We start from the raw sequence: 243,793 nt of genomic DNA on the forward strand, positions 1-243,793 counted from the left end.
AGAGGAAGCAATCAGATATGCATTTGTATCGGTGAGCAGCAAAATGAACTTGAGTTCTGTCCTTTGTACCACACCTGTGAAGATAAGCCATCAATTTACATTGCCAGGGGGAAATTCAACAGAACTGTTTTAGGGTAAAGATCTTGGGGAGCACAAGGAATTTCCTAGTGGGCAAATTGTAAGGGAGGCATGTCGCTTTGTTTTATCTTCATTGCTGTCTTATTTAGGAACGAAACGGGAGGCAGGTTTGCATGATCCGGATTCCAGCTTCACTCTTCTCTTTGGCATTGTGAATTTGGGATCTCAAGATTCATTTTCCTTTCACACAGTCTATCACATTTGTGGTGCATTTCACATGAAGTTGCTGGCATCGGGGTGCTTTGCCTGCAAACACCTCAGCGTGCATACCATTACCAGCCACGTTTATGGGGATTTGGGGGTAAAACATATAGAATGTCACATCCACTCGAAAGCTCACCTTCTGTGAGTTTGGAAATGCATACCCCTGTCAAGATGCACAGGATTCATGCCCTCAGAAGCCCGGAGGCCCTTCCCAGTCAATCCTGTCCCACCCCCAACTCACCCCCAGTCCAGCCCCACAGGAAACCACAGTTCATTTTTTTCACCATAGTTATAACTCATTTTTGCTATAATATTTATATCCTAATATACCTGGAACCTCAATAAGTAAAAGTGGTCCAGGGCCCTGTCATCTTCCATGAGGTTCAGAGAGCCTCCTTACTATTCTTTTTTATTTTTGAGATGGAGTCTCACTCTGTCGCCCAGGCTGGGGTGCAGTGGCACGATCTCGGCTCACTGTAGGCTCCACCCACTGGGTTCACACCATTCTCCTGCCTCAGCCTCCCGAATAGCTGGGACTACAGGCGCCCGCCACCGCACCCGGCTAATTTTTTGTATTTTTAGTAGAGACAGGATTTCACCGTGTTAGCCAAGGTGGTCTCGACCTCCTGACCTCATGATCCACCCGCCTCGGCCTCCCAAAGTGCTGGGATTACAGGTGTGAGCCACTGCACCCGGCCCTTTTTTATTTTTTAAATCACCAAATCATCAGTGTGCCCCTCCAGGTATAAGAAGGTGAAGGGCAAATTACAAAACACAAGCTGGCTTTAAGCCCATGAGTCTGCAAGATGTGTTTTTCTTTTCTGCAAACAGGGAATATTAAGCCTGGCTGCTTTGCCTGTTCTCATGGGACACTTTAAAACAAGCAAAGGCTGCACTGTACACTTTGTTGGAGAACACAGAGCTCTTTGAATCTTTTGAATTGGAAATACAACCTGAAAAAAAAGAACAGAATTAGAGATTGATGTAAAAATCTCATTTTTTAGGCAAAAATCAACAATGGATGCGAAAATTAATGGGTGGAAGGTTGAGTAAGAAGATATTTACATAGTCTCAAAGTATCTCCAATGAGATACTTAGCAATTTCAAAAGGAAATATAGTAACATGGCAGTGGAGAGGCCTGGCAGACGCTGTCTAAACCAGGGATGAACTCCAGCATCATCAGTGATCGGACAAACTCAAACCCATGCCTTCTCACAGGATGCGCAGAACAGGTACATCACTGCGGTGATATTCTTGATGAAACCACGTCATCTGAATCTATCAGATGAACCCCAAATTAAGTGCCATTTAATAAAATAACTTACTCTCAAAAACAGTCAAGGTCGTGGGAAAAAAAGACTGAGGAATTGTTTCAGATTAAAGGACATGAGATGTGACGGCTGATTGCAAGACATGATCAAAGACTTTCTTTTGCTATAAAGGACATTAAAGGGAACAACAGCAAAATCTGATGGAGATACATAAATTATAAAGAGTATTATATCAAGGTGTGTTAATTTCCTAATTTTAATAACTGTACTGTTGTTGTGAAGAGAAGATACTTGTCATTTTTGTAACAGCTTTGCTGAGATATAATTTATATACCATAAAATTCATCCTATTAACAATTCATTCCATGGTTTTAGCATATTCATAGTTATGCAATTATCACTTAGATTGTTTTAGAATATTTTCTTTCCTTCAAAAAGAAAACCATTAGCAGCCATTTAGCCACTGTTCCTTCCTTCCTCCTTCCAGCCTCTGGCAACCACGAATCTACTTTTTATCTCTGTGGATTTGCCTATTTGAACAGTCCATGTAAATGGAAACATCCAATATGTGGCCTTTGTGTCTGACTTCCCTCACTTAGCAGAATGTCTTCAAGGTTCATCCGGGTTGCGGCATGTCAGAACATCACTCTTGTTGTGGCTGAGTAGTATTCCACTGTGTGGGTCTACCGCCTTGTGTTTATCCATTTATCAGTGGATGGACATTCAGGTTGTGAATAGTGCTTCTATGAACGTTTGTGAATAAGTATTTATAAGTATTTGTTAGAATATCTGTCTTCAATCATGTAGGGCATATATATCCAGAAGTTTAACTGCTATATGGTATTTTTATTTTTAACTTTTTTTTTTTCTGAGTTAGGGTCTTACTCTGTCACCCAGGCTAGAGTGCAGTGGCATTATCTCAGCTTACTGCAAACTTGATCTCCTGGGCTCAAGCAATCCTCCCATCTCAGCCTCCCAAGTAGCTGGGACTATGGGCATCCACCATCACGCACTGCTAATTTTTGTATTTTTTTTAGAGATGGGGTCTCACTGTGTATCCCAGGCTGGTCTTGAACTCCTGGCCTCAAGAAATCCAACTGCCTTGGCCTCCCAAAGTGTTGTGATTACAATAACAAGCCACTGTACCAGGCCTATTTTTAACTTTTTGAGGAATTCTCAAACTGCTTTCCAGAACAACTGCTCCATTTTACATTCCCACCAGCAATGCATGAGAGTTCTAATTTCATTTTTTTTTTTTTTTTTTTTTTTTGAGACAGAGTCTCACTGTCACCCAGGCTGGAGTGCAGTGGCATGATCTCGGCTCACTGCAACCTCTGTTTCCCAGGTTCAAGTGATTCTCCTGCCTCAGCCTCCCGAGTAACTGGAATTACGGGCCTGTACCACCACGCCTGGTTAGTTTTTTTGTATTTTCAATAGAGTTTCGCTATGTTGGCCAGGGTGGTCTCGAACACCTGACTTCAAGTGATCTGCCCACCTTGGCCTCCCAAAGTGCCAGGATCACAGGCTTGAGCCACTGCACCCAGCTGAGAGTTCTCATTTCTTCACATCCTCACCAACACTTGCTTTCCTCTCCTTTTTTTAAATCATAGACAACCTAATGAAAGTGAAGTGGTATCTCATAGTTCTGATTTTCATTTCCATGATGTCTAATGATGTTGAGCATCTTTTCATATCCTTGTTGGACCTTTGTATGTTTTCTTTGGAGAAAAGTCTATTCAAGGCCTTTCACCATTTTTTAATTGGGTTAAGTTCTGAGAGTTATTTATATGTTCTGGAAAGTAAGCCCTTCTTACACATATAATTTGCAAATATTTTCTCTCATCCTGCAGATTTTCTTTTCGCTTCTTGAAAGTGTTCTTTGATGCACAAAAGTTTTTAATTTTGATGGGTTGCAGTTTATCTAGCTTTTCTTTTGTCATCTATGTCATAGCTAAGATTATATTGCCAAATTCAAAGTTATGAAGATTTATCCCTACATTTTTCTCTTAAAAGTTTTACAGTCTTAGCTCTTGTGTTTAGGTCTTTGATCCACTTTGAGTTAATCCTTGTATACAGTATGCAGCATAGTCATTCTTTTACATGTGGATATACAGTTGCCCCAGAATTATTTGTTGAAGAGACTTTTGTCCAATTAATAATCTTGGCACCCTTGTTGAAAATTAATTGATCATAGATGTATTGGTTTATTTCTGGACTCTCAGTTCCATTTCACTGGTCCATCCTTATGCCACAACCATGATTCTTTGATTACTGTAGCTTTGTAGTCAAGCTTTGAAATTGGAAAGTGTGTGTCTTCAAACTTTATTTTTTTTTTCAACATCGTTTTGGCTGTTTGGGGTCTCATAATTCCAGATGAATTTTAGAATCAGCTTTTTCATTTCTGCAAAAAAGACCATTGGTATTTTGAAAGGCATTGCAATGCATCTGTAGGTCACTTTCAGGAGCACTGCCATTCTAACAACTCTACGTCTCTCAATCCACAAACACAAAGTGGCTTCCCATTTGGATCTTTATAAGTTTCTTTCAGTAATGTTTTATAATTTTCAGTGCACAAATCTTGCACCTCTTGGTTTAAATTTATTCCTATGTATTTTATTATTTTTTATGCTATTATAAATAGAATTGTTTTCTTTTTTGACTTTTTAAATAGAGTCAGGATCTTGCTCTGTTGCTCAGGCTGGAGTACAATGGTGATCCTATCTCTCTGTAGTCTCAAACTCCTGGGCTCAAGTGATCCTCCTACCTCAGCCTGCTGAGTAGCTGGGACTACAAGCAAACGCCACCACAACTGGCAATTTTTTTAAAGAGACTGGGTCTTGCTCTGTTGCCTAGGCTGGTTTTGTACTCCTGGCCTCAAGCAATCCTCCCACCTCAGTCTCCAGAAGTGCTGGGATTACAGGCATGAGCCACCACACCCGGACAGGATTGTTTTCTTAATTTCTTTCTCAGGTTGTTCATTGCTAGTATATAGAAGTGCAGCTGATTTAATGTATTGACCTTGTACCCTGCAAATTTGCTGAACTCGTTTATTAGTGCTTATGGATTTTTTATGAATTCTTTAAATTTTTTATATGTAAAATTATGTCATGTGCAATAGAGATAATTTTACTTCTTGCTTTCCAATTTAGATGCCTTTTTTTCTTGTCTAATTTCTTTGGCTAGAACTTCTAGTGCAATATTGAATGGAAATGGCAAAAGCGGGTATCCATTCCTTATTTCTGAGTTTATAAGGAATGATGTCAGTCTTTCACCTTTGATGGTGGGATGTTAGTTGTGGGATTTGCACAAATGTTCTTTTTTTTGTTTTATACTTTAAGTTTTAGGGTACATGTGCACAACCTGCAGGTTAGTTACATATGTATACATGTGCCATGTTGGTGTGCTGCACCCCTTAACTCATCATTGAACATTAGGTATATCTCCTAATGCTATCCTTCCCCCCTCCCCCCGCCCCACAACAGGCTCCGGTGTGTGATATTCCCTTTCCTGTGTCCATGTGTTCTCATTATTCAATTCCCACCAAATGTTCTTTATGATATTGAAGAAGTTTCCTCCTACTCCTAGTTTGTTAATTACTTTTATCATAAAAAGGTGTTCAATTTTGTTAAATGCTTTTTCTGCATTGATGGAGGTGATCGTGTTTCTTTCCTTCATTCTATTAACGTAGTATATAAAACAGATTGATTTTCATATACTGAACCACCCTTGCATTCCTGGAATAAGTCCCACTTGGTTATGATGTGTACTCCTCTAAAGGTGTTGAATTAGATTTGCTAGTTTTTTGTATTTATACTGCTATGGACTGAATTGTGTTCCCCCAAAATTTATAGATTAAATTCCTAACGCCTAATGTGGCTGATTTAGAGATAGGGTCTTTAGAAGGTAATTAAGATTATTAAGTTCATAAGGCCTAATTCAACAGGATTGGTGGCCTTATAAGAAGAGGAAGAGAGAAATATCTCTCCCTCTCTCTTTTGTCACATGCACTCAGAGCTAAGGCCATCTGAGGACCGCAGTGACAAGGTGGCCATCTGCAAATCAGGAAAGGGCCCCCTCCAGACAACCTCACTGGGCCTTCATCTGGGACTTCCAGCCTCCAGTACTGTGAGAAATAAATGTCTGTTGTTTAAACCACCCAATCTATAGCATTTTGTTATGGCAACCCAACCTGACTAATATGTGTACTCACAAGGGATATGATCTATATTTTTCTTTTCTTGTGATGTCTGTATCTGGCTTTGGTATCAGGGTAATGCTGGCCTCAGAGAATTAGTTAGAAAGCTTTCCCTCCTCTTCTACTTTTTGGAAGAGTTTGAGAAGGATTGTTGTTAATTCTTGTGTGAGCACTACTTTGTAATCCTTAATGACACACATGCAGATATTCACATAATAAATCTTAAGATATCTACGTGATGACAAAGTATTGAAATACATACATAAACTACCAGGTAAGATTAACAGTCCGAATATAGGGGTTCGGCATTTTATTCTTCCTTAGACAATATCTTCTGTTTGGGAAAATAATTTTAGTGTTAAATTTGCAATAACATATTGTTTTTTAATGCATATGCCCAACAGTGATTTTTATATAGACAGTTTTCAATATTTCATTGTTTCTCCGCGTACCCCAACTCATTGTGTCTTTCCCAGTCTTCCTCCTGGGCATGCCTATATGTCAACACCAGTTCATTTTCCCATCCAGGGTACACACTGAGCCTTGTGTTTCAGGGACCTTTGACCTGAGCATAACATACCAAGGGCAAAATCTTTGTAACAGGTGACACAAATAAATATCTAAAACTTAAATTCACAGAGAACCACCACAGTTTCAGGTTGGATGTCAAGAAAACTGCCATTAATTTCCTCACCAAGAAGATGTCCTAGAGAAATCAATAAAGCTCTTAATACTAAAAGAAAAAAAATTAAATAATTTCTGCAGTTTTCAAATGCTATCTTTTCAGAAGATACTTTCACAACTCAGCCTCCTGACATAGCTGGGACTCCAGGTGCACATCACCACACTCAGTTGATATTTCTTACTTTCTTTTTTAGTGATGGGGTCTTGCAATGCCCAGGCTGGTCTGAAACTACTCCTGGGATCTAGTAATCCTCCCACCTCGGCCTCCCAAAATGTTGGGATTACAGGTGTGAGCCACCACCCAGCCAGAAGATACTTTTCCTACAAACTTGTGTTCATAGCTTATATGTCTGATATACAACTAAAGTGAAACAGCAATGAACAGAGTAAACACATATTTGATCTGAGGTATAATTCCATGGACCTTCCATGGATCATCAATCTTCAAAAATTTAGAATGCATGGAATTGTACTCAACACTACACTGTGCTGAAAAGACTACAATGGCACATTAGGGCCTTGCAGCCATCTCAGGTTGTCATTGTGAACATTGGTCATAGTTTAATAAAACTGGGGAAAAGCTGAAGTCAGCTTAAAAGAATTCTGAAGAATAAGATTTACTATTATTACCTTGGGAAGAGTTGAGCTACCTTAGAAACAAGAAACAAAACCTAATAACATTTAAAGTTACAGCAGAAAAAATCCAGTCAACCTGAAATTTTTTTTAATGACAACTTTTCAGTTAGAATTTTTGTTTTGAGAAAAATAAGCTTAGTATAGAAATAAGATAAGAAAAAGACATAAGAGATAAGAAATAAGATAAGAAAAATAAGTTTAGTATAGAAATAAGATAGCCAATTTCTTTTCCATAAAATCAGTAAGTGATAGTAAATCTGTCCATTATGTTAAAGACCACCAAAAATGGAATTGCTGCCATGCATTTGAAATAGGAAATTGTTACGGACATTTTAATGTGCAAAAGGTTTTGTCCTGCAGTAGCCCCTGAGGCATTAATATTTTGTTTTGCAGGAAGTTGACTCTCTATTAGGATATACCTATTTTTAAAGATTAGTAACTAATCATAATTTCCTTAATAAGGGAGGAAGTACCAAATTTCAAGACAGCCGTTAAGATAATTCATTCAGATTTTTCATAAAGAATTTTCTAGCTGTTTCCACACAGTCTATGGAAAACTCACCCTTTAGGGATAAAACACTTGAGAACAATTGAAATGTACAGTATAATCCTGAAATAACCCAGTGATTATTTTACAAAAAAATCTCTATGTCAACAAGAAAAATAACCTTTGGGATAATAGTAAAAGAAAGGAACAAAATGAACATAAGTGACTCCAAAGCTGAATTTACCTGAACTTCTTCAGAAACTTCATTTTATGTCATCCAGGTCTGAGTTAATTAAAGGGACCTGTGAAAACAATAGCATGTGTGTTTGTTTTTGTGAAAAGAAAAAAACAGTTTCCTTTATTTGAGGTCTAAAGTATTTTTCTCTTCCTCCATTCTTCCTCTTTAATGGGTAGTAAATTCTTATGATATGTCAGTAAATTACAATTCATAAGCTCTTCATGGGTGGGTATGTCTTGTGTATTCTAGCCCATTAAGGAATAAATTTCCAAAGCAGGCTTGTTTTTCCCTTAAGATAATTAATTAGCTAACCAGTTTAAGAAGAAAGAAGTTGCAGAAGGGAGGACAAAGCACCGGTGATCTCACTTCTCAGTTTCAATAATTTGAAATTATGACTCATCAGAGAAAATGACTGATACTCTGCTTATCAGAACACTGCTAACTTTCTATTGATGAATGTAAGTCATACAGCCACCAAGGAAAAAATGAAGAGCCACCTGGCAGAGACAAATATATTGTGGCCAGAAGAAAGAGACTATTCTGAGACACACATAGCTCTTTGACTTCTTTGATCCCTAGGGAATACTTCAAAATTTGCAGAAATGAAAAGCAGCAGACGTCTTCTGGAGGAGAATCAATCTGATTTTCAAATTTAATGGCCAAAAAGATGGCATTCGTACTTGGCCTCACATCTAAATTAGTTAGAACTTCAAAAATGCTAACTTTCCTAGTTCCAAGAAGCAAGCATTCATTTTCCTCTTTGACTGTCTCATACTGGTTAAAATTCAGTGTTTCTAGAGACTTCAATCATCAGTTCTGCTAAACAAGGTAACGTTATCATTGTATCCAGGGCTGAACACTCCAAGTTCTCTAGTAAAACAGGACTGCTCTCATTGCCATTCAGAGAGATGACTTCTTTCTTAGCAGTGGATGTCAGCTTACTCCAGGTAATGTCAGTATTTTTAAAAGCATGTAGAAGAAAGATGCCAAGGATAATAGTGAAGAATCCATTCAGGGTCTCGATGATATCTCCAGCTTTCATGCCATACCACTCTTGGAGTAAGATGGCAGAGCAAGTCACTACCATGGATGTGAAGAACGCAAAATAAATGGGAGTCACAGGAGATGTATTCACGGTGTCTGGTGCCTTGAGATAGTTAATCTGTGTAGTCACCAAAAACACAAGTATAGCCAGCAAAACAATGACCAGGGGATGCTTCTAAACTGGCTTCCATTCTAGTAATTCCTTAATGGCAATACCCAGGCCTTTGGCAGGAGAAACTGGAAATGAACAGATTGAAATATAGACCAATATATTGGTCTGTCCTTTCTTGGGAGCCACAATCAAAATCAGCACCAAGATCACAATTATGATCACAGCAAAGGAAATAAATCCTGGGTCTCTCAATTTCATTTCCATTTCATGCAAAGAAGTGACTTCCTCTTCTTCTGGGGCATGGATAACCATCACAGTTGACCCCAATATGCAGCCTGTTTTCCCATAAATGTTCAAGTGCTCGTTTAAAAAACAGGAAGATAATATTGCACTTATGAGAACACTCAGAGGGCCGGGGGGATGAGGGTGACCAAGATGGCAGGTGCAAAAGCATAAGCAGCAAAATGTGCAGCCTCTCCTGCTCCCATGGCCAGCACTCCTGTCCCCCAGAGCCACCCTTCAGGTCAGAATGTCCACCTTGTCCAGCTCCAGTGACGCTTTTGTTGGCCAGTTGCAAAAGACCTTTCTTTTTCAATATGAAGCTGGAGCCATATCCTTCTCGGCAGGGCTCTCTGTGCCACAGCGTCACATGTGCCCCCATGTCCCCAGACAGGGCTCCAGGATGCAGACGCTCTTTCCTCAGCCACCTGGGCCTCTCCTCCCCATGGACCTGCCAGATTGTTGTTAATTCTTTTTTTAAAGAAAACCACTCTATTGAGGTAAAATGAACATACAAAAAACTGTATATATTTAATGTATACATTTCGATAAGTTTGGGGATACGTATGTACCTGTGAAATCATCACCACCGTCAAGGCCATAAACACATCCATCACCTCCCAAAGTTTTCTCCCACCCCTTTATTATTATTATTATTATTATTATTATTGAGACAGTCTTGCTCTGTCACCCACACTGGAGTGCAGTGGCACGATCATGGCTCACTGCAACCTCTGCCTCCCAGGCTCAAGTGATCCTCCCACAGCAGCCTCCTGAGCAGCTGGGATCACAGGCACAGGCCACTATGCCCAGCTAATTTTTGTATTTTTAGTAGAGACACGGTTTCACCATGTTGGCCAGGATGGTCTCAAACTCCTGACCTCAAGTGATCCACCTACCTTGGCCTCCCAAAGTGCTGGGATTACAGCTGTGAACCACTGCACCCAGCCCCTTTATTATTTGTATTTGGATTTTGTTTTCATCACTGTTTTGATAATAACACTTACCATAAGATCAACTTGCCTTAGTAAATTTTAGTTATACAATGAAGTATTGTTACCTATAGGCATCATGCCACACAAATCTCCAGAGCTCATTCATCCTGGATAACTGAAGCTTCGTACCTTCTGATCATCATCTCCTCATTTCCCCCTCCCCACAGCCCATGAAAACCACCATTCTACTCTCTGCTTTTGAGTTTGATTATTTTAGAGTCCACATTGCTATGGTTTGAATGATGGCATCCCCTCCAAAATTTATGTTGAAGCCATCCCCAGTGCAGTAGTATTAAGAGGTATGGTCTTTGGGATGTGATTAAGTCATGAGGGCTCTACTCTTATGGATGGGATTAGCACCCTTATTAAAAGGCTCAAGGTCAAAAGGAGTGCTCTTTCACCCTTCTATCTTCCTCCATGTGAGGACACATGCATCCCTCTGGAGGAAGCAGCAACAAGACACCATCTTGGAAGCAGGGAGCAGCCTTCATCAGACACCAATGCTAGTGTCTTGATCTTGGACTTCTCAGCCTCCAGAAACATAAGAAATAAATTTCTGTTGCTTATAAGTTACCCAGTCCCAGATATTTTGTTATAGCAGCACAAATGGACTAAGATACATCCATAAATGAGATCCTGCAGCATTTGTCTTTCTGTGCCTGGCTTACTTTGCTTAACATAATGTCCTCTGGGTCCATCTATGTTGTCACAAATGGCAGGATTTCCTTCTTTTTAAGGACTAAATAATATTCCTTTGCATGTATATACTATAATTTCTTTTTATTAAGTGAAATCAAGTTTATTAAGGAAGTAAAGGAATATAAGAATGGCTACTCCTTAGGCAGAGCAGCCCTGAGGCTGCTGGTTGGCTGTTTTTATGGTTATTTCCTGATTATAGGCTAAACAAGGGATGGATTATTCATGAGTTTTTGAGGAAAGGGGTGGGCAATTACCAGAACTGAGGGTTCCTCCCGCTTTTAGACCATATAGGGAAACTTCCTGACATTGTCATGGCATTTATAAACTGTTGTGGTGTTGGTGGGATGTCTCTTAGCATGCTAACACATTATAATTAGTGTATAATGAGCCAGAGGTCACTTTCATTGCCATCTTGGTTTTGGTAGGTTTTGGCCAGCTTCTTTACTGCATTCTTTTATCAGCAAAGTTTTTGTAACCTGTATCTTGTGCCAACCCCCTATCTCATCCTGTGACTTAGAATGCCCAACCTCCTGGGAATGCAGCTCCATGGGTCTCAGCCTTATTTTACCCAACCCCTATTCAAGATTGAGTTGCTCTGGTTCAAACACCTCTGGCATATTTCCCCCCTCCCTTTTACAAGGGAACCTTTAATCCTAAAGGCTGTAAGCAGATGAAGATCTATCTTCTTTAACTTCTTCAGGCTGAATAGGGGCAATGATATTCCTGCCTAACTATTAGGGCATCTCATACCCAGGGTAGAGAGGAGCTGAGTCAGAAAGCATCGGTATGGTGAAAAACAGTTCAAAAACAACTGATAAGACTAGAATCTGATAACAAGTGTACCAAAGTTTTTGAAACATAATTTTTCTCTCCCCAGTCTCACATTTTTACTAAAGACAAATCATGGTAGGATGAATTTGTTTGCAAAAATAAGCTTTAGTCTTATACTTGGCCAGATTATTTGTAAAGTGCAGCAAGAATAATTTTCACATAGGCTTTTTTAATTGGCTTTGATGGAACATTGTTCCATAAAATGAATCTCAGATAAGACTTTTTTCGAAGCCAAGCGCAGCCTTGAGTTTGTACCCTCAAATACCTATAAGTTGGGAAATTCCTTTTCTCTTGTGGTCACAAGGTAATTTGGGGCTCCTGGGCCTGTTAGAAAGTGACATACTTGGCCAGGCATGGTGGCTCATGCCTGTAATCCCAGCACTTTGGGATGCCAAGGAAGGCACATCATGAGGTCAGGAGTTTGAGACCAGCCTGGCCAATATGGTGAAACCCTATCTCTACTAAAAATACAAAAATTAGTTGGGCATGGTGGTGTGCACCTGTAGTCCCAGCTACTTGGGAGGCTGAAAGAGCAGAATCGCTTGAACCTGGGAGGCAGAAGTTGCAGTGAGCTGAGATTGCACCACTGCACTCCAGGCTGGGTGACAGAGTGAGACTCCATCTCAAAAAAAAAAAATAGTGACATTCTTTACTTACCACAGGTTGGAAACCCTGTACAGGGACTATGCAGACAATGTATGAGGCCAATTTTCCAAGGGGCTTTTATTGGCTCTATAAGTCAACTTCGATTCTTAAAAGGAAAACATGCCATTCCAGTCAAAGCCTTGGTAAATCAAGTAGTTTCTCCAATTGCATCCTGTTACAAAAGAAAACAGATTATTATTGCACTTATGCAAATAACTATATTGCCACAAGTTAAGAATACTCAGAAATAGTTTTCAAATTCTGGAGAAGTCAGGTAGAGAGAAACAAATATGCTCCAAATTTTGTTCACAGGAGTATACCTTTCTCAATTGTTAAAAGCTGTATATAGCTCAAAAGAAAAGTTTCCTTGACTCTGGAAAACAAAACAAAGGATCCTCAGCATTTCAAGCAAAAATTTTCAAAAAGATTACTTCAGTTTTCTATTAGATCAGTCCATGCAGTTACCTCTTGTTCTGTTTGATATTCATGAACATTTCAGCTCTCCAGGAGAGTTCTAAAAGTTTTTTTTCCCCTATTTTAATATCACAGTCTCCAAAGTTATCAGAAACCTGCATTCAGGAACATCTGTCAAAGTCCTACAGCTGATTATAAACCACATTTTAAAGAGGATCAAAACAAGACAATTGTCTGTGAGTGACAAAAAAATCTTAGGACAGTCACTATTAAAGCCAAAATTGACTAAGAAATTGGGTTACTTCTTGCTGGCTGTCAAGATGGCTGAATAGGAATAGCTCCAGTCTGTAGCTCCCAGTGAGATCAATGCAGAAAGTGGGTGATTTCTGCATTTCCAACTGAGGTACCCAGCTCATCTCATTGGGACTGGTTAGACAGTTGGGCGCAGCCCACAGAAGGCAAGCCAAAGCACGATGGGGCATCGCCTCACCTGGGAAGCGCAAGGGGTCAGGTAACTCCCTCCCCTAGCCAAGGGAAGCTGTGAGAGACTATGATGTGAGGAATGGTGCATTCTGGTCCAGATACTATGCTTTTCCCACAGTATTGGCAACGTGCAGACCAGGAGATTCCCTTGGGTGCCTATACCACCAGGGCCCTGGGTTTCAAGCACAAAACTGAGCAGCTGCTTGGGCAGACACTAAACTAGCTGCAGGATTTTTTTTTCATACCCCAGTGGCACCTGGAATGCCAGTGAGACAGAAATGTTCACTACCCTGGAAAGGGGCTGAAGCCAGGGAGCCAAGTAGTCTAGCTCCACGGATCCCACCCCCATGGAGCCCAGCAAGCTAAGATCCACTGGCTTGAAATTCTCACTGCCAGCATAGCAGTCTGAAGTCCACCTGGGATGCTCGAGCTTGGTAGGGGGAGGGGTGTCTGCCATTACTGAGGCCTGAGCAGGTGGTTTTCCCCTCACAGTGTAAACAAAGCCACCAGGAAGTAAACAAAGCCACTGAACTTGGCAGAGCCCACCAGAGCTCAGCAAAGCCACTGTAGCCAGACTGCCTCTCTAGATTCCTCCTCTCTGGGCAGGGCATCTCTGAAAGAAAGGCAGTAGCCCCAGTCAGGGGCTTATAGATAAAACTTCCATCTCCCTGGGACAGAGCACCTGGGAGAAGGGGTGGCTATGGGCTCAGCTTCAGCAGAGAAACCTTCCTGCCTGCCAGCTCTGAAAAGAGCAGCAGATCTCCCAGCACAGTGCTCAAGCTCTGCTAAGGGGCAGACTGCCTCCTAAAGTGGGTCCCTGACCCCCATGCCTCCTGACTGGGAGACACCTCCCAGCAGGGATCGACAGACACCTCATACAAGAGAGCTCCGGCTGGCATCTGGAGGGTGCCCCTCTGGGATGAAGCTTCCAGAAGAAGGAACAGCCAACAATCTTTCCTGTTCTGCAGCCTCCACTAGTGATACCCAGACAGGGTCTGGAGTGGACCTCCAGCAAACTCCAGCAGACCTGCAGCAAAGGGGCCTGACTGTTAGAAGGAAAACTAACAGAATGGAATAGCATCAACATCGACAAAAAGAATGCCCACACAAAAACCCCATCCAAAGGTCACCAACATCAAAGAACAAAGGTAGATAAAGCCATGAAGATGAGGAAAAACCAGTACAAAAAGGCTGAAAATTCCAAAAACCAGAATGCCTCTTCACCTCCAAAGGATCACAACTCCTCACCAGCAAGGGAACAAAACTGGATGGAGAATGAGTTTGACAGAAGTAGGTTCAGAAGGTGGGTAATAACAAACTCCTCTGAGCTAAAGGAATGTGTTCTAACCCAATGCAAAGAAGCTAAGAACCTTGAAAAAAGGTTAAAGGAATTGCTAACTAGAATAACCAGTTTGGAGAAGAACATAAATGACCTGATGGAGCTGAAAAACTCATGAAAAACTTCATGAAGCATATACAAGTATCAATAGCTGAACTGATCAAGTGGAAGAAAGGATGTCAGACATTGAAGATCAACTTAATGAAATAAAGTGTGAAAATGAGATTAGAGAAAAAGAATGAAAAGGAACAAACAAAGACTCCAAGAAATATGGGACTATGTGGAAAGACCAAACTTACGTTTGATTGGTGTGCCTCATAGTGACAGGAAGAATGGAACCAAGTTGGAAAACACTCTTCAGGATACTATCCAGGAGAACTTCCCCAGCCTAGCAAGACAGGCCAACATTCAAATTCAGGAAATACAGAGAACACCACAAAGATACTCCTCGAGAAGAGCAACCCCAAGACATATAATCAGATTCACCAAGGTTGAAATGAAGGAAAAAATGTTAAGGGCATTCAGAAAGGTCGAGTTACCCACAAAGGGAAGCCCATCAGACTAACAGCAGAACTCTCTGCAGAAATCTTACAAACCAGAAGAAAGTGGGGCCAATATTCAACATTCTTAAAGAAAAGAATTTTCAATCCAGAATTGCATATCCAGCCAAACTAAGCTTCATAAGTGAAGGATAAATAAAATCCTTTACAGACAAGCAAATGCTGAAAGATTTTGCCACCACCAGGCCTGCCTTACAAGAGCTCCTGAAGGACACACTAAATATGGAAAGGAAAAACCGGTACCAGCCACTGCAAAAACATATCAAATTGTAAAGACCATTGACACTATGAAGAAACTGCATCAACTAATGGGCAAAATAACCAGCTAGCATCATAATGACAGGATCAAATTCACACATAACAATATTAACCTTAAATGTAAATGGGCTAAATGCCCCAGTTAAAAGACACGGACTGGCAAATTGGATAGAGTCGAGACCCATCGGTGTGCTGTATTCAGGAGACCCATCACACATGCAAAGATACACATAGGCTCAAAATAAAGGGATGGAGGACTATTTACCAAGCAAGTGGAAAGCAAAAAAAAAAAAAAAAAAAAAAGCAGGGGTTGCAATCCTAGTCTATGATAAAACAGTCTTTAAACGAACAACGATCAAAAAGGACAAAAAGGGCATTACATAATCGTAAAGGAATCAATTTAACAGGAAGAGCTAACTATCCTAAACATACAAGCACCCAATACAGGAGCACTCAAATTCATAAAGCAAGTTGTTAAAGACCTACAAAGAGACTTAGACTCCCACACATTAATAGTCGGAGACCTTAACACCCCACTGTCAATATTAGACAGACCAATGAGACAGAAAATTAACAAGGATATTCAGGACTTGAACTCAGCTCTGGACCAAGCAGACCTAATAGACATCTACAGAATTCTCCACCCCAAATCAAGAGAATATACATTCTTCTCAGCACTGCATCAAACTTATTCTAAAATCGACCACATAATTGGAAGTGAAACACTCCTCCAGCCAATGCAAAAGAATGGGAATCATAACAAACAGTCTCTCAGATCACAGTGCAATCAAATTAGAACTGAGGATTCAGAAACTCACTCAAAACCATACAACTACGTGGAAACTGAACAACCTGCTCCTGAATGACTACTTGGTAAATAATGAAATTAAGGCAGGAATAAATAAGTTCTTTGAAACCAATGAGAACGAAGACACAACATACCAGAATCTTTGGCACAGCTAAAGCAGTGTTTACAGGGAAATCTATAGCACTAAATGCCCACAGGAGAAAGCAGGAAAGGTCTAAAATCAACACCCTAACATCACAATTAAAAGAACTAGAGAGGCAAGAGCAAATAAATTCAAAAGCTAGCAGAAGACAAGAAATAACTAAGATCAGAGCAGCACTGAAGGAGACAGAGACACAAAAAACCCTCCAAAAAATCCATGAATTCAGAAGCTGGTTTTTTGAAAAGATTAACAAAATAGATAGACCACTAGCAAGACTAATAAAAAAAGAAAAGAGAGAAGAATCAAATAGACACAATAAAAAATAATAAAGGGGATATCACCACTGATCCCACAGAAATACAAACTACCATCAGAGAATACTATAAACACCTATGCAAATAAACTAGAAAATCTAGAAGAAATGGATAAATTCCTGGACACATACACCCTCCCAAGAGTAAACCAGGAAGAAGTCAAATCCCTGAATAGACCAATAACAAGGTCTGAAATTGAGGCAGTAATTAATATCCTACCAACAAAAAAAAAGTCCAGGACCAGACGGATTCCCAGCCAAATTCTACCAGAGGTACAAAGAGGAGCTGGTATACCATTCCTTCTGAAACTATTCCAAATAATAGAAAAAGAGGAACTCCTCCCTAACTCATTTTATGAGGCCAGCATCAGCCTGATACCAAAACCTGGCAGAGACCCAAAAAAGGAAAATTTCAGGCCAATATCCCTGATGAACATCAATGCAAAAATCCTCAATAAAACACTGGCAAACCAAATCCAGCAGCACATCAAAAAGCTTATCCACCATGATGAAGTCAGCTTCATCCCTGGGATGCAAGGCTGGTTTGACATATGCAAATGAATAAATGTAATCCATCACATAAACAGAACCAATGACAAAAACCACTTGATTATCTCAATAGATGCAGAAAGGGCCTTCAATCAAATTCAACACCCATTCATGCTAAAAACTCTCAATAAACTAGGTATTGATGGAATATATCTCAAAATAATAAGAGCTATTTATGACAAACCCACAGCCAATATCATACTGAATAGGCAAAACCTGGAAGCATTCCCTTTGAAAACCAGCACAAGACAAGGATGCCCTCTCTCACCACTCTTATTCAACATAGTATTGGAAGTTCTGGCCAGGGCAATCAGGCAAGAGAAAAAAATAAAGTGTATTCAAATAGGAAGAGAGGAAGTCAAATTGTCTCTTTGCAGATGACATGATTGTATATTTAGAAAACCCCATCATCGCCAGGCACGGTGGCTCACACCTGTAATCCCAGCACTTTGGGAGGCCAAGGTGGGCAGATCACCTGAGGTCGGCAGTTTGAGACCAGCCTGACCAACATGGAGAAACCTTATCTCTACTAAAAATAAAAAATCAACCGGGCATGGTGGCACAAGCCTGTAATCCCAGCTACTCAGGAGGCTGAGGCAGGAGAATTGCTTGAGTCCGGGAGGGAGAGGTTGCAGTGAGCCAAGATCACACCATTGCACTCCAGCCTGGGCAACAAGAGTGAGACTCCATCTCCAAAAAAACAAAAAGGAAGAAAGAAAGAAAAGAAAACCCCATCTTCTCAGCCCAAAATCTCCTTAAGCTGATAAGCAACTTCAGCAAAGTCTCAGGATACAAAATCAATGTGCAAAAATCACAAGCATTCCTATACAACAATAACAGACAAACAGACAGCAAATTATGAGTGAACTCCCATTCATAATTGCTACAAAGAGAATAAAGTACTTAGGAATACAACTTACAAGGGATGTGAAGGACCTCTTCAAGGAGAACTGCAAACCACTGCTCAAGGAAATAAGAGAGGACACAAACGAATGGAAGAACATTCCACGCTCATGGATAGGAAGAAACAATATCATGAAAATGGCCATACTGTCTGTCCAAAGTAATTTATAGACTCAATGATATACCCATCAAACTACCACTGACTTTCTTCACAGAATTAGAAAAAACTACTTTAAATTTCATATGGAACCAAAAAAGAGCCCTTATAGCCAAGATAATCCTAAGCAAAAAGAGCAAAGCTGGAGGCATCACGCTACCTGACTTCAAACTGTACTACATGGCTACAGTAACCAAAACAGCATGGTACTGGTACCAAAACAGAGATATAAACCAATGGAACAGAACAGAGGCCTCAGAAATAATGCCACACATCTACAATCATCTGATCTTTGACAAACCTGACAAAAACAAGCAATGGGGAAAGGATTCCCTATTTAATAAATGGTGTTGGGAAAACTGGCTAGCCATATGCAGAAAACTGAAACTGGACCCCTTCCTTATACCATATACAAAAATTAACTCAAGGTAGATTAAAGACTTGAACATAAAACCTAAAACCATAAAAACCATAAAAGAAAACCTAGGTGATACCATTCAGGGCACAGGCATGGGCAAAGACTTCATGACACAAAAAGCATAGCAACAAAAGCCAAAATTGATAAATGGCATCTAATTAAACTAAAGAGCTTCTGCACAGCAAAAGAAACTATCATCAGAATGAACAGGCAACCTACAGAATGGGAGAAAATTTTTGTAATCTATCCATCTGGCAAAGGGCTAATATCCAGAATCTAAAGGAACTTAAATAAATTGACAAGAAAAAAACAAAAAACCTCATCAAAAAGTGGGAAGAGGATATGAACAGACACTTCTCAAAAGAAGACATTTATGCAGCCAACAAACATGAAAAAAAGCTCATCATCACTGGTCATTACAGAAATGCAAATCAAAACCACAATGAGATACCATCTGACTCCTGTTAGAATGGTGATCATTAAAAAGTTAGGAAACAACAGATGCTGGAGAGGATGTAGAGAAATAGGAATGTTTTTACACTGTTGGTGGGAATGTATATTAGTTCAACCATTGTGGAAGACAGTGTGGCAATTCCTCAAGGATCTAGAACCAGAAATATCATTTGACCCAGCAATCCCATCACTTGGTATGCACCCAAAAAATTATAAATCATTCTACTATAAAGATACGTGCCCATGTATGTTTATTGCAGCACTATTCATGATAACAAAGACTTGGAACCAACCCAAATGCCCATCAAAGATAGACTGGATAAAGAAAATGTGGCACATATACACCATGTAATACTATGCAGTTATAAAAAAGGATGAGTTCATGTCCTTTGCAAGGACAGGAATTAAGCTGGAAACCATCATTCTCAGCAAACTAACACAGGAACAGAAAACCAAACACCGCATGTTCTCACTCATAAGTGGGAGTTGAACAATGAGAACCCATGGACCCAGAGAGGGGAACATCACACACTGGGGCCTGTCAGGAGGTGGGGGGCTAGAGGAGGGATAGCATTAGGAGAAATACCCAATGTAGATGACAGGTTGATGAGTGCAGCAAACCACCATGCCACATGTATACCTAAGTAACAAACCTGCACATTCTGCACATGTACCCCAGAACTTAAAGTATAATAAACTTTTTTAAAAGGAATTTGGTTACTTCTATGGCATACAACAATTTTACATAACAATTATAACTATTAATAACATACACTAAGTCATATCAGAATTATAGGAGTTTCCCATAATTTTGGAACACATACCAATAATATATTTATACAAATATAGCCCAAAGAAAGCCAAACAGCACTTCATATTTGAGAATAGTTTTTGTATGACTTTTATACCAAATAAGTCAAATTTCACCTTTAGATTAGTGTACTCTTATGTTAAATCCAATTCTTAATAAAACCTTATAGATAAATCTACCTAATTTTAATATTTGACCATAAAGTAAGATTCTCATAAACCTTTTATAATCCATTACAAATTTTTGTGAAAGAACAGATAAGTGCTCTAAGAAAAACCTGTTGTGTTCAATTTATGGAAAAACTAAATAATATCCCTTTTACTTTGGCCAATATGTTCATACAGAGAATTTTTTACAAGATTAATTTTTCACAAGCTTTCCACAACTTGTTCAAACTTTCAGCTTTATACTACCTAACTTAAAACAATCCTTTAGCCATCTAAACTAGGCCCAAGAAAACCCACAGTCCATTGCCTTCTTATAATCTCTTACCAAAAACACATTTCACTTTGCATGTAAAACTGTTTCTTCAGTAACCTACTAAAAGTCATTACAATTTTTATTTTTCTGACAAAATATTTGATTTAAGCACTTATTATTTTTAAGCCAATTAATCAGAGCTCTTTCATATATAAACATCACACACAGCACATATAAATACACAGACAGACAGAAGATCCAGTAGTTGTAGGGTTTTTCATTTTCCAGTTTCTTATTTAGATTACTGGTTTCAGGGTGGAGCCCTTGGAGGAACAGGGCCAGGAAAGCATGCAGTTTCTACAGCCTAATAATTAGGCACAACTGGAAGGCAAAAAAATCCCCAAAATTAAAGGTCCTATTTTTCATATTGGATCCTAGATCCCCAAAAGAGAAACACTACAGAACAACGTGCAAAGATTTTACCATGCATTTCATTGCAATGCAATCCAAAGACAATCAGCACATTCTATGATTAGCCCATCCCCCTGTGAGTCTTATCTCTCACTGTGGGGGTGGGGAGATTTTCATACCTTCTAGGTAACCAAGAGCATGCTCCTCTGATCCAAACGTACAAAGAGCTGAGTATCTCCCCATAACTGCAATTAGCCACCCCTAAAAGTATATTTCCTACCTAGTCATTACACACCAAAGCTCTCTCACAATGTGAAGTAATATCTGGTACCCCCAGAAGTCAAAAATGTTGGCTAACACAATGCAAAACAGAACAGAGCTTTAGATTTTGAGAGAGATCTATCCACTTTCAGTTCCTGGGGTTTCATGAGGAAAACAGGTTTTTCCCAAAACAGGGTCTGTGGCACCTCCTATTTTTCTCAAGGAGTTCCAGGCTGTTAGAGCTTTAATATGTGGTTTTAATTAAGCTGACTTTTAACCACAGTGCTCTCTTTAAAAATCCTTTTAAACCTCTTATTACCCAACATTAGTCATGCCAAATCACCAGTATTTCTGGCTTTTGAACTTTACCAAACATAACCTCCCAGGTGCTCAGAGAAAGGAAAATTCAAGATGGTTCATGGAGGGGAGGAGAATCAACAAATGGTAAAGGTCATGTAGATATCAAACAAGGAGTGACTCATTCCCTAAGCCAGGAATTGAACCCTGAACCCAGGCTGTCATTGGAAACAGAACAAGCCTTAGCCACAAAGATTCAGCATTGGGCAGTTTCCACTGCTATTCCCAGAAGGGGCCTAGAGTAGTCAGTTTTGAGCTTGCAATGACTTAGGATAATTAACTGCTTAGGATAATTTTTAGAGCCAACTATGACATGAATTCCAAAATTCCTGTTCTCTGGATGGTGGAGACCAAGAGAAAATACTGCCACGTGGTTACAAGGTCAAGCTCCCGAGGACATGAAACAAGATGAGAGGGAAACTTCATCCAGTATTTTTTTTTTTTCAGAGACCTGCAGCAAGGTTTGTAACTGACCAGTTTGCTGGGCTGGCTTGTACAGCAGTCTTATGGGGTCCTAAGCCTGTGTTCAATCCTAAGATACTCCTCTTTATGACAGGACAATACAGAAAGACAAATTTATAGCATAAAGTACACCAGATTTGCCACTCCACTTAGCACCCAATATCAAACTGGCAAGGCTCAAACTTGCCCCCAGATGGGCCCTGTCATGTTTAATCCACTGCACTCCAGTGGTGCTCATATGTGTAGGAAGAGAGCCATGGATCTCTTGGCCACACTTGTCTGTAACAGAGCTTCTGCAACATGGAGCTGGGGAGAGATGTGAGATGCCATCTACTATGGTGAATCCGTAGCCCAAAGTCAGGAGCTCAGGTAGGGAGGGAGTCCATCTCGTTGACCACATCCACCTGGAGTCAAACTTCAAGGAGGGAAAGGAAGGAGATCATGGATCAGTGCCACATACCCCACCATTCTTACCAATATTTAGTAATATTCTTGAATAAATGCTTTTCCATTTGCAGTATGCCCTTAGGAGAATTTCCAGAGATTTTATGTGGCTGTTTCTTTTCAATAATTTTCACCAATGATGGTTGTTTTGCTTGGGAGAGGGTCTACAGAGCCCTTCATGCCACCATTCCAGAAGTGCACCTCCAGGGGGCAATGAGTTGGGGCTGGTATAGCACTGTTTTGGCAATAGCTGACTAGTACAACAAGCCTACTTCCTTCTCCTAAACTACCATCTAGCATTCACTGTTTACTCTTTGCTACTCATGGGGTAGATATTGTTTTTAATCCCCATTTTGCACATGATAAAAGTAAAGCTCAGAGAAATTGAGCTTCATCTCACCATCAAAGAGCTGCTAAAGCACAGTGGTAGAACATGAAGCAGAGCACATTTAAGTACATATCCTACTGAAAGAGCCGTGTTATTCACATGTTAGTGTGTGTGTGTGTGTGTGTGTACATGCTGATATTTATTACATATGAGGAGAGTCACCTTCTTCCTGAATTTGAAGTATTTTTTAAAACATATTATTTGGGGTCATAATGGAGTATGAGTAAATAGTTAAGATATATTGGCCAGGCATGGCAGCTCACACCTATAATCACTTTGGGAGACTGCGGCAGGAGGATTGCTTGAGTCCAGGAGTTCGAGACCAGCCTGGGCAACATAGCAAGACCCCTATCTACAAAAAATGAAAAAAATTAGCCAGGCGTAGTGGCATGTGCCTGTGGTCCTATCTATTAATACTTGGGAGGCTGAGGTGAGAGGATTCCTTGAGCCCAGGAGTTCAAGGTTGCAGTGAGCTGTGATTCCACCACTATACTCCAGCCTGGGTGACAGAGAAAACCCTATCTCAAAACAAACAAAACAAACAAACAAAAAGATCTATCAATTATAATAATAACTTTTCTGCGTTTAATTCATAAACAAGAGGCTTCCAAACTTACCTAATAAAATGCACTTATGTCAGGGTCTCTCCCTCTTGACAGATTTGGAGGGAAAATGGGGGCTGCGGGATGTTCTCCTGTCTGAGCCTCCTCTTCATGATGGGAATGCAGTGCTCAGCAAAGCACATCCTGGCCGATGGGAGAAGGGAGGGAGTAGGCTAGAATAGCTCTGAGCTCCCTTTCTGCTCCAAAACTTTAAGATTCCATGAGCTAGGATGTCAGTGACTCTTTGCCCTATGGCCTTCGGACCCTAGTTTTCCAGCACCAACTTTAATCAGCTCCAACCACCAGCATCTCATCTCTGTGCCAGAACCTGCAAATGCAGCAGGTCAGACATGCAGAGGGATTCACACTCAACAATGACTGACAGGACCCAGTGTATAAATACCCCAGCTCCCTCCTGCCTCAGGCTCCACATCCAAACCAAGGCAGCGTGAATCCAGAAGTGTTTATGTGAAGCAGAGGAAATGTGACTGAGCAGAAAGCAGGAGCAGAGTTGTGTGAAGCCAGGAAGAGGAGGGCACAGCCAAGGGTAGCCCCTGTCTGGGCAAACTGTGGGGTCAGCAGTGCAGGAAGAGCAGGGGACTCCAGTCGGAGGCTCAAGGGTCAGCTCTTATTGCATGACATTCCAAAATACAGATCATCCCTTTTTGTTCATGATCTAAGGTGTGGCAAAGCTCAAAATTGGGGGCACATCATGACCTTTCAAAAGTTACAAGGAACTTTGACACAAAATGGGACCTCGGAGCTGTAGTAACCTCAAGCCAACCCAGCCCTGGCTCTCCAGAGGGAGAGTGCCAGGCCCAGGTCAGCACCAGCCACATCTCACACCCATCCTCAGCAGAAGTCACCCCTGTGGGAATGCCAGGGTCCAGGGGACACCATGCCCAAGCAGACATGACAGAGGAACTCCAGGCTTAGCAGCTCCGCATTGACATTTCTGCCTACCCACTGTTACCCCTCTTTCAAAGCCAACCTCCTCCAGGCCCAGCCACAGCACTCTCCCTCCTATGCAGTCACTAGGAGTACTTGCCTGGAACCAGGCCCACTGGGTTAGGATCCTGGCTTGTGAGTATGACTTTCAGCAAGTCTTTTTTTTTTTTTTTTTTTTTTGAGACAGGGTCTCACTTTGTCACCCAGGCTAAAGTACAGTTGCATGATCTCAGCTCACTGCAGCCTCGACTTCCAAGGCTTAAGCAATCCTCCCACCTCAGCCTCCCAAGTAGCAGGGACCTCAGCCTCCCATGTAGCACCACCACACCTAGCTAATTTTTTATATTTTTGGTAGAGAAAGGGTTTCACCATGTTGTCCAGACTGGTATCAAACTCCTGAGCTCAGGCGATCTGCTTGCCTCGGCCTCCCAAAGTGCTGGAATTACAGGCATGAGACACCGTGTCCAGCCCTGGCAAGTCTTTTGTGCCTCAGTCTTCTCATCTGTAAAATGAAGATAATAATAATTATCTCAGGAATTGATTTAAATAGTGCAGTTACCAAAGTCAAGAAACCTGGCAGACACTGTCTTAACTAAGTGATCAAAGTTAACATCACCAACAAGGAGACATATTGACATCACAGGCCTCCTGAAAAGATGCATTACTTCTGTGGCATTACCACCGAAAATGTATAATCTGAATTTAATCATGAATAAACATCAAACAGACTCAAACTGAGAGGCCTTCTACAAAGTAACTGGCTCGTACTCTTCAAAAATGGCAAGGCCGTGACATATACAGAAAACCCGAGGAACTCTTCCACATTGTAGACAACTAAATGCAGTGTGTGATCCAGAAGGCAGTCCTGGGGCAGAAAGGATGGGGGAAAAGGAAAGAAATTTTTGGTTCTGTTTTGTTTTTGCTCTGAAAGACAGGACTGGTACAGTCAGTGAAACTTTGGATGCATCGATTGGATGGCCGTGTTGTGTCAGTGCTAAATTTCTGGTTTTGATGAGGGGACTGTGGCTGTGTAGGGGAGTGTAGGAGCCTAGGAAGAAGACTGACTCTCCAGAGGGAGAGGGCCAGGCCCAGTTAATAACTGTAGTTATTAAACTCTGGAGCAATTGCTGTCTGCCCCACACAGTCTATGATTATAGATAGTCTTGTTGCTTAACTGCTCAGCAGACAGATGCTTGATTCCTGGGGCCATTGCATATTTGTAACACCTAGGAGGTCTAAAATATTGGCAGGCAAGTTTGTTTATCCAACACTGAATGAGATCTGGATTTGCCAGTCACTGTGCCAAGCACAGGGAAGCAAAGGGACCTGAGGCCCAGACCCAGGCCTTTGTAGAATGTGCCCATTCCAGCAGGAGTGGCTGGAGGGCTCCCCACAGATAAGGACAGGATGGGGTGCTCTGTGCCAACTGGTGAAATGAGAACAACCACAGGAATGCAGAGGAGGAAAAGGAATGTGTGTGGAAAAAAGACAAATGACACGGAGAAGTAGTAAGAGCAGAAAGACCCTGTTTAACGTGACCTTCAATGCATTTTCTTTGAGATGAGTGTGGGCTTGCCTGAAAAGGTGAGAAGACAAGATATGTTCAAGGCATTCAGCCATGATGGCACCATTACACTCCAACCTGGGCAACAGAGCAAGACCCGATCTCTGAGGGAAAAGAAAAAAAAAGAAAAAAGAAAATATATATATATATATATAAAATAATGACTTTTCTGTATTTAATTCATAAGTGAGAGGCTTCCAAACTTACCTTAAAAATGCACTATGTCAAGGCACAGTCTCTCACTTTTGACAGAACTTGTGAGGAAAATGGGAGCTGCAAAATGTTTTCCTGTCTGAGCCTCCTCTTCACGATGGGAATGCAGTGCTCAGGGAAACACATCCCAGCTCCATGAGAGAAGGGAGGGAGTGGACTAGTATAGCTCTGAGCTCCCTTTCTGCTCCAAAACTCTAAGATTCCATGAGCTAGGGTGTCAGTGACCCTCCCCCAGTGGCCCTCAGACCCTAGCTTTCCAGCACCAACTCCAGTCAGCTCCAACTGCCTGTATCTCATCTCTGGGCCCGAAGGCTCTTTCAAGAACTTGAGTGTGCAGCAGGTCAGATATGCAGAGGGAATAACACTCAACAATAACTGACAGGACCCAGTGTATAAACACTCCAGCACCCTCCTGCCTCAGGCTCAAAGCATTATGACTTATGACTCAAGGCATTGAGTCATCATTTGTAATAGAAAAACTTGGAAATATATGGCAAGATATGTAATAGCCACACAACACCTCTCTCTTCCTTTGGAGTGCAGTGGTGCAATCACAGCTCATTGCAGCTTCTCCAGCCTCAGCCTCTCCAGTAGCTAGAGGTCTTGCTATGTTGCCCAGCTGGTCTTGAAATCCTAGGCTCATGTGAACCTCCTCCTTGACCTCCCAAAGTTCTGGGATTACAGGCATGAGCCATGGTGCCAGGCCAAAAAAAAATGTGTAGACAGCCCCAGCCTCCTCCTTGTGATACTATACTGCCGCCTAATGTCCTCTCAACAAATGACACCAAATACATTCTCCACGTGGATTCAGAAATAATTGTATAAACAAGGTTGAAGTTGAACCATTTTATTGTGATAGAAAAACATTTTGGAAACCAGTCTGCACATATGCACGTATGCTTGTGCATTTATGAAGTATATCTGGAGAACACAAATAAGCTGTTAACAGCAGATGCTTCCAGGAAAGGGAACTGGCAGGCTGAGAAATCTACCAAAATCATGGTGATGACGATGGTGATGACGTTATTTTGTATCTTTTAAATTTTGAGGCATACAATGTCCTGCTAATTGAAAAAAAATTTTAACTTAAAAAAACATTTATTAAATTTTGCCGCTATGATGACTAAGGGGCCATCTTTTCTTCACTCATTGATTAGTGTTCTTAACAAATACTTACTGAATGCTTCCTGTGAGGGGGGCACTGTTTGGAGGAAAAACAGTGAGGAAGACACGCTCCCACCCTCCTGGAGCAGAGATGCTCAGAGGACTGCCCGGGACACCGCATGGTGAAGGTGGCCGAGCCCACGGCCTGGGTCTTAGGCTGGCCGGCCACGTGGAGCGGCACCCACCCAGCCCTGCTGCCGTGAGTCAGTGCCGTGGGGAGCAATCGCATGCATGGGCTTCAGACCTGCATTGGGCCTCTTTATTTGGGCACTTCAGCCTTATCCTAATTAATATGACACTTCACAAGCAGCATATAAGGGACATTTTATTCACCCAGCAGGTGCAGCACACACATTCTTCTCCAGTGCCATGGAAAACTTGCAAAAAGTTACAAAGAGGGATACAAAGCTCACGTCAACACCCTCCACAGAGTGGATATCAGAAATGACACTCCCTGGCCACAGCTCAATCAAGTGAGAATTCACTGATTAAAAGGTAAATTTAGAAATTAATTCAAAAATTTAAAAATGTTTCTTTTTTAATCTTTTTTTAAAGTTTATTAGCAATCTAAAAAAAATACTGGTTCATAGGACATAAATCAAAGAAACCACTAACTTGCTAATCTCTATGACATACAAGTTCCATTTATGGTCATGAACTTCATAGTAGGCCAAATTTAGGATTTAAAATCCAAGAAACAAAAAAAAATTTATAGAATTTTAACCTCACAATTATTTGAATGTCATTTTGGAAAAGTGCTACCTGAGACGCAGACACTGAGGACATACCTGTATGTACATGTTGGTCCTGACCTCCACCTCCCTTTGTACTCACACTAAGAAGTACCCCAGTTACTAGAGTAAACAGAATAGAAGGAAAGAAGCTGTGAATAATTACTTATGAGAAAGGGGACACGACCATGGCACAGGTGCTTCCTAACTCGTACTGTGACATACTCTCTCTTCAAAAACTGTCCTTAAATGTTTGAGGTGATGTATATCCTAGTTACCCTGATCTGATCATTACACATTGTACATATGTATCAAAATATCACATGTACCTCAAAAATACATAAAACTATGATATAGCAAGTTTTTTTTATACGTTAAGTTCTAGGGTACATGTGCACAACGTGCAGGTTTGTTACATAGGTATACATGTGTCATGTTGGTTTGCTGCACCCATTAACTTGTCATTTATATTAGGTATTTCTCCTAATGCTACCCCTCTCCCTGCCCCCTTCCCCACAACAGGTCCCAGTGTGTGATGTTCCCCACCCTGTATCCAAGTGTTCTCATTGTTCACTTCCCACCTATGAGTGAGAACATGCGGTGTTTGGTTTTCTGTGCTTGCAATAGTTTGCTCAGAATGATGGTTTCCAGCTTCATCCATGTGCCTGCAAAGGACATGAACTCATCATTTTTTATGGCTGCGTAGTATTCCATGGTGTATATGTGCCACATTTTCTTAATCCAGTCTATCATTGATGGACATTTGGGTTAGATCCAAGTCTTTGCTATTGTGAATAGTGCCTCAATAAACATAAGTGTGCATGTGTCTTTATAGTAGCATGATTTATAATCCTTTGGGTATATACCCAGTAATGGGATCGCTGAGTCAAATGGTATTTCTAGTTCTAGATCCTTGAGGAATTGCCACACTGTCTTCCACAATGGTTGAACTAGCTTACACTCCTACCCACAGTGTAAAAGTGTTCCTAGTTCTCCACATCCTCTCCAGCATCTGTTGTTTCCTGACTTTTTAATGATCGCCATTCTAACAGGTGTGAGATGGTATCTCATTGTGGTTTTGATTTGCATTTCTCTGATGACCAGTGATGATGAGCATTTTTTCACGTGTCTGTTGGTTGCATAAATGTCTTCTTTTGAGAAGTGTCTGTTCATATCCTTTGCCCACTTTTTGATAAGTTTGGTTTTTTTCTTGTAAATTTGTTTAAGTTATTTGTAGATTCTGGATATTAGCCATATGTCAGATGGGTAGATTACAAAAATTTTCTCCCATTCTGTAGGTTGCCTGTTCACTCTGATAATAGTTTCTTTTGCTGTGCAGAAGCTCTTTAGTTTAATTAGATCCCATTTGTCAATTTTGGCTTTTGTTGTCATTGCTTTTGGTGTTTTAGTCATGAAGTCCTTGCCCATGCCTATGTCCTGAATGGTATTGCCTAGGTTTTCTTCTAGGGTTTTTATGGTTTTAGGTCTAACATTTAAGTCTTTAATCCATCTTGAATTAATTTTTTGTATAAGGTGTAAGGAAGGGACCCAGTTTCAGCTTTCTACATATGGCTAGCCAGTTTTCCCAGCACCATTTATTAAATAGGGAATCTTTTCCCCATTTCTTGTTTTTGTCAGGTTTGTCAAAGATCAGATGGCTGTGGATGTGTGGTGTTATTTCTGAGGCCTCTGTTCTGTTCCATTGATCTATATCTCTGTTTTGGTACCAGTACCATGCTGTTTTGGTTACTGTAGCCATGTAGTATAGTTTGAAGTCAGGTAGCGTGATGCCTCCAGCTTTGTTCTTTTTGCTTAGGATTCTCTTGGCTACGCAGGCTCTTTTTTGGTTCCATATGAACTTTAGTTTTTTCCAATTCTGTGAAGAAAGTCATTGGTAGCTTGATGGGGATGGCATTGAATCTATAAATTACCTTGGGCAGTATAGCCATTTTCATTATATTGATTATTTCTATCCATGAGCATGGAAAGTTCTTCCATTTGTCCTCTTTTATTTCCTTGAGCAGTGGTTTGTAGTTCTCCTTGAAGAGGTCCTTCATATCCCTTATAAGTTGGATTCCTAGGTATTTTATTCTCTTTGTATAACTGTCAATGGGACTTCACTCATGATTTGGCTCTCTGTTTGTCTGTTTATTGGTGTATAGGAATGCTTGTGATTTTTGCACATTGATTTTGTATCCTGAGACTTTGCTGAAGTTGCTTATCAGCTTAAGGAGATTTTGGGCATAGACAATGGGGTTTTCTAAATATACCATCATGTCATCTGCAAACAGGGACAATTTGTCTTCCTCTTTTCCTCACTGAATACCCTTTATTTCTTTCTCTTGCCTGATTGCCCTGGCCAGAACTTCCAACACTATGTTGAATAGGAGTGGTGAGAGAGGGCATCCCTGTCTTGTGCCAGTTTTCAAAGGGAATGCTTTCAGTTTTTGCCCATTCAGTATGATATTGGCTGTGGGTTTGTCAAAAATAGCTCTTATTATTTTGAGATACGCTCCATCAATACCTAGTTTACTGAGAGTTTTTGGCATGAAGCACTGTTGAATTTTGTTGAAGGCCTTTTCTGCATCTATTGAGATAATCACGTGGTTTTTGTCATTGGTTCTATTTATGTGATGGATTATGTTTATTGATTTGCATATGTTGAGCCAGCCTTGCATTCCAGGTATGAAGCCGACTTTATCACAGAGGATAAGCTTTTTGATGTGCTGCTGGATTTGGTTTGCCAGTATTTTATTTATGATTTTCACATCTACATTCATCAGGGATATTGGTCTAAAATTCTCCGTTTTTTGTTGTGTCTCTGCCAGGCTTTGGTTTCAGGATGATGCTGGCCTCATAAAATGAGTTACAGAGGATTCCCTCTTTTTCTATTGATTGGAATAGTTTCAAAAGGAAGGGTAGCAGCTCCTCTTTGTCCCTCTGTTAGAATTCAGCCTTGAATCCATCTGTTCCTGGACTTTTTTTGGTTGGTAGGCTATTAATTAGTGCCTCAATTTCACAGCCTGTTATTTGTCTACTCAGAGATTCAACTTCTTCCTGGTTTAGTCTTGGGATGGTGTATGTATCCAGGAATTTATCCATTTCTTCTAGATTTTCTAGTTTATTTGCATAGAGGTGTTTATAGTATTCTCTGATGATAGTTTGTATTTCTGTGGGATCAGTAGTAATATCCCCTTTATCATTTTTTATTGTGTCTATTTGATTCTTCTCTCTTTTCTTCTTTGTTAGTCTTGCTAGTGATCTATCAATTTTGTTGATCTTTTCAAAAAACCCGCTCCTGGATTCATTGATTTTTTGAAGGGTTTTTTGTGTCTCTATCTCCTTCAGTTCCGCTCTGATCTTAATTAGTTCTTGCTTTCTGCTAGCTTTTGAATTTGTTTGCTCTTGCTTCTCTAGTTCTTTTAATTGTGATGTTAAGGTGTTGATTTTAGTTCTTTCCTGCTTTCTCTTGTGGGCATTTAGTGCTATAAATTTCCCGCTACACATTGCTTTAAATGTGTCCTGGAGATTCTGGTATGTTGTGTCTTTGTTCTCATTGGTTTCAAACAACATCTTTATTTCTGCCTTCATTTCTTTATTTACCCAGTAGTCACTCAGGAGCAGGTTGTTCCGTTTCCATGTAGTTGTGTGGTTTTGAGTGAGTTTCTTAATCCTGAGTTCTAATTTGATTGCACTGTGGTCTGATAGACAGTTTGTTCTGATTTCTTTTCTTTTACATTTGCTGAGGAGTGCTTTACTTCCAACTGTCTGGTCAATTTTGGAATAAGTGCTATGTGGTGTTGAGAAGAATAGATTCTGTTGATTTGGGGTGGAGAGTTCTGTAGATGTCTATTAGGTCTGCTTGGTGCAGAGCTGAGTTCAAGTCCTGGATATCCTTGTTAACCTTCTGTCTTGTTAATCTGTCTAATATTGACAGTGGGTGTTAAAGTCTCCCATTATTATTGTGTGGGAGTCCAAGTCTCTTTGTAGGTCTCTAAGGACTTGCTGTATGAATCTGGGTGCTTCTGTATTGGTGCATATATATTTAGGATAGTTAGCTCTTCTTGTTGCATTGATCTCTTTACCATTATGTAATGGCCTTCTTTGTCTCTTTTGATCTTTTGTTGGTTTAAAGTCTGTTTCATCAGAGACTAGGATTACAACCCCTGCTTTTTTTTTGCTTTTGATTTGCTTGGTAGATCTTCCTCCATCCCTTTATTTTGAGCCTATGTGTATCTCTGCACATGAGATGGGTCTCCTGAATACAGCACACTAATGGGTCTTGACTCTTTATCCAATTTGCCAGTCTGTGTCTTTTAATTCGCGCATTTAGCCCATTTACTTTTAAGGTTAATATTGTTATATGTGAATTTGATCCTGTCATTATGATGTTAACTGGTTATTTTGCCCGTTAGTTGATATAGTTTCTTCCTAGCATCGATGGTCTTTACAATTTGGCATGATTTTGCAGTGGCTGGTACTGGTTGTTCCTTTCCATGTTTAGTGCTTCTTTCAGGAGCTCTTGTAAGGCAGGCCTGGTGGTGACAAAATCTCTCAGCATTTGCTTGTCTGTAAAGGATTTTATTTCTCCTTCACTTATGAAACTTAGTTTGGCTGGATATGTGATTCTGGGTTGAAAATTCTTTTCTTTAAGAATGTTAAATATCGGACCCCACTCTCTTCTGGCTTGTAGAGTTTCCGCTGAGCGATCTCCTGTTAATCTGATGGGCTTCCCTTTGTGGGTAACCCGACCTTTCTCTCTGGCTGGCCTTAACATTTTTTCCTTCATTTCAACCTTGGTGAATCTGATGATTATGTGTCTTGAGGCTGCTCTTCTCAAGGAGTATCTTTGTGGTGTTCTCTGTATTTCCTGAATTTGAATGTTGACCTGCCTTGCTAGGTTGGGGAAGTTCTCCCGGATAATATACTGAAGAGTGTTTTCCAACTTGGTTCCATTCTCCCCATCACTTTCAGGTATACCAATCAAATGTAGATTTGGTCTTTTCACATAGTCTTGTATTTCTTGGAGGTTTTGTTCATTTCTTTTTACTCTTTTTTCTCTAAACTTCTCTTCACCCTTTATTTCATTAATTTGGTCATCAATCACTGATACCCTTTGTTCCACTTGATCGAATTGGCTATTGAAACTTGTGCATGCAACACATAGTTCTCATGCCATGGTTTTCAGCTCCATCACGTCATTTAAGGTCTTCTCTACACTGCTTATTCTAGTTAGCCATTCGTCTAATCTTTTTTCAAGGTGTTTAGCTTCCTTGTAATGGTTTCAAACATCCTCCTTTAGCTCAGAGAAGTTTGTTATTACCGACCTTCTGAAGCCTTCAGCTCATCAAAATCATTCTCCATCCAGCTTTGTTCCATTGCTGGTGAGGAGCTGCGATCCTTTGAAGGAGAAGAGGTGCTCTGGTTTTTAGAATTTTCAGCTTTTCTGCTCTGGTTTCTCCCCATCTTTGTGGTTTTATCTCTCTTTGGTCTTTGATGTTAGTGACCTACAGATGGGGTTTTGGTGTGGATGTCCTTTCTGTTGATGTTGATGCTATTCCTTTCTGTTTGTTAGTTTTCCTTCTAACAGGTCCCTCAGCTGCAGGTCAGTTGGAGTTTGCTGAAGGTCCACACCAGACCCTGTTTGCCCGGGTATCACCAGCGGAGGCTGAAAAACAGCAAATATTGCAGAACAGTAAATATTGCTGCCTGATCCTTCCTCTGGAAGCTTCATCCCAGAGGGGCACCCACCTGTATGAGATGTCAGTTGGCCCCTACTGGGAGATGTCTCCCAGTCAGGCTACACGGGGGTGAGAGACCCACTTGAGGAGTCAGTCTGTTCATTCTCAGAGCTCAAACACCATGCTGGGACAACCACTGCTCTCTTCAGAGCTGTCAGACAGGGATGTTTAAGTCTGCAGAAGTTTCTGCTGCCTTTTGTTCTGCTATGCCCTGCCCCCAGCAGTGGAGACTACAAAGGCAGCAGGCCTTGCTGAGCTGCAGTGGGCTCCGCCCAGTTCAAGCTTCCCCAGCCGCTTTGTTTACCTACTCAAGTCGCAGCAATGGCAGACGCCCCTTCCCCTGCTAGGCTGCTGCCTCACAGGTTGATCTCAGACTGCTGCACTAGCAGTGAGCAAGGCTCCATAGGCATGGGATCCACTGAGCCATGTGTGGGATATAATCTCCTGGTGTGCTGTTTGCTAAGACCTTTGGAAAAGCACAGTATTTGGGGGACAGTGTCCCATTTTTCCAGGTACAGTCTGTCACGGCTTCCTTTGGCTACGAAAGGGAAATCCCCCAACCCCTTGTTGTTGTTCCCAGGTGAGGCAATGCCCCGCCCTGCTTTGGCTCACCCTCTGTGGGCTGCACCCACTGTCCAACCAGTCCCAATGAGAAGAACCAGGTACCTCAGTTGGAAATGCAGAAATCACCCATCTTCTGCATGGATCATGCTGGGAGCTGCAGACTGGAGCTATTCTTATCTGGCCATCTTGGAATGGAGAGAGCAAAAATATTTCTAAATAACACATGGACAGAGAAACACTGTAATAGTGGACTTTAGAAAATGTTCCAAACTGACAATTACAAAAATACAACATAGCCAAATGTGTGGGACAGAGCTACAAGGGTGCTTATAGGAAATGCAAAGCTCTAACTGCATTTCTTATAAGATAGGCTGAAAGTTGACTTCGAGTAAGACAGCAGCACGTAGCTCCCACTGGGCAGCCTGGCTTGGGGCTCCCTAGTAGGGGTGGTTTTTGAGGGGGACCTCGTCATAGTTCTGGGGTCATGTGGAGGACACTCTGGTGTTACTGTTTCCAGTGCACCAAGGGTGAGTGTCTTCTGGTTACCTAGCTACCTTGGCCCAAGCATTCTGGAGCCTGGGAGACTGGGAGCCAGGAGATAGGTGGGAGGAGGGGCAGGCCCCAGGTAATAGGAGAGCAGGGCTAAGGAACAAAGATAGCCAGCCTGAAGCAGCTCCCTCAGCCTCTGTGCTGAGAAATCTCGTTCTCCACTTCTCCGCCCTGAGAAACCTTGCTGTCTGGAATCCTGTCACCTGCAGATGCTCAGCCATGCAGGCCACTCCACACAGAGAAGCAGCCTGGAGCTCTCACCTTGGCTCACAGCCTCAGACAAGGGGCTTCCAGATACAACATGGTGCATTTGTCTTGAGCTTGGGCCCCCAAGTCAGCCTCTCAGCCCAGTGTGATGTGTCGCCCTGTGACCCACAGCCCTGCTTTCAGCCTGTCAGAAATGGCTTCATTTTAAACTTCACCTGAACTCCTCCCTTCTCCGCAATCCTGTCTATCCCATGCTGAAGGCAGGAGGCTTCTGATGTGGCTTCCTCACTGCAGTTACTAACCCTCACTTTGTCGTGGACAGCTGTGCCCTGGCGCCATTCACTGAAGGGGCTTTATCAGTCTTCAGAAACACCCTTCCTGAGGGTGAGGTGCTGGGCTGTAAAATATACATACATTCTTTAAAAAGGCAAATGCTTGATGATACAGTGCTATTTGGACTTCATTTTTTTGAACCTTAGCAATGCCCTTTCTCAACAAAACAAAACAAAATTTGACTTGGATTCTTAGATAATGGAATTGGCTGCAGGAAGCATTTGTTTTGTCACCCCTTGAATGTTAAAAATAACCCTGAGAGAGCTATCTGTACTGAGCATGAAGGAAATAATATATACAGTGGTCCATTTCCAAGACAAAGTGCCTTGAATTGGTTTAGGTCAGCAAACTACAGAAGAAACAGGATACACTAGGCCCCTGCTTGGATAGCCAATGCCTGCTTGTCGCCTCCCCACCCTCCCCCTACCCCACTGCCTTAGTTGCCCTCAGCCAAACCAAAGAAGTTTAGTCTAAGATGAAAGTTTACTAGCTTGCAAAATAGCTCACTTTGTCTGTTCTTATCAGCCTGCCCAGATACTTAGGTCATAAGTCAAGTACTTGAAGAGCCCTTAAGCTAACTAGGATTGCAATGTATTATGGCTGCAACAAAATGCAGCAGAACAATCCTAAAGAAAATGCCTAAAACCCCTACCCAACAACCAATAGGCAATGTCCAGGAAGACTGTGACCCCATAGTACTCAACCTATGAGAAACCAAGGGAGGGACCTGCACACTAGGGGATAAATTGCTTTTGAAACTGTACTGGGTGTGCCTGCCCATCAGACACCCGATCTTGCAAGATTGTCATTAAAGTCTCGCTTCCACTGTTCTCTGGGTCTCTGAGCCCAAACTTTGGGTTTGGACCAGTGAGTTTGTTTCTCACAGCATGACCTACTCTCCACCATGATGTGCAGCATTGCAGCGAGCAGAGAACAGCCTCCCTTCCCACTCACCCACCTGCCTCTTGGTTAGACATAAGTTCTCTTGTAACTTCTTTTGCTTCATTTATTTTAAGTAAGAATAATAAAGTTTTAGTCTTTAATTTAAAAAAAAGAAGATAGGCTAAAAATTAATATGTGTTCAGCTTAAACTAGAAAATTTTTAAAAACAACACACTCTAAGTACAAAGAAAGAAATAATAAAGATGAAATAAATTTTAAAATATTAAACAAAGATACAGAGGAGTTCCACAAAGCCAAAAGTTAGCTCTTGGGGAAGAGAAGTAATAAAACTTAGGCATTTCTGGAGATGCTGACCAAGAAAAAAAGGAAAATTTACAAATTAATTATTATGAGTGAAATGGAGGCTATCGCTGCAAACGCTAAGAAGATGTGAATAATGTTATACCAATAACACTGAAAACTTAGGTGAAATGTGATGATTCTTTTAGAAAGATGCCAAAACTGCCTGCGAAAGAAGTAGAAAGCTTGATTAGAAATAGAATCAGCAGTTTAAAATATTTCACACAGAAAACAGAAATATTCCATCAAATATTCAAGAAATAGAAACTTCAAAACTTAAACCCATTTAGAAGATTTAAAGGCAGAAAATCTCCAACTCATTCTGTAAAGCTAATTTAATCTTGATAGTTTCTAAACAAGTACTATATTAGAAAGAACATTAGAAGCCAATCTTTTTGTGAATGTAGGAGCAAAGAACCTAAACACAATGTTAGCAAGTCAAATCCAGCAATGTATTTTAAAAGTACGCTTTATATTGGGAATGCGGGAATGATTCAACGTTAGAACTTATCATATTAACAAATTAGTGGGCCAGGCGCGGTGGCTCACGCCTGTAATCCCAGCACTTTGGAAGGTTGAGGCAGGTGGATTGCCTGAGGTCAGGAGTTCGAGACCAGTCTGGCCAACATGGTGAAACCCCGTCTCTACTAAAAATACAAAAGAATTAGCTGGGCATGCCAGCGTGTGCCTGTAATCCCAGCTACTTGGGAGGCTGAGGCAGGGGAATTGCTTGAACCAGGGAGGTGGAGGTTGCAGTGAGCCGAGATCATGCCACTGCACTCCAGCCTGGGTGACAGAGCGAAACTCCATCTCAAACAAAAAAGAAAATTAGTGGAGAAAAATAATAATATCATGTATAGATGAAGGAAATGCACAAAATAAAATTGAACATTCATTAATGATTTTTTAAAACTCTTAAACTAGAAATAGAAGAAAATTTTCTTAATCTGGTAGACAACCTATACAATGTAAAATGCTAAAGGCCCTCATGGAGAGAAGACAGTCCATTAACAGCTACTCTAAATGGGACAATCTGTTCACACCAGTCTCCCCCTACCAGGACAGTCAACCAATTGCCAAGAACAGTATTACCTGTTTTACAGCTGCAATTCATGTGGTCCCAACAAGACTATCACTACAGTGCAAGGTGACATCTGTTGGATCATCCATGGGGAAGCTAAAAGAGACCACACAATGGCCCATGTGGCAGGCAGGAATCATAAATGCCAAGTTCTCTTGGGGAAGAGTAGGGTTTCCCTCACATTTTTTCTTGTTTGTAGTAGATTTTGGAAAATGGAAGGCTAGCCATGAGCAGGGAAGATCTGACTTTTTTGGTGAGTTACAGGAAAAATATTTGGTAGAGAAAGCAGTGATTTGTGGTTATAGATTTCAGGGAACCAGAGGAAGAAATCAGAGCAGTGGCTAAGATGTTTTGTTTGATATTATTAACAAATGACCTATGAGTGATGGTATCTTAGGTTGAATTCTTCCAAAATAAATTCTAAAGAATGATTTGAGTGCAAGTAGTTTATTTAGGAGGTGACACCAGGAAAAACCAGTAGAGGAGTAGGGCAGTGAGACAGGGAAAGGAGGAAAGCCAGTATGGGTTACCGCTCTGGACCACTGTGTTCAATTCCAAGTAGACATGCCGGAGAGTTGTCCTGAGTGGAAAGGGAGCCAGGGTCTTTGCACCTGACATGGGCTGAAACTGCTCTCAGAAGCATTACCTCCTGGCACTTCCTCTGCCAAAAGAAGGCCCTGCTGTGGAGAGTCACGGGAGCACACAGTGGGACAGACACGGGCAGGAGGCCTGGCAGCCTCTGCTACAGAGACACTGCACAGTCCATGTTCTGTTCCTTCACTGAGCAGACAGCTTTGCAGCTGTCCTCCTGGACTTTTGTGAGTAGGTGGACACATGTGAGCAAGCCACACACAATAGAGGGCTTCCTCCACTATTACTCAAGTTAGGTAAATTGAGGCAGCTTGGTAACTCACCAACCTCTTCTAAAACATTCTCACCCCCAAAAAGCAGGGCCAGGCACTCCCCCCTGCTGTCAGAACACTTGCATACATGTTCTGCTGGAGCCCATGTCTCAGTTATCTGCTCCTGCATTCCTAGGGCGGGTGCCAATTGGCTTCCTTCACCTTCTGCCTGCAGGGCTGAGCTGCTTCTGGCTGACAAGTGAAAACATTAGAAGCACCCTCATCAATCCATCCATTTCTTCAAGAAATATTTTGTATGTTGACTTCATTTGAGTTTACCCAAAGGCAGTTTGAGTCAAGAGCTTAGATGCAGGTAGTTGACCTGGGAGGTGATTCCCAGAAGCAGGAGAGAGAGAGAGAGAGAGAGAACCGAGGAAGATCGGAGGACCAACCCAAGGGGGCATTACTGAGCTGATCACCACTAAGGGTCACTGAGGCTCACTTCTACTGAGGACTCAGAATTGGTCCTCTGGGGACAGAAGGCTGAGGTATATATCCCCAGTTAGTTAAGGGTTGCTGGGAAGGAGGTTCACTGTGCACTGGTTACCAACATGTCTGTGTTCAGTGAGAGAGAACGCATTCATACTCAATAAGTTATATGAAGCAAATTTATTACTTACAGACAGGCAGCAAGGGACAAGAGGAGCATTCATTGCAAGCTGGTTGCCCGAGGCTCAGGAAATCTGCTCAGGGCAAATGGAGTCTCAACTGGCCATGCCCCACTTGCACCACAGACGAGGAATGCCAGAGAGCAGCCTGCCCTGGGTTTAACATCCCAGGGTAATGTGATTTGCTGGGCAGTGTTGAAGGACAACCTATTTTCAGCAGGAGACTGGAACTGACCTTGGGCTGTTCAGCCAGTTCTCCCTTATCTCAAGATGCTGCAATCCTAGCACATTCTGCAGTTATTCCTGAGAACTACATGGTAAAAAGGGGACTGGGTCTGTCCAAGGCCACCCAAACTGCCCTGCAGTTGCCCCAGGGATGTTAAATTTCCCTGAATTCCAGGCTGCGCCTGCTCCCAAGGCTTCCGGAGAAAGTCGTAAGATAAGCCCTAAAGAGGACAGCAACGAGATGCTTGAGGTGGCAGCATTCAGGGGAACTCTCCACAACAATCAGAGAGCTGATGGCAGAGGCAGGCAAGGGACATTAGCACCAATAATGTATGCTACAGGCACCTACCATGTTCTAGACAGAGTGCCAGACATGCAGCAGTGAGCAGCACAGACCAACTTATTTGTTCTCATGGAGCTTCATTTCAGTAGTGGAACAAAGAATTTACCAATAAACAAGTCGGCAAACAAGTAACGACGGTTGTTGTGTCTTTGCAAAAATTATGACAATAAGAAAAATATGACATAGGAAAATTACAACAGTGAAAGAAAGCTGGCCTAACCGACTCCATCTTCTAACCTCCAATCTGCCTTTGCACATTCCTGGGCATAGGCCAAACAAATCTGTGGAGAAACTTAGTTTATAATTTCACTTTAAACCAAATATAACAGCCCCTCCCTGAAACAAACCTCCTTCTTGCTTGGGGACCAGACCACCTTTGTGAAACTAACAAATTAGCCACAAGATTAAAATTTATGGGCCGGGCGCGATGGCTCACGCCTGTAATCCCAGCACTTTGGGAGGCCAGGGTGGGCAGATCACCTGAGGTCAGTAGTTCGAGACCAGCCTGGCCAACATGGTGAAACCCTGTCTCTACTAAAAATATAAAAATTAGCCGGGCGTGGTGGCAGGTGCCTGTAATCCCAGCTACTCAGGAGGCTGAGGCAGGATAATTGCTTGAACCCGGGAGGCAGAGGTTGCAGCGAGCCGAGATCGCACCATTGCACTCCAGCCTGGGGGACAAGAGCAAGACTTCATCTCAAAAAAAAAAAAAAAAAAAAAAAATTATGGCTTAGGAGTCATGCAGCCCGAAGCCACAAGATTCCTAACCTCCCTAATTGCTCCAATAGATAATATTACTATTATATAACATAAGATTGGTGTTCAAGGTATTTTTCAGACATCACATTGTGATGGACTAGCCACCCAGACTGGTAAACTGGCTATCTGGTCTTGTGACCCCAACCCAGGAACTAACCCAGAGCAAGACGAAAGCTTCATCTCTTCAGGATTTCATCCCTAACCCAACCAATCAGCACTCACCATTCCCTAGCCCCCTGACTGCTAAACTATCTTTTAAAAACCCTAGCCTCCAGACTGGCACAATCCCAGCACTTTGGGAGGCCAAGGAGGGCAAATCACTTGAGAGCAGGAGTTTGAGACCAGCCTGGCCAACACGGTGAAACCCTGTCTCTACTAAAAATACAAATAATTAGCTGGGCATGGTGGTGTGCGCTTGTAATCCCAGCTACTTGTAAGGCTGAGGCACGAGAATCGCTTGAACAGGAGGTAGAGGTTGCAGTGAGCCTAGACTGCACCACTGCACTCCAGCCTGGACAACAAAGCAAGACACTGTCTCAAACCACCCCCCCAAAAATTCCTTAGACTCCGAATTTGAGGAGAGGCTGATTTGAGGAGTAATAAGCCTCTGCTCTCCTGTTTAGCCAGCTCTATGTGTATCGAACTCTATTGCAATTCCCATCTTGAAAAATTGGCTCTATCTGGGCGACAGGCAAGAAGAAGCTGTTGGGTGGTTACAGTGTGATGAGTGCTATGAAGGAAATAACATAAAAGGTGACAGAGAATAACTAGAGGAGGCCATTCTAGATAAAATGGTCTGAGGAGGTGACATTTGAGCTGAGTATTAAACATTGAGAAACAATCTACGAAGGGAAGATGTGGTGCAAGACCTTTCCAAGCAGTGTATAATACACACAAAAGCCCATGCCAGCAAAAAGATTTTACTTTCACAAATTCTAGAAACTCTAAGAGTAAACAGTGGTGAAAAGAAAGGAAGTGATAACATATGTTGCCGAGTGCAGCAAGCAGAAACAGGGCCATCACCACTTCACGACAGGATCTCAAAATACTAGGAAGTGTAAATTAAAACCGTGAGATATAGTTTTGTCATTATTGGATTGGGAAAGATCCAAAAGTTTGGAAAGACCCCACTGGTGAAGATGTGTGGAAACCCACAGTCTTACACATTATTTGCCAGAGTGTAAATTAGTACAGTGTCTAAGGGGGGCAATTTAGCCATGTTTGGCTAATATATTACTTTAAAGGACATATCCCACCATAGCCAATTCCACCTCTAAGAATATTTCTGACAGATATACCCACATGCATGCACAAAGACAGTCCACGGGATCCAGTCACATTATTCCTAACCCAAAGCAACTGGGAAACACTTCAAGGTCCATCAGTGAAGGCCCGCATAGGCTAACCTCTGTAATAACCAAATCTCAGTGGCAGTGTCCAACCAGGTGCTTGTGGGCGACCTTCCAACAGGCACCGCATTGCCCGGCTGCCAGGCCTGGTCTGTATGCTGTCCCCGCATCCCATACAGCTAGCACTTATTCACCCTCAAAAGCGTCCCATCCTGAAAATAAACTCTTGCCCACTTGGTGCTTCAGGAACCTGGGCTTCTTCCACCAATAGCTCTCCCAGATGCCCCAGTGCGCAGGTGGGGCCGTCCTCTAGGACCAGGCCTGGCTGGGGCGCACCCACACCTCCTTGGCCAGACGCCATGGGCCGGGAAGGGGCTCTGGCCCTTGCGGGAATGAGGGCGCCTAGCACAGGTGTGCACGTGGGCAGCCCCCACCGTGGGGTCCCTAAGTAAGCTGGAGCCTGTGAGCCAGGACAGTCAGGAGTTGCAACCTTGGTGATTTCTAGGAAGACAGAAAATGGGGTCAAGGGCCGGGTGTGGTGGCTTATGCCTGTAGACCCAGCACTTTGGGAGGCCGAGGCAGGCGGATCACCTTAGGTCAGGAGTTCGAGACCAGCCTGACCAACAGGGTGAAACCTCGTCTCTACTAAAGGTACAAAAATTAGCCAGGCGTGGTGGCGCACGCCTGTAATCCCAGCTACTCAGGAAGCTGAGGCAACAGAATCGCTTGAACCCGGGAGGCAGAGGTTGCAGTGAGCCGAGACCACATCACTGCACTCCAGCCTGGGTGAGACCCTGTTAAAAAAAAAAAAGAAAAGAAAAGAAAATGGGGTCAAGAAACGGTGGGAGGAGGGCAGATTTCATGAACCTGCCTGCTATGATGTGGCTGCATTTCCATCATGCATTGTCCTAAAAAAAGAAAAAGAAAAAAATAAAATGTAGACGTGGAGGGATGGGGGAAATTGCACAGGCCGGTCCAGGCTGTGAGGCTGCCCCCTGCCAGGGACGACGAGGGCCAGCTCCGCCGCGCCGTGAGGAAACTGGCCAAGGGAACCCCTTGAATCTGGCGAGGGCCCGCCCTGAGACGCTCGGGGAACCAGACTGCCGAGCCCCCCTCTCTGGGCCGACGCCAGCCCGGCTGTGGACTGGAGAAAACCGCAAGACCACCGCAGAAAGAAAAGCCAGCCACCGCGCCTACGCAGCTGAGACCCCATACTCCGCCCGCGCCTGCGCAACTGGGTCCCCCGACCCCCACCTCCTCTCCCGCCTGCGCCTGCGCGGCTGGGTGCGCCCGCCCCGCCCAGCCTGTGACGCCACGTGCATGGGGCGGAGCCCAGGCCCTAGGGAATCGTGGGGTCGTATCCCGCGGGTGGAGGCCGGGGTGGCGCCGGCCGGGGCGGGGGAGCCCAAAAGACCGGCTGCCGCCTGCTCCCCGGAAAAGGGCACTCGTCTCCGTGGGTGTGGCGGAGCGCGCGGTGCACGGTAAGCGGCGGGCCGGGGCGCTGGCGGGGGCGGCCGGGGATCACCGACTGCAGGCGGGCCTCCCCACGCGGGCGCGCTGCGCTCCGGAGGACGGCTTCGGGGTCACTCGCACCCCGGGTGGGTCACTCGCACCTCCTGCTGCCTTCCTGTCCAGGCTCCATTAGGGCTTACTGGATGTCTGGGCTCCGCTGACCGGTGGGGGGCAAGTCCAGTGTTTTGGGCCACAGGGCGGGCCAAATAGCAGGGGCCTCTAGCCCCAGGGGGCCCCAGCCCTGTTGCGTTCATTCATTCAGCCCGCTTTTGCGGACCCGCCCCCAGTCTGCGTCAGGGACAGGCCCCTCCGCCCTGGATGAGCCCGGCGGGGAAGCTTCGCGTAGCACTTTCTGGGAAACAGGTAGGATCAGGCCGCTCGGACAGGACTGAGGGTGTAAGGACGATTCACCCTGGCATTGGGGTGGTGTCCCGAGGAGCTCATAGGTGGTCAGGGCGGTTCTGCCCGAGCTGACCTGTGAGCCGCGGATGCCCTGGACCGAGGGAGGGAGAGCCCCCTAGGTGGACAGACTAGACTCCTTCAGTGGAAAACATTCAACAGCCAGGAGAGCGTGGAAGAGGAAGGAGAGATGGGAGGGCCCAGGGGAGCGTGGAAGGGAGGGTGTTTTTATTATAAGTGCACCTGTAAGTGCAAAGTGCAAAGGAAGCAGCCACCGGGAAGTGCCTGGGCAGCTCTGGGTGTCCCTCCAGGCACCTGTATTCCAGCCTTACCTGCGCGAAGCCACACATCCCACGTCACACAGGATACGGGGAAGTCAGCCATAGCCTGCAGGCGAGGAATCTGAAACCTCGCGCAGGAGTTCCTTGGGAGAGGTGGATTACAAGGACTCTTCCTCCCACCCGCTGTGCAAGAGCCATGGGCGGCCGGTAGTCATTTTTGAAGGACCTGGCAAGCACTGTACAAATCTCAAAATTGCTTTTTGTCCCCCTCCCCTTGCCTTGGAGAGAGTGGCTGGCTAGTGTGTGTGTCGTCTGCCTCCTGAAGGTTCGGGTAAAGGACCAGGGAGGTGGGCAGCCCTTTGTGTCAGGAGATCTGGAAGCGCCTCCCCTCCCACCGCCTCCTGTGTAAAGGAAACAGCAGGTGGTGTTGACGGGCGGTTCACGCACCGGTTTTTGCCAAGGAGAGAAAAACCTACTGAAACCCACCAGGAGGATGAGTGGAAGTTTCTAATGTGCTTCATTTTTTGATACAGCGTGCATGGCAGGCATTTGCATTCATGACCCTTCCGTGTACTTGAACTGAAAACCTGAAGAAACTGGCCAACAGATTAGGCAGCCATCAATCCACATCAGATGGCCCCTGTATTTCCAAGAGGTGGCCTGCCATCCCCATCTCCTAGAAAGCCAACCAGGGGACAGGGTAGCTCCTACCACCGACAACACTGCTCTACCCTCAGATTCTCTTCTCTGACTCCTGCCTCCACCTGCTGGAGGGTGGCCTCGGCAGGAGCCACACACCTCTCTGTTTGCCTGTGTTGCACCCTACTTCCTACCCCTGCCTCCCCTCAGTCCCCACCCGCTACCTTCCTTACAGCCTCATCCCACCCTGTCTCTCCTTTAAAGAACAGACTGAGATGACATTGTTTTCCTCAAAGAGTCTGTCAGGGAGAACCTGATCAACACATTCACGCTGTGGTGTTAGTGGTTCCCACAGAAACCCCATTTCCTCTCCTGCAGGTGTCTCAGCCATGGGCAAACACCTTAACCTAGTGGAATGAAATTGGTGTTTAGATCTGGGACACAGGTACATGGAGATGACCTGTTCCTTGGGGAGAGGGGATGGTGAACATGATTATAAGAACTCTTCTTCCCACCCTTGTGCAAGAGCAAGGCTGTTCCTGGTTCTGTGCTCTCTCAGTACTGTGTTCTAGTTGGACTCTTGCTTTTGTCTTCCTGAACTTGGTGTGTAACTTCAGTAATTATGTCTATGTAAGGTATGTCTATGTATGTGAGTGTTTTTTGGATCTCTAAAGTCGTGATAAAGCACGTTCAATTTGGGGACTGAAGCCAGGGACTCTTGTGTGCTCCACCACACACTGACTGCAATCTCAGACAGTTTCGTTTACACACATTCCCAGGGCCTTGGTGCTGTCTTAGGGAAACCCAGGGCTGTGAGGCAGGCTTTGTGGGGCGCTGGACACAGGGCATGGCACATAAAGGGTTTTTTAAAATGGGTAGACAATAAATAACGAGCAACTTTGCCTCTAGATTTAATATACCACCTGTGAATCTGATCATGTAGAATATGGTTCTTAGACTAACATAGGACATGATAAGATTTGATTATGGGCCAGGTGCGGTGTCTCACACCTGTAATTTCAGCACTTTGGGAGGCCGAGGTGGGCAGATCATTTGAGGTCAGGAGTTCAAGACCAGCCTGGCCAACATGGTGAAACACCGTCTGTACTAAAAATACAAAAATTAGCCTGGCGTGGTGGTGCATGCCTGTAATCTCAGGTACTTGGGAGGCTGAGGCAGGAGAATTGCTTAACCTGGGAGGCAGAGGTTGCAGTAAGCTGAGATTGTGCTACTTCACTCCAGCCTAGGTGATAGGTGAGAGAGTGAGACTCTGTCTCAAAAAAAAAAAAGTCTTGATTACATAAAGAGGATTTTATTAAACGTATTCACAGTTGTAGGGTGTTACTATTGCTTTTTGTCCTCACTATTCATCCCTGGAGTGTTTCAGAACTTTCTCTAGAAATACTGTAATTTAATTAAACATTTGATGATTACTTAGAAACCTGAAACTTTGGGTTATAGTCTGCTAAGGAAGGGAGGCTGTTGTGGTATGGGAGGTGCTACTTTGGAACGGACATTCCTAGTGCCACGTCTCTTCTCCCAGTCTCAGCTAACGTTGCCTTAATGTGCATCATTCCCAGCCCCAAGCCTGTCACCTCTCATAGGGTCCGTCCTATTTCTGGACCAGCCCCAAACCTGTCACCTCTCATAGGGCCTGTCCTGTTTCCCACTGATGTCCCGCTGGCATATCAAACTCAGCGTGTCGAAAACCTGATCACTGCTGCCTCCTGCCAAATGGCCCCTTCCCAGATGACCTGTTTCAGTTCATGGCCATCACCCAGTCCTGTGGCATCTGTGATGCCTGCATCTTCCTCCTACTGCCCGTTCTCCCCCTCAGTACACTGCTGAGCCATCAGCGGACCCCCTTCAACAGGTGCTGGCTGAGCAGCTGCTGGGATCTGGTTTTGTGTTGGGTGCTGGAGGTTCTGGGATGGGGGCTGGTCCCTACTCCTGGAGTAGGCGTCATCTAACCAGAGCCAGAGGGGCCTAGAAGAACTGCACATGTCATGTGCTGTGGAAATGGCAGAGCAGCCAGCAGCCCAAGGGAGGAGCTCCGCCAGCACATTTCAGCAGGAAGAACCTTAGTCAGGCATAATCTGTCTCCTTCGTTGAGAGAGTAGGGCGTGAGTGTGATCAGAATTGTAAAACGTTTTGTATTTGACACAGTGGGTGGGCCCTGCCCTCTTTATCCCCATCCCTCACCCCACAGAGTGCCTTAAGTCCAATACCCACAGAACTTATTTCTGTTACCTGCCTGGCCTAGCCATTGAAGGATTTTAGAAGTTGCCATAAAATACACATAACACAAAAATTAGCAACGTAATCCTTTTTAAATGTACAGTTCTGTGGCATTAAGTACATTCACAACCACCATCACCATCCGTCTCCAGAACTTTTTCATGTTCCCTGACTGAAACTCTTTACCCAATAAGTCCTCCTCACCCACTGCCCTCAGCACCTGCCCTTCTACTCTCTGTCTGTGTGATTTGACAGCTCTGTAACTCATGTAAGTGGAATCCTACAATATTTGTCTTTTTGTGACTGGCTTATTTCACTTAGTGAAATGCCTTTAAGGCTCATCCATGTTGTAGCACATGTCAGAATTTACTTCCTTTTTAAAACTGAATAATATTTCATTCAAAATTCAGTTCAGCTCTAAATTGAATTTTGTGTATCCATCTGTCGATGGATGTTTGGATTATTTCTCTCCTGTCTGTTGTGAATAATGCTTCAGTGAATGTGAGTGTGTAGATATCTCTTTAAGATCCTGATTTCAACTCTTTTGGAAGTGGGATTGCTGAACCATATGGTAGTTCCAGCTTTGATTTTCGGAGGAAGCTCCATGCTGTTTTCCAAGGCAGCTGCACCATCTGACTTTCCCACCAGCAGCGCACAAGGGTTCCAGTTTCTCCACATCCTCACTAATACTTGTTATTTTGTGTTTGTTTGATAGTGGCTGTCCTAATATATGATGTGATAGCTCATTGCAATTTTGCACTTTGCTAACGATTCATGATGTTGAGCCTCTTTTTGTATGCTTTTTATCTGTTATTTTTTAAACAGATTGCTATTTTTGTGGTTGACTTTTAAGAGTTCTTTATATATTCTAATTATTAACCCCTTTCAGAGCAGATGTACTATTTACCTATTTTCTCCTGTTCTGTAGGTTGTGTTTTCATTTTGTTGATTGTTTCTTTTGCTGGGTAGAAGCCATTTAGTTAATGTAATTCCACTTGTTTATTTTTGCTTTTATTGCCTGTGCTTTTGGTGTCGTATCTAAGAAATCATGGCCAAATTCTTTATTATTTATCTTGGTGGATTTTGTGTTCAGCAATTTGTCCATTTCATCTAGGTTATCCAGTTTGTAGGCATACAGTTGTTCGTAGTAGTCTCTTATAATCATTTTTATTCTGTAAAATAGGTAGTAATGTCCCCTCTTTCATTCCAGATTACAGCTATTTGAGTCTTCTTTCTTTATTCCTTAGTCAGTCTAGCTAAAGGTTTGACAGTTTTGTTGATTTTTGAAGAATCAAATTTTAGTTTCATTTATTTTCTCTATTTTTCTATTCTCTATCCTCCTGTAATCTTTATTATTTTCCTCCTCCTTTTTTACTTTTTTCCTCCTCCTTTTTCTAGCTTTATGTTTAGTTTGTTCTTTTACTAGTTACTTAAGGTGTACAGTTAGGTTGTTTGAGCCCTTTCTTCTTTTCTAAAGCAAGTGTTTACAGCTGTACATTTCCCTATTGGCACTGTTTTTGCTGCATCCCATAAGTTTTGGAAGGTTGTGTTTTTGTTTTCACTTATCTCAAGGTATTTTCTAATTTTCATTATGACTTCTTCTTTGACTCTTCAGTTGTTGAAGATTGGGCTGTGCTGAATTTCCACATAATTGTGAATTATCCAGTTTTCCTTCTGCTGTTGATTTCTGGTGTCTCCCCATTGTGACTGGAAAAGATGCTTTGTATGGTTTGGATTGTTTAAAATGCATTAAGGCCTGTTTTGTAGCCCACCGTCTGGCGTTGCATGTAGGGCGCTCCGTTACACTCTTGCTCTGTAGTGTCGTTTGAGTCCTCTGTTTCTATATTGATCTTCTGTCTCATTTTTCTGTCCATTATTCAAAGTGGGACATTTCAGTCTCCTAGTATAATAATATTACTATTATTGATAGTTGTCTATTTCTCTTCAATTTTATCAGTGTCTGGTTCATATATTTAGGGGTTTTGATGTTTACTGCGTATATGTTTATAATGGTTTTATATTCCTGGTGAATTGACTATTTTATCATGATATAATGTACTTCTTTGTCTCTTGTGACAGTTTTTGACTTAAAGTCTCTTTTGTCTGATATTGGTACAGCAACCCCTGCTCTCCTTTGGTCACTCTTTGAATTGACTCTTTTCCATTCTTTTACTTTCAGCCCATATGTGTTCTTAGATCAAAAGTGAGCTTCTTGTAGATAGAATATACAGCTGACCTTTGAACAACATGGGTTAGGGATACCAACCCCTCACCTGCAGTTGAAAATCCAAGTGTAACTTCAGTCTAGAATGCAGTGGTGTAATCATGGCTTACTGCAGCCTTGAACTCCAAGGCTCAAGTGATCCTTCCACCTCAGCCTCCCCAAGGAGCTTGGGACTACAGGCGCACACCACCATGTCCAGCTAATTTTTTGATTTTTTGTAGAGACAGTGTCTCCCTATGCTGCCCAGGCTGGTCTCAAACTCCTGGGCTCAAGAAATCCTCTCGCCTCCGCCTCCCAAACTAGTAGCCTACTGTTGAAGAAGCCTTACTGATAACATAAATAGTTGATTAACACATAGTTTGTATGTTATATGAATTATAATCTGTATTATTACTATAAGGTAAGCTAATGAACAGAAAATGTTATTATAATAAGAAATCATAAGAAAGAGAAAATGTATTTGCTATTTATTAAGTGGAAGTGGATTATCATAAAGGTCTTCATCTTCATTGTCTTCATGTTGAGTAAGCTAAGGAGGAGGTGAAAGAGGAAAGGTTGATCTTGCTGTCTCAGAGGTGGCAGGAGTGGAAGAAAATCTGGATATAAGTAGACCTGTGCAGTTCAAACCCATGTTGTTTGAGGGTCAGCTGTAGTCAGGTCTTGTTTTTTAATCTATTCTGTCAATCTGTGTCTCTTGATTAAGGAGTTAATCCATTTATATTTAAAGTAATTACTCATAGGGAAGGACTTGTTTTTGATATTTTGTTATTTGTATATATTTTATAGCTTTTTTTGTCCTTCATTACTACCTTATTTTGTATTTAGTTGATTATTTGTAGTTTCCGTTTTTGATTCCCTTCTCAGTTCCTTTTGTGTGTATGCTACAGACATTTCCATTGTGGTTACAACCATAGGGATTACATACATAACAGCCTAAAGTTATAGCAATCTATTTTAAATTGATATCAACTTAATTTCAGTCAGACACAGTAACCTCTCCTTTACAATTCCATCTACCCCCACTTTGTTATTGATGTCACAGATTACATCTATATATATTGGGTATGTACCCATTAACATAAACCTGTAATTATTTTTATGCATATATCTTTTAAATCCTGAAGAAAATATTAAGTAGTGTTGCAGACCAATTGTACACTAATACTAGTTTCTATATTTGTCCCTCCATTTGCCTTTGCTGGAGATGTTTGTATTTTCTTACAGCTTTTAGCTGCTGTCTAGTGCCCTTTTGTTTTAACTTTCAGGACTCCCTTTAGTAGTCTGGTAGGGCAGATCTAGTGGCAATGAACACGCACATCTTTTATTAATCTGGAAGTGTCTTAATTTCTCCCTCATTTGTGAAGGACAGTTTTGCTGAATGTAGAATTCTCTGTTGACAGATTTTTTTGTTTGTTTGTTTTAGCAGTTTGGGGGTATCATCCCACTGCCTCTGGCCTCTGAGGTTTCTGCTAAGACATTGGCTAACAGTGTTATTGAGGATTCTTTGTACATGATGAGCCATTCTTTTGCTGCTTTCAATATTCTGCCTTTGTCTTTACACAGTTTGATTATATTGTGTCTTCGTGTTGGTCTCTTTGGGTTTATCTTATGTGGGGTTTACTGAGCTTCTTGGATGTTTATATTCATGTCTTTAGTCAAATTTGGGAGGTTTTTAGCTATTCTTTCTTCACATAATTTCTCTGCCCCATTCTCTCTTCTCTTTCTTAGACTTCCATAATGTGCATGGTGCACGTGAGGGAGGCCCCTAAGTCCCTGAGGCTCTGCTCACTTTCCTCATTCTTTTTGTTCCTCTGACTTGATATTTTCAAATGTGCTATGTTGAAGTTTGCTGATTCTTCTACCGACTCAAATCCCTCTGGTCAGAGTTTTCAGTTCAGTTTTGTATTTCTCAGCTCCACAATTTCTGTTTGATTCCTTTTTATAATTTCTCATTTTGTTGTCATATGTTATTTTCTTGATTTCTTTTCATTCTTTATCTGTTTTCCTTCAGCTCTTTTAGCATATTTAAGACAGTTATTTTTAAGTCTTGGTCAAGTACATCCAGTGCCTACATTTCTCCAGGGATGGGTTCTGCCACTTCATTTTCTTCCTCTGAATGAGCTGTGTTTTCCTGTTTCTTTGTATGCCTTGTGATTTTTTTGCTGAACATTGGGCATTTGAAAAACAGCTCCTTGTCCCAGTCTTTGAAGACTAACTCTGTATTGGGAATGGCCCCCACCAAATAGCAGGATCTGCCTAAGCGTGGGGATCAGCTCTGGATGAAGGCCAAAGTTTCCTCTGGTTTCTTCTGAGGATGCATCTTCCCTGGGCCTGTGTATGTGTTTTTTTCAATTTCCCCATATTGGTGGCTGTTTCAAAATCTCTTACTTTCATTATGAATACTTTCAAGCTTCCCTTTGGAATATACCAAGAAATGCATTTGAGTTACCTTTGTTTTTCTATCATTGTAAATTTAGATTCTGGAATTGGGGTTTGGTGGTGTGATGTGTTGCTCACATGTGGCCAGAACTCCTGTTCCTAAAAGGACTTTGAGATCAAGGAACACATATTTAATCTCCCCTTTATGCCTTGGTTTTAGTTCCTCTTTCCAAGTTGAATAACCAATTTGTCATTGCTGTTTGGTTTAAATTGGTGCTTTGAAGCTTAATCTCAGTACCCTTAACTCTGAATTGTCAAATTTTGATAAAAATGTGTGCCCTTATTTTTTGGTAAGAGAAAGCAGGTCTTAATGTCTGCCGGAACACAATTTATTTGCCTTGTTGGCTCCATTAAACTTTTACAAAGCTTTATATATATATATATATATATATATATATATATATATATATATATATCTATCTTACTTTCTCAAAGTCTCCCCCAGTCCCTCCTTGGGCCTCAGATGTTCTACTGTATTTCTCACCTGTCATTCTTGCCCCAGGTATGCGTGGGGCTATAGTCATCCTACAGCTTTGCCTAGCAGTGCCCATAACCATTTCCCTGACTTCCTATCTGGGCTCTGAGCTCAGAGTCAGGTGAAACAGAGATCTGTTCCTCAGGCAGCCCAAGACAGATTAGGATGTTGCAGAAAGGTCCGCTCTGCTCCCTCCAGTTCAAGGGAAGGATTTGGGAACCGGGCTGCCGCTTTCATCAGGTGGTGCCATGTTGGGGAGGCCTGGGGCAGGGGTGAGTGAAACACCCCAGAGTTCCTGACATCCTGAATGTGGCTGCTTCTGGGCTGGGCATTCTCTTGGTTGCTGTAGATCGTTGCCTGTTTTGCAGAGCTCCTGTGCAATATTTTAACCAGTCTCTAGTTGTTTTTAGTGTTTCTCTGTGGGGGAACAAGGGCCTTTGAGCTTCCTCTTTTGCCGTCTTGCTGTGTCCTCTCCCTGTTTGTGGATTTTCTACAGGACTCTGTTGTGTGTCTGGTGACGTTATAGAAGGTGCGGGGGTAGAGGAGCAGCCTCTTCCATTCTAGAGAAGGGCTTGGATGCCATGCTGGGCAGCAGCAGCACAAGACATGCTGAGTCCCTGCCCTGGGGGCTCATGGCCTAGTGGGGAGACACAGACCTACAGGAATCAGGTCTATGAATACTGGTTTCATCACTGCTGGTGGTGGGTAAAGGGAGCTCAGAGAGTGCGTGATGGGGCATGTGCAGGTTGGGGGCATCCGGGAAGGGGATGGCAGTGACATTTCAGTGGAGGTTTCAGAATGAAGACACGGTGCCAGTGTGGTGGGACAAGTATTCTGGGAATGCGTATCAGTCTGTGCCAGGGGCCTGAGGCAGGGAGAGGCTGAGTTCTAGGGGCAGAAGAAGGCACTGTTCTCAGAGCACTGTGGGCAAGGACAAAAGAGGAGCGCGATGAAGCCACAGGGGCCGGCAGGGACAGGGGCCGGCAGGGACAGGCCCAGGCAGAGGCTGCAACATGATCCTGAGAGCTGTGGGAAGCCCCCGAGTGTGGTGGGACCCAGGCCCAGAATAGGGCTGGGGAGGGGCTGCACGTTGGCACCTGCCAGGAGAGGCTTTTTGCAGCCCTGCCCGTGGCAGATGCTCAGGGAAGGGTGGTTTTTCCTGTCTCCTGCTCCAGTGTGGGCGGCCAGGCCACTGGTGAGGCCTCTCCCCTCAGCACGGGGCACTGTGGCAGTGCTTGTCTTACCTCTCTGGGCCTGAGGATATCCAGCTGTGGCCACAGGCGGGACCTCAGGAAGGAGGGGCCAGGAATGGCCTGCTCCCTGTGCTTTGCCCCGCGGGCCCTGTCCTTCCGTTCTGCTGTGCCCAAACAGCCTCAGGTAGCGCAGGTTGCTGCGGGCTTGCTCCTTTGACTGCTACTGCCCCCTCCTCAGCAGTGCAGCCATGCTGTCCTTGGTTCCACAGAGATGTCACCTCCTGCTGCCCTTCTGTAAAGCCCGCATGTGGCACGTACTTTCCCTGCAGCCTGTTCTGAGCACATTGAATCCCCACAGTCACGAGGGGCTCTCCAATGAGCAGCCCCACCTTGCAGATGAAACTGGCCCCCTTGAGGGGCATGTTGCCCACTGTCACACGTAGCTGCGGGCAGAGCCGGTGCCACTTCCAGCCCGGCATCCTCCTGATCCCTGCTCCCCTAGGAGTGGCCACTCACCAGGACCGACTGAGAGAGTGAGGGAGGGACAGGCTGATGGACGTTCCCCAAGGTTGGGGGCCCTAGAGTCGGCCCGCACTTCTTGTCCTTTGAAGCCTCAGGTTCCCACATGCTGCCTCGCACTGGAGCAGCCAATGAAACTTGAACAAATGCTTTCATTTTGGGTATATCGAACCAAAAACAATGGCACCCAGTGAATTTATTTTGCTACTCTAGTAGAATTTTTGTAGGCTTTGGAAGTACACAGACATTATTTTCTCCTTGGCAGGAATGGGCTATGTGAATGAAAAAAGGTATCCGTTATGAAACTTCCAGAAAAACGAGCTACAGTTTTCAGGTTTGTCTGGGGCTCTCAGTAGTTGCCCAAGGGACGGAGTTTAAACCTTTCGAAAAGTAAATTGCCTGAATAGAAGTATAACTGAGGATTGAAAGACTGAATCAGATACGCGCTTCTGTTCCCATGAACAGTTTGGGGACACCATTTACATGTGGCTTCTTTTACATAAATCGCCATGTGTCCCAAGCTGGTGGGACCCTCCCTTAGAGGAGCCAGCCACTGTGGTCTGTACACCAGGTCAGCACCTGCAATGTGTGCGACCTTGAGCAGGCTGTCCTGCCTTTATAAACCTCAGTTCCTCTTCTGTAGGATGGGGATCACACCTTCTGGAATAATTATGAGGCTCAAATGAAGCTTCTGATTCCTGGGGGGAACACGGAGCAGTTTCAGGTTGAACATTTTGTCCCTGGGCCTGGGGACGTCTGACTCTCCTTGGATCCTGGCACCCTAACGTGCTTTTCCTGCCTCTCCCCCCTTCCCACCAGCAGCCGCAGCACGGTCCTTGGCAAACAAGGATGAGAAAAATATCCAACCACGGGAGCCTGCGGGTGGCGAAGGTGGCATACCCCCTGGGACTGTGTGTGGGCGTGTTCATCTATGTTGCCTACATCAAGTGGCACCGGGCCACCGCCACCCAGGCCTTCTTCAGCATCACCAGGGCAGCCCCGGGGGCCCGGTGGGGTCAGCAGGCCCACAGCCCCCTGGGGACAGCTGCAGATGGGCACGAGGTCTTCTACGGGATCATGTTTGATGCAGGAAGCACTGGCACCCGAGTACACGTCTTCCAGTTCACCCGGCCCCCCAGAGGTACCCGCCTCTCATGGCAGGGCTCTCGGGATCTCCTCCCCTATGCTACAGTGTTGGCCGGGTCCCCTGCCACAGACTCACCTGGGAGCTTGTCTAAATGCAGTTTCCCAGAGATGCTGACGCTGGTATGGGCTGGGGTCCAAGCATCTGAATTTCCCGGGAGTCCCAGATCACTCTTACACTAGTGAGTGGTGACCATGCTGAAGGGCAGCTGAGACCTTGAGGTGTTTGGTGGCCTGTCCCCTCCCCACATTCACCAGCAGGTCAGGTGGCTAGGACCATGATTTAGGCCAGTGGTTGTGTTTGGGGCTTTGTGGGGAGTTCAGGCAGGAAGTATTCCCAGATTCAGTCCCATGGGAGCCAGAAAATCAGGAAAGTCAGATAAATAATAAAGGCTCCTGGGCTTGACCGGGAGCTGCCAGGTGGGCCAAGATGGCCAGGGGCAATAGCCGAGAGGGGTCTCAGCTGGATAAGGGAGCTGGAGCCTGGGCTTCGTTGGCTATGCTTCTAGGGTGGGCCTCAGGCCGGGGTGGGTGGCTTCTCTTGAGGGGTCCCCCTCGCTACCCGGTTCCTCTGCTCTCCAACCACCCTCTTCCCTTGGTTCCCTGATGCCCCTCTCGTGCCCGTGACCCTGAGGTTCGCCCTCCATGTCTCTCTAGCTGTAGCCAGTGAGAGTTTGCAGCCCCTGTCAGGCAGGTCCCCTGGGTGTCCCACGCTCTTCTTGGCTGACCTGGAACCTGTGGGGTAGACACCATCCTGGCATTGCACGGTTCTGCTGGTGCTGGACACTTCTAGCTGCTGTCTCCAAAGCTGAGTGGTGTATTTTATTTACTTTTGACTCCATCTGCGTTATTTTTTAACTTATTACAGTAGTGAAATATTTAGATGCCATATCTGCTTATCTCTAAAAGTGGCTTCGAAGCCTGTAATCCCAGCTATGTGGGAGGCTAAGGCAGGAGAATCGCTTGAACCTGGTAGGCGGAGGTTGCAGTGAGCCAAGATCACACCATTGCACTGCAGCCTGGGCAACAAGAGTGAAACTTGATCTCAAAAAAAAATTTTTTTTAAGTGGAACTTTTTAAAAATTAGTAATTAATTAAAAAGTAAAGCTTCTTCGAAGCTAAGTGTGCAACAGACATCAGCCTGCGATGCTTTTGGAGCCATGTCCCAGGGTTTTCTCTTTGGAGAGAAAAGACTTTGCAAAAAGTTTTGTCCCTGATCTTTTCTGGTCCAGTCTTCGCGTCTGAATTTAGTATGCCTCCTTATTGTACGCACAAGTTCATACCACTCCTAACAATTTAAAACACTCCATTTTTTAAAATGAAGAAAATACCCTAATCTTGAGAACCCTTTAATAAATTCATTTCAGAATCAAGGAAATGGTGTTCCTATTTTCAGTTTGGAGTCACTTATCCTATTCCGCTGTTTATTGAATTGGCAAGAATTAACTATGTTAAAATTTAACACTGATGCAGTTGTTTTGTGTGTAAATTATCTTCAGTAAAGTTGGATTTTTATTTTTTATTTTATTTTTATTTTTTTTTGAGACGGAGTCTCGCTCTGTTGCCCAGGCTGGAGTACAGTGGTGCGATCTTGGCTCACTGCAACCTCCGCCTCCTGGGTTCAAGCGATTCTCCTGCCTCAGCCTCCTGAGTAGCTGGGACTACAGATGCCCATCACCACACCTGGCTACTTTTTTTTTTTCTTTTTTCTTTATTTTTATTTATTTATTTATTTTTTTGACATGGAGTCTCGCTCTGTCGCCCAGGCTGGAGTGCAGTGGTGCAATCTCCGCTCACTGCAAGCTCCGCCCCCCCGGGTTCATGCCATTCTCCTGCCTCAGCCTCCCGAGTAGCTGGGACTACAGGCACCCGCCACCACGCCCAGCTAGTTTTTTTGTATTTTTAGTAGAGATGGGGTTTCACCATATTCGCCAGGATGGTCTCGAACTCCTGACCTCGTGATCTGCTCACCTTGGCTTCCCAAAGTGCTGGGATTACAGGCGTGAGCCACCGTGCCCAGCCGTAAAGTTGGATTCTTAAAAAGTAAAATGCAGGGCACATAGCTTGCACCTGTAGTCCCAGCTACTCAGGAGGCTGAGATGGGAGGATTGCTTGAGCCCAAAAGTTCAAGACCAGCCTGGGCAACATAGCAAGAGCCCTTCTCTTTAAAAAAATTAATTATAATAAATATAATCTTTAAAAAATAATTATAATAAATAATAATTTAAAAAAATAATTAATTAAGAAGTAATGTTCTGGCCAAGACATTACGTATTATACTCATCTTGTTCTGATGAACAAAGAGTCAGAATTTAGACAAGGAATAGCTGAAGGGCCCCTGCCACTTGGGGATTGGTCTGTGTTAGTGTCTGTCTTTAAAAAGTGTGGCTAGTCATGATTGTATGTGTTCTCCTGTGTGTATTCATAGTTGTACCCTTTTCAACATGTTTTCCCCTTAGAAACTCCCACGTTAACCCACGAAACCTTCAAAGCACTGAAGCCAGGTCTTTCTGCCTATGCCGATGATGTTGAAAAGGTAAGGATCCTCTCCCGTGTCTCCCTGTTCAACTGCGGAATGTGTTCAAGCCGGTTCTTTTCCTTTGAATGTGGTAGGCTGTCTTCACAAAGGAAGGGGGCTTTGACAGTGCTGCCTGGGCATTTCATGCCATTTGGGATGGTCAGAAGAGAGAAGGTGTGCAGCGCGCGAGCCCAGAGGAGAACGCGCCCCCACCCGGCCCCATCCTCTGACTCCACCGTGCCAGCGCTCACTTCTCCAACGTGGGGGTCCCGAGGTCTTGGTACAGGTCAGAAGCACAAATCCTGCAAACTTACAAAAATCATTATTTGATAGTTTGCTTATTCAAATGTTTACACTAATTTAGTCTTGTGAATTTTGCATAATACATTTTTAATTTTTTGTTGTGGTTTCTGATTGAAGATAGCAAACATTGACTGAAAAAAAAAAATTAATGTTGGCCAGGCATGGTGGCTCACACTTGCAATCCCAGCACTTTGGGAGGCTGGGGCAAGAGGATCTCTTGAGCCCAGGAGTTCAAGACCAGCCTGGGCAACAGAGTGATAACCCTATTTCTACAAAATTTAAAAATTAGCTAGGCATGGTGGTACACACCTGTCATCCCAGCTACTTGGGAGACTGAGGTGGGAGGATCACTTGGGCCTGGGAGGTCAAGGCTACAGTGAGCCATGATTGTGCCACAGGTGACAGAGTGAGACCTTATATTTAAAGAAAAAAGTTAAAAACGTATTACAGGCCAGGCACAGTGGCTCACGCCTGTAATCCCAGCACTTTGGGAGGCTGAGGCGGGTGGATCACCTGAGGTCAGGAGTTCGAGACCAAGCTGGTCAACATGGTGAAACCTTGTCTCTACTAAAAATACAAAAATTAGCCAGGCATGGTGGCGCACGCCTGAAATTCCAGCTACTCAGGAGGCTGAGGCAGGAGAATCACTTGAACATGGGAAGCGGAGGTTGCAGTAAGCTGAGATTGCGCCACTGTACTCCAGCCTGGGGGACAGAGTGAGACTCTGACCCCATCCAAAAGAAATGTATTATGCAAAATCCACAAAACCAAATAAATCGAAATTTAATTAAAATTGTCAAATAATGATTTATGTAAGTTTGTAGCATTGCTACTTCTATCTAAAGTCCTTAAAGCTTACAGCTGCACTAATACAGGATGCCTGGTTTTCTACCAAGGCACTCACAAAATGGGCTATGGAGACAGTTGTAACTTCCTTTTGGTTCAAGCATTTCTTAAGTCATGAGCTAGTACATTGCTCTTGTCCACAAACGTGTCATGGTCTCAGACAATGTAGTTCAAGCCTTGCTTTCCTGTAGCTTAGTTAAAAAAGAAATTGAAATTAGTGATTCTAGAGTGACCTTACAGTTAAACCTGATTAAATTAGATAAATTTAGAATAAGCTCCTAGGATTTTTAAGGCCTTACTTGTTTGAGTAGGTGACACACATTCAAGTGGGACAAATGTCCATGCTCCCCAGGGTAATAACACAGATGTCCCTCCTACTCCAGGCTGCCTCGGAGGCCCATGTCCTGGCTCTCTTAGCATCCTTTGAGGCTGGTTGATGTGTATGTAAACAAAGTCATCTGTATTCTTCTCCCCATTTTTACTTCACACCCATGGTGGTGTCCACACCGAGGCCTTTGGCTTTGCTGCTGAGCAGGATAATTAGAGAGCGTTTATGTCGGCATGTGCAGAGCCTCCTTAGTTTTTTTGGCTGAATGTTATTGCATGGATGCTGCACACTTACCTCATGGAACCAGTCCCCTTCTGAAGGACATTTAGATAATGTCCAATCTTTCTCTCTTGACAGTAGAAAAAGGCTGCACCTGACACATACTTCATTACCCACACATGCAAGGGGCATCGCTCAGATGAATTCTCTATTTTTTTTCCCCGAGATGAGGTCTCTCTCTATCACCCAGGCTGGAGTGCAGTGGCACAATCACAGCTCACTGCAACCTCTGCCTCCCAGGCTCAAATGATCCTGCCACCTCAGCCTCCCAAGTAACCGGGACCATAGATGCACACCGCAATGCCCAGCTAATGTTTAAATGTTTTGTAGAGATGGACATCTTGCTGTGTTGCCCAGGGTGGTCTTGACCTCCTGGGCTCAAGTAATCCTGCCACCTCAGCCTCCCAAGATGAATTACTGGAGTGGAATTTCTGGATAGGAGGAACGTGTTTTTCCCTTGGACAGATGCAACCCACGTGTCCCCACAGAATCACACCTGTCTACAACAACCGGCCACATTCCCAGACCTTCACTTTCATGCACACACTGACATAGGACCTTATCCAGCCTTGGGTTCTGGATCCAGCACTCTGGCAGGTGAAGTGGCTCCTCGTTGTAGTTATCATGGGGTTTAGTGCCAGGAGGGACCCCAGAATTGCCTAGTGCCACACCTTTGCAATGTCCAGCGGAGCTGAGGCGCACCTGAGATCACCCGTGAGGATTGGCACAGGTCTGGATGTGGGCTTGGGTCACCAGGCTGCAGTAGAACAGCAGGCTTATTCTCCTGACCTGTCCTCCCCCTGCCATGTTTCACCTGGTCCCTGTGTTCCCACACACCTGCCAGTACCACTTGCATCACTGTTTCCTGCAGATTTTGAAAATCAGAAAAAAAATATTTATAAAAGCAAAGGCCAGGGATGGTGGCTGACACCTCTAATCATAGCACTTTGGGAGGCTGAGGCAGGAAATGGCTTGAGGCCAGGAGTTCAAGACCAACATGGGTAACACAGAGACACAGCGTCTCTATAAGAAGTTTTTTTTTGTTTTGATTTGTTTTTTTGGGATGGAGTCTCACTCTGTCACCCAGGCTGGAGTGCAGTGGTGCCATCTCGGCTCACTGCAAGCTCCACCTCCTGGGTTCATGCCATTCTCCTGCCTCAGCCTCCCGAGTAGCTGGGACTATAGGCGCCCACCACCACGCCCGGCTCATTTTTTGTATTTTTAGTAGAAACGGGGTTTCACTCTGTTAGCCAAGATGGTCTTGATCTCCTGACCTTGTGATCCGCCTGCCTTGGCCTCCCAAAGTGCTGAGATTACAGGCGTGAGCCACCGTGCCCGGCCAGAAGTTTTTAAAAATTAGTCGGGCATGGTGGCTTACGCCCTTGTCCCAGCTACTTGGGAGGCTGAGGAAGGAGGATCACTTGAGCCCAGGAATTCAAGGCTGCAAATGAGCTGTGATCAAGCCACTTCACTCTAGCCTGGGCAACACAGTGAGACTCTGTCTCCAGAAACCAAAAAAACCCAAAAGGGTGGAAGCAGCATGTGTGACCCTGTATGCTGCACTTGACAGACCCTGCTTTGCTCTTACCACGTTCACAGAGCGCTCAGGGAATCCAGGAACTACTGGATGTTGCTAAACAGGACATTCCGTTCGACTTCTGGAAGGCCACCCCTCTGGTCCTCAAGGCCACAGCTGGCTTACGCCTGTTACCTGGAGAAAAGGCCCAGAAGTTACTGCAGAAGGTGAGCCTGGCCATTCCCCAGTGCCATTAGCCAGCCCTCAGGGGCAACTGATGACTGAAAACAACTGCTGTCTCACCAGTGCCGCACCATCAGGCAGGACACAGATGCTTCTGAAGAAAAGTTTGCAGCATCACTTATAGGTGGAGGGATGGTGGGCAGATGATGCTTTGTTCCTTGTGACATTTAAGGTTATTCATGTTTTCTAGAGTGAATCTGTGTTTTATAATAAGGAAAGCAACTTGATTTTAGAAGTGTACTGTGGGCCGGGCGTGGTGGCTCATGCCTGTACTCCCAGTAATCTGGGAGGCCAAGGCGGGCGAATCATTTGAGCCCAGGAGTTCAAGGCCAGCCTGGCCAACATAGCAAGACCCCATCTCTACCAAAAACACAAAAATTAGCTGGGCATTGTGGCGCATGCCTGTCATCACAGTTACTTAGGAAGCTGAGGTGGGAGGATCGATTGAGCCCAGGAGGTCAAAGCTGCACTGAGCTGTGATTATGCCACTGAACTCTAGCCTGGGCAGCAAAACAAGACCTTGTCTCAAAAAAATAAATAAAAGCACATGGTGCCTTCAAGGGACTTGATCCTGGTCAGAAGTTTGTGTGTGCTGAGCCCCGGTGCTGCAGCTGAAGCCTGCTTGTTCCCCATGGCAGCTGCTCATCCTGCTCCTGGTCCGATGCTCAGACGTGACTGTCGAAGGGACCCTGTGGCCTCTCCCAGTCCCGGCACGTCAGGGCCAATGTGTCTCCAGCTGCCCAGCATTCCGCAGTGGGTCCTCCTCACCCTCCGTGCTGCCTCCACTCATTTACCTGCAGGAGGAGGGCACAGGGCACGCCTATCAGGGTCCCTCACAGGGTTGGATTGTGCACGCGTGCAGGTGGGGTGTGCAGAGGTGCTGAAGCTTCTGTGGGTAGATCTTGCTGAAAGGTGGGCAAGGAAATACCCACCGAGGCCAGGGCCCTGGTGAAGGTGGCCATCTGCCTTAGAGGGCTTCCGGCTCCTTTATCTCACATCCCAAAGCAGGGCAGTGTTTGGAGCCCAGCAGGCCCAGTGTGCCCCAGCTTCCCCCAGTCTATGCAGCCCCCAGAGCCCTTCTAAGCCCCAGTGGGCTTAGGACAGGGTCTCCAGGGCAGCATGGGCCTCAGCGAGCCCGGGCGGTGGATTAACTTGCAATGGATTAGAGAGGCCTGAACACACTCACAGAACATGGCAGGTGCCCCTGGGGTTTCGTTACTGCCTGCCAATAGCATGATGCAAAACCCTTAACCATAAATTCTAAAGGATGAAGAAAGCCGGTCTGAGTGCAGTGGTATTTACAACTAATTGATCACAACCAGTTACAGATTTTTTTGTTCTTCTCCACCCACACTGCTTCACTTGACTAGCTAGCTAGCTAAATAAATAAATATATTATTCATTCATTCTAAAGGATGAAGTAACATCTCTCTTTACATTTAGGTGAAAGAAGTATTTAAAGCATCGCCTTTCCTTGTAGGGGATGACTGTGTTTCCATCATGAACGGAACAGATGAAGGTAAATGGCTGGAAGCACCTCTGTACAGTGGGGCTGTGCAGTGAGGTGGGTGGGAGCAATCCTGCTGCTTCTAACCATCCCCCACCCCTCCCTGCCCCATGTGGGAGCCTCCTCCCCCGTCCGATGCTCAAGTAAAGAATCATGGCTGTTACAGCCCCGTTCTGATTCACAATTGACATGTCACAAAAGGATCTTTTTGGGGTCAGTGTCAGAGACAGATTATCATCTTGACCAACCCCAAACATGGCATGAATGAAGCTTCTAAAAACATTGTGTTTTTAGTTTTAAGAACATTTGGAGAGAATCTCCAGTTGCCACCACATTTAGAATGTTGTTGCGTTGTTAATTCTAAGAGACATTTAAGGTTCCTCACTAGCTCCTGATAGGTCTTCAGTATGACCTTGAGAGTGAGTGTGTCTGGAGGAGGAAGGGGAGCACTGGGTTCTTTTTCTGCTTCTTCCAAAAAGAGGAGGCCAGTAATAACCAGAGGAGAGATGCAGCATTTGGTGAAGTGCTTTAGGATTCAGCATGCTGTGTCTCAGGACAGTCGGCCATAGCTGCTGGATTCATTTATGAGAAATGCTCCTCTCTGCCGATGATCTGAAGGCTGGGTGTAGTGCGGAAGTGATCCCTTTATGCTCCCCAGATCTGCAAATAGTCATTTAATGGTCCTGTGTGTTATGATTTCAGCATCTCAAGTGATTAAAATAATGCCTGTGACACTCTCTTGCAGGCGTTTCGGCGTGGATCACCATCAACTTCCTGACAGGTGTGTGCACACTGCATCACAGAGGCTAGCCGATCACAGACACCTGCGGAGGGCTCGACTGGGCCTTTCGAGAGCAGGAGCCTCATTTCTGCTCTTTAAGATAACCCCTCAGGGTTTGGCAGTGTTGCTGACTGACCATAGGGTGTTGGGGATGGGTGGGGTCACCCACCTGACTCACAGGTATAGATGCTAGGAGTGGGGTGCTTCTCTGCAGGTCTGGGGCATTTTTCTCCCAGCACAGCCCTTGCCCTGTCCCCTGCAGAACATCCACCAGGACCCCCATCCTCTCATTTCTAAGAGAAGTAACAAATCAAACCAGTCATATCTTCCAATATTGAATGTGATGTGAATGCTATTCACCTTCTAATTGGATTCCTCTGCTGTAGGTGGAACAGGGAACAGAAACATCTGTTTTTAGAAACAAGTGACAAGGAGTCATTTTTCTTAGTGCATGTGGATTTTTTGTCCCTTTGCTGGAATTATGGGAAAGAGCAGTGTTTCTGATGTACAGACAAAAAGGAAAGAAGTTTCCTGTCAGGTTTGCCCATTTGCCACTTTGGGGGATAGAAATGTTAGGAGGTGGGTTGGGAGCCTCCGCCTGAGATGCTCTGGGGAGTGGAGATGGGCTGATCAGAGCAGGGCCCAGCTCTTCCTGGGAGCTAAGCCAGCGGCCTCCCTCCCAGCTGATACGGCAGTTTCAGTATCTCCCCTGAAGGTTCATGCTGTCCCGTCAGGATCCAAATTAAACCACAGCTGGTGGAGCCATTACTCTTGTCCCTTAGATATATAGTGTACCCTTAAATGGAGATTTGTCAATAGCTGAGCTACTTCTCTGTCTTTTCTTTCCCCTGAGGGCCTGGCTTTCACCCTGGCTTTTCTGCTGTTCTCGCCATCTTACTAATGCCCCTGTGCTGTTTTTGCTTGCTGTGCTCCAGGCAGCTTGAAAACTCCAGGAGGGAGCAGCGTGGGCATGCTGGACTTGGGCGGAGGATCCACTCAGATCGCCTTCCTGCCACGCGTGGAGGTAACAAGCCCTGCCGACCACAGCGGTCTTTCTACCCCGAGGCCACACCGCCATGGGGGTGCAGGGTGGGGCCTGCTGAGGTGCTGCGGGGTGGGGTGGGGGGTGGGGTTGGCCAGGTCTCTGGACCCCTGCGGTCATTTCCTCTTCTGAGAGCTGGACTCACTCACAGATGATTCTTCTGGCTTGGAGTTTTAATTCCTCCAGGAAAAAAGCCAAAAACAGAAATTTGATCTTTAGAGGGGTGATAAATTAGGGAATAACTGGAAACGTTTGGGCCAGAGGATATGAAGTGCTGGCTCCCTCCCCTTCAGGGTTCCGAGAGGAACAAGAGCAGAAAGATTTTGTCCAGTTCATAGGTTGGGAGGAAGCTTCCAGCCTTTTCAAGATAAATATCCTAAAGGAGATGAAAACACTTCCCATTGAGGCACCTGCTGCTTTAAAAACAGTTCTCTCCTCACCCACTCATCCTCCTGTTATGGGTAGTTTTCCATGGAAGGGTGGGCTCGTAGGTACTGATATGATCGTCGTCATGTCTGGGCCGTGTTTGTCAGCATGGGAGAGGTTGCCTGTGGGAAGGAAGCACCGTTCTTCACTGGGATATTGGCTCCTCATTGCCTGCTCCTGTCTCGCAGCCAGCGACCTAGTGAACAGCTCATTTAATTGGCTGCACCTGACCATCCCCTTTCTTTCAAATGAATTCAGTGGGTGGAGGAGAATTTTCTAGAAAGACCAGCAGGAAACATAGTTACCCTCGTTCTTCTCCAGGGCACCCTGCAGGCCTCCCCACCCGGTTACCTGACGGCACTGCGGATGTTTAACAGGACCTACAAGCTCTATTCCTACAGGTCTGCTTTCGGGAACAGGCGTGGGGAGGCGCCATGGGGTGGGTATGCAGCTCCCAGGGCCTCGCATGGCCCTCTTGAGGTCATGGATGGCAGATCTGGGAATCCCTGCGCTGGGAATCCACCCAGACCTCTCTCTCCTCCTCCTCCTTCTCCCGCCTCCTCTGTCCTCCTCCTTCATCCTTTAATGTGTCTACAGTATACGCACATTCACCCAGACCTCTCTCTCCTCCTCCTCCTCCCGCCTCCTCTGTCCTTCTCCTTCATCCTTTAATGTGTCTACAGTATACGCACATTCCTCCTTGTGCACATTCCTCCATGTGTGCTTATTCTGCTCTACTTTGGAGAAGATTTGAGAAGTGGGAGGGACCATGGGCCACAGGAGTGTTCCGGGCCACCTATTGCCACGTGCAGTCTTCAGTCGATTCTTGTTATAAAGCAGGAGCATCCCAGACTGGTGTCGAGTCGGTCCCACTCACCACAGTGTCTGCAGCTCCTGGATGAGCTCCTGCTGTATGATAGGCCCTCGTGTGTTGAATTAATTAGCTAAGTTTCCTCAACTCTACAGAAAGAGGCTTTTAGAAGGAGCAGAGAAGCTCACTAACTGCCTTGCTGCAAGCTCCCCCTTCCCCACTCGGGCTGGGTCTCAGAGGTGAGCCTGCCATGACCTGTACCTGCCATGGCAGCTGCCCTCACTGAGGTGTCGTTCCCACAGCTACCTCGGGCTCGGGCTGATGTCGGCACGCCTGGCGATCCTGGGCGGCGTGGAGGGGCAGCCTGGTGAGTGGACATGTTGCCCCGGGCCCACTTTCACAGCCTCTGCCCTCCATTCTCAGTGGGAACGAGGAGCCCCTCGGGAGGGCAGCAGCTTGGCCCTGCAGGAGAGGTCCCTCCGCCCCTCCCACCCCACTGCTGTCCCGCTGCATGCTGGGCACCCAGCCAGGCCAGGGCATGCGAGTGGAGGGGTGTGCTGCAGATCTTGTTGGTGGCACCTTGATGGGGCAGGAACCCAGGGTGGTGTTGTACCTGTCCACCTTCCAAGGTATTTCTTTCTTTATTTTGAGACAGTGTCTCACTTGCTCTGTCACTCAGGCTGGAGTGCAGTAGCATGATCCCAGCTCACTGCAGCCTCTGCCTCCCGGGTTCCAGCAATTTTCATACCTCCGCCTCCCCAGTAGCTGGGACTACAGATGTGTACCACCACTCCCAGCTAATTTTTGTGTTTTTAGTAGAGACGGGGTTTCACCATGTTGGCCAGTATGGTCTCGAAATCCTACCTTCAAATGATTGCCTGCCTTGGCCTTCCAAAGTGCTGGGATTACAGGCATGAGCCATGACACCCAGCCCCAAGTTATTTTTTAAAAGATGCTGATGAAATCCCTTCTGAAGCACTGAGCTGAAACTGAGGGAACCAGGGAACTGCACACTCATCCCCTACATTGGGAGCTGGCTTTAGGGATGTGAAGACAGAACCTTGTACAGACAGCACAGGAGGGCTGTGGGGGGTGCTGGGCTCTTGCCTTCAGGGAAAGGTTTTCTCTCTCGCTCATGATTCCAGCCTTGCAAGAACATCCCTCCTCCCTTGCTCTGCGAAGGGTCATGAAATGTGGGCTTGGCCCTTCCTGAGACATGGAGTTGACCTGGGGACACAGCCTGCATCAGGGCCAGGGCCTCTGCTCCTTATAAGGGGCATCACAGCGGGCATGGACTCTTAGGAGATCTCAGGATTGCCATGGTCTGCTTCAGGGGCTGGGGCACGGCCCTGAGGCTGGTGGTGCCTCTCTTCCCTGATGGAACTGGCCAGGCCAAAGAGGCCTTCCCAAGGCCTTAGTGTCTGATGTGTGTATGAGGCGCTCACCAGCACCTACGTGTGCTCCAGCCAAATGCCCTTACCTCAGCCCCCAGTGCCCCATTGGCCCAGCACCCCTGCCCACTTCTTCCGAGGGCCTGGTATCTGACAGGGTAGGATGTTCAACTGGAATTTTCATTCTCCCTTGCATGCCCTACTTCAGTTCTTTCTTTCAAATCCTGGTGTTTATCTTCATAATGGTATTCCTTTTGTTGCAAACAAAAACCATGTCTATGTCTCAGAAACACCTGCAGCCCTTATTCTGGGGCCAAAAAACACCTATTATTTAGCCAATGAGAAAATGCAGGTACCTCTTTGCCCTTTGTGGTTCCCAGGGAGTCGTGGCTCAGACCCTGAGTCCTCTCACACCCAGCAGAGCAGCAAGAAGGTCTCATGGTCTCCTCGTCAGGCTGTACAAAGTGCCTGTTTTAGACATTTGGGGGCTGTGAGGACCCAGGACAATGAGTCTCTGTTTTGTTACCGGTTATTGCGTAACAGACCCCCCAAGTAGAGTGAAAAAACAGCAAACAGCAGTCACGGCTGGAATCTCACGGCAGACCACACAGGCTCATCTGGGCAGCACCTCCGCTGGGGTCCTGGGGATCTGTGCAGCTGCATGTGGCTGTGGCAGCTGTCTAGACCCTCCCGCTGGGGTCCTGGGGTTCTGTGCAGGTGCATGTGGCTGTGGCAGCTGTCTAGACACCCCCTGCTGGGGTTCTGGGGGTCTGTGCAGGTGCATATGACTGGGGCAGCTGTCTAGACTCCCTGCTGGGGTCCTGGGGGTCTGTGCACATGCCTGTGGCTGTGGCAGCTGTCTAAATCCCCCGCTGGGGTCCTGAGGGTCTGTGCACGTGCCTGTCGCTGGGCGGCTGTCTAGACCTGGGCGCTCTTCCACATGGCCTCGCCCCAGCAGAGCAGCCTGGGACGCTTTTGTGGTGGCTTCAAAAAAGGAAGGCTACCCTGATGCCACCATTTCCTGCCCATTCCATCAAGGAAAGCAGGTCCAGGCCAGAGTCCAGGGATGGGACCAGCACCTTTCGGTGGGACAGCAGCCTGCCATCCTCGAAAGGTGATACTGGGGCCAGCCCTGGGACCAATACGCTTCCTTTGCTGGTTTTGAGCCCCCAGCTTGTGTGTATTGGAGCAGCAGATTCCATTCAAGGCATGGTGGCACCTGGTGGCACTTGTCCTGGCCCTGCCACCAACCTACCAGCTACTCACAGCCTCAGTCACCTATAAAACTGGGTAATGATGGCTCCCCTCCTAAAAGGACTGTCGTCACACTTCACTGAACAGCCCTTGGCCCAGTGCCTGGCACCCGGTGTGCCCAGGGCCGTGAGCTGGGCATGGTCCTGGTAGCGGTGTGCTTCCTGGCCAACGAGGCTTTGCTGCCACTTCCCAGGGAGGTGTTGCCTTCCCAGTGGACCTGGAAGCCACTCAGGTTCCCCCATCCTGTGTCAAGCCAGGGCCTCCGCGACTCCTAGCTCAGCCCTAGTCCATGGCGTAATATACCTTCCTTTCTCTTTCCTTTTTAATCTCTGTTTCAGCTAAGGATGGAAAGGAGTTGGTCAGCCCTTGCTTGTCTCCCAGTTTCAAAGGAGAGTGGGAACACGCAGAAGTCACGTACAGGGTTTCAGGGCAGAAAGCAGGTACGGGGAGGGTTGCTGCTTATTGGTTTCTGCGGGTGAGAGTGGTGGCCTCCTCTCCCCCTTGCCTTTCCCACATCCCATGGGACGTTCCACGGGAGGCTCCTGACCTCTCTTTGAAGAGCCTGTACCTGCCCTGGAAGTGAAGGTGGTTTGGCTGCAGGGGCCTGTGTCTGTGCTGAGAGCCAGCTCCTTCCCTCTGCCTCTGTTCAACATTCCCCTGACTGTCACCAGAAGCTTCCTCCTGAGGGCTGATTTCCTAACAGGCCTGCAGGGAGGAAGGACTGGACCAGCTTGGGGCTGAGATGCAGGGCTGGGACTGGGAGCCCAGGCACTCTGTGCTGTGCTGGGCGGGAATAGAGGGAGGGTCTGCTTCCACCCATCCTGCTCGAGGCTCTGGAGCCCGCTGGCCCTGGGCAGGCTCTGGTGCTCTGCACCCTTGCAGTTTCTTCTGAGAGAAATGTTCAAACGCCATTCCCAGACTGGGCACTCGGCATGAGGGGTGCATGCCTTCGCGAACCGTTCAGGTCCTTCCAAGTCAGTCACCCACTGGTGCGTGTACCGGGGGGCCACATCAGGCACAGCAGGACTGCACAGCTGTGTCCCACAGGAGGAGCCAGACAGTGAAGCTCATCGGGAAAGCCTTCCAAGGGAAATAACACGGGGCGGGGATCTGAGAGGGCGATCGCAGCTGTAACTAGGACAGCCAAGGATGGCCTCGTGGGGTAACATGGGATCTAAGACAGGAGGAGGTTTCAAGAAACTGCGCAGATCTGAAGCAGCAGCACCCCAGGCCACGCAAGCAGCACACACCGGGGCCCTCTGGCAGCTGCTGTGTTTAATGAACGAGGAGGAGGTGGTGTGGCTTGGTGAGGGACACCAGGAGGAAATGAGATCGAAGGGTTGGAGCATGGGTCTGTGGACCATGGGAACCCTGGAAGCACTCGGAAGGACGGGGCCTGGTGGAGGAGGACTGGGAAAGCCGGGAAGCCGGGTCAAGGTGTGGGGTGTAGAGGCGCCCTCAGATGTCCACACGGTCCATTGGCCTCCGGGGTCCTCTGTTCCTGCTCTCCCTCAAGCCATGGGAGCTTGGCAAGTGAGCTGGGCCTCCACTTCCTTATCTATGACATAGGGAGGGTGCAGGCCCCCCTGAGGAGGTGGGACTCAGGGCTGGCGGAGGGGGAATGTAGGGCAGATGGTCCCAACAGGCCAGAGGCCACTGGTGTCAGGCATCAGCAGCTTCCTCCTCAGAGTCCAGGTCTGCCACTGCCTTCGTGCCCACGGTCTTCACTCCCTGCGCCGGGACCAACAATGCCCTGGCTCCTGAGGGCTGCTTTTGACCTGTGCGGGGAGCAGCCCCAACTTGGGGTGGGGTCTTACAGGCTTCTGGACCTGCCTTTTCCTGACAATTCAGGTCAGAGTCTCAAGTCCCCTGGGAGGGGCCCCAAGCAGCTGTGAGGCCTGGGTGCTCGGAGCCCACTGACCGCTAGCCTTGTGCTTGTCCCCAGTGGCAAGCCTGCACGAGCTGTGTGCTGCCAGAGTGTCAGAGGTCCTTCAAAACAGAGTGCACAGGACGGAGGAAGTGAAGCATGTGGACTTCTATGCTTTCTCCTACTATTACGACCTTGCAGCTGGTGTGGGCCTCATAGGTAAGGGGGCCCGGATGGGCTGAGCAGGAAGGTCAGGGCGGCAGGGGGCGGGGGTGGAGGGCGTGTGCTCCCCGAGGCAGAGGGCTGGTGGCAGGCAAGCAACCCTGTTGTCACATCCCTGCAGGAGGCCAGAAGCAGATGTGAGAAGGCGTCTCATCCTGAGTAGGAAAAGATCAGTTCTTTGAGCCCTTCAGTAAAACCTCGTGGCTGGTGACTTGCTGTTGATTCCAGTTCCTGCTGGAAGGCAGGTCCTGCCGTGCACTGGCCCACGTTGTCTCAGACTCAGCCACTCTGCCCTACCCTGCAGCCCTGGCTACAGGAGGCCTCCTGTGACCTGCAGGTGGCTGCCCTGTACCCATGGGAGGGATCAGCTCACTGAATGTGGAGTCTCTCTGACTCACCCTGCACAGCCCAGGAAGCCAGATTAGGGCGGAAAAAGGTATTCAGAGTTTGCTGAGGCTAGTGGTGGTCAGGCTGTGTGGGAACTCTGGAGGGGGTTGCAGAGTCACTATCATGGTGAGAACATCAGAATGTATGGCCTGTGGTAAGGATAAGAACACTACTGTTTTAAATAAGCTGACATGGTGCCGGCTCTCTGGGCCCTGCGGCCTCCGGCGGGTCTCTGTGCTGACAAAGCTACCACTGACTGGGCCTGGGTGGAAGGTGGGTGGTCAAGGTGGAAGGCCACCAATAAACCACCCCTCAGTGTATTTTTCAAGAACTTTTTTTTTTTTTTTTACATTTGGGAAACTGATACCAGAATACTGTTGCTGAGCTCAGTTCTATGGCTTCAGGAAACATTTCAATTTCCCTACTTTTATTTTTCTTAACTTAAAATTTTACTCAATTTGGGGTCCCGGGTTCCTGGTGAGCTTTCTCGGGGGGCACTGCAGGGTTGGGTTGTGGGGTGACCCTCTCAGCCCCCAAACCCACCCCACACCACATCACCCAGAAGCCGTCCTCAGAGCACGTGAGTGCCGCCTACAGCTGGAGGGCCTGCCTCAGAAGCCAGTCAGTGCCTTGGGGCTCTTGGGCTGGCGTTCCCCGTGCCAGCCTCACGTCTCAGTGGCATCGCCAACCTCACGGTGCTCCTGCAGACTGGGTGTTGTGTCTCCCACAGATGCGGAGAAGGGAGGCAGCCTGGTGGTGGGGGACTTCGAGATCGCAGCCAAGTACGGTGAGTGATGCTGCAGGGGCCATCTCAGCAGGGGCAGGCGCCACGTGATGCTCGTGACGCAGGCGCTGGCCCTGACTCTCCTGGGTATAGCCCCTCCTAAACAATGGCCACAGGCAGGGGCCTCGGCCCCAGCTGAGAAAGGACCACCGTCCTTGTCCCACCCTCATGGGGTCGTGAGGAACTGGGTCCCTCGATTCCACTTCCTCAGATGCCATTTTACTGCTACTAGGGTAACCCCAAGAGTGATTTCCCCTGGGATGTCCCAGTAAGTTCATGATTGTCACACAACCCTTAAGAAGCCAAGGCCCTACAGAATGGAGCCTGGGATGTGGGGTGGAGGGCTGTCCCCGGGGTCGCAGGTGACCAGCCCAGCAGACCCTGTGCCACACACTATGCCTCTCCACTGTCTCCTTCACGCCTGGCCCAGCAGCCAAGCCTTGGTGAACATGTCCTGCTCTTGGTTGCCCTTCCCAATGTGTGGGTCCAAAGAGCTCAAATTTGTACATCTTTCCAGAAAAAGTACTACCCTTCCCCTCCCCAAAAAGTGGCTTTTTTAAAGCTTTTGTGTCATTTTCCCATTTGTGCCCATGGACACTGGGTATCCACAACTACAGCAGGAAAAGGCTTTGAGCAGAATCCCAGGACAGCTCTTGGTGGATTTGTCCTTCCTCAAGAGCAGGAGTGGATTGTTCTGAGCTGGCTTTGGTGTTTTCTTTCCCCAGAAAGCTTAGGTTTTATGCAGCTTGACACCAGGGAGAGGTGTCCAGGGTCTTAGATGTAGAAATGTGGCTTGGGAGACATTGGCCCATGACCCTAACACCAGGCATGCAAATCCTCTTGGAGCCCAGACCCAGTGGCGGCCGGGGTTGCCGCCCACCTGCCTGTGCTGTGCACTGGGTGCCTTCTGCGCTCAGCTGCAGCCTTGTCTGTGAATCCGGAGTGCGGAGCCAGCGGGTGCCTGTAGTGGGTGGAATTGGGGTCTGCACTTGCCCCTCCGCCCCCGGGTGGGAGTCACCTGGAGCGTGAAGGGACGTGTCTCATCCCCAGTGTGTCGGACCCTGGAGACACAGCCGCAGAGCAGCCCCTTCGCGTGCATGGACCTCACCTACGTCAGCCTGCTACTCCAGGAGTTCGGCTTTCCCAGGAGCAAAGTACTGAAGGTAAGGGTGCCCTCAGGTCACGCCCCAGCCCCTTTATGGAATGAGGGGCCTAGAACCACTTCTCCAGTTGCTGGGGTCATGTCCCCCAGCCCATCCCTGGCTTCCAAGGAGCCGCAGCCTCCTGATGCACAAGGCTTTCCTGTCTGTGTGATGGTCCCCTCTCCCTCTCTGTCTTTTCAAGCTCACTCGGAAAATTGACAATGTTGAGACCAGCTGGGCTCTGGGGGCCATTTTTCATTACATCGACTCCCTGAACAGACAGAAGAGTCCAGCCTCATAGTGGCCGAGCCATCCCTGTCCCCGTCAGCAGTGTCTGTGTGTCTGCATAAACCCTCCTGTCCTGGACGTGACTTCATCCTGAGGAGCCACAGCACATGCCGTGGTGGCACTTTCTGCACACTGGCTCTGGGACTTGCAGAAGGCCTGGTGCTGCCCTGGCATCAGCCTCTTCCAGTCACATCTGGCCAGAGGGCTGTCTGGACCTGGGCCCTGCTCAATGCCACCTGTCTGCCTGGGCTCCAAGTGGGCAGGACCAGGACAGAACCACAGGCACACACTGAGGGGGCAGTGTGGCTCCCTGCCTGTCCCATCCCCATGCCCCGTCCGCGGGGCTGTGGCTGCTGCTGTGCGTGTCCCTGCGATGGGAGTCTTGTCTCCCAGCCTGTCAGTTTCCTCCCCAGGGCAGAGCTCCCCTTCCTGCGAGAGTCTGGGAGGCGGTGCAGGCTGTCCTGGCTGCTCTGGGGAAGCCGAGGGACAGCCATAACACCCCCGGGACAGTAGGTCTGGGCGGCACCACTGGGAACTCTGGACTTGAGTGTGTTTGCCTCTTCCTTGGGTATGAATGTGTGAGTTCACCCAGAGGCCTGCTCTCCTCACACATTGTGTGGTTTGGGGTTAATGATGGAGGGAGACACCTCCTCACAGATGGCAGGTGCCCACCCTTCAGGGAGTCTCCCAGCATGGGCGGATGCCGGGCATGAGCTACTGTAAACTATTTGTGGCTGTGCTGCTTGAGTGACGTCTCTGTCGTGTGGGTGCCAAGTGCTTGTGTAGAAACTGTGTTCTGAGCCCCCTTTTCTGGACACCAACTGTGTCCTGTGAATGTATCGCTACTGTGAGCCGTTCCCGCCTAGCCAGGGCCATGTCTTAGATGCAGCTGTGCCACGGGTCAGCTGAGCCACAGTCCCAGAACCGAGCTCTCGGTGTCTCGGGCCACCATCCGCCCACCACGGGTTGACCCCACCTCCTCCATGGACAGTGTGAGCCCCGGGCCATGCATCCTGCTCAGTGTGGTGTCAGTGCCGGGGCTGAGCCCCTTGAGCTGCTTCAGTGAATGTACAGTGCCCGGCACGAGCTGAACCTCATGTGTTCCACTCCCAATAAAAGGTTGACAGGGGCTTCCCCTTCTCTGGGATTCCTCTCGTTGAGCGACAGTAGCATTTGCCCACCTGGCACCTGAGATCCCTGTTTACTAAACCTTAGAAAAGCTGCCAAAGGGGGTGGCGTATTTCCAGTCCTGTCGACATCCCTCTCGAGGACGCAGCAGTGGAGGGCCCCTAGGGGCTGGGGCTGGTGAAGGGTCTGGCTGGTGGCCCCGGCCCTCCCAGCGTCTATTGAGCACAGAGCTCCTCCTGTGCCAGGCCAGCAGCCCACACCACGGCCAGGTGAGGCCTGGGCACATAACCTCGAGTGAGCTGCAAGTCCCCACGTCATTGTGTTCAGCAAGGATCTGGTTTTGGTCTGGAAGCATCCCAAAGGTGTCGCATGCCAGGGAAACTGCAGACCAGCCCACACCCCGAGTGCTTGTGCCTGAAGCCCCCCCCAACCAACTGTCACAGGAGGACAGGATCTGGCCCAGGGCTGCAGCGAATGCTGATGGAGCCACGTGGTGGAGGCCTGCACAGAGCAGGAAAGGACAAAAGACAAAAAGAGGAACAGTTTCCTCCCTCCCGCCTGGGCTGGGTCCCCGCCAGCGCCTTACTTCCATAATATCCAACAGCTTAAATATTTAAAGAACTCCGGAGGCTGAGAATCAGACGCATGAAGGTAAAGCCAAAATCAATTTGGTCCATTTAAAGAAGGTCGGTGACCTCATGCCTGAAAAAGGCAAACAACTGGAAGTTTTCCAAAAGTGCACCAAATAAGTCATGGAATATTTCTGGGCCCGGCAAAGTATGCAAGTCATTTCTCTCTGAGTGTCTTTTGTGATAATGAAGTAGGCTCTCATTTGTCAGAAATAGCTACACATGCACATCGTAAAAGAAGCAAACTAGGGTTGCTTGAAAATTCTGTTCCCTCAGGATGTGTGCATTGACAAGCTCAGACAGGTCTCACACGCCCCACATGCCACCCCAGCCCGCGTACCCCACATCACTTAGCACCCATTGCTGCCCACTGAGCTGCCTCAGTCCTGCAGTCCCCGTGTTTGGATGGCAGGATCCCAGGGCAGTGAGTTTCAGGGCATAAGCAGACGTTGCCACGTTGCCTTCAATCCTACTGCACAAGCATCGGTGCTGGCCTCCCCCATGTCCTAACAGCTACAGCCAGTTTAATCTTTGCCATTCTGGCAGATTTTAAAAAATGATAACTGGTAGTTTTAATATGCATGGATCTAATTCATCTGGTATATCTAAGTTGTATTTCCGTGAAACATCTGTTCATATCCCTTGCCAATTTTCTATAAGATTGTCACCATTTTTTTGTTAATTGTAGATCTTTATTTATTAAGGAAGTTATCCCATTATGATAGAACGTGTCCAAAAATTTATCTTTTTGTGACTTCTAGGTTTCATGTCATAATTAGGAAGGCTTCTCCACAGAGATAGTTTTAAAAGTTAACCAAAAGGTATTTTTATATTTTAGTTTCTTAACTTTTGTTAAGAAACTAAACGTGCCTGGCCTTGTTTTTTAATTAATTAATTACTTTATTTATTTATTTTTGAGATAGAATCTCCCTTTGTCACCCAGGCTGGAGTGCAGTGGTGCAATCTGGGCTCACTGCAGCCTCCACCTCCCAGGTTCAAGCAATTGTCCTGCGTCATCCTCCTGGGTAGCTGGGATTACAGGCACCCGCTACTGTGCCCGGCTGATTTTTGTATCTTTAGTAGAGATGGGGTTTTGCCATCTTGGCCAGGCTGGTTTTGAACTCCTGACCAGGTGATCTGCCCATCTGGGCCTCCCAAAGTGCTAGGATTACAGGTATGAGCCACCATGCCTACCTTAACATTTTTAAATATGTTCAGGCACAACAAATCATTGTTGCAGGGTGAATTTTATTTTTAGAACCATTTCAGAGTCATCAGAAGGCAAATGTGGCCAGGCATGGTGGCTCACGCCTGTAATCCCAACACTTTGGAGACCGAGGCAAGTGGATCACTTGAGGTCAGGAGTACGAGACCACCCTGGCCAACATGGCGAAACCCCGTCTCTACTAAACATACCAAAAAAAGAAAGAAAAAAAAAAAAGCCGGGCATGGTGGTACGCTTCTATAATCCCAGCTACTAGGGAGGCTGAGGTACGAGAATTGCTTGAACCCAGGAGGCAGAGGTTGCAGTGAGCCAAGATCGCGCCACTGCACTCCAGCCTGGGCAACAGTGAGACTCCGTCTCATTTAAAAAAAAAGGTAAATGTGATATTCAGACTAGGGTAATACCATTTTTGGATAAAATTAAGGACGATGGTCGGGTGTGGTGGCTCATGCCTGTAATCCCAGCACTTTGGGAGGCTGAGGCGGGTGGATCACGAGGTCAGGAGTTCGAGACCAGCCCTACCAACATGGTGAAACCTCGTCTCTACTAAAAATACAAAAAATTAGCTGGGCCTGGTGGTGCATGCCTGTAGTCCCAGCTACTCCAGAGGCTGAGGCAGGAGAATCACTTGAACCCGGGAGGTGAAGGTTGCAGTGAGCAGAGATCGCACCACTGCACTCCAGCCTGGGTGACAGAGCAAGACTGAGACTCCATCTCAAAAAATCAAGGATGATGAGAGAAATGAGGCAGTTCCAGGAAGGAGCTCTCAGGAGTGTGCAGGTCGCAGCCATCAGTGGCAGAGTCCCCAGGCAAGGTCTTTGAGGAGCCACACTTGGCGTGCAGTCTCCGGTAGAGGTGTTTAATACGACCTGTGTGGAGGCCATGAGATGTGGGGCATGTTTGAAACAACTGGGGCTGTTCATCCTGCAACAAGGAGCTTTTGGCTGGACAGCAATATAACAGGTGTCTTCACTATTACTGAAGGATTGTCAGACGCTGGCGTTTGCCGTGTGGCTCCAGAGGCGGCGGAAGTTATGGGGACACCGCTGTCAGATTTCTCACTCAAGCATTGCTCACTCGCGCGATGAATGATGTCCAGGGCTAAGGCGGGCTTGTCCTTGGCATGTGCCCCTTCACCTGCGGGCATCGGGGTGCTTGAGAAAGGAGCCTGCGTGATCAGGTTCTTCCAGTGTCTTCACACTCATCAGATTCTTGGATTCGCCTTGAAAATGATTTTGAAAATCATGGTCAGGTAAGCATACTTACCTCTTTCTTCCTTAATTGTAAATGAATAACGGTAGTCGTGTTTATGGAGTGCTTCCTGTGTGTCAGGCATGAGGCGGACTGGACTGTGCGTTGTGTGGTCAGAGATTGAATCCTCAGCCTCAAGGCAGGTACCGTGCATCTCCGCCCTGCCGCCGAGAGAGAAGCAGGCCTGCAGGAGCTTGGGGACTTACCTGGACCCACTCAGATGTGGTTCTGCAGGCTTCCTACACCCAAACAGTGGGCTGCCTTACCTCCCAAAGTGGCAGGTGTTTCCAGAGGAATGTTTACTGATCACATCAGGCCATGTGCTCATTATCAAAGTCAGGTCTCTTCACTGAAGAATCAGCCGTCTCCATAACAGTGTGCTTGTAATGCTTACAAAAATAGTTACACAGTTGAGAGAAATAATAATTCCCTCTAGGCCTCACTGCCGCTTTATCATTTTGACAGCCTCTGATTATTTTCCTGTTATTGATTCAGTGGATAAAGGTTTCCGTTTAGGAGCTTAAGTGCAGCCTTGTGAATCTTAGTACCTGCCACATGATTTACATAGTTCAGAAGCAGACATCCCCCTATAAGGCCTCCTGTTTCAAGAAGCCTCTCTAGAGGTCAGAAGAGCCCACAGCCAAGTTTTATGGCACAGCACAGGGTGGTAGGATGGCTCTAAATACGGCTTCCGAGAGGGTCGAGTGCTCAGCTGGCACAGAGATGTGGTTCCTGCAGACCCACCAGGGAGGACAGCCAGGGATCGCATGGTTTTGTAAATTAAAATGCCCAAGCTCAGAGGCCTGCAAGGACTTAGCTTAAAGCAACAGGCAGGCCAGGTGCGGTGGCTCACAACTATAATCCCAGCACTTTGGAAGGCTGAGGTGGGCAGATCACAAGGTCAGGAGTTCGAGACCAGCCTGGCCAATATGGTGAAACCCCATCTCTACTAAAAATACAAATATTAGCCAGGCATGGTGGCAGGCACCTGTAGTCCCAGCTACCTGGGAGGCTGAGGCAGGAGAATGGCTTGAACCCAGGAGGCGGAGGTTGCAGTGAGCCGAGATCAAGCCACTGCACTCCAGCCTGGGCGACAGAGCAAGACTGCGTCTCAAATAAATAAGGCAACAGGGAGAGTCTGGATGCAGTGGCTCATGCCTGTAATCCCAGCACTTTAGGAGGCCAAGGCAGGCAGATCACAAGGTCAGGAGTTCAAGACCAACCTGGCCAACATAGTGAAACCATGTCTCCATTAAAAATATAAAAATTAGCCAGGCATGATGGCCCATGCCTGTAATCCCAGCTACTTGAGAGGCTGAGGCACAAGAATCACTTGAACCTGGGAGGCGGAGGTTGCAGTGAGCCAAGATTGTGCTGCTGCACTCCAACCTAGGGGGCAAAGCAAGACTCTCAAAAAAACAAAAAACAAAAAAACAGGGAGAGTTTTCCTGTTGATAGTCACCTGGGCTGTTTCCTGTTTGGAGCTTTATGAATAAGGCTTCTGTGAACATTCTTGTGCAAGTCTTTTTATAGGCATAGGTTTTTATTTCATTTGGATGAATATCTAAAGGCAGAATGGCTGGGTCATATGGCATGTGAATGTTTAACTTTATAAGAACCTACTGGGCTCGGCGCGGTGGCTCACGCCTGTAATCCCAGCACTTTGGGAGGCCGAGGCAGGCAGATCACGAGTGTCAGGCCTCTGAGCCCAAGCCAAGCCATCGCATCCCCTGTGACTTGCACGTATACATCCAGATGGCCTGAAGTAACTGAAGATCCACAAAAGAAGTAAAAATAGCCTTAACTGATGACATTCCACCATTGTGATTTGTTTCTGCCCCACCCTCACTGATCAATGTACTTTGTAATCTCCACCACCCTTAAGAAGATTCTTTATAATTTCCCCCACCCTTAAGAAGGTTCTTTGTAATTCTCCCAACCCTTGAGAATGTACTTTGTGAGATCCACCCCTGCCCGCAAAACATTGCTCTTAACTTCACCGCCTATCCCAAAACCTATAAGAACTAATGATAATCCACCACCCTTTGCTGACTCTCTTTTCGGACTCGGCCCGCCTGCACCCAGGTGAAATAAACAGCCATGTTGCTCACACAAAGCCTGTTTGGTGGTCTCTTCACAGGGACGTGCATGAAAACGAGGTAAAGAGATCAAGACCATCCTGGTCAACATGGTGAAGCCCTGTCTCTACTAAAAATACAAAAATTAGCTGGGTGTGGTGACGTGTGCCTGTAGCCCCAGCTACTCAGCAGGCTGAGGCAGGATAATCGCCTGAACCCGGGAGGCGGAGGTTGCAGTGAGCCAAGATTGTGCCACTGCACTCCATCCTGGCAACAGTGAGACTCCATCTCAAAAAACCTACCAAACCATTTTCCAACACGCCTGTAACATTTTACACTCCCATTAGCAGTGTGTGAGAGTTCCTGTATAATATAAACTAGGGTTTTCAGCTTTCTATAAATTAAGAGATTTCAAAGGACTTTTTTTACTGACTCTCCAGGCACTGGCATAGTATTCAGCCTTAAAAAGAACTGAATTTCTAGCCGGGTGCCGTGGCTCACACCTGTAATCCCAGCACTTTGGGAGGCTGAGGTGGGTGGATCACAAGGTCAGGAGTTCAAGACCAGCCTGGCCAACATGGTGAAAACACGTCTCTACTAAAAATACAAAAATAAAATTAGCTGGGTATGGTGGTGAGCACCTGTAATCCTAGCTACTCGGGAAACTGAGTCAGCAGAATCACTTGAACCCGGGATGCAGATGTTGCAGTGAGCTGAGATTGCGCCATTGCACTCCAGCCTAGACAACAGGGTGAGACTCCGTCATAAAAAAAAAAAAAAAAAAAAAAAATTAGCTGGGCGTGGTGGCACACGCCTGTAGTCCCAGCTACTTGGGAGGCTGAGGCAGGAGAATCGCTTGAACCCAGTAGGCGGAGGTAGTGGTGAGCCGAGATTGCGCCACCACACTCCAGCCTGGGCGACAGAGCGAGACTCAGAAAAAAAAGAATTGAATTTCTGACCCATGCTGCAACATGGTGAACCTTGGAAACATTATGCTAAGGTGAAAAAAGCTAGACACAAAGGACTCTGTAGTCTATGATTCCATTTATGTGAAATGGCCCGTCCACAGACTGATTGGTGGTTGCCAGGAGCTGGGGTTGGGAGAAGGAAGAGTAACTGACTGACTGGTGCACAGGGCTTTTGAAAAAGTTTAACACTTAGATTATGGTGCTGCTCACACAACTCCGTAAATATACTGTAAACCATGGACTTGTGCACTTAAACAGGCAGCTTTCTGGTATAAAAATTACATCTCAGTAAAGCAGTTTGAAAAATGAAGACTCGAACTCTAGAAGGCAACAGTCTGAAAACAATAGGTTTCCTCCAGAAAGTTCCGCTGAGGTAAAGCTCATTCTAGTCTGAGAGCAGATGACCTTCTCTTGTCTTTTCAAACCTTAGACGTCAGTGTTGTCCTTGCCTCACCTTAGACCCTGAGAGGAGCATCAGACCTGCTCGTTCGCTGCTGAACCCAAGTCCAGCAGGTGCTGCCCTGGGGCAGGGGTCCCTCAGCCACCTGTTGAGTGACGGGAGGTTGCCTCTAAAAAGGAGAGGAATTGAAATCCTCACACTGGGGATATTGGTCCTCCTCCACACCCCCACCCCGGCATTTCCTAGTGCAGCCAGCGATCCTCCTGTTTTCTCAGTGGGTGCGCCTGGCCTGGACTCCACCCAAGCCAAACAGCCGAGGTGAAATGGTTGGGCAGAGCAAACAGGCTTTTGCCAGGAGCCTTGCTTTACTTCCCCTTGGACAAATCACACTGGGCTTAAAGCCTCCACTGGAATTCCTCCTGCTGCTGTGAGGCCCAGAGTGGCCACATCCCCTGCCTGATGGGGTCGTGAGTCACTAGCTCTCTCTAGGTTTTACCTTGACCTAGTGAATGTTTTTCTAAGAATATTTTATTATTGAGGTATCATTTTCATATAATAGTGAAGGGGTGGGTTGCCCCTCCACACCTGTGGGTGTTTCTCGTTAGGTGGAACGAGAGACTTGGAAAAGAAAGAGACACAGAGACAAAGTAGAGAGAAAGAAAAAAGGGGGCCCAGGGGACCAGCGTTCAGCATACGGAAGATCCCACCAGCCTCTGAGTTCCCTTAGTATTTATTGATCATTCTTGGGTGTTTCTCGGAGAGGGGGATGTGGCAGGGTCATAGGATAATAGTGGAGAGAAGGTCAGCAGGTAAACACGTGAACAACGGTCTCTGCACCATGAACAAGGTAAAGAATTAAGTGCTGTGCTTTAGATATGCATACACATAAACATCTCAATGCCTTAAAAAGCAGTATTGCTGCCCTCATGTCCCACCTCCAGCCCTAAGGCGGTTTTCCCCTATCTCAGTAGATGGACTGTACAATCGGGTTTTACACCAAGACATTCCATTGCCCAGGGACGAGCAGGAGACAGATGCCTTCCTCTTGTCTCAACTGCAAAGAGGCGTTCTTTCCTCTTTCACTAATCCTCCTCAGCACAGACCCTTTATGGGTGTCGGGCTGGGGGATGGTCAGGTCTTTCCCTTCCCATGAGGCCATATCTCAGGCTATCACATGGGGAGAAACCTTGGACAATACCTGGCTTTCCTAGGCAGAGGTCCCTGCGGCCTTCCCCAGTGTTTTGTGTCCCTGGGTACTTGAGATTAGGGAGTAGTGATGACTCTTAAGGAGCATGCTGCCTTCAAGCATCTGTTTAACAAAGCACATCTTGCACAGCCCTTAATCCATTTAACCCTGAGTTGACACAGCACATGTTTCAAGGAGCACAGAGTTGGGGGTAAGGTTACAGATTAACAGAATCTCAAGGCAGAAGAATTTTTCTTAGTACAGAACAAAATGGAGTCTCCTATGTCTACTTCTTTCTACACAGACACAGTAACAATCTGATCTCTCTTTCTTTTCCTCACATAATAGGACACACAGATCTTAGGTGTACAGTTCAAATCATTTTGGCAAATGCATGCACCCATGTGGCTCACACCCCCATCAAAATAGAGAACATTGCTATTACCCCAGAAAACTCTGAGAGTACCCTGCCCCTGGACTCTAGCAGCCCCTATCTGATGTCCGTCGTGACATATTACTGTCACCCGTTCTGGAACATTATGTAAATGGCATCATCCAGTGTCTGCTCTTGTGTGTCTGGTCTTCAGCGAAGCATGATGTTTGTGAGATTGATGCAGGTGGATGCATGCAGCTCATTCCTTTTCATTGTTGAATAGTAATCAATTATTTCAACATACCACACTTTGTTTCTTCATTTGCCTGTTGATATTCCCCTGGACTGTTTCCTCTTTGGAGCTTTAATGAATAAGCCTTCTGTGTCCATTCTTGTGCAAGTCTTTTATAGGCATATGTTTTTATTTCTTTTGGATGAATATCTAAAGGCAGAATGGCTGGGTCATATGGCATGTGAATGTTTAACTTTATAAGAACCTACCAACCAGTTATAACCGGTTATAAGAACCTACTAATGGCCGGGCGCGGTGCCTCACGCCTGTAATCCCAGCACTTTGGGAGGCTGAGGTGAGCGGATCACGAGGTCAGCATATCGAGACCATCCTGGCTAACACAGTGAAACCACGTCTCTACTAAAAATACAAAAAAATTAGCTGGGCGTGGTGGCGGGTGCCTGTAGTCCGAGCTGCTCGGGAGGCTGAGGCAGGAGAATGGTGTGAACCTGGGAAGCGGAGCTTGCAGTGAGCTGAGATGGTGCCACTGCACTCCAGCCTGGGCGACAGAGCGAAACTCCATCTCCAAAAAAAAAAACCTACCAACATGGCTGTAACATTTTACTCTCCCATTAGCAGTCTGTGAGGATTCCAGTTGCTCCACATCCATGCTAGCACTTGGTACTGTCCGTAATTTTAATATTAACTGTTCTGGGGGGAGTACTGCTGTCCTATTATGCTGTTGTCATTTTTTGAACAGATAGGGTCTCACTAAGTTGCCCAGGCTGGACTCAAACTCCTGAGCTCAAGTGATTCTCCCACCTCAGCTTCGGAGTAGCTGGAACTACAGGTGCATGCCACCACACCTGGCTCCATGGAGTTTTAATGTGCATCACCCTGAGTGAGGCAGTGAATTTTAAAGGAGCCTCCAAGAATCCTCCTGCCCAGGCCAGCCTGCCTCCCCTCCCAAGCACCCTGTTGCCTGGCATGCTGCATAGAGAACCAACGGGACTCCTTCCTGAGGACTCACCTGTGAGCCTGGACGTGCAAGGCAGCGCTACGGATACAGGTTCCTCGCCCAGAGGTCCACACTCCAGGGTAGTGAACGGCCAACTCTTTCTGTAAAGAGCAGCCGGTAAATATTTCAGGCTTTGCAGGCCATGCAGTCTCTGTTTTGGCTGCTCACCTCTGCTGCCGAAGGGTGACAGAAACTTAGACAACTGTAAATGAATGAGAGAAGCTGTGTCCCAACTTGATTCATGGACACTGAAATTCAAATTTCATATCATTTTAACACCATGATTACTTGGATTTTTTTTCAATCATTTAAAAATGTAAAAGGTATTCCTAGCTTGAGAGCCGTACAAAAACAGGCAGGGGATCAGATCCAGAGGCTCCTGTGCTCAGTGCCCCGTTTTAGGCAGGAAGAGCAGCCAGCTCGGGGCACTTCTGCACTAGGCAGGCTCTCAGGAGCGGCTTCGCAGAGAACCAGGCCGGCCACACGGAGCTCCAGCATCCTGCCTGCTCCAGGAGGCAGCTTCCTCAGGATGATTCCAGGTAGGGACCCACACCACTCCCAAGGGAAACACCGAAGGGCCAGAGGAGGGAGACAGCCAGGCTGGGAAGGGCTTGAGAGTGCCCGATTGGTGTCCACAGCTCCTCCCTGCCCAGCAGGCAGCTCCCAAGCTCCCTGATTACGGGCTTCCTCTGTCTCCCTCCGGCCTCCCTGACCTCAGTACTGCTCCCTGCTCGCCTGGCCCCTTTGGAATCCACACATCAGGAGGCCCACTGGTTTTGGCCCAGTGTTTGCCTTCACCCTGGTTACCTCCTCAAGTCTGTCTTTGCTCTGCCCATGCCCAGCCTGAGGACCTGCCAGGAAGGGGTCTGGGTTGGGGGTGTAGGATTCTTGTCTTTTTTGTGAGGTAGTGGTTTGCAGGAAGGGTGCCCGGCTCAGACCTCCATCTGGGGAGTGGAGTCTGCAGCCTGTGGAGGCTCTGAGGAGGGCCCAGGAGGCAGGAGGACCTGTGTGGAGTCTACTGCAGGGTCCCCAGCAACAGGACCCCAAGAGCAGTAGCCACGGGTTGGAAGAGGGATGTGCATCCCCACAAGCAACAAAACACAATGGCTGGGCGCGGTGGCTCACGCCTGTAATCCCTGCACTTTGGGAGGCTGAGGTGGGTGGATCACCTGAGGTCAGGAGTTTGAGACCAGCCTGGCCAACATGATGAAACCCCGTCTCTACTAAAAATACAAAAAATTAGCCAGGTGCAGTGGTGGGTGCCTGCAATTCTAGCTACTCAGGAAGCTGAGGCAGGAGAACCGCTTGAACCCGGGAGGTGGAGGTCGCAATGAGCCTAGATCACGCCAAAAAAAAAAAAAAAAAATGCAAGGCAAGTCCTGAGCCGGTGGCCCCCAGCCTCCTCCTGGGAAGACTGGCTGCTGGGCAGATTCCTTGTAGCTTGTGGAGAAGGCCTGGGTGTCGCTGGTACCACTGGCCTTAACGAAGGACCTAGAGCCCTGTTGGGTGTGGGGAGGGCCAGGAGGCATTAGATAAGGTAGGGAGGAAGATGGTGGAAGGCCCATGACCGTGGGATGTGGGACCCCACAGGCCCATGGCCCAGGTCCAGGGAGGTCTGTCACCCACAGATGCTGCCCACAGGTGGTGGTTGCCAAGTGTGCCCATAGTACACTGTCACACTTGTATACACCAGACTGCAATGAAGAGCTTCTCCAGACCCCACTCCTCACAGCCCCTCCAGTTGCATGCAGCGGGAGGTTCAGCCACTGTCCTTCCTAACAGGGTAGAGGTCTGACGCCTGAGGGCTTTGGGGAACAGGATGTGCTCTTTTGGGCTGGTCCCTCACACAGCATTACTCATCCATGTGGGAGAGCGAAGTCATAGGTGACTCATCCTTGTGTTGGTGTGAATATGCCACAGTGTATTTATCCATTCCAGTGATGACAGACGTTTGCATCGTTTCCAGTTTGGGACTGTTCTGAATAGGGCTGTTCTGAACGTTCTTGTACTTGCCTTGGGGTGAGCATAAGTATTCATTTCTGTTGGGTGTTTTCTTTGGAGTAGAATTGCTGGGTCATAGGGAGGCATTTGTTTAGTGAACACTGCCAGTTTTTCAAAGGGATTGTACTAACCTATAAGGAGTTGTGTTGATGTGGAAACTGAAGGCGCTGAGAAGCACATTAGGGTTAGTGGGTGACATCAGGGACACCCCCAAACTGATATTGAGGGTGTCCAACTTGAGGTTTCAGGACCATTTCACAGGTGTCCCAAAGGACAGGGGCTCCAGCTGACACTGTCAGTCCTGACAAGAAAGGACTGAAATAGAATCTCCGGCATTTGCTGTAGGATTTGGATTTGAGGGGCTGTGAAAGGGGAGAATATTGGAAATGCCAGGCTGGGAGTCTGGAGATGGAGAGCAGCATGCTTTGATGCAACTGTGGGCCGTAGTGACACAGGCTGAGGAAGGAGTCGGAGCCCAGGCAGTCTGGCATGCTGGGCAAGTCCCACGGGTTCAGAGAAGGGGCAAGGGTTTGAATGCCTTCCCCTCCAGAACTCGTGTTGAATTTCGATTGCTGGTGTAATGGTATTGGGAGGTGGCGCCTTTAAGAGGCGATTAAGCCATGAGAGCTGCACCCTTATGGTGGGTTTAATGCCTTACTGAGAGGGCTTTGGGAGTGGGTTCTCTCTTGGCTTTTCACCTTCTGCCATGTAAGCATGCAGCCTTCCTCCCCTCCGGAGGACGCACCGTGCAAAAGACACCATGGAAGAAGCAAAGAGCCTCACCAGGCCCCAAACCTGCCGGCATCTTGATTGCGCACTGAGAAGGACACTCCATCCTTAGACTTTTCAGCCTCCAGAACCGTGAGGTTGTATTAGTCCATTTTTGCATTGCTCTAAATACTTGAGACTGGGTAATTTATAAAGAAAAGAGGTTTAATTGGCTCATAGTTCTGCAGGCTGTATAGGAAGTGTAGTACCGATATCTGCTCAGCCTCTGGGGAGGCCTCAGGAATCTTACAATCATGGTGGAAGGCGAAGGGGAAGGCAGGCAGATCACATGGCCAGAGCAGAAGCAAGGGGTGGGGCGCACACTTTTAAACAACCAGATTTCGTGAAAACTCACTATCTTGAGAACAGCATCAAGGAGATGGTGCTAAACCATTCATAAGAAATCCACCCCATCATCGAGTCACTTCTCACCAGGCCCCACCTCCAAAACAACTCAACATGATTACAATTCACCACGAGGTTTAGGTGGGAACACAGACCCGAACCGTATCAGAGGTCTTTGTGTTTTGTGCGGATGTGAAGCTCAGTGCCTGGCTGGCAGTAGGTGCAGTGCAGATGGAGCCAGTGTGTGATGAATGAAGGAAGGGTCCTTTGCTGGTGGGGTCCAGGTCTCACCAACCTGGTGTCCCTTCGCGGCCTAACGGGTGGGAAGTGGCCAGATGGAGGACTCCTCCTGGGTTGTCTGAGGACGCTGGGCCGGCGCACTTGGGTGGCGCAGAGGCAGTTCCTAGGGACACTTGCTTTCCAGCGCCATTTCCACAGGTGCTGTGCTCATCCTTCTCACGTTAATTCAGGCTAGCTGGAGAGAGCCAGGCTTTCTCAGTGTGAACTTAACCTGTCCTCTGGAGAGGCCGGACATTTTAACAGCCAGGCCTGTGGGTGCACTGGAACCTTCCACTCAGTGCTATGCTGGCAGGTTTGTGTTGGCCAGACGGGTGGCAGGACCCCTGAGCATCTAAGTGACGATTTCATCCCGGGCCTGATACAGACTGAGCAGGAAGTGGTGGGGTGCAGACATGCATATCGGTGGCTCAGCCTGGCCTTCTGAGCCCTGCCTCTTGGATGAAACCACCCACCTGGTCACTCTGGGGCAGCGAGGAGTGCAGCCCAGTGCTCAGCTCCACAGTGACCACTACAGCTCCCAGGGTGGGCCCGTTTAACATATACCCTCTCCCCCAAAGTCAGGACATGTTTCTGACTTGGAAGACAGAAGGGTGGTGGCCCTAGGCTGTGACCAGCTTGCTGTCTCTTTAGCATGCTCACCTGTCCCTTACTAACTCCTGTCAGGGGAGGGCTGGGGCAGGGTACCAGGCCCACTCTCGTCCCAGCTCTGGGACTCATCTCACAGTCATTCAGTAGCGGTGGTTAGGCGTAGCTCACAGATGCCTTGAGGCCCCCCCAAGAGTCCCTGTGCCCCCATCCACATACTGGGGAAGTCCTGCTAGAACCGGGCCACTGGGTTAGAAAGGCAGCCCACCCTGTGGCAGAGATTCCCACATTGCACAGTAAAAATATGCCCTAGAGATGGCCGAGCGCAGTGGCTCGTGCCTGTAATCCTAGCACTTTGGGAGGCCAAGGCGGGTGGATCACCTGAGGCTGGGAGTTCAAGACCAGCCTGACCAACATGGTGAAACTCCATCTCTACTAAAAATACAAAAATTAGGTGGGTGCCTGTAATCCCAGCTGCTCAGGAGGCTGAGGCATGAGAATCGCTTGAACCTGGGAGGTGGAGGTTGCAGTGAGCCGAGATCCTGCCATTGCACTCCAGCCTGGGCAACAAGAGCAAAACTCCGTCTCAAAAAAAAAAAAAAATGCTCTGGAGGTGCTCACTAAGCAGGTGGGATTCTGGGTTTGGGGCTTTGGGAATGTGCTAGTCACAAGCCCTGTGGAGAGTTTTTATTTGCAAGTTTGGGAAACTGCCTCAAGTATTATCTGCACTTCTATAAACTGTGTCCTAGAAGCCTGTACTATGTTATTATGTAATGTAATATACTACATATGTTAGTGTATAATATACTGCGTTATGTTACAGCAGAGTAAGTGATGTTTGTCCTTCTTGGTGCACTGAATCAGACTCATAGTGTGGGTTTGTCCCCTGGGTGGCAATGCTAAGTTGTGTCACTTCATGAGGCTGGAGTCTGCCATAACTCTCCATTGCAAATCCCTTTTCCCTTTTATAGCTAATAAAGATAATGTGTAGGGTGAGGCTTTGAGATGGAATGAATCCCCTGTTCCCCTGTGGCCGTTGTCCAGTAGTTCTCAGAATCTCCTCCTGCATTGATTTGGCATCCTGTAGAGAGGAGCGGCTTCCTTCTTCCCCATCTCCATTTCATTTCTTCTCAGTATCACTCTGGTCTCATAGATTGTGGGGAAAAGAAAGAGAGATCAGATTGTTACTGTGTCTGTGTAGAAAGAAGTAGACATAGGAGACTCCATTTTGTTCTGTACTAAGAAAAATTCTTCTGCCTTGAGATGCTGTTAATCTATAACCTTACCCCCAACCCTGTGCGCTCTGAAACATGTGCTGTGTCAACTCAGGGTTAAATGGATTAAGGGCTGTGTAAGATGTGCTTTGTTAAACAGATGCTTGAAGGCAGCATGCTCATTAAGAGTCATCACCACTCCCTAATCTCAAGTACCCAGGGACACAAACACTGCGGAAGGCCGCAGGGACCTCTGCCTAGGAAAGCCAGGTATTGTCCAAGGTTTCTCCCCATGTGATAGTCTGAAATATGGCCTCATGGGAAGGGAAAGACCTGACCATCCCCCAGCCCGACGCCCATAAAGGGTCTGTGCTGAGGAGGATTAGTAAAAGAGGAAGGAACGCTTCTTTGCAGTTGAGACAAGAGGAAGGCATCTGTCTCCTGCCCCTCCCTGGGCAATGGAATGTCTCGGTATAAAACCCGATTGTATGTTCCATCTACTGAGATAGGGGAAAACTGCCTTAGGGCTGGAGGTGGGACATGCGGGCAACAATACTGCTCTGTAAGACATTGAGATGTTTATGTGTATGCATATCTAAAGCACAGCACTTAATTCTTTACCTTGTCTATGATGCAGAGACCTTTGTTCACGTGTTTATCTGCTGACCTTCTCTCCACTATTATCCTGTGACCCTGCCACATCCCCCTCTCCGAGAAACACCCAATAATGATCAATAAATACTAAGGGAACTCAGAGGCTGGCAGGATCCTCCGTATGCTGAACGCTGGTCCCCTGGGCCCCCTTATTTCTTTCTCTATACTTTGTCTCTGTGTCTTTTTCTTTTCCAAGTCTCTCGTTCCACCTAACGAGAAACACCCACAGGTGTGGAGGGGCAACCCACCCCTTCAATAGATTCTTTTTCCTTTAATGTCAGTGTGTTAAAATCATTAATGTCACTAAGAATATCTGTTGACACACCCCAGTGGAGGGAGGGCATCAGTTCCACAGTGTCATTCCAGTTGGTGGGCTCTTTATTCCCTCGAGCTTTATAATTACCAGCCTCTCAAAAATAATGCATTTGTTATTTATCTCTGTTTCCTGAAAGCCTGGGTCTCTGTTCATTTGCAAACACGAAATTGACCAGCACAGATCTGCCAGCGGCGTTGCTGGGATCCCAGAGAGATTTTCCCTCCGCACCTGCGGTCTCAAGGGCCGGTGGTGCTTCTGAGTCACTCATTTCACCAGCGATCAATGAGACACTCTTCAGGTCCTCAAGAAGCTTAAGCCTAGCAGACCAAAAATGTCTGTTTTCCACACCCCGCTTCTAAGTCCCACAGCATCTTCTTCCATTCACAAGACATCTTTCATCTCTTTTTCTGAGGCAGATGACAGGGGACTTGCTACAGACAGAATCTTAAATACCTATTTAAAAGAACTTTAGGCTGGGCACAGTGGCTCATGCCTGTAATCCCAACACTTTAGGGAGACCGAGTTGGGTGGATGGCTTGAGCCCATGAGTTCAAGACCAGCCTAGGCAATATAGAGAAAGCTCATCTCTATAATAAATACAAAAATTAGCTGGGCGTGGTGGCATGCACCTGTAGTTCCAACTACTTGGGAGGCTGGGGTGGGAGGATAACCTGAGCCTGGGAGATCGAGGCTGCAGTGAGCCGTGATCACACCATGGCATTCCAGCCTGGGCAACACCATGAGACCCTGTCTCAAAAACAGAAAGATAAAAGAACTTTAAAGGTAATGTATTATCTCCAACAACACGGAATAGCTCCCTACAACAGTAACGAAACCAGAACCAGCATCCATCCCTTCTTAGTGATTTTTTAAAAATTACCTCCCAAAAGGAGAAGACAGAGATGTAGAGGACAGTCTAAAACAGGGATTCCCTGATGCTGAGGTTAGCAGATGCTCTGGCCTGATCACTGCTCTGATCCAGGCTGCCAGAACAATCTTTCTCTATAAACCTGCTTTTCAGCTTTATATAAAATAAAAGCATAGCCCAATTTCTTTCCATTTTGCCTGTTCTGAAGCCTGGCAGTTTTGTTGCTAAAATGGAAGATGAAGCTGAATCCAACTCTTGGTTATTTACAGAAGGAAAAAAATCTTTTCCCCAGCCCATGTTAGGGTCTCCAGCTAGGGGGCCTCTAATTACACCAGCCAAAGACAATTCAATCAGGCAAGAAAAAAACAAGTTTATTGGCATGTGCATTGCACTTACATGTGGCAGTACCTGGCAATGAATAACCCAAAGTGTGGTCAGGACTTGGGTTCATCTGTCATCTTAGGCTGACATAAAGGAAAAGGCCTGGAGCTTCTGGGCAGGGGAGGCATGTAGTGGGAAGGTGTCTTGGTCTATTTGTGCTGCTGTAACAGAATGCCACAGACTGTGTAATTTATAAAGAAAAGTGGCTTATCTGGCTCATGGTTCTGAAGACTGGGAAGTCCAAGAGCATGGCATTGGCATCTGGTGAGGGCCTTTATGCTACATTGTCCCATGGAAGGAGGGTGGAAGTACAAGAGAGGGTGAAAGAGACAGAAAAAGAGAGGGTCAAACTCATTTTTATAACAACCCACTCCCACAATGGCATTAATCTATCCTTGAGGGTGGAGGCCTCATGGCCTAATCACCTCTGAACAGTCCTACCTCTTAAACAATGGCAATTAAATTTCAACATGAGTTTTGGAGGGTATATTCAAACCTCAGCAGAAGGTGCCCAGGAAAAGTATGGTAAACAAGGGTTGTTTAGGAAGGTTTGTTACGCAGACTTAAGTCAGTACTTTCTTCCACTGATAAGAGTTGTTACAAGATATCCTTTTCCTTGCATGGAAGACGGAGACGTGGAAATTTCCTTTATAATAAATGTGAATTTTTTTTACAAAATGAAAATGGTTTTTAGAGCCTTTCCTATGGTCTGCTGGTTCTTAATGGCCTTTAATTCAAAATAATCCACATGCGAAGAGGCATATTTTGGGGTGGCGTATCCCAATGCCCCTCAGATGCCTCTTTTGTGAACTGTCCAAGTGGATGCCCACCTCAGGACCTTTGCATTTGCTATTCCCCCAGATTCATTCATGCCTTTTTTTTTTTTTAGATAGAGTCTTGCCCTGTCGCCCAGACTGCAATCTCGGCTCACTGCAACCTCCACCTCCGGGTTCAAGCGATTCTCATACCTCAGACTCCCAAGTGCTGGGATTACAGGCATGCACCACCACGCCCAGCTAACTTTTGTATTTTTGGTAGAGACGGGGTTTCATCATGTTGGCCAGGCCGGTCTTGAACTCGTGACTTCAAGTGATCCACCCACCCTGGCCTCCCAAAGTGCTGAGATTACAGGTGTGAGCCACTGCACCTGGTCCATTCTTTCATTTTTTTTTTTTTAGTCTCAGCTCAGATATCACCTCCTGTAACTAACAGCTCAACCTGCTTTTCTTTACAACACTTAAAACTATCTAAAAATTATTTATTTGAAAATGATGGCCAGGTGCGGTGGCTTACGCCTGTAATCCCAGCACTTTGGGGGGCTGAGGCGGGCGGATCACCTGAGGTCAGGAGTTAAAGACCAGCCCAGAAACATGGTGAAATCCTGTCTCCACTAAAAATACAAAAATTAGCTGGGCATGGTAGTGAGTGCCTATAATCCCAGCTACATGGGAGGCTGAGGCAGGAGAACTGCTTGAACCCAGGAGGCGGAGGTTGCAGTGAGCGGAGATTGCACCACTGCACTCCAGCCTGGGTGACAGAGCAAGACTCCATCTCAAAAACATTAATAATAAATAAATAAATAAATTACCTGAAAATGGCTGAGATAATTAATACTGGGACTCATTTAGCCACTTCAGCAATATTAGCGGCCAGAGGAGGTGAGGAGACATGATGGTGAGAGGGCTCCTTCCTGCGTCAACCATGCGCATTATGAAGAGTCACATCATGAAGATTCAGTATTGGACTAAGTGCTGCAGGAGAGGGGAAGGACCATGGCGGCTCCCAGGAAGAGGAAATGACATTTGGGTAAGATAACTGTTAAAGAAAAAAAAAATCAATAGCATTTGTTAAAGCATGGTACCAAAGACTTTATTCACAACCATCATGATAGGTACAGGGACCACTGCAACGGGATCTTGCAGCAGGGGAGAGAGATTGGGCTCAACTCCGAAAACAGCATGGGCAAGTGGGCATTTATAGCCAAGGACTGGGGGAGGGGTCAGTGGATGGACAGTTACTAAGAGGACACTTCAGGGGTCCAGGTGATTGTGTCTAAACCACCTCATAGGATTCCTGTTGAAGGCAGGCCAGGGTGATTGGACAGCATGGGGGATGGTGGAGCATGGGGAGCCTGATCAGATGTCACCAAGGGGGATCAGATATCAGGGGCAGGGAATCCTGCTAAATTGACAAAGCAGGGATTGCTAAAACAGATGTCACAGGGAAGTGTATGATGGCCCTAGAAGGCTCAGAAGCCTGACTAGAGTTTGGTCAAAGAATTTTTGTCAGGATCATGGAAAATTTAATAAAGTGTAGCTATGAAAGAAAGGACTTAAAATTTATTTAAGCAGAGTAACAAAGAATTAAAAGTCAATCCAGTAAGAGAATATATAGGCCTTAAATCAGCAACCATTAGTGAAGTCTGTGGCCTCTAGTTTTTCTTACTAAAACTTACTCCACTTACAAAAGAAATATTGTGGAAAAAACAGGAAATACAAAATGTATGGAGAAAATAAGAAAACCCCCCTGATAATTCTTCCATTCAGAAATAACCAATGTTTAGGTTTGGATATACACCTGTGTTTCTAACACAGTAGTCCCTAGCCACATGTGGTTATTTAATTTAAATTTAAATTGACTAAATGAAAGTAATATTCAAATCATTACTGTCATTTCTGCATTACATCCTTATTTTTGTGTTTCATTTATCAGTATTGTGTCATCAATCACACCTTCCTAGCTAGCTATTAAAACAGTCATTCCTTTTAGCAGCACAATGGTTTATGATATTAACTTTGAGCACAGATACATTTTTCTGGGCTTGTGCAGTGGAGCAGGGCTTGGCTGGGGTGAACCTTGGCTGTTTCCCTTATTAGCTGTGTGGGCTTAGGGAAGAGTTAACTTCTCTGTGGCTCACCTTCTCCATTGTCAAGCGGGGGTAATAGCAGGCTATTTGCAGGGATCAGGAGTTAATACGTGTACACTGCAAGTAATGATCAATAAGTGTCAGCGCCTCCATTCTTTGCCAGGTGTGCACCACAGCTGGGGGATTAAACTTTACCACACCACAGCAGAAAACATATTTGCATAACTTGCTTTTTGTCTTCTTAAGCTTTCCTTGAACTCAATTCCCCAGAGTGGTAGAAGTGGTCATAGGGCACTATCATTTTTATGACTTCTGAATTGCCAGATCACCCTCAGAGAGATTGCATCAGTGTTCGGAGCTTGCAGCCAAGCTGGACCCCACAGCCCTGCCATCTGTGCCCGAAGTTCGATCTTGTTGGCTCCAGAATCCCTAGGACATAGTGCAGGAGTGAATCCCGAGCTGGAGCTGGGTGGGCTGTGGGGTCATTCCAGATTGATTAACCTCCGACCTCTGAAGTCTGCAGCTGGAAGGGGCTCCAGGTAAGAAGATAACTTTGAAGCATCACACCAGGAAACCTACTGCACCTGGACTTTCATGACATCTCCTGCGGGCAATTTTTACCTCCATGAAATTCAGTAACCTTTGCAGCCCCTTCAGCCCAAGACCACCAGGAGCAAACCTGTGGTCCCACAAAATCGGGTGTACTGACCCACTGCAATGAGGGAGCGCCTCCCAAGAACGAAGGGAAAGGCAGAGTTTGAAGGGGTTGAGGGAAGGCAGAGTTTAGGTGACCTTTACATGAAGCAGGGTTCCCACAGGCTGAGGCCAGCAGGACTGTGTTCCGCGGGGCCAAGTGCGGGAAGCTGTGTGCAGACGCCCCCTAGCTGGAGCTGCAGCCTGGATTGGGATGACAGAGGCTAAGTCTCGGTTAGTGGCTGAGCTCCCCGGCCAGACGGGCATGTTTCCTTCTCCCTGCTGTAATCTCAAAGCGGACAGCGTCTGCCGGGTGGTTTCGGGAACAGGGTTTCTCCGAGGGCTAGGGGGCTGCGGTCCCTCCGAGGCGGGGTCGTGGTGGCACTTGGCTGTGGCTGCCTCGCGCCCTCGGGAACGGGCGTCTCCAGCTCGCTGGCAGCTGGTTTTCTCCACGTCTGTCATCGGCCTGGAGTGGCAAGCAAGTAGCTGGTATTTTCAGAGCCGCCCTGCCCCGGACAGAGAAGACCGGGCCCAGCAGGCGTTGGTGGATGCCTTTCAAGCTGTAATCAGTTTCCCCGAACGTGTACCAGGTCTCGGCCACAGCCCGAGCCCAGCGCGCTCCCGCGGGGCACCTGGTGACCCGGTGCAGGGCGGGAGGGCAGGTTCCAGGAACCCGAGGGCCGGAGGGCAGGGCCCCCTTCCCGCACCGTCCCCGGGCTGGCAGGCGCGGCCACGACGGCACGCTCCGAGGCCCCGGGTCCCTTGCCCCCTCCAGTCGCTCCCACTTTCTGCCGGGCTTGCCCAACGAGGGGGCAAACACCACTCTCAGGTGGCGTGGACAGGTAGCTGCCGCCTCGGACTACACCAGCGATCTCAGCTATGAGCCTGGACGCCCGCCCCGCCCTCCCGAGGCCCCGCCCCGGCGCGGCGCGCAGGCGCGGCCCATCCCGCCCGCAGAGCCGCAGTGCCGGGCGCCAGAGCAGCGGCGCCAGAGCAGCTGCACCATCCCGGCGTTCGCGTGTGCCGCCGCTTTCCTCCTCCATCTCTTTTCCTCCGCCTCCGCCGGCGCGATGGCGAAGCCGCTGACGGACAGCGAGAAGCGGAAGCAGATCAGCGTGCGCGGCCTGGCGGGGCTAGGCGACGTGGCCGAGGTGCGGAAGAGCTTCAACCGGCACTTGCACTTCACGCTGGTCAAGGACCGCAATGTGGCCACGCCCCGCGACTACTTCTTCGCGCTGGCGCACACGGTGCGCGACCACCTCGTGGGCCGCTGGATCCGCACGCAGCAGCACTACTACGAGCGCGACCCCAAGGTGAGGCGCTGCCCCGCCCTGTGCGCCCGGGCCCGCTGAGAGGGCGCCGGTCCCGGAGCCGCGCCAGCGGGGGTCTCTGCGGGGCGGCCCGTCGGGCGTTACCCGCGCCCCTAGCCGGCCGGCGGCCAGGCACAGCCGACTGGGGAGTCGCCTGGAAGCCGCAGTCGGCGGGGGCCGGGCGTCCCCTGCGCAGGGCCGCGGCCACGGGTCCGCCCCACTGGGAGCCCGCGCCTGGCGGGGTCCGCCGTCCCCCGCAGATGATGCTGAGCCCGGGAGCCTGGCGGACGTTCCTGGTCTCTTTCTGGCCGTGCGCTTCCGCGCTGGCTGCAGAGCCCGTGCTCCCCGCCCCTGCCTCCAGCCACTCTTTGTTTTCCTGCAGCAGCCTGTGGGAGAAAATGGGACTGGAACCAGGCCTGGGCAGCCTTGTGGGTTGGAATGGGGTGAGCTCGGTAATCTGCAGGGAATTGTGAGACTTTTTTTTGTGTACGCTGCTTAGAAGAAAATCACTGAAGATGCCTGCTTCACGCAGGGAGGGGTATGAAGCTCAGAGATGGAGATGGAGCCCTCGAAGAAGGCTCTGTCCAGAGGTTCCCACACCTCCCTTGGAGAAATTTGCTTGGGTTGAAGTTGACAGAGATCATCTTACTAATTGTTACTTTTTATGTCTTGCAAAAATTTGTTTGAGTAGTGAAACGTTAAAGTCACTGATTGTCCCCGTTACTCTTAACCATGTTTACTATGGGCCTGTGTTCTTGCTGTGTTTTTGGTATTCCTAAATATACATACACATTTTTAAAAAGTGTAATGCACATACAGTTTTTTAGATTTTCTGTTTCATTCGTAAACATTTGTAACTTTTTCACTGATAAACAGCTTTGCAGATCAATGGATAGGATGGTAGTTTTCAGTTTGATAGGTACATGGTAGTCTTGCACAGCCCCCTGTTGCCAGTTTTTTGTTGTTGTCGTTTGCTTTTAAACTCTTGACCATGGAGAATTGTCTTTCTACTACACTAACGTAGAGGGAGAACTGGTGAGGAAGACACACTTCCAGACCTGAAGCCACTTGGCAAAGATTTTACTTGCAGTGTACATCTAGGCAGTGAGCACTTGCTTTATGGATTATTTTAGAATATTTTTGTAGGGCATTAAGATATGTTTAATACGGTAATTGCTAAGAGATTGATTGCTTTTCCAAACTTATTCTGGGACATTCTTTTTTCTAAAATAGAGATGGTGAAAGGGACAGATTTGTTAGAATACCAACTGGGGCTCTTCATATTTGGTATGCAAAACATAGAAAGAAGTGGCAACGAATGGCCAAAACAGGTTATAACAAGGGCTTGGGATGACTTTGCCAGGAAAAGCAGCCAAGAAGCAGTGGCTCCCCCAGAATTCCCTGCTGTTGGGAGAGTTCTGATGCACAGCACCATTTTTTTTTTTTTTTTTTTTTTTTTTTTAAATTCTGAGTCTTGCCCTGTAGCGTGAAGCTAGAGTGCAGTGGCGCGATCTCGGCTCAGTGCAACCTCCGCCTTCCGGGTTCAAGCAATTCTCCTGCCTTAGCCTCCCGAGTAGCTGGGATTACAGGCGCCTACCACCACGCCCGGCTAATTTTTTGTATCTTTAGTAGAGACGGGGTTTCACCATGTTGGCCAGGCTGGTCTCAAACTCCTGACCTCGTGATCCGCCCGCCTCGGCCTCCCAAAGTGCAGGAGTTACAGGCGTGAGCCAACGCACCCGACCCGCAACATCATTTTTATTGTCTAAGTGGCGGATGGCAAGGACATAGCTCTGCCTTCACATTCAAGGGCATTTCCTTGGAGCTGGACCAGGACTCAGCTCTACACCTTAGGGTGCCCATTGGAGTATTTATGTATAATCAGATCCTGGAGAGGCCAGCGATGGGCTCAGGGATTACGGAAATGACCTTCATGAACAAGATAGTCCCTGCAACAAAACAGGTTTTTTGATCCTCCGTGAGATCTCTTTTGATTGTCTACTGTGGTGGCTCTGGGTGGAAACCTTTCTCTTAAACCGCACAGTCTGTAAGTCGTAAAGTTGTAAACTTTTAGATCTCACAGTCTGTAAATAAGCTGTGTGCCTATTCTGAATAGGAAGGACATGGAAAATTGGGATTTAACTGCTTCTTTTCGCTAATTCATGATGAAAATAAGCTTGCAATCCTTTCTTTGGAAAAGTTACATGCTTGCTGGTGATGGACCAGCAACCATTCCCACCAGAGCCAATGAGAGGAGGTGTGCTCCCAAGAAAATAACTGCTGTGCCTCCCCCTCAGCCAGAAATGACCTCAGACATTCACCGGCACACTGCAGACTGCGGTAATGTGACGCTCTAGAGCTCCTAAATAGAACGCTTTTATTGTTATTTTTGTCTTTTTTTAAATTATGCAAGTCCTGAAGGAAAAATTATTACTGGAGGAAAAATTAGAAAATATAGATAAGCCAGAAGGAAAAAAATTAACTGTAATCCTGTAACCCACTTCTGTTGCCCACTTTGTGCTGTAAATATTTTGTGTTCTACATTGTTTTTTCCGTATTGGCAGAAACTTGTTTTTAATACATAAAATAGCATTATACTGAACCTATTGTTTCATAACTCGTAGCACTTTATTTGTGGTACATAGCAGAAAGAGTAGAAGTTGGGGTGTTCGGAGGAAGATTTGTCAAGCTTTGCCATGCTTGGCAAATCAGCACGTCAAAACATCTGGCTAACATGGAGAGCTTTGTGCTTGGCAAGAGGTGGCGGTTGGTCATGAAGACATTTAATGGATTCTCTGAAGTGGTGGCAAGGTGGCAAGAAGAGTCCAACCTGAAACTGCAGAGCCTGGGATTGCGCTGCATGGAGAAGAAAGGGTGTGCGTGATTCCACGCTCCTTTTCATCCTGGCCTTTCCATTCAGTCTGTGCAACTGTGGGCTTGGGCGGATTTCTTTGCCATTATTGGCCTCAGTTTTCTCATCTTTAAAATGAGGGGAATCAAGCTGGTGATGTTTCCGAAATCTGTTGCCATTCTGAAATGTTAGAGTTAAAATGTTTCTATTTCATGTTGAATTGACATTCCATCTCTATCCAGAGAGAATTTGAGGGTGCTTATGCTAGATACAGCACAAAAGGTTCGCATTAGAAGGCCTCAGAGTGAGGGTTGGGGTGGGACAGTGAGGGTCAGGACACAAAACACAGACCAGGATCCTGGCAATGAAAGCAGCCCATGCCCAGTTATGAGAGTCACGGGATCCCTTCTATAACATCCTGAAAGGACAGTTGCACGGTTTATTCTGTGGGCCTTTGTGAAGCAGTGTTGTCGATGTGCGGAGCCACTGACCTGCAGCACCCCTGCAGTGGATGTAACAATCAGTTTTTGAGACTCTTCCCATAAGCTCCTGGCATGACTACAACACAGATTAAGGAAAAGCAGCTCTACCTTGGGGCCCACACTGCTGTCCTAAATATTCCTAATGAGATAAACACAATGAAATACGATTAATCTTTTGGTTTGGCTGGACCCAGGAGTTAAAGAAAGATGATCTAGAGAAGTGTTTTGCAGACCCTTCTGCTCTGTGATCCCCACTTCTGGGATTTGTTTTAATTAGTCAGTTGTGGTACCAGCCTCCGGAATCCTAACACTCCCAATTTTTCTGATGTATTTCCACTTTTATGTGTGAAGTTGAGCTTGCATCTCCTGGGCAGGCTTCCCTGACAGCAGATCGCTCAAAGTCATTTTCTCTGACCAGTAGCTGATGGTGGGTGCTGTTTTGTGTTGCTGACAGCTAGCCACTTGGAAGGTAGGCCCCAGCTGTCATTTTAGCAGATGGAGAAGCCTACAGTGTGTGCCTTCATTTTCTGCAGAAGACAGCCTGGCCTCTGCCCTTGCAGGCTGTGGTGGCTGGTTTTATGTGTCAACTTGGCTGTTGTGCCTAGATAGTAACGTGGATGTCCCTCTCGGGGGGTGGGGGGGTGGTGTTTCCCACACTGACTGAGCATCTTACAATTCAGTTCCGTTCTGATGCTGTCTACCTGGATGTAGCCTCGGATCCCACAGGCTAAAGGCTCAGTCCCACAAGACTTCTCCACCCCAGATGTCAGTTGCACATCAGGACCTCCCTTCTGACCTCTGACCGACAGCCTCCTCAGGTTTGATGATTTGCCAGAATGGCTCATGAAACTCAGGGAAACACTTCACCTGCGTTTACCAATTACTTACAAAGAATACAACCCAGGAACAGCCAGATAGAAGATATGCAGAGGGCAGGTCTGAGGGAGGGTGCAGGGGCTTCCATTCCCTCTGCAGGTGCCACTGTCCCAGCACCTCCAGGATTCACTGAACTGGAAGGAAGCTCTTCCATCCCCTTCAGTTGGGGATTTTATGGAGGCCGCAGTTACCTAGTGTGATTATTGGCCATTGGTGATGAGCTCAGCCTTTAGCCCCTCTCCCTTCACTGGAGGTTGGGGCTGGCGGGAGGGGTGGGCCTGAAACTTCCAACCCTCTAATTACAGAGCTGGTTCCCCTGGCAGCCAGCCTCTGCCCTTAGGGGCTTGCCAAAAGTCACCTTTTGGTGACCACATCAGGCATGGTTGAAAGGGACTTGTTGTGAATAACAAAAGACACTTCTTTCATTTTTATTGCTCTTATCACTTAGGAAATTACAAGGGTGTTAGGAGCACTGGCCAGGAAGAACAAATAAGTATATCTCATTACATCACAGTTTCACAGCCTCCCATGGGGGAAGGCCTTGCAGAACAAACCCTGCCACCAGCTACCTTGCACCGGAGCTGCAGCTTGCCTGGGTCTCCAGCCTGCTGGCCCACCCCACCCTGTAGGTTGTGGCCTTGCACTTCAGAATCACTTGAGCCAATTTCTTAAATCTGTCTCTCTCTACACATACCTTACTGTTCTGTGTCTCTGGAGAACCCTGACTAATCCACAGGGGCCGTGGTGGCTTTATAAAATATGGCCGGGCGTGGTGACTCACACCTGTAATCCCAGCACTTTGGGAGGCTGAGGCAGGTGGATCACCTGAGGTCAAAAGTTCGAGACCAGCCTGACCAATATGGTGAAACCTGGTCTCTATTAAAAATACAAAAATTAGCCGGGCGTGGTGGTGGACATCTGTAGTCCCAGCTATTCGGGAGGCTGAGACAGGAGAATTGCTTGAACCAGGGAGGCGGAGGTTGCAGGGAGCCAAGACTGCGCCATTGCACTCCAGCCTGGGCAACTCTGCCTAAATAAAATAAAATAAAATAAAATAAGGTAACCGACCTCACCTCCACATCTCAGCCATATTTCCTTTTAAACTTTATGTGATTTCAGACCCTTAAAAAGTTGCAAGAATAATACAGAGATTTCTTGTAATTCCTGTTTACCCTTCATCCGGATTCTCCAGATGTTAAACATTGCAACATACTTGTTAGATCATTTTATCACTGTAAGTTCATTTTTCTCTGAATCATTTGAAAGTAAGAACCAGCCTGACCAACAAGGTGAAACCCCATCTTTATTAAAAATACAAAAATTAGCCAGGCATGGTGGTGGGCGCCTGTAGTCCCAGGTACTTGGGGGACTGAGGCAGGAGGATTGCTTGAACCTGGGAGGAGCAGGTTGCAGTGAGCCGAGATCATGCCACTGCATTCCAGCCTGGGCAACGGAGCGAGACTCTGTCTCAAAAAAAAAAAAAAAACTGAGTCGTAGCCTTGTTGCCCCTTCACCCCCAAAAACGGCAGTGAGTACTCCGGAAAAACAGGGAAGCTCTCCTACACACCCACAGTAGAGCAGTTAAACTCTGGACATTTTAATCAACACAGTGCTGTTGTCTGCAAATCTTTTCAGTGTCACCAGCTGTCCTGCTTAATAAATACAAATAAAATGCAATAATACAATTGTAAAAAATACAAATAAATAATTGGGAGAACTTTAGAAGTCTTTTCAGATTATATCTTTTATTATTATTATTATTAAACGGATCAAAGCTTTAAGCCATTTGGAAATTCAAAGCATCCTAAGACATGCAGCAAATAACCGCAGGAGATAGGAGCTGGCTTTTTCTCACCCATGCAGAATGGCATTCTTAGGATACGGTGAAGGGAAGAGAAGTGAACACAGATTTAGAAAGGTAATTGGACAGTAAGAGAAGTTTGGTTAACAGTGTCTTCAGCAGTACCTTGAGTAGGAATGACATGTAATTTTAGGTATAGCTAAGTGGCATTTCTCGGCCTACAAACGGTTAAAATGAAAGATTAAAGTAGTGTTTAAAAACGATGACTGGTAGCTCACTAGTTATAAATATAGTTTGACACGGTCCAGATCACTTAGTGTATGTTGATTAGGCTCTGTCAGTGATAAGGAGAAGGCTCCCATCGCTTTCTGGCTCTGGATTAGTACTGAATAGACTTTTTGTGGAGCTTAATTGCATAGAAGGCGGGAGACAGTGACTTGTGGTAATGTGTGTCATGGAGTGTAGAAGGAATTTGTTTACTACAGAACCAAGTGATCTCTTAAGATCCCCATAAGTTCTAAAGTTCTATAATTCTTTCACATTTGACATTTTCAAAATTGAGCAAACAGACCTGTGTTTGAGTCGTAGGTACTGGAGTGAGAAGGAAATCCACGATCCACGTTGAGAAGCCTGCCCACTGTTCATGGGAAGCCAAGTTTCCCTGGCAGTTAATTCGTTAAGAAAGTACCGTGTGACTTCACAGGCTGGGAGCTTGAGAGATGTGCTAGCTAATCCTCACATCCTTACAGCAGATACAGTAGTGGATTATCAGATTGCTCTGTGAGCAACTCCCCAGAAGCCCCCTCAGACACAGTGGAGTGGACACTGTGACACTGTCAAGGAAACCAAAGACCAACCTCAGCGTCTGGCGGGTGGGAGGCCCCTCAACATCTCTCCTCCCACAGGACCTCGGTTCCCCTGGATGGTATCTGAGACTGCTCAGCTCACCAGCAGGAGCCAGCAGGTCCAGCCCAGGGAGGTGGCCCCTTTGTGTCTGGAGGGGCTGGGAGCCCCCGCTCCAAGGCCTGGCTGGTGGAACGTGGTGCCCACTGGCCTCTGGCTGGCTCAGTGGCCTGTGTTCCTGTGTCTTATCAGGGCCAGCTCTGTCCACAGTGCCTGGGTGGCAGGGAGGGACACTCTGCCCTGTGAGTCACTCTGTGCCCATGTAGGAACCAGTAGAGGGCGGCTGGTCTGAGGCATGCTGGCACCGATAGAATCGAATACACAAAAGGAGAGTTGCTGTGCTTTCCTGGGGACAGGAGGACCGGTTTCAGACCAGATCTGCCTGCAGAATGAGGCTCTTCATCTTGGTGAAAGCAGCCGCCCAACTCTTTTTTTTTTTTTTGAGGTGGAGTTTCGCTCTTGTTGCCCAGGCTGGAGTGCAGTGGCACAATCTCTACTCACTGCAACCTCCGCCTCCCGGGTTCAGGCGATTCTCCTGCCTCAGCCTTCCGAATAGCTGGGATTACAGGTGTGCACCACCACGCCCAGCTAGTTTTGTATTTTTAGTAGAGACAGGGTTTCACCATGTTGGCCAGGCTGGTCTTGAGCTCCTGACCTCAAGTGATATACCTGCCTCAGCCTCCCAAAGTGCTGGGATTATAGGCGTGAGCCACCACACCTGGCTCCAGCTCTTTCTTTTGTTTCCCTGAATGTTGGGAAAGTTCTTTCTTTTTCCACCAGAGTATTAAGACACCAACGTTAAATGAAGACTCTAGTTAAAAATCCCTTCAGAAAAGGGAGAAAAAATTGGTGGTCTCCACAGGCCCAATTCTGTGAATCTCTGTCTGTAAAGAGCAAAATGAGGCTCTGCCGGTTGGTGTTACACTCTCTTTTCAGAGTCTGTTAACTCCTAAGGTGTCTTTAGATGATTGGTATGTTGTGTACTGTTCGTGTTGATCATATTTTCATCTATTTTTGAGCTTTATGTTTTTCTATTATTTGCCTGGTTGTGTAGGCTTTGCATGTGATAAACTGTTAAAAAAAAAAAAAAGCGGAGGGCCTGGCTTGAACCCAGGAGGCGGAGGTTGCAGTGAGCCAAGATTGCACCATTGCATTCCAGCCTGGGCAACAGAGCGAAACTCTGTCTCAAAAAAAAACAAAAAACAAAAACAAAAACAAAAAACAGGCTGGCTTTAGGCTACTTAACACTTGTTATGTCATATTGCAAGAAGGGACCATGGTAGAAAGATCAATGGCCCAGTTCAATCCCAGGCGGCAGGGCCTCCTTAGAGCAGAGCTGCTGAGCAGGGAGGTTAAGGGATCGTGTTGGCATTTTCAGGCTGAAGCAGGTGAGTCCGGTTCTCCAACCAGCGCTCCCTGAGCAGGGAAGCCCTGTTCATGGTTGCACAGGAGGAGCCAGAGGGGAGTGAGTGGAAACAGGCTGTCCTGCAGCAGCAGGATTTGGGGTCATGGAAGAGCTAGGTCCCTAGGCTGTTGCTTGGACAAAGCCTATCCCTTTACATGGTTTTTTTCAGAACTGCCACTTGACAACTTTCTAGGCTTTGCATTTCTCCTTGAAAAGTCTGGTATGGTGAGGCGAACCAGCCTTGCCTGAGTCCTAGCCTAGCCCTGTGCGAGCCCACAGGTGAATGTGGTCCTCTCAGAGGCTGAGTGACTTGCCCAGGTCACCCAGCTAGCCAGGGCAGGGAGCTGGGATGAGACCCCAGCCTGTACCATTCAAGTCTGCATTTTCTTGGCCAGCTCCTCCAGCAAGCCTCTTTTCAGTTTCATGGTTTTCACTCTGAACCATATTAAGGTAAAAGCAAAATAGACACATCTCAGCAAATGATGAAAGTTCTTAAATTGAAACAAGTTGCAGAAAAACCTCAAAGCAGCAAAACACATTGCAGTCCCCAAGGACAGAGCCTGTGGCCCGGCAGGCCCTGGGCAGTGCCTTGGGGGCTGTGCTTCAGCAGGAGGCTGCAGAACCCTCGATGTCTGCATGCAACCTGGACAATTGGAGACGCACAGGCTTCGAGTGTAGGCCCAGCACTTCCCGTGTCAGTCCTGTCCCTTACAAACAGAGATAATCAAGCTCTTGGGACATAACTGGTAAACCTTTTCCCCACAGTAGAAAAGTTCTAAGTAGAAGTTAGGAACTTTTGCAGAGAGAGCAAACTACAACCTAAAAATCCACATTTTAGCCAGGTGTGGTGGCATGCCCCTGTAGTGCCAGCTGCTTGGGAGGCTGAGACGCGAGGATCACTTGAGGCCAGGAGTTTGCAGCCAGCCTGGGCAACATAGTGAGACCGTCATCTCTTAAAAAAAAATACACATTTTTAGTTAAAGGCAAAGTAAAAACATTCTGGTCATGTTCCTGGCCTGTCAGCTTTTTATAAAACCTCTTGTTGATACTTGACCCACAGTATTTTCTCAGACAGCCAGGGTCTAGTTGGGCTCAGTATGATTTCGCACTGGTTAATAAACGCTGCCTGGACAGTGCCTGTGGCTTCCTCTGCCAGAGGGGGGAGGCAGGTGCTATGGAAACCCCATAGAATATTAAGTTCGTTCAAATGTAGTGTAAATAAAATCCAGCATGATGAAAGTCCGCAAGAGGCCTGACTGTGAGTGACAGCAGCAGTAGTTGTACTTATAGTGGCTATGAGGACTCATTAATTATGCTGCTGTAATTTCCTGTGACGTAAAGGACTTTGGAATTTATACAGTAATGTAGAAGCCTATATTCAAATGATCAAAAAAGTAAAAACAGGCCATTGAAGACAGCTATCATTTGTGTGTGTGTGTTCTTTCAATTTGTAGATTTAGGTATTTATAGAGTATTCTTAAATTATGTATTAAAAACTTTATGGGCCTCACCGGCGACCCATGGAGAATTCCAGGGAATCACTACATGGTGCCGGTCAGCGTGGTCAGCTATCTCCACTGTCAAGTTGCTGCCGTTTCCTTTCTGTGCTCCTCAGCAGGGTGTCGCTACATCCAGCCCACCCTCAAGGTGGCAGACAGGGAAGTAAGCTCCTCCTCCTGGAGTGAAGAATATCAGAAAGTGTTTGGCCCGTGGTTAAAACCACCACAGCAATTAGTAAATATTTCAGGGGAGATGTTGGCTGTGCACATATCCTGTTAGTCCTTGGAGTTGTGCCCACTGATCTTAGCATTCAGCCCTGGCTGCTGCAGGCCCGTGGATGGCCGTAAGAAGTACTCGGTAGAGAAAGTAGGGCACCTAGAACCCCGCTCAGGGCCCAGGAGGCACTGCATGGGTGGCTGTCCTTGATACAGCACCTCACTGGCATAGAGCTGGCTCATGTGGCAACCCCAAGCCAGCCAGCCAGCAGGCATCAGCCAAGAGACTTCTGCTGGGGAACATGGATGCATCCATTCAGCTGTCTGTGCTGCGTTCATTGGTGCTTCACGTGGGTGCTAGAAGTTGTGCTCAGGGCTTTCCATTGAGTACTTGAAGACATGGCCTGTGTTACATCTGCGTTAGAGATGTGAAGTAACTTGCCCAAGGGCACATGGCTGGTAAGAGGCTGAGCTAAGTGCAGACCTGGGTCTGTCCAGTTCTGGGTGCCTTGGCCCCAACCACCAACCTGCCCTGCCTCCCCACACATCATGGAAAGTTAGTGTGTGTTCATCCAGGGACTGGAGGGTCAGGGAAGAGAAGGCCGTGTTGAGGAGGGGTCTCCTGGGTGGGCTGCTTTTGGGGGCTGCGGTCAGCAGGCTGCCTGACAGAGCAAGCCCAGTTTTTGTGCGTTGGGTTGACATAAATGAAATCCCGAGTGGGGGCTTGGCTTCATGGGTCGTGTCATCTCTGTAACCTTCCTAAAGTGTAGAATGGAATGAGAAATCTTATTCTTCTGCTTCCTCAGCGCATTTATTATCTTTCCCTGGAATTCTACATGGGTCGCACGCTGCAGAACACGATGGTGAACCTGGGCCTTCAGAATGCCTGCGATGAAGCCATCTATCAGGTACAGGGCCTCGTGGCCGGGCTTCTGGGTGGCCCCTCGTGGTGCTTTGAGGTCTGAATCCATTTTCCCACAGAGGTGAGCCCTGATGTTAAGACTAGCAGCTATCTGGGAATCGGGAGATTTACGGCCTGTTCTCCCCTCCTGGAAGGAATGGGTTGGCGGGGCTGCTCTCTGTTTTTGAGAGTAGAAAGTAAGAATCGAACGGACCGCAAGCATGGGGTTGAATTGGGATGCGAAGGTGTGGAGGTTCTAGAGGCCATCCCACACCCCACCCCACCTCTGGGGCGGATTTAGAGCACTGCACCAGTGGTTGGTATTATTCCATTTTGACTTCATCAAACTGCTAACCCATGTCTGGTTTCCCTCCCTCCACCCCTGAGATGACCTCCGGAGCTCACCTTAGTTGTCTAGTTGTAAAAGCACTATTTCTCCCCTAAAAACAAAACCTGCCTTTTCTTGAGAGTTCTTCATTAGCACTTGTTCACTTTGAACTTAATCCTTTCACAGTTCCTTTGTGGTTTTAGAGCAGAACAGCCATTGGCTTCCTGGTCTGTCTTCGCTTCTCTTCCCAGCTGAGTCTCTAGAGTATAACCTTTTACCTGTGCATAGATGGGTGCCTTCATGGCGGGGCCCCTCCACCTCAGCGCCCTGCCACCGCCTTTGCTTTGCTTGGGTTTGGATGTGTGTGTGGGAGGAGTGGGGGTGTTTTGTTGGGGGCAAATGTCTTGCATGGCTGGGAGGCAGCTCAACATTGCCTGGGGCTCCGTCTCCCCCTGCAGGACCTCATAGCTGTGTCTGTGCTCAACAAAATGCAACAAAAACTTCACTCCGCATGTTCGAAATTAGCTAATGGTGCTAAAGGTTACCCTGGCAGGTGACTTGTCATTTACGTCTGTTTACTGAGTGTTAACATTAGGGCATGTCTGTAAGAAGTACAGAACATGTAATATCTTAGTCTTGTCTTTGGATTTTACCATTATAGAATGCATTTTCTTTTTCGAAACACTTTATGCAGTTCTTACATATAGTAAAAATTTTAGGGAATAGTTTGCCTCATAAACATGCAATATGTTTATAATTTTTATTCACAGAAAATGAATGTTAATTATAGAAATTTAGAAATTGCGGGCAAGCATGTATCCTTTTAAACTTTGTACACTTGATGGGAGGTTCCAAGATGGCCGAATAGGAACAGCTCCAGTCTACAGCTCTCAGCGTGAGTGATGCAGAAGATGGGTGATTTCTGCATTTCCAACTGAGGTACTGGGTTCATCTCACTGGGGCTTGTCGGACTGTGGGTGCAGGACAGTGGGTGTAGCCCACCGAGCGTGAGAGCGTGAGCTAAAGCAGGGCGAGGCATTGCCTCACCCGGGAATCGCAAGGGATCAGGGAATTCCCTTTCCTAGCCAAGGGAAGCTGTGACCAATGGCACCTGGAGAATTGGATCACTCCCACCCTAATACTCCACTTTTCCAATGGTCTTAGCAAATGGCACACGAGGAAATTATATCCCGCGCCAGGCTCGGAGGGTCCCACGCCCACGGAGCCTCACTCATTGCTAGCACAACAGTCTGAGATTGAACTGCAAGGCGGCAGTGAGGCTTGGGGAGGGGCGTCCACCATTGCTGAGGCTTGAGTAGGTAAACAGAGCAGCCGGGAAGCTTGAACTGGGTGGAGCCCACCACAGCTCAAGTGGGCCTGCCTGCCTCTGTAGACTCCACCTCTGGGGGCAGGGCATAGCTGAACAAAAGGCAGCAGAAACTTCTGCAGACAAATGTCTCTGTGTGACAGCTTTGAAGACAGTAGTGTTTCTCCCAGTACAGAGTTTGAGATCTGAGAATGGACAGACTGCTTCCACAAGTGGGTCCCTGACCCCCGAGTAGCCTACCTAACTGGGAGGCACCTCCCAGTAGGGGCCGACTGACACCTCACACAGCCGGGTGCCCCTCTGAGATGAAGCTTCCAGAGGAACGATCAGGCAGCAACGTTCGCTGTTCTGCAGTATTCACTGTTCTGCAGCCTCCGCTGGTGATACCCAGGCAAACAGGGTCTGGAGTGGACCTCCAGCAAACTCCAACAGACCTGCAGCTGAAGGTCCTAACTGTTAGAAGGAAAACTAACAAACAGAAAGGACATCCACACCAAAACCCCGTCTGTACGTCACCATCATCAAAGACCAAAGGTAGATAAAACCACAAAGATGGGGAGAAACCAGAGCAGAAAAGCTGAAAATTCTAAAAATCAGAGTGCCTCTTCTCCTCCAAAGGAACGCAGCTCCTTGCCAGCAATGGAACAAAGCTGGACGGAGGATGACTTTGATGAGTTGAGAGGAGAAGGCTTCAGACGATCAAACTTCTCCAAGCTAAAGGAGGATGATCGAACCCATCACAAAGAAGCTAAAAACCTTGAAAAAAGATTAGACAAATGGCTAACTAGAATAACCAGTGCAGAGAAGTCCTTAAATGACCTGATGGAGCTGAAAACCATGGCACAAGAACTACATGATGCATGCACAAGCTTCAGTAGCCAATTCGATCAACTGGAAAAAAGGGTATCAGTGATTGAAGATCAAATGAATGACATGAAGTGAGAAGAGAAGTTCAGAGAAAACAGAGTAAAAAGAAATGAACAAAGCCTCCAAGAAATATGGGACTATGTGAAGAGACCAATCTACGGCTGATTGATGTATCTGAAAGTGACGGGGAGAATGGCACCAAGTTGGAAAACACTCTTCAGGATATTATCCAGGAGAACTTCCCCAACCTAGCAAGGCAGGCCAACACTCAAATACAGGAAATACAGAAAACGCCACAAAGATACTCCTCGAGAAGAGCAACTCCAAGGCACATAATTGTCAGATTCACCAAAGTTGAAATGAAGGAGAAAATGTTAAGGGCAACCAGAGAGAAAGGTTGGGTTACCCGCAAAGGGAAGCCCATCAGACTAACAGCAGATCTCTTCGCAGAAACTGCAAGCCAGAAGAGAGTGGGGGCCAATATTCAACATTCTTAAAGAAAAGAATTTTCAACCCAGAATTTCATATCCAGCCAAACTAAGCTTCATAAGTGAAGGAGAAATAAAATCCTTTACAGACCAGCAAATGCTGAGAGATTTTGTCACCACCAGGCCTGCTCTAAAAGAGCTCCTGAAGGAAGCACTAAACATGGAAAGGAACAACCGGTACCAGCCACTGCAAAAACATGCCAAATTGTAAAGACCATCAAGGCTAGGAAGAAACTCTATCAGCTACCGGGCAGAATAACCAGCTAACATCATAATGACAGGATCAAATTCACATATAACAATATTAACCTTAAATGTAAATGGGCGAAATGCTCCAATTAAAAGACACAGACTGGCAGACTGGATAGAGTCAAGACCCATCAGTGTGCTGTATTCAGGAGACCCATCTCACATGCGGAGACACACATAGGCTCAAAATAAAGGGATGGAGGAAGATCTACCAAGCAAATGGAAAACAAAAAAAAAAGCAGGGGTTGCAATCCTAGTCTCTGATAAAACAGACTTTAAGCCAACAAAGATCAAAAGAGACAAAGAAGGCCATTACTTAATGGTAAAGGGATCAATTCAACAAGAAGAGCTAACTATTGTAAATACATATGCACTCAATACAGGAGCACCCAGATTCATAAAGCAAGTCCTTAGAGACCTACAAAGAGACTTAGACTCCCACACAATAATAATGGGAGACTTTAACACCCCACTGTCAACATTAGACAGATCAACGAGACAGAAAGTTAACAAGGATATCCAGGACTTGAACTCAGCTCTGCACCAAGCGGACCTAATAGATATCTACAGAACTCTCCACCCCAAATCAACAAAATATACATTCTTCTCAGCACCACATTGCACTTATTCCAAAATTGACCACATAGTTGGAAGTAAAGCACTCCTCAGCAAATGTAAAAGAACAGAAATTATAACAAACTGTCTCTCAGACCACAGTGCAATCAAACTAGAACTCAGGATTAAGACATTCACTCAAAACCGCACAACTACATGGAAACTGAACAACCTGCTCCTGAATGACTACTGGGTAAATAAAGAAATGAAGGCAGAAATAAAGATGTTCTTTGAAACCAATGAGAACAAAAACAACATACCAGAATCTCTGGGACATATTTAAAGCAGTGTGTAGAGGGAACTTTATAGCACTAAATGCCCACAAAAGAAAGCAGGAAATATCTAAAATTGACCACCCTAAAATCACAAAAGAACTAGAGAAGCAAGAGCAACCATTCAAAAGCTAGCAGAAGGCAACAAATAGTAACTAAGAGCAGAACTGAAGGAGATAGAGACACAAAAAACTCTTTAAAAAATCGAAGAATCCAGGAGCTGGTTTTTTGAAAAGATCAACAAAATTGATAGACCGGTAGCAAGACTAATAAAGAGGAAAAGAGAGAAGAATCAAATAGATGCAATAAAATATGATAAAGGGGATGTCACCACCGATGCCACAGAAATACAAACTACCATCAGAGAATACTATAAACACCTCTATGCAAATAAACTAGAAAATCTAGAGGAAATGGATAAATTCCTCGACACATACACCCTCCCAAGACTAAACCAGGAAGAAGTTGAATTCCTGAATAGACCAATAACAGGCTTTGAAATTGAGGCAATAATTAATAGCCTACCAACCAAAAAAAGTCCAGGACCAGAGGTACAAGGAGGAGCTGATATCATTCCTTCTGAAACTATTCCAATCAATAGAAAAAGAGGGAATCCTCCCTAACTCATTTTATGAGGCCAGCATCATCCTGATACCAAAGCCTGGCACAGACACAACCAAAAAAGAGAATTTTAGACCAATATCCCTGATGAACATCGATGCAAAAATCATCAGTAAAATACTGGCAAACCAAATCCAGCAGCACATCAAAAAGCTTATCCACCATGATCAAGTGGGGTTCATCCCTGGGATGCAAGGCTGGTTCAATGTATGCAAATCAACAAACGTAATCCATCATATAAACAGAATCAAAGACAAACCATATGATTATCTCAATTGATGCAGAAAAGGCCTTCAACAAAATTCAACAGCACTTCATGCCAAAAACTCTCAATAAACTAGGTATTGATGGAACATATCTCAAAATAATAAGAGCTATTTATGACATACCCACAGCCAATATCATAGTGAATGGGCAAAAACTGCAAGCATCCCCTTTGAAAACTGGCAGAAGACGGATGCCCTCTCTCACTACTCCTATTCAACATAGTGTTGGAAGTTCGGGCCAGGGCATTCAGGCAGGAGAAAGAAATAAAGGGTATTCAGTGAGGAAAAGAGGAAGTCAAATTATCCCTGTTTGCCGATGACATATTTGTATATTTAGAAAACCCCATCATCTCAGCCCCAAATCTCCTTAAGCTGATAAGCAACTTCAGCAAAGTCTCAGGATACAAAATCAATGTACAAAAATCACAAGCATTCCTATACACCAATAAACAGACAAACAGAGGGCCAAATCATGAGTGAACTCCCATTCACAATTGCTTCAAAGAGAATAAAATACCTAGGAATCCAACTTAGAAGGGATGTGAAGGACCTCTTCAAGGAGAACTACAAACCACTGTTCAGGGAAATAAAGGACGACACAAACAAATGGAAGAACATTCCATGCTCATGGATAGGAAGAATCAATATCTTGAAAATGGTCATACTGCCCAAGGTAATTTATAGATTCAATGCCATCCCCATCAAGCTACCAATGACTTTCTTCACAGAACTGGAAAAAACTACTTTAAAGTTCATATGGAACCAAAAAAGAGCCCGCATCGCCAAGTCAATCCTAAGCCAAAAGAAGAAAGCTGGAGGCATCACGCTACCTGACTTCAAACTATACTACAAGGCTACAGTAACCAAAACAGCATGGTACTGGTACCAAAACAGAGATATAGACCAATGGAACAGAGTAGAGCCCTCAGAAATAATACCACACATCTACAACCATCTGATCTTTGACAAACCTGACAAAAGCAAGCAATGGGGAAAGGAGTCCCTATTTAATAAATGGTGCTGGGAAAACTGGCTAGCCATATGTAGAAAGCTGAGATACCTAGAAATGGAATTGCTGGATCATATGGCAGTTCCATTCTTAATTTTTTTTGGAACCACCAAAATGTTTTCCACAGCAGTAGCACCATTTTACATTCCTACCAAAAGGACACAAGAGCTCCAGTTTCTCTACATCCTCACCAATGCTTCTTTTCTGTTTTTTGACAGTAGTCATTCTAAATGGGTGTAAAATGGTATGTTATAGTTTTTATTTGCATGTTCCTGATAACTAATGATGCTGAGCATCTTTTCACGTGCTTGTGGGCCATTTGTATATCTTGTTTGAAGAAAAGCCTATTCAATTCATTTACTCATTTTAAATCAGGTTGTTTGTTTTTTTGTTGTTGAATTTTTTTTTTTTTTTTTTTTTTGAAATGGAGTCTTGCTCTGTCGCCCAGGCTGGAGGGCAGTGGCATGATCTCGGCTCACTGCAGGCTTCACCTCCCGGGTTCACACCATTCTCTTACCTCAGTCTCCCGAGTAGCTGGGACTGCAGGCACCTGCCACCATGCCCGGCTAATTTTTTTGTATTTTTAGTAGAGACAGGGTTTCACCATGTTAGCCAGGATGGTCTTGATCTCCTGACCTTGTGATCCACCCGCCTTGGCCTTCCAAAGTGCTGGGATTACAGGCGTGAGCCACCGTGCCCGGCTGATTTTTGTTGTTGAATTTTAAGAATTCTCTATTTGTCCTAGATATTAATAGCTTATCAGATATGTGATTTGTGGATATTTTCTCCCATTCTATGGCTTGTCTTTTTACTGTGTTGATAGTATATATTATATTACTCTATATATAAAGATGAGGTTTCACCATGTTGGTCAGGCTGTTCTCAAACTCCTGACCTCAAGTGATCTGCCCGCCTTGGCCTCCCAAAGTGCTGGGATTTCAGGCGTGTGCCACCGCACCTGGCTGATAGTATCTTTTGATTCACAAAAGTTTTTAATTTTTATGAAGTCTAGTTTGTCTATTTTTCCTTTTGTTGCCTGTAAGTTTGGTGTCATATAGATCAATTGATTTTTTTTTAAAGGAAATAGGTACCAAAAAATTCAGTGGAGAACGATGTCTTTTCAACAAATGGTATTGGGATATTTGGATATCTACATGCAAATAAATGAAATTGAACCCCTACCTCACATTACATACAAAAATTAGCTCAAAATGGCTCAAAGACCTAAATGTAAGAGCTAAAAGAATACAACTTTTAGAAAAATATATAGGGATCAATCTTCATGACCTTGGATTAGAATGATTTCTTAGATATGACACCAAAAACCCAAGCAACGAAAGAAAAAATAGATACATTGGACTTCATCAAAATTAAAAACTTTTGTGCATTAAATAAAGACAACTACAAAATGAGAGTAAATATTTATAAATCCTAAATCTGATAAGAGTCTAGTATCCAGAATATATGTAAAGAACTCTGACAACCACAAAAAGACAACCCAATTGAAAAATGGACAAAAAGACTTGGATGTTTCTCCAAAGATGATATCCACATAGCACAAAAAGATGCTAAATGTGATTAGCTATGAGGGAAATGCAAATCAAAACCACAATGAGACGCCGCTGTATTCCCACAAGAATGGCTATAATCATAAACACAGAGAACAAGTGTTGGTGAGGATATAGAGCAGTTGGTGTGACTGTCAAATCTTGCAGTCACTTTGGAAAATAGTCTGCCAGTTACTAAAAAAGTTAAGCATAGAATTCTCATGTAGCCTAGCAATTCCATTCCATGGTACAGGCCTCAGAGAAATGAAAACATATGTCTACATGAAAAACTGTATATGAATTTCACAGCAGCATTATTCATAACAGCCAAAAGTGGAAACATCCAAATGTTTATCAGTTGATAGGGTAGGTAAACAAAATGTGGGCTTAGCCATACAATGGAATAGTATACAGCAGTACAAAGACGGGAAGGGCTGACACATGGCACAACATGGATGAAGCTTGAAAACATGCTTATTGGAAGAAGCCATGAAATATCCAAAATAGGTAGATCCATAGAGATGGAGAGTAGATCAGTGATTGACAGAGGCAGGGGAAATAGGTTATGACTGCTGATGGGCACGGGGCTGCTTTTTGGTATGATGGTTTGGAATTAGTGGTGATGGTTGCACATCTCTGTGAACATACACTTCTAAAAGGCGAATTTTATGGTTAATGAATTATATCTCAATAAAGAGATAAAGGTTATTGGGTGTACTGCAGTGCTCTTTTTCTGTCTTCAGTTCAGAAGCCCACTGCAGCAGAGTTTTGGACTTTGTCAGCTACTTTTTGTGTCGTTGTTGTTGTTGAGACAGGGTCTTGCTCTGTCACCCAGGCTGGAGTGCAGTGATATAATCACGGCTCACTGTAGCCTCAACCTCCCGGGCTCAAGCCATCCTTCCGCCTCAGCCTCCCGAGTAGCTGGGACTGTAGGCGTGCACCACCGTACCCAGCTAATTTATTTTTTATTTTTAGTAGAGACATCTCATTATGTTGCCCAGGCTGGTCTTGAACTTCTAAGCTCAAACGATCCTCCCACCTTGGCTTCCTAAAGTGTTGGGATGACAGGCTTGAGCCACCGCACCCAGCCTTTTTATGTCTTTCTCGAATGCTCACAAAATCAAGGTGACATTTGCCCTCCTAGGTAGGATGAGTGTGCTGTAGGCACTCAATTTAAAAACAGGAAGGAACTAAACATCTTTGATTATGTTGACTCGTAGCCTATCTTTAGAAAAATATGTAGAGATTTTTTAAAAATTTAATGGATTTTTGAATTTAATAGATTTTTTATGAACAAGAGGTTTTATGGTTGGTTAAGTTTAGACCATAAACTTAGAAGTTTTCTGGTTGGTTATGTTGTAGTTAAACTTATTTCTTAACTTTGAGCCAGTAATGCATTATTGAGTAAATCCTAGCACCCCCCTCCCTATATCCAAAGTATTGTTGGTGGAATGTACCCTTTGAAATTGCTTTAGGAATTAAGTTCAAGTCACAGTAATTTGAAATTTTACCCTGAATCAAATTACTGTATGTGTCAATATCATTCAGTTGACTTAGTGTATACTAAATCATTTGTAACTTTGCTGTTGTTATTTAAAATACTACCACTCTTCTCAATGGATATTTTTTTGGTTTCAAAAATGTCCTTTTTTTTTTTAATTAAACTTTGTTGTTTATGTTAACATGTATTGGGTTTATTATTTTTAAATGAATTCATATGTATACTTTAAAAAGGTCTGCATTTTAATTTGTAATTTGATAAATATCAATATATGTAATTCAAATCAACAAAAGCTCTTTGGATCCTTCTGAGACCAAAAAGTTTAAAGTCTACCAGTCCAGGTAATGTGAGCAATTTGTCAAGTTCGTGCACTAAAGCCAGATTAATGGAATATTTATCCATATGCCATAATGAGAGTACTGAGTTCGGCTTCTGGAATGGCTTTAAGTGTCAATCGTGATTTTATTGCTTTTTCTCTAATTTTTAGCATGACATTGTTTGAATACAATTGGAATCACCACAGGGAAAGTGCTTTTAGGTTTTAGTTTAAAAATATGTCACGTAAATATCTTTAGCCCATGTGAAATTAGAGAATGACAGAACCATTGGTTTCATTTTTAGGATACATGTTATAATTTGTTCACTGTTAATAGGTTAACTACCTGGCAATAAATGTTTTTGAAATATTTGGAAACTTTCATTTCCATGCATTGATTTAACATCAAATTTTAACATTGGATTTTCAAGTCTAACAGAACCCAGACTCTAACTTTTAGCGTAAGCTCACAAGACTTACACATCTTTCAGCCTGTCATTCAAGGGAAAATATTGAGTAACATTAAAATGCTGCCTGTGTTTTTGTTTGCAGTTGGGGTTAGACTTGGAGGAACTCGAGGAGATAGAAGAAGATGCTGGCCTTGGGAATGGAGGCCTGGGGAGGCTGGCAGGTAAGTTGCCCCATCCAGGAGGAGCTCTCTCGGACCCGTTGGCTTGGTTGGAGGCCACGTGGTGAGGCCAGGGTCAGGTAAATTGGCCTCAGGGTAAATTGGCTTTGAGTGGATGGGCCAGTGTGTTCTTCAGATTGAAATCTTGCCACTATTGGGGGGAAAGGGGGAAAATGTATGTTTTCTTTCACACAAGGGACGTGTCATCATTATCACGAAGACCAATCTTGCCAGCATGGAGTAAGCTGGTGTTGGGAGGGGCTCCCGATAATGCTGACCACTTTCCAGGGCACAAGAGCCAGTGATTGGCAGACAGCCCAAAGGATGGAAAGATGATTTCTGAACGTGGCCCTGCTTGCAGCAGGCAGTTTCAACTCTGATACAGTCAGCAGATTGCCTTGAAATAACAGGGCTTTGAGGGTCTTCAGCCCTCTCCACCTCCCGGCCTTTGTGACATGTGATGGGTCACGACCGTCTTCCTGTGAGGTCCCTTTTCATCAAATGCAAAACTGGGCTTCCTACGCTCAAGGGAATCTCCAGCCTCTTTTGTCCCCATCTCCTGACAGCCCCAGGGGTGGCCATTCACCGCACATCTCACCTCCAAGCTGGAGACTATGGACTGCTCCCTCCCCGGCCCCGAGACCTGCTTCCTTTTGGGGTGTTCCAGGTCCTTGGGCTTTCCCAGTCACCTTGCCTGCCCCTTGCCTTCTCCCTCCATCCTTCTCCATGGCCAGATATGAGTAGAGCCTTTGCCTTCTGCCCACAGGGTCCTGTACCCACAGACCCAGGCAGCACTGAGCCCGCCATGGCTTGATGTGCTTCCCTGCTGCAGGCGAGTCCCCAGAACAAGAGTCCGCGAGGCTCCATCATCCCTCTCCCTCAGCAGAGGGCCTGACAGGCATCTGTGTGTTCCCTGGATTGGGCATTTTATTTTAGTTACTAGTGTTCCAGGTGGGTGTGTTTTTGATTTTTTTAATCCTGAGGTTTTTTTGTTTTTGTTTTTGTTTTTTTTTGAGATGGAGTCTCACTCCATCGGCCAGGCTGGAGTGCAGTGGGCGATCTCGGCTCACTGCAAGCTCCGCCTCCCGGTTTCACGCCATTCTCCTGCCTCAGCCTCCCCAAGTAGCTGGGACTACAGGTGCCCGCCACCATGCCTGGCTAATTTTTTGTATTTTTAGTAGAGACGGGGTTTCACCGTATTAGCCAGGATGGTCTCAATCTCCTGACCTCGTGATCTGCCCACCTCAGCCTCCTAAAGTGTTGGGATTACAGGCATGAGCCACCACACCCAGCCAATCCTGAAGTTTTAATAAGGTTGCATCTCACTGTGCCCAGGCTGGAGTGCACTGGCACAATCTTGGCTCACTGCAGCCTCAACCTCTTGGGCTCAAGCAATCCCCCAACCCCAGCCTCCCGAGTAGCTGGGACCACAGGCATGCGTCACTATGCACAGCTAATTGTATTTTTTATAGAGACAGGGTCTCACTATGTTGCCCAGGCTGGTCTCAAACTCCTGGACTCAAGCGATCCTCCCACCTCGGCTTCCCAAAGTGCTGGGATCACAGGTGTGAGCCACCACTCCTGGCCTCTAAATCTTTATTCAAAACATTGTTTTGTTTTGTTTTTCTTTCAAGACGTTTTGATTGGAACAAGGGCTGGATTTAATGACATGTGCTATAGCGCCTTGGGGCCCCTGGTACTGTGGTGTTTGCACAGGTGGACATTGATTTATATGCGGCCAGCTGCCACTGCTGTGCCGGCTTCACTCAGGAGTAGGGTGAGGCTTGACGTGTTGATGTGTCCCTGCTGTCAGAACAGCCTGGGTTTCAGTGGAACGTGCAAGGGATTGGCAAGGCCTCAGCCTCAACTGGGATGTCTGAGAGTGGGGCAGTGGGGGGCTTCGTGCTTGGAGAGGTTCCAGGCCTGGCCGAGTTCTCTAGGATTCTTCATCCCCCCCATCCTCCCACGCCCTTCGAGTAGCCACCACGTTGATGTCTTCTGCGTGTGGCCCCAGGCTCTCATGGAGAGGCTGAGGGCTCCAGTTTTCCTCTCAGTGAAGCCTGAAGTCAGTGTGATCCCCTCTGAATTTCTGCCTTGCGCCCTGTGGGCTGCCTCCGCATGGGATCTTGGTGCCGTGCCTTCGATTCTGACTGATCTGTGATTGATTTTTTCAGCGTGTTTCCTTGACTCAATGGCCACCTTGGGCCTGGCAGCATACGGCTATGGAATCCGCTATGAATTTGGGATTTTTAACCAGAAGATTGTCAATGGCTGGCAGGTGGGTGAGATTTCATTTCTTTTTTTTTTTTTTTTTTTTTTTTTTTATTGATCATTCTTGGGTGTTTCTCGCAGAGGGGGATTTGGCAGGGTCACAGGACAATAGTGGAGGGAAGGTCAGCAGATAAACAAGTGAACAAAGGTCTCTGGTTTTCCTAGGCAGAGGACCCTGCGGCCTTCCGCAGTGTTTGTGTCCCTGGGTACTTGAGATTAGGGAGTGGCGATGACTCTTAACGAGCATGCTGCCTTCAAGCATCTGTTTAACAAAGCACATCTTGCACCACCCTTAATCCATTCAACCCTGAGTGGACATAGCACATGTTTCAGAGAGCACAGGGTTGGGGGTAAGGTCACAGATCAACAGGATCCCAAGGCAGAAGAATTTTTTTTAGTACAGAACAAAATGAAAAGTCTCCCATGTCTACCTCTTTCTACACAGACACGGCAACCATCCGATTTCTCAATCTTTTCCCCACCTTTCCCCCCTTTCTATTCCACAAAACCGCCATTGTCATCATGGCCTGTTCTCAATGAGCTGTTGAGTACACCTCCCAGACGGGGTGGTGGCCGGGCAGAGGGGCTCCTCACTTCCTAGTAGGGGCGGCCGGGCAGAGGTGCCCCTCACCTCCCAGACAGGGCGGCTGGCCGGGCGGGGGGCTGACCCCCCCACCTCCCTCCCGGACGGGGCGGCTGGCGGGGTGGGGGGCTGACCCCCCCACCTCCCTCCCGGACGAGGCGGCTGGCTGGGCGGGGGGCTGACCCCCCCAACTCCTTCCCGGATGGGGCGGCTGGCCGGGCAGAGGGGCTCCTCACTTCCCAGTAGGGGCGGCCAGGCAGAGGCGCCCCTCACCTCCCGGACGGGGCGGCTGGCCAGGCGGGGGGCTGACCCCCTCACCTCCCTCCCGGACGGGGTGGCTGCCGGGCGGAGACGCTCCTCACTTCCCAGACGGGGTGGCTGCCGGGCGGAGGGGCTCTTCACTTCTCAGACGGGGTGGCTGCCGGGCGGAGGGGCTTCTCACTTCTCAGACGGGGCGGTTGCCAGGCAGAGGGTCTCCTCACTTCTCAGACGGGGCGGCCGGGCAGAGACGCTCCTCACATCCCAGACGGGGCAGCAGGGCAGAGGCGCTCCCCACATCTCAGACGATGGGCGGCCGGGCAGAGACGCTCCTCACTTCCTAGATGGGATGGCAGCCGGACAGAGACGCTCCTCACTTTCCAGACTGGGCAGCCAGGCAGAGAGGCTCCTCACATCCCAGACGATGGGCGGCCAGGCAGAGACGCTCCTCACTTCCCAGACGGGGTGGCGGCCGGGCAGAGGCTGCAATCTTGGCACTTTGGGGGGCCAAGGCAGGCAGCTGGGAGGTGGAGGTTGTAGGGAGCCGAGATCACGCCACTGCACTCCAGCCTGGGCACCATTGAGCACTGAGTGAACGCAACTCCGTCTGCCATCCCGGCACCTCGGGAGGCCGAGGCTGGCGGATCACTCGCGGTTAGGAGCTGGAGACCAGCCCGGCCAACACAGCGAAACCCTGTCTCCACCAAAAAAATACGAAAACCAGTCAGGCGTGGCAGCGCACGCCTGCAATCGCAGGCACTCGGCAGGCTGAGGCAGGAGAATCAGGCAGGGAGGTTGCAGTGAGCCGAGATGGCAGCATTACAGTCCAGCTTCGGCGGGGCATCAGAGGGAGACCATGGCAAGAGAGGGAGAGGGAGACTGGGGGGAGACGGAGACGGGGAGGGGGAGAGGGAGATGGAGATTTCATTTCTTCATTGGTTTCCAGCTCTCGTTCACACAATAAAATGGCAGCACTTGCAGTTTGTCTTTTTATACTTCCCACGCCCCCGCCGGGGGACTGCAGGCCGGCCAGGGCAATGTGGAGCAGGTCAGGGTAGCTCCCTTGCTCCGGCTTCTTGGTCCACATGGCCTGGGAGAGCCTGGGCCCTGTGTGAGCTTTTTGCCAGCTGCCTCTGCCTGGTGACAGGGAAGTTGGGGCGTGCAGGACACAGAATCCTGGGTGAGCCTTACAGCAGCTCCCAGACAGGGCCAGTAGCAGCCGGGCAGTGAGGGTCACTCTGGTGACCCTCTGCACCAAAATGCAGAGTGCAGGGTTGTACTTTTGGGGTCAGCCTCAGTGGGATGTTGGCCCTAAGTAGTTAGAAGAGCAGTTGTAGCTTTTGCTCCCACCTTCTCCCTTCACTCCCTGACCCCAGTGAGGGGACAGTGTCCTTGGGGTTAGAGGCTGGACTCTGCATAGTACAGTGGCCCTTGGAAGGAGTGAGCCTCGATCTTGAAGCCTCACACTACAGCTAAGTGAGATGGTTGAGACCATGGCCGGGAGGAGGGCGTGGTCTTAAAATGCAACCTCCTCCTCCCTGGCGAGCAGCTCCCTTCCCATGTGCCTCAGAATGAAAGTCACCACTATTCCATTCGGTTAGAAAATGGTTTATTTAATATCATTTGGGGCCTAAAAGTCACAAATAAAGCTGGTCTGGGATTAGAATCAAAAGATTTGTAGCATCAGAGTGTACAACCCCAATGAATGTGTGCATGACGGGTAGTAGAGATATCCCTGGGGCGGGAGTGGCAAGGGGGGTTGGGCCTCAATGGCAGGTGCAGCCTCCAGGGCTCATCCATGGCGTCTGTAAGACTCATGTATCTCACCATAGAGAAATTAACCCAAAACATAAACGCAAGGAGCTGCTGTCCATGACACGCACAGCCATGTGTTTAGTGGGAATGTGGACTCATATCTGCAGCTTGCTTTAAATGCACCCCAAAATCAATGGATTGGTGGACGGAGAAACAACAGACCATTTACAGCACCTAGGTGTGGGTGCATAATGTTTCTGCATGTTTGAAAACGCTCATAATAAAATGTTGGTAAAGAAAAGAAATGGCTAAAAGTAACCTAAAACGGACTCGGATCCATTGCTTGATTTGTGGAGATGCCCTCTGCAACCTTAGAAAGGCGCCTTTCTCCACTGCCTCCGGACAGCTCTGCCCCAGCCCTCCGCGTGCCTGAGCTCCAGGGCAGTCCAGTCCATGCACGTGTTGATGCTCTGATTCTTTCTGGCCCCCAGCAGTCCCCATGTCACGTGTGGGTTTATAAGGCAGAAGCTCAGAGGCTCCCCTTCGCCTAGCTGGTGTTAGGGTTTCCAGCAGGAAGGTATTGGTGGTGGTTTTTGTTTTACCAGGGAGACATTTTTCCTTCTGGTGGTCCTCGTTCCTGTAACTCTTGCAACTTTGTGTGATAGTTTAGGATGATCAGTAAGTGAAGCTCACCCCTCCTCCCATCCCCTTTTCATGGGAACTGTTCAGATTCAGTGGGTTTTTAGTTGGCTTTAGCCATGGAAGAAGTAAATACAGGCAGGGTTGGCCAGCAGCATGTGGCCAGAGGGGCCGCAGGCCAGCCTGCTTGGCACCCTGGCCGAGGGGGCAGGGAGGCCCTGCAAGGGAGACTCAGGCTGCCTTTGTATGTGGGAAGCTGTTGCTTCTGCCGACGACTCCTGGACTAACTCTGCAGATGGCCAGGCCCTGGTGTTGGGGAATCTCACAGCGGACAAGGAGACGCCACCAGAAGGGTCTTGCTGGGAGTACCATGGGGAGGTGCCTGCTGTGCGGAGGGGCCTCCGGAAGAGCACAGCCCAGACAGTCTTGCTCGTGACTCTTGGCGTCTGTGTAGGAACCATGAAGAGGAAATCCCTCAGTGTAGCATACTAGGGCTGCCTGTTCATTCTGAAGAGAAGAGACTTGATCTCATTTCAGTTTTAGTAATTGAGACTTCAGAATCCGCCCTTGCTGCTGTACCAGATGGAGTTACTCTGTCACGTGGTGGTAAAGCAGCCCCCTAGTGCTTCTGTGCAAGGGTGGCTCGAATCTGCAGGGCCGCTTTTAGTGTGGGGATTGGTTTTATGTAGTTACTCGTCTCGAGTGCCACTGGGCACAGATTCTGGGAATAAGCTTCTTCTTGGAAGCCCTCCCGGAACAGCTTGTCTTCCTGGATGCATCCAGGGCGTCCTCACTGCCAGCTGCCAACTTGGCCCCAGCACTTGCGGATTTGCAGCGTCACTTTCTTTCTTTTTTAAATTTAATTTAATAATTTTTTTTTAGAGATAGGTCCTGCCCTGTCGCCCAGGCTGGAGTGCAGTGGTACAGTCATAGCTCACTGCAGCTTCGACCTTGTGGGCTGAAGCAATCCTCCCACCCTGGCTTCCCAGAGTGCTGGGACTGTAGGCGTGAGCCTCCGCCTGGCCAGTGTGTCCCCGTCAAAGCAATGTCTTCTAGTGATTCTTCTATAACAGCTTTATTGAAATAGAGAGTCGATTTCAGTATATTCAGAGGTGGATAACCGTCCCCACTGTCTATCTTGAGAACATTTTCATCACTCCAGAAAGAAGCCCTGCACCAATTTGCAGTCACACCCAGCCCCTGACAGCCTCTCACCCGCTTTCTGTCTCTGTGCGGGTGCTTGTTCTGAACATTTTCCTGTAAATAGCCTCGTGTGATGCGTGGTGTTTTTGTCTGGCCTCTTTCACTGAGTGTAGGTTTTTCAAGCTCCATCCAGATCGGAGCATGTGTCAGTCAGTGGTTCTTAGTGTCTTTCTTTTTGGGCACGTGTTTCTAAATTTTGAGTTTGTTACTTTAGTGTCCACTGTGTTCATTTTACCCACGTGGGCTTCGCCAGAAGTGGGAATCCCGACCTGGTAAGTGGCTGTAGGTAAATTTCAGTGCCAGGCACTGTGTGATCTCGACCGCACGGTCTGCTGGGTCCAGGACAGGGCGGTGGCCTGGGACATCTGCGCTGAGGGTGCCCTCACAGCTGGCTTCTTTCCAGGTAGAGGAGGCTGATGACTGGCTGCGCTACGGCAACCCCTGGGAGAAAGCGCGGCCCGAGTATATGCTTCCCGTGCACTTCTACGGACGCGTGGAGCACACCCCCGACGGCGTGAAGTGGCTGGACACACAGGTACCTGGGCTGAAATGTCTGCAGGCAAGGCTGGAGCCAGGTGAGGGGGCTGCTGCGGCTCATTTGTAGACAGCTCAGCTTCTTTTGGCTTGGGGGGCTTGCTGCCTCCCTGGAGGACTTAAGGTAAAAGCCGGGGGAGGTTTATTCTCCTCACTCCCCAGTCTCTTACACTTTGATGGGAGCTTCCCAAACAGTGGAAGCGCTGAGCACAGCAGCGAGACTCCATGGGGGAAGCCCCGCTGGGCAGGAGCTGTGTGTTGGGGCTAAGAATGCAGCTGGGCGTGTCCACTCACAGCCAGATGCTCACGAGAACCCTGCTGCTTAAGGGCAGGCAGGAGGGTGTTCTGATGGGATGGGGGCACGGACCCCCAGGGTGGGCGAAAACAGCTCCCACTATCTCTGTGGAGCACATGACAAGCTTGCTTGGCCTCCTGGCGCCATACGTGGCCCATGGCTCTCAAAGCGTCAACTGTCAGAGCCCCTGGAGTGTGTGCGAGGCCTGGGTGACATCCGGGGATGGGGCCAGGCCCTCCTGCCCAGCAGGGTGCTGATGGGGAATCAGGGCAAGAGCCTAGAGTGCTCGGCAGCGACGGGTGCCAGGCACGCAGAGGCCACGTGAGGGAGCAACCAGTCCAGGCTCAGGGCAGCTGGAAGCCGGGATGACTGGGGCAGAGCAGGGGCTGGCAGGAGAGGCTGCAGGAGAACGTGGGGGCATTGGTGAGACTCAGCCACCTGTGATGGAGAAGGACAGGCAATAACAGGAGAGCCTGGAGGCTGGGTGGTCACTGGTGTGTAGAGGGAGTTGTCCTGACTTTGTAGGACACAGTTTTAAATCAAATACATGGGCTTCGAGTGGCTGGGGCCATGCCATGGAGGCTGAAAATGCCCTGAAAAGTTGTATTTAACTTGCAAAAGCAGGGCAGGGGACCGGCGCTGTAGATGTGTTTGTGGATGAGCATGTCAGTGTGAGTGGGGATGCTGGAGAACCGGGACATTCCAGGCAGGCTGTGAAGATGGGCTTAGCCCCGAGGCCTGGCCAGGATGGAAGGGGCTAGAATGCCTTGGCGGGGACTTGTCGCTCACTTGGGTGTCGCCTTGTGGGGCAGGGGCAAGGGTTGACAGGAGAGAGGAAGGGAAAGGGATACTGGGGTTTTAGTCTTGGTGGCCCCGGTGCGCCGCCTGTGTGGCTGTCAGAGCTGACTGGCAGTGCCACAGGCACGTGTGTGCCGGGATGAACCCAAGCATCCCTGAGTGCGCCTGCCGGGGAGCTGGGACCACAGGTGAGCCTCAGCTTTGTGAGCCCCCTCCTGCCCTTGGTGGGAGCGGAGCTGATGTCTCTGGATGCAGGGGAACCTGGGGGCTTGTCAAGGAGAGAGGGAGCCAGGCTGGTGTGGAGGGAGCGCAGCTGGGATTGTGCTGGGGGGCTGGGAACATCGAGGGTAGCAGGCAAGGCAGCTGCAGGAGCAACCTTCCCGCAAGTGGAGCTGAGAGAGGTGATCTGCGGGGCAAGCATCTGCATGTTGGAGTTGCTAGAGCAGAGTTGACTGAGGAGGGGAGGCACGGAGGGCAGAGGGTAAGGAGGGAGGTGGGGGTTGGTGCTGCAGCACCTCAGGGAGTCGGGATGGGGATGATTCTTCAGTCAAAGCCATTCCTGAGGAAGGTGAAGTGAGAAGATAGGTCTGGTCTGGGGAGGGTGGTGGGGCGGGTGGTCCTCTCAGGATGACAATGTGGGCACCACAGGGGAGGGCGCGGACGGAGACTGTGGTGCCGAGCACGGGCTGGGTGGATGTGTTTGGGCAGAAGGGGGAGACGGTGGGGGGCCAGCAGGGCGCCAGGTGCCCAGGAGGAGGCTGGGCCGGGGAGAGGCGCAGGGGCCGGCGGGGGCCCTTGCCACTCCGTCCTGAGCAACCCGTTTTGTGGCCAGGTGGTGCTGGCCATGCCCTACGACACCCCGGTGCCCGGCTACAAGAACAACACCGTCAACACCATGCGGCTGTGGTCTGCCAAGGCTCCCAACGACTTCAAGCTGCAGGACTGTACGTTCCGTGGTTCTTGGCACCCTTGTGTCCATGTGGGTGGCTGGTCCCGGACACCCTCGCCCACAACCTTTACCGCGCCCTGTGGCTCACTGTCCTGGAGGCCGCGCGGCCCTCCTTTAGGGTGTCCCTGCGTCCCAGTGAAGAGCGAGGCTGGTGCAGCTTACCTGTGTGTGGGGCCTGCCCGGGAAGGGCCTACAGGCAGAGCAACCAAGACACCTGGGCCCTGGGCACCCAGGGTCAGCTTGTGCAGATCATGTGCCCTTGGGGAGGAGTGAGGGGGATGGAGTTGTGTGCGGTACATAGGGGAGCTGCAGGAGGGATCACGTTTACCTCCAGGGGTGGGGGTGAGGGGAAGTAATGCAGCGGCTGGGGGAGTCCTGTGCTCGAGCGAGTTTCCTTGGCCTTTGCAAGTAGGCCCCTGAGCGGTTGCGGTACTGGTGCCAGGAGGCATGTGTGTGTTGACCCCGCTCCATTTCTTCTTAGTCAACGTGGGAGACTACATCGAGGCGGTCCTGGACCGGAACTTGGCTGAGAACATCTCCAGGGTCCTGTATCCAAACGATAACGTGAGTAGCTGGCCTGGGCACTCTTGTTCAGGCCGTATCGCTTTCTGGCATAGAGAGGTGGGCTGGCAGGCCAGGCTCCCCAGTGGGGCCTGCTGTTGGCCTTGGCAAGCAGCCACCTGGTGGCCCTCTCGCCTTAGGTGCACACACGATGCCCTTGGGGAGGAGAGGGTGCACTGTCCTCCATAAAGCCCAAGCGGCTCTTCGTGTGCCTCTTGGCAGCTCTGTGGACCTCTCTCCGAGGACACTCTCTGCCACCTTCCCCTCTTATCCACTCCCCTCATAAACACACAGCCGCTCCTTGGGGCCAGCTGCAGCCCGTCAGCCCTCCAGTCTGTGTGCTGTTCTAGCCTGCAGTGCCACTTCCCCAAGCAGGTGATCTGTCTGTCCGGGGGACTGTAGCGCCTACTTGGCATTGATGCCTGGGGACATTTGAAAGGTCCTTGGCACATGCCCTTCCCATACTAGGTGATGGTGTCGCAGCCATGTTCCCCACTGCCACCTGCATTTAGTGCCCAGTGGCTTTCTTTTTGTTGTTGTTGCCTGACAAGTCCTTAGAAGATGCCCTAGTGGGCAGAGCATGTTTAAAAGTGAGCTTTTTGTTTTATGAAAGTAACCTGTGCACACAGGAGCAAAGGCCTGGGTGCCGGAAGGCTCATCAAAGAGTGCACTCCCCTGTCCCCATGAGACTGTTGGCAGACCCCAAGCCCCAGGTACAGAATGTTCCAGAAGGCCTGTGCTTGGACAGTGCAGCTCCTGAGCAGCACTGGCACTGTACTTCTCCTGACGGATGGACACTGTGTCCCGGGGTGTGTCCCACAGGCGGGGTTACCTTCCTCAGTGACCTGAGGGCACACAGGCAGGCCCCAGTGTCAGGCAGCTGGGCTGGGCTCCTCTCGGCCTTCTGCCTGCGCCTTTGAGCCAGGTCGCTGACCTGGGCTTCCTGGGGGAGGAGAATGGCCCTGGGACTGGGTCATGGGGCATGTGCCCCCAGCCTGCACCCTCCAGCTTGCTCTGCTGTGTGCAGTTCTTTGAGGGGAAGGAGCTGCGGCTGAAGCAGGAGTACTTCGTGGTGGCCGCCACACTCCAGGACATCATCCGCCGCTTCAAGTCATCCAAGTTCGGCTGCCGGGACCCTGTGAGAACCTGTTTCGAGACGTTCCCAGACAAGGTGCATGGTGGCCCTGGGAGGGATCTCAGTGCCAGGGGCTGGGCGCCTTCAGGCTCTTGAGGTTGCTTTCTCATGTCCCAAAAGGGGCTAGAGTGGAATGTCACATGCCCCTTGTCTTGGGGTCTCGTCATTCTGGGCCAGGATCCCACCTGGGCCCTCCCTTCCAGAACAAGGGCCACCGGCCTTGTTAGGAGTCAGGTCAGCAAGGGACACGGTGAAAGGCTCCTGTGCAGTCAGATGTGCTGGGCAGGCTAAATGCGGTTATTCCAAACAAAGCCCTATAGTTCCAGTGAGAGAGCCCCCAGCCCCGGTGGCCACGGCTCCTCCCCTCCGGCTGCAGCACATACCCGCAGCAGAGCACACAGCTGTAGGGCACTCACCAGCAGGCACATCGGGCACAGCGCACACCTGCCACAGTGCGAGCCCGACTGTCCTCCCTGCTCCCTCCGCAGAACCCCTCCCTGTTCTCCAGGCTTCTCGGGGGTGGGGTGGGCTGGGCTGGCTCCTTCAGTTGGGGAGCTTCGTATGCCAACAACCGTGTGTGCCCACATGGGATGAAATGACTGAATGGCACCCCTTGTGCGACCTTCAGGTGGCCATCCAGCTGAACGACACCCACCCCGCCCTCTCCATCCCCGAGCTCATGCGGATCCTGGTGGACGTGGAGAAGGTGGACTGGGACAAGGTGAGCATGGAGGAAAAGGGCGGCACCTCCCCAGAGCCTGGAGCCCGTGCAGACCAGGGCTACAAGGAGCTGAGCTGGGGGGCCTCTTCCCTGGCCTTGGGAGAGCTGTGTGGTCATCATGCCCAGGAGAGACGCGAGCTGTGGGAGGGGTCTGGTTCCAGGAGACGGAGGTTCCGGGGGCCAGAGTATGGGGTCAGGGTGCGGGGGACAGGGCGTGGGGGAGATGATAAGGATAGGGCTGTGACACTTCTCAGGGTTTCCCGTTGGTGCATTCTCATCTTGAAATTTGGTGACAGCTCCCCAAAGCGTTAAGTGTTTAGAGCTCTGTGCTCTATTCATGCACCTGCCCTCGCGATTCAGTGTATTTTGGACTTAAATATGTTTGTGTGGTAGGATTTTCTTAATCTAACCGTTACCAAATCAACATGTGGAACCATAAAACAGGCCAATGTGGTGACTCACACCCGTAATCCTAGTGCTTCGGGAAGCCAAGGCAGGAGGGTTGCTTGAGGCCGGAAGTTAGATACCAGCCTGGGCAATACAACAAGACACCACCTCTAAAAAAAAAAAAGCCAGGTGTGGCAGCACACACCCAGAAAAATAAAACCAAAAGAAACCATAAAACAATTTTTTTTTAACTCCGTTTTGTAGAAACCCAAGCCCCTCTCTGGTCTTGGGGTGTGTGCACTCCAGGTGAGGCTGTACCTGTTGTGGGTACCCCAGTTCTGGCCAGCATAGGGCAGGTCTGTGTAGTAACCAGTGTCCTCCCCACCATGTCTGGCCACTTTAGTGGAAATAAATAGAAAACTGCTCAGTGGTCTGTCCGTTTACCAGTGACGGCAGAGTGTGAAGGTGACTCCAGGTAGCAGGCGAGTGTGTCTTATTTGTGTGTGTGTCACGCACTGGACCATAATGTCACACTTCAGTGGGTTGCGTCAGCAGAGTGAGGGCTCTGGGCTGCGTGTCAGGCTTTCAGAGGGCTCCAGATCCACCTTGGAGAGCAGAGGGGACGGTGGCCCTTCCTGGGGTACCCAGCATCTGCCTGGGATCCTGGACGCTCACCCTGCCTAGGCAACTGGCCAGAGAGCTGCTTGTTTCTAAACAAACACATGGGAACATTCTCTAATGGCCTAGGCCTGGGAAATCACGAAGAAGACCTGTGCGTACACCAACCACACTGTGCTGCCTGAGGCCTTGGAGCGCTGGCCCGTGTCCATGTTTGAGAAGCTGCTGCCGCGGCACCTGGAGATAATCTATGCCATCAACCAGCGGCACCTGGACGTGAGTGTGGGCCCAGCTGGCCGTGTAGGGTGGCGGCTACACCCATGCCAATGGCCCCCCACCTGGCCTGGGAGAGGAGATGCTTTACTCCTTGAACGAGGCACCCTGTGTTCAGCAGAGGATGCTTGGGGCTGGGGGCTGTCCCTTGGCAGAGCTATTGGCTGATCCCCACGCCTGGCCCACAGCCTTAGGTTCCTCTTTGTAAATTAAATTGCACGTCCTCTCCCTCAGACCCATCTTCCTCAGACAGCAGCCCTGTGGGTCCCTGGGCCGGGCTGGGCCCTTTCTTGGGCTGGGCCCTTTCCTGGGCCGGGGAGTTGAGTGAGCGAGAGCCTCCTCCTCGAGCTGGGCCTGGGCCCTTGTGAGATGCCTCAGAGGTGCCTGCTGGGGCTGGGAGCACTTGAGGGAGGTCTGGCTGTTGCAGCCCCAGGACATCCCTGGAGGCAGCAGAGCTTCCCATGGGTGGTCATGGAGTGTCCCCTGGTCATGGGGAGTGCTGGGTCTCTGTGGGGCCTCCTGTGCCCACCCACCTGCCTCTGTGTTTTGGCACCAGCACGTGGCCGCGCTGTTTCCCGGGGATGTGGACCGCCTGCGCAGGATGTCTGTGATCGAGGAGGGGGACTGCAAGCGGATCAACATGGCCCACCTGTGTGTGATTGGGTCCCATGCTGTCAATGGTGTGGCGAGGATCCACTCGGAGATCGTGAAACAGTCGGTGTGAGTGGGGCGCTTGCCCGAGCGGGGCCAGCTCTGTCTGACACCCAGGCCTGCGTCTAGGACCATCCACCAAACACATGGACCCATCTATACAGCATACAACCCGTGCCACTAGGCCCCTGCCTCCATGGGAATGACAGAGCTGCCCAGAACACCCTGTCAGGGTCACGCCTTGTTGTGCGTTCACCGACCAGCACACGGGGGCCTCTGGAGGGATCTGGCTCTGCGGGCAACGGGGAGACGGCTTTGTCTCCTGTTGCTCTCCTGCGCCCCTGCCTTCCTGGGGGTCCAGTCGGAGGCTCTGCACCACTGGTCCACCTGCCGCTGGCAGGGCTTGGACAGGGCTTGAAGGTGGGATTCTTAGGTCAGATCTTGTTCTTGCCCCTCTTAGGTGGGGCGTGATCTAGGAATTACTCCCACTCTTTCACGTAGCATGTGCTGAGCACCTACTGTGAGTACTGAGCAGGCAGCAGCCAGCGGGAGCGGAGGCTTCTGTGCCTGGGGCTGGGCTGCAGGCTCTGTGCGTGGCCCCCGCAGCAAGCTTCTGTGTCGGGCCCCTCCCCAGTAACTATGAGGAAACCCAGCGCAGCTTCTCAAGCCCTGAAGTCCTGCGGTCTCGGCTGTCATGACTTGGACACCTGTTTCCGCACGGACCGCTCTGGAGAATGGCCAGGCTCTAATGCCTGCAAGGTTGTGGTTGGGCAAACCGCACAGCCAGCCACAGATGCCCCGGGGTGCAGGCTGTGCCTTCATACGGCTCCCAGAGCCTGCAGCTGCCGCGGTCACTCTGTTCTCCTTAGAAAACAAAACAGAACAGAACCACTGAGCTTGAGGGCTCCTGGGACCTCCTTAAAAGGACCTTAAGGTCTGTTGCTCACCTGGTTCAGGGCACAGCATTTGTGACAGTTCCCTGTTCTCTGTGTTTGCAGCTTTAAGGATTTTTATGAACTGGAGCCAGAGAAGTTCCAGAATAAGACCAATGGCATCACCCCCCGCCGGTGGCTGCTGCTGTGCAACCCGGGGCTGGCCGATACCATCGTGGAGGTGAGCCCCAGGCCCCACCCGTGCCTGTGGAGATGCCTGGGCTGAGAACCGCGGGCCATGTCATCAGCCCCTGCTGAGCGGTTGCTGAGTAGGCAGGAGTCTGTCCCTCACATGTTGACCTGCAGGCTTCTGGACATGAGGGCTGAGCCCCTGAACATGGGCGCTGAGCTGGGCAGTCACCCATTGGGACTGGCGGGTCCTGTGTGCGAGTTCAGAAGCCGAGCTTTAGGGAGGGCTGGGGTGTGGCTGAGTGCAGCCACGGGGCCACTGCAAAAGAGGCAAGAGGCAGCTGACTGCCAGCCAGGCTGGGCACCTATTTCCTGTTTGTATGTCGGCTCCTATGCGAGCTCCCCGAGGAAATGAGTGCTGAGGTGTCAGGCCCTGCGCTACAGGCAAGGACCAGCCGCTGGGAGGGTGGGACCGCCCACTTGGGGCTATGGTCAGGGAAGGCTTCCCAGGAAAGCTGAGGTCTGAAGAGGGAATGAAGAGAGAGGGAGCAGCGCTCTGGGGCAAACTGGTTCAATGCCCTGTGCTGGGGGATGGGCCCCTGGGACCTGGAAAGCAGCGTGGCTCCTGTGCAGTCTGAGATGGGCCTGGGCACAGTGAGGAGAGGTGGCCGAGTGTTTGCGGGCAGCACCTGGGTGAGGTGCTGGCTTTGAGGGGACCGCCTGCTGCAGGCAGGGAAGGTGCTGGTGGAGGGCAGCGGGAGGATGGCTTTGGGTTTTGGGTGGTGATGGGATGTTCAATGTCAGAGAACCCTGGGATCGGTGGCTGAGGGAGGGTCGTGTGTTTCCTGTGGACGTTTGAACTGGTGGGACTGGGCCATCTCGCAGAGCCCTCTCAGAAGAGGTAGGAGGGGCTGCTGGGGTAACCCTGTGGCCTGAGAGGTGGGATGCCCGGAGGGGCCGGACAAGCAGATCCCAGGGGAAAGCAGGGGCGTGGGTGACAATGGGAGGAGGGCAGGTGGCTAGGGGGCCCAGCCTCAGGAGGCTGAGGCCCACAGTGAGCGGAACCTTTACGTTCTCCAGAAAATTGGGGAGGAGTTCCTGACTGACCTGAGCCAGCTGAAGAAGCTGCTGCCGCTGGTCAGTGACGAGGTGTTCATCAGGGACGTGGCCAAGGTCAAACAGGTAGGCATGGCCCTGGCCCCAGCCCCGACCCCAGCCCTCCCACAACCAGGCAGGTAGGCCCTGGCCCCAGCCCTCCTACAGGCCCAGCACAGGTCCTGGGGTACCCACTGGGGCTTTAGTGGGGACTCAGAACAGGACTCAGGGTGAGGCTGTTAGGGTTGCCTGAGGTCTCTCCACCCCACTCAGCCTTTCAGATGAGGGCCCCGAGGAGGACAGGTCACATGGCAGATAGGTGAGTGCAGACCCCAGGCCAGCCCTGCCCGTGCCTCGACCCTCCGCCACGGGTCAGTTCTGTATGGAAGCCTCTAGAAGCCGATTCCAGCGTGGTGCCCTCTTTGCCCCTGGAGAGCTGTGCAGGTGCACGAGCTGTCTGCACCGGCAGCAGCCTCTCGGCTAGACCAGGGCCAGTCACGGCAGCCTTCAAACCTCAGCGGGCTGGAGGCCCATCTACACAGCCTGTCGAGCTTGGCCTCCTCATAGAGGCCAGAACTGGTTCTCCTTGTAGTCCTTTCAGCCATCCCGCTCCCGCGCTGCTCCCCCACCTGCACGCCTGGCTCTGCAGTGTCTTCTGCTTGGCTCCAGGCGTGCTCCTGGGCCGGCTCCTCACTTATCCCCTACTCCTGGTGTGGACCCACCTTCAGCATTGCCCTCTCCCCTTTTCCCATGAGAAGACCCCTGGTGCAATCTCTGCCCCTCAGCTCCAGCCTGTATACCCCTGCCCCCTCCCTGCGGCACTCTTCACAGGGCACTCGAAGCAGGAAGCCGCAGGGTCAGTGGATGGAGTCCTGGTGAAGTCTCCAGCCATCTTTCCCTTTCACCCTCCCAGGAGAACAAGCTCAAGTTCTCGGCCTTCCTGGAGAAGGAGTACAAGGTGAAGATCAACCCCTCCTCCATGTTCGACGTGCATGTGAAGAGGATCCACGAGTACAAGCGGCAGCTGCTCAACTGCCTGCACGTCGTCACCCTGTACAACCGTGAGTGCCGGCATCACCTGCACGACCGCGCTGCGGGGCCCAAGGCTTGCCCTTGCCCCCCAGCTGTGCACAGACCCTGGGCCTCTGTCATGGTGGGGGCTGTGTGTGTGTAGGCGTGTGCATGTGTGATGTGGCACGTTTATTTTAAGCAAAAGCCATGTTTTTCTGTGTGCCCCATGCCAGGCCTCACGTGAGCAGGTGAACAGTTAGACACCCGAAAGGCCCAGGCTGGAGTGCAGTGGCGCCATCATGGCTCACTGCAGCCTTGACCTCCAAGGGCCCAGGAAATCCTCCCACCTCAGTCCCCCAAGTAGCTGGGACTACAGGCGCACGCCACTATACCCTTGTATTTTTTGTAGAGACAGGGTTTCATTATGTTGCCAAGGCTGGTCTCGAACTCCTGGCCTCAAGTGATCTACCCACTTCTGCCTCCCAAAAGGCTGGGGTTATAGGCATGAGCCACTGTACCGGGCCTTCAGTTTTTATTTTAAATTTAGTTATTATCTTTGTGAGACTAATCTTATTTAGAAAGATTATGCTTATTAGAGGCATTTAAAGTATACTTACAAAAATTAAGATAGTATGTGTTAAATTTACACATGCATCTTATATGTCTAAGGACATTTAATTATGAGACAAACATGAAACAGAGACCCCCAAAGGTCAATGTGAATATTTGCTAGGTTTAATAGATAATGAAACCTTAAGGAAAAACTAGGTTTCTAAAATTCTGTAATTTAATAAAGTAGGTATTTTAAAAACCAAAGGAACCACACATCCTCCTTTCCGATACAAAGCTCCTCCCGGGAATAGATCTCCTATTCCCAATGAGTAAGCCTCGATGGGGTGGAGGATCTGGGTGCGTTTGAGACACACATGGTAGGACAGAGGCTAGAGGCCACCCCCGCTGAGGACCCCTCTGCCGTGTGGGCACCATGGGAGGTGCTTCCCGGGGCTGTGGCTTCCCGGCTCCGAGGTGGTGCATGGGAACTTTGCATCATCTTTCCTTGCCCCATTTTCCTCCTGCAGTTGTGATGCTCTGTGTTCCCCTGGTGGTGACCCGGAGTCCTCCGCTTGCACAACGCTTGGTCCCACTTATGAGCGGCAGTGAGAGTCGCGGGTCACCCCCTCCCTTCCTCCCGCTCCGCCGCCCCCACAGTCAGTTGCTGCATCGTCTTCTAGTGTTGGCCCTCAGGCTTTCCAGATGCTCCACTTCTGCTTGGTTGGTTCATTCGTTTTGAACGACATGCTGTGATTTCCAGCCGTTCACAGGAGGCAGCCAACAGGCTGGTGCTCGCTCCCACTGGTCTTCCCCCTTGCTCCATGTCTGTGTGCACGCATAAATGTATATGTGCATGCCTGTAAACATGTGTGCTTGTGTCTGTGCATGTACGTGTGGACCTGCGTCTCCTTCCCCCACTGTCAGAGCTCACAGCATCAATACTTTGCCCTTCCTCCTGTCCCCAGCTGTATCAGTTTGAGTCTGCTGGTGAGTATGTTCACTGCTTCTCACGGTCCTTCTGCAAAGTGCTGCCCAGCCCTGCTGGCCGCTTTGTGTCTAGTTCATGACTGGCTCATGGGAACAACCTTCCCGAGTTCTTGCTTGTTCAAAACGGCCTGGACCCTTCACCATGAAGGTCGGTTTGGCTGAAGATGCCAGTCTTAACTCCACTTCCTTCCCCCAGTGCTTTTTAGGGCCCTACCAGGCACTGTCTGGAGGGTGGGTGTGTGTGCAGAAGTCTGGCGATGTCTGAGTTCTCGATCTCATCAGTGACTCACTGTCATTGCTGTGTCTTGGTGTTGGCCGTTACAGGGCATTTTCGCCAATACTCCGGGTGCTTGTTGAACGTGTTGCTGGACTTCAGGGAAGTTGTCTGTTTGAAACGTGTGTTTGGTTCTGTTTGGTTTTCTGCTTCTGGGCTGCAGTGTGGCGTGAGGGGGCTTTCTCTGGCCTTCTTCCTTGGTGCCTACTTCTCTCAGGACTTGGTTTGTCCTTGTCCTGTGGAGTGGCACTGCTTTCTGGAGTCTCTGCCGGCTGCACTCTCCTCCCGTGCCCTCTGCTCCTCTCCTCTGCTCTCTGCCCCCCTCCCTGAGGACTTGGCATTTGGCTCCATGTCTTTCCAAGTTGGTGGTCACCAAGGGCATGTGATTTGCGAAGGGGTTCACTCCCCTCCTGTGGCCTGTGGCGGGGCTGGGTGCTGACTTCCATTGCTACGTTGGGGTGAGCTGGATCACCTGGGGCTATTCAGAATAGGCTTCTCAGCCCTCCAAGGCAGCTCCTCTGCTGGGCCAAGGCCATGCTTCCCCAGCCTGTGGCTGTGCCTCTGCTGTCTCTCAAGGTCTCACCTGGGCGGGAGGCTCCCCTGGAGGCCAGGACCTGCCTTGTGAGGGTGCCCTTGTGGGAGAGGCACTTGCCCGAACCTGCTGTTCCCCGGGGGCTCCTTGGTGGCCCCCAGGACTGGAGCTCTCTGCCCAGAGTGCCCCTCCCCAGAGGTTAGGACTCCCATGACCCTGTCCCCTGCCCACTGTGACCTGGGGTTTGCATGGTTTCCTTCTTTCCTAGTTGTGGTGAAATCATCACTTGTGTGTTTCGTTTTTCCTGTTCTCTGCTGATTTCCAGAAGTGACAAGATCCAGCACTTAAGGGGCAGCTGCATTCCTCCTGGAGCCTGGGGCCGGGTGGTACACATCAGCCCGACTCCCTGCTGCCTCACCCAGGCCCGGCTCGCTGGTGAACGCCTGTCCAGGGTGGCCGCTCATCCCCTTTTTGTAGGAACCTCCCGTGAAATCTGCAAACCAATGACCTGGCGAGGACAGCCTGTTTGCTGGGCTGGCAGTGAGCCGGCCGTCATGGCTTGACCCTCCATCCACTTCTGTGAAGAACTTCGGGGGCCCTCACCCGTTGTCCCAGTGAGGCAGAGGGGAGACACGAGGTCTCACCCAGCGCCCCTGCAGGCTGATGGCACCACAGCCACAAGGCTGAGGTTGCCACTTTTTCTTCGTGTCATCCAAACAATGTGTTTAAAACACAATTTAAGGCCTGTGTGGTGGCTCACCCCTGTAATCCCAGTGATTTGGGAGGCTGAGGCCTGATGACTGTTTGATGCCAGGAGTTTGAGACTGGTCTGGGCAAAAAAGTGAAACCCCATCTGTACTAAAAGTGAAAAAATTAGCTGCATGTGGTAACCTGTCGGTGCCTGTAGTTGCATCTACTTGGGAGGCTAAGGAGGGGAAGATCACTTGAGTCCAGGAGTCTGTGGCTGCTGTGAACCCGGATTACACCACAGTACTCCAGCCTGGGTGGCAGAGCTAAACCTTAACTCTTAAAAACAAAAACAAACAACAACAAAAAAAACCCAAGAGTGGTAGAGTGCGAGGCGCGGTAGCTCACGCCTATAATCCCTGCACTTTGGGAGGCTGAGGCGAAAGGATTGCTTGAGCGTGGGAGTTTGAAACCAGCCTGGGCAATGTAGAGAAACCCTCATCTCTACAAAAAATTAAAAAATTAGCTGGGCGCAGTGGCACGTGCCTAGGATCCCAGCTACTCAGGAGGCTGAGGTGGGAGGATTGCTTGAACCTGGAAGGTAGAGGCTGCAGTGAGCTACGCTTACGCCACTGCACTCCAGCCTGGCGACAGAGTGAGCTGCTGTCTCAAGAAACAAAACCAAACAAAACCCACAAGTGTGCCCTTCATGTACAGGGGCCTTGAACACTGGTGACCAGACCCAAGGAGGCTCCTGTGTTGGGCTTTTCTGGAAACTGAGGTGCAGCTTTTCCTCTGAGCCCCAGGGAATAGCATCTTTGCTCGAGTCAGCTGCTGGGTTCGTCCATGGTCCTGGCTGGCCTTCCTCACCAGCTAGGAACCTAAGTGCAGACCTCAGGGTGGCCTCACTCCCTTGTAAGTGGCAGGTTCCTGGTGGGTGGGCAGGTGGGTGGCCAGTGGCCCTGTGCCACTGCCACCCGTGTCTCTGGGGCTTGAAGTACATGGCGGAGCGTGCCTGTCCTGCCTCAGGGTCGGCCTCTGATGCTGCTGGGCCCCGGCAGGGGCTCGTCCGGCTCGCGGTGCCTTGTGTGAGTCTTCTTCCGTGTGTCCTGCAGGAATCAAGAGAGACCCGGCCAAGGCTTTTGTGCCCAGGACTGTTATGATTGGGGGCAAGGTGAGTGACTTCCTCTGCAGTCCTCTCTGTGGTGTTTGGTCTGGGGATAGTGGGTGGGCAGCCTGCACGCTTCTCATGGTGCCACCACATCCATACTCGGGAACTGGATGCCCAGCGGTCACCGGCCGCTCTGGTGTGCCTGTGGGGGTGGGGACCCTGTAGAGAGTCAGAATGGGATGGAAGCCTCCTGCCTGCCCAGCTCACTGGAGGGGTCCCCAGCCTAGAGGGCCAGTCCCCAGTGGGCTTGCTGGTGCCCACCTCAGAGAGGGCAGTGTCCTTTCTCTTTGTGCCCAGTGGGCACAGGGCGTTGTGGCTGCTTCATCACCTGCACATGCCCTGAGCATTGCCTGGTTTCAGTTCACTTTATTTACTATGACACATACTTTCAGAGTCCTAGATGTGCTGTCATCGAGTCCCAGGTCACATCGTCACACTCATCAGCCCTCTGCGGCCAGTGTCCCCACCTCCTGCCATGTTTCCCTAGTAGCTTGGTCTTTATCCAGAACTGTGGGGCTGCTGTGGGGTGCAGCGTCCTTAGGAGGGTCCTGCTGGAGCAGTGGCCCTAAGTGAGTCTGGACTGTGTGAGGCACCCCAGCCCTCCACGGCAAGGCCGGGGCCTGGGGGTGCTGGTGCCTATGTGCAGCCTGAAGGCTGCCCTCTTGCTGCCTTCAGCGAGTGGGAAGCTGGTCAGAGGGGTGGGCACTCCTCTGGGCTCCGCCACCTCCTGGCACACCCCATTTAGTCTCTGTCCACTCCTGTCACCTGCTGTTTTTGAAGCAAATTTTGGAATTGTGTCATTTTATTTGTCAGTATTTCAGTATGTAAAGTCCATAGAGATACGGAGTTCGAAAAAGTTTTAAATGTTATTATGAAAATTTTAGGCTGGGCACGGTGTCTCACGTCTGTAATCCCAGCACTTTGGGAGCCAAGGCGGGTGGATCGCATGAGCCCAGGAGTTCGAGACCAGCCTGAGCAGTGTGGTGAAACCCCATCTCTACAAAAAAATGCAAAAATTAGCTGGGCATGGTGGTTCATGTCTGTAGTCCCAGTTACTTGGGAGGCTGAGTAGGAGGATCGATTGTCCTGGGTGATTGAGGCTATAGTGAGCTGTGATTGCACTACTGCACTCCAGTGTGGGCAGCAGAGCCAGACCCTGTCTCAGCAAAAAAAAAAGATAAAAAAAAGAAGGAAACATTTGAACCTGGAGAAAAGCAGGAAGAACTGTAGCAAAACCATAAACCTGTCACCCAGACTAGCTGAAGCATTTCACAGTAAACTGCAGACACTCTAGCTCTTCACTCTTACATACGTCAGCATTCCTTTTCATAAAATGATGTTTTCCACCAGAATCACAATGGGAGTAGACTGAAACATCACCACACAGTACCACCATCCGTTACACCTAAAGCATTGGACAGGAGTCCTCCGTGTCCTGAAATGTTCACTCGGGTACTTCATGGGTCCCCTGCCCAGTTGTCTTTGTAAAGTAACAGACATTTCTAAAAGTTGGTCTGAGTGAGGGCCCAGTGAGTCCTCACCTTGGACTGGCCGTGGTGTCTCAGTTCTCTGTAGGTTTTCCCCACGGTCTGTCTGTTACAGACATCAGGTTGTCTGTCCGCCGTAGCCTGGCTCTTTCCGAATGTGTCCCTCCAGTGTGTCCCAGTATGTCCCTAGGGACAGTTCTCTGTTTCCTGTCAGTCGGCAGCTCTAGAAATCCTGGTCTCTTTTACCTTGTAATTTCTGAAAACCTAACAACAACCAGAAAACCAGACTTGAGGCGGACACGTTTCTGGATGTGGTGAGGTGGCCACCATCGTGAGCGCGCAGCAGAGCTGGGGCCTTGGGGCCGGGGGGCCTCCCTAGCTCCTCTACTGACCGTCCCGACGGCAGGTTCCTGTGGCTCTAGCCTCACCCCCCTACAGACCCCAGGAACCAGGAGCGCCTCCAAGGGCCTGAACAAGGCGTTTTCGTGCTAAAAACCTTCACCCTCTCCTTCCAGGCAGCGCCCGGTTACCACATGGCCAAGCTGATCATCAAGTTGGTCACCTCCATTGGCGACGTCGTCAATCATGACCCAGTTGTGGGTGACAGGTTGAAAGTGATCTTCCTGGAGAACTACCGTGTGTCCTTGGCTGAGAAAGGTAACCCTGGAAGCCTGTGTTGGACAGAAAACTCACTCCTGCCCGGGAACAGGCGTTGTACTGGCCCTGGGCCTTTCATCCTCAGCCAGTTCAGCTCTGCCTGGACACCCAGACCTAGCCAGCCGGGCTGCAGGCGAGCAGGGAACGGCTTTAGGGAGTGCTCCCCGTGCAGTGCGGAGGACTCACGGTGCGTCCCGGGGCACCTTGCATGTCACAGGCAGTGTCATCCCCCAACAGGGCACCCTTACTACCGCGCCTGCCTGGCCTGCCCTCTGTACCCTCCCTCCCCTGCCCTCTCCTCCTGCCCCTCAGCCGTGCCTTCTGCCCTGGGCCCCTCTGCTGGCAGGACCTGCCTGGCCTGCCCTCTGTACCCTCCCTCCCCTGCCCTCTCCTCCTGCCCCTCAGCCGTGCCTTCTGCCCTGGGCCCCTCTGCTGGCAGGACCTGCCTGGCCTGCCCTCTGTACCCTCCCTCCCCTGCCCTCTCCTCCTGCCCCTCAGCCGTGTCTTCTGCCCTGGGCCCCTCTGCTGGCAGGACATGCACCAGGCCAGTGGGGTTGTGGGCCCCCAGCTTCCCCCAACTCCACTGCCCCTCCTCCGCCCACATCCTTGCTCCTCACTGCCTGCCTGCTCTTGGGCCCACCAGTGATCTCAGGTGGCAGCACCTGCCTCATCTGTGCTTCCTGAGGGCAGCCTGGGTCAGTCCTGGGGAGACCCTGGGATGTGCTGCCATGTGCCCTGGAGCCCATCAGTTCCCACCCCTGTGGGCTCTACTGGGCAGGAAAGTGATTTGCCCACCAGATGGTGGGAGATCTGAGCCTGGCCTTCTCGTGCTCCCCTCCTGCCGCCGAGGGCCAAGGGCCCCCCCTAGTTCAGGCCGCCTGGGCTTCCCAGGCTGCCGCAGGTGAGAGGGCTGATCTGCTGTTGTTCTGCAAGCTCCGTGGTGCGGGGGGGGGATCCCTGGGCACCGTCCCCGTGGCCTGGCTGCTGCCTTGGTGTCCATGTCGCTCCCCCTCTTTAGTGGTGCCTGGCAGGCGAGGTCCCTTGAGGCACTCACGGGCCGGCTTGCCTCCGGCTTGGCCAGGAACTGTGGCTCGTCCTTCCCTGCTCCTCTGACCGAAGCATCTCCTCTCCCCCGTGCTGCCTGAGGCTCCCCTCCTCATATGTGTTTTGGGGCCAGCTGACTCCTGCTCATCTTTAGAGCAGGCCTTCAGGCACCTGGTCTGGAGTCTCGGTGCTGGCGTCAGGGCCCCGTTCTCCCCGGCAGTGTTGCTGTGGCTGACTGGGCTGCAGCCTGAGGTGAGGGTGGAGAGCAGGTTGTATAGTCACTGTGTGCACTCACAGCATGTCTGGGAGCGGTGACCAGTCCCGAGGGACAGGCACAGAGAAAGCGCAGGGCCATGGCATCTGGCAGCTGCTGGCGCCCAGGAGGTCGCCACCCCTCAGCCGCTCCAGCCTTCTGGCTCTATTCCAGTCTACATTCCTCCTGAAAGGATCCAGGGAGCCGCTGGGGCTGATCAAGGTCGCGGTGATCCAGGGAATGACATTGTCAGCGAGCCAGGACTGGCTCCTTGGCTAGGCCTGGTTTTGGGGAAGGTTTTGGTGCACAGATCCTTTGCCACCTGGCTCCTGAGGAGCCCCCATCTTGGACCTTCTGCCTCAAGGCTGCCCCAGTCACGAAGGGGAGCCCTGCAGAGGCGGGTGGCCGTGTCCAGCCTGGGCCCCTGTGGGAGCGGGAGTGGGAGCAGGGAGTGGGGGCTGGAGCGGGGCCACAGCATTGGTCCCTCCATGACCCAGCCCCGGGTGGATGGGCCGGCTTGTCCTGCAGTGAGCCTTGCGGCTGAGGACATTGGGGTCCTCACAGTGATCCCCTCCACGGGCTCCCCTCCACAGTGATCCCGGCCGCTGATCTGTCGCAGCAGATCTCCACTGCAGGCACCGAGGCCTCAGGCACAGGCAACATGAAGTTCATGCTCAACGGGGCCCTCACCATCGGCACCATGGACGGCGCCAACGTGGAGATGGCCGAGGAGGCCGGGGCCGAGAACCTCTTCATCTTCGGCCTGCGGGTGGAGGACGTCGAGGCCTTGGACCGGAAAGGGTGCGAGCCTGTGCCCCTGGGCACCTGGCACCGTGAGGATGGAGAATGAAGGGTGTTGGGCTGGGGGCATTGGCTGGACCGGGCTCTTGGGGCCAGGCCACTGTGTGCTAGGGTCAGTGCCCACCCAGGGCTGTGTGCCTGCCTGCAGGGGTGACCATTTCCAGGTGCATGGAATGGACAGGGTCCGGGCTGCGGGCGAGGCCCATGTGGGGGTGCTGGGCTGCTGCTGTCTCGGCTCTGAGGCTGAATCTGTGGAGTCCAGACCAGGGGCTCCTCCTCCAGGAAAGGCCTTTTCCCCTGGGGAGGGTCTCCTAGAGGGACACCCCCTGGGCACAGGCAGCCCCACAGAAATGGGCTGGGGCTGGGCAGGACCCCACTGCCAGGGGCACTCTGCCAGGGGCACTCTGCTGATTTGGGGCTTGCCTGCTGTTGAGGTTCCCTGGTCTAAGTTGTAACTGTTAAAATTGTTTAAAAATAGTATTTTGGAAACATTTTAAATGTGTAGGCCAGGGTCAGGGGGGTGGGGGGGATGGGGGGGTTGGGGGGTGGCAGAGGGGAGGAGGGAATCCTGAAGACAGCACCCAGAGCTTCATCCACCTTCTCCCCACGCCCCTCCATTGGCTGCACTGAGCTCAGAGCACTGGCCCTCCTGCAGCCCACACTCCATTCCGACTCCACCGGGGTTCTGTTACTGTCTTTCCCATCCCAGGATCCCATCAGGGCACTCCACTGTGTGTGGCCGTCAGGTCTCCCCAGTGTCATTTGGTCTGTGACAGCTCAGTTTTTCCTTGTTCTTCATGATCTGGACGTTCATGAGGAATCCAGCATGGGCCTGATTCCAAGCGATAATTACAAAGAAAAGGCAGTGTTGCCTGATTGCCTTGAAGCACCGGGGAGCCCGTGAGGCCTTAAGTAGGGTCAGGTGAAACCACATATGCCATCTGAAGTCAGAGCTGTGCCTTGCTGGCCCGAGCACACAGGCCTGTGCTCCCTTTCTGCGCCCTCACACAGCTTCTTCCGCCCGGGCCCCGTCCTGGGATGCCCATGTCTGCCCGTCCGTCCCTCTCCCACTTAGCTCTGCCTTGTCCTGTCTGGTCTTGCTTGCGTTTTTCCTTTTCCATCTTCGAGGTCCCAGCCAAGGTGCTCCATTTCACTTCCTGCCCCTCCGGCCGTCTGTTTTTCAAAAGCTCTGCCCAGGACTTCACAGTAAGCCAAGTTCTGAGTGGCCCTCTCCACTAGGAATGTGGCATCAGCCACTATGTCCTAGCAGATCTGCTAGTGATGACATTTCTTTAACGGTCAAAGGAGCAGGTGGGATTGGCTTTAGACTGACTTCACATCTCTGCTCGAGCAGGTCCCTGCTCAAGGGCCTCGTAGCCACCCATGGCCACTGGCTGCTGCCCTGGACCGTGCAGGCCTTGAGCTCCCAGGGCCATCCTGGGGCAGGGGCTGTGCCAGGCACCAACATGGCTTGTTCTCCAAGGTGGCCCACCTGGGGCGCTGGCTGCTGACTCCTGGCCCATTGCCTCACAGGTACAATGCCAGGGAGTACTACGACCACCTGCCCGAGCTGAAGCAGGCGGTGGACCAGATCAGCAGTGGCTTTTTTTCTCCCAAGGAGCCAGACTGCTTCAAGGACATCGTGAACATGCTGATGCACCATGACAGGTGGGACTGACTTCCCTGGTTGGGTGGCTGGGAGGGAGGGAGGGAGGGAGGGGTCCTCTTCGTGGGTTGGATATTCCACCTTGTTTGGAGAGCAAAACCCGTGCTTTCAGGACGTCTTCTCCACTGTGCCCATGAGACCTTACTGGGCAGAGCCTTAGACCCCAGCTGGGAGTTTGCGATGGCCTCTGGCAATGCCAGGGGGCCCTGGGCAGCGAGACACAGCAGCACAGTCCAGCCCCCAGGCCTTGTGGACCAATGTGCTGAGCAGGAGGGGGTGTCCTCTGCTGGTTGGAGGTCCCAGGGGCAGCCGTGTCCCAGCAGGCCAGTAGAAGGGAGCATGGGCCCAAAACTCCCTGGGGTGGGGTAGGGGGCGCACAAGGGCTGCGGAACCGCGGCAGGCGTCAGTGCCAGTGACAGGCAGTGGTGAAAATGGATTTCACTTGCAACGATGTCACATTATAATGTAGTTAGTGTTTTATTTCAGTGCAGTTAGCACATGGTATGGTTTATCTAGAGTTACAGACTTTGTAAGGTTTGCAGCTCAGGGCAGTTCTTCACCGTTGGCAAAAGTTGAATCCGGCGAGGGCTGGGAATTCACCTGCCCTCCACTTTCAGCTGCCTTTGGGTTAGTTTTGTCTGCTGCTCTTCGATGACCGTGTCACCTGTTGGCTTCAGTCACACCAGCTCTGACCACATGCTGGGATCTGGGCTGGAACCTGGGCCCTGCTGAGGTCTGTGATAAAGGAAGTGCTTTTAAAATTGTGAACTCTGCATTTCGTGAAGTGTGCTTCTGACTCGATAGTGAACCGAAATGCATTTGTAGATTCATAAATCTGGCATTTTTGTTCAGCACATCAGGAACTGCAAGTCAGTATTTCCTGTGTAGGCAAATCCCAGTTAGACTTAAGACGGCAAATGGAGATGCCGTTCCGCAGCGAGTGCCCCCTGCCCTGAGGAGGCGCCATGGGCTCTCCACTGTCTGCCCAGGAGGCCTCTCCCATGTGCAGCTCTAACTGCCCTGCGTGTGGAAGACACATTTTAAATGCCAGTTTATTTAAAGGAGTGTTGGGTTGAAATAAGGTTTTTCTAAAATATTGTCCCAGGACATAAGTGTTGCTCACAGAGAAGCCCTGTGGCCAAATGGGCCTGGTGCAGCCTGGCTCTGACCAGCTGCGTGGGCCCCTTCGCTCCAGACAGGACCAGGTGGATGGTGCCCGGCCTCCTGCCCTGGGACTCTCCCCTCGGGGCAGCTCCCTGCTGCCCTGGCCCAGCCTCCTTTCTCCCATTCCAGGTTCAAGGTGTTTGCAGACTATGAAGCCTACATGCAGTGCCAGGCACAGGTGGACCAGCTGTACCGGGTGAGGCTCCTGGGTCCAGAGGCTAGGGGAGCAGCTGGGTGGGTCCATGTAGATGTGTTGGGTCAGATTGTTTATTTCCCAAGCTGAGTAGATTCTTGGCCTGGGCCAGAGGGGTTTGTGATTCTGATCTGTCATCAGTCAGCTGTGCCTGCCTTTAGGGAAGCTGTCACTGTCAATGTCACTCCCTCCGTTGAAAAAAACAGCTCCTAATGGCCAAGAAAGGAATGTGCGGCCTGGAAACTGAGTGACGGGCAGGGCCCTGGGAGGGACCTTCTCTTCCCTCAGTCAGGGCTGGCCTCGAGGAAAGGCTGGCCTGGTGTGACCTGCAGCTTGTGGCAGCTGTGAGGCTCCCTGGTGGAAGGAGAGTGCCTGGCCATGTCCCCTGGCACTGGATCTGCCTGGGCAGTTCTTACCTGGTGCTATCCCTATCGTCGTCCTGGGGGCCATGCCCTAGCAGGAATTTTCGAGGCTGGGACCTTCTCTCCAGCTCCTTGCTCCCTAGATCTAGAATGTGGTAGCTTTCCTGGTCCGTGGGGTCCCCTTTTCAATGAACAAGTAATTGTAATGTCCTCCTCTTCCAGCGGATGGCCCCAAGGCTCGGAGCTCATTTGGAAACAGTCCTAAAGTTCTGGAATCCCATGTTTTTAGCAGCCCCTAGCCCTGTGACGCCAGAGACTAATTTCATCTCCTTCCCTGCAGAACCCCAAGGAGTGGACCAAGAAGGTCATCAGGAACATCGCCTGCTCGGGCAAGTTCTCCAGTGACCGAACCATCACGGAGTATGCACGGGAGATCTGGGGTGTGGAGCCCTCCGACCTGCAGATCCCGCCCCCCAACATCCCCCGGGACTAGGCGCACCCTGCCTTGGTGGGACCAGCGGGCATTTGTTTTCTTGCTGACTTTGCACCTCCTTTTTTCCCCAAACACTTTGCCAGCCGCTGGTGGTCCCTGCTTTTCTGAGTACCATGTTTCCAGGAGGGGCCATGGGGGTCAGGGTGGTTTTGAGAGAGCAGGGTAAGGAAGGAATGTGCTAGAAGTGCTCCTAGTTTCTTGTAAAGGAAGCCAGAGTTGACAGTACAAAGGGTCGTGGCCAGCCCTGCAGCTTCAGCACCTGCCCCACCCAGAGTGGGAGTCAGGTGGAGCCACCTGCTGGGCTTCCCCAGAACTTTGCACACATCTTGCTATGTATTAGCCGATGTCTTTAGTGTTGAGCCTCTGGATTCTGGGGTCTGGGCCAGTGGCCATAGTGAAGCCTGGGAACGAGTGTTACTGCAGCATCTGGGCTGCCAGCCACAGGGAAGGGCCAAGCCCCACGTAGCCCCAGTCATCCTGCCCAGCCCTGCCTCCTGGCCATGCCGGGAGGGGTCGGATCCTCTAGGCATCGCCTTCACAGCCCCCTGCCCCCTGCCCTGGCTCTGCACCTGGTATATGGGTCAGGGACCCAGATGGGGCTTTCCCTTTGTAACCATCCAATGGGCATTGTGTGGGTGCTTGGAACCCGGGATGACTGAGGGGGACACTGGAGTGGGTGCTTGTGTCTGCTGTCTCAGAGGCCTTGGTCAGGATGAAGTTGGCTGACACAGCTTAGCTTGGTTTCGCTTATTCAAAAGAGAAAATAACTACACATGGAAATGAAACTAGCTGAAGCCTTTTCTTGTTTTAGCAACTGAAAATTGTACTTGGTCACTTTTGTGCTTGAGGAGGCCCATTTTCTGCCTGGCAGGGGGCAGGTCTGTGCCCTCCCACTGATTCCTGCTGTGTCCTGAGGTGCATTTCCTGTTGTACACACAAGGGCCAGGCTCCATTCTCCCTCCCTTTCCACCAGTGCCACAGCCTCGTCTGGAAAAAGGACCAGGGGTCCCGGAGGAACCCATTTGTGCTCTGCTTGGACAGCAGGCCTGGCACTGGGAGGTGGGGGTGAGCCCCTCACAGCCTTGCCCCTCCCCAAGGCTGGCAACCTGCCTCCCATTGCCCAAGAGAGAGGGCAGGGAACAGGCTATTGTCCGTCCCTGTGGAATTGCCGAGAAATCTAGCACCTTGCATGCTGGATCTGGGCTGCGGGGAGGCTCTTTTTCTCCCTGGTCTCCAGTGCCCACCAGGAGGATCCGTGCACGGTGCACAGCCCACCAGAGCACTACAGCCTTTTATTAAGTGGGGCAAGTGCTGGGCTGTGGTCGTGCCCTGACAGCATCTGCCCCAGGCAGCGGCTCTGTGGAGGAGGCCATACTCCCCTAGTTGGCCACTGGGGCCACCACCCTGACCACCACTGTGCCCCTCATTGTTACTGCCTTGTGAGATAAAAACTGATTAAACCTTTGTGGCTGTGGTTGGCTGACATGGGTTCTATGTTTCACTAACAACTGCAGGTGGTGGTGTGAGACTGTGGGAAGCAGAGAACACAGGCCTGAGGCCCAGGGTGGTGCCAGTGCAGGGATGAGACCTGCAAGTGGGCCACAGGTCCCCCGTCTGAAACTAGAGCCGGGGCTGAATTACACCCCATCATCATTCTGGGATTGAGGGCAGAAAAGTTTGCATTTCCACTAGGTGTGGGACCTGGGGTCATGTGTGCCTGAACGGCTAGTTTTGTTTTTTTGTTTTTGAGATGGAGTTTTGCTTTTGTTGCCCAGGCTGGAGTGCAGTGGCGCGGTCTTGGCTCGCTGCAACCTCCGCCTCCTGGGTTTAAGCAATTCTCCTGCCTCAGCCTCCCGAGTAGCTGGCATTACAGACGCCCACCACCACACCCGGCTAATTTGTATATTTTTAGTTCTGCCATGTTGGCCAGGCTGGTCTCAAACTCCTGACCTCAGGTGATCCGCCTGCCTCAGCCTCCCAAAGTGCTGAGATTACAGTTGTGAACCACTGTTCCTGGCCAAGCTATTTCCTAAAAATCCTATCAATCAAATCCAGCCATTACTAAACATGCTATCTGGGGATAAGAAACACACACACCTTTCTGGTGTGACTTGTGCTGGTCCCTTTGCACCTGCGACTTTTGTCTCCCACTCCTAGCCCTGCGGACCAAAACATCGCCCCTCAATTGTACAGTTGCAGATTAAGAAATCAGGAGAAACGAGCCTAGGGCTCTGTGCTACCCTGAAGACCCAAGAACTGGGATGCTGGAGTGCCATGGGCCTCCTCGGCCTCAGACCTGGTCGTGGAGGGGTTGGTGCTGCCAGGTTGTCCTCATCCCCACACCCACCATGCACCTGGGTGAGCGGCACCAAGATGGTGCCCTGGGAGTCTCTGCCTCCCCAGGTCTGTGGGGTTCTCTCCCAGGGATTAGTTGCTTGGACAACTGAGCTCAGCACCCTGGGTAGGGCACTTGGATGTAATGAGCTGACAGGTGATGGTGGAGCAGCTGCCACACAGTGCACCCTTCTCGCTGTTACCTGCATCATCTGTCAGTTTTGTAAAAAAGACACTAGTAGCTTGGCTGAGTGCAATGGCTCATGCCTATAATCCCAGCACTTTGAGAGGCCAAGGCAGGAGGATTGCTCGGGAGTTCGAGACCAGCCTGGGCAACATGGCAAAACCCCATCTTTACAAAACATACAAGAATTAGCTGGGCGTGGTGGCACGTGCCTGTAGTCCCACCTACTTGGGAGGCTGAGGTGGGAGAACTACTTGAGCCCAGGAGGTGAAGTTGCTGTGAGCTATGATTGTGCCACTGCACTCCAGCCTGGGCAACAGAGTGAGACTGTCTCAAAAAAACAAAAAACCCACCAGGAGCTTGTATTTTTAGTTTGTATCTTGCCTCAGTCCCCCAGCCAAGTATCCAAAGTAGCTTACATAGACAAAAAAAAAAAAAATGAGGAAAAGATGAAGGCCAGCCCAGGTAGAGCGGGTCACCTCTGCTTCGTGGTCAGGAGCCGAAGTGTGCGACGAGGCCAGGAGACCAGCCTTGGGCTCTGTGCTGGAGTAAACCTATGTCCTAAAGAAGGGGCTGCCTGGCTCCCCTAGGGGTTCCTATAGCCTCACAAAGACATTCTAGGATGCCACGTGGGTCCCCGGCTCAGATGGCCATGCAAGGAGATCCCAACCCTGGGGCAGGTGGTGTCTCTGGGGCCATGGGTGGGTGGAACAGAAATGACACCCTAATTAGGGACCAGGAGCTGGGGCACACCCTAGCCAGGAGGGGGACCAGTGTTCTCATAAACTGACCTCAGAAGTAATGTCTACTCAGCTGCTCCCCTGCGTAGGAAAAGTGTTTTGTAGATCTGAGAACCGCTGTAGGTAGCTCAGGGTACCCCAGCGAAGGAGTGTAACCGCGAGGACCTCTGGGCTCCCTGCCAGCCCACAGCTGCTGATGCTGGGACTGCAACTTGGAGAAAGGGGCGAGCAGGTGAACAAAACTTCCTACTCCTGGCAAATTTCTGAGCTGCTGGGACTAGAAAATTTCATAGTCTGAGGCTGAGTCATGGAGTGGCTCCAAAGCGGCTAGAGGCTGGGCTGTGGGTGGCTCTGGGGCATGGAGGAGGCAACATTGACCCTTCTCGCGCTGCAGAGAGACAAAAGGACCACCACCACGATTTTATTCTTAAATAAAGCTCAGTCTAAGGCCAGGTTAGGCGTACAGGTAGGTGAAAGGGGAGGAAGTGCAGATCCCGGGCACCTCCACTGTGGGTGAGTGGGCCAGCCCAGGGGAGGCGGGGCAGCTGAGAAAGGCAAGCAGGTACACAGGGCAGGAGGGGACGATGGGACCACTGGAGTCATTCTGCATGTGCTGGGAAGGCGCAGAAAGAACCTGGACCCCACGTTCTCTGTGGGTGGTGCCAAAAAGCTCAGCATGGTCCCGAGCCCCAAGAGTCCCCTGCCCGGGCTCCCCCTGTCCAGCTCAGTGCAGCATCAACCAGGCAGTGATGGCTGCCTGCTGCCATTAAGTCTCCCAACAAGATCTCAGGTTGAGGGGCGGCAAGGAGAGCCACATGCCTGCCACCCACGCTTTCCACACAGCCATGCTCAGGCCTCCGGGCACTGCAGGCCTGCAGGGGCCTCCCCGCCTGGGATCTGAGGTGCTCTCCAGGTGCGAGCTGGGCTCCTGAGCATTGCAGGTGCTGGCCCCCTGGGGCTTCAGGATACCGGGCTGCTGACTGGAGGAAAACGGGAGGAGGGCACAGGTCTTCATGCTTCCTTCCCACGGCCAGGCTCAGTGCTGGTGCTCAGGCTCCGACTTCCCCAGGAATTCCCTAGACCACAGGACAATCAGGAGCCAATCATTTGAGCTCAGACCAAAGATCCTTCTCCACAGTCCTCACATTGCTATCTAAGGAAGCAGAGGCTGTGCAGAGAGGAGGCAGCCAAGAGCCCCGTGAGGATGCGCTGTAGCCCAGAGCAGCACTCAGTGAGTTAGGCAGGGAACAAGCAGTGTGGTGCCAAGTCAAAGCCCAACACACAGGCACGGAGACAAGGCCTCTGATTCTTGACCCTCAACTTCAGAGCTATTCTCTGGTCTACATTTTCTACACATATCTTCCTTTTATAATGGGGAAAATTATAACCCCAAAGCAAACCCATACTCTGAGCCCACTGCCCCCTTAGCAACCCAGGTACCTGTGCTAAAGGGACACAGTTTTGCCTCTGGAACTTCCAAAGGCAACTGGAGAAAAGTAGAAGTTTGCAGTAGAATTACTCACAGGATATACAGCACTGGGAGGCAATTCAGGCCACCAATTTCAGTCCCCTGCAGGGAGAAACTGGCACCTTGACCTACTTTTTGGAGCTGACTGGCACAACACAACAAAAAACTCTATCACCATTAGCAGCAGCCCCTCCGTGGGTCCAGTGCTCAGGGTCGAAGTACCACATGCCCTCCTCGGCTCAGAAGCCTTGTCCCATGCACAGGGAGGGTTAGCATCTTGCCCAAGGCCACACAGCCAGGCAGTGGGGTGGGGGCCTGTGTCCTCTGACAGGCAGGTAGGCGAGTCTGGGCAGCAACCTGCATAGGGCCCAGGGCAGTACAGAGGAGGCCGGGGGTTGGTCCATTCCACACACTGCCCTTGTCACTACTGCCAAGGCCTCACCCTCAGGCTTGGGCTCTGCACTCAGGCCCAGGTGGGTACTCAAGGCTCTCTGGGCTGGCGCCCATGTCCTGCCAGTGCAGGGCAGTCAGGAGCACCACGTCCCTTCAAGAAGCAGCTGGGGACAAAGAGGCTTTTGAGGAGCTGTGTACGTCTGAGAGGTGTGTGAAAGAGATCCGAGGCCTGCAAGTGGCTGGGGTGTCTGTGTCTGAGTGCTCCCAAACATGGCCACCTGTGAGCATGTGTGCCCCGCCCCGTGTGGGTCTGTACATCCTGTACAACATGGAGGCGGCTCACCCTGCACGATCATGTGAACAGTCCTGGAGCAGGAGAGAGGCACTCCCTCAAACCCCTCTGCCAAGGAAATGGAAGGCTCCCAAATCACTGTGACTCTTGGCCCCCGAGCAGCTTCAGCAGCTGCCACCTGCTGCACGTTAGGTGTGAGCCAGTGCTGCCCAGACGAAGCCCCTGGGTGGGAAGAGAATGTCTCACCTCAGTATCCGTGGCAGCTCAGGGCTCTTGTAAATGTATTTGTGCCTGTAGCCAAGGTCTGAATGAAAGGGCACAAACTGAACTTTGAAGTCTCGGAAGCTTCGAGCTGGTGCGGCGATGCTATAGAGCTGGGGAGAGAGGGGTCAGAGCCTGAGGCCTGGGGGTCCCAGCCTGAGGAACACCAGCTTGGCAGCCTCCCCTTCAATAGAAACCAGTCCAGAGTCCCACATACACTGCTTGTTGCCACAGCCGGTCACGACCAGGAGGCCCGGGGGTGGGCTGGGAGGAGCCAGGCCCCAGGCTTGGCTCCTGGGCACACACCACTCAAGATACTGTCCTCACACCTTATAGACTACCCTTCCTCTGGGGAGTGGCTAGGTGGATGAGCCAGACCAGGTGCCTGGGAGGCTCTGATGGCAGGGATGGCACAGTCTTGGGGAGCTGGGACAAAAGGTATGTGCCTCAGGCTTAGCTAAGATGGGCTTGATGTACCCATCTCAGCCCCCTCCCTCTCATTTCGGCAAGGGTAGGTGGGCCTGAGCTGTGCGCTGCTGGGCGGCTCTGCATTCTGCCCCTGCCCTGTGTGGCTCCGTCATCTGTGTGCCTTATGGAGCCTGACTGCATGGGGGCTGTCAGAGCAGGAAGTGCTCCCAGCCCTGGGCTGAATCCGTGGACGAGGCCTGCACACACCCAACTAGTTTGCCCTGCCATTACCAAGACCCAGGCTGCCTTCTCTTACCCTACTCTGAGCCACAAATCCAATCCAACTTGCTGACAGTCAAAGCAAATTCAGCAAAAGCAAACACTTAGGCCCCACAGACAGCATGGTCTGGTTCTGGTATCAGCGCAATTCCAAAGGCAAGGAAACAGGCTAGAAGTTTCTGTATCAATTTTGACTGTGACCCCTGCAATGGGCTTGGGAGATCCTCATCAAGGGGTTCTTTGCCTTCAGCCCATAACTGATGAGCCCGTCCAGCTGAGTCCCAGGTTGGCCTGGGCTCTGATAACATACGCAGCCCACTCTGATAACCCCTGTGTGAGGACTGGGAACTATCTGCTTATTTTTCATAGTTCTTGGAGACAGCATCAGTGGGCCCCTGCCCCAACCTTTACACCAGACCTCCCATGTCCTTCCGAAGCAGCCTGCAGGTGACACAGGGAGGATGAGGTGGCCTCCTGAGCCTGACGTGGCTGGTGCGCAGCCCGTGATGCAGCATGCAGGGGCTGCCTTCCCGCCTGCCCACTCCCAGCCTGGTCCACACACACTGGCTGAGTGTGCAAGATGCCAGCTACACCAGAGGCAGAGGTCAGGACCCACCTTTCTGCCAAGCTGGAAGGGCACCACCGGGTCGTCCTCAGCGTGCAGGATGAGCAGGGGACAGGAGATGTGCTTCACGCTGTGGGAGGGAGAAGGGGCTAGACCAAGACCAGGGAAAGAGCAGAGTTGCCCAGACCCTCTGTCCATGGCAGGGATCCGGGTTCAGGGTGTATTTTGCGAAACAGCCTGATTTCTGCTGGATTTCTTTTTACTAGACAACTGAAAGTTAACTCTTCATTATCTCTATGAACATCTATTACAGCTAGATGACAGGTGTCAATCACAGCTATATAACTGGCCCTCGGAATGTCTTCTGAAAATTGAAAATGATTATTTTTCCACCAGATATATATATTTTTAAGCGGAATAATTCAGGTGGGCCAAGAAACTTAGTGTAAATGAATGTTAACAGGAATCTGTTGGTAAAAAAAGTCAATGTTCTCTAATTTATCTGTGTAAGTGACATTTATGGTCACTCCAACTCTAAACACTTAGAAGTGATTTAGGATTTTCAGTAGGTTTGATAGATCCAAATCCTTCAGCAAACCACATAACAGAAGCATGGGCTGCCAGGACCGGCGGAGCCTGGGCTCTCCTGTGCAGCCCTCACTGAGGTGGCGCTTGACCCAAGTCTCCTTTATCCCCAACAGGGCTGTGTGCTCCGTAAGGGCAGCGCTGGTGCACTCCTGGCACCTGGAGCAGGACCCGGTGGGGAGCCCCCGCCCTGTCTGTGCTGCTGGCAGGAGGCACACACTCTTGCTTCCCAGTAAGGCTTGTCTGATGTGCGAGTCCCTCTCACCAGAGGCTCTGGAGGAAGCGGCAGTACTTGGGATTTCCCAGACCACGGCCCACCTGAGCTCAGGAAAGCCCCTCCTGCCCTCAGAGCTGTGCCCCTGACTTCCAATGAGCTGAGGGGTGGGGGTCTCACCCAGGGTCACCTGTACTCCATCTGGCTCAGCTGGGAGGGTCAAGGCCAAAGGCAGCTTCAGGGGCACGGTACTCAAACTTGCTTTTTTTGTTTGTTTTTATTTTTTATTTTGAGATGAGTCTTGCTCTTTCGCCAGGCTGGAGTGCAGTGGTGCGATCTCAGCTCACTGCAACCTCTGCCTCCCGGGTTCAAGTGATTCTCCTGCTTCAGCCTCCCGAGTAGCTGGGACTACAGGCGTGCACCACCATGCCCGGCTAATTGTTTTGTATTTTAGTAGAGACAGGGTTTCACCATATTGGCCAGGATGGTCTCAAACTCCTGACCTTGTGATCTGCCTGCCTCAGCCTCCCAAAATGTTGGGATTACAGTGGTGAGCCACCACACCCAGTCACAACCTTGCTTTTTAAGAAGGAATCCAGTTCATTCAGATAATTCTTTTTTTCTTTTCTTTGTTGCCCAGGCTGGAGTGCAATGGCATGATCTTGGCTCACTGCAACCTCTGCCTCCTGCCTCAGCCTCCCGAGTAGCTGGGATTACAGGCATGTGCCACCACACCTGGCTAATTTTGCATTTTCAGTTGAGACGGGGTTCACCATGTTAGGGTGATCTTGAACTCCTGACCTCAGGTAATCCACCTGCCTCAGCCTCTCAAAGTGCTGGGATTACAGGTGTGAGCCACTGCACCCAGCCCAGATAATTCTTTTTCAAGTTCCAAAACAGTAATATTTACAAACAAGCAGGGTTTGTTGCTTAAAATATTTGTTCAACTTTTAATTTGTTCTATTTTTATTTTTAGAACCAAAACATACTTGACGGGAAAAAATACTCCATATTTTTTCATATTCTGTTTCAAATTAAATTAAATATTTATAGGGTGTTTTACTTTCCCTCTTTTTTTTTTTGAGACGGAGTCTCGCTCTGTCGCCCAGGCTGGAGTGCAGTGGCGCGATCTCGGCCCACTACAACCTCTGCCTCCCGGGTTCAAGCGATTCTCCTGCCTCAGCCTCCTGATTAGCTGGGACTACAGGCACGAGCCACCACACCCGGCTAATTTTTGTATTTTTAGTAGAGACAGGGTTTCACTGTGTTAGCCAGGATGGTCTCGATCTCCTGACCACGTGATCTGCCCACCTCAGCTTCCCAAAGTGCTGGGATTACAGGCATGAGCCACCACGCCCAGCCTACTTTCCCTCTTTTTTTAAAGAAATCAAAATTCATGATATAAAAATGTCACAAAGACAATATCAATACAATCTGAAAAAGGTTTAAAAAAAGAACCCTTAACTAGAATACTTAACTTTTGGTTTACCTAATAGATTTTTAACAATAAATTTTGTAATATATTTCTATAACCAAACACAAATCAAATGGCTGAGGCAAAGTCATTTTCTGATTAAGTCAGTATCAGCAGGGCGCAGTGGCTCACGCCTGTAATCCCAGCACTTTGGGAGGCCAAGGCGAGCAGATCACCCGAGATCAGGAGTTCGAGACCAGCCTGGCCAACATGGTGAAACCCCGTCTCTACAAAAATACAAAAAAATTAGTGGGGCATGATGGCGGGTACCTGTAATCCCAGGTACTCGGGAGGCTGAGGTGGGATAATCACTTGAATCCAGGAGGCAGAGGTTGCAGTGAGCTGAGATCGCGCCACTGCACTACAACCTGGGTGACAGAGCAAGACTCCGTCTCAAAAAAACAAAACAAAAAAAAAAAAAAAAAAGAAAAATCAACCAGTTAATATCACTGTTTTAATATGTGTTTTGGTTTTCACAAACCATTTTGAAATAAAACAACTCTATGGACAAAAACTATGTTATTTTAATATTGCTTTACTTCTATAATCTTTTCAGATTTCTTATTTCTTTCTGTTACAGTTCTTTACTTGCCCCCTGGCCCACAATTTTTTTTTTTGTTTTGTTTTGAGACAAGGTCTCACTCTGTCACCCAGGCTGGAGTGCAGTGGTGCAATCACGGTTCACTGCAGTCTTGACCTCCCCAGGCTCAGGTGATCCTCCTAACTCAGCCTCCCATGTAGCTGGGACCACAGGTACACGATGCCACCATACCCGGTCAATTTTTGGATTTTTTGTAGAGACAGGGCCCTGCTATGTTGCCCAGGCTGGTCTCAAACTCCTAGGATCAAGCGATCTGCCTTCCTCAGCTTCCCAAAGTGCTGGGATTACAGGTGTGAACCACAGTCCCTAGCAGGCTTTCCCTTTTTAAAGACCTGTTTGCTAGAGAATGACCCTAAATACACTGAATTCCATCCTATTTGATTACTGTGACTAAAGAGGCTCATCCAGGGGTTCTCAGAGTTTTTCTAAATAGGAAAATTAGTTCCTGTCCCATAATACTCACTTTTCATCATTTGCAAATTTAATTCCACTACTTGTAATAGGATCAAGGAAGAACCAGTCAAACCCAGGGAAGTATCGATATATCTGGAGACAAGATGGAAACCATTTTCAGAAGCGTTGGTTAAGATATCCAGGCACAGGTCAAGGGTGCAGACAGTTTAAGTTCAGAAATCTACAAGGCGTTGCCCATAACTACCCTACCTAAGGGAGCAGGGGTGACATTGCCAAGGGGCCACCAGAGCTGTGCCCTGGCACCTTCTGCCCTGGCCGTGTCCTGGCTTTGCTGCTAGGGACAGAAGAATCACCCGCCAGGCCCCACAGACTGGCATGGCAGGGGCTGCCCTGCAAATGGGGCTCCCGCACCTCCCAGCCAGGCCAGAATCCACCCCAGAAACCAGTCTTCCCGCAGACACCAGGGCCGCCACCCCTGAGAAAGTGGGGTCTATGGACAGTTTCCTCACACAATTTAAGAAAAGCTGCACCAAAAAGTAAGATAAGATAAAAGGCTCTTCTGGTTGGTAACAGAACAGCATGAGGCCAGCATGGGCTGACACAGGCCCGAGAATCCATGGCCAGTGGGGAGCACAGGGATCACAAACCAGAGTGAGAAGGAGGGGAAAATAACTGGCTAGGTTTTAAGGGAAGGTCCAAGGTTCCATTCCCAGCTGGGGAGGGCACAGGTTGGGTGGGGCCTGGCTTACCCAGAATTCCCACTGGGGTTCACCTGGGCCTTTCCCCAAGATAAAACTAGAAGGCCAGACTCCCTGGTCCACACAGTCCAGCCCCCCAAGCACTGTCTCATACACAGAGAGGGGGGCACCCCCAGCTCCACTCCTGAGCAGGAAGGCAGGGCTGTCAATACAATGCAGTTGATGACACCACGTGAGCCCGGCCTCCACTGGGTCCAGCTGCCCTCAAATGACCCAATTATGACCTGTCATTTCACCTGGCTGCAGGTTATAAACTTCTTGGGCAGCTCTGTGGCCAAAACTAGTATTAATTTTTAATGAAATCTGTATTCATTAGAATATTTAAATAATAATTTTTAATAATTATTATAATGTATCCTGTAATTAGTTATTTCTATAATTTATCTTAATAATGAAAAGTTAATTTTTAATAAAATCTGTACTTGCCACTGAAAATGGATGGCTCTTAGCTTCTTCACGGATATTAGTGAATGGAGATTCCAATATAAGGGCATCTGGAGGCGTCTCTAGATAAACAAACAGGGAACTGAGAGGTAGGCAGGAAGCCAGCCACATACATGTGGCCTGTGGGGCTCTGAGGGGCCCCCAGAAAGCACAAGGAGACCACAGCGCCTCCCACCAGGCAACCACCTCAGCAGGCCTCAGATAGCACCAGGGGTGCCCGCCAGGGGACCAGAGATGGCTCTGGTCACTCCTAAAAAGCAGACTTGCTGATGCGGCTCTGGGGCCAGGCCTGTGTGTGTGAGGCTCCCCAGCTCCTCAGGTGTATCATGGGAAGGGTGGCTGGTCAGCCCCGGGCCCCCCAGAATGTGCAGCTCATGCTGCTCCATGAGGACGCTGAGCACTTGCAGCAGGGCCGGGACTGGGGAGCACCCTGAATGCTCACTGCCACGGCTGGGGCCCAACAAGGCACTCACCTCGCTCACAGAGGCGCCGCACCAGATTTGTCGCCACGCTAGGAAAAAAGAAAAACAGCTTAGTTGAGTTATGATAAAATTGTCTGAGATGATATGGGCCTTATGCTGGAAAGTGCTCAGAGGAGCCATGGGGTCTGTGAAGCTACTGGAGTTTCAGGACAGAGTGGGGGAAATGGAGATCCCTCTAGCACTGGGGGTGACCTGGCTGCCCCACCATCAGCTGACCCCTGCAATGAGGGCTGTACCCACAGCCAGTCAGCTTGTCCCCGAGGTGTGTCCTGCTGCCTCTCACTGCCCGTACCCTCCCATTGGCCGGGCCGCCTGTCGGCTGGGGGCGGCCAGCGTCTGCCTGCACCTCTCCTGGAGCCCACCACACCCAGGGCCTCTTGCCATCCCAGGACCACACCTGGTGGACCACGCAGACGGCCAAAGGGATGGCTGGTGCCCCCCACCCACTCCTCTCCTGACGCTTCCCAGCCTGCAAGAGGCCATTCAGGTGCTGGGAGAAGGGCTGCCCCGAAGGGAAAGGCGGCAGAAAGGGAATGGCAGTGAAGGTCTGGGGACTGGGGCCCTGAGAGCAGAGGTTCCCGCAGAGACGTGGACCTCGCATCAGCAGAGATGACTCAGGCTGCCCACAAAGGGAGTGTGGAAGTACCTCCTGTCCTGGCCTCTGTGAGAAGCAAACCACCCACTGTGCCCTCCCTCAGCTCTGAAGACGCTTCTTCCTCAGAGCCAAGTCTCCCTAGGGAGACCCCTCGACCTCCACTGCCTATGTCTGACCTGAGCCACTTCCTGGACGAGGAGCTCAGATCCTTTGGAGTCTCTTTGTAACTTCCCCTCCTGCCTCTGCCATGGGGATGGGAGCGAGGCTGGTCGGGACTAATGGTGCCACAGGGTTTGCAGGGATGGTGGACTCTCTAGATCCAGGCATGGGAGTCACCAGGAATACTGACTCCCACTAAAGGCTGCCTCCTGCTGGGGTCCCTTACCCAGTGCCCAGAGAGTGGCCCCAGATGTACACGGGGTTGTCACCACTTCTTGCTTTGATCCAGTCAAAAACGTGGAGTGCGTCATAGGTCATGCCCCGCTCAGATGGCGTTCCCACTGAGTCACCCCAACCTGGGAGGGAGAAACGGCAGGACGGGGAGGTCAAAGGCAGCTCACAAAACCTGGACAAACACACCTCATCAAGGGGGCCCAGGGCCAAGAGGAGACAGGGAGGGGCCCGCTCGGCCCACCCTTCCAGAGTCCACAGACCCACCCAGGCCACTGGGCAGAGCAAGCAGTGGGGAGAACAGGCACAACCCCACATCCCCACCAGCCCTGGGGAAGGCAGCCCAGCAGCAACCCTGCCCTGCCCCTGCTGACTGCACAAACCAGATGTCCCCTCACAGGGTCACTCTAAGTTGGTGAGCTGCAAATTTGAATGGCAACTAACAGCAAGCTGAGTCAACAGAACAGATCACAGAGCTTCAGAGCTGGCACCGGCATCCTCAGGCCAGGGCTGGGACTTGCCCCACCCTCTAGGGCAGGGGAGTGAGCTCACTTCTCCCTCTCTCTTTCTTAACAGGCAAGCTAGTGAGGTCTAAGGCAGTGAAAGCCTCTGCCACCACCATCCTCAGCTCTACACTTCTCCCCCATCCCCCAGCAGCATCCATGTGTCCCACTCCGAGCCCCAACAAGCAGCAGTGCAGATGGCGTGGTCAGATGAGCAGCCCCCGGGGCCGCTGGCTGGACACCAACCTCCTCAACGCCGAAGGCTTGGTCAGGGGCAGGACAGGGAGTGGAGTCCGGAGGCTCCCAGAACAGGGAGGGCATTTCTGGGTTCAAGGCAACCCTGACCCAGGAAGGGGAAAGGGGCTGTTTCCCCTTAGGGTCTAATTAGCATCTTGTTTCCATAACAGAAAACACTACCATCTCTGCCCCCAAAAATTACAACCTCCCAAGGGTCCCTCCCCCGGTCTCCAGCAAAGGTGGAGTGCAATTATCTTTCCAGCAGCCCAGCAGTGAGTCATCATCAGATGATCTGAAAGCACCACAAAGGTCAGAAAGAGCAGGTTGTGCAGTGTAAGCAGTTAGTGCAGAACTTGCTGTTTCCCGACTCAGACACTAGAGGAGGGAGGAGGCCATGCAGAGGGCTAGGGCCAGGCTGGGAGGCAGGGGTATGGGGACATGAGACAGAAAGAAAAGAACAGAGACAGGGACAGGAGACAGAGACAAACAGGAAGACTGAGAGACAGGAACAGAGAGGCACAGAGACAGGCAAGAAGACTGACAGGGACAGCCAGACAGGCACAGAGACAGGGACAGGAGGCAGAAGGATGCGGACAAAGAGGCAGATGCAGTGAGAGAGACAGAGGGACAGTCGGAGATGGAGCTGGCAGTCTTGGTGCCAATTAGAAACGCAGACTCCACGAGAACTGAAACAGAAAGTGCTGCGTGGGATTTCATTTCCTGACAGAAGTGCGGGGAGATGAATGGGAAGAAGCCACCCCTTCTCCCTCTCCTAAGGTCTCTAGCATGCAGCAGAAGAGAACCAGTGTCAACATGGAGAGAAGGAGAGGGCAAACCACTTCCTTGCTCCTCATTCTGGAGTTTTTCCCAGCCCACAACTGTCATCCTGATGGAACTTTCTTCCCTGTGGTTGGCAGCATGGTGGCCCCCAAAAGTGTCCACGACCTAATCCCTGGAACTTGTGAACGTGTTGGGTCACATGGCTGGGGAATGAAGGGTATGGAAGGAATGAAAGCTGCGAACTGCTTGCCTTGAGATGGGGGTGATCCTGGACAAGCTGGGTGGGCCCAAAATAACCACAAGGGTCCTCATCAGAGAAAAAGGGAGAGGAGTCAGGGTCAGAGCCAGATGACCTGGGACTCAATCACAGAAGGGCTGTGAGCCAAGGAACACAGGTGGCTGGAAAGGGCAGCCAGGCATTCTCCCTGAGAGCCCTGCTCCCACCCTGATTCCAGCCTGGGGGCTGCAGATTCTGAATTTCTGACCTCCAGAACTGCAAGACGCTACATGTGTGCTGGTTTAAAGCACTGTTTGTGGTAACATGTTATAGCAGCAAGAGAGAATTAACACAACCCCCACATCCAGGTGACAGCCTCTCTCCTTTGTCCCTCCCATATCTCCTCTTGGTCTGAGGATAGACACGCCACCTGCCCCCACAAGAAGGTGAAGGCAGCCAGCCACGTTGCCATCAACTCTTTAATCTCTCCAGCTGACGACTACATGGTGGAATACACTTTTTGAAATTTTTGAGACAGGGTCTCGCTCTGTCACTCAGGCTGGAGTGCGGTGGCATGATCTTGGCTCACTGCAACCTCCGCCTCCTGGGCTCAAGCTTTCCTCCCACCTCAGCCTCCTGAGTAGCTGGGATTACAGGCACCTGCCACCACGCTCAGCTACTTTTTTTTGTATTTTTAGTAGAGGCGGGGTTTTGCCATGCTGCCCAGGCTTATCTCGAACTCCTGGTTTCAAGCAATCTGCCCATCTCAGCCTCCCAAAGTGCTGGGATTACAGGCGTGAGCCACCGTGCCCAGCCAGAATACACTTTAAAACAGTCTCGCAGTCAGTTGCAATGGCTCACTCACACCTGTAATCCCAACACTTTGGGAGGCCAAGGTGGGCAGACTGCTTGAACCCAGTAGTTCAAGACCAGCCTGGGCAACATGGCGAAACCCTCTCTTAAAAAAAAAAAAATACCTCTCCCTCTCCCTCTCTTTCCACGGTCTCCCTCTGATGCCGAGCCAAAGCTGGACTGTACTGCCGCCATCTCGGCTCACTGCAACCTCCCTGCCTGATTCTCCTGCCTCAGCCTGCCGAGTGCCTGTGATTGCAGGAGCGTGCTGCCATGCCTGACTGGTTTTCGTATTTTTTTGGTGGAGACGGGGTTTCACTGTGTTGGCCAGGCTGGTCTCCAGCTCCTAACCGCGAGTGATCTGCCAGCGTCGGCCTCCCCAGGTGCCGGGATTGCAGACGGAGTCTCGTTCACTCAGTGCTCAATGTTGCCCAGGCTGGAGTGCAGTGGCGTGATCTCGGCTCGCTACAACCTCCACCTCCCAGCCGCCTGCTTTGGCCTCCCAAAGTGCCGAGATTGCAGCCTCTGCCCGGCCGCCACCCCATCTGTGAAGTGAGGAGCGTCTCCGCCTGGCCGCCCATCGTCTGGGATGTGAGGAGCCCCTCTGCCCGGCTGCCCAGTCTGGGAAGTGAGGAGCGCCTCTTCCCGGCCGCCATCCCGTCTAGGAAATGAGGAGCGTCTCTGCCCGGCTGCCCATCCTCTGAGATGTGGGGAGCGCCTCTGCCCCGCCGCCCCATCTGGGATGTGAGGAGCGCCTCTGCCCGGCCGCGACCCCGTCTGGGAGGTGAGAAGCCCCTCCGCCCGGCAGCTGCCCCGTCTGAGAAGTGAGGAGCCCCTCCGCCCGGCAGCCGCCCCATCTGGGAAGTAAGGAGCGTCTCCACTCGCCCCGTCCGGGAGGGAGGTGGGGGCCAGCCCCCGACCGGCCAGCCACCCCGTCCGGGAGGTGGGGGGCGCCTCCGCCCGGCCACCGCCCCGTCCGGGAGGTGGGGGGCGCTTCTGCCCGGCCGCCCCTTCTGGGAAGTGAGAAGCCCCTCTGCCCGGCTGCCACCCCGTCTGGGAGGTGTACCCAACAGCTCATTGAGAACGGGCCATGATGACGATGGCGGTTTTGTCGAATAGAAAAGGGGGAAATGTGGGGAAAAGATAGAGAAATCAGATTGTTGCTGTGTCTGTGTAGAAAGAAGTAGACATAGGAGACTCCATTTTGTTCTGTACTAAGAAAAATTCTTCTGCCTTGGGATGCTGTTGATCTATGACCTTACCCCCAACCTGGTGCTCTCTGAAACATGTGCTGTGTCCACTCAGGGTTAAATGGATTAAGGGCAGTGCAAGATGTGCTTTGTTAAACAGATGCTTGAAGGCAGCATGCTCGTTAAGAGTCATCACCACTCCCTAATCTCAAGTACCCAGGGACACAAACACTGCGGAAGGCCGCAGGGTCCTCTGCCTAGGAAAACCAGAGACCTTTGTTCACTTGTTTATCTGCTGACCTTCCCTCCACTACTGTCCTATGATCCTGCCAAATCCCCCTCAGAGGAACACCCAAGAATGATCAATAAAAATAAAATAAAATAAAATAAAATAAAATAACATTAGCCAGGTGTAGTGGTGTGTGCCTGTGGTCCCAGCTACTAGGGAGGCTGAGTTGGGAAGATCACTTGAACCCGGGAGGCAGAGGTTGCAGTGAGCTGAGATCACATCACTGCAATCCAGCTGGGTGACAGAGTGAGACCCTGTCTCAAAGCAAAACCAAAACCAAAACCAAAACAAACCAGTCGCTCATTGTTAACACCAAGTATTTCTGTTGCCTATTAAGCCACAGTGTCCTTGGTATATATCAAACTGGATTCTTGATTTGTTCAGTGGCAAGCCCTGGTTCATTCAAAAAAGCAGAAACGCTGAGGTGCAGAAGAATCTATCTTCTCTCTTAACAGTTCTTTTTTTTTTTGACATGGAGTCTTGCTTGTCGCCAAGGCTGGAGTGCAGTGGTGCAGTCTCGGCTCACTGCAAGCTCTGCCTCCCAGGTTCAAGGGCTTCTCCTGCCTCAGCCTCTCGAATAGCTGGGACTACAGGTGCTAGCCATTACGCCCAGTTAATTTTTGTATTTTCAGTAGAGATGGGGTTTCACCATGTTGGCCAGGCTGGTCACGAACTCCTGACCTCAAGTGATCCGCCTGCCTCAGCCTCCCAAAGTGCTGGGATTACAGGTGTGAACCACCATGCTCAGCCTCTCTTAACAGTTCTCACTGTCTTCGTAACTTTAACAAGACAAGCTTTGATGAGCATAAACCATGTCTGATGTCCAGCTCTGCAGTCTAAAAAAGACAGTATCTTCTAATTTAAAATGCTGCAGGTTGGGTGCAGTGACTCCTGCCTGTAATCCCAACACTCTGGAAGGCTGAGGCAGGAGGATCGCTTGAGGCCAGGAGTCTGAGACTAGCCTAGGCAACACAGCGATACCCCATTTCTACTAAAAACAAAAACAAAACAGCGGGTGTGGTGTCGCATTCCTGCAGTCACAGCTACTCGAGAGCCTAAGGCAGAAGGATCCCTTGAGCCAAGGAGTTCAAGGCTGCAGTGAGCTACAATCATGCTACTGTACTCCAGGCTGGGTGACAAAGTGAGATCCTATCTTAAAAAAAAAAAAAAAAAAAAAAAAAAAAAGTTGCTGACAGGGCATCTGCTGGGGGCTCCAGGTGCTAAGCCTCCCCTACCAGAAGGGGCTCTCCCGACAGCTCCATCAGGGTCTTTGTCAGGACCCAGGACACCATCACAGCACAGCCAAAGCAGGCGCTGGCCTTGCTCCGAGCCTCTTCGAGTGAGGCCTGCCCATGGGATACCGCCAGCAAGCAGTGGAATTGTGCTCAGATGCTCTTGCAAAAGAAATCTCACCTCTGTAGTCAAAGGTGACCACATGGTAACCAAGGGAACTCAGCACCTGTAAAGTGAAAAATAAACATCTTTGGCAACAAATCCAAGCATCTGTATTGAGGGCAGCTTGCCGCTTACTAAACTCATCCAACTTTCTCTCCTCTGCCTTGTACGTAGTGGCAGCTTCATAAAGACTGTGACATGCTGCCTGACTCCTGGCTGGGTTTTATGAAACCCAGATGCCAACTGCCACTGCAGGACTTGCTGACATCCCTGCCTGGGAGCGCAGGAAGGCTCTCCCTTCCTCCTGCTTAGACGCTAGGGGGCCAGGAGCAGTGTCCGGCCGCAGCTCCACTCGTGCTGCAGGGCAGCCTCTGGGGTGGCCTCCTCTGGAGGCAGACAGCTCTCGGTGCTGCAGTGTGATGGTAGACCCCCAGGAGGAGGGCTACACTGTGCAGAGACCCCATCTGGGGACCCTTGCTGCAACCCAGTATTTCTTGGATTTTAAGCTCTTGTCAATTTTTTTTCTTACTGTTATTTTTTTTTAATCCCTACAGACTAGCTGACCTCTTTCATTTAGATCACTCCTCAAACACCCACCCCTGTGCCCTTGCTGGGGTGTGCCCAGAGCAACATGGGAGGCTGCCGCACCATCATGTCACCCAGAATCACAGCTCCCTTCTTTGGGGGGTTGTTGGGTGCTTCACCAGGGCAGCCTGCATTTCCCTGCCAGCTCCTAGCCACCGCAGAGGCTATAACCAGAGCCAACCTGCTCCAGCCCTGTTGACCTCAGCAGGGTGAATCATTTCTTTTAACAGAAACCTGAAAAAAGGACCAATCACTTCTCAAACTCTCCCCACATTTCCTGACTTAATGCAATTTACTCCAGGGGTAAAATCCTCCAATAGCTCAGAGCTGGGTGTGCCCCCGCCTCTGTCTGTGCCCCTGCCTCTGTCTGTGTCCCCTTCTGCCCTGTGGGCCAGTGCAGATGGCCCTCTGAGGGGAGGAGAGTGAGGCTGTTCCAACAGTATCTCTTGGGCTCCAAGACCCAGACAACCAGATGAAGAACAAAACCAAGCAACCAAGCACAAGTGAAGGTCTGCATGCCCTGCCCTAGGCACCCCCTGAATGTGGGGAGACCTGCAGGCGCTCCCACTGTGTGCCTGGAAGCTGATTCAAGTCTCGCCTGCAGCCCTTGCTGGGGTGAGCCTACAACCTGGCAGTCAGTGTAGCACCTGGAGCACCTGGTTTCTCTTTTCTTTTTTTTTTGTTTTTTGAGACGGAGTCTCGCTCTGTTGCCCAGGCTAGAGTGCAGTGGTGCCATCTTGGCTCACTGCAACCTCCGCCTCCCAGGTTTAAGCAATTCTCTGCCTCAGCCTCCTGAGTAGCTGGGATTACAGGCGCCCGCCACCACGCCTGGCTAATTTTTTTTGTATTTTTAGTAGAGACGGGGTTTCACCATCCTGGCCGGCTGGTCTTGAACTCCTGACCTTGTGATCCACCCATCTTGGCCTCCCAAAGTGCTGGGATTACAGGCGTGAGCCACCACACCCGGCCGTCTCTTTTCATTTTATACACAAGTAACATAACATTGAAAAACAATTTCCAGTGCTGCTTATGTAGTCTGCCAATATCTGCACTTGGTCTACAAAGCCCATACATTCTGATGTTGGGGCCCAGGCCTAGAAGCAGTGTGATGGGCAGTCACAGCAGAGGCAGCCAAGGCCCTACCTTCCAGCACGCCCATCCAAAGGCAGTGTTAAAAAGCTCAACACGCCTGTCATCCCAACACTTTGGGAGGCCAAGGTGGGAGGCCCAGGAGTTCGAGACCAGCCTGAGCAACATAGGGAGACCTCATTTCTACAAAAAAACAAACAAAAATTAGCTGGGCGTGGTGGCGGCATGCACCTGCAGTCTCAGGAGGCTGAAGCAGGAGGATAGTTTGAGCCCAGGAGGTCAACGCTGCAGTGAGCTGTGACTGTACCACTGCACTCCAGCCTGGGCAACAGAGGAGGAGGACCCTGTCTCACACACACAAACAGCCCAGCAATAGTTAACTCTCAAGCTGTGAGTCTTGTGACTCCCTTCACTTCCTGCCCTGGAAAGAACAGCCCAGGGAACAGGTGTGGGTGCTGCCTGCACTCACCTTGTAAAGCTCCACGCGGTGGTCGCCTCCTCTGGAGAAGAAAACAGGACATGGTGTGAGCACATCTTCTCAGAGTTGGGCCCCAGGTCAACCTGTCCTCCATACCCCAAACCAGGGAGAGGCCAATAAAAGAGGGCAGAACCTCTTCCTTGGGTCCCCCTAAGTAGCCCCACACTCGCCTCTGGCAGTGCTGTGCCAAGGGGGAGATGGTCTTAGCACTTTGGGGGAGATTTCTTAATGACTGCTTTTATTTTTCAGTAGGTAATGCACACCTACAGCCCCAAACTAGAAAGACACTAAAGGAAACACAGCAAGGCCTCATCCACCACACCTCAGCCCCTCCCAGCTTCCCTGTGCCAAGGACACCCTGTGTGGACAGAGGCTGTGCTCCAACAGGACCCGTGTGGGTGACTTCTGCCCTCACTTCTTGCTCTGCACATCTCAGCCGACCTTCAGAACTCTGCTTAGCCACACCGCCCTGGCCTCTCATGGTCATCTTGACTGTTTCCCACCTGGCACTAACTTCTGTTTGCTGCTGTGGCCACCCTGCCTTACAGCCCTTCACATGTGTGTGCTCTGCACATGGGATATGCTCCTAGAATCTCCCCAGGGAGACCCTGAAGTGCCGGAACGGCTGCCTCCCGCCCCTCACAGACAACTACAGCTTCACCGTGCATGTCGCTACTGAGACTAAGTGGGCTCGGCACAAACCCTCCCATTTGTACTTCCTTGTCTGAGGCCTGTCTAGGCTCCCTTCTCTCTTTCTTTCCAGTTGTTGGCCAGCTGTTAACCTGGACCGACCCCACAGCAGGGACATGGGCCACCTGGGAGGAGGGCGGGTCCACACTCTCCACACTCCCTAGCCGTGCTCCTCCTTCCTCAGGAGCGGTCTCAACATTTCAGGTATGGGGTCAGGAGTGTTGCTGGTTGGACACCAGGATGAGATGGAGGAGGAAGCCAATAAAGTACAGAAACAAAAATATAAAGGGTCAGGTGCAGTGGTTCACACCTGTAATCCCAGCACTTTGGGAGGCTGAGGTGAGCAGATCACTTGAGCTCAGGAGTTTGAGACCAGCCTGGTCAAATGGTGAAACCCATCTCTACTAAAAATACAAAAATTAGCTGGCTATGGTGGTGGGTGACTGTAATCCCAGCTACTCGGGAGACCGAGGCAGGAGAGTCACTTGAACTCAGGAGGCTGAGGTTGCAGTGAGTCAGGATTGTGCCACTGCACTCCAGCCTGGGCAATAGAGTGAGACTCTGTCTCAAAAATTAAAAAATAAAGGAATGAGTTTCAAGACAAGGAGGAAACACTGCAAAATATTTTCAGTTATCACTGTAAGAGTTCACAGTGGCTCTAAGTTTCTAAAATTTCCTACATTAAGCAAAAAAGGAACAGTTACTGGAAATCCAGGGGGTCTAGACCTCAGGGGGACCCGGGTGGTGGATCCCGCAGACCAGCGAAACCCCAGTGGGATGCACAGGACAAAGAAAGCAGGCAACGTGGGGGTGGCGAGGACTGCAGCCAGGCAGTCTCTGCAGGATTGGGAGGGGGCAGCAAACACTGAAAGTCACGGCATCCCTTTCTAACCTAAAGTTATAGGCAGGATCTTTTTTTTTTTTTTTAACCATGTGATGGGCACTGCAGAACTGAACCTTATTCACAGCCAACCACAGTTCTGTCATTTATAAAAAGATGCTGCAAGAGCTGTTTGTAGCCACTTGCTCTTTGAAAAGCAGAAGAGAAACCCGCTGCAGCTTGTCCCAGACAAAGAAGAAAGGAAACTGTGCAGCACATGCATGATTCAGTAGCTAGACACGCCATCCCTGACACAGAAACCGCCTCACGGGCCATGCCGCCAGGCTCTTTCAGCAATGCTCTCTGCAGGGTTCCACCATGCAGACCCCACCTAGGCCTGCTTTCCCCTCCAGAAGTGCCCAGCACAGCTCTCCTTGCTGGCTCTGCCTATAAAATGTTTGCCCCCAGCCCTGACATACCCTGGTGCCACACAGGACCTCGGCCCTGGCCCCGCAGCAGCCCTGTCTCCGTGCTGGGTCTGCCTCTGCGCTGGCTCCTGGCTACCTCTCTCACACACGAAGACCTTGGTGGTTTTCAAACAATGCTTTGTTCAGAAAATGTATCCCCTCCGCACCCACCCTGGGCTCTCCCACAGAGGCTCTTCTGAACAGCAATCACATGGTGTGGAAGGAGCACCCTTTTACGGCAGGGAGGCCAACTCCAGGGCAGCCAGTGGAAAGGACAAGCCATTAGACCCACTCAGGAAAAGCATCTGAGATAAAACTGGGCAGGGCTGATTAACCAAAGAGTGCATGAACTTCACCAACAGCCTGTTAGGGTGAGCAGAGAGCTCACACTGTAGGGCGGCCTGCAAAGACCCCAGCACCTGGTGCTTTCAGCCTCTCCCTCCTGCCCCTTCTCAGCACCTGCCACTTTTTTCCAGGAAGTGTGCCACCTCCTCCAGGGCTGCCCTGGCTCCGGCTTCACCTGTCTGCCACCTGGAGCTATCTTACAGGTAACAAAGATCTGCCTGCCACTTCAGGCAGCATGACAGATATGGAGAAAACCAGCTGCCAGTGAGCTGAAGCCGCCCATTCCCAAGAGCGCGAGGCACCCACAGCCAAGTGCCACTATGACCCCTCCTCGGAGGGACCCCAAAGCCCTCACTCTCCAAGAAACCCTGCTCCCCAAATCACATACCAGCAGATGCTGTGACCTTTGAGATTACAACAAGGAGAAAAAAACATGCCCCTCTGGCCGGGGAGCTCAGCTCCTGACTGAGACTCAGCCTCCTTCATCCCAATCCAGGCTGCAGCTCCAGATAGGGGACGGTCTGCACACAGCTTCCCACACTTGGTCCCCACGGAACACAGCCGTGCTGGCCTCAGCCTGTGGGAACCCTGCTTCATGTAAAGGTCACCTAAACTCCGCCTTCCCTCAACCCCTTCAGAACTCTGCCTTTCCCTTCGTTCTTGGGAGGCTCTCCCTCATTGCAGTGGGTCAGTACACCCAATTTTGTGGGACCGCAGGTTGCTCCTGCTGGTTTCCGGCAGACCGGGCCAGGACATTCCCACCCCAAAAAGGAGCCATGCTCCACAGCAAAGATGATGGGCTCCTCTCCCTCACCTGGTACCTGCGTTCCCATGCAGGTACAGAATGATAGGGTGGCTGGAAGCCAAGGCATCCTCATACCACATCTGGTCTTTGCCTTGGGCGTTCTTCCACCAGACTGCAGGGACGGTGTGCCTGCAGACAGAAGCAGAGGGGAGCGCAGGATCAGATGTCCCTTCCGTCCTCATCCTGGCGACTGCACGTGGTGTTACTTAATCAGCTCAAGTCCAGACAGCAGGGAGCTGCAGACCCCATCTAACTACAGGGGAACAGATGGGGGTGGGTGGTAGAAAACTATCCCCATCACTAGAATCAATAACCACGGAACTGCAGGCTGTGTGGATGGCACTGACAGCTTCAGCAGGAGCGTTCCCTGACTGGCACGCCAGCCTCCTCTGGGCCACAAAGGCTTGCAATGTGCCAGTTACCACTGGGGCCTGGCAGAGAAGCAGCACTTAGTCCATCTTGAGTAATAGCATTTTCCTCATACGTGCCCCACATCCCAGTTAACCCCATGCTTAAATTGTCCACAGTTTAACTCACAATGGATTTTAAACAGTACATGCTGTCACATTTGCTAATTCAGCAACACCAATGTTTGTGAGCCAGACTAGAAACCGGGCCATCGCTGACGCCATTTCTAATGTCAAGTATGCACCAACTTCCCAGTCTGCTCATGGTCCACACCTGGCTGGGCACTCTGAAGCTGCTGGTCTATCTAGCCAAACCCTCCTTCAGAGAGATACTGAGGTTAATTTTAACTCAGGCCACATCGAATACTGTTAATCACTGGGGAGGGTCCAAATTAATCACTTTTCTGTAAAGCTTATTCAAATTCATTCTGGATACCAGTGACAAGAATCTTTAAAAAAATTTAATGGCCAACTTCTTATTTTCTAGATCTTAAGCTTCAGCATCTCATTTCTAACGTCTCTCTCTGATCCGTTCAAAAGGATCACATTTTGGGATGGTTCTAGTCACTATGATCATCACTCCCATACAGTTATAAATTTGAGGGATAGGACGGCACATTTTGAAGGTGCTGGGAGCAGATGTGCTTCCAGTAGCCAGCCGCCCCAAACCTGGGCTCCTGACAAAGAGCCAGGGAACTCCTAGCCAGCAGAGAAACCCATTCCTGGGCCTCTCCTCTCAGCAGACAGGCGATGGCCAGGCATGGCCAGGAATGGCCCCCAGGCTCCACTCTAGGCCTTGAGGCCCTCCTTTCAGGAAGCTGGTGGGAGGGTCTGATGAAGCGATGGTGGGGGCAGTTGGTGAGCTGGGCCTGCTGCTGCCTGAGGGCCCAATGTCATTGTGACTGCCTAGGGCATGAGAGTGGGCAGCAGCCGCACTCACCAACACGCACCCACCAACACACAGCAACACACAGCGTGGCTGTCACTGCCTTGACACTTGCCACTGGCATCACTAAACAAAACCTTTTCTGGTAGCTGATAATGTATGCAGGAGTTGTTAGTACTTCCAGCCTAAGTCTCACCACCATAAACACCCTCCTGCAATAGGACAGACTCATGTTAACCAAGAAGAGGGCTGACCAAGTCCCACTCAGCAGCTTTGTGCAAAAAATGTCATGCTTCAGACAGAAACCTGAGGAGTCCCACAGTCACACATTGGTCAGTAAATGCTAGATTAAATCAAATCAGGAAGTGACAAAAGACTTTAATCCCAGCACCAACTACTAAGAACAAAAATCTCCCTTCTTGTTTTATGTTCTTTACCAAGGACCACTGTTAGAAATGTCTGAATGTTCTCTCATCCACACTGGGAAGCTACTCACAGCATTTCATTTAGAAGCTTCTCACATACACAGTGGTTTGCTGAGACAGCGGAAAGGGACGTTATGGCTACTGAAAAATAAATTCAGCTAGATAAAAGGGCTGTGATTCAGGCTCACTTCTCAGAGAAAAAGGGAAATGCTACAGTGAGGTTGGTCAATTTTAATTCAGCTGTTCAGAAGCACCACTTGTGTACAGAAGAAAACATTAAAATGTATTCCAAGGAGACACAGAGAAGTCACAAGGCTTATGTCCAGTGTAAACTTATGGCTTAAAAAAGTAAATACTCAGAAGACAGCCAACACCATCATCATCAGCTGGTGTGAAGCTATATGTGAAAAGAAATCAAGCTGTTTTCAGTATCTAGATGTTCACCTCTTGGAAAAGATATATATATATATATATTTTTTTTTTTTTTTTTTTTTTTTTTTTTTAGACAAGAGTCTCGCTCTGTTGCCCAGGCTGGAGTGCAGTGGCATAATCTCAGCTCACTGCAGCCTCTGCCTCCTGCGTTCAAGCAACTCTCTTGCCTCAAACTCCCGGGTAGCTGGGACTACAGGCGCGTGCCACCACGCCCAGCTAGTTTTTGTATTTTTTTTCAGTAGAGACGGGGTTTCACCATGTTGTTTAGGGTGGTCTCGAACTCCTGATCTCAAGTGATCCACCCGTCTCGGCCTCCCAAAGTGCTGGGATTACAGGCGTGAGCCACCGCGCCTGGATGGAAGATATATTCAAACCAGTGTTTGTGATTCTTCCCTTATATTCTCTTTTTTTTTGGAGACAGAGTCTTGCTCTGTCATCCAGGCTGGAGTGCAGTGGCGTGAACTCAGCTCACTGCAACTTCTGCCTCCTGGACTCAAGTGATCCTCCTGCCTCAGCCTCCCAAGTAGCTGGGATTACAGGTGTGCACCACCATGCCTGGCTAATTTTTGTATTTTTAGTAGAGATGGGGTTTCACCTTGTCGCCAAGGCTGGTCTCAAACTCCTGGACTCAAGTGATCCACTCGCCTCAGCCTCCCAAAGTGCTGGGATTACAGGTGTGAGCCACTGTGCCGGCCACTTATATCCTGTTTCTAGCTTCTTTGTTTGCTTTTCGTTTTTCCTAGAAACAAGTCTCTCTAAAAATAATAATCTGTTCACAAAGCCTTTGCTGTTTTGAAAGGCTGGGAATAGAGTTTAAAGCCATTGAATCTCTCAACATTAGGATGGATCAAATGTACTGAGATCTTTCCTTTAGGAAAGGAAGAGGTGAAGATAAAAATGAACAACATTTCAGAGGCCAATGTCAAAGACAGCACCAGCTCAGTCATGTAGGGTCCTTTCCTGCTGCTGGAGGGGCTGCAGAGCTCACTGGCACTCACCAGACTCCAATGGTCACGTCTTCCTCTGGCTGCAGGTAGTAGTTACACGTGTGATTCAAACCTTGATCCTGTGGTTTTTTCAAATCAATGAAATAGGGAACTCTTACTGTAGGAAATAAAGAGATGGAAATTAGGATTACTGGTGGATGAATACACACATGTACACACAAACATGCATACTCACACACGTGCACAGATATGCATCCACATGTGCACACACACACATGCACACCCACATGCACACACTGCAGAAGCTCTCAGAAAGCACCAAGTCCTTTTCCTGTGCAATCTTACAATGGTGCCAGACCTGCAGGCCCAGCCTCAGGCAGGGTATGGGCTGAGGCCAGCCAGCATGGGCAGGGACAGATACTGCAGTGAGGGCAAGGTCTGTGTAGAGACTGGAACGCTAAGGTCTAAGGTCATTCAAGGTGTGAGAAGATGCAAATGAGGGAAGGAAAGATCCCCAGCAGGTCTGAAGGATGGGCCAGCCAGGAGGGAGGCTGGGGAGGCTGAGCCTGCGAATAACTCAGGTGCCTGGTGGAGTGGGAAGGACAGCAGGAAAGGGGATGGCGCTGCAAGACCTGATGACCAACGGAACGTTGGGTGGCAAACAAGGTAAAGGGGATTCCAAAGTTTCCAGGACTGCTGCCTAACACAGAAAAGACAGCAGAAGGTGAGGTGTGGGGCAGCAAGAGGATGAATCCACAGGACCCATGCAGAGCAGAATGAAGTCAGTGCAATGGCCCAGCAGAAGTCCTGCATCTACCAGGTCATCTGCCAGCAGGACAGCGAGTGAATTAACCAGCACCTCACACTGTGGAAGACCATGGGGCCCTTAGACCTGGAGGAACCTCCAGGACCTGCGGGCAGATGAGAGGAGCAAGGTGACTGTGGGTGCGGGTGCGGTAGCCCCACTTTGTTATTGTAAAAACATGCAAATGAAACACGACCTCCACATGTGGCTGGGAGGATATACAGAAAGACAGAAGCCAGGCTGCTCACACAGCTTCAAAGTGTGTGTGGGGGGAGAATGGGGGCAATTTTTTCCTTATATACCATTGTAGTCTTGCTGCTTTTGGTGAACACAACTTTAAAATAAGTTTAACTGAAAAACAAAAAATTTAAAATAAACGCATGAACCCTGAGGTGGGATTTGCCTGCTTTATAAAATGGCAACTCCCAAAAGAGGCAATGACAGAGAGCAGTGTGGGCCTGGCTTCCCTCTGGTGGGTCCTGCCCCCGGGGAAGCTCTGCTGCTGACAGCTGTCTCTGGTGAAGACAGGGGTTGCATGACTCCCATGTCCGTGTGGCACATTGCACATCTAGCCTCACTTCCTCAAATGTCACCAGGCTGGACTCACGAGGACATGGGGACATACACACTCCTTCCCAGAAACTCCCTGAGCGTCTGTCCCAGACCATGTGGGGAGACAGTTCCTACCACCAGGGCTGCTGTTCATACCCCACCTTCTTACTCCATCTCTTCCCCAGGAAGCAGATACATCTTCAAAATTTTAGTAAGAAGTTTCTCTCAAAATAAAAAATGGCAAAGGAGATGATCCACATCCCCATTAGCTCCAGCTAAGCCAGGCTGCACAGTCTCTGAGGCAAGCCACCACCATCACCATCTGATGGCTCCTATTAGATTGCCAGCTCACATGACAGAGCTGGATTTTTTGATACCAGCCTGGGCAACATGGCAAAACCCCACCTCTACAAAAAATATAAAAATTACCCAGGTAAGGTGACATGTACCTGTGATCCCAGCCACTTGTGAGGCTGAGGAGGGAGAATCACTTGAGCCCAGGAGGTCAAGGCTGCAGTAAGCCAAGGTTGTACCACTGCACTCCAGCCTGAGTGACAGAGAGACCCTGTTTCAAAAAAAAAAAAAAAAAAAAAAAAAACTGGCTTTGAACCCGGCAGCCCGGCTGCACAGCCCTGCCTCCTGGCTGGCTGGACAGGAAGTCAGGGAGGTAATGAGCCTGGCCCCTGAGAGGCCTGGGAGGCCCGCCTGCCCTGTTATGGGCTGAGTTGTGCTCCCCAAGAAAGACTATGTTCAAGGCCTCACCCCCAGTACCTAAGAGTGTGACCTTACTTGGAAACAGTGTCTTTATGGAGGTAATCAAGCTCAAATGAGGTCACTGGGTGGATACTAACCCAACATGACTGGTATCCTTATAAAATGGGGACATTTAGACACAGAGACAGAGGGAAGACCATGAGATGACGACCAAGAAGATGGAGAAGATGGAGGCAGAGATTTGAGGGAAGCTTCTCCAAGCCGGGAATGCTGCCAGACAGACAGGCAAGAAGGGTCCACCTCAGCATCTCAGGAGGAGCTGGGCCCACCCACACTTCGACCTCGGACTCCCGGCCTCCACAACCATGAGAGGATACATTTATTTTAAGCCACTCAGTTTGCAGGTTTGTTTGAGCGGCCCTAAGAAATAAATGCAGCCAGCCAGGCGTGGTGACTCATGCCTGTAAACCTAGCACTTTGGGAGGCCGAGGCAGGTGGATCACCTGAGGTCAGGAGTTCGAGACCAGCCTGGCCAACATGGCAAAACCCCGTCTCTACTAAAAATATAAATATTAGCCAGGCGTGGTGGTGTGCACCTATAATCCCAGCTACTTGGGAGCCTGAGGCAGGAGAATGGCTTGAACCCGGGAAGTGGAGGTTGCAGTGAGCTGAGATCATGCCACTTCACTCCAGCCTTGATGAAAGAGTGAGACTCTGTCCAAAAAAAAGAAAAGACAAAAGAAAGGAAAGAAGTGAAGGGGAGGGGAGGGGAGGGAAGGGAAAGGAGGGAAGGGAAGAAAGAGAAGAAAGAGAAGAGAGAGGAAGGAAGGAAGGGAGGGAGGGAGGGAGGGGAGGGAGGGAGGGAGGGGAGGGAGGGAAAGAAAGGAAAGAAAGGAAAGCAAGGAAGGCTCTTCTGCAACAGGAAACAATTGAAGAAACTGGTTATTTTACCAAGGCTTTGACTGGAATGGCCTGCTTTCCTTTAAGGATTCAAAGGACTTATAGAGCCAATAAAAGCCCCGTGGGTAAAACTGGCTTCATACCTTGTCTATACAGTCCCCATACAGGGCTCCTGACCTGTGGTAAAGAATGTCACTTTCTAATAGGCCCAGGAGGCCCAAGTTATTTTAGGACCTCAAGAGGAGAGGAATTTACCAAACTCATAGGTATTTGAGGATAGAAACCCATGGCTGGACTCAGCTTTTAAAAAGTCTTATCTGAGATTCCTTATGGAACAGAGTTCTATCAAAGCCAATTCTAGAAGCCTATGTAAAAAATAATTACTTGTGTTGCACTTTATGCAAATAATCAGGCCAAGTATATAATAAGACTAAAGTTTATTTTGCAAACAAATCAGTCCTATAATGATTTGTTTTTTAATAAACATGGGGACTGGAGAGAGAAAAATTATGCTTCAAAAACAACAACAACAACAACTATGGTATACCTGTTGTTAGCTGTTCTTGTATTTTTCCTGCAGTTTGGAAGGACTAAATCTTAAATTCTTTGTGGGCTACAAGTCACCAAACTAATGCATTCCAATCTTTACTTTTAAAATTGGGAATTGCACTCCTTACCTTAGTCCCCATTATTAACCTTATAGTACACTGTTCCCTTAAATGCAGTGCTAAAACTATAGATGACAATAGTAATGCCTTTGCCATGCAAGCTGTGGATCCCCAGCCATGCCTGTGTGAGTATGCCCAGAATGTTGCAAAGTGGTTCCATTCCTTTCACCTTAGGGTAAACACCTACCCCCACTACACCCCTGGCCAGCAGGAAGAAGTTAGAGCTGTCTTTGCCCTTTCTCCATCTTCATTAGCTAATGCCTTAAGATTAAGGTGTTATGAAACCCAAAGGGGTGCCAGGCGCAGTGGCGCATGCCTATAATCCCAGCACTTTGGGAGGCCGAGGTGGGCAGATCACGAGGTCAGGAGTTCGAGACCAGCCTGGCCAACATAGTGAAACCCTGTCTCTACTAAAAATACAAAAATTAGCCGGGCATGGTGGTGAGTGCCTGTAGTCCCAGCTACTCGGGAGCCTGAGGCAAGAGAATTGCTTGAACCCGGGAGTCAGAGATTGCAGTGAGCTGAGATCACGCCATTGCACTTCAGTCCGGGCGACAGAACAAGACTCCGTCTCAAAAAAAAAAAAAAGAAAGGGAGGGATTGAAACTACCATTGCAAAACTATAACTGAGACAGTGAAAGAGATCTGACCTAACTGACTCCATCTAGCTTCTAACCTCCATGCTGTCCTTGTTCACTCCTGGGCATAGGCTAAACTAATTTTGGGAGGAACTTAGTTTATAGTTTAAAGCGAAGATGATACCCTTTTCTGGAAACAAACCTCCTTGCCTGGGGACTAGACTGCCTTTATAGGACTAACGTTTTGGCCACAAGATTGGAAATTGTTGTGGTTTAGGAGTCATGAAGCTGGAGGCTACAAGACTCTGACCCTCCCCAAATTGCTCCTGGTGATAAAATCACTATTGTAAAACCTAAGACCAGTGCTTGAGATATTTTGCAGACCCTGAACTTGATGGACCAGCTGGCACCATCCAGATTGATAAACTAGCTCATCTGATCTTGTGGCCCCCACCCAAGAACCGACTCAGCGCAAGAAGACAGCTTTGACTCCCTATGATTTCATCTCTGACCTGACCATCAGCACTTCCAGCTCACTGGCTTCCCCACACCCACCAAGTTGTCCTTAAAAACTCTGATCCCTGAATGCTACGGGAGAGTGATTTGAGTAATAACAAAACACCAATCTCCTGGAAAAAAAAAAAAAGAACACAGCCATACAAGAGTTTAGATTTTATCCTGGTAATGGGACCCGGAGAAGGCTCCCGACCAGAGGAATGCCTGGAAAGTGGGTCCACTTCAGGATCTGGAGTGGGAAAGTGAGTCCACTTCAGACTCTAGGGCCCACTCCTGCCACCTCATCCTGGGAATTCACCACACACTTTGGGAGCCTGAGAGCTGCAGCCCAGGGTGCAAGTCTATAATCTGACAGCCGGGAGCGGAGGTGGCCTCCTCAATACAACTGTGAATATCCACACCTGGGGCCCAGTGCCCATCCCACATCTAGACCCACTCAGCCAAATCCTGCCTCTGATGCTGGAACCAGCCCTGACTCTGACAGATGGGGAGTGGGCACCATTGAGGGCCGAGGACACTGGGCTTCCACTGGCTCCACTTCAGGCCTCACTCAGTTCTGTGTCTGCAGAAGAATGCCAAGCTCTTGGAATACAAACTGTCTAAGAGTTCTGAGAGCATTCCCTGGCCACTGAAAAGTATTTTACAAGGATTAGCAGCTAATCCAGAAAACTTCCAAGCCCAAGAAATCTAAGAACTAGGAACCCAAATTCTGCTCCAGGATGGCCTCATTCCAGGAAGCTAGTCTTCCAGTTCACTTTTACTCATTTTAGAAACAACCATGAAAAGGAGGCACAGTGACTACTCTCCATGAAAAGCATCCCCCAGATGCTGCCTGGCACCTTCTCTTCCACAGCAGCACCTCCAACCAGCGTCAAGTGGCATGGGAAGCATGGAGCTTGGTTGGTCCCAGGGATCACACAGCCCCAGAGCGGGTGGCTGTAGGAACCCCGTGGCCAGTATTACTCTAAATGAGCAGAAATGCCTCAAAGTGAGATGGGTGGTGAGACGGGTTGGCATGTGCAGGGTCACAGGATCCACCCAGGGCCAGAAGCACTGCTGGCTCACTCCTGCAGGCCAGTGCCAGGCGAGTGCCAGGACCCTCTGGCCTCCCACGTGGTCAGATCACCCTTGGCCACTGACTCTTTGTGGCCCCCGTGACTCCAGCATGCTGGCTGGAGTCCACCCTGCCCAGGCGCCTGCTTCATCCACAGGCCTGGGGTGGGGACAGAGTGCTAAGCCCTGTGGCAGCCCCACAGGAGTGGCCTGGGCGGTGTGCCCCTTCATGCTCCACCATTGAGGTCCAGCTCTCTCATGGCTCCCTCTCGCAGGCTCTTCTGAACCGGGAGCTCCTCATACAGGCCCCCGCACCATGGGCAAACAAGGCCCACAGGGCTGCTGGGACTGAGGCCTCTGGCTGCTCCTGCTTCCCCCAGTTTTCACTGTCCACCCCCCAGTTTTCATTGTCCACCCTCCAGTCATATCATCATGTACCAGCAACCACAAACATCAACGGGCAGGATGGAGAATGGATCCTGCACACATGGGTACTGTGGAGGGTGAAGGAGTGAGAATGAGTGAATGGAAAACGACCTGCTCTGTCATACTTCTTTTAGCTCACCTGCAAAATATTTGTTGCGGGAAAGGCTGAAACTACTGAGCTGTGATGGTCTTTGAGTGCTGAGGGTCTGAACAGGGGGCTAAGTCTCATTCCAATCACTGAGTAACAGAGCAGCCTTGATACCGGCAGCCATAAGAGGTGTGGTGTCAAGGGAAAGCCTGGGTTGGTTATTTGGGTTTTATCAAATTCCAATTACCTGATGCAGGCTTACAGGACCTTCCATATGAAAAAAGGGGATAAGAAAAGAAAGGTAACAGGAGTTAACAGGGACTGCTCAGGGGAAGGAAAAAGAGGAAGCTGGCCCTTTGCTTTAAAAACAAATGCATGGAATTGTGTTGAGGCAGGAGGCAAGATGGCCAAATAGGAACAGCTCCGGTCTACAGCTCCCAGCGTGAGCGACGCAGAAGATGGGTGATTTCTGCATTTCCATCTGAGGTACCAGGTTCATCTCACTAGGGAGTGCCAGACAGTGGGCGCAGGTCAGTGGGTACGCGCACCGTGTGCAAGCCAAAGCAGGGCGAGGCATTGCCTCACTCGGGAAGCGCAAGGGGTCAGGGAGTTCCCTTTCCTAGTCAAAGAAAGTGGTGACAGATGGCACCTGGAAAATCGGGTCACTCCCGCCCGAATACTGTGCTTTTCCGACTGGCTTAAAAAACGGCACAACAGGAGATTATATCCCGCACCTGGCTCGGAGGGTCCTACGCCCATGGAGTCTCGCTGATTGCTAGCACAGCAGTCTGAGATCAAACTGCAATGTAGCAGCGAGGCTGGGGGAGGGGCGCCCGCCATTGCCCAGGCTTGCTTAGGTAAACAAAGCAGCTGGGAAGCTCAAACTGGGTGGAGCTCACCACAGCTCAAGGAGGCCTGCCTGCCTCTGTAGGCTCCACCTCTGGGGGCAGGGCACAGACAAACAAAAAGACAGCAGTAACCTCTGCAGACTTAAATGTCCCTGTCTGACAGCTTTGAAGACAGCAGTGGTTCTCCCAGCACGCACCTGGAGATCTGAGAATGGGCAGAATGCCTCCTCAAGCGGGTCCCTGACCCCTGACCCCCGAGCAGCCTAACTGGGAGGCACCCCCCAGCAAGGGCAGACTGACACCTCACACAGCTGGGTACTCCAACAGACCTGCAGCTGAGGGTCCTGTCTGTTAGAAGGAAAACTAACAAACAGAAAGGACATCCACACCAAAAACCCATCTGTACATCACCATCATCAAAGACCAAAAGTAGATAAAACCACAAAGATGGGGAAAAAACAGAGCAGAAAAACTGGAAACTCTATAAAGCAGAGCGCCTCTCCTCCTCCAAAGGAACGCAGTTCCTCACCAGCAACGGAACAAAGCTGGACGGAGAATGACTTTGACTAGCTGAGAGAAGAAGGCTTCAGACGATCAAATTACTCCAAGCTACGGGAGGACATTCAAACCAAAGGCAAAGAAGTTGAAAACTTTGAAAAAAATTTAGAAGAATGTATAACTAGAATAACCAATACAGAGAAGTGCTTAAAGGAGCTGATGGAGCTGAAAACCAAGGCCCGAGAACTACGTGAAGAATGCAGAAACCTCAGGAGCCAATGCAATCAACTGGAAGAAAGGGTATCAGTGATGGAAGATGAAATGAAGCAAGAAGGGAAGTTTAGAGAAAAAAGAATAAAAAGAAACGAGTAAAGCCTCCAAGAAATATGGGACTATGTGAAAAGACCAAATCTACGTCTGATTGGTGTACCTGAAAGTGACGGGGAGAATGGCACCAAGTTGGAAAACACTCTGCAGGATATTACCCAGGAGAACTTCCCCAATCTAGCAAGGCAGGCCAACATTCAGATTCAGGAAATACAGAGAACGCCACAAAGATACTCCTCGAGAAGAGCAACACCAAGACACATAATTGTCAGATTCACCAAAGTTGAAATGAAGGAAAAAATGTTAAGGGCAGCAAGAGAGAAAGGTCAGGTTACCCTCAAAGGGAAGCCCATCAGACTAAAAGCAGATCTCTCGGCAGAAACTCTACAAGCCAGAAGAGAGTGGGGGCCAATATTCAACATTCTTAAAGAAAAGAATTTTCAACCCAGAATTTCACATCCAGCCAAACTAAGCTTCATAAGTGAAGGAAAAATAAAATACTTTACAGACAAGCAAATGCTGAGAGATTGTGTCACCACCAGGCCTGCCCTAAAAGACCTCCTGAAGGATGCGCTAAACATGGAAAGGAAAAATCGGTACCAGCCACTGCAAAATCATACCAAAATGTAAAGACCATTGAGACTAGGAAGAAACTGCATCAACTAACGAGCAAAATAACCAGCTAACATCATAATGACAGGATCAAATTCACACATAACAATATTAACTTTGAATGTAAATGGACTAAATGCTCCAATTAAAAGACACAGACTGGCAAATTGGATAAAGAGTCAAGACCCATCAGTGTGCTGTATTCAGGAAACCCATCTCACGGGCAGAGACACACATAGGCTCAAAATAAAGGGATGGAGGAAGATCTACCAAGCAAATGGAAAACAAAAAAAGGCAGGGGTTGCAATCCTAGTCTCTGATAAAACAGACTTTAAACCAACAAAGATCAAAGAGACAAAGAAGGCCATTACTTAATGGTAAAGGGATCAATTCAACAAGAAGAGCTAACTATCCTAAATATATATGCACCCAATACAGGAGCACCCAGATTCATAAAGCAAGTCCTGAGTGACCTACAAAGAGACTTAGACTCCCACACATTAATAATGGGAGACTTTAACACCCCACTGTCAACATTAGACAGATCAACGAGACAGAAAGTCAACAAGGATACCCAGGAATTGATCTCAGCTCTGCACCAAGCAGACCTAATAGACATCTACAGAACTCTCCACCCCAAATCAACAGAATATACATTTTTTTCAGCACCACACCACACCTATTCCAAAACTGACCACATCCTTGGAAGTAAAGCTCTCCTCAGCAAATGTAAAAGAACAGAAATTATAATAAACTATCTCTCAGACCACAGTGCAATCAAACTAGAACTCAGGATTAAGAAACTCACTCAAAACAGCTCAACTACATGGAAACTGAATAACCTGCTCCTGAATGACTACTGGGTACATAACGAAATGAAGGCAGAAATAAAGATGTTCTTTGAAACCAACAAGAACAAAGACACAACATATCAGAATCTCTGGGACACATCCAAAGCAGTGTGTAGAGGGAAATTTATAGCACTAAATGCCCACAAGAGAAAGCAGGAAAGATCTAAAACTGACACCCTAACATCACAATTAAAAGAACTAGAAAAGCAAGAGCAAACACATTCAAAAGCTAGCAGAAGGCAAGAAATAACTAAAATCAGAGCAGAACTGAAGGAGATAGAGACACAAAAAACCCTTCAAAAAATTAACGAATCCAGGAGCTGGTTTTCGAAAGGATCAACAAAATTGATAGACCGCTAGCAAGACTAATAAAGAGGAAAAGAGAGAAGAATCAAATAGATGCAATAAAATATGATAAAGGGGATGTCACCACCGATGCCACAGAAATACAAACTACCATCAGAGAATACTACAAACACCTCTACGCAAATAAACTAGAAAATCTAGAAGAAATGGATAAATTCCTCGACACATACACTCTCCCAAGACTAAACCAGGAAGAAGTTGAATCTCTGAATAGACCAATAACAGGAGCTGAAATTGTGGCAATAATCAATAGCTTACCAACAAAAAAGAGTCCAGGACCAGATGGATTCACAGCCGAATTCTACCAGAGTTACAAGCAGGAACTGGTACCATTCCTTCTGAAACTATTCCAATCAATAGAAAAAAAGGGAATCCTCCCTAACTCATTTTATGAGGCCAGCATCATCCTGATACCAAAGCCGGGCAGAGACACAACCAAAAAAGAGAATTTTAGACCAATATCCTTGATGAACATTGATGTAAAAATCCTCAATAAAATACTGGCAAACCTAATCCAGCAGCACATCAAAAAGCTTATCCATCATGATCAAGTGGGCTTCATCCCTGGGATGCAAGGTTGGTTCAATATACGCAAATCAATAAATGTAATCCAGCATATAAACAGAACCAAAGACAAAAACCACATGATTATCTCAATAGATGCAGAAAAGGCCTCTGACAAAATTCAACAACCCTTCATGCTAAAAACTCTCAATAAATTCGGTATTGATGGGACATATCTCAAAATAATAAGAGCTATCTATGACAAACCCACAGCCAATATCATACAGAATGGGCAAAAACTGGAAGCATTCCCTTTGAAAACTGGCACAAGACAGGGATGCCCTCTCTCACCACTCCTATTCAACATAGTGTTGGAAGTGCTGGCCAGGGCAATTAGGCAGGAGAAGGAAATAAAGGGTATTCAATTAGGAAAAGAGGAAGTCAAATTGTCCCTGTTTGCAGATGACATGATTGTATATCTAGAAAACCTCATTGTCTCAGCCCAAAATCTCCTTAAGCTCATAAGCAACTTCAGCAAAGTCTCAGGATACAAAATCAATGTACAAAAATCACAAGCATTCTTATACACCAACAACAGACAAACAGAGAGCCAAATCATGAGTGAATTCCCATTCACAATTGCTTCAAAGAGAATAAAATACCTAGGAATCCAACTTACAAGGGATGTGAAGGACCTCTTCAAGGAGAACTACAAACCACTGCTCAAGGAAATAAAAGAGGATACAAACAAATGAAAGAACATTCCATGCTCATGGGTAGGAAGAATCAATATCGTGAAAATGGCCATACTGCCCAAGGTAATTTACAGATTCAATGCCATCCCCATCAAGCTACCAATGACTTTCTTCACAGAATTGGAAAAAACTACTTTAAAGTTCATATGGAACCAAAAAAGAGCCCACATCACCAAGTCAATCCTAAGCCAAAAGAACAAAGCTGGAGGCATCACACTACCTGACTTCAAACTATACTACAAGGCTACAGTAACCAAAACAGCATGGTACTCGTACCAAAACAGAGATATAGATCAATGGAACAGAACAGAGCCCTCAGAAATAACACCGCATATCTACAACTATCTGATCTTTGACAAACCTGAGAAAAACAAGCAATGGGGAAAGGATTCCCTATTTAATAAATGGTGCTGGGAAAACTGGCCAGCCATATGTAGAAAGCTGAAACTGGATCCCTTCCTTACACCTTATACAAAAATCAATTCGAGATGGATTAAAGACTTAAACGTTAGACCTAAAACCATAAAAACCCTAGAAGAAAACCTAGGCATTACCATTCAGGACATAGGCATGGGCAAGGACTTCATGTCTAAAACACCAAAAGCAATGGCAACAAAAGCCAAAATTGACAAATGGGATCTAATTAAACTAAAGAGCTTCTGCACAGCAAAAGAAACTACCATCAGAGTGAACAGGCAACCTACAAAATGGGAGAAAATTTTCGCAACCTACTCATCTGACAAAGGGCTAATATCCAGAATCTACAATGAACTCAAACAAATTTACAAGAAAAAAACAAACAACCCCATCAAAAAGTGGGCAAAGGACATGAACAGACACTTCTCAAAAGAAGACAGTTATGTAGCCAAAAAAACACATGAAAAAATGCTCACCATCACTGGCCATTGGAGAAATGCAAATCAAAACCACAATGAGATACCATTTCACACCAGTTAGAATGGCAATCATTAAAAAGTCAGGAAACAACAGGTGCTGGAGTGGATGTGGAGAAATAGGAACACTTTTACACTGTTGGTGGGACCGTAAACTAGTTCAACCATTGTGGAAGTCAGTGTGGGGATTCCTCAGGGATCTAGAACTAGAAATACCATTTGACCCAGCCATCCCATTACTGGGTATATACCCAAAGGACTATAAATCATGCTGCTATAAAGACACATGCACACGTATGTTTATTGTGGCATTATTCACAATAGCAAAGACTTGGAACCAACCCAAATGTCCAACAATGATAGACTGGATTAAGAAAATGTGGCACATATACACCATGGAATACTATGCAGCCATAAAAAATGATGAGTTCATGTCCTTTGTAGGGACATGGATGAAATTGGAAGTCATCATTCTCAGTAAACTATTGCAAGAACAAAAAACCAAACACCGCATATTCTCACTCATAGGTGGGAATCGAACAATGAGAACACATGGACACAGGAAGGGGAACATCACACTCTGGGGACTGTTGTGGGGTGGGGGGAGGGGGGGAGGGATAGCATTGGGAGATATACCTAATGCTAGATGATGAGTTAGTGGGTGCAGTGCACCAGCATGGCACATGTATACATATGTAACTAACCTGCACATTGTGCACATGTACCCTAAAATTTAAAGTATAATAATAATAAAAAAAAACAAAAACAAAAAACAAATGCATGATGATAGATCTGACCTATTTCCAAAAAAGCCCTCCCTAGCCTCTGAACCAAGACATGACTTTCACTAAGAGATACCTTCTTGATCTGAAGGCAAATAACAGCTGGGAAGATATTCTAGGCTTCATAAATGCTGAGTCTCATCCAAACATCTTTTGGATGGAATCAGACTGTGCATACAAGTATTGGAAAGCACATATATTTATGTGCATGTAAACAGACACATATAAAAAAGGTCAGTAGGAAATAAACTACGGTGTTAACAAGCATTTTCTCAGAGTAATGTTCATTGTCTTATTTATACTATTCAGGGTTCTTTTTTTTAGCTAATTCTTTGTTTTTAGAATAATCATGATGTTTTGCTTATGAAAATGTATTTAAAGTAGAATAATGCCTTACATTGTAGGTGCTATGTTTCTTTAAAAGCTTATTTATCTAATTTATAAATTTGGTTTCAGATAGATTTGCTGTGAAGAATATTTTAACCACATTCTGGGGCCCAAGAGATTGCTACTTTTCCTGTAATGTTGAATGGATGCCCAGGTCAGGCTTCTTGTCTGGAGACAAGAGCAGAGGCACCTCCCCAACAAAATTCCAAATCACTGCAGGGCCACGCCACAGACCCCACCTCCTCGGCGACGCAGACAGGCACAGACCTGTAAACCTTGGACGCACATTACAACTGGAAAACCAACAAGCTCCATGCTGCTCCTCTGAAGACTGCCCTTCCTCCCAAAGGGGGAGACAGAGAACCACACTTGGAAGGGCCTCATGTGCTGATAAAACACTGTGGCTTCCCGGGGAGGACAGCGGGGCCTGGAGATGAGGGTCGCTCATCATGGAGAGGCAGGAGGAGTGGGGTGTGGGGGCCAGGCAGATGCCCAGGGGGGTGAGGCGAAAGGAATGTCCAATCGCTGCTCCCAGGGACACTGTTTCTTGGTGCTAGACCTTTGGCAACTAAAAATCTCTTTCAGAAACACCACAGGGCTGGGTGCAGTGGCTCACACCTGTAATCCCAGCACTTTGGGAGGCCAAGGCAGGAGGACCGTTTGAGCCCAGGAGTTTGAGGCCAGCCTGGGCAACATGGCAAAACCCCATCTCTACTAAAAATATAAAAAATTAGCCAGACGTTGTGGTGGTGGGTGCCTGGAGTCCCAGCAACTCAGGAGGCTAAGGTGGGAGGATCACCTGAACCTGGGAGGTCGAGGCTGCAGTGAGCCGTGATCATACCCCTGCAGTCCAGCTGGGGCAACAGAGCCACGCCCTGTCTCAGAACAAAACAAAACAACAAAACAAAATGCCACTGTAGGCTCACCTAACTCCAGTGTGGCAAACAGGTGGAAGGAAATCGTTAAGGATGGGCAACACCTTGGGAGGCTCAGCCTCCCCTTGCCCAAGCCCAGCCCTCCTCTCCCATGCCATGGGGCTGGACCAGGAGAACCCAAAGTTCTCCTCCCTCAGAGCAGTCTACCACCTCCTTAGGAAACCCACAGAACAAAATCTGTAGGCTGTGTGTCTACAGTAGCCCAAACAATCAAGCTAAAGAAAATCTATTCAATTCAAACATTTGCTGGGAGCCCACAATGTACCAGGCCATGCAGGGCAATGCACCCCACACACCCTCCCTTCAAGAACCAGCTCACGTGCCTGGCAGCAAAGGCACCTGCCCAAGCAAAGGTAGAAAGGCCATGAGGGTCAAGTCTGAGGTCTGCTGATGGTGAATCTGCAGCCCTTGTAGCTTCGTGTTTATACCTAAGCCCCAAATGCTTTCTGGGCTGTACTGTGTACATTTAAGGAACATTAAAGTCAGAAAAACAAAACTCCCATCATTTTGGTATACTGTTAGTTTCTTTTTGAGTTTGTGCTTCTCACAAGTGACAAAACTTAGAGATGAAAAATTCCTAGAAGTTCTACTTTTCCATTAGAAAAATCAAATGCCTCTTAGTATACTACATGTGTTTTACAGTTATTTTAAGACACCCAAATAAAAACTCAGATTTACAAAGTATTAAATAGCCTTATAATTTCTGTTCTTCTTACCAGCATTAAAAAAAACAAAAACAAAGAAACAGAAATTCCTTTTTTAGCCAGTCATCTCCTAAGTTTCTGTGATTAAGTCTATTATAGACTGAACACCCAAACTCATAAGCCCAGATGCCTGCAGAGGGAGTCCGGCACCTCTCAGTACCTCCTGTGTTCCTCTGCGGCCTCCTCCTTTCCTCCTCCTCCCACTCCACCAGCTCACCGGCTGCCTCAGCAATATCAGGCCCAGCTTTCCAAGCCTCAAACTCCCAAACACATAAGGCCAGACTCACTATGTGCAAACCAATCTAGCCACAGAGTGACCCCAGAGCCCCTGCCTCATCCTGTTCTAATGCTGTCAGCACCTGCCTCTCAGGCTGTCCTTCACAGAACACTCACCATGTGCGAGCCCCGTTGTTCTCAAACCTCGAACCCACAGATGCGGCCCTTTCCTTGGAGCCTCGCTTGTAGGACTGTTCCCAGGGCCATGTGCCCAGAGCCTCTGCCTTTGACCTCATGGGCTTGATACTTCTGCACCTTTCTCCTCCCACGTCTCCAAAAGTAAATACACAGCGTGAAAAAACACACAAGGTCCAAGTTCACTCAAGGAGACTACAATACCTACAAGGCCAGCACAAAATTCCACAGAAACCAAAGTACTGTATATCTGGATTTTTTTAAGGGTATAAAAAACTAATTTGTTTTAAAAAAGAAAAAAGGCCTCATTTTTTTTTAAAGGTACTATATTTTTCAGTGGTCATCTTTTCCAACGGCAGCTAGGCTCCTGGAATGCACAACTGACAAGGCATCTCCAACATGATGGCTTCAGCTGACTTCTCATGTTGTCAACATTTTTACTCACCTCAGCTGAAGACAGATACGCTGGTCCCCCAGGGCAGTGTAGTCTTCTGTGGACAGAAATCCAGTGCTGGGGAGCAACACTAGCACAGAAAGTCCTCCAGCTGGGAAGGGGCACAGGGACCTTTCTGAGTAATAAAAGCATTCTAGTTCTCAATCTGGGTGGTAGCTCTACCTATCTATCTCTAAAGATATAGGTATATAAACTGTACACTTAAGATATGTACCCTTCACTGTATGTAAACTAAATCTCCATTAAAGTAAAAAGACTCCCCCTAAAATCAGACATCACCATGAAAATGAACCCTTACTAAAATTAAAGGAAAAATGGACACATACCACTTACCGAAATTCAAGAAAATCAGTTTGGCCTGTATTCCAGGACATAGTTTGATGAGAAATGGAATGGCAATGTACAACCCCAAAACACAGAAAAGTATCTTCCTCAGGCGCAACCACACGCCCTTTCGCCTGCAAGAGAAAAGCAATGAATAGGTCAGAAGGCAGTAGGTGCCATTTTGCTGTAGTTTGTTAATAGTGTTATCAAAATCCCTAAACAAGAGCCACACATTTTTTTTTTCCACAAGGATACTGCCAATAATAAAAGTAGCCTCCCACCTGCCTTCACTCAAGTAATTATTTTACATAGTCTTTTAATTTGAGCTTAGAACTCTACTGGGGTTAAGAGGAACTTTTTTTCTTGAAAGACAAAGAAATAGCTAATGATTTCTTACATTCACCCTTGCAGAAGAATCCAGCAGAGAAAGCAGACCCCACCATGCCCCCCACCTGACATCAGACCCCAGCTGTAACCTCATATCAGGAAAGAGCGGCCTCCTCAGGCCTCCCGATCAGTCTTCTGTGAGACAACTGCAGGCAGGCGTAGGTTACTTATTAGCTCCTGGTAGGAAGCACGTAGACCAAGGACATCAACAGAACCTGCCTGACCAGGTCCTCAGAGAGCAGGAGGCTAAGAACTGGCACGGTGTGTCCTTGCATTTACGCGTGGGCGAGCCCCTCTGTACCCACCCAACAGAGGACCCTTTTCCAGGCCCGTCAAGCCAGGTCGCCAGCCCAGGGTCTCATGACCCTCTTCTAATTCCTCTCCAGCTCCAGAGTTCTTATCTTGTTCCCAAACCCCCTTTCAAAACTATCTCTAACCCGGTGATTCTCAAATTCCTTGGTCTCAGGACTTCTCTACAGTACAAAATTGAGGACCCTACAGAACTTCTGCTCAAAGAGCTTCTTTACTTCTTATTTGACAGACAGTCATAAACAGTTTATATTTATGATAATCTGTCATATGAGAAATCAAAGATAAGATATTTAAAAATGTCTATTAATTCATCTAGTAATAACAATCCATTACATGTTGCTATAAACAATATTTGTTATGAAAAATAATTTTCCAATACAAAAAATTTTAGTGAGAAGAGTGACATTAACATTTTTATAAATTTCTGTAAGCCAGAGAGTTTAACAGAAAGATGGACTCTCCTATCTGCTTCTGCATGCAATCTGCTATGAATCCACATATCATGTGTCATCTGGAAAACCTCACTGCACACCCATGAGAGGAGGGTGAAAAAAGGCAAATCACACCTTGGCATTATTATGGAAATCAGTCTGACCTTACTGACCCTCTGCAAGGATCTGGGAACAGAAAGAGTGCCAGGGGCACACCTGCAGGACCACTGCTCTAACTTGCCATATGACTCTAAACCTAGTGGGACAAGCTATCTCTGGACAATTTCCAAACAGTCTTAAAACCACATATTGAACTGCTGATACAAGCAACAATACAGATGAATCTCAAAAGGACTGTTATGTTAAATAAGACATCCACAAAAGACTGTATACTATATAATTCCACATCTAAAATTCTAGAAAAGGCAGAACTCTAAGGACAGAAAAACAGAACAGAGAGAGGTTGCTGAGGCTGGGGGTGGAGCAGGAGATTGACTGCAAGGGCCAGGAGAGGGTCTTGGAGTGATGGAACATACTTTACCTTGATGTGGCTGTGGTCACACGATGGCACACATTTATCAAGACTCACTGAACTGTATACTTAGAATCCATGAACTTTGCTATATGTAAATAATCTCAATAAAACTGATGTAAATAAGTTAATAAAGCTGACAAACACCTCAATAAAGCTGATGACAAATATGCACATCCGATAATGTAACTCATTCACTCATTTTCCTGGTTCATTCAGAGATCATCATCAAGCGCCTGGCACTCTGAAGTGGTGGACAGTCAGGGCAGCAAAGGATGGCGCCCGCACTTGTGCTGTGCTCACAGCCCAGTGGGCGTCAATCAAGCACAAGGGCCATGGCAGCCTGGGTGAGAGGTACCTGCTGCTGGGGATACTGCTGCTGGGGTTACTGCCCAGGGTGATCTGAGCTAGCCGGGCTACCAGGGACAAGGCCACTGGACTGACACAGTAAGTCAGGAATACAAGAGTTAACTAGATGATGGGGAAAACAGTTTAAAATGGCATCTTAAACGCCATACATGATCTAGCTTTTCAATGAGGGTACATTAATTACAATATTGAGGTTCAAAGTGCCAGCTCTGAAGTCTGGTTCAACATCTAACCCATCACTTACTAGCTGTGCAATCTTGAACGAGTTATTTAACCTCTCTGAGCCTTGTTTTCCTTAATGCTTGGTGGGGATGATAATGGTACCTCCTTTGTGTAAGTTCCTGGAAGGATTACACACAGTAACACATGTAGACTGCACATGTGAATCCTTGCACCAAACCTGCAACACATCTTAGCTTCCATCACCAACTCTTTATTCTTGTTAGAGAAAAGAGCAGGGTCTGACACAGCTAATGGCCCTGGCAGGGAGAAACTGGGTATAATGTGAGAGGCGGGAAGAGGACCAGAAAGACTCAGGACGTTATCCTGAGAGAAAATGAAAAGCCCATTAAAAAGAAAAAAGCCTGCAATCAAGTGTGCCACCACTTCAATGCCTGGCGCCTATGCTTGGATCATCTGCTCTGGCACCTGCAGTTACTTCTGTGTCCCTCCCACAATCTACTTACTCATCCTTCAGCACCTGCACAGATCTCTGCCTTACTGTAAGGCATCAAGTGGTTTGCAATTTTGTGCCTCAAGAGAAAGGAAAGCCTATGTCCACACAAAGACTTGTTCAAAAATGTTCACAGCTTCAGCCTGGGCAACAACAGTGAAACTCTGTCTCAAAAAAAAAAAAAAAGTTCACAGCTTTACTCACAGTAGCCAAAAACAGAAACAACCCAAATGGCCATCAATGAGTGAATGGATAAACAAACCATGGTATGCCCTTAGAATGGAATACAATGCAGCAATAAAATGGAATAAACTATTGATACATGCAACCACGTAGATGAATCTCAAAATAATTCACTAAGCAATAGAAACCACCTGAAAGATGGCCAGGTCACTGGCAGATTTTCACTGATACATGATTTCACCCAAAAGGTATCTCTATTCATTAGCAAAACCAGTACAGACACACCACATTTTATTGCACTTCACTTTACTGCACTTTGCAGATACCACATTTTTTTCTTTTTTTTTTTTTTTTTACAAATTCAAGGTTTGTGGCAACTCTGCACTGAGCAAGTCTGTCAGTGCCATTTTTCCAACATTCCAACAGCATGTGCTCACTTTGTATCTTTGGGTCAGTATTTTTTACCGGTAAAGTTTTTTTGTTGTTGTTGTTTGCTTTGAGATGAGGTCTCGTTCTGTCACCCAAGCTGGAGTGCGGTGGCACAATTATAGCTCACTGCAGCCTCAACCTCCCAGGTCCAAGCCATCCTCCCACCTTGGCCTCCCAAGTAGCTCAGACCACCATACCCAGCCAGGTTTATTTTTTATTTTGTAGATACGAGGTCTCCCTATATTGCCCAGGCTGGTCTTGAACTCCTGGGCTCAAGTGATCCTACCATCTTGGCCTTCCAAAGGGTTGGGGTTATAGGTGTGAGCCACAACCTCCCAGACTCAAGTGATCCTCCCACCTGAGTCCCCTGAGTAGCTGGGGCTGTTATAGGCATGTGCCACTATGCCCAGCTAATTTTTAAATTTTTCGTAGGGACAGTGTCTCCCTATGTTGCCCAGGCTGGTCTCAAACTCCTGGGCTAGGGCAATCCACCCACCTTGGCCTCCCAAAGTGCTGGGATTACAGGCATGAGCCACCACACCTGGCCTAAAGTATTTTTAAATTAAGGTATGTACACTGTTTTCTTAGACAAAACCTGCCAAAACTCACGTAAGAAATAGACAATCTGAACATGCCTGTTTCTATTAAATACATTCAATCAATAATTAACAACCTTTCAAAACAGAAATCACTGGGCCCAGATGGGTTCACTGGGGAATTCTACCAAACATTTAAGGAAGAAATTACACCAATTATCCGCAATCTCTTCCAAAAGAGAGAAACAATCTCTTTTTAACTTATCCTATAAGCTCAGCATTACCCTAAATCAGACAAAGACATTACAAAAAAGAAGGCTAAGCTGAGCCTAGTGGTATGTGCCTGTGATCACAGCTTCTTGGCAGGCTGAGCCAGCAGGATGGCTCCAGCCCAGGAGCTCAAGGCCAGCCTGGGCAACATCTTCAAAAAAAAGAATGAGGCCAGGCGCGGTGGCTCACGCCTGTAATTCCAGCACTTTGGGAGGCCAAGACGGGTGGATGACCTAAGGTCAGGAGTTCAAGACCACCTGGCCAACATGGGGAAATCCTGTCTCTACTGAAAATACAACAATTAGCTGGGTGTGGTGGCAGGCATCTGTAATCCCAGCTACTTGGGAAGCTGAAGCAGGAGAACCTGGGAGGTGGAGGTTGCAGTGAGCTGAGATCGCACCACTGCACTCCAGCCTGAGTGACAAAGGAAGACTCTGTGTCAAAAAATAAAATTAATTAAAAAATAAAGAAAACTAAAGACCCATATTCTCATGAACATAAATGCAAAAATTCTCTAAAAAATATTAGCAAAGCAAATCCAACAATGTATAAAAAGAATTATACACTATGGCCAAGTGGGATTTGTCCCAGGTATGCAAGGCTAGTTCAACATATGAAAATCAATTAATGTAATACATCACATCAGCAGGCTAAAAAAGAAAAATCACATGATCATATAAATAGATGCACAAAAAGCATGTGACAAAATCAACAACCATTCATGATTAAAAAGCCTCAGCACACTAGGAATAAAGGGGAACTTCCTCAACTTGATAATATCTACAAAAAACAGTTAACATCTTACTTAATGATGAAAAGCTTGAAGCTTTCCTGCTAAGATTAGGAACAAAGCAAGATTACACAATAAGATAAGAAAAGGAGATAACAGGTATAGAGACCCGGGAAGGAAAAATAAAACTTTGCAGATCACATGACTGTCTATGTATGTAGAAGATCTAAAACTTGGAACTAATTAGTGATTATAGCAAGGTTCCAGGATACGAGGTTAATATACATAAGCCAATAGTTTTCATATACACCAGCAATGTGAATCCAAAACATATTGCCATTTACATTAGCAACCCCCAAAATGAACTACTTAGATACAAATCTAACAAAATATGTACAAGATCTAATGAGGAAAACGATAAACTCTGATGGAACGTATAAAGGAAGAACTAAATAAAGAGATATTCCATCTTCATGGACAGGAAGGCCCAATATTGTCAATATGTCAGTTCTTCCCAACTTTATAGATTCAATATAATCCCAGTCAGATCCCAGCAAGTTATTTCCCGGATATTGACAAACTGATCCTAAAGTTTATATGGAAAGGCAAAAGACTCAGGATAGACAGCATTAAAGGAGAAGAACAAACTTGGAGGACTGACACAAGCTGGCTTGAATACTTACAATAAAGCCACAGTAATCAAGACAGTGGTGTACTGTCAAAAATACCAACAGACCAAAGAGCCTAGAAATAGACCCACATAACTATAGTCGACTCATCTGTGACAAAGGAGCAAGGGCAATACAACGGAGCAAAGATGATCTTTTCCACAAATGGTGCTGTAACAACTGTACATTCATATGGAAAAAAATGAAAGTAGACCTGATACCCTTCACAAAAATAAAACTCAAAATGAGTTATAGACCTAAATGTAAAAACAGAAAACTATAAAACTCCTAGGAGATAACAGAGAAAAAAATTTAGGTGAACTTGGGTATGATGAAGACTTTTTTTTTTTTTTCTGGAGATGGAGTCTCGCTCTGTCACCCAGGCTGAAGTGCAGTGGCGCCATCTCAGCTCACTGCAACCTTTGCCTCCCAGGTTCAAGCTATTCTCCTGCCTCAGCCTCCTGAGCAGCTGAGACTACAGGTGAGCGCCACCACATCCAGCTGATTTTTTGTATTTTTAGTAGAGACGGGGTTTCACCGTGTTAGCTAGGATGGTCTTGATCTCCTGATCTCATGATCCGCCCACCTCAGCCTCCCAAAGTGCTGGGATTACAGGCGTGAGCCACCGCGCCCGGCCGATGAAGACTTTTTAGATACAAAACCACCAAGGTATGATCCATGAAAGAAATATTAACAAGCCAGGTTTCATTAAAATTGAAATCTTCTGCTCTGTAAAAGACAATGTCAAAAGAATGAGAAGATAAGCCACAGACTCGGAAAAACATATTAACAAAAGTATATCTGATGAAAGACAGTTACACAAAATATACAAAGAACTCTTAAAACTTGATAATAAGAAAATAAATAACTGGATTTTAAAAGGAGCAAAGGACCTGAACAGAACCTCTCCAAAGAAGATACACAGATGGCAAGTAAGCATATGAAAAGGTGTTCACATATGTAATCAGAGAAAGGCAAATTAAAACAATATACCACTACACACTATTAGAATGGCCAAAATGCAAAACACTGATAACACTACATGCTAGGAGAATGTGGAGCAACAGGAATTCTCATTCATTCCCAGTGGGAATGCAAACATGGTACACAGACACTTGGGAAGACAGTTTGGCAACTCCTCACAAAACTACACATATTCTTACTATATGATCCAGCAGTCAGGCTCCTTGGTACTTACTCAAATAAATGAAAAATATATGTCCACACAAAAACTTGTATACAGACATTTACAGCAGCTTTATTAATAACTGCCAAGAGTCTGGCAGTTATTAATAAAGATAAGATAACCAAGGTAAGATGTCCTTTGATAGGTGAGTGAATAAATAAACTGGTACATCCGGACAATGGAATATTATTCAGTGCTAAACAGAAATCAGCAATCAAGCCATGAAAAGAACATGGCAGAAACTTAATATTACTTAGTGAAGCTTATTACTAAGTGAAAGAAGCTCATCTCAAAAGGCTACATACTATATGACTCCAACTATATGACATTCTGTAAAAGGTCAAACTATGGAGATGGCAAAAAGATTAGTGGTCATCCAGGGATGGGGTAGGGAGGGATGACCAGGAAGAACACAGATTTCTAGGGCAGTGAAACTATTGTGTATGATATTACAATGGTAAGTAAGTATTATACATTTGTCGAAATCTCATAAAATGCACAACATCAAGAGTGAACCCTACTTAATGCAAACTATGGATTTGGGGTGATGATGTGTCAATGCAGGTTCACTGATTCTAGCAAACATGCCATTGTCGTGCAGGATGTGGATAGTGTGGCATACCATGTGTGGTAGCGGCGGGGCAGGAGTGTATGGGAAATTCTGTACTTTCCACCCGATTCTGCTGCAGACCTAAAACTGCTCTAAAAAATAAAGTTTATTTATTTTGAGACAGAGCCTTGCTCTGTCGCCCAGGCTAGAGTGCAGTGGCGTGATCTCGGCTCACTGTAAGCTCTGCCTCCTGGGTTTGCACCATTCTCCTGCCTCAGCCTCCCGAGCAGCTGGGACTACAGGCGCCTGCCACCAAGCCCAGCTAATTTTTTGTATTTTTAGTAGAGACAAGTTTCACTATGTTAGCCAGGATGGTCTCGATCTCCTGACCTTGTGATCCACCCGCCTTGGCCTCCCAAAGTGCTGGGATTACAGGCGTCAGCCACTGCGTCCGGCCAAGTTTATTAATTTTTTAAAAAGTCAAAAACAATAAAATGTTACTCATAGCTGTCAAGTGTCTTTGGACTCCACAGAAAACCTGAAGCACAGGATGAGAGACGAGGGTGGTACGAGAATGGCAGTTAGTGTTCAGAGACTTGAGATGGAAACAAAAGTAAATATTACACGAAGAAATCCACAGAACCAGAAAGAGAAAACTACCTAATTTTGAAACCTTCACAGCTTACATATTAGAAGTTTTATATCATTATTTTTACCAGATAGACATATATTCCTGTAAATAATTAAGTTTTGCAAGAGTCTCATAAGGGACAGGAGTTTGTCATCTGGAAATACTGCCAGCATGGTGTTTTCAGCAGGGTACTCCCCAGCACCCTTCTCTCTCCTGGACTGCAACCATTATCTGTCTTTAAAACTGTACCAGGATGTGTGATTGGGGTATGCCTCTTTCTTTCTCTCTCATCCTGTGAGTTTTTTCTTCATTTAATTATGAACTACTAACTATATTATTTTAATACCTAAGAGTATAGTTCCCATAATAAAATTTATTTTTCCTAGATTCCATTTCAGTCAGTGTTATGGTCAAGGATAAATCTTAGCCAGGTGTGGTGGTTCACACCTGTAATCCCAGCACTTTGAGTGGCCAAGGCAGCAGGACGCCTTGAGCACCTTGAGTTTGAAACTGGCCTGGGCAAAACAGGGAGACTCTGTCTCTATAAAAAAAATAAAAAATAAAAATTAGCTGGGCACAGTGTGCATGCCTGTGGTCCCAGCTACTTAGGAGGCTAAGATTGGAGGATCACTTGAGCCCAGAAGGAAAGATAAATCTCCTCAGCAAGTCTGAAAATCTCTTGGAAAGGCAAATTCTGTAAGTCTATATTATACTTGAAAGGCATATCAGAAAAATAAAAATGTTTTCATGTTTTTAAAAAAAGTTCACATATGATGTTGGCTGTGGGTTTAGAAAAAAAAAAAAAAAAAGGAAAAAAGCCTGGGCGCAGGGGCTCACGCCTGGAATCCCAGCACTTTGGGAGGCCTAGGTGGGCAGATCACGAGGTCAGGAGATCAAGATCATCCTGGCCAACGTGGTGAAAACCCGTCTCTATCAAAAATACAAAAATTAGCTGGGCGTGGTGGCACACGCCTGTAGTCCCAGCTACTCGGGAGGCTGAGGCAGAAGAATCGCTTGAATCTGGGAGGCAGAGGTTGCAGTAAGCCGAGACGGCGCCACTGCACTCCAGCATGGGCAACAGAGCAAGACTCTGTCTCAAAGGAAAAAAGTTCACAGATAAAAACAACAAATACAAGAGCTAGTTCTTCGAGAAAAAGCAAGAAATAGACTAATAAGTTTTGGGCTAGAAAGAGAATATGAATATACAAAATCAGGGATCAAAAAGGTCAGATGGCCATAGAAGAGATTTTTATTTTTAATAAAGAATACTATGTACTTTGCTAAGCCAATACAATTTTGATAATTCAATGACACAAACCATTTGGTAAAAAAAAAAAAAAAAAAAAAAAAACAAATGCGCTGGGTGTGCTGACTTGAGCCTGTAGTCCCAGCTACCCGGGAGGCTGAGATGGGAGGATTACTTGAGCCTGGGAGGTTGAGGCTGCAATGAGCTGTGACTGAGCCTGTGACTAGCCATGACACTCCAGTCTGGGCAACAAAGCAAGGCTCCATCTCAATAAATAAGCAAGTAGCGACAACTCACTCAAGTTGTGCGGAAAAAAACTAATTAAACCTTTCTCCAAAGGAGGTATTAGGCAAAGCTATCAAAGAATTACATCCCTGAAAGCCACTAATCCCAGAAGGACTGACAAGCATTTCCCCCTAAATTTTAAGAAATAGATATTGGCGGTTGTGGTGGCTCACGTCTGTAATCCCAGCACTTTGGGAGGCCGAGATGGGTGGATCACGAGGTCAGGAGATTGAGACCACCTTGGCTAACACGGTGAAACCCCGTCTCTACTAAAAATACAAAAAAAAATTAGCCGGGCATGGTGGCAGGCGCCTGTAGTCCCAGCCACTCAGGAGGCTGAGGCAGGAGAATGGTGTGATCCTGGGAGGCGGAGCTTGCAGTGAGCCGAGATCGCGCCACTGCACTCCAGCCTGGGCAACAGAGCGAGACTCCGTCTCAAAAAAAAAAAAAAAAAAAAAAGAAAAAAAGAAACAGATATTGTATCATACAATCTGGCAAAACAGGGAAAATAAGAGAGCACATTAAAAATCAAAGCTGGCTTTAGTATAATGTGAAAATGGAATCAATATAGCACCACAAAGCAAACTACCAAGAGTTTCAAATATGAAGAGATACACACATGCTGGGAGTATAAAAACAAATCAGGTAGGAATATAAAATAGTCCAGCTGCTATGGAAAACAGTTTGGCCATTCCTCAAAAAGTTAAGCCTAGAATTACTATATAATCTAGCAATTCCACTCCTCGATATATACTCCAAAGAACTGATATCAAGGACTGAAATAGATACTTGTAGACCAATGTTCATAGCAGCATTATTCATAATAGTCAAAAGGTGGAAGTAACCCAAGTGTCCATCAGCAGATGAATAAATCGACAAATGAACAGATGAATGGATACACATGCAATGGAGTATTATGTAGCCATAAAAAGAATGAAATTTGGATGCATGCTACAACATGGATGAACTTTTAAAACATTATGCTAAGTGAAATAAGCCAGACACAAAGGATAAATATTATATGATTCCATTTATGTGATGTACCTAGAATAGGCAAATTCATACAGACAGAAAGTCTAACAGTGCTTACCAGGAGTTGTGGGAAGGGGAAAATGGGGAGGTATTGTTTAATGGTTTCAGAGTTTCTATTTGGGATGGTGAAAAGTTCTGGAAATGAATGGTAGTGATGTTTGCACAACAATGTGAAAGTATTTAATGCCACTAAATTATACACCTCAAAATGGTTAAAATGGTAAGTTTTATGTTATATATATTTCATCCCAATAAAAAATGAAATCTAGGGAACATAATGAAAGGCTAACATAATACCACCAAATAGGTTTTATTTCAGGAGCAAACATATCAGCTGCATCAATAGTGAGGATAAAAGAGGGGCTTACAAAGTTAGTAAAATTCAACATGTAGTCCCAATAATAAAACCCCTAGTGAAACAGGAATACAGGACATTCCCTTAGGATGATCAAGTTTATACCTGTTTCAAACCAGTAATCAAACCGAAGCAAAACATAGCAGTAAAATACTAGACAGAGATAGGATATTCACTAGCATCACTGTAATTAATACTACTCTGGAAGTGCAAGTTAAAACAATAAGGCAAGAGAAAATACAAAGTATAACCATAAAAACTGGAAGATAAAAAAACAGTTGTCGTGTTATGATTTGGCTGTGTCCCCACCTAAATCTCATCTTGAATTGTAATGATCCCCATGTGTCAAAAGTGGGGCCAGGTACAGATAACTGAATCATGGGGACAGTTTCCCCCATACTGTTTCTCATGGTAGTTAAGTCTCACAAGATCTGGTGGTTTTATAAATGGGAGTTCCACTGCACAAGCTCTCCTGTGTGCCGCCATGTAAGACGTGACTTTGCTTCTCCTTTGCCTTCCACCATGATAGTGAGGGCTCCCCAGCCATGTGGAACTGTGAGTCCATTAAATCTTTTTCCTTTATAAATTACCCAGTCTCAGGTATGTGTTTATTAGCAGCGTGAGAACAGACTAATACAGTAAATTAGTACCCCAAGAGTAATAAACATAAAATCCTAAGCCCCTCAACAGACTCAATGGACCCCCTTTGGGGATCCCAGAGAAACCTGTTAACAGAATTACAGCAAATGCAGAAAGACATCTTATCTGAACTTCCCTTATCTGACTAGAGCAGAACTTTATGACAGTCAGCTGCCACAAACCTCCTGCTCTGGGAAGATCTCCAGTCAGGCTGATGATTGACCTTGGGTACCAGAGCATTTAAAAAAAAGCTGTAAAAAAGCCTCATCAGAGGCTTCCATCCTACGAATCCTTCACACACACACACACACACACACACACACACACACACACACACCCTTATTAAGCTGGTATATAAACCTTCACCTCTTCTTCAGAGAGCTACTCTCTCTTAGAGTATTGCCATATGCATAATAAACATTTCTTCTGTTAATCTGTCTATTGTCATTTAATTCACAGTCCCCCTAACAATTTGGATCTAAGTTGGTGGAAGAAAGGTTTTTTTCTTCCCAACAGTGACATCATTGGATCTGGTTGTCTTTCTTCTCCAATATGATGGATTCCTGCCAGCAAAGACTTTGTCTTTCACCTTTGTCTCCAAGGCACTTAACTCAATGCCAGGCTCATAGTTTGTGCTTGATGAACCCATAATCAAAGAATTACTGTCCCATGATTAGTGCAAAAAAAGGATCAGAACCACCATCACTTTCTTTGGGCTTCCACTGTACTTAAGAGTTTCACACCTTTTTCTGTTTCACAGTGTGTGTCTTGTTCCCATTGAAATAATTGCATTGGAAGTCACTTTGCTTGACAGTCACTTGGCTGTGTACTGCAGCCTCCTGTAACATTTACAAAATACTGATGCTTGGGACTTGCCCTGGAAAGTCTAATTTTATTGGCCTCAAGTTGACCCTGGCCCTTAGGCTCTAGACTAGGACTTTTATTATCATTTAAAATAAACTGGACAGCACAGTGGTTCGCCTGTAATCCCAGCACTTTGGGAGGCCGAGGCGGGTGGATCACCTGAGGTTGGGACCTGACCAACATGGAGAAACCGTCTCTACTAAAAATACAAAATTAGCAGGGGGTGGTGGCACATGCCTGTAATCCCACCTACTCGGGAGGCTGAGGCAGGAGAACTGCTTGAACTCAGGGGGTGGAGGTTGAGGTGAGCTGAGATTGCACCGTTGCATCCCAGCCTGGGCAACAAGAGAGAAACTGTGTCTCAAAACAAAAAAACAAAACAAAACAAAAAAACTACACACTGTATCTAACATGGTGCTAGGCACAGTAAACAACCACATTTGATTACTTTTTATTTTATTTTTATTTTTTGAGACAGAGTCTCTCTCTGAAGCCCAGGCTGGAGTGCAATGGCATGATCTCGGCTCACCACAACCTCCACCTCCTGGGTTCAAGAGATTCTCTAGCCTCAGCCTCCCAAGTAGCTGGGATTACAGGTGCCCGCCACCATTCCTGGCTAATTTTTGTATTTTTAGTAGAGATGAGGTTTCACTACATTGGCCAGGCTGGTCTCAAACTCTTGACCTTATGTGATCCACTCGCCTTGGCCTCCCAAAGTGTTAGGATTACAGGCATGAGCCACTGCACCTGGCCTTTTATATTATTTTTGAGACGGAGTCTCGCTCTGTTGCCCAGGCTGGAGTACAGTGGCAGGATCCCAGCTCACTGCAACCCCCACCTCCTGGATTCAAGCGATTCTGCTGCCTCAGCCTCCCAAGTAGCTGGGACTACAGGCACGTGCCACCACACCTGGCTAATTTTTCTATTTTTAGTAGAGATGAGGTTTCACCACATTGGCCAGGCTGGTCTCAAACTCTTGACCTCATGTGATCCACTCGCCTTGGCCTCCCAAAGTGTTAGGATTACAGGCATGAGCCACTGCACCTGGCCTTTTATATTATTTTTGAGACAGAGTCTCGCTCTGTTGCCCAGGCTGGAGAGTACAGTGGCAGGATCCCAGCTCACTGCAACCCCCACCTCCTGGATTCAAGCGATTCTCCTGCCTCAGCCTCCCAAGTAGCTGGGACTACAGGCACGTGCCACCACACCTGGCTAATTTTTGTATTTTTTAGTAGAGACAGGGTTTCACCATGTTGGCCGGGCTGGTCTCGAACTCCTGACCTCAGGTGATCTACCCACCTCGGCCTCCCAAAGTGCTGGGATTACAGGCATGAGTCACCATGCCTGGTACAACCACATTTGTTTATTAAAGTGATATGCTAAATGAAGGGACTGCTAATTAAGTGACTATCTGTATCTCTCAAGCTCAGGACAGTGTTCTTGAAAAGCGTATCTATTTATTGTACATATCTATCAAAAAGATTTCTCAAAATTAAAATGAATTCTAATTAAAATACATACAGGCCAGGCATGGTAGCTGATGCCTATAATTCCAGCACTTTGGGAGGCCAAAGCAAGAGAATAGCTTGAGGACAGGAGTTCAGGACCAGCCTGGGCAACACAGTGAGACCAGGTCTCTTAATTTAAAAAAAAAAAAATTAACGAGATGTGGTGGTGTGCACCCATAGTCCCAGCTACTCTGAAGGCTGAGTCTGTAGTGAGCTATGATCACGTCACTGCACTCAAGCCTGGGCAACAGAGTGAGACTCTGTCTCTATTTTTATAAATAAACAAACAAACAGAGCCTCCAAAATTGGTGATTTTAAATTAGCAGCTCTATCGCCACCACAGTTCTGTCATCTAATTATGAAGGACACATACAAAGAATCTGTAAATGAAAATTAGCTAGTTTAAAAATTGAATCTCTAAGTAATACCAAAATAACAGACAAAATAAATCAGAAATCTCATATAATGCTTTTTCCAAATTCTAGAGCTGAGGGCAAGCCGTAGGTTTTTTGTTTGTTTGTTTCTGTTTTTTTTTTCCTGGCAAACATGCCATGTTTAATATACCTTTAAAGTTAATTCCCAAAGTGTGAACAAGTATCTGTAAATGAAAGTAAATAACTCAAAGAAAAAATTTAAAGAATAAGCAAATTTATAAGCAGAATATGTAAATATTTAAGCAGAATATGCAGCATTACCTTCTGACTCTTCCAAAAGACAATGCTCTCAAAACATGTGTTTGGGAATATGGTTATTTATGCAGCACTCAGGAGGGCACACAGATAAAGGCCCCAAAGGGAAAAACACAGCTGAACCTAAGCCTGACCCAGCCATATTCTGTACAGGCTGGGCTGCTGCTGGGTCCACTTTAGAGCAGGACTGAATGTTAGCTTCTACCCCCGGCAGGCAGACCCTTGGCTCTTACGGGAGAGTTGCTGTGATCCTTCCAAGGTCCAGGAAATAAGCAAGCACCCGAGGCATAGAGAAATTAAAATTTGTCTTGGGCCTAGAGACCATAGCCTGCCTGGGCCAACGGCTGTCTGCACACCTTAGGACACACTGCTCACTTCACCTTCCTGGCCTTTCCTTCTGTCCTCTGCAGAACCAAACTCAACGTCAGGCCATGGTTTCTGCTCATCAAAGAATGACTGCTGCGTGATCACTAATGTGCCACCACCTGTACTTCAGTGTCTCAAGGTCTCCCCTGCTGCTGACATTTGGAACAGGCTGGTCAGGATACTGAGGATGCTGGACTCTCCTTCGCAGTGGTCTTTGTATAAACCCAAGGGGAATGGGAATTTGGAGACAAAGGAAGCCATCCTGGAGCAGCCAAATAAAGCCTTTAATCTTTAAGGACAGGGAGGTTCTTATTTCAAGACCTAAAGCAAATTCCTAAGTGAATAAACAAATGGGTAGGAATTTATAGCCTCAATAAATCAACTAAGTTGAATGTAGCACTAGATCATATTTGGCAGTAAAGCAAAAACCAAAAACCAGAATCTGGCCTGAAGGGCTGTTCCCACCTGTGGTGCCAGTTCACAGGTGTAGCGGCAGAAGATGGACACAGGGTGCACACTGTCCTGGAGGCAGGAAACAGGCAGGCAGGAAGGTCTGGGGAGAATTGGGGGGCAGGGAGGCAGGGAGGGGGTCACCCCACTGACCCCAGCTCTGGTGACAGAATACGTTCTACATTTTTATGGCCCAGTTTTTAAACATTCTGGTTTTTCAGCATCGATTGCCACTGTTTGCTATTCATGCCTCATAGTCTAAAAGGCTGTACATAAGCCACGTGTTACAGATGAAAAGCCGAGGCTTGTGTACAAGATGCACTGTCCATTGGAACTGGACACAGCCCATCTTTCCTGATGGCCATGATGAGGATCCTTTTGGTTCCCCATTTACACAACCACAGGATCCCAAATGGATGGTGAAAGACAGTGACACCAAAAGAAATCTGACAAGCCAAACTATTAAGTGCAATAAAATCCTAAGATAGAATTGTTATAATTAGAAAAAAATAATTACTATTTTAGAAAAAAAAAATTAACTTGTCTGGTTTCCTCAGCTTTTGACTGTCGTATTTTCTTAGAATGACAGTGTTTGGCCTCCCTCCAGCAGTTCAGAATTAGAAACCTACCCCAATCATATCTATCCCTTCTTTTACCTGACTTTGCTTTCTCTTTCCTATCTCTTTCTTCTCTTTCTGTACTTTCTGAACAGATACTCAAGCATAATTAGACTACTTTGAAGAACAAAGACATTATTTCCTAAGAGGTCTGAGCTGTCAACGATTTTGTATTTGGATCAGGAAACGGGAAAAGTAAAGGTACAATCACTCCAGAGGGCCCCCACTCTCAAATAATGCAGCACATTCCTGCTAAGCTACAGTGGGGTGTTCTGGGCACCACTGGATTCACTGGTGCCACATCATGCACGTACACAACTGATGTTTTCCATCCTGACGACCTGCAGGCTGGATGACACTTAATGCAGCCCCTCAAGACTACAAGAAGAGCACTTCCATTCCCTGCTGCTGCCTATCAAAGAGAAATATGCAGAAAACAAAGATTTTAAAAAACAGACCCTGTCCCCAGTTTTAAGGGCAATATAGAAAAAAATGACGCTGAGCTCATCATGCTTAAGAAGAAATGCTGTGTCCCTGAACTCAATCTAGAAAGCTTTCTGTTGCCACTTCCCCCTTTTTGTTTTTACCATTTCCTGCTAAAAGAGTAAAACATTTTCTTTGGGCAAATTTAAAGGGTTTTTTTGTTGTTTTGTACTTTAATTTCCCATACTGCATTTGACAAAGTATAAACGGTTTTTTTTGTGTGTGTGTGTTTTTTTTTTTTTTTTGAGACAGTCCTGCTCTGTCACCAGGCTGGAGTGCAGTGGCACGATCCCAGCTCACTGCAACCTCCGCCTCCCGGGTTCAAGCCATTCTCCTGCCTCAGCCTCCCGAGTAGCTGGGATTACAGGCACCCACCACCATGCCCAGGTAATTTTTGTATTTTTAGTAGAGACGGGGTTTCACCATGTTGGCCAGGATGGTCTCGATCTCCTGATCTCGTGATCCACCGGCCTCGGCCTCCCAAAGTGCTGGGATTACAGGCGTGAGCCACTGCGCCCAGCCCATAAAGGGTATTTTTTAAGAAAAAAAAGTTTCACTGCATGCCACCAAATAAAAGTTGTCATTTATATTTCAGGAGGCTGACTTCCTTTTGCATGCTTTGAGCTGTGAAACTGGGCCAATAATAGGAGGTACTGATGGACAGACACAGAGTCCTTTCCTGAGAGAACAAAAGCCATTCTAACAACCAGGGGAGCCCACAAGATCATCTGTGTTGATGAAGCCTGTTTCTATTGATGCAGTTTCTGCGCTTGGTGGTGATGAAGAAGGGCATACCCTGAGTGTACTATGTAAAGCCTTCCCATCAAACAGCATCTGTAAAACTGCAAGGGAAAAAACACATCCAGGGTCAGGCATTTATGGTAGCTCCTCTAGGTCTCCACTCTTGCACCTGAGACTGCAGAGGTTTTGCTTCCCACGGGGGCACAGGGCTCCTTAGGTTGCCACATATCAATAAACACTCAGTGCCTGCAAGAGGCTTTTCTATCAGCTCAGTCAGGCGGATGGCCACCTGTCTGCTTTCAGAGGTGGCAGATGGCTTTCCCAGGCGCTGCTCTTGCACACTTTCCTTGCGGGGTGCAGGTCCCTCTGTGGACATCCCTTAGATTGCAGGACTGGGAGGTGTGGGCCTTCAGGGCCTTGCTGAACAGCAGCTGGGCAGGGAGTGTGGCAGAGGTGCCAGCGTTCCCTCTGCCAGTTTGACGGTGATTTCCTTTTCCTCCTACTGTCCAGGGTAACTGTTTGAACAACCTGCCCTAGTTCCTTTAACGGGGGAGGAAGAGAGCGCTGGGCCCTCAGTCTGAGGACTTTAAAAGCCCTGCGGAGCACCAGCAGCACTGTGGCAGAGTGGCAGGTGGCAGAGTGGTAGGAGAGGGGTCTCCAGAGCCTCTGACTGTGATGGAATCTGCCCTAATGGGCTGCTGTGCATATGAATGAGGCAGGAAGGGAAATGCTTAGCGAGGCAGGCATCTCGAATGAGGACTGGGCAGTGAGCAGCACAATGAGGCCGCACAGTGCACGCACCCGTAATCCCAGCACGTTGGGAGGCCAAAGTAGGAGAACTACCTGGGACAGGAGCTCAAGGCCAGCCTGGGCAATATAACAAGACTCTGCTCTCTACAAATGAACAAAGTAAACTGAACTAAATAGGTCTCCTCAGAGGTTGGGGAAATATAACTAGAAGGCCTGATATTTCCTTCCCAGACCCCAGAGACTATGTCTGGGGTCAATGCCCCCTTAATCCTGCCAAGGGCCTCTAAAACTGGTCCAGGACCCTGTGCCCCATGCTGCTGTCCCCTCTCTAGCACTTGCTCACCCAACCCCTGACTCTCCAGCGCCTTTCAGTCTCTCGCAGGGGCCCCAAATCTTCTGCCTCCTCCAAACATATGCTTCACTGCTATTCTCGAAAGTCCCCTGGCCATCCAGCCTAATCAGGCTCTCTCACCATGTTGTGTCAGACTCACTCCTTTCCCTTCTGTCTGCAACAAAACATTTATCTCTAACATGATGGACAGAATCTCTCCCCACGAATAAGTAGCGTAGCTCTTGTTGTCGATACTCTATCACCAGTGCCCAGAATTTGGATGCTCAAGAAGTATTGGTGGGATGAAGCTAATGAATGAGGTCTGCAGTTTCTATCGTGAACCACTTTCTCATTAGGTAGAAAAATTAGTTCTGTAGGATAAGATGAGTTTCTTAAACACAACTTGGACCATTCAAAATATGTTCAAGGGAAAGTAAGAATTTATAAAAAATTTAAGATTCAAGTGATATAAATATTATGCAACATATATATAAAAGGCAAACATCACACAAATTTCAATCTCACCCATCAACTGACAGACATTCATAATAATATCACCTAATGGCCAGGTGCAGTGGCTCACACCTGTAATCCCAGCACTTTGGAAGGATAAGGCAGGAGGATCACTGGAGCCCAAGAGTTCGAGACCAGCCTGGACAACATGGCAAAACCCTGCCTCTACAAAAAATACAAAAATTAGCTGGGTGTCATGACACGTGCTTGTAGTTCCAGTTACTCAGGAAGCTGAGGTGGGAGGATTGTTTGAGCCTGGGAGGTCGAGACTATAATGAGCCAAGACCATGCCACTGCAGTCCAGCCTGGGTGACAGAGGGAGACCCTGTCTCAAAAACAGTAATAATAATAATACCATCCATCTAATGACAGCAGGGGTGGGGGAAATGGGCACTGAGGCTCTCTTGGTAGGAAGGCAAAATTTCCTAATCATGTTGGAAATCACCTTGGCAACAGTTTCAAAATTTTAAATATTCATACTCTTTGACCCATCAAATCTCAAATTACGCTAAATAATTGGACACTAACAAAGGAACAAAAGTTAGACATATGAAAGTTGCTAATAATAGCAAGAAGAACTAGGAAGAAGCCAGTTGTCCATCAATAGGAAGCTAATTAAATAAACGATGAGCCCATTTAGCACAAGGATGCTGGGTGCACATCATATAGGATCTTTACTGGCAAAGTCAGTGACTATTCTTCTAAAATTTCCCTGAAGTCATGATATGCTGCAGGCAGGAGTTTCTTCCAGCTACCATTCCACCAACTGTTGGTCTATCCTCATGGGCAACAGTGAAGTTTGTGAAGGCCTCCTAACATTACTGCCTGTTTCCTCACTGGTCTGCATTTTATCCCTCTTTCTTTGCTTCTGTACAAGCAAACTAGCACCATCACCTGCACACCCTCTTCAGTATGTGTCAAAACACAGCAAGTACCCACAAGAGGCAACAAAGGTACAAACTCCACATCTGCAGGCCTCAGGCTAGGAGGTGGCAGGAGACCTATGCAGACCTGTGCAGAGTGCATAGGGTGGCACTCCGGGCACACGTGAACTTGGACCCCTTGTCCATATCGGCCACCCCCCAGAACACCTTTCAGGGTCAGACAGCACTGTGCCACACCAGTGCCAAGGGAGGCTGGCATCCATGGGATAAGCAGGTGCTATGTAGTCATTCAAAGCAATGCCATCTCTGTGTGAAGACCTGGATGAAAATCCAGAATATAGTGGTTTTACAGCTTATAAAATCATATGTGAAAATGCAAAAATATAGGTGTATGAACAGTGTGAAAAGTTATAACCAAAATGTTAACAATAGTTACTGTTAAATTAATCTGGAATTATTTTAGCATATATGAGATGACAAAACTATTTTCTCCCAAACAAGTATATAATTACCCTAGCCTGCATTAATGATGCCTCCTTTGTAAAAAAAAAAAAAAAAAAAAAAAAAAAAAAAAAAAAAATTGCATATAACATTTCTATTTCACTGTTTCTTCTATACATTTAAAAAAATCAGAATAACATGCTGCTCTAATCACTGTGGTTAATGACAAAATATCTCATATTATCTTCTCATTACTGATGTATAATAACTTTGTCTAGGTGGGGGTAAGCAGGGAAAGAATTTTGCTCTGTCGCCCAGACTGGAGTGCAGTGGTGCGATCTCGGCTCACTGCAACCTCCATCTCCCAGGTTCAAGCAATTCTCATGCCACAGCCTCCCAAGTAGCTGGGACTACAAGCATGTACCACCATGCCTGCTGAGTTTTTTTATTTTTAGTAGAAACAGGGTTTCACCATGTTGGCCAGACTGGTCTTGAACTCCTGGCCTCAAGTGATCCTCCCACCTCAGCCTCCAAAAAGTGCTAGGATTATAGGCGTGAGCCACTGTGCCTGGCCAAGAACTTTTTATATTAAGGATGCTAAATCTTTGTCTGACACTATAGAAGTGTACGTTAAAAATATTTCCCTCTATCATTTGTCTCTTTTATTTAGGATTTTTTAAATTAAGGAGCATTTTAAATTTTTATGTATTTCTACTCTATTCATCTTTTTCTTTATGGTTTCTTGATGTTCTCCTCTGTCCTTAAGAGTGGGTAAATATTCTTTTTATTTTAGGGCTTTACACTTTACATTCAGTCTCTCTGGAATTTATTTTGGTATATAGTGGGACGTAGGGTTCTAAATTTCTGTATCTCTAAATAGTTACCCAAGCAATTCTTCACTGTGTTTAAATTGCCACCTTGAACACGTTACTTTTTTTTTTTTTTTTTTTTTTTGAGATGGAGTCTCACTCTGTCACCCAGCCTGGAGTGCAGTGGCGCGATCTCTGCTCACTGCAACTTCCGCCTCCCAGGTTCAGGCAATTCTCCTGCCTCAGCCTCCCAAGTAGCTGGGATTACAGGCATGCACCAGCATGCCCGACTAATTTTTGTATTTTTAGTAGAGACAGGGTTTCACCATATTGGCCAGGCTGGTCTTGAACTCCTGACCCCGTGATCTACCCGCCTTGGCCTCCTAAAGTGCTGGGATTACAGGTGTGAGCCATCACGCCCCGGCCACACATGTTACAGTTTTATGTTTGAGGCTAAAGATGGTAGATTTAACTATTTCCTCTTAAAATGCCACTAAAATAACAGTAAAATTTTAAAAGGATATAAAACCATAGTGGTCAGAATGAGAGGAGAGACACCAATACCACGTTAGAAGCTGGAAAACAGAAGGACAGGAATTAAGGTGACAGATCCAGAAAAGTCCAAAACCAGCACAGGGGAAGACAAGGCACATGAACCAACAGCACCAGGTACCCGTGGCGGGAGGATCAGGTGGAGGCCAGGATCAGGGGGACAACTGGAAAAACCCCTCTGGGCTTCTACCTCACTGAACAGAGTGGGGCCACTGCCCCAATTCATCAAGAGACTGAAGATTTATTCTCTGCAGAGGGTAAACCATAGAAGGTTTGGACTACGAAGGCCAGATACACTAACAGCAGAAGTATGTTAAAGTTTAGAAAACAGTGTGGAGAACCCCCAGCCATCTTCCGCAGCTCTCAGAGAGCTGGAAGCTGGACGCAGGCCAAGGTGAGCTTAGCAACAAAAGATACAGGGCCCACCGCCCCTGCAATCCCACGCTATGCGGCTGCTGAACCTCCAGTCCCTGGTCCACACTGAAGCTTGCCGTCTGCAACCACAGAATCCCCATGTTGCCAGACTCACTCAGGCCCCTGCACTCTGACTTCCCTAGATAGGAAGCTGAGTCTGACCAATCCCAGCCACAACTGCATGAAATCTATTTGAAAAAGGAACAATATCTTTTCAATATTGTATGTTCTCATCTAAAAACAAACTGTATCTTTCCACTTAAATATTATGTCTCTCAGTAAAGTTTAATGATTTTCTTGATAAACAAGTCTATGTGTGTTTTTTGGTTTTTTTTGAGACAGAGTCTTACTCGCTCACCCAGGCTGGAGTGCAGTGGTGCAATCTCAGCTCACTGGAATTACAGGCATGCGCCACCTCGCCTAGGTAACATTCTATGTATTTCTTATGTAATTCTTAGATGTGTATTTTGTTGTTGCTATTGCTACTGTGAAATAAAAGTTTATCCTGTTCCATCTTTCCAGCCAGCTGGTTACTGGTATATAAGAAAGCTATCAGTTGGTATATTTATTTTGCATTTGAAAATCTTACACCCGGGACCGGGCGTGGTGGCTCACGCCTGTAATCCTAGCACTTTGGGAGGCCGAGATGGGTGGATCACGAGGTCAGGAGATCGAGACCATTCTGGCTAACACGGTGAAACCTCGTCTCTACTAAAAATACAAAAAAATAGCTGGGCGTGGTGGCGGGCGCCTGTAGTCCCAGCTACTCGGGAGGTTGAGGCAGGAGAAGGGCGTGAACCCAGGAGGCGGAGCTTGCAGTGAGCCAAGATCGCGCCACTGCACTCCAGCCTGGGGGACAGAGCGACACTCCGTCTCAAAACACACACACACAAAAAAAGAAAAGAAAATCTTACACCCGGGCATGGTGGCTCATGCCTGTAATCCCAGCATGTTTGGAGATCGAGGCGGGTGGATCACATGAGGTCAGGATTTTGAGACTAGCCTGGCCAACATGGTGAAAACCCGTCTCTACTAAAAATACACAGAAAAAATTAGCCGGGCGTGGTGGGACATGCCTGTAATTCCAGCTACTCAGGAGGCTAAGGCAGGAGAAGCACTTGAACCCAGCAGGCGGAGGTTGTGGCGAGCCGACATTGTGCCATTGCACTCCAGCCTGGGCAACAGAGCAAGACTCCGTCAAAAAAGAAAGAAGAGAAAAGGCTGGGCACAGTGGCTTACAATCCCAGCACTTTGGGAGGCCCAGCTGGGTGGATAACGAGGTCAGGAGTTCAAAACCAGTCTGGCCAAGATGGTGAAACCCCGTGTCTACTAAAAATACAAAAATCAGCCGGGCGTGGTGGCGGGTGCCTATAGTCCTATCTACTCGGGAGGCTGAGGCAGAGAATTGCTTGAACCCCGGAAATGGAGGTTGCAGTGAGCTGAGATCGTGCCACTGCACTCCAGCCTAGGTCACAGAGCGAGACTCTGTCTCAAAAAGAGACAGAAGGGGAGGGGAGGACAGGGGAGGGGAGGGGAGGGGAGGACAGGGGAGGGGAGGGGAGGGAAGGACAGGGGAGGGGACTCCATGAGTTTTGAGAATTTTTACTTGTTTTTTTTTTTGTCGTTGTTTTTTGAGACGGAGTTTCGCTCTTGTTGCCCAGGCTAGAGTGCAATGGCGCGATCTTGGCTCACCACAACTTCCAACTCCCGGGTTCAAGCAATTCTCCTGCCTCAGACTCCCGAGTAGATGGGATTGCAGGCGTGCACCACCACCCCCGGCTAATTTTGTATTTTTACTAGAGACAGGTTTCTCCATGTTGGTCAGGCTACTCTCGAAGTCCCAACCTCAGGTGATCTGCCCACCTCGGCCTCCCAAAGTGCTGGGATTACAGGCGTGAACCACTGTGCCCCACCTTTTGCTTGATTTTTTTTTGGAGTTTTTCAAGTAGAAAGTCACTGCAATCAATGGCAATTTTGACTCCTCCTTTTTATAAGGGTTATCTATTTCTCATCTTCCAATAATGTCTAGAACATTCAGAGTATTTTATAGTAGAGGTGAGAACAAATAAAAAGTATTATTTATTTGAATTTCCATTCATTTAACAAATATTTATCAAGTGTTCACCAGGTGCCAGCAGTAAATAAAATGATTGACATTTTACTTTTTTTTTTTTTTTGAGACAGTCTCGCTCTGTTGCCAGGCTGGAGTGCAGTGGTGCAATCTTGGCTCACCACAACCTCCGCCTCCCAGGTTCAAATGATTCTCCTGCCTCAGCCTCCCGAGTAGCTGGTACTACAGGTACACGCACCCACGCCCAGCTAATTTTTGTATTTTTAGTAGAGACGGGGTTTCACCATGTTGGCCAGGATGGTGTGCATCTCCTGACCTCGTGATCCACTCGCCTCGGCCTCCCAAAGTGCTGGGAGAGCAGGCGTGAGTCACCGCGCCTGGCTGACATTTACTTTTCATTATAATGTTGGTTGATGAGATGGATGCCTTTAATCAATATTTAATTTTAAGGGGGCAGGCACGGTGGCTCATTCCTGTAATCTCAGCGTTTTGGGAGGCCAAGGCAGGTGGTTTACCTGAGGTCAGGAGTTTGAGACCAGCCTGACCAACATGGTGAAACCCCATCTCCACTAAAATACAAAATTAGCTGGGCATGGTGGCACATGCCCGTAATCTCAGATACTTGGGAGGCTGAGGCAGCAGAATCGCTTGAACCCAGGAGGCGGAGGTTGCAGTGAGTTGAGATTGTGCCATTGCACTCCAGCCTGGGCAATAAGGGAGAAACTCTATCTCACAAAAAAAAAAAAAAAAAAAAAAGAAATTAATTTTAAATGCAGTATGTGGGCAACTTATCAATGAAGAATTAGAAATGAAGGTGCAAAAAAAAAGCTTTAGAATAAACAAACACAAGCATCTGCATTTTCATCCAGTTGAAAACCTCTAAGCCCTAAGGCTCCTTGTGCTGAGAATGGAGCAGGAAAACCTCCTCCCCACTACTGTATCCCACAGGCCTGATCATCAGGACAGGTCACAGGCCCCAGGACCCTGCCTTTCAGCCTTCCGGGTCAAGGCCATACTAAGACTCTCCTAAACTAGCTCTCAAAATCATTCACCTTCACTTTTTATTCAAACAAAACAAAAACTCATGATAAGGCAATATTCTAGAAATTTATCTTCAGATGACAAAGGTGCCTTAGTCCATTTTTTGTGTTGCTATATTAGGAATACCTGAGGCTAGGTAATTTATAAAGAAAAGAGGTTTATTTGGCTCACAGTTCTGCAGGCTAGACAAGAAGCATGGTGCCCACATCCACATCTGGTGATGGCTTCAGGTTGCTTCCACTCAGGGTGGAAAGCAAGGGGATGTGGTGGGCAGAGATCACAGAGCAGAGGGGAGGGAAGGTGCCAGCCTCCTTTTACAGGAACTCAGAGTCAGAACTCATTCATTCCCATAAGAGTGGACCCAGCCATTCATAAGGAATCTTCCCCCAGGGTGACCCAGACACCTCCTACCTCCTGCCAGGCCCCACCTTCAACATGAGGATCAAATTTCAACATGAGACTTGGCAGGGCCAAACAAACCATATCTAAACCATACCTAACGGCCTACAGAGCTATTTTGTTATATTTCCTGTTCCCAAAACATACGTCACTAAATTAAGATGACACATAGAAATGCAAATTAAACCATGAGGTTCCATTTTCACCTAAATTATTGGCAAAGAATAAGAATATAAGAATACTGACAGTATCAAAAGAGTAACTCTGGGCAAACACTCTCACACCGCCAATGGGAGCTGCTCTCTGGCCCTCTGAAGAGGTGACCATACAGATCGGGGGCCCAAGTCCTGAGGCGGAGATGGCTAGGAGACCACCAAAACCTTGTACTGTCCCTTCCCTATGGAGTGTAGAGTTGGGCATGGGAATGGCTGCCTAGCTGGGGGCTACATTTCCAGCTCAACATGGAGGCAGGTGTAGCCAGGTAAGTAGTTCTCACCTATGCAACGTGAGTAAGGCCTCATGTGGCTGGCTGCTGGTACAGCACCAAGTGTTATCCTAACTAAGTCTTAAAGATTAATACTCTACATGGTCATTTTTGTTTCTAGCTTAACAATAGCTTTTTTGAAAAAGGTCGTATGTTTACACAGTTCAAAAACTAAAACAAAGTCTCACTGCCAACTTGTCACCATGTATCCTGTCCCCATCATGCCCACAGATAAGCATTTTTATTTGCTACTTATTTATCCTTCCAGTGTTTCCTTACACAAATACAGGTACATGTTCTCATTCCTTTTTCTCATAAAAAGGTAGTATTGTAAACTGTTTTACACCTTGATTTTTTTTTCTATCAACAAGATATCCAAGAAATTTCTCCACATCAATGCTTACCTATTTTACAGCTCCTAACTGGGTTGGCATAACATAGGTTATTAAGCCAGTTTCCCATTGCTGGACAATCAGGTGGTTTCCAGCAATCAGTGCTACAATGAATCACTCTGTACATACCTAATTTTATATGTACAGATAGGACACTCTTAGAACGGAAATTACTGGATCAAAGAGTAAATGCATTTACATTATTAAAAGATTATCCTCCCAAATCCTTGCTTCCCTCAGCCCTCACTAACAAAGTGGTTGTCAAAGATGCATTTTCTCCAATCTGATAGGTGAGAAATGGCATCTTGGTGTAGTTTTGACTTTCATTAATTAATAAAGTGTTCACCAGGTGCAGGGCCTCACACCTATAATCCCAGCACTTTAAGAGGCTGAGGTGGGAGGATTGCTTGAGGCCAGGAGTTCAAGACCAGCCTGGACAACATAGGTTTCTACAAAAAATTTAAACATTAGCTAAGCATGGTGGTGTGTGCCTATACTCCCAGCTACTCAGGAGGCTGAGGTGGGAGGACTGCTTGAGCCCGGGAGGTCAAGGCTGTAGTGAGCTGAGATCGCACCACTGCACTCCAGCCTGGCTGACATAGTAAGACCCTTAAAAATTAAATAAATATTGTTAATTCTTTCACATATTGAAGGGTTATATTTCCTTTTCAATGAATTATGCTATCTTTCGCATATTTTTCATTGGGCCTTGAACTTTTTTCTTTTCAATCCCTAGAAGTTCTTTATTATTACACCTCTTTACCTATGAGTTGCAAATATTTGTATTTTGTCATTATTTAAGTCATGCAGATTTTTTTCATATTACAAAGTCAAATTTATTCTAAGTCTTTTCTTTTTTTTTTTTTTTTTTTTAAGAAGGAGTTTCACTCTTGTTGCCCAGGCTGGAGTGCAATGGTGTGATCTCGGCTTACCGCAACCTCCACCTCCCAGGTTCAAGCGATTCTCCTGCCTCAGCGTCCCTAGTAGCTAGGATTACAGGCATGTGCCAACACGCCTGGCTAGTTTTGTATTTTTAGTAGAGATGGGGTTTCTCCATGTTGGTCAGGCTGGTCTCGAACTCCCGACCTCAGTTGATCTGCCTGCCTCAGCCTCCCAAAGTGCTGGGATTACAGGCATGAACCACCGCACCCAGTTTTCTTTTCAGCCATCTTAATAGAATTTGGACTCTTGAGTTATAGTTAGAAAGCCCTCCTCCATTTCAAGACTTTAGAATTTCACTCCTGTTTTCTTCTAGTACTTCTTGGTTTCTTGTTTACAGAGTAAGATATGGATCCAGATTTATTTTATTTCAAATGGCTACTCAATTGTCCCAAAAACCTTTATTAACAATCAAAATCAACCTTGACTCCACTCAACTATTATTCCAACTTCACCTCAAACTAAATTCACAAGTGTATTTGGGTCTATTTGGGAATCTCTGTCCTGTCACACTGGCCTGTTATTCCTGAGCTGAGCACCAGACCCCACACACCTCTCTTCTTTTTCCAGAGGCTCATGGCACTTCTGTAGGTCATTTTTTTTTCTTTTTTTAATATACCCTTGGTACGAGTACGAGATCTCTATATTTTTTCATCTGAACTTCAGAATCAGCTTGTATTGAACAAGAGAGAAACAGATGGGCATTTTAAAATTTGGGATTCTGTTAGATGAATAATCTGAGGAAGGTTTTTTGAATTTGTCTTCTCTTCCTTTATATCTTACAACCAACTACTGTTGTTTGTATACAAGAAAGCTACAGATTACAGCACACTAATTTTACATCTCTTTAATAGGGGATAGTGTGTCCATATACTGAGATGACATGTAGTCATTAAAAAACAAAGAATGAGTGTTCATACGGTGACATGGAGGGAGCAGAAAGGGCTTACAGTTTTGTGGGAGGAGGGACCATTCATATTAAGAAAGGGGAAATGGGGGGCAGAGAATTTGCCACATATACTTCAGCAATTTAAAAAATTTTACACATTTTTCCAATTTTTTTACACATAACAAAATTTACCATCATAACCATTTTCACGTGTACAGTTCAGTGGTAACATGTTCATATGTTCATACTGTTGTGTAATCACCACTACCATCCATCTCTGTAACTCTTTCCATCTGTAAAGCTGAAACTCTGTACCCATTAAACAGTAACTCCCATTCTCCATCCCCCAGCCCATGGCAACCACCCTTCCACTTTCTGCTACTAGTACCTTGACGACTCTAGTGCCTCACGGAAGTGGAATCATACAGTACTTGTCTTTTTGTGACTGGCTTACTTCATTTAGCATAATGTCTTCAAGGTTCATTCATGTTGTAGCATATTTCAGAAATTCTTTCCATTGTTCAGATATACCACATTTTGCTTATCCATTCATCCATGGGTGGACATCTGGGTTGCTTCCATGTTTTAGCTATTGTGAATAGTGCTGCTATGAACATGGGTGTACAAATAAATGGCTCTTAGAGACCCTGTTTTCAATTATTTTTGGTAGATACCCAGAAGTGCAGCTGCTGCATTATACGGTAATTCTATGTTCAATTTTTAAAGAGACAGCCATATTGTTTTCCACAGTTTCTGTACCATTTTTATTCCCACTAACAGTGTGGAAGGGTTCCAATTTCTCATATCATTGCCAACATTTACTATTTTTTGTTATTTAGTTTTTATTCATAAACTTAACACTGCAATCCAGCTAGGCATGGAAGGGAACAAGGAAAACATGGAACCCAAAGGGAACTGCAGCAAGAGCACAAAGATTCTAGGATACTGAGAGCAAATGGGGTGGAGTGGTGCTCTCCTGAGCTACAGAAGGAATGGTCTGGTGGTTAAGATAAAACACAAGTCAAACTTATTAGAGTTGTTCACAGTCAGCAATGGTGATCTTCTTGCTGGTCTTGCCATTCCTGGAACCACAGCGCTCCATGGCCTCCACAATATTCTTGCCTTCTTTCGCCTTGCCACAGACCACATGCTTGCCATCCAACCACTCAGTCTTGGCAGTGCAGATGAAAAACTGGGAACCGCTTGTGTTGGGTCCAGCATTTGCCATGGACAAGATGCCAGGACCTGTATGCTTTAAGATGAAGTTTTCATCACCAAATTTCTCCCTGTAAATGGACTTGCCACCAGTGCCATTATGGCGTGTGAAGTCACCACCCTGATACATAAACCCTGGAATAATTCTGTGAAAGCAGAAACCCTTAAAACCAAATCCTTTCTCGCCAGTGCTCAGAGCATGAAAGTTTTCTGCTGTCTTTGGAATCTTGTCTGCAAACAGGTTGAAGGAGACGCGGCCCAAGGGCTTGCCTTCGTCAGAAATGTTGAAGAACAGTGGGGTTGACCATGGCTGATAGTACAGGGCTCCCAGCGGCGGTGGCATCTGCAAAGCCTACTTTCTTTTAAAAAAATTATTAGCCATCCTCAGACAGGCGCAGTGGCTCATGCCTGTAATTCCAGTGCTTTGGGAGGCTGAGGCAGGATTGCTTAATTCATGAGTTTGGGACCAGCTTGGGCAACATATTTAGACCCTCTTTCTATCAAAAATTAAAAACCTAGCCAGGTGTAGTGGCATGCACCTATAATCCCGGCTACTCGGGAGGCTGAAGTGGGAAGACCGCTTGAGCCAGGGAGATCAAGGCTGCAGTAAGCCATGATTGCACCACTGTAGTCCAGCCTGGGTGACAGAGAAGGACCACATTTCAAAAGTAAAAAAAAAAAAATTAGCCATCCTAATTGGTGTGAGGTGGTATCTCATTGTGGTTTTGATTTCCATTTCCCTAATGGATTAGTAATGTTGGGCATCTATTCATGTGCTTATAAGTCATCTATCCGTCTTTAGAGAAATGTCTCTTCGAGTTCTAGGCCCATTTTTGAATTGGTGTTTTGTTGTGGAGTTTTAAAATTTCTCTATATATTCTAGATAAAGTTAAAATGCAGCAACAGCTACCAAATCTAAGAGGCCTAAAGAACCACAGCTTATTTCTTCCTCTAGCTATGGGTCCAGCACAGGTCAGCTGGAGTTCTACTAAACACATTACTCAGGAACCTGTCTTGCAGAAACTCCATCACTTTGCGACACTGCCACCTCCACACAAGGCTTTAGGGTTTGCTGCAGCAGGGGCAGAGGGCACGAAGGATCACGTACCTGCTCTTAACCACTTCTGCCTACCGAAGTGACACGTCACTTCCATTCAGATTGTGAGACCGCGTCTCAGTTCAAGAGGGTAAGATCCCAAACCAGGAGTGCCAGTGAGCACTGATGTTGTGTCCACAGGTTTAAATAGCTACACATGCATGCACAACACATTAAGTAAGCTATTTTATAACTTCACACTGGAAAAACTTGCTCTTTAAAGGAGCTCTGGCCAGGCATAGTGGCTCACCCCTGTAATGCCAGCACTCTGCTGTAATGCAGCACTCTGTGGGGGCTGAGGCGAGAGGATTGCGTAAGGCCAGGAGAATGAGACCAGTGTGGGCAGCACAGCAAGACCCTGTTTCTCTGTCTCTGTTATAAAAAAAAAAAAAAAAAAAAAAAAAAAGCCCTTTGTAGATTTTTTGTTAACAAAGGACATTTTTAGATATAAGTGGGTCCTTGCCCTTTGTTTTTTCCTATCTGGAAAGACTGGGCTTTCAGGTTATTTTCTTAAAGAAATGCACATAACCACTGCGGGAATTCCTACTTAAATTGATTACAGTGGACCCGAACACACTCATCCTTCAAAGCTTTCAATGCCTTGGGGCGCTGACTGTGGGGGGTCCCCTTGAGTCACAGTGATGCATCAGATCTCTCATGCATCCCAGTGATTACTGGGGTACACAGGTCTCCCTGGAGGTCTTGCTTCCCTACACCCTCAGCTGGCACCCAGAGCTTCCCAGTCACAACCAAAGCACTGGAGGTTGAAGGTGCCAAGACAACAAGGGGGCCACAGAGAAGGTCACCAACTCCAAGACAAGGCTCTGTGGAAGACTCAGAGGCCACCAACTCCAAGAAAAGACTTCTGTGCCCTCAGAAGCCCACCCCTCAAGCACAGCCGCAGAGTCACCAATGCTGTCAGAGAAGGAAAGCAATATGCTGATGAATAAACTATTTCTCTCATATCATTGCCAACATTTACTATTTTTTGTTAAAAAATAGTGACACTGGCTCAATATTTTCAACCCATAATAATTTCCCCTTGTAATAGTCAGGATGTATAAGAGAGACAGCCCTAAGCAGGGGCAGGAGAGCACAGCGATTAGAGCATGAGTAGTGGAGATGGCAGGTCTGCCACTTGGATGGGTGTGCGACCCTGGGCAAGCTACTTAACCATCCATGCCTTGGCTTCCTCATCCGTGAAGAGGGCGACCCACCAATCTCATGAGGCAGCTGTGAGCATTCCATGAATTCACACACGTAAAGCACTTAAGGAAACGGTATCTGGTACACAGTTCTCAATCAATGTTATTTTTATTAATTCTTCTTGTGCCTTTGTTTATTGACTTTTTTTTTTTTTTTTTTTTTTTTGGTAGAGACAGGTTTCACCATGTTTCCTAGGCTGGTCTCAAACTCCTGAGCTCAAGCAATCCTCCTTCCTCAGCCTCCCAAAGTACTGGGATTACAGGTGTGAGCCACACACCAGGCCCTTCACCATTTATTTTTAATTGTTCTGCCTTTACTGTTCTACTTCCTCTTCCTTCCCTCCCATCATGAGCAAGCACCAACTTACCAGAAGCTATTTCTGAAAGACACTGGGGAGTCCAGGAAGAACGAGAGTGATCAGCTAATTAGGAAGATTCCTACTTTAAAGGAGAGACCACAGACTGAGACACTGGACTGGTGGTCACGGTTCCTACACAAAAGGCCCCCAAGGAGTGTCTATGTCCCCTCTCGTCCCCATGGGCAATGCGTACATTGGGGTGTGGGACACTGGTACCAAGCCGCTCTATCAGGATGGTAGCCCTGCGCTGGATTTCACTGTGGCTGGCCCTTAGAACACTGTTTACAACCTGGAGGCAGCAGCAGGCTCTAATGCACAGAAATGCCTGATTTTTTAAAAACCAAAACACCTGGTTATAAAACGCTTAGTAACCATCTTGACTGCTTCATCTTCAACCCTATTCATCTCTCTTCAGAAGTGATTCCTCCCAACATAACCCTCCCTGCTTCCTGACACTCCCCAAAGAACTGGTTCCTAGATTTTTATGTTTCATGAACTAATAAAATGTTCTATAAAATGGGGACTGACCTAATATTGCCGGGTTTTTATTTTGCCAAGTAAGGATCTCAGAAACTTGATAGAAAGGCCACTGTCTCAGGGTTCAATCATTATACAAAGTTAGCTTCATGCCAGTTCTCTACATTTATTTTCTCATTTCCCTTCCTCACAGTAAAAAAGTAGTCCAAAATACTGTGGATCCCAAGCTGGTCTCGAACTCCTTGGACTCAAGTGACCTGCCTGCCCCAGTCTCCCAAACTGCTGGGCTTGCAGGCATAAGCCACAGTGCCTGGTCGCCTAGATTTTTAATGTGAAAGCTAAAGTCATCAATTGAAGATCTTTCTTTTTTACTATAGGCATTCAGTGCTATATTTTCACTTTCCTCAAGCATGCTTTCGGGGCATACGTGTGTCTTCCTTTTCATTCCATGTGAGCTACTTTGTAATTTCACTTGTTGTTTTTTTAGAGAGGGGATCTTGCTCTGTCACCCAGGCTGGAGTGCAGTGGCACGCTCATAGCTCACTGAAGCCCCAAATTCCTGGGTTCAAGCGATCCCACCATCTTGGTCTCCCAAAGTGCTGGGATTATAGGTATGAGCCACCACACCTGGGTGTTAACATTTCTTAAAGCATGGGTCTGCTGATGATGAATTATCTCAGCCTCTTCTTTTTTTTTTTTTTAAGAAACAAGATCTTACTCTGTCACCTGCGCTTAAGTGCAGTCTCCACCTCCTGGCCTTAAGTGATCCTCCTGCCTCCCAAGTAGCTAGGACCACAGGTGCACACCACCATGCTCAGCTAATCTTTGACTTTTCGTAAAGATGGAGTCTATAAAACATAGCCAGTTTGGCTATGTTTCCCAGGCTGGACTGGAACTCCTGGGCTCAAGTGATCCTTCCATCTTGGCCTCCCAAAGTGTTTGGATTACAGGCATGAGCCACCACACCTGGCCCTCTTTCAGCTTTTTTATATCTGAAAACTTCACTATTTTGCCTTTGAAGATATTTGGGGTGGGAGGAATGACAACATAAAAAGGTATTTTCACCTGGTCAAGAATTTTGGACGGATAGCTTTTTCTTTCAGTACAGTCATGCAAACTGCATAATAGCATTTCAGCCAACAGTGGACCACTTATACAATGGTTGTCCCATATGATTATAATAGAACTAAAAAATTCCTATTGCCTAATGTCACGGCTGTAGCGTCACAGTGAAAAGCATTACTTACATTTGTGGTGATGTGGTATAAACAAACCACTGCAAGTTGTATAAAAATGTATATTCATGTCCTAAGCCTTCACATTCACTCACCACTCACTAACTGACTCACCCAGAGCAACCTCCAGTCCTGCAAGCTCCAATCATGGTAAGTGCCCTATACTGTACTGTTTTTTATCTTTTATATTGTATTTTCACTGTACCTTTTCTATGTGTAGATACATAAATACTTAACATTGTGTCACAACTGCCTACAGGACTCAGTACAGTATCATGCTGTGCAGGTTTGCAGCCTAGGAGCAATAGGCCTTACCACATAGCCCAGGCGTGTAATAGGCCGTACCACCTATGTTTGTGTAAATACACTCTGATCTTCGCGTGACAATGCACTTGCCTAACAACGAGTTGCTCAGAAGGTGTACCTGTTATTGAGTGACATTACTATATTGAGTGACATTACTACATGGCATGACAGCATCAAAGATGTTGCTTCAAGGCCAGGCGCAGTGACTCAAACCTGTAATCCCAGCATTTTGGGAAGCCGGAGCGGGTGGATCACCTGAGGTCAGGAGTTCAAGACCGGCCTGGCCAACATGGTAAAACTCTGTATCTACTAAAAATACAAAAATCAGCCGGGTGTGGTGGCGGGCACCTGCCTGTAATCCTGGCTACTTGGGGGGCTGAGGCAGGAGAATTGCTTGAATCCGGAAGATGAAGGTTGCAGTGAGCAGAGATTGTGCCACTGTGCTCCAGCCTGGGATACAGACTGAGAAACCGTCTCAAAAAAAAATTAAAAAAATAAAGATGTTGCTTCACTGAATTCTTACTTGCTTTTCTTTTAAGAAACCTTCTTTGCCCATATCTTTGTTCCTGTGTGCACAGTATGTCTTTTTTCCTCTGGTTGGTTTGAAGGTTTTTTTTTTCTTTATCACTGATTTTGAGCAATTTGATTACAAAGTGCCTTGGTATAGTGCTTCATGTTTCTTATGCAGGAGATTAATTAAGCTTCTTAGCAGTGGGTTTACAGTTTTCACCAAGCTTGTAAAGTTTCTGGCCACTATTTCTTCAAATATTTTTTCTCTCCTTTCTCCTCTTCTTTGAGGACTTTAATTATCAGTATAATAGGCTACCTGAAGTTGTCCCATAGCATAGTGATGCATTTATTTATTTATTTATTGACAGGGTCTCGCTCTGTTGCCCAGACCAGAGTGTAGTGGCTTGATCATGGCTCATGCAGTCTTGACCTCCCAGGCTCAAGCAATCCTCCCATCTTAGCCTCCCAATTAGTTGGAATCAAAGGCGTGCACACCACGCCTGGCTAATTGTTTAATTTTTTTCTTTTTTGATGAGGTCTCCCTTTGTTGCCCAGGCTGGTCTCAGATTCCTGGGCTCAAGTGATCCTCCTTCTTTATCCTCCCAAAGTGCTAGGATTACAGGTGTGCTGGGATTACACACATGGTCGGAGTACAGGTGTGTGCCACCACACCTGGCCTAGTAATGATGCTTTTGAAAATCTGTTTGGTTTTCTTTTCCCCAGGTTTCATGTTGAATAGTTGAGCTCTTTCTTTAGCAGTGTTTAATCTGCCCTTCAATGTAATTCCCTTCAGTGTAAACTTTACCTCACACATTGTGGTTTTCATCTTCAGAAATTCAATTTGGGTAATTTTCAGATTTTCCATGACTCTCCACTTAACTTCTAGAACATATGGAATACAATTACAGTAAGTTTGTTTGTTTTTGAGACGGAATTTCGCTCTTGTTGCCCAGGCTGGAGTGCAGTGGCACGATCTCAGCTCACTGCAACCTCCGCCTCCCAGGTTCAAGTGATTCTCCTGCCTCAGCCTCCCGAGTAGCTGGGATTACAGGCATGTGCCACCACACCCGGCTAATTTTGTAATTTTAGTAGAGACAGGACACAGGGTTTCTCCATGTTGGTCAGGCTGGTCTCAAACTCCTTACCTCAGGTGATCCTCCTCCCTCGGCCTCCCAAAGTGCTGGGATTACAGGTGGGAGCCACCACGCCCAGCCTACAGTGTTTTAATGTGCTTCTCTTCAACACTAACGTGCGTGTCAGTACTCAGTCGGTTTTCATTGATTATTCTCTTCATTATATACACATCATAGTTTCCTCCCACTCTGCATGCCTGTGCTATGGGCTGAATAATGTCCCCTCAAAATTCGTATGTTGAAGTCTTAACCCCTAGCACTTCAGAATATGACTGTATTTAGAGAGAAGGTCTTAAGGAGGTAATTATGCTAAAATGAGGTCATCAGGGTGGACCCTAATCCACTATGACTCAGCTTTGTAAGAAGAAATGCAGAAAGGGCCACACACAGAGGTTAGACCATATGAAGACACACGGAGAAGGTGGTCATCTACAGGCAAAGCAGAGGGGCCTCATGAGAAACCAGCCCTGCTGACACCTCCATCTTGGACTTCTGGCCTCTGGAATCAAGAGAAAATAAACTTCTGCCATTTAAGTCACCTGGTCTGTGTTACTTTGTTATGGTAGCCCTCACAAACCCATACACCTGGAATTTCCCACTACTGAAGCATGCTGTTCCTGAATGTTCTACCAGTAAATTATAATCTCGCTCTAAGTAGCAGGGGCTGTATCTTCTGATCTTTTCAGACAGTTCTTTCCCCAGCCACAGAGAGTTTCCTCACACACATGTGCTGATCAAGTGGACCCTCTGCAGACCCCAGGGTCTCTCTCTGTGTTGCTCTGTCCTCTCTGGTACTCTGTCCTATAAACTCTAGCCACATTGGTCTCTCCAGATTCTCAGCTCCACACCCACAACCCTGGGAGTCCACGTGGCTCCCCTCCCTGTGCCATGGCGTGGAAGCTCTCTCAAGGAGATCAGCTAGGGTACTGTAGGGCTCACTTCCTTTGTCTGTCACTTCTCCGAGTTTACTGTCCTTTGTTGCTTGGTGCCCAGTGTTTTAAAAATTGTTTCGTGTATGTTGTCGTTTTTGTTGTGGCTGCTATTTGGGTTATTTCCGGGTAAATTCAGCCACCTTGGTCAGTAGTGGAAGTTCTATGTTTCTTTTAAAATATGTCTATAAGTAGCTGGGTGCAGTGGCTCACGCCTGTAATCCCAGCACTTTGGGAGGCCAAGGCAGGTGGATCACGAGGTCAGGAGATCGAGACCATCCTGGCTAACATGCTGAAACCCCGTCTCTACTAAAAATACAAAAATATTAGCTGGGCGTGGTGGTGGGCGCCTGTAGTCCCAGCCACTCGGGAGGCTGAGGCAGGAGAATGGCATGAGCTGGGAGGCGGAGCTTGTCGTGAGCCCAGATCGCACCACTGCACTCCAGCCTGGGCGACAGAGTGAGACTCTGTCTCAAATAATAATAATAATAATAATAATAATAATGTCTACAATTAGTTTTCATCAACTCCTTCATTAATGTAACCATCAAAATTGTTGAGGAAAAGTGTTTTATCATTTAATTCCATGGTATTCTCTTAGAAGGAACAAGAGAGTAACGCCAAATCTCATTCCCCAAGACTAACAGATTAAATTCTTCTTAGCTTTTAGGCGGAAATCTTAACAACAATCTCCATAATCATATTCAAAAGCAGTCAGTGTTGAGAGCAATTTCACTCTACTGAATTGAAAACTTTAAGGCCTTAATAAAACACACAAGAGCAGTCCATAAATGTCTCTTTGTTCCCAAAGAAGAAAACAAAAAATCATGAGGATTCAGTCGGCAGAACTGAACAACTGGGTATCCTACTGTGAGAAGGCCTTATTTTCCTGGCAGAAACAAAAATATTTTACCACTGTGGTACGGCATGTTTTCAGGTGCTTTACACACAGCCACATAACCTTACCTTGCTTTATTTTTCTTTATAGCACTTTATCACCCTTTGAAATTTTACTGTATACTTATGTGCTATCTTTTTTGCTGTGTTTCTCCTTCATGAGAACAGAAGTCCCACAAGGACTGGGATTTGTCCCACTCTTGTGCAGCATTTTATCCACTCTAGCCTTCAGTGAAGGCTAGGTCAACGAAAAAGACATACTTGCTAAATGGATGGAAGAACACAGGAGCAATACTCTCAACACAGGCCACACTGCTCACAGCAATTATCCAGAGGGAGTTTCACTTTCTCTGTTTTAAATTTTTATTAAGAACTCTTTATTACTTTGGAATCAGAAAAAAAAATCAAACTGTTTGAGAGAGGAACAGAGTGAGAGAGAGAGGGCCCCTCAGAGGCCGCCCTTCACCACAGCTATGACATCTCCCAGGCGACCTCATACCTGGAGATGCTTCCCTGGGCCCTGCAGAATCTCCTTCAGCTTTTTCCTGAGGCCCTGGGGCTGCACTGGCAGCCTCCCAGCTGGCCTGTACTGGCCTAACAGTCCCTTCCTTCTGGAACCCTAAGCCAGATACTGAATGTCCTAGAATGGCAGTCTTTTTTGCTTGCCTTCTTGTAGGTTATGCCATGATGTGCCTTGTCAAGGTGTCCTGTGTCCCCAAACTGAGAATTTTTCTCATGTCTTTAGATGGCTCTATTGGCCAGCAATGCATTTTGCATTACATCCTGTCAAGCAAGAGGCTAAGAGACCCTATTCTTAGTCCGTTTTTTGTTTCTATAACTAAATAACTGAGGTCAGTAATTTATAAAGAAGGAAATTTATTTCTTAGCATTCTGGAGGCTGGGAAGTCCAGGGTCAAGGGGCCATATCTGGTGAGGACCTTCTTGCTGGTGGGGACTCTGAAGAGTCCCAAGGTGGCTCAGGGCATCACATGGTAATGGGGATCAGAGGAGATGGCCACACTGCCTTTTACAACAGTGATAACTCTCATGATAACTAACCCAAACCCTCAATTAACCATTAATCTATGAATGGATTCATCCACTCATGAGCGCAAAGCCCTCATGACCCAATCACCTCCCAAAGGTCCCACCTCTAGTTTTTTTGTTTGTTTGTTTGTTTTGAGATGGAATCTTGCTCTGTCACCCAGGCTGGAGTGCAGTGGCGTGATCTCGGCTCACTGCAACTTCTGCCTTCCAGGTTCAAGCGATTCTCCTGCCTCAGCCTCCCAAGTAGCTGGGATTACAGGCGTGTGCCACCACACCCAGCTAATTTTTGTATTTTTAGGATAGACGGGGTTTCACCATGTTGGCCAGGATGGTCTTGATCTCTTGATCTCGTGTTCCGCCCACCTCAGCCTCCCAAAGTGCTGGGATGACAGGCGTGGGCCACCGCGTCCGGCCAGGTCCCATCTCTTATATGTAGTTAGTACTACATTGAGGACCAAGATTCCAATACTTTCCAACACATGAAATTTTCGGGGACACATTTAAACCATTAAACCATCAAGCCATAGCAGATACCCTGAAGATAAATCAGTACATAAAAATGTCAGAGCAACACAGGAGTCTTTAAGAAAGGATAAATGTGAATGAAAGTAGACTAACCTTCTCCAGCCATCCCTGTATTTTCTCTTTGCCAAAGGCATCATCAAAGCCTGAGTATGCAAGAGCTGATGGTTGCCAAGCATAAAACATGACAGACAACTAGCTCCCTGAGGACAGGTACTATCTCCTTGTATCCCCAGGGCCTGGCACAACATCTGGCAAACAGCAGGAATACAGTAGCTACTGAATAAAATGATCCATGGGCACTTGGCATTGACAGGGCCACTTTCAGGTAGGAGCAATGTGGTTATCCAGGACCAGGAGTGGCAAAGGTCAAGGATGAAGGGGTAGGGCATATATGATGTACACATTATTAAGAGAAAAAAATAGTTGAAAGTTAAAAGCCATATCTATTCTAGTGATCTGAACTACCACATCAAAATGACCGGCATCGACCCTGAACATTCTTACCTTCCCATTACGAACAGTTCAGTCAATATACCCCAAGCTTTGTTTGAAGACTCCACCAGCCTGATAAAAACTGAAGATAATTTGAACTTTTTTTTTTTTTTTTTTTTTTTTTTTTTACCATGAAGCTCAGGACAACTTCTTTCAGGCTTCAAGAACAAACCCTAAGTTTCAGCACCCCTGAGGTATGCGTGTATTCCCTCACTGACAGCCGTGTCCACGTTCACCTTTACAAACCCAAAAGTCCTGGCTTTCTCAGCCTCTCCCACACTGACACCCATCTGCCCTCTGCTCTCATTATCTCAGGACATTTTCTTATCCGCTAAACTTATCACAACTACCATATGAAGATTAATTCTATTTAACAATGAAGACACTTAGCAATCTGTGTACCAGCAAGCCCTGGGGGCCGAGAGTTCTGCCCGGTCCCACCTGATCACTCTGTCATGACCTCAGTTCATGTGAACCTTTCGCCCACCTTCGTCTCAAACCCAGCCCTGAGCCCCTCCATGCTGGGATGTGTGCAGGGACCCCGTGCAGGCTTCCCAGAGCAGGGGAGCACTCAACTATGCAGAACATGTCAACTCCACAGATACACAGCAGGTCGCGACTGAAATGACTTCCCATGGGAACTGTCTTTGTCATCCTTTTTAAAAACATTACATGTCAGAAAGACAATATGAGAGCTCAGACTGCGCCCGCGTGGGAAACTGAGAGAGAGAGGCCCAGTACCTCCTTTTCCCTCTGCCCTCCTGGCAGATGGCCTTGCTGCTTATTTCCTAAGGACAGCACAAGCACTCAGAAGAGAACTGGCAGATTCCTTCACCCACAAATAGATCAACTTACCCATGTCTTTCCCCACAGCCTTGGCCTTCCTTCCTATCTGAGGGGAACTCCTCTGCTCAGCCTCAGAACACTGGGTCCCATCCCTTCTCACAGGCCCAGAGACATCACTGCACCTACTCTGTCCCATGCCGTCCATCTTCTCCTCTCCCCTGGATTATTCCCATGCACACTCCAGACTGCTCTAATATCGCACATTTATGATATCATAATTATCAATATAATAGGCTGCTTGAAGTTATCTTATAGCATAGTGATGCTTTTATTTATTTATATATTTTTTTGAGACAGGGTGTCACTCTGTTGCCCAGATCAGAGTGCAGTGGCTTGATCATGGCTCACACAGTCTTGACCTCCCGGGCTCAAGCAATCATGCACGCCATGCCTGGCTAATTCTTTTTTTTTTTTGGTCTAGATGAGGTCTCCCTTCATTGCCCAGGCTGGTCTCAGATTCCTGGGCTCAAGTGATCCTCCTTCTTTATCCTCCCAAAGTGCTAGGATTACAGGTATGCTGGGATTACAGGCATGGCAGGAGTACAAGTGTGTGCCACCGCACCTGGCCTTGTAACGATGCTTTTGAAAATTTGTTTGGTTCTCTTTTCCCCAGGTTTCACGTTGAATAGTTGAGCCCTTTCTTTAGCAGTGTTTAATCTGCCCTTCAGTGTAATTCCCTTCAGTGTAACCTTTATCTCACACATTGTGGTTTTCATCTTTAGAAATTCCATTTCGGTAATTTTCAGGTTTTCCATAACTCCACTTAACTTCTGGAACATATGGAATACAATTACCATTGAGTGGTTTCTTTTGTTGTTTTTTTGAGATGGAGTTTCGCTCTTGTTGCCCAGGCTGGAATGCAATGGCGCGATTTTGGCTAATATATCACATAACTATCATAATATCATAATTATCAATATAGTGGGCTGCCTGAAGTTGTCCTATGGCATAGTGATGCTTTTATTATTTATTTATTTTTTGATATCTAATATCACTGCTAAGAAAACTCACCCCCTCCAGCCATCCCTCCCTGTCTTTCCCCCTTTACTGCACAGCTCCCTGGAAAAGCTACCTGCATTTCCTCTCTCCACTTCTTCCTTGAGCCCTCACCATTAGGCTTTTGCCCCCACCACTGCAGTAAGCCACTCCTGTCAATACTGATCTCGTGTCACCAAATCCAATTGCAGATCAGGCTTTCTTCTGCAACAGGCCTTCTTTAGGTGGCTGCCTTGACACCTTTTCCCAGCAATCCTTCTAACTCATTGCCCAGGTCCTGACTCCTCTGTCCTGACTTGTCTGCTGGGAGAGTCTGCTGCAAGGGTCTAGGTACCACCTGTCACAGCCATGGTCAGGTACAGGCCCTAACCTCCCCCTTAAACTCTATCCCCTATCCACCTGGATGTTTAACAGGCACCTCAATATGTCCAAAAGCAAACATTACTTCTCCTGCCCTAAAGCACTTGCTCTTTCCACATCTGTCCCCATCTCAGTATCTGGCAACTCCATTCTTCCTGTTGCTCAGAAAGTAGTTTGTGAATCCAGAATCACATGCCTCTTCTTATCTCCACAGCTGCTGTCCCGGCCCGAGCCCGTCATCTCTTGCCTGGATGACCCTGGCAGCCCCTAGCTGGTCTCCCTGCTTGCCCACCGCAGTCTGTGCTTGTCACACAGTCAGAGTGACATGATGACACACACCATGCCATTTCTCTAGCAGCCAGTGGCAACCATTCACATGTCTCCTTGTCAGAAACATCCCCTGTACACCCAGACTGTGCACACACAGCCACAGGGCCTCATCTGCGGCTATTCCCTCACTGGCACCATTTTCCTCCTTAGTGCCCTGAGCACATGACATCATGTGTTTCTTCATGTGTTATCTGCCTCCCCTATCAGAATGTAAAGGCCAGGAGAACTGCAACGGCCTCAGCATTCACAAGTGTTACTGGGCATAACAGGTACTCAAACTGTTAAATGAGTGGCTGAAAAAAAGTGTCAAATAAGCAAATAGTATTGCTACAAATGCTCTAATACCAACAGACACATTAACTGATCAGGATGGACCCTATATGCACGACTGGCTGAGAAGCCAGACTCTTAATTGTTTGGGGCAGAAAAGGGTAGAAGAAAATCCTTCTAGACATGAGCTAACAGATCTTTCTCAGTACCCTTTTTTTTTTTTTTTTTTTGCTTGTTTTGTTTTTGAGACAAAGTCTCGCTCTGTCACCCAAGCTGGAGTGCAGTGGTGCAATCTCGGCTCACTGCAGCCTCCACCTCCTGGGTTCAAGCAATTCTCCTGCCTCAGCCTCCCGGGATTACAGGAGATAATCCCTCACCTGGGATTACAGGTGCTCACAACCTCACCTGGCTAATTTTTGTCTTTTTAGTAGAGATGGTGTTTCACCACGTTGGCCAGGCTGGTCCTGAACTCCTGACCTCAAGTGATCTGCCTGCCTCGGCCTCCCAAAGTGCTGGGATTACAGGCACGAGCCACCACACTGGCCAGTACCCTGAGCTCTTAATATTATAATCATCATGGAGCTAGTCATCTAGAAGATGTCACTGACCAAGCACTCACCATGTGCCAGGAACATTCCACACACCTGGGCCTCACCACAATCCTACAGGGAAGACACTCTTATCCCTACATCACAGATGAAGAAACAAACTCAGAGTGTTACACAACTCACCCAAGCCAGAGAATCTGAAAACTCACCTGAGACCTGGGTCTCTATGAAGGCTATCCTCTGAAGCAGTAAATCACAATACAAACGGGCTGAGGCCTAAATGAGAAGTCTTGCTGGTAATGGGACAGTTTGGTTCCGGCTTCCTGGCTCTTGGCCCCTGTTCACTGACTGACACTCTAGACGCTGGCTCTCGGTGTGGCACGAGATAGATGGCTTACCCACTCTCATGCTGAAAGGGCCCCTGCCAAAGCACAAGCACACTGAGACCAAAGTCCTGTGGCATCATCTCTGGGTGAAGAGCATTGACTTCATCTGTCAGCTTTTGAGGTTATATTTCAATAAACATTTTCCCTGCAGATTTCACTCTGGAAGGACAAGTGTTCTAATGGAAGAGGAGAGAAAGGAGGGGAATGAAGAGGAGGAGAAGTCGCAGCAGCGGGAGTCTGAAATGAGGTCCTGTCTCCATCGCTGTTAGCACAAACCTGACAAGATGACCCATCTTCCATGCCTCTCTCCAAGGCTTCCTCCATGAAAGTGCCTCAGGTGCTTTCAGCCTGCCCAAAGATACCCCTCACAGTTCAGGCCTGTCTGCCAAAGTCACCATAGAAGGCGGACACTCCCTTGGGAAGTGTCACTGTGGCTGAAAGGAACTAGGAACCAAGCAGAGATACAGGATGCAGAGTCCTAATAAAGCAGAAGGCAGTGGCAAAGCACCAAGTCCCAGTGTGGCCAGTCCCTGGCTGGAGTGCAGCATTGATAAGGTACACTGAGTTAGGAAGAGGAAAACCAGTACCAGTTGAGCGGGGGGCCAGCTCTGGCGCCATAAACAAAGCCAGCCCCGTGCCTTGTCACAGTCCTGGCACAGACTGTACTGAGGGTGGAGCAAAAGGAAAAAGGAGATGGATGAAGCAGACTTTAACCACAAAAGCTAGCTCAGAACTTGCTCCCATCTTCCTAATCTGTAAAGAAAAGATGAAGAGATACCATACAGGGACACTTAGAGGGTGAGATTGATACTGAACCTCGGGAAGGCTGACACTGAAGAAGACAGATGTTAACCTCAGCCACCCACTCTTCTGGGTTAGGGGGAAGCCATTAGCAACCTTGGATAAAGTATCTTCTTTGGGTAAAGGAAGAAATAGGTGTGATGACTGTGTTCTTTGGCATTTACGTATGAGGGTGATCTGGCTATGAAACCTCCCATGCAGCCCACTGATCTCTGTCAATCCAGCAGATTTGGCCTGTTGGTTGGGAGTTGGAGGATAAAGACTAGGTAAAACACAGACCGTGTACATCTCATGACTGCCTTCTCAGGGTCCAAATTAGACCAGTCATGCCTTCAATGCACATTCCCAACAATTCCAGGGCTAATGAAAGGCCCACAAAATCCCTCATTTGGGCTGGGCGCGGTGGCTCACGCCTGTAATCCCAGCACTTTGGGAAGCCGAGGCGGGCGGATCACAAGGTCAGGAGTTCAAGACCAGCCTGGCCAATATGGTGAAACCCCGTCTCTACTAAAAATACAAAAATTAAGGCCGGGCACAGTGGCTCACCCCTGTAATCCCAGTACTTTGGGAGGCCGAGGCGGGCGGATCATGAGGTCAGGAGTTCAAGATCAGCCTGACCAACATGGTGAAACCTCGTCCCTACTAAAAATACAAAAAATTAGCCAGGCATGGTGGCGTGCACCTGTAATCCCAGCTACTCGGGAGGTTGAGGCGGGAGAATCACTTGAACCTGGCACACGGAGGTTGCAGTGAGCTGAGATCACGCCACTGCCCTCCAGCCTGGGCAACAGAGGGAGACTCTGTCTCAAAAAAAAAGAAAAAAAAAGAAAAAAAATTAGCCGGGCATGGTGGCGGGCGCCCATAGTCCCAGCTACTCGGGAGGCTGAGGCAGGAGAATCGCTTGAATCTGGGAGGCAGAGATTGCAGTGAGCCGAGATCATACTGCACTCCAGCCTGGGTGACAGAGTGAGACTCTGTCTCAAAAAAAAAAAAAAAAGAAAAAAAAAAATCACTCATTTGCCCAGTACCTCCTCACACCAGATACCATGCAAAGCAAAACTGATCTAGTTCCTCGTCTCAAGGAGTACAGAGTTGACCTATGAATGAGATAAATATTTACCTTTAAAAATTATCTTTTGGCCCAGAATTTAAAAACAAAAAAACTGGTTTGGGTTTTTTTTTTTAACCTCCAAAATTGTTCTCATCTGAATTACTTACCAATGTTAAAAAAGTTGGCAATACTACACACACACACACAAGCACACACACTAAGACAAAAAAAAAACTATATAAACAAACAAAAGGCCAGGTGCACTGGCTCATGCCTGTAATCCCAGCACTTTGGGAGGCTTAGGTGGGTGGATCACTTGAGCTCAGGAGTTCAAGTCCAGCCTGGGCAACATGGCAAAACTCTGTCTCTACAAAAAATACAAAAATTAGCTAGGCGTGGCAGTGGGTGCCTGTAGTCCCAGCTACTTGTAAGGCTGAGGTGTGAAGACCATTTGACCCTGAGAGGCAGAGGCTGCAGTGAGCCATGACTGCACCGCAGCACTCCAGTCCGGGTGTAGAGCCAAACCCGATCTCAAACACAAAACAAAACAAACTAAAAAAACACCAGCTAGTCTTTTCCAGAAAGACTGGACAATCTGGCCACTCTGGGACCACATTCCTGCCAGGCAGCAACGGGACAGGGTGTGGTAGCTGCTGTCCCCTTCAGAAAGAACCTGTTCTCTCCACTTCTCAGCATCCCCCAGAACTAAAAAGAGATATTTTCTTTGATGGAGCACAAAACATGTGTGTGTGTGTATATATATTTCCCCACTTCAGTGTATGTATGGATATTAGATATATTACTGACTAGCCTAAATCAAGAGGAAAAAGCAGGCCAGGCGCAGTGGCTCACGCCTGTAATCCCAACACTTTGGGAGGCCAAGGCGGGTGGATCATCTGAGGTTGGGAGTTTGAGACCAGCCTGACCAACATGGAGAAACCCTGTCTCTACTAAAAATACAAAATTAGCTGGGTGTGGTGGCACATACCTGTAATCCCAGCTACTCGGGAGGTGGAGGCAGGAAAATCGCTTGAACCTGGGAGGCGGAGGTTGCAATGAGCCAAGATCATGCCATTGCACTCCAACCTGGGCAACAAGAGTGAGACTCAAAAAAAAAAAAAAAAAAAAAAAGAGGAAAACGGAGGAAAAACCCTAATTACAAAAAACAGGGAAGAAAACTAGGGAAACGGCCATAGCTACAGAGGAGAAAAGGTGAATTAAATTGGTAATTTTATAAGAATACATAAACCACCAAAACTGAAACCAGGACATAGCAAATTCTAAACAGACGTAGAAGACACTGTAGTAGTTACCAAAGTGCTATATTCTGAAACAGCACTGGCTAGGGTGGTGGCTCATGCCTATAATCCCAATACTTTGGGGGACAGAGGTGGAAGGACTGCTTGAGAGAGAAGTTCAAGACCAGCCTAGACAACATGGCAAGACCTGCCTGTACCAAAAAATTTAAATAAATAAATAAATAAATAGAAAGGCACCAGGCTTACACAGTTTTACAAGAGAATTTCTACCAAATTTTAAACAAATAATTTAAAAAATTCTTAAGCTGGCTAAAAGTTTAGAATAAAATGGCCGGGTGCGGTGGGTGACACCTGTAATCCCAGCACTTTCGGAGTCCAAGGCGGGCGGATCACGAGGTCAGGAGATTGAGACCATCCTGGCTAACACGGTGAAACCCCGTCTCTACTAAAAAAAATACAAAAAATTAGCCAGGTGTGTTGGCGGGCACCTGTAGTCCCAGCTACTTGGGAGGCTGAGGCAGGAGAATGGCGTGAACCCGGGAAGCAAAGCTTGCAGTGAGCCAAGATCGCGCCACTGCACTCCAGCCTGGGCGATGGAGCGAGACTCCGTCTCAAAAAATAATAATAATAATAAAAATAAAAGTTTAGAATAAAATGTTATATAAGAAACTTTTTACAAAGCTATAGAAAACACTAAAACAACTTGATAAAGGTTGCATAAGAGAAAATTACAGACTATTCTCACAAATGATGTAAAATTTCTTTTTCTTTCTTTTTTTTTTTTTTTGAGATGGAGTCTTGCTCTGTCGCCCAGGCTGGAGTGCAGTGGTGCAATCTGGGCTCGCTGCAAGCTCCACCTCCCGGATTCATGCCATTCTCCTACCTCAGCCTCCTGAGTAGCTGGGACTACAGGCGCCCGCCACCACGCCCGGCTAATTTTTTTTGTATTTTTTAGTAGAGACGGGGTTTCACCCGTTAGCCAGGATGGTCTCGATCTCCTGACCTCGTGATCAGCCTGCCTCGGCCTCCCAAAGTGCTGGGATTACAGGCGTGAGCCACCGAGCCCGGCCTCATGATGTAAAATTTCAAAATAAAATATTAATAAATAGGCCAGGTGCGGTGGCTCACGCCTTATAATCCCAGCACTTTGGGAGGCTGAGGCAGGTAGATTATCTGAGGTCAGTAGGTCGAGTCCAGCCAGGTCAACATGGCAAAATCCCGTCTCCATTAAAAATACAAAAATTAGCCAAGCATGGGGGCAGGTGCCTGTAATCCCAGCTACCCGGGAGGCTGAGGCCAGAGAATTGCTTGAACCTGGGAGGCAGAAGTTGCAGTGACCCGAGATCGTGCCACTGCACTCCAGCCTGGGCAACAGAGTGAAACCCCACCTCAAAAAATAAAAATAAAAAATAAATTAATAAATAGAATCTGGCTATACAATAAGAGAGTTTATCCCAGGAATACAATGATGATTCAATAATATAAATCCATTACTATAACTCATTATGTTAACAGACAAAAGAAGAAAATCTCTATGATCATTCCACAGATGTACACTGGCATTTGAGAAAACTCAATCACCATTTTTTATTTTAAAAACATCAGCGAGGGAGCAGGAACAAAAACAAAAAGCTCCCCACAACATTAGCAACACACCCCAGCATGGCACTTAAATGGCAAAAACACTAACAGCATTCTCATTAAAGTCAGGAATGAAACAAGTTACTCAGTGTCATCCCTATTATTTAACTTTGTTCTAGAAATACAATGCAATCAGAAAAGAAAAAGAGGTCAGACATGGTGGCTCACACCTGTAATCCCAACACTTTGGGAGGCCGTGACAGGGAGATCACTTGAAGTCACGAGTTGGAGACCAGTCTGGCCAACATGGTGAAACCCCATCTCTACAAAAAATACAAAAATTAGCCATGCGTGGTGGCACATGCCTGTAATCCCACCTTCTCGGGAGGCTGAGGCAGGAGAATTTAGGCCTGGCACGGTATTTCACACCTAACGCTTTGGGAGGCCAGGAAGAAGGATCGCTTGAAGCCAGAAATTCAAGACCAGCCTGGGGGCAACATAGTGAGACTTCATCTCTATTTAAAAAAAAAAAAAAAAATTAACCAGGAGTGGTGGCATACACCCAGCATCGATATGGGAGGATCGCCTGAGCCCAGGAGGTCTGGGCTGCAGTGGGCCATGATCATGCCACTGAAACTGTCTTAAAAAAAAAATTGTTTAAAAATATTCCAGGCCGGGCGCTGTGGCTCACGCCTGTAATCCCAGCAATTTGGGAGGCCAAGGTGGGTGGATCACCAGGTCACGAGTTCGAGACCAGCCTGGCCAACATGGTGAAACCCCGTCTCTACTAAAACTACAAAAATTAGCCAGGCACGGTGGCGGGCGCCTGTAATCCCAGCTACTCAGGAGGCTGGGGCAGGAGAATTGCTTGAACCTGGGAGGTGGAGGTTGCAGTGAGCCGAGATTGCCACTGCACTCCAGCCTGAGCGACAAAGCGAGACTCCTTCTCAAAAAAAAAAAAAAAAAAAAAAAAAAAAAAAAATCCAATCCTTCATCCTACAAAAAAAAGGAGAAGAGGGATGGATGATTCAAAATTGGCTAAACACTGAAAACTTTTAAATGATGGACACATGAAGGCTCATTAGATTGTCTTCTCAACTTCCAAGTATGTCGACAATAAAGAGTTTAAAAAATGTGCGGAAGAATCCAAAGAAGGATCATAAAAGACACAAACGAGCCGGCTCTGTGGCGCAATGGATATCTGTTCTATGGATATTTGTTCATTCAACAAGTATTTTCTGCCACCTACTACGTGCCAGGTACTGGAGAAACTTAAGTGGAGAAAACAAAGCTCCTGTTCTCATGGCGCTTCCATTCTGGTTGCGGGGGAGGCACACGAGCAAAAATTACAATCTCGAGTGATAACAAGGTCGACAGGGGTGGGCTGGTCTGAGAAGGCCTCAGTGAGGAGGTGACGGTGGCGCAGAGCCTGAGCGAGGAAGAGGAGAAAGCTCAAGGATGTCTGAGACAGCCAGCTGGGAAGGAAGACAACCTAACAAATTTGGTCTTCTTTCCCTTTGTTTTGCTTTTTACCCCTAACAGCCTTTTGCTTATCCAAAGGATATGGACACCACTGGAATGTCTCTCTTTGTCCTGACACGAAAATAAAAATTAATCGGGTAATTTTAATACAGTACATTCTTCAAGAAGGTGCCAGGTCGCCGCTGTTTCCCCAAACGTTGTGTAAAACAATTTGATTTTCTTTTTCTTTTTTTTTTTTTGAGACGGAGTTTCGTTCTTGTTGTCCAGGCTGGAGTGCACTGGTGCGATCTCGGTTCGGCGAGATCTTGGCTCACCGCAACCTCCGCCTCCCGGATTCAAGCGATTCTCCCGCCTCAGCCTCCCGAGTAGCTGGGATTACAGGCATATGCGCCACCACGCCCGGCTAATTTTGTATTTTTAGTAGAGACGGGGTTTCTCCATGTTGGTCAGGCTGGTCTCGAACTCCTGACCTCAGATAATCTGCCCGCCTCGGTCTCCCAGAGTGCTGGCATTACAGGCGTGAGCCACCGCGCCCGGCAATTTGATTTTTTCGAAGAAAGAATTTTCCAATTTATCTAAGCGTTATGCCATGTCTGTTAATAAAATTGTATTAAAGTTAAATCATGAGTTTTTAATGCAGATAAATCTTTCCATAGCAAAGAGAACAGATTAGTTTCACAAAAGATATTGATCAGATGCTACATAATTTTACACACAAAGACACAAAACTATCAGTCTCCGCCCTTCTATCAAACCATCGACTTAGAAGTGTCTATAGTTTAATTTCATGATTTTTTTAAGCAATGAAGTTGAAATTCTACTTTTCCTTAGGAGCGATATGCATATTTTACACTCAAGTGGCCAGCGTCAACTAAGGGCATTCCAGATGGTCAAAAAAGAAGTGCCTCTGCTACAACGCCTGAGATCATCATATAGTAACTTCTTCAAACCACCACGAAGTAGCAAGGCTTCAAAAGCTTTTAGGAATGCTACGTTCTACAACAGCCAGATAACTAGGAAACCAGCAGATGGGAGGAGAAATCTGTCCCTATGAAACACGTTCCCATCTCAGTTTTGAAAGTGGCTTTATATAAACGCATTCATCTTCTACCCAATAACCCAAAGGTTATTGAACGCCAATAACCAAACGACTCAGGACTGCGAGATGATTCCCAAGGAGGCGAACTTGTGCGGACAGATTTCAAGTACCACGAACCATCACCAGCAGAGCGAAGGACAGGTTTCCCTCCGACGGCTGCGATGCTCCGAGTCCCTCCTCCCCCTAGCACCCCGCGGCCCACTGAGCCCTTCCCCAAAGGTCCCCGAGTTCTGAGCGACGCACGCCCCCGACCCTAGTTACCGGGGAGAGCCGCCGAGGGCCCAAGGCGCCAGTAAGGCTCCGCGCACGCAGCCCAGCCCGAGGGGCGCCCGCCCGGGCGCTCGGTGTGGGGCCTGATGCAGAGCAGGAGGAGGAGGTCCGAGTGGGCCCCAGCGCTCTCAGGGTCTGGCGCCGGCCCCTCTGCCTCCCGCCTCTGCTGTGCTTGGCGTCCAGGGATCTTCCAAGGACTCCCCACCCCCTAACCCTGCTCTCCCACGCGGGGTCATGACTTCGGGCGGCGCCAAGCCCCCAGCGTAAGGGTCCCCCCGGCTTCCCCGGGAAAGGGTCGGGGTGCAAGGCTAGGCCGGGAGTGCCTGGCGATAGGGCCGGATTAGGACACAGGGGGTCAGCTGCAGGGCAGGGCGCTCCCGCCGCGGTGCCTGGGGAAGGGAGCGGGGGTGGGGCTGCCGCGGGCCAAATGCGGGACACAGGCGCGGACGGGGGCGGCCGCGGATCGGGCGGACGGCCACTCTGGGAGGGGCTGGGAGGTACAGCGGCCCCCTGCGGGACGCACCTGCGCAAAGTGAGGAACCGCCCCCCCCGCCCCCGCTCCGCGCGAAGCCTCACCTGCCCAGCGCCCGCTTCATTCCCGCGTCGGCTGCGCAGCGCGGCTCAGCCGCCGCCGGGCCCGTCAGGCGTAGGTTCTGCTTCAGGCGGCAGTCGGCGTCCAGCGCCGCGGCGGCCGAGCCGGAGGAGGACGAGCCCGCGGCGGCGCAGCGCTCATGCTCCAAGGCGACGGGCTCGGTCCGCTTCCTCATCCCGCGGCCGACAGGGCCAGCCGCCGACGGCGCCCGCTGGCCTCCGCCGCCTGCGCCGCAGTGCCGCCGCTCACAGCCGCCGCCACCCGGAGACCGGAGCCCGGAACCCGCCGCTCCTCACATCCCAGCCCAGGCCGCTGCGCCGGCTACGAACCAGCGGCGGGGGCCCGCCAGCCAGGCCAGCCAATCAGCGCCGGGCTCCCGCCGGCTCTGCCCTACCCCCCTCCCCCGGCCCCGCCCCGGCCACCTCCTCTCTAGTTCCAAGGAGCGCGCGCCCAGCATCCCTGGCGCCACCCGCAGCCATTTTGTGGGAGGGTGGGCGAAGCTGCAGCGGCGCGTCATCTGCAGGGCAGGGCTCTGGGCTCCATCCCCAGGCTGCAGCTGTGCTCGCCCGGGCGCTCGGTGTGAGGAGCACCCGCTCCCGGTCGTGCCCGAAAGGGGTGGCCCAGCGAGGCAGAGCCGCAGCGCTGGGCCCCTCGCGCTTCTGTGAACGGAAACCCAGAGGTAGCAAATAGCAGTTCCGTTCTCGTGATTCTTAATTCTTTTAAAGGACATTACCTTTAAAAGTATGCTTTCCGGTCGTCAGTTTTTAATTTGAAGTAAATGTATATACTGTTTACTTTTGGGCCGAACATCTGGAAATGAACTGCTTGAAAAATTTACTTTTTAAAAACCTGTGTTAGATTTTAGATTTTTATAAAGCAATTAAGACTACCTGATGGGAGGAAAATCCATTTCAAAGATAAATTCGCCCTTATGAAACCCAAATTTAGTACTAATTCAACCCATCCTAGAAAGAGAAAAGGAAAGAATAAAGGGCTGTTTCACAAATTTAGTTTTATAACTTTGGCTTTCTTCAATATGGCCTTAGTTTTACAGATGATCTATAACCAAGAGAGATATTTGCTTATTCCAAAGTAACGTTAGAAATTTCAGTATTTGTCACTTTGAAAACTATTGGCAATTGATAAAGGTCAATTGGAAATGCGTTTAGAAATTCAACAGCTTTTGATATTAGTGTTTTTTTTTTTTTTTTTTTTGAGACGGAGTCTCGCTGTCGCCCAGGCTGGAGTGCAGTGGCGCGATCTCGGCTCACTGCAAACTCCGCCTCCCAGGTTCACGCCAGTCTCCTGCCTCAGCCTCCCAAGTAGCTGGGACTACAGGCGCCGGCTACCATGCCCGGCTAATTTTTTTGTATTTTTAGTAGAGACAGGGTTTCACTGTGTAGCCAGGATGGTCTCGATCTCCTGATCCCGTGATCCGCCCGCCTCGGCCTCCCAAAGTGCTGGGATTACAGGCATGAGCCACCGCGCCCGGCTGCTTTTTAAATTAGTTTTGTAATGATACTTTGAAATTGCAAAATAATTTATTGACTGTATTACTAAGTGTTACAGCCTGCATTCATAATTGTGTCAATATCTCCAGATATACTTTTTAAAAACATTATGGGCCGAGCTCAGTGGCTCATGCCTGTAATCTCAGCACTTTGGGAGGCGGAGGTGGGTGGATCACTTAAGCACAGGAGATGGAGGCCAGACCAGCCTGGCCAGCATGGTGAAACTCCGTCTCTACTAAAAATACAAAAATTAGCCGGGTGTGGTGGCACAAGCCTGGGTGACAGAGCAAGACTGTGTTTAAAAAAAAAAAAAAAAAAGGCTGGGCGAGGTGTCTCAGGCCTGTGAGCCCAGCACTTTGGGAGGCCGAGGCGGGCGGATCACGAGGTCAGGAGATTGAGGCTATCCTGGCCAATGTAGTGAAACCCCGTCTCTACTAAAAACACAAAAATTAGCCGGATATGGTGGCACAACCCTATAATCCCAGCTACTTGGGAGGCTGAGGCAGGAGAATCGCTTGAACTTGGGAGGCGGAGGTTGCAGTGAGCTGAGATCACACCATTGCACCCCAGTCTTGGGGACAAAAGCAAACTTCTGTCTCAAAAAAAAAAAACATTAGCTGGGCATGGTGGCGCGTGCCTGTATTCCCAGCTACTGAACCAAGGAGTCGGAGGTTGTGGTGAGCCGAAATTGTGCCACTGCACTCCAGCCTGGCGACAGAGGGAAACTCCTCTCAAAAACAAACAAACAAAAAAATTAGCTGGGTGTGGTGGCACACGCCTGTAATCCCATCTACTTGGGAGGCTGAGGCAGGAGAATTGCTTGAACCCGGGATGCTGGGATTCGGAGGCTGCAGTGAGCCGAGATTGCACCACTGCACTCTAGCCTGGGTGACAGAGCTGGACTCCATCTCAAAATAAACAAACAAACATACTATGGAATGTAAATTATAAATTCTTTATAGTGATGTAGTAACACATCCTGGAGAGATTGGAAATCTAGGAAATAACTAAAACTTAAAAAAAAAAACACAAAAGAGGTTTTGACTCTATCGCTCACTTCAATTAAAAAAAAAACAGCCAGGCGCGGTGGCTCATGCCTGTAATCCCAGCACATTGGGAGGCCGAGGCGGGCGGATCACAAGGTCAGATCATGACCATCCTGGCTAACACGGTTTCACACCCCGTCTCTCTGATAACAATATAAAAAATTAGCCGGGCATGGTGGCGGGCGCCTGTAGTCCCAGCTACTTGGGAGGCTGAAGCAGGAGAATGGCGTGAACCCGGGAGGCGGAGCTTGCAGTGAGCGGAGATCGCGCCACTGCACTCCATCCTGGGCGACAGAGTGAGACTCCGACTCAAAAAAACCAAACAAACAAACCAAAAAAAAAAACAAACAAACAAGGAAGGAAGAGCTGGAGAGGAGAAATCTGTACCGTGTATTGAATCTTTCTTACAGGCACGAGGCCCTGCCCACACAGTGCTCAACTCTTGGTGGTTGAGCCCATGCTAGTGATGCCCACATTTTTATCATTGGTCCACACCTCTCCTTGACCCTTAGGCTCCTCATCATTTCTGCTCTGATTTCTGACAAGCACCACTTCAATGCTGAGCTCCCAACTCTTCTCCCACCCCCAACTCCATCCATGACCTTCTCTGGTAATTCTATTGCAGTTCCTGGGGCCACAATTCTGGGGTCATCCTTGACTTCTCCTTTCTTGTTATAGCATGTCTATCACCAAGCCTTGTCAGTTGTGCTTTCAAAATCTATGAGAATTTAACCATTAAATTTTACCGCCTCCATGGCCCCCACCCTGGGCCAAACTGCTGTCATCTCTCACCTCCATTATTTGAATAGCCTAACTGGTCTCCTGCCTCCACTTTGCCTCACTTCTGTCCACTTAATTCAGCTGCCACATAGGGTTTTCTTGTTGTTACAAGGTCTAATTCTGTCATTTATTTGCTCACAACACCTAAGTGGCTCCCCATCTCACTCAAAACCCAAGGCTTACAAAAGGGTTTAACATGGCCCTCCCTGACTGTAGAGCACCCGATTCTGTCATTGATCAGGGGTGCCACTTGCAACCTGCATGGACTTAGGGTAACAACAAAGGGTGGTGAACGTGAGAATAAAAGACAAGAGACAAGAGTATATTTGGAAGAAGGGGTCAGGGGGCACCTTGCCTCTAGTGGACAAGGGCCCTGAGCTTTACACAGCCCTCCATATTTATTAGGCAAAACAGATAGGGATAAATGGGGGGTGATTGTGGGGTAATTGTCAGTCGGCTGCTTGGTTCACAGCAGGCTTGCCAGACTGCATCCTTTGAACAATAGATACTAGATTTCTCAGTAGATAACTTCAAGGAGCCCCGTGCCAGGGAGTGAGGCCCTCAGCCAACCTTTTGGTGGCAGGCACAGTGTGAGTTTGCTCACATC

General features: G+C 48.0%; 3 protein-coding genes, 1 long non-coding RNA gene and 2 pseudogenes across 25 annotated transcripts; 2 read left to right on the forward strand and 4 right to left on the reverse strand.

Moving 5' to 3' along the window:
• Positions 1-8,657: 8,657 nt before the first annotated feature.
• LOC100608080 (magnesium transporter NIPA3-like) lies at positions 8,658-9,671 on the reverse strand (annotated as a pseudogene).
• Positions 9,672-31,767: 22,096 nt separating this feature from the next.
• On the reverse strand, positions 31,768-43,171 carry LOC107969977 (uncharacterized). Of its 2 annotated transcripts, XR_010154089.1 has the most exons (4): positions 39,272-43,171; positions 35,309-35,490; positions 34,440-34,522; positions 31,768-33,700 (listed from the first exon to the last, which is right to left on the reverse strand). It is a non-coding gene; the product is annotated as an uncharacterized LOC107969977 (long non-coding RNA). The 2 variants fall into 2 exon arrangements; XR_010154088.1 differs by lacking the exon at positions 39,272-43,171 and having other exon boundaries at positions 35,309-35,611.
• A 34-nt stretch (positions 43,172-43,205) lies between these two features.
• Positions 43,206-74,061, forward strand: ENTPD6 (ectonucleoside triphosphate diphosphohydrolase 6). Of its 14 annotated transcripts, none has more exons than XR_010154086.1 (16): positions 43,237-43,416; positions 54,120-54,188; positions 54,674-54,995; positions 57,457-57,533; positions 60,871-61,014; positions 62,474-62,549; positions 63,283-63,318; positions 64,254-64,342; positions 65,108-65,187; positions 65,900-65,964; positions 68,581-68,682; positions 70,188-70,328; positions 70,453-70,767; positions 71,449-71,505; positions 72,553-72,665; positions 72,847-74,061. XR_010154086.1 is itself a non-coding variant. In XM_063802624.1 (15 exons), exons 2-15 carry the CDS (start codon positions 54,135-54,137, stop codon positions 72,943-72,945), a joined length of 1,455 nt encoding a protein of 484 aa, XP_063658694.1. In that variant the 5' UTR covers positions 43,217-43,416; positions 54,120-54,134; the 3' UTR covers positions 72,946-74,061. The 14 variants fall into 14 exon arrangements, 12 of the variants coding, with proteins under 12 accessions (XP_063658698.1, XP_063658694.1, XP_009435225.1 ...); XR_010154087.1 differs by having other exon boundaries at positions 43,242-43,416; positions 54,677-54,995; XM_063802624.1 differs by lacking the exon at positions 70,453-70,767 and having other exon boundaries at positions 43,217-43,416.
• Positions 74,062-95,325: 21,264 nt separating this feature from the next.
• On the forward strand, positions 95,326-147,293 carry PYGB (glycogen phosphorylase B). 3 transcript variants are annotated; one of them, XR_010154085.1, is made up of 21 exons: positions 95,336-95,724; positions 106,561-106,662; positions 116,614-116,692; positions 118,864-118,967; positions 123,802-123,933; positions 125,858-125,969; positions 126,456-126,538; positions 127,563-127,706; positions 128,299-128,391; positions 129,526-129,672; positions 130,226-130,389; positions 131,319-131,433; positions 132,462-132,563; positions 133,390-133,537; positions 137,635-137,693; positions 139,693-139,834; positions 139,920-140,021; positions 141,696-141,932; positions 143,466-143,600; positions 144,892-144,958; positions 145,658-147,293. XR_010154085.1 is itself a non-coding variant. In XM_016937584.3 (20 exons), exons 1-20 carry the CDS (start codon positions 95,482-95,484, stop codon positions 145,808-145,810), a joined length of 2,532 nt encoding a protein of 843 aa, XP_016793073.1. In that variant the 5' UTR covers positions 95,326-95,481; the 3' UTR covers positions 145,811-147,293. The 3 variants fall into 3 exon arrangements, 2 of the variants coding, with proteins under 2 accessions (XP_016793073.1, XP_063658693.1); XM_016937584.3 differs by lacking the exon at positions 139,920-140,021 and having other exon boundaries at positions 95,326-95,724; positions 141,725-141,932; XM_063802623.1 differs by lacking the exons at positions 141,696-141,932; positions 143,466-143,600; positions 144,892-144,958; positions 145,658-147,293 and having other exon boundaries at positions 95,335-95,724; positions 139,920-140,572.
• On the reverse strand, positions 144,052-240,216 carry ABHD12 (abhydrolase domain containing 12, lysophospholipase). 6 transcript variants are annotated; one of them, XM_063802631.1, is made up of 14 exons: positions 239,834-240,185; positions 188,491-188,615; positions 174,337-174,452; positions 172,582-172,687; positions 169,443-169,562; positions 166,298-166,328; positions 164,173-164,218; positions 158,687-158,816; positions 157,698-157,735; positions 157,207-157,286; positions 156,072-156,154; positions 152,786-152,864; positions 151,468-151,595; positions 144,052-144,333 (listed from the first exon to the last, which is right to left on the reverse strand). In XM_063802631.1, exons 2-14 carry the CDS (start codon positions 188,529-188,531, stop codon positions 144,276-144,278), a joined length of 1,056 nt encoding a protein of 351 aa, XP_063658701.1. In that variant the 5' UTR covers positions 188,532-188,615; positions 239,834-240,185; the 3' UTR covers positions 144,052-144,275. The 6 variants fall into 6 exon arrangements, with proteins under 6 accessions (XP_063658701.1, XP_054530888.1, XP_016793074.1 ...); XM_054674913.2 differs by having other exon boundaries at positions 188,484-188,615; XM_063802632.1 differs by lacking the exon at positions 144,052-144,333 and adding an exon at positions 149,474-150,144 and having other exon boundaries at positions 239,834-240,196.
• LOC129138232 (peptidyl-prolyl cis-trans isomerase A-like) lies at positions 211,913-219,224 on the reverse strand (annotated as a pseudogene).
• Positions 240,217-243,793: the final 3,577 nt, after the last annotated feature.

This window comes from Pan troglodytes, chromosome 21 (genome assembly GCF_028858775.2).
Source record: "Pan troglodytes isolate AG18354 chromosome 21, NHGRI_mPanTro3-v2.0_pri, whole genome shotgun sequence".
Classification (NCBI taxonomy): domain Eukaryota; kingdom Metazoa; phylum Chordata; class Mammalia; order Primates; family Hominidae; genus Pan; species Pan troglodytes.

Coding starts and splice junctions, on each gene's coding strand:
- ENTPD6 (XM_063802624.1), top strand. CDS start 54,135: ATGAAAAAAGGTATCCGTTATGAAACTTCCAGAAAAACGAGCTACAGT. Junction 65,188..65,899: donor TACAAGCTCTATTCCTACAG/GTCTGCTTTCGG, acceptor TCGTTCCCACAG/CTACCTCGGGCTCGGGCTGA. Junction 70,329..71,448: donor AGCTGGTGTGGGCCTCATAG/GTAAGGGGGCCC, acceptor TGTCTCCCACAG/ATGCGGAGAAGGGAGGCAGC.
- PYGB (XM_063802623.1), top strand. CDS start 95,482: ATGGCGAAGCCGCTGACGGACAGCGAGAAGCGGAAGCAGATCAGCGTG. Junction 130,390..131,318: donor GAGATCGTGAAACAGTCGGT/GTGAGTGGGGCG, acceptor CTGTGTTTGCAG/CTTTAAGGATTTTTATGAAC. Junction 133,538..137,634: donor CGTCGTCACCCTGTACAACC/GTGAGTGCCGGC, acceptor TGTGTCCTGCAG/GAATCAAGAGAGACCCGGCC.
- ABHD12 (XM_054674913.2), bottom strand. CDS start 240,024: ATGAGGAAGCGGACCGAGCCCGTCGCCTTGGAGCATGAGCGCTGCGCC. Junction 174,453..188,483: donor TTCTTGAATTTCGGTAAGTG/GTATGTGTCCAT, acceptor TTTTTGAAACAG/GGTCTCTCTGTCACTCAGGC. Junction 152,865..156,071: donor AAATTTGCAAATGATGAAAA/GTGAGTATTATG, acceptor TCCCTCCCACAG/CGTGAAGCACATCTCCTGTC.